Source organism: Heterocephalus glaber, unplaced genomic scaffold (genome assembly GCF_053883595.1).
Source record: "Heterocephalus glaber isolate CG9 unplaced genomic scaffold, H.glaber_assembly_v1.0 deba00000122, whole genome shotgun sequence".
NCBI classification, from domain to species: Eukaryota; Metazoa; Chordata; class Mammalia; order Rodentia; family Bathyergidae; genus Heterocephalus; species Heterocephalus glaber.
In genome coordinates, this window is record NW_028258138.1 from 73,140,407 (window position 1) to 73,359,387 (window position 218,981).

The 218,981-nt window shown below is 39.3% G+C and overlaps 3 protein-coding genes and 1 long non-coding RNA gene across 8 annotated transcripts; 2 read left to right on the forward strand and 2 right to left on the reverse strand.

Moving 5' to 3' along the window:
* Positions 1-1,021: 1,021 nt before the first annotated feature.
* On the reverse strand, positions 1,022-79,118 carry Hspbap1 (HSPB1 associated protein 1). Of its 5 annotated transcripts, XM_087209398.1 has the most exons (9): positions 78,130-79,118; positions 73,373-73,831; positions 51,991-52,176; positions 31,475-31,656; positions 18,699-18,835; positions 15,592-15,763; positions 12,821-12,904; positions 1,803-1,913; positions 1,022-1,700 (listed from the first exon to the last, which is right to left on the reverse strand). In XM_087209398.1, the coding sequence occupies exons 3-9, from the start codon at positions 52,127-52,129 to the stop codon at positions 1,170-1,172; spliced, it is 1,356 nt and encodes a 451-aa protein (XP_087065524.1). In that variant the 5' UTR covers positions 52,130-52,176; positions 73,373-73,831; positions 78,130-79,118; the 3' UTR covers positions 1,022-1,169. The 5 variants fall into 5 exon arrangements, with proteins under 5 accessions (XP_087065524.1, XP_012924265.1, XP_004873667.1 ...); XM_013068811.3 differs by lacking the exon at positions 73,373-73,831 and having other exon boundaries at positions 51,991-52,117; XM_004873610.4 differs by lacking the exon at positions 73,373-73,831.
* On the forward strand, positions 1,913-6,588 carry LOC147830490 (PRAME family member 12-like). Its single transcript, XM_087181694.1, has one exon. The coding sequence runs from the start codon at positions 5,284-5,286 to the stop codon at positions 6,586-6,588; it is 1,305 nt and encodes a 434-aa protein (XP_087037820.1). The 5' UTR covers positions 1,913-5,283.
* Positions 79,119-79,391: 273 nt separating the features above from the next.
* Slc49a4 (solute carrier family 49 member 4) lies at positions 79,392-196,463 on the forward strand. The gene is made up of 9 exons (XM_004873611.4): positions 79,392-79,874; positions 92,606-92,699; positions 114,084-114,349; positions 126,098-126,227; positions 144,549-144,657; positions 162,623-162,690; positions 166,262-166,389; positions 178,628-178,810; positions 184,795-196,463. The coding sequence occupies exons 1-9, from the start codon at positions 79,535-79,537 to the stop codon at positions 184,908-184,910; spliced, it is 1,434 nt and encodes a 477-aa protein (XP_004873668.1). The 5' UTR covers positions 79,392-79,534; the 3' UTR covers positions 184,911-196,463.
* A 3,897-nt stretch (positions 196,464-200,360) lies between these two features.
* Positions 200,361-202,899, reverse strand: LOC110347309 (uncharacterized). Its single transcript, XR_002391843.2, has 3 exons — positions 202,184-202,899; positions 201,786-202,024; positions 200,361-200,589 (listed from the first exon to the last, which is right to left on the reverse strand). It is a non-coding gene; the product is annotated as an uncharacterized LOC110347309 (long non-coding RNA).
* Between the last annotated feature and the right edge of the window lie 16,082 nt (positions 202,900-218,981).

A 218,981-nucleotide genomic window follows, 5' to 3' on the forward strand; every position in this document is an offset into this window, starting at 1 on the left:
TAGCTTTCTGGGGCCTTGAGAGCCCAGCTCACATGGATCCTAGGCTTCTGTTGTCCCTTGCTGCTCATCCGTAAGTCATAAACATGCTTTGTGTAACTTGTGTACATGGGTGTCGTCTCAGTGGACTCAAGACAAGGTGTTAACAAGTACACAGTGGACCTGCTTCATGGACAGTTGGTGACAAGTGCCCCCGAAGGGCTCTTTTTAGATCCTTCTTTCCCTGGGCATGCTCACATAGCAGCTGGCTCCCTGCCCCGCTCTCTTAGAAGGCACACATTTTCTTTGGACGGACACCTTGGTGTGAGGATAGAAGGGTAGGGCAAGTACTCAATTCATCTCAAAAGGAGACTTCAGGTGTCTTTGTGGTGTATTTGTGTCATGCATGTTTATTCAGAGATCAGTAAGCTTTCCTAATTTCTAAATTCTTGGACAGTAATGGTAATAATTATCCCCCAGGTTTGCAAATGTAGAGAATGGTATCAACTTCATTAAATTAAGCTTTTAGTCACTGTCTCGGGTCAGGAGCACCTGGTCCTTTTAGCCCCAGGACTGGTACTCCTACATGCCCCAGCTCTTTCTCTGAAGGGGTCTCCTATCAGAAGCCCACCTGCTGGCCTCCTGACTGGTGTCTTGCTTTAGATGACAGAAGTTAACCGCTGAGAATTCTGCTGGTGTTAGACATGGTATCACCTCAGATCCAGGCTGGAATCCATCCAGCAAACTCTGTAAAGGATAGATACTGAATTTATTTTTTCTCTTTGGTTTTTGAAGCCACACAGTCTCGATCTCAATTCTATTCTGTCATTGTAATCCTAAAGTTGCCATAGGCAATGTGAGATGAATGGCCTGGGAGTGTTCCCAGAAAGCTTGACTTACAAGACCAAGCAGCAGGTCAGTACCTGGTGAAAGCTGATGGAGACTGCCTGCTGCTTCGAAACACTGGGGCTTACATGTGATACAGGCTGAGAGGACAGGGAGGTCAGGCGAAGGCACGGAGGAGAGAAGGCAATGTTCACGGAAGGAGGTGGCAACAGACTGAAATTTAATTAGGTAAGAACTTATAAACGTGCAGGTTGACCTTCTGCTGTTACATCTTTTATTTTAAAATCATACTGTATTTTACAAATATATATTTTAAATGTTATTTAAAAAGTTGCCTTCTATGAGAATCACAAGCTTTTCCCCTGTATCAAAAGTTGCGCTACCATTCTGGTTACCTGTGGATTCACCAAGCAGTCCAGCAAATCATCTGTAGAAATGAATGCCTGAGATAGGCCTGGAGTACTATTTGAAGCAGTCTGTTCCACCACATTTTCACTTTTACTCATTTGTTGCCTCCTGGCACAGCAGGATTTTGCGAAGTATTCTCCATCTTTGTCAACCAGTTCTTTACCATCTTTTTCAAATATGCCACCTCTTTCTGAAGGGTGTTCTTCTTTAGGTCCTGGTGTTACAGGGAACAGATCAGGGCCAAAGAGGCTCACTGCATCCTGTTTTCCAGGTGCCAGGCTTAAGTCCTGGTTGTGTGTTTGGGCCACCTCCATGTGGCTGGACACATTTAATTCTTTCTTTTCCACATTCTCCCTATTTGTTTTCAGTGCTTGAATTTCTACTGCCTTGGGTGTTCTGTGATGATCAAAAAAGGCAGAAACAGCTCCATTTAAGTAGCGACAGTTGACTTCATGGGATGTTGCCTCAACCTGAGGGAAAAGAAACACTCTTTGGAATGGTTGTGCACACTGAGTTAAGGTTGAAACAAATGCTCTAGTCAGGGCCAGCAGCCACAGTAAAAACCAGAGTACCTCGGTGGGGTTTAACCAAGCTCGGGTGCTGTGTGGATCCTCGGAAGTTTTCAGTGCACATACAACCATACGAGTTACTGCCTCTTCCACCCGGGCTAGGTGGTCCTCTTCCTAAATTGAGATTTTAAAAACAGGCACACTTTTAGTATTTGTCTCCATGTTTCATGGCTCAAAACAGAGAACTCTGTGTCTTTTGATTATGTGTCCCACTCATTAATATACGCTTTGTTACAGAAGGAATGAGTAAGCTACTGGCAAAGCCACAGTATTCACTATTATCTGCCATCTAGAAGAGGTACAGAAGACTTCACCAATCATGTTAAATATGTATTTTGTCTATAAAACACAGACCTCAGGTATAAACCACCTTATGATGTTTTTTTTTCTATCTTCTCCATTCTTTGACATGTTTAAAGTTTTTAAAAGCACCATATATACAGGGGAGTAACCCTTGTAGAGTTTGGAAACAAGTTATTTGAAGATAAGGGAAAGAATTATAGTAAATAAGCTTGACTACAATAATGCAGTAGCTAAACATAGCTTTCTTAAGAAATAAGCACAAAACTGTAGCATTAATGATAAATGACATTAAAATCAACAACTTAATCAAAAAACAATACGGGAAATAACACACTAGATGTCTGTAATAAACATAATTGATAAAAGATTAATATCCAGAATATACAGAGAATTTGAACATATCAATAAGACAAATGACCTAATTTGGGTAACTCACACAGACTAGCATTTCAGAAAGAGCAGTTATCTGACTAAAAAACATAGGAAAATATGCTTAACCTCCAGGAAAATGCAAATTGAGAAACTCATGAAACTGGCAAAAGAGGGCTTGATAATTCCAAGTGGTGGGGAAATGCAGACCGGCAGACGGAAGTCTTACTAATGGTGGTGTTGGAAACACACTGGCATTATTTCACAGTGTATACCCCACAGACCAGCAATACCACTCCTACACCTATGCATTGTCCCTTGAGAAACTCCTGCATGCGTGTGCTGGGAGACATGCATAAGACTGTTCATGAAAGTAAAAACTTGGAAACAATTATCCATCAACAGGACAATAACTAAACTATGGTACCTTAACAAAAGAAAATATCACATCACCATGAAAACAAAGGAAAAGCTGTATGTGACACCTCAGATGAATCTTAGAGACATAGCTTTGAATTAAGAAAAGCAAATCCCCACGATAAGACACTAGGATAGCTATAATCAAAAGAACACACATTAATAAGTGTTGCTGAGAAAGTGGAGAAGTCAGAACCCTTACACGGGACTGGTGGGATGTAAAATGGTGTGGCTGCTTTGGAAAACAGCCTGGGCATTCCTGTACAGGTTAGACCACTGATGTACATGATAATCAATTCTGCATCCGGTTGGGTAGGCTATTGTGCTTAGATATTTGGTCAAACACTAGTCTAGATACTGCTGTGTAGGTGAAGATGTTATTAGCATTTACCATCAGTTGGCTTTAAGTAAAGAAGATTATGCTAACATGAATGATCTTCATCCAGTCAAAGGCCTTAAGAGCAAACACTGAGGTTCCCAGAGAAGGGATTCTGCCCAAGTCTGGGACAGAAGCCCTAAGTGAGTCTCCAGCCCATTGGTCTGTGCTACAGACTTTGGGCTCCAGACTTCAACTCTTGCCTAAATCTCCAGCCTCCTACTCTGGCTGACAAATGTCACATGTGCCATCTTCTACCATCAAGTAAGCCAATTCCTTTCAGTGTTACAGTGAATTTCAACCTCTCTCTCCCTGTGATAGGTAGGTAGGTAGATAAAGATATCTATCTCTATATAGGAAAAGATCATTTAGATACCTATTTAGAGATATGTGTGTAATATATAGAGATATCTACAATACCTAAGAATGGAATTGCTGGATCAAACATAGTATCAAGCAATGTTCACCAGAGAAAAAGAAGCACTAGAAGATATAAAGAGATACAGTTAGCTATCGATACACCGTGTATCACTGGTTTCCTCATACACCGTAAGACTCATCCATGTTGTACCATGGGTAGGTACTTCATTCCTTCTGATGGCTGAAAAATATCTCATTGTATACACACTACAGTTTGCTTATGCATTCATCAGCAGATGGAGCTGGCTGTTATGAATGATGCTACCGTAAACATTGTGCACATATTTTTGTGTGGATATGTATTTTCATTTATCTTGGGTATGTATCTAGGAATGGAACTCCTACACCACATGGCTTGTCAGTCAGTGTTCTCCAGGAGAAGAGAACAAACAATATACATGGGTCAATATACGGGTGACCAAATATTTTTGTTTAAGGATGAGAATGAAGATAGTGAAGGGAACAGACAGAGGGATGGTCTGGCGAAGAGTGCATTTAGCCTTTTACTCAGAGAAATCACTAGGAGAATTCTCTCGAAAGTGAAGAACAAGACAAAGATACCTAGTCTCTCCGTTATTTATTACTAAATTGGTTGTACCAGCCTATGTCATTAGACGAAGGAAAACAATCACAGGTAAGCAAATTGGAAAGGAAGAGGTAAAACTACCCTAATTTTCACCTGAAAATCCAAGAAAACCAATAAAAATTACAACAAAATAAAACAATTCAACTTAACACAAAAAAAATCACAACTATTATATAGTTTACCAGTATGAAGTCAAAAGATATAAGGGAAAAGATTCTACTCATTATAGCAGCAAAAAAAGATGAAATACCCAGTAATAAACTTTAAAAAGAAATGTACAACAAACTAAAACTAGAAATTCTACTCAACCCAGCTATTCCCCTTCTAGGTATCTTCCAAAAGAGTTAAAGATTAATATTACAGTAATGCATGCATAGCCATGTTTATAGCAGCACAATTCTTAATAGCTAAATCTTAGAAGTAGCCTTTCTATCAACAGATGAAATGGATAAAGAAAATGGTATTTACATACTATGGAGAACTACTCTGCCAAAGAAAGATAAACTTGAGTCATTTGTAGGAAAATGGTTGTACCTTCATACCACAATGATAAATTAAATAAATCAGACACACAAGCTTAAATATTGCATGGTTTCCCCTATATGAAAAACCTAACAGGCTCAGTCCTGGAGCTTCCAGTCAGCGCCCGGTCCCGCCAGGATCCCACAGCTCTGTCACCCTTGTCTGCAACAGGCTCACCTTTTAGTTCAGAGTGGCCTTGATATCCCTTTGTAGTCCAAGCTGGCCTTGAAAGCACAGCGATCCTCCTGCCTCAGCCTCCAGACTGCTTTATTACAGGAGTTTTTCAGGATGACTACACAGAACCCACTCTGTATAAGCTGACCAAGCAGAGCCTGCTGAACAGTGACATCACAGCCAGCACTGCTCTGCATGACCTGCCCTCCCTGATCTTCCATGAAATTTTCATGGAGGCCTTCATGAGGGAACACAATGAGGTCCTGAAAGTGATGGTATAGGCCTGGCCTTTCCCCTGCCTCCCTTTGAGGACCCTGATGACTCTGAGGAAACCAAAGACCCCACACTCTCAGTTTGGAGAAATCACACTGCAACAGAGAAACCTATGGACCTTGCAAGTCCTACTGGAAGGAATTGACATTCAGCTGTCCCAGAAGGTTCACCACAGGTGGAGACTGCAGGTGTTGGATTGGAGGGATGTACACCGGGACTTCTGGACTGTAGGGCCCAGAGCCATGAGGGCTGCCCACTCAGAAGATGCCCGCAGTAAGGAAGGAGGCAATCCTGGGTTGAGGAAGAAGTCGACCTTGACAATATTTGCGCACCTTTGCTTTGAAGCCTGGATTAGGTCTTGTGCCACCTGTGATGAATTACAACTCTGTCTCTTGAAGTGGGCCAGGAAGAGAAAAGCTTCAGTATACCTGAGCTGTGAGAAGGTGATGATCAAGTCCAAAGCTGTCTTTACAATCCTGAAGCTTCTTCGTGCCGTGCAACTGGACTCTAGCCAGGAGCTGGACGTTTCCAGTGACTGGGATCGGGAAAGCATGAAAGCATTTGTCCCTCAGCTCAAGAAGATGATGAACCTTCGCACATTTCACTTCAGTAGGTTGAGCCAAGAAGTATATACTTCAGCCTGGAAAAACAAGAGGCATTCCCACATCTACGCTTTTCACTTAGGACAGGGGCAAATTCTCCAGGAGCTGCATATAGATGACACCTTCTTCCTGGAAGGAACTCTGCACAAAATCTTCAGGAGCCAGACCCCCTTGGAGACCCTCTCCTTGAGTTCAAGTCCACTGAAGGAATCTGACCTAAAGCATCTGGCCCACTGTCCAAGCACGAGCCAGCTGAAGTCCCTGAGTCTTAGGAAGTTCTCAGTGAAGTCATTCAACCCGGAGACCCTCCAGGCTCTGCTAGACAAACTGGCCAGCACCCTGGAGACCCTGGTCCTAGAGAGCTGTGACATCACAGATGTCCACTTCCTTGCCATCTTGCCTCCCCTGAGCTGCTGCTCCCAGCTCAAGACCTTCAGTTGCTTTGGGAACCCCATTTCCCTGGGCATCCTTCAGGTCCCGCTGCATGAGTGTAGCACACTGAGCCAGTTAACCCAGGGGCTGTATCCTGCCCCACTGGAGAGCTATGAGTCCAAGATTCCTACAGAGTTTGTGCACCCTGAGAAATTTCACCAGGTCTGTGCTAAATTGGCACCGGTACTGATGGACAAAAGGCCATCCCTTCTGGTCCAGATCTGTACCTACTCCTGTGATTGGTGCATGGTGTGCCAACTGTATACGCTGGAGCCCAGTGGGAACTGGGAAGTCACAGGAGAGTATCGCTATTGAAGTAGGTTTAGATGTGACAGCTGTGTGAATCCCCTGCTTGGTGACCGTATCTTTCTTCTGTAGAGGTCCCCTCAAAGCCTCCTGTGCTCACAGGTAGGCCTTTAAGAAGTGACTGGATCATGGGTGCATGATCCTCATCAGCGGACTTTTCTACTGAGTCTACAGCTCAATGTGATGCAGGGAAATGAGCCGAGGTCAGAGGAGGTGGGTCACTGGGGGCGTGGCCTAGAAGGCTCCGTCTCTCACCCTCCTCTGTTTATCTCCCTCTGCTGTGCCAACCTATGAACTGAACTATAACACCAGGTAAACCTTTCCTCTTTAAAACTGTGAGGGTTGTCTATAGTGTATCAGTGACGATGGAATAGTGAATTCACGCACATGTGTCTGAAGTTAGTGTTGCATAGATTGTCAAGCAATGAGCATAAAGGGACTCTTGGCAAGAAAGGTAGAACACATCCAGTGTCTGGACACTTTGGTGGCTGAGGGTCCCCTTAAGCTTGAGGGCCAGCCTGAGCTACATTGTGAGACTATCTCCCAAAAAGATTAAATACAGAAATAAATAAATCAATATAAAATCTTTAAAAAAAAAAAGGAAAACCTAACATAGAAAGAGCAAAGTAAAAGACAGATAATAGGAAGTAGGGAGGCAGATCTTTCTCAAATGGGAAAGGGATCAAGGAATGGAGGGAGGAGGGAGAGAAAGGAGGAGAAGGGCATGAAAGAAGGAATCATGATGTGTTATGCACATGTGCCAACTCCACCCAAGCACACAAGGAATATAAACTTTATGTACCGGAAAGAAAAAAAAAAGAGGAAATGTACAAAGCCCAAATGAGGAAAACGTTAAAGAACACTGGACTTGGACGGTGGAAAGTCATCTCATTCTTGGACAGGACAATTCAACATCATAAAGTTCATATTAAATTTAATATGGAATGAATAAACATACTAGTAGGTTTTTCCCTGAAGCTAGACAAGTTGATTTTAAAGATCATATGAAAAAATAAATGCATGAACAGCCAGGGGAACACTTCTAAAGAAAAGCAGTGACACTGCTGGGGATCTTCCCCGAAGAGTTAAAAGAATCATACCACAGTGATATATGTGCGCCCATGTTCATAGCAGCACAGTTTGTAATAGCTAAAGCTTGGAAACAGCCCAAATGCCCATCAACTGGAGACTGGATCAAGAAAATGTGGTTTTCTTAATAAAATGGAGTACTACTCAGCCATCAAAAATGAGAAATTAGAGACATTTATAGCTAAGTGGATGCACACTGAGGCAATACTCTTAAGTGAAATAAATAGCACACACATGTATAAATACCGAATAGTTTCTCTGGTGTGAGAAACTGAAAGTGTAAATAAGGACTAAAATGTATAATAGGTAATGTGAAATAGGAAGAAAAGGGGCAAAGGGGAAGGAAGTGGGAGGGCTAGGGGAAAGGATAGAAGGGAATGGGATTAATATGAGAAAGTGGAAAAATAGGAATAAAATCTTTGTAAATAGGGAGGAATGGAGGGGTTGAAGGGAGGGCTGGGCAAGGGTGAAAAATAAGAACTAAGAGAGACTATGTAAAGGTGCAAATTTCCAATGATAAATGTCATTATATTGTATACCTAAAATGTACCAATGATTAGAATGAATAATCAATAATGTAAAATAGGAAGAAAAGGTCCAAAGGGGTAGGGGTAGTGGGAGGGGCAGGGGAAAGGAAAGAAGGGAAAGGAAAAATGCTAAGAAATGGAAAAAATGGAAATAAAGTCTTTGTAAATAGGGAAAGGTGGAGGCGGTGAAGGGAGGGCTAGAAAAAAAAAAAAGAAAAGCAGTTAGTCCTTCTGATAGTAAAGATTTGCTTTACACTCTCTCTAAAGCAGGGTGCAGTCAGGTGTGGTGGCTCACACCTGTAAATCCCAGCACCGTGGGAGGGCCAGCCCAGCCCTTGCAATTTAGGAAGGCCCTATTAAAAAGAGCTGGAGATGTAGCCCAGGGTGTAGTTTCTGGGTTCAATCTTCAGTACTACAAAGAAAAAAAAAAAGAGAAGCCCTGTGTAAGAGTGATGGAAACTAGGGAGAAAGATCAATGGAAGAAATGCAGCCACATACATATGGATATTTAATACAGTATATGATTAAGGTGATTTTGAATCACCAGGAGAAAACAGGCTTTAAAACAAGTGATGTCTCTAACAATCCTATTACCATTTTGAATAAAAGATATAATTAGATCTCAACCTTACATCACACACTAGTAAAAAATCTCCAAATGAGAGAGATCTAAATGCAAAAAACAAACAAAAAGCTTAACAGTCCAAATTCTAAAAGAAAACATTGGTGAATTCCTTTATGACCTAAAAAAGGGGTAAAGTCTTTCTATGACTCAAAACCAAAAACCCGCAGTTAGACAACACCTTCTGCTGGAGGCTGTGGGAAGAACAGCTTCCCCAGCAGATGCCATTAATCTCAGTGCAAAACAATGCCACAGTGTGGTGGAGTGGATTTTTGGTAATACGTAACCAAATTAAAGATACCTTTACCCTGTGACCTGGCAAAGAATCTCTCCCAGCAACACACTTCAGCAAATATAAAACAATGTATATGCAAAGTCATTCACTGGCATTATTTGCAATTACAGAAGACTGAAAACAATCCCAATATCCCCACAGAGAACACACTGAACAATAGTGGAGCACTCCCGTCATGGGTTACTATATAGTAGCTATTCAGGAAAAAATGTTTCTCTGTATTGTCATGTAGTCAAGTTCAGGATATTATTAAATTAACAACCAAGGTAGAGAACCCTATAGATTATTACTTGTAAGAAAGAAGAGGAAATATGAAAGAATATCTATGGATAAGCACATAAATAAATGAATACATAAAGACTTACTTATATATATATGTATGTATTCATTTACTTATTTTTATATTTACATGTTTACCCCCAAAGCCACACTAGAATGACGAACTAGCAAGGAATAAAAATGGATCCTTATGGATGCTGGGAGGAGTTGGGTGGAGGACAGGGATGAAAGGGATACTTCCCTGAATGTACCTTTTATATAGTTTTGACAAATTAAAGTTTTACATATTCAAAATATTAAATTAGATTGAAAATGAAAAAGTCATTAAATCCTAAAATTTAAAGCTAAAAGTGAAATAAATGGCCCTGAATATCAAATTAGTAATGCAGCTATTCTTTTACAATGACTTCTTTTTGGGAGTGGGTGGATACTGGGGATTGATTCCAGAGAATGCTAAACTACATCTTCAGCCTTTTTTTTTCTATTTTGAGACAGAAACTTGTGAATCTCCTGCCTCAGCCTTCTGAGTAGCTGCAATTATAGGCCTGCACCACCATGTCCAATTTTTTACAATGACTTGTGAACAAAGTACTTTGCACCTACCTCCTTAGTGGGATATAATATAATGACAAAAAGGACTGCCAAGAATTTTACTTGCAAACCTTATGGCTAGTGGTAATTATTAGTATTGGAATTTCAACTGTAAATTTGACATCTTAAAAAATATATTGTTGGGGCTAGGGATTTAGCTCAGTGGCACCATGCCTGCCTTGCAAGTGCAAGGTCCTGACTTTGATACCCTGTACCAAAAAAAAATTTAAAAATAAAAAAATATATATACAAAAACATATATAATATATATAAAAATATATTATATATAAAACTATAAAAAAAATATATATAGTTGGATATGGCTGGGTGTGGTGGCACTTGCCTATAATCTCAGCACTTGGGAGGCTGAGGCAGGAGGACTGCCGTGAGTTTGAGGCCAGCCTGGGCTATTATAGTGCTTTCAAGACCAGCCTGAAGTATATAGCGAGACCCTGTCTCAAAAAGGTAGAAAAAAAATGGGATAAAACAATTATGTTACTATTCATAAGGATAGTATAAGAAATTCGTAACATAGAAAACAAATTAAAAGCCCTATATTAAAACTGAATTAAGGGCCGGGGATTTAGCTCAGTGGTTTTGACGCCTGCTGCGCAAGCACAAGGACCCGAGTTTAATCCCCGGTACCAAAAAAACTGAATTAGAAATGTAAACATAGCAATACTCTATCATCCATCCATCTGTCTCACTCTAGCTGCCTCACTAAAGGACTTAGAACCAGTAGTAATGAACCGCCTCAGAAACCAGATCTGTTTCTAAACACCACTCCCCACTAAAAGGAAGCATGGCTGCTGTGGAAATGATCACTCCTAAGTCTCGAGCAGAGAAAGTACAAGGGGACCAGGGCCTGTCATGCCACAGAGCAAGGACACACTTAGATGGACAGCCTGAAGGGGCTTCACTAAGGTACAGATGAGAATGAAATTAAAAATTATCTTGGCAAGCTGGAAAGTTCACCTGAGCCAACATGATGAAAATTAATAGGGATGACTGTGAAGTGCTGGATTCAGACTTGAAGAATCAGCTTTACCAATGTTAAGACCAGGGACAACCTGACGGGACAGCAGATGATGTGAAAAAACATGGTTATTTTAAAGCTGAATAGGAACCTGAAGTGAAATAAGGTTACTAACAAGACTAATGCAATTCTATAAGCAGTACTGAAGAAACACAGGCTCAGGGTCATGAGAGGCAGAAATCCTATAAACAAGGCCTGCTGGTACTCAGTGTGAGGTGCTGTGCGTGACGAGGGCTATTCTGGACACAGCACACAGCTCTCCTTGCCTCCTCACCGCAATTTCAGTTGTAAACACTTCCTGTATGCCAGGTGCTATATTGGATGCTTTTACATTGCTTGGTGAATTTAAGCATCCCAACAACTCTCCTGAGTCAGGGTCAGTTATAATCCTCGTTTTACAAGTGAGAAAACCAAGGCTTAAAAAGATTAAGTACCACCTAGCTGGCTCATAAAGGTGACCCACAACTTGAGCCTCCCTGATTCCAAGTCCATGACCAAGACAGTGACGAGTCCGGGGATGGGATGGGGCGAGTCTTACAAAAACATTCCAGGAAATAAGCTAAGAGTTTTTGTGCTTGGAAGAACACTATAAAGACCCACATGGCAGTTATCTTCAAACACTTAACAAAGAATATGTAGTTTTAGAAATAATGGATGGGGCTATAAGCAGGCAGATGACAGCTCCACTGTTTAACACTAATGAGCTCGCTGGGGAGGCAAAGCATCTGTCAGGGCTACTGCAGATGTGACTTTGGCGCTGGTGGAGGAAGGGACTCCGTGGACTCCACCTCAGCACTGGGTGCAACTCCAGGTTGCATGCTACAGGCAGCATTTCTAACTATGAGTTTACCAATCTCCACCATGCTCTCACCTAAGCCCCAAAGACTACACTTCCTCTCTTCTCTAAGTGCACATTCACAGCTTTCTGTCTTAATACTCCTGATGCACCACCTATTCCAAAGCCTTCCCATTAACAAAAGAGAGGAAGCTTGCCAAAGGAGAGTGCAGCTGCCAAACAGAGCAGAAAGATGTAATCGAGGGCTTGGGTTAAGGAGAGCAAAGATGCAGCCAGGGTCTGGGGCTAATGAGGGCACTGGCACACTCCAAGCCCCTGGTGACAGCGACAGACTTGGGCACAACAGGCCACAACTGTAATTGCCAAATAGAGCAGGAGCCACAATTAGGCACAGTGTATTGGTGGGGAAAGGCTTCTGGCAGAAATAAATACAAACCAAGTGCTCTGAGAAAAATGTAAAAGCCAAGACTGAGATTTCTGCAACTACTAATGAGAACTCTGAACAAGGAAATGGCTATTTCCAGTCCAGATGGTGTGGGATGGTACTGGCAGCATAAGGCAGATAGATCCAGTCAGGCCCAACACAATTTTCCTAACACTGACCAAGGAATGGACTTGTACTCAATGTCAGGGCCCACTGCCTGTCTTTTTTTTTCTTTGTTTTTTTGAGACAGGGTCTCACTATGTAGTTCAGGCTGGCTGTGAAATCACTATATGGCCCAGGCTGGCCTTGAATGCAAAGTGATCGTCCTGCCTCAGCCACCCAAGTGCAGGGATTACAGGCGTGCACCACCATGCCAGACCTGTGTGTCCTTTAAAGAAAGAAAGGGGCACATCTCTAAAAATTCTATTTCCAAACTCAACAGAGGACAGAATCACAGTATATCAAAGCAATGTAATCCTAGAGTGTTGGTTAAAGAAAATTAATCAAATTTTATAGATGGGCTTTGTGCATTTTAAAAGCAAGACTTAATTTATTTTTAAAAGGAAAACAACAAAAACATACCAGCTCAATCCATGAGTTTATACTGACAGTGACAGGATCAATGGATTCTACATAATGCCACCAGTGTCTGGGAACAAAGAGGACCTGAAAACAAAACAAAAAATAGCACAAGAATCCGACATTTCACTTTAATGTCAGAGTAAGAGTCCCACTGAAACTGCCAGGAGAAAAGTAATAAAATCAATTCAAAATAATAGTGCTGAAGGAAAAGGAAACAAATAAACAAACCCTATAATCTTTTTCTTCTTTTAATCAACAAATTCACATATTGTAAAAAGAATTCTGCCAGCTTCTCTACTCTTCTTAATCTTGGGCCTTTTCTGTCTACATTTAAATTTTAGCAAAGACTTTTAAGATTCTAATTTTTCATCACAAAAAAAAATTTATGTATTCTGAGAAAGGGCACAGGCAAAAACTACATAGAACATAGTTTCTGTTCTTTCAGAGTTCAAAATCTAGCCAAGGAGAAGGTGATGTACAGAAAGGGGTGTGACATAAGTGGTGATCAGAGAATGTTCAGCGCTTGAGAATGCCAAGGGTGGGGGAAGCAGGCCTGAGCTAGGGAAGCTGAGAGCAACCTGGAAGGAGGAGGCATGATTTGAATGAGGACAGAAGAGAAGTTAGAGAAAAGAATGAGGATGTGTCAAAGGGAGAGTGGCAGAGACAGAGTGGGTGGAGCTGTTGAGGGGAGGTAGCAAGCAGGCCGGTCTCAGAGGGAATCATGGGAGGCAGGGCCTGGGGAGTAAGGATTTTACCTGGAGGCACAGAGTTGCTGAGAGGTTCTGAGTGGGAGGATGGTTAAAACTGACTGAGAGAGACTGGGAAGCAAGGAGATTCTTGCAGTGGTCCTTTCCATGACTATTAAGCTCTAAATAGGAAGGTTTACTAGACAGGAGGACTGGGGTGGGGCACGGATGATGGCATCCATCCAGACTCGGTACCAGAGCAGCACATGGAGATGACATAAAGCTTTGGATTAGCAAATGAGTGGCACTGGCTCGGATAGGGCAGGGCTGGAGGTGGGAAGAGTTCCTTGTGGGAGAAATGATCATAAAGGGCCATGGGTTTCATCATGAAGAGGCTGCTATGGTTTGGAGGGATCCCCAAAGGCCCCATGTTGAAGGCATGCTTGCCAGCCTGTGGCATACTGGGAGCTGCTGTGCTGCCACCAGGCCAAAGTGACAGGGCCAAGCAACCATCAACTGAAAACCCTGGAACTGTGGGCCCAGATAAACTTTTTCCTTTTTTAGCTGATTTTCTCAGGTATTTTGTCACAGTGATGGAACACTAATGCAGAAATACAGTTTCATTGAAGTAGTGAGAACCAGAGCTATCTTGGGTGAATCAAAGAATGTATAAGATGTAAGGAAAATAGTTACAAGAGACAAAATAAATCCAAATTTGGCTATTAAAGATGGAAGAAAAAATGAACTGGCCACCATTTCATACCCATGAGAATGACTATAAGAATTACAATAATAAAAAATGGCAAAATGGCTAAGATGTAAAGAAATTGGAGCCCTCATATATTTCTGGTGGGAAAGTAAAATGGAATAGATACTGTAGAAAACAGTTTGGCAATTTCTCAAAAAAGTTCAACACAGAGTTATCAGATGACTTACCAGTTCCACTTAGGTATATACCCAAAACCTGAAAATATATATTCAAACAAAAACTTGTACACGAGGGCCGGGGATTTAGCTCAGTAGTTCTGCTGCCTGCCCCGCAAGTGGAAGGACCCGAGTTCGATTCCTGGTACAGAAAAAACCCAAAAAACTTGTACATGAATATTCACAACAGTACCATTCGAATCAGCTGATGTATGGATAAACATGTGGCTTATCTACATCATGGAATATACGAAAAGCCATAAAAACAATGAAGTGCTGATAACATTCCACAACACAGATGGCCTTTGAAAATAATATGCTCTATGAAAGACATAAAAGGCCATATACTGTATGGTTGAATGTGCATAAAATATATAGAATGCGTTAATCTGTGGAGACAGAAAGTAAGTTAGGTGTTGTGAGGGGCTTGGGAGGAGAGGTGTGAATGGGGAGTGACTGCTAAGGGGTGAGGCAACTTGGTCAAGTCAAATGGTTGGATCTGGTAGTGAGGAGGGAGAAGCAACCAGAGGGAGCCAGAGGGAAGGGAGCCACGGAAGGAAGACAGACAGGGAAGAGGGATAATCTAGGGAATAAAGTCTGCTCAAGAGAGCAGAAAATCTTTCAGTTGCTAATAAACTATCAGGCAGCAAACGTCAATTTGCAAAGGAGATTCCCCTGGGTAGCAGCAGTAAGTACAATTCCTTTGGAAATGTTTCAGACATAGTCACCCATTCCTGCTCAAATGCAAATCATTTATTTACATCCAGCCTGCCTCTGGTGGCCTGCTCCCTTCATACATTCCAGCCTGTGCTTATGTTGTCTGGGTTCTGTTCTATCCAACTTGAACAGATATTAACTGTGATAAGTGTTCCAGAGCTGCTGTAGTACCCATGCTTGATGCTTTCTCTTAACCTTCATGAAAACAGCTCTGTGGGCTCTTCTTGTCCTCTGAGGTTTATTTACCAACAGGTGAAGCTGTTTTCCCTCTTCCCTTCTCCTTTCCAGGAACCGTACATAGTTGGGGAGGCCACACCCAACAGCAGAGGAACAGGAAGCAAACCAATCTCATTTGTTGAGGGGGAAACACGTGGCATGAGGGACTTCAGAGAGATATGGCTGTGATGTCCACTAACAGGACATTGATGTTGTAAAGCCCATTACCTGTCCTGGGCTCAGTGTGACCATATGCCTTCGAGCTTTCTGGAATCGAGGAAAACACTTTAAATCTGGATTGACAACATTGGTTTTACTGAACACGCTAGATTCTTCATAAGGAATTCTAGTTGGATAAAGGAAAGGTGTATCTTCAGGAGGAAAGAGATGCCATTCTTTCCTAATGAAAAAAATAGATGAAAGTTAGTACTCAGAACTTGGGATGAAACATATACAAAGGGAGCACCTAAATGCTCATTTTTTACTCACTTAAAATCAATCCCTAGAGGAGCACATGTGCCACCTCCATGGTCACCTGGCCTCTCAGTCACTGCTGGAATCCCCTGAGCAGACAGCTAGTGAGTGAACTGGGACCCCTGCAAGCAGCATCTTTCATGGCTCGGACAGGACCCAGTCTGTAAGATCATTCCTTCATTTTTCAAATCAAAGGTTTCATACATTGGGTTTATTCCTGACTCTAGAGCTACCCAGAATAACCCCTACCCTTTCAAATATCTGCATTCTTATCCGGAATACAAGGAAAATTTAATCTACCAAATAGCTCCCAGGCTTCTTCTCTGCATTATAATTTTTTTAACTTAAACATTTACATTAATCTATTAAAAGAAGTGCATACATATTGGCCACATAAGTAAAAAATAGTGTGATATAGAAGTATCCAAAAGAAAAAACTGAAATGTTTTAGTCAATTAAAAAATTTTGAAAAATGGAGATAATAAATCTTTTTTTTTTTTGGTACCAGGGATCGAACTCAGGTCCTTGCGCTTGCGAGGCAGGCAGCGGAACCACTGAGCTAAATCCCCAGCCCTGGAGGTAAAAATCTTAATTCCCAAAACACTAGACACATCCACACTTTATGCCAGTAGAGGGAGGTCATCTGACCTGAAAGGGGGAGAAGTATAGAGAGACAGGAAGTCAAGAGATGAGGAAGCAAAAAGAAAAAGAGAAACAAGCTCTAGTTCTGAAAACAGAAGCCCCATAACCCTCTTTTGACCCCGGCAGTTACACTGGGGCTCTCAAGTCCTTTCAGAACTGGGAAGCAGTGGCTGTTATTTTCAAACTAAGAATTATATGCCAAAGTCTTATTTTGCTTTGGAAACTGGAAGGTTTTATAGAAATAATAAAATATTTTATCTTTACTCTGGGAGGCTGAGGCAGGAGGATCTGTGACCCCTGCCTGAGCCATTTAGTGACTTAGTAAGACTCTGTCTCAAAAGAAAAAAGGGTGTGGGGTAAGGGTTGGGGATTGAGCTCAGTGTGAGTGCCTTAGGTTCAATCCTCAGTAACACAAAAACAAAAAACAAAACAAAAAGTCTTACTCTTCTAATTAGAGACAAAATACCCATATCCAAAATTAAAGAAGGAAAGGTTTATTTGGGTCACAATTTGTAGAGGTTTCAGTCAATAGTCAGTTGGCTCCAAGGCAGGGTGGCATGGCAGAGGGTAATCAAGGAAAAAAAACTGTCCATGGCAAAGCAGGGCAGGCAGAAGGCAGAAAGCAGCAAGCAATGACAACAGCAGAAGCAGCCTGCCTTTCTATTTTATCTCTTCCAGGCTACCTGACTTTTGGATGGTACCATCTACACCCAGGGTGGGGCACCCTTGATCTCAGCATCACTTACCCTAGAACCAGCCACCTCTGAAAAACCCCACCTATGACCGCATAATGCTTTGTGGGGACATCTAGACACAAGCCATAACACACACACACACACACACACACTTGTAGAAATTTTCTTTGAAACTATGCACAACCTATCAGTTTACATAGCCATCAGTTAACAAGTCTTGAAGTTCAAAAGCAGATGGCTTCACCTCAAGGCTTGGAGGTGACAAAACTGCTCCACTTTACTGCACCTATGGCAGGCTGGAACCCAGGCCTGGAAAGGCTCTGAAGAGGCCACTAGTCTCAGTTCATTTCCAAAGCAGTGGCAGAGTCCTAAATGCCTTCTCAGTGTCACTCACTGGGTCCCACTAAGCAGGGAACCCAGAACCAACAGAGGGATACAGATCTACAGGCTCCTCCAGATTCTGGCTCCAGCCCCTGTACCACAGCAGTGTTTTCTAGAGGAACAGTGGTAACCACAGCCATCCCCTCTGATCTGCTCTGCTCTACTTCACATCCTCAATGTGGGGGTCCTTCTACCAGAAAAGGGATTCAGTCTCACCAGCCCCTGCTCAAAACCCCCTCATGGTTCTGAAACCTGCAAGAAAGGAATAATCAGTGCATGCATAGGAGTGGAGACTCTCAGGCCCCAGCCTGAACTCCAGGAATTGGGCACTACCAAAAGTATAGCCTTTATACCCCTAAGGATCCAGACAGAGATGGAGAGAAAACTGACCTAAGGTAGAAATGTGTTGCACTGCATCTACTGGCAGGTCGAAAAGGATCACAGAAACTATCTGGCCCCGGCTTCCTGGCACCACAATCCCCATGAACTTGAGGGCCAGAGGGCAGATGCCTCCTGGCAATGACCTGCTCCCCTGCAGGTACCTACGTATGCATGTACCTATGTATGTATGTATGCACATTATGTATGCACATATTTGAGAGTTTTGTGGATTTTTGGTACCGGGTATCGAATTCGGGTCCTTGCACTTTCAAGACAGGCAGTGTAACCACTGAGCTAAATCCCCGGCCCTATATGGACGTATTTATTTACTGAGAGACAAAGTCTTACTATGTAGTCCAGACTGGCCTCAACCTCAGAGAGACTCCTGTCTCAGCCTCCTGATGCTGGGATCATTGGCATGTACCACCTGCTCTTATTTATTGAGAGCTGAATAAAGGGTGGTGAGCTTTTCAAGAAAAGTTTGAATACTATATATATATAGCATGTTTCTACTCTTATGTAAAAAAGCTAAAGAGAGAGCTGCAGCTGATCTGGGAACTCGGAAGACAGTTCTGATCATAACTGAGACATGCAGAAATCACCAATTCAACCGTTCTCCTTGCTTCACAAAAGGGGAAACAGTGGGCAGGCTAGAGTTCTGCCCTGGAACAGAACAGGGCTGGGACTGAGATCTGGTGTTCCTATTCGTCTTCTCTCTATACCCATATACACTCATGCACATGGATAGTACGTGTACCTTACCTTCCTTGCACCTGGAAGACTAAGTTACAACCATAGGTGTCCAGGTGACAGGGGGTATGTGCGCCCAGGGAGCCGATCCACAGTGTACTTTCCTGGCCGTCTCTCCCAGGAAACCCGAAGTCAGACCACAGCACATCCTGTTTTAGAATAAAGTGACAGTCCATCAGGAACCAGTGAGCTCCTTCCCCTGTATGAAGTCTTATATGTTTCCCCTTGCACATCTGGTTTCGGCACTTGGGATGTTTTGTAACAGAAAATGCTACAAATGGAGGAAGTTAGGTTTCCGGGGCAATTGCAAGAAATCTTTTGAACCAAGAACATATGTGAATAACCTCACTAATAATAGTCATCCAACAAATATTTATTGGCTACTTAACACACCGCCAGGATCTGTTGTAGAAGCTTGTCATAAATCAATGAACAAAACAAAACAAAAAAAGCCCACCTAGATGAAGCCTCCATCTACTGGGGACAGACAATAAACAGGACGTAATCATGCAGCTATTGGGAGAAGAGTAACTGTGGCAGCGGGAACAGTGAGTGCAGGAAATCTCTCTGAAGCTCATCTTAGGAAATTAGAAAGCCACAGTCCCTTTAAGCAGGGCCAATATTTACGGGCATAAGCATCTTGTTAACCTTTTGTACCTCAATGACCACATAAAAGAAGTCCTCTCTAGCCAGTTATGGCACTGCACACCTATGATCCCAGTACTCTGGGAGGCTGAGATGAGAGGATTGCAAGTTTGAGCCTTGCCTAAGTAACTTAGCAAAACCCCGTCTCGAAATAAAAACTAAAAAGGGTTGGAGATGTAAGCAGTTCAGTCCCCAGTACCACACATGCACGCACGCAAAACACACACACACACACACACACACACACACGCGTGCTTGCCCTCTCCTGTTGTGCTGGAATCTTAGCCTATACCTACTAAATCAGGTGGGGTGACACAACAGAGCTCTGAGATCCACAGACACCCCCAGTATGAACTCCATAGTGTAATGAGCATTAGCACAGACACAGCACAGTGCTCTGGACTTGGATTCTCCTTGTACTTGCTTCTGTTCTCAGTTCCTGCCCAAGTCTACTACTAGGGAAAACATATACTTGGAATTTAATAGTGCCTCTTGTAGCTCAGGCAAATAAGGTCAGACACAAACCCAAACCCACAGGATTAAAAACACAAGCTAGAAAAGAAAAAGAACATACTAACAAGCCAGGCATGAGGTCACTGCTATTTTTTAATCAATTTTTCCTTTGAGTTTTAAAAAAACAAAGGCATTTCTATGTGCAGAACATGGTCTTAAATGATGCCACCTTTTGTTTGTTTTGAGATAGGGTCTCCCTATGTAGTTCAGGCTATCCTTGAAGTCACTGTGTATCCCAGGCTGGTCTTGAACTTGTGGTGACCCTCCTGCCTCAGTCTACCAAGTGATGGGATTACAGGCATGCATTACAACACCTGGCCTTGACACTTTGACATCTGCAATCCAAATTTTCTATATTCTAGAAGCAAACCATTAATGGCTATATTCATTGGGAAAGAGGATTTTAGAGAAGAATCTAATGGAGGGTTTTGAAGAAGTCTAGAAAGAGCATTTTCATTTTGTTTCAAGTGATGAACGTAGCTGCACCCAGCTGTCTGTAATAGCGGGAGAGTTTCTGCAAGGCCAGCACCATTATATATGCATAAGGATCACATGTGGCTGTTCAGAGGCAGCAAAAATCATGTTCCCTCTGGATACAGCCCATAAGCTCCAGGAGGGGAGCTTGCCTCCGTATTCCGGATGCCTAACACAGCACCTGGCTCAGGAACAGTGCTGGAAATGTACTGACTGCTCATGAGGGAAGTAGTCCTGCTAGCATCCCATGGGTGAAGGATTCAAGTCACTAACACTTCTGAGCACCCACCATGCTCAAAATATCAATATAAAATAAATATCAATATAACATAACATAGTCCCATCAACAGAGCCTTTCAAAAAAATGCAGCAAGTGCTCTGACTGATGTAGGCAGAGGATGCTCTAAGACCACAGCAGAGGCAGGGAGCTCAGGGGAACCCTCCAATTAGGCTGGTTTTTGGACAATTTACCACCCCTCAATCTGAGAAATTTAACTAAAGGCAGCTAAGAGACACTTAGTATTTTTAAAAAGAATAGATATGTGACTTAACTAAGATCATTCAAGGGATTCTTAATCTGAAACATACACTTCACTTGGGAATCCAATGATGCCAACGCCCCTTCCTCAGGGAAAAGCACACACAGGATTTAACATACACTTCAGGGAGCTGATGGACTGACCCCAGGCAGAAAGCCTTGCCTGGAACCTTGGTGCAGAAAGCATCTTGGAAGGCAGATTTTCCTACAGGGTGGGGGCTACTGTATGAGAAACTGAGGAGCAGTCGGGGACCTCTTACTTGGCACACCAATGACTCTACAAAAGCAAAATTATTTTGTAATGATTAGATCATGGTGATCTAAACTACATAAAATTCAGCTGCAAATGGTTAGGAAAACCAAAATGGGGAGCAGACAGAATAAAATTAAATGTCACAAAGTATCAAACATTTAATGTACCTATTTTGCTTGGATTTTCTTCCCAATTAAGTTCAGCTCCTTACGGGTGGTCCAATGTCTGAATTCAAAGCAGGCCTGGGGGAATCTTTTTTAAGTCCTGCTATAAACAGGGCACCCTGTTTGGCTGCCCTAGTAGTGAAACCACAAGAGTGGCTGGTGGAGTGAGTCATCCAGGAGTCTACTCTCACATCCAATCGAGAAGTCTTTAGAAATCATCTCTCCCCAGAAAATACTATTCTATACCATCCTGAAAAAGAGCAATTAAGTATCTGATTGACTGCTTACTACAACCCAGTATGTTTTCTTGTAACTTCAAGATGGTCTCAAATCTATAGACACATGAGAACAAGTTTAGTTTTTCTCCTACCAATATTTGCTATCTTTAAATTATCTGGAAAACTGTTTAGCATCTACTTTTTTTTTTTTTTTAACCTAGACTCAGTACTTGGTAGCACTAGCTTCTCCTTCCAGTTGCTTTTTTTTTTTTTTCGGTACTGGGGATTGAATTCGGGTACTTGCACTTGCGAGGCAGGTGGCTGCACCACTGAGCTAAATCCCTGCCCTAAAACTTTCACTTTTGAGCAACTGAATTATACCAAGGCTCTTGTTGGCCCACCGGTTCTTTTCTTTTGGACATCTTAGTCATGTCCCTAGCTTTCCTTGACATTTGGGATTTTAGGAAATGACCATTCCTCTTAAATTTAATCTTGTTAATTTCTCTTTAATGTTTGACAATGTTTAGATCAACCTCTGCACATGACACCCAAATCTTCATCTCCAGTCCTAACTTCTCTCCAATTCACAGCTAAACCTGTATTCAACTGTTCACAATTATCTAATCCTTAAAGTAGACTAAGCCCTGATCCTAATATTTTATATGTACTGTCTTATTTAATCTTTATGAAATTGAAGGTAGTTACATCCTTTTACATATAGGGAAACTAAGGACAGTACTGTTTTGTTTTTGTTTACTACTAATGATTGAACCCAGGGCCCTGCAAACTAGGTAAGTGCTCTACCATTGAGCTACTAGGCCTTTTTATTTTGAGATAGGGTCTTGCTAAGCTTCCCATGCTGGCCTTGAACTTGTTACCCTCCTCCCTCAGCCTCCTGGGTAGCTGGGATTATAAGCTTGCCCCACCCAGCCTGGTAGTACACCTTTCTGATGTCACTGCAAAACAGTGTAGACATATGTCTGGTTGTTATGAATCGTGGGAGAGGGTGCCACTGACATCAGGTGCAAGGGGGCCAAGGACGCAGCTCAACACAACAAAGAGATCCTGCATCTTGCAGTTTTCATAACACTGAAAAATCTGATCTTAATCACCAGATATCAGAAGTCTATTTCACAAATGATCAAATAATTTGGGGGGAGGGCATGGTTTTACTATATATTGAATTTTCCAGACATCTAAGTACTAATTCAAGGGAGAATTGTACTTTATGTGTTTTTGACTGAGAGTTGTTTACTATTTTGAAAAATAAAGTCACTCCCAGCACAAACGATGACATTTGGGTCAGTCCTATGTACACTGGTACACCGCGTTCGGGTATCATCTCACTGTGGTAACACCACCTGGGTATATACAAATATGCCCTTTTAGTTCTCATTTCAGTGTATCAAATGTTACAAGCATCAATGGAATTAATCTTAACTCTTTTACACAGAACCTGTTCCTCAAAGGCAGGTAGAGCTTCTGATTAGTTCATTTTATCTCCTAGTGTAGCCATGAGTGAATACCCAGTAAAACATTTATTTGCTTCATTTCTCCTATACTTTACAGGATGGCATTTTAATAGTTTTTGTTTTTGTTCTTGACACAGAGCCTCGCTATACATTTCAGGCTGGCCTTGAACTTGCAGTGATTCTTCTGCCTCAACCTCCCAAGTGCTGGGATTACAGGTGCGCACCACCACACCTGGCCCATTTTAATAGTTTTAAAGACCACATGTGAGGGTAATTATATTACCTGCACATTACCTTCCTGGTCAGATCTGAGAATGATTGTGATACTATTTCTACAGGTGACCACTTTTCTCCCTGCCTTTGGTCCCGCCATTCCTGCTGCCTGGCTGGTCTTCTACCACCCAAATCCTCCCAAGTCCCATTCAAATACCCCTCTCAAGACTCAACTTAAATGTGACTTCTTTGAACCCTTTCACTCACCTTCATGCCAAGCCGGTCATTGTCTCTGCTGAATTCCCAACACACGCAGTTTTTGGGGGGGGGGGGCGATGACAGGGTCTTGCTACATATTCCTGGCTGGTCTTAAACTCACTGAAACACAATACCTGGCATCCACAACTTAAAAGAGGAGAGGTTTATATTGGTTCAGGTTTTCAGTTCATGGTCAGCCATGCCAAGACAGAAACAGCATGGTAGAAGAGCCTGGGCAGGGGAAGCTACTCTTGTCATGGTGGCCAAGAAGCAGAGCACAAAGGGAGGAGCTGGAGAGAGATACCTTCCAGGTCAGGTCCCCTGTGACCCACCTCCTAACAACAAGTTAGCTATAGCGCTCCCACCAACGAACCACCTTCCAAATACATGTGGTTGTGGGGCCATTTTAGATCTAAACCATAACAGGGATTTACTTTAGGCGGGGTAAATTGGGAAGCTTTCTCTGAGGTGATATTTAAATTGATCTATAAAACATGAGAAGCCAGCCACAATGAGTGGGTTAAGAGCTTTCTAAGCATTTTGAATAGCATGTGCATAGGCCTTGAAAAAGGGGAAAGTGTTTTTGGAAACAAGAGAAAGAAGGTCAGTGTAGCTGGAGCCTGGCTAGTGAGATGGAGAGTGGGAGAGATGTCTGGGAGGTGAGAGGGCTCAAGGTGCAGGAAGAGCTTTGGGCAGAGCCAGGGAGTGACTCGTGTTCAGTCACTGTTGCTGATGGGAGGAGAATGTCAGTGTCAGCCAGGTGTGGTGGGCATACCCTGCAATCCGAGCACTTGGGAGGGTGAGGCAGGAGGATCACTGTGAATTCAAGGCCAACCTGGGCTACAAAGCAAGATCCTATCTAAAAAAAACCCCAAAACAAAGAAGCCATTAGGGCAGCAACCAGCAATGTCACAAGGGTGGGCTCATCCAAGCTGTTTGGAGCTCACATCTCACCACAACCTGCCCTGGGTGCTGGATACAGAGCTACAGGATTTAATGTTTGCCCTGCTGGGTTTTGGTCTTGTTCTGGTCCCCTTCCTTTCCATTCCCCTATTTCTCCTTTTTGGAACAGGGATGTTTACCTTGTGTCACTGTATGCTGGAAGTGTTTAACTTTCTTTGTGAATTTTACAGGGGCTAATAGCTAGAGTTTGCCTTGAGTCTCAAGAGATTTGGGACTTGGACTTTTCAGCAATGCTGGAAGTGCTGGGACTTAAGCAACTCTTAGAGATGGACTGACTAAATGCCTTTTGCATAGGGATGCACATGAGTCTTTGTGAGGTCAGGGGCAGAATGTTATGCTTTAGGTCTAAAATGGCTCCCAAAGCCTCAAGTGTTTGAAAGGTGATCAGATCATGGGAGTGCTATAGCTCTCTTGGTGCTAGGAGGTGGAGCCTGCTGGAGGTGGGTCAGGGAGGGGTGTGACCTGGGAGGTATGTCTCTCTTCTCAGCTCCTCCCTTTGCTCTCTGCTTCCTGGCCACCATAACATGAGCAGCTTCGCCTGCCCAGGCCCTTCTACAATGCTGTTTCTGCCTTGGAGCGCTGACCATGGACTGAAAATCCATGTTTCTTCTAAACACTGCATTACAGGTAGAGCATTATAATGATTTTTAAAAAATTAGTTGTTTGGGATCATATCATCTACAAATTGCATTTCAGGATCATAAAGAGCATGCAGAATCTGAAAGAGCTGGGAATCACTGCTCTACCACATCTACTCGAAACAATACATACTGACAGATAATGTGTGACATACTAATCAAGGATGGTAAATCAAAAAGGTGTAAGGTACAAAGCTTTTTATTATCAACAACTTTATAGTCTAGCTGGAGACATCCACTTGAAAAAATAAACATTACCGAAGAAGTCAGAAGACAGTGTCTATTGTTATTGTACCACTGCACCTTTAAGAGGTCTAGAATGGTTAAGATCTGGTTTTTTGCCCTTTGTCTTGGATCCTCAGCAAGAAATCAATACATTAATATTTAATATTGGTACTTATCCTAAAGTTCCTTTCTCATCCTTTGCTTCAGGGAAAAGGACGGACTGCCAATGTGTTAACCAATAAATAAAATGACTGCCAGGCAGCTTGTCCCAGGCTGATCTTGAAACTGCTGGGCCTATGGCCCCCCATGGTACTTACTTCAGAAGCTCTCTCCCTTACTGGGAAGGACAGTCTTAACCATCCACTAAGAATGACTTCAGAATGATGGAGACATTTCTTTACATACATAAACAATGAGAAACAGCACCAAAAGTTCCTTAATTTAAAATGTCCCCCACACTTTAAACAAAATAAAGAGAATTTAAAGCTACAGTGCAGTAAAACAAAATTTTTTCCAAGAAAATGTAAACTGGGCACAGTAGCACATGCCTATAATCCTCACACCCTGGGAGGCTGAAGCAGGAGGATTGCAAATGTGAGCCCAGACCAGGTAATGTAATGAGACCTGGTCATCAGATCCCTTTAATCATTACTGAACCACCGGCCTTGATTTCAACACACTTATAGCTATGGTATAAAGTCCAAGACAAGTTAGAACTGATCTTCCATTTACTGTATTTTGGGATTCTGTAACCTGGTGACTTAAGAAGGCTCCTAACTCTGTGTAGCCAATCCCAAGCAGAATATAAAATGGAATCTGCCTGAGAAACATTCTTGAGGCAAAACTCCTTTTGCTACATGTTGATTCTTAAAAGTTTCAATTATGATAAATGCAAAGGGTAAAACTTGTCATTCTTACCAAGTGAGTAAGAAAGAAACTATATGGTACTGTCTCAAATTCTCTACCTTCCTTGAAATACAGTCAACAAAATATTCAAAACTCCTATAGGTAGATTAGTCAATGATATGACGTATAACTAAACAAAAGGAGACTAATTTTATTTATAAAATATATAAAAGTTAGTGTCAAAAAACAATTCTAGGCCATCTGTAAGTAAACCAGATACTTCCCAATCATATCAGTGTATTTATCTCTATATATTTGACATGTACATTCATGTATATTTATCCATATATAAAATATACTTGTATATTTATATATTTATCCATATATAAATATATATTTACAAGTGGATAGATCTAATTTCTAAAAAAAAAGGATAAATAGATGGAAACATCAAGTAGAAATTGTAAGTAAAAACTTATAACTAGAAGGCTGAAGAGAGTTAGGACTTTCTTACAAAGACTGACAAATGCCACACTTCACTAACTAGAAGCCACAGAAGATTTAACAAGCAGGAAGCCAGGGGTTTAAGTCAAAACACTGTCCAAAGGGCTCTACAGACTAAGGAAATATCAAACAAGAAATGGTAAAACTAGGAAAAAATATACTCATATAATCATTTAGATACTTATTACATATTTAGCACTATGCTAACAGTTTTGAGGAATACAAAATTATAAAATATAGCCCAAAGAGCTTACAATATGATATGAACCAGACACAGGCATTCTATGCCATGCACCATTTAAGGAACATAACAATGAAGCCGGGGGGTGGGGGATGGATGTGGGTAAAGTGGCTGAGAAGGTTTGGCCAAGGCTGAATCTGAGCTAACCCTAAACAGTAGGACTTTAATGGGCACAAACTGAGAAAGGCACAAGCAAAGGCCACGAGGTGAGAGGGAATACAGCATGTGCAGCAGTCCTCGAGGAGACTAGACAGGCCAGATCGGAGCCTGGGGAAGGCCTCAAGTGCTATCCTTAGATACTTTTAAGCCATAAAGCATTTGTGAACATGATTATTGCATTTTAATATTTAAACTGGAATATGACTTGAAGAGTATTTTGAAATTAAGAGGAATAAGAACTGGAGGAACAGTGTGATTACAGAAGTGGTGTTGTATACCAGAGGATTCCCTGAGATCCTTTCTGGAGATCTGTGAAGTCAAAACTATTTTCATAGTACTCCTAAGATATTATCTGCCTATTCACTGTGTTGATGCTCTCACTGATGGTACAAAAGCAATGGGGGATGAAACTGCTAATGTCAAGGCAGTGGGACCAAAGTATACTAGTAGCATTGGATTTAAAAACAAAAAGCTTGGGCCGGGGATTTAGCTCAGTGGTTCTGCCACCTGCCTCGCAAGCACAAGGTTCTGAGTTCGATCCCTGGTACCAAAAAAAAAGAGAGAGAGGCAAAAAAAAAAGCTTATCTGGATATGGTGGTGCAAACCTGTAATTCCAGCACTCTGGGAGGATGAGGCAGGATGACTGCACATTCAAGCCCAGCTGGGGCAACTTAGAGACTTAGTGAGACCTTGTCTTAAAAACAAACAAGAAAACAAACAAACAAACAAAAATGGCTGGAGATGTAGATAGGTGTTAAGACCATAGGTTCAATCTCAAATACCATAAAAGCAAAAAGCAAATAAAAAGCTTTCTTATACAATAAACAGTATGTATTTAAGGTGCTTAATTTCATGAATTTTAAAATATCCATATATCTGAGAAACCAGTGCCATAATCACGATGACAAACATTTGTGTAGAGTCCCAAAGTTTCCCTCAGAATCTTTTTCTTCCTATACAGTGATTCTCAGACCACCACTGATCTATCCTATCAATACAGTTTGCAAGTTCGAGAATTATATAGAAATGGAGTTGTGTAGTATTTTTTATATAAATGCTAGTCAAAGGCAAACTGAACAAAGTAAACAACAGAACAAGGACAAACCCAAGGTAAAGAGGGTCATTTCATCATGACAAAAGGTCACTTCTTGAAGAGGACATCATAAGTCTCAATGTGTGATAACCTAGTAACAGTTTCTCAATACATGAGACAAAAGTTGCCAACCTAAAATAGGGAAAAGACAAGCACATAATTATCACCGAGGGAGGGGGTTAGTCCCACTCTCCATATGATGAGTAGAATAAATATACAGAAAACTAGTAAAGATACAGAAGACTTGAACCATCAATTTGACTTAATTGACATTTATAAAACACCCCCCCCACCACAAAATACACACTATGGTAAAGTATACATGGGACACTCATCAAGATAACTATATTCTGGGCCATAAAACAAATTTCAATAAATTTAAAAGGACTGAAATCATAAAAAATAAGTTTCTGACCTCAATGGAATTAAATAAGAAATCAGTTAACAGAAAGACATATTGCAAAATCCCCAAATATCTGAAAATCAAACACTGTATTTCTAAATAATCAAAGTCACAAGAGAAATTAGCAAATATTTTGAAATGAATAAAAATGGGTTGGGAAATTTTATCTTGAGATTTTGAGATACACAAACTTGAAAGCTTCAGAATACTAAGACAATGAGACTTAAAATAACAAAATGTATCACATACACTGACATGTATCATCATTCGCAAGATCTACACAACTCAGTAAACTAGTATTTTCCAAAAGTCCACTGAGTGACATTATGTAAGATCCACTCTATGCAAGAAGGACTAATGGATTTTGTTAGAAGAATACAAAGAGTTTGTTCATTGTGGATTCAGATTCTATACTGCAGCTCATGAACCTTTAAGAAACTACCCCTCATTAAGTTTGAAGTGGTCTAAAAAACCCCATAACTTTCTGAAAAGACTGTTAAAATACTCCTCTTTTTTTTCATAAAAAAAGTCAAGTTTATGCGGTAACATTTTCTTCATACCCTTCAAACAGACCTACTGATTGCAACCGCTTGACTGGAAAAGTGGACAGGAGAATCCAGCAGTCTTTTGTGGCGAGGTATCAGGGACTTGCAAAAGTATGAAACAATCTACTCTGATAATGACATTTTGTATAGTTTTTATACAGTTATTTTCTCTAAAATGTTATTTATATTAAGATATAAATTTATTAGTTTAAATGAATTATATTTTAAAATATATCAGTTTTAATGTTTTACCTATCATTTCATGACAATGTAAAACAGTTTGACACAGTAATATTTGGTGACTGAATGAATTACAGTAGTGAAAGCAAAACAATAACTTAAGTATCTACGATGTGAGAAGAGTGGTGACCAGAAAACTCTGAGATAAAAGGTGATATAATCTTAATATACTGATTATTCTTTGCATAATTAATCGCCATTATGTGAACAGACCGAAAATTCATTCTCTGAAAATATCAGATTTTTAAAGGCTTAATTACAAATTCAGCACATTAGCAAAAGGCTGCCTTTTATGTCCATACCTAATGACCGAGTCACATGTCTCCCTAGTGCCAGCATGGCTGGAACGTGATGGAACAGCAGATGGGGTCAGATGAGATATTCACCTGAGGCAGAGTGAGCCAGATACACACAGCCGGAGTACTGTGTCCTGTCTGAAGAGCTCTCACAGGACACATGAGGCCAGGCCTGCTGAAGAGAGAGCACTGGACAGAGCTCTGGGGCCACATGACCTGGCTCAGCTCCTTCTTAGTTGCATCATGTTAGAAAAGGGTTACACAACCTTTTAGTGCCTCTTTTTCCTTAAAATGGGAATAATTATTAAATTATAGCATTACTGTGAGGATTATAAATGTAAGGCATTAACTAGAAAAGTCCCGAGGGGGGCTGGGAATTTAGCTCAGTGGCACTGCTCCTACCTCACAAAGGCAAGGTCCTGAGTTCAATCCCCAGTACCAAAGAAGAAAAAAGAAAAAAAAAAGTGCCAAGGACAAGTAAATACTTGGCAAGAATTACTATTACACAATATTTTATTTGAAATATGGAATAAAAAAGGTACTAGTCCAATCCACAGAGTGGATGGGGATATGAGAAATATAACAAAATACTCTATAAGTTAATTTAAAATCTATGAATTGCAGGGTTAAAGATACATAATGTGATCTAGGGTTATAAGAATAAACATCTACCTCAAAATTATTTAAAAATGAGTAAATAAATTTGGTATTTGACTATGGATTGAGAAGCGTTTACTGAATGTTTTCAAAGTCAATGCATATATTTTATGGCTATGAGAATAAAGATACATCCACAACTAACAAATATGGGGTAAACTGGGATATTTTTCCTCTTTTTCAAATTAAAAAGCAAAATTATTTAAATATTTTTAAAAGTTAATAAAGGAAAGCTACAAAATATTGGTAGTTGTATTTAATAATTATATAAATACTCTGACTCAAAGAGAAAAATATAGGCTGAACAGAAACTGCTCCAGAGTCAAAACAAAACAAGAAACATCATTTCATATAAGAGCAAAGTCCAGAGAAGGGGTGGGGTGCCAGGCAGGAGGAGTGCGGAAGGGGTGAACAGCCTGTCTGAGGATGATATACTTCTCTCTCCAGTGGTAGGGGCAGAGTGAAGAGCTCTGAGGCTGTGGCCTGCTTAGGGGCGAGGCAAAATCATCCAAACAACCTCCCAGGGACCACTTCCATTTCTGCCCCAAGTCTAGCACAAGACAGAAACCAGAGCAGGGAGCTTACAGAATCACCACACAAAATAAACTGACAGTTTAAAGTCAAATACACTTAAAAGGAAAGAGGCTTTGGTAGTCTGCAACTTCTATGGTCAGTTACAACACATGGCAATGAACATCCATATTCTTACTTCTCCAAGGCAATCCCACACTCCTGAAGGGCTTCCACACCAAATACCAGGAGCCCAGGATTCTCTGCCTCAGGCTACAGACCATGGGCAAAAACAGCTGAACTCCAAGGGGACAGCAATGGCAGAGGTGGCCTGATCCTCGCCTAAGAAGTGCTCCTTTATAGAACCTGCTTTGCACTTAAAGACATTCTGTGTAGGTCAGTGGAAGATGTAAGTTTTTTACACTGTCTATGCTTCTGGTATTCTCCAAACCACTGGGGCATGTTTAAAGGCAAAGGAGGGGTGTGGAGGAAGAAGTCTGGTTGAGAAGGCAAACAGAGAAGGCTGCTCACCTGTGTGAGCCAAATGTCACACATCTCTTGAGCAGATCTTTTGGCTCCAGTGGGTAAAATGCTCAAGACTCACTGTGTATACTTATGGAAGAAAAAGGCAGCCAAGGAAGAAGCAAGCACGGAGATTCTAATTTAGGATCTTTTCTCAAATTCTTACTGAGATTAAAAGGAATGTACAGTATTACTTACCTGAAAAACATCTGAATTGTCTTCAAATAGGTTGACAAAATATTTATAATCAGCATAAGCCCAGAATTTGGAATGATCATAATCTCTAAATGGTCCAGAAATACTAGATTGGTCACAGTTCCAGGTCAGAAACTCTTCAAGTGTAGCTTCCACATAATTACACGTGGTTTCAAACTGAGGAACTGCAATGAAAGAGAACATAGCTTTAAATGTATAAGAAACATAGTTTCTAAATACTGTTGGTTTTTTAAACGAAGTTAATTTCAACCAAAAGAGATCTATAATTTAAAATTAAAAATTTATTAATTTTGTGCTTGCTATATAATTAGAACCATTCGTAATACTCACAGTACAGTACTCATGATTAAACATAAAAGTTAAGAACATGGTTTTAACTTTAAGGATTACCCTTATTACATCCTGATTTAGTGAATCAATGGCACACTTGAGATTACCAATTCTCCAAGATCCTTTCAGGGGGACTGTGAGGTCAAAACTACTTTCACAGGAGGAGACCTTGGTCTTGGGGGTTGGGATGGAGGGAAGTGTTTGTCACGGTCTGAGAAGGCCCAGAAGAGAATGAAGGGCCACCAAATTTGAAGGATGAAGTCACTGGATTCAAAGATGAGGAAGATGTGCCCCGGGCTTGAAGATGTTCAGAAGCAACCTCTCGTCTCATCTTACCACCTCCACCATCTTCTCCCAAAGATGAGCTATGGGCTGCAGGGATACTGAAATGTGGATTACCATGGCTGCAGGAGTCATGCCTCACAATGACCAGCCATGTTCCACATTGGTGAAAAACAGTGGGTATGCTGCAAACATGGAAGGCCACGGGTGTGGAACCAGCCCGAGCCAAATCTTGCCCTCCAGAGACCTGGCAGGAAGGCCCTGGGCAGGACACCTTTCCCACAGGAGCTGCGCCTCCCATGAGGACTCTTCTTGGACCTGGCACATGGAGGGAGGTCACGGCTGAGGCTGCCTCTGTGGGGAGGAACTTTGATAATGGCTTCCACCTGGATCAGAAGAACCCATGAGTGTCCTTGACTTCTCAATGGCCAAGAGATGATGTTCTTCCAGCCAGTCCATGATCTCCATGTATTCCCTCATGGCTTCAGGAGGGATCTCATCAGGTGCCTTGGTCTCAGGTGGCTGCTGACATTTGGGAGCTGGGGGCCAGAGAGCTTGTGCCTTAGAGTCTATCTGCCCGGGGATGCACACTAGAATGGGAGGAGGGAGTGTTGTATGGATGGGGGCTCCAGCTACACCCCAATCCCAGTGGGGAGAGCAGTGATCAGGGGACCTAATGTCATCCAGAGTAGTCCAGGACAACCTGACCTCAGAACCTATGAGGGGAGACTCTGCATAAGGTGGAATGTGGAGACAGTCACATGGGAGGACATGTGGAGCTACCAAAATGCCAGACACTCTCCCCATCCTGCCCCCAAGTCCTGGGCAGATGGTGGGTTCAGATATTGCACAGCCAATCAATACCCTGCTCAAAAGCAAGGGCTGGGGAACCCCAGGCGCTGGAGTATTTTCTGCTGTCAACACCAAATGCCTCATCCTGATTGAAAACCCAACAGATGTGGGACATCAGCTTCCCTCTGCCCTCTTTGGCCTCTGCCATGATTGCCTGTGGAACATGGGAAGCCCTACCTGGTTGTTGGACAACCTTAGGCATTGGGAGCCTTGGAGGTTCGGGCCTCAGTGGGGCTGGAATTGGACGGCCCAGAAGTCCTCCAGTCAACTGCAACCCAGGATGTTCCATCTTTTCAGCAGCCTCAAACTCCATGAACCTATGGTCTGGGGAGGCACAGGCTGAGCTGGTAGGGAAGCCAGGCCCCAGGCCATAAGGACCATGGGCTGGACCAGTGTCAGGCGTGGGGAGCAGTGCCCTGGGTGGACTAGTCTAGTTGTCAGAGGGTGCTGATCCCAGGGCACAATCACAGTTCTGGGCACACCCTTCATTACCTGCAGGGAATCACATTAGGCCTAGGTGACCCACAGAGGCTTTTTCAGCCTTTTCAGGCCTATCATGGCCTTGCACAGAGCCACAAACAGGAACTGACCATCAGAAGCTGGTCAGGAAGTAAGTTAAGGCAGAAAACACCAGGAGTCCTTGTCCCATCCAGGGATCCTGAGCTGGGACTGTGAGTCCTGGAATGATGCCCTAAGAGACAAGGGCCCTGGAGAAGTCAGGAGAAACAGGGAGTCACTTTCCTCTGTGGCCTATTTTTCTGTTTCTCTGTTTGTTTGTTCATTTGTTTGTTTGAAGAGAACAGATGAGATGGAGCAAAAGCAGTAATGGCAAGGACATGTCCTCCGGGTGCCTGAGAGGCTGTTTTCCCCTAATCATGCTGTCCTCTCTCCCATTCTCTTCTGGGACCTTGGGTTATAACCTCTTGTCCCTTTCATGGACAGAGATGGTCCCTTTGTTGTCAACTTGGGACTAGCATGTGACTAAATGGCACTTTATATAGCCACCACTGCCGGAAGAAACCCCATGAACAGTGAGGCCCGAGCTTCTGGGACCCTCCAGGTAGAAAGAGCTGCCACCTAAGGACCAAGGTGTCCAGGGGTGGGGTCTGTGCACTCCTGCTGACATCGTGTGGGTGACAAGCACCATTGGGCAAAGCGGCACAGCCCATGTGCTCTTGCAACTCAGGCCCGGCCCCAGGGTCCCTGGCTCACTCTTCAGCCACCTCATAGAATGTCATGTGGTCATAGTTGCTGGTGCAGTCCCATTCTCACAAGACTATCTGCAGGCCCTTCTCCACACTCATGGTCGGCTGCCGGCAGGACAGGGACCGAAGCACTGGCCTGTAATTGCTCAGGATCAGTTACCATCCACTACCCTCGCCCTGCATACCCAGCTGATCCAGCCCTGCACACCCCATGGTTCTGTCACTTCTGCCCTTGGCACAACACTCTTCCTTTGTGGTCTGACAGCCTCCAGGATGCCCTAGCAAACACCAGACATCAACATCAGTGCTGCACTGGAGACTGATTTTCCTTCATGTCCTCACTGTTAGTGTTGTCTATTATAGACAGGATGGTTTTGTCTCCCACAGTCCATGTGTTGAAGTACTGACCCTCAATGTGATGGTATTTAGAAAGAGTCAGATGAGGTCAGCAGGGTCTTTCTGCCTTAGAACTTCAAGGAATGAATGTGGGTGGCTTCCACTTGCCAGTCTAGGGTATTCTGTCTGGCAGCCTGAGCTGACAGGGCCAATGACCTGAAGCCAGGGATAAAGCCTGGGGTGAAGATTTAAATGGTTGCAGAGGATCAAATGGAATCAGGGCCCCTGATGTGCACTCATGGGACTGCTGCACCACCTCGTTCTCCTAACCATAGATCCCCACAACAGCGGTGGGAACAAGTGTCATTTTCCCTCTCAGTTTCTGTACCTCCTACCACCAGTGGTGACCTCGGGGCCGTGAATCCACAGGTCTATGAAGGAAGGTGAAAATAGAAGGGGAGTGACCATGACATGTCAGAGACCTAAACTCAAATGGTGGCTCGTGTTACACCCAGGACCCTTCTCTGACCTTGAGTCTTGAGCAGCATGGTGATGACTATTGTAAAAGGACAATTGGCTGCACTCAGAGTGGGGCAGTGGTGTCCATAGATCAGGCACTCTTCCTAAACTTACTATATCACCCTCAGCCCTTCCTGTGAGTTCCTCTACATCCCAAATTCCTTGTCTCCCCTCCTCCTTCCTTCCATTGGAGCCAAAGGTTGAGCTCCTGGGTCCCTGCAAGGGCACTCACACCAGGAAGCAGGACATCACTTCCACGTCAGGAGTGTGAGGAAGGTGTTTCCGGAGCACAGTCTTCAAATGCTGCCAGTGCTGGAAGTTCTCATAGACACTTGGAGACTTGCAGGTGTGATCTGGTGAAGGATTGGCCTGCGAGGCGGCCAGGCCACACTCTGTGCAGTTACAGTGTGGTGGTGGCCCTGTGTTCACCCTGGACATGGCAGGGGCCACTGGTGGTACGGCTGAGGGATAAAGGCCCCAGGGCCACATCCCTTCATGAGCGTTGATGCTCACCCGAGTTGGGGCAGGCATGAAGGTGGTCATGGGCAGAGCTCTCAGCTGCAGGGGAGCAGGATTCTGCACAGCCCGATGCTGGACCCCCGGGGCACCCCTCATGCATGGGGCCTGAGTGAGGAGAGTGCTCTGAGTGAGCAGGGACCCTGCTGGCCTCCTTGCTCTCCTGGCTTGGGCCATGATGTTGAAAGGCGCAGCCCCAGGCTTGCCATAGCCAGCATGTCCTGCCATCACAGGTGTCATGGGAAAAGGGGAAGGCACCAGGGGGTTACCCCGAGGAAGTGGTGCATTTCCAAAGGGTGGTGGGGGCGGCTCCCAGTGTAGCTGGTGTACTGGGACTGAGGCAGGTGGAAAAGGGCACAGGACCACAGAAGGAGATGGGATGACACCAGACTTCAGGATCATATGTGGCTGCAGCACTGATGATGCTGGAAAGGAAGGAAGGAGTAATTGAAGGGGGGAGATGGCAGGAGGGAGGCTCTCTTCTTCCCCAGTCACTGTGAATCAGAGGACAAATCACTCCAGTTCAGGGTTGCGTGGACAGGAATATTTTGCAGTTAGCAAACACACCTGAGTGAGTTTTCCTGCTCTCTTCCTTCTATTCAGAATTTCTGTAGCATGGAGCTTGTTTCCAGGTCAATAAGATTCCCAACCCCTGCTTGTCCAAAGCAACTCCTCAGCTTTCCCTCCCTCTAAGGAATACTTCCTTTTCCTGATGGTCCGTCAAAACCTATCTTTCTCGCCTTCCAAACGCAATACAAAACAGCCCCCAAATGAAATCTTTCCCCACTCTAACACCTGAGGAACCCTGGAGATGACCCCAGGAGGGATCCCACCCAGCTCCCACAACAAACACTAATTTGGGGACTGATCCTAACCAGTCCTGTCACTGGTAATGTGTGGTCCCTGCCACAACACTGGAAGCTCTGTTCCTATGGAACAGGTCTGGAAGATAGACACTGGTTTCCCTGAGTACTTGTCCTTGCAGAAACAGTCAGGAGTTTTTGCAGAGGACCAGAAAGAGCCAAGTGATAGTGACTGGGGAGTTTTCAAGAAATTGTCACAGCTACTGGCTGTCAGATTTGGTTGTGGACCTGGAACCTATCTGTGGAGCTTTTCCCTTGGGGTCCCAATAATGGAAAGGAAAGAGCCCCATGGGTCCTCCATGAGCCAGGTGCCACATGAGACAAAGTTACCTGGAGCCCATCCTTGGTCAGTGGAACCTTATGTAGACCCTGGTCAAGGAGAGCAAGCTCCATGACACCTGCACCCAGTAACCAGCACACCTGTCCTACCCTAGTACTAACATGACAGCGAAGGATCTTCCTGTGAGCTACTCTCCATCCTCTCTTAGCATGGAAACCAGCTTCCACTGCTGTAGAAAACCAACACCACTCCACATGTGCTCCCTGTGCATGAAGCACCAGACAGGAACATGGGCTGTGTTCCTGCCAACAGTGAAATGAAGGGCTGAGGGTCCACATTGATAGTGGACAAGACTAAGAACCCCTGAAGACCTGTTTTGATGAAAAAGATGACATTTCGGAACAACTCAGGGAGGCCCAAGCCCTGTGTTGGTTGAAGTTTCTATGCTGTGATGGAAGACAAGTGCAACTTGGACTGAGGGAAAAGCCCTCTCTGAGCGAGAAGGTACTTGGGGGCTCTGGGCTGTGGCAGCTGAGTAACCCCTACATATCCTTGTTCACACAGAGGATATTTCACTGCACACTTGGGTCAAGGAGTTTTCTGAGCAGTTTCCTATCTAAGATCATTCTCTCCACTGCCCTCCTAAGATCCAGGAAACTCCAACCAAACCCCTCAGAGCAGTAAGACACACAAGTCCAAGGTTCCTGAAGAAAGTACACAGGACTAAGGGTTCCCCTTGAAAATATCCTTGTTTCGACCATGATATCATCCCACCATTGTCTATCAACTCTGTTGAAGTAACAGGTCTCCCTTTCTAGAGAGGATTTCCTCCCATCCTTTCTACAACCCAGTATATGTCTCCTGAGGTGTCTTGAAATATGTCCTTCTCGGTGTCATGAGGAGTCCCCTCCCCTGAGAGCTCACATCCTGACATGGTCTTTCCCTGCATCCCAGTGGAGTTGTCCTTCCTGAAGTCCCAGACAATCTTTTCTTTACATCAGCTCAACCACCTGTACCCAGGGAAGTGACAAATTCAAATTTCTAACAGCTTAAGAGAGGTCAGGGAGTCCTTGAGCCTCCAGGCTTACCTCCTTCTAAACCATCCCCATAGGCATGAACACAAATATCAACTTCTAGCAGCTACCACAATGGGAAGAGTGAAGGGCAGGACCCAGAGAGTGACCTGTGACCAGAGGCTCACTCAGGTCCAACTGCAGCAGGTAAGATTTGAAAGTATACAGGACTGGAGTGTTGACAAACAGACATTCTGCCACTGCAGCGGGGGAGAGGCAGAGGCAGCAAGGCTGGGAGAGGGGAGAGACATCCCTGGAAGAGCTCTGGTGGGTGGAGGAGCCCCTCAAGATCCCTTCAAATAACTTGTGAAAACATCACTGCTGTGTGACTCTAGCCAACTTTTGAATTATTTCTTACCACTCCCAGTGGTATGGTTTTATTGGTCTTCTGACTTCAATTTCTCATCAGTAAACCTTGTTTTGAAATAGGAAAAACAAAACAAAACAAAACTGCTTTCACAGTAACTCCAAGACATTAATTGCCTTTTTTATTCTTATTCGGCACAAGTATGCCATGCTGTCCAGAGACTACCTGACATGTTCTGGTATCACTGTGCTGGCAGCTGGTGGATCACATGACTCTGTTTTGATGTTTAAAATATCTCCATTTTAGTTTATAATACGGTATCATAAGAGATACCTGTATCAGAAAAAGCACATCGGGTACTCAACAATTACTAATGGGATCCTGCTGTCAAAGAGTGTAAGAACCACTGTATTAGATTTAAAAGTTTCTTAAAAAGCAATGTAGGAACTGTCTTTTGAAAATTTTCTGACTTTGTACTGCAGTTAGCATACACAGCTCCTCAGAATTATTAAGTGGACTGTGACAATTTAAAGTCTTTTCATTTATTCATTAATTCATTTAAGAATCATTTACTAAGAATATCATTTGCAATTAATATGGTACTCAGGCTTGTAAGAACATAAAAGAAACAAATAATACTTGAGTTTTTAATATTTTAGATAAAGATAAAGCTTTAAGTAGAATGATAGAGAACTTGAGAAATACAACGAAATACAAAATTTTGTACCACCAACACTTAAGAAGGGGAAAACCTGTAATCCTAGCTCTTGGGTAGCTGAGGCAGGCGGATAGCCATGAGTTCAAGGTCAGCCTAAATTACATAGTGGGACCCTGTCTCAAAAAACATGGGAGCGGGGGTGGGGAGGCAACTTCTGAGATGAAAGTCTACTAATTGTCCACAGGTAGGTTTGCTAGTACAGGTACAATGCCAATGAGTCAAGACTGGAGTCTTGGATTAATACGAGAACTGTTTTTCCAAAAGTGCTGAAATTATTTTTTGCTTTGCAAGTAGTGAAATATTTTAAATGAACACAGGGAAGTTAATATTTAAAAAAATCACACCCAGGTGTGTTGGTGCACACCTGTAATCCTAGCAACTCAGCAGGCTGAAGCAGGGGAATTGCAAGTTCAAGGTCAGCCCGCACAATTTAGCAAGACCCTGTCTCAAAACAAAGAAAAAAAAATTTTTAAGGGTTGGAGATGTAGCTCAATGCTCCTTGGACTGAATCTCCAGTAAAAAAAGAAAAAGAAAAAAAATCTTTTCAAAGCATGAAATCCTTCCAAGAGGGATGTAGATCAGTTAGCAGAGCACCCCACACACAGTGGGTGCTCAGTAAATGCCAATATGCCAAATATGATTATAGTACTTCTCCATCATTCATACATTATTTGGAATCTTTTAAAACTTAACTGAATTAGGCTAGGGATTTAGCTCAGTGGTTCCACCATCTGCCTCGCAAGTGCAAGGACCCAAGTTTGATCACTGGTACCATAAAAAAAACCACCACCACCAACAACAACAAACAAAAAAAACTTAACTGAATTGGAAGGAGAAAGGTAGTCAAATTCTTCTTTCAACATTTTTATCTCTTTCCTCCATTTCTTTCCTGATCTTCTTAGGATTATACAATTTCCCTTCCCTCCTTTTTCCTAAAACCACAGTATGGCACAGAGGTAAATGGCAAGATGTATATCAAAGAATCACCCTAAGTCAACTGCTCCATCAACCTGTCACTTGACTTAAAGAAGGAGAATTTTATTAAGGCACATTTATCTAAAAGATTAACATCTAAATGCTCAAGAACTCTTTAAATTCTGATTATTTTTGTGAAGCACTTAGAACAGTACTTGGTAAGCAGTAAATTATCAGTATATGTATAATCTCTTAATATCACTGATATCATCAAAAATTCACAATAGCATAAGAGTACATAAAGATAAATATTGACAAACAAAAATGCATGTGGCAAGAAAGCTTCGTGATGCTGGGAAACAAGAGGCATTTCTAAATCTCTCAGTAAACTCCACTGTGATTTAAGACACATTACACTGTCTTATAAGTTTTCACTTCCTAGAATTCAGTCCAACTGACCGAATACTAATGCCACTAACCAAGCCACTAGCTCTTGGTGAGGAAGGAACAGGACTTTTCAGTTAGGACCAGTTATCACAGACAAGTCTGCACTGTAGCTTCCAGAACCTGACCTCATTAGAGGACTTCATTTTGTCATAGCAAATTCTGCACATTAAAAATGAAAGTAAAAGTGTAAAAATTACACATAAGAATTGTTACTACTGGTTAAAATGAATGGAAATGACAGTCTTTTTCATTTACATTATGACCTCAAAATAAGACCTTTTCACTCAGTCCTGGTAGGAGCAGCACAAAGGCACTGTGTTGTGCTAAAACGACACCTTCTTGCTGGGTAGTATAGTTGTTTTTCTTAGTTTACTTTATGCAATGGAATTATTCCTTTCTAATTTCAGCATCATTGTTCCTTCATTTAATGATACAGTAGCTCAGGAAGCTACCAGCCACTTACCGTCAAATGTTAGGTAAGAAGAAGCCCAACTGTCCAAGGTCTGGTAGCAATGATAAACTAAGCTTGCTTCCAATGATCATAATAAAAAAATCTTAAAAAATTTTTTTGCCCAGCAAGAAAACAATGATTTCTGCATTTTGTTAGACTATCATCATCTTATAAACAAGAAATAACACATTGGATGTGAGCTCTGAACAGGATTTTTGATCAGTACTCCCAACTTATAGATTTTTAGGGTGTATTTCTACAACTGCTGCCAAATTACTGCCAGGTGAGGTACGACACTGCCACTGACCACATATCTTGAAAAATAAACTGGATCCAAACTAGTTTCAGAATGTAGACTAGTACAACCACTATCAAAATTATTATGGAGATTCCTCAAAAAACCAAAAATGGAAATTTGACTCAGCTATTCCTCTTCTAGGTATCATCCAAAAAGAGTTAAAGATATCACACTACACAGAGGAGTTGAGCCGCGAGGGTGCCAGCAGCAACCCCCACCCCCCACCCCGTGGAAATGAGAAGACACATAAACAAGCCTCAAAAACAGACTTCTGGATCACCTACAGCAACCCCAAAAGGAAATGAGGTGGAACAATCTGATACTTAACCATCTGGATTCCCTGATCTGGCAACAAAAGAGGATCTGGAAAAAATGAAATCAGAGATAATTTCTCAGATAACAACAAAGATTGTGCCCATAGTGCAAGACATGATTAATAAATCTAGAGAGGACACAGATAAAAAAATAGGGGAGCTGAGGAACATGATGGAATCCCAACATAGGAAACAAATGGAATACATAAAACAGACGCAATCAGATTTCCAGGAGATTAAAAACTCCATTGAAAGTCTATGCAACAGAATGAACCAATGTGAGGATAGAATTTCAGATATAGAAGATAAGATTGCAATTAGTGACCAGGAAAAGAAAAACTGCTTTAAAATTGTAAATGAACACGAGAAATCAATCCAGAAGCTGCTAGACGATGCAAAGAAGAATGACATGTGACTGACTGGAGTCAAGGAAGAAAGAGGAGAGAGTGCAGATGACATAAAAAAACGGTTCCCAGAAGTGATGGCAGAAAACTTCCCAAGCAGGGGAAAAGAACTTGACATACAGATAAGTGAGGCATAGAGGACTCCAGCTAGCCTTGATCAAAAAAAAAATCTACAAATAGGCACATAATAGTTAGGATTCCAGAAATCCAACAGAAGAACAAAATTCTACAAGCAGTGAGAGAAAAGAAACAAATCACATACAAAGGAAAGCCCATCAGAATCACAGCAGACGTCTCAATGCAAACCCTCAAGGCAAGAAGAGCTTGGAGTGATGTATTTCAAGCCCTGAAGGAAAACAGCCTCCAACCCAGATTGATGTACCCTGCAAAACTATCTTTCACAATTGATGGAGAAATAAGATACTTTCATGATAAAGAGCTCCTCAGGAACTTCATGAATACCAAACTGGCACTCCAAAACATTTTAGTCAATACCCTAGGAAAAGACAATGAGGATCACAACCCTAGGAAACCCAGCAGAATGAATCCACTGGGTGTGACAAATTAAACGCAAAGGGGGAGAATCCAACAAACAGAAAATGTCATGACAAGGCTTTTAAAACTTTTAACTTCATCTCCCTAATGAGTGTATAATTCAATCTTGTTATTGTACTGATTAGTATTTTTCTGATTCTAGAGTTGCACACCATTCCTTGTGCGGTACTGGCTATTTATCATCTTCTTATGTCTACTTTTTAATTGGGTTGTCTACTAATGAGCTGTAAGAGTTCTTTATATATTCTGGTCATAGGTTATATACATTGTAAATATGGTCTGTTTAAGGACCACCTTTCATTTTAATGATGTCACTTAAAGTTCTAAATTTTGATGGAATCTCATTTATCAATTGTTTTCTTTTATACATCATGTCTTTTGTATCCTAGGTAGTTCTTGCCTACCCTGAATTCATAAACATTTTCCCTTATAATTTCTTCTTAAAGTTTTACACTTTTAGGCTTTCATATTTAGGTTCATAGATCCCTTCAAGTTATTTTCATGTATGGAAATAAAGGGTTGAGGTTAATTTTTTATATACGGATACCAGGTGTTCTAGTGCCATTTGCTGAAAACACTGTCTCTTTCTCGGCTCTTGAATTGAGTTTATATTCTATAAAATGCTAACTTTAAATAATCTTTCAAAACTCAGTGGACCATATATGTGTGGTTCTATTTCTAGATTCTCTGTTTTATTCATATGATTTATATGTCTTTCCTTACACCAACACTGCCTTGATTACTGTAGCTTTAGAAGAAGTCTTAAAATTAGGTACTAAATGTCTTCCAACACTGTTTTTTTTCTTTTTCTTTTTACTTTTTAGTCCTTTGTACTCACACATAACTTTTAAATTTCAATATCCAATTCTTCATGTATAGCAAGCATACATAGACCTGAATTTTTATATATACCTTGTGTTTTCTAATCCTGCTAAATTCAAATACAAGTTCTAGGGGCTCCTAGAGATTTCTTAGCATTTTCTCTGTAGATGATCATTTCATCTACATATAAAGATTTTGCTTCTACCTTGCCAATCCTATCCTAATTGTGTCATTTTATTGCCAGACTATTTTGGTTTAGGCCTATGTTTCAAAGTTTAATAGACACATGAAGAGTAGGCATATCTGTCCTTGTTCTCCACCTTAGGGAGAAAGCATTGTATCTTCTCCATTCATATAAGGCATTTTTGCTGGAAGTATGGAGTACATGTATTTAATCTGTTGAGAAGGTTCTGTTCTACTTCTAGTCTCCTGATAGCTTTTACCATGGACAGCTGTAGAATTTAGTTCGACATTTTTTCTCCAACTAGTGACAGGATCATATGGCTTTTTCCTTTCCTCTGTTAAAATGATGACTTTTAGGGGTAGATCTTCCAATGCTGAACCAACACTGCCATCCCTATAATAAAACCACTTTCTACATACTGCCAGATCTGACTTCTAATAGTTTGTTTTGTTAAACAACTTTCTATCTATGTTCATACTTTTTTCTTCTATTATCTTTATCCAGTTTTAGGATTAGCACAATGTTGAGTTCCTAAAATGAGGGGAGAAGTTCCTTCTTTTTTCTGCTTTAAATGTTTGATATAATTTATCAGTTAAAATGTATATGAGCCTGTTGTTGTCATATAGGTAGGTTTTCAAGCTAGGAATATCCTTTCTTTAATAGGTGCTACTCAAATTTTATATTTCCTCCGGAGTTAGTTTCATTAATTTGTCTTCCAAGGTACTTCTTAGAAGTTGTCAAATTTATTTCAAAAAAGATTTTTGTAATATACTTTCTATATCCTTTTAAATTCTGTAAAATCTCTGGTAATGTCTCCTAGACCTTGATATTATAATTTTAAAAATGTGTATTTGATATTGTGTAATAGGAAGTAAAGGTCTAAAGGAGTAGGGGAAGTGGGAGGGGTAGGGTAAAGGAAAGAAGGGAAAAGAAAAAATATGAGAAAAGGAAAAAAATGGAAACAAAGTCTTTGCAAATAGGGAAGGGTGGAGGGGGTGAAGGGAGGGCAGGGGAAGGGGAAAAAAATAAGAACCAAGATACTCATGTAATGGTACAAGATCCCAATGATATATGTAACTGTATTTTATACCTAAAATGTACCAATAAACTTAATGGGGGAAAATATATGAAAAAAAAAGATATCACACTACAGTGATACATGCATACTCATGTTTATAGCAGCACACTTCATAATAGCTAAATCTTGGAAGCAGCCTGTATGTCCATGAAAAGATGATCAGATAAAGAAAATGAGGTATTTACATATGATAAGAATACTATTCTGCCAAAAAGAAGGATAAATTTCAGTCATTTGCAAAAAAATGGATCCACCCTGAGACAACAGTGTCAAGTGAAATGACGACACACAAGCTTGAAATCTCTTATATGAGAAACTCAAAGTATAAATAAATTAAAGAGCAAAATAAAAGCCAGAAAACAGGAAATGGAGATAGATCTTTTGCAAAAGAGGACCATGAAATGGAGGGAAGGGAAAGAGAAAGGAGGGAAAAGGGGTTAAAAGAAATTAAGATGTGTTATATACAACTTCCCACAATGTACCAACTTCCCACAATGAATATAATCATTGTATACTGCAAACACGTACCAATAAAAAAGGCCCGTATGATAGACAGTCACTATCTTCTTCCTAAAAGCTAAAAAGGCATTACATTAAAAAATGCTAATTCTTTAAAAAATTACTAACATTATTTCCAGTAACCTAGAAATATTCTAGGCAAAACCTCAGACAGAAATAAATACATTCAATAGAGAAGCTACAAAGATATCCTTATTTATGCCTATCTACCTAGAAGACTCACAAGAACAACAACAAAACTGTCAAGATCAATAAGTGGTTGCATATAAAATAAACATACAAGGCCAAGGATTTAGCTCAGTGGCACTGTGTCTGCCTTGCAAATGCAAGGTCCTGAGTTCAATCCCCGGTACAAAAAAAAAAATATATATATATATATATAGAAAGAAATTGCTTTTATCTATGTAACAATCAGAATCAGTTAAAAAATATAACAGGCAAAAATATTCCTGTCATACTCACTATAATGAAATTTAAAATATTTTAAGAAATGTGTCTATCTATATAAAAACTACAGACCTTTTTGCTGAGAGACAAACAGACTTAGTAAGCAAAGGTAACACATTCCTCTGTAAGAATATACCGTATCACATAATGTAAATTTTTTCCAAATTAATTTTTAGAGCTCCATGAATTTTCATTTAAAATCCTAACAGGATTTCTTTAAAGTGAGTACTTTGTGTAACTCTAAAGTTCATTTACATGAATAAAATTCAGTAATATCTAAGAAAAAAGAGTTACTGAAGTTGACAGCAGAATATTTGTTAGCAGAGGCTGAGGTGGGAAGAGGGAAGGGAGAGATGGAGAAAGGCTGAACAATAGGTACTAAGTTACAATCAGACAGGAGAAATCAGTTCTGGAGTTCTATTACACAGCAGGGTAATGATAATGTGCTGTTCATTTTAAAACAACCAGTAGAAAGGATTTTAAATATCTACAACACAAAGAAATAACCAATGTCTAATGAGATAGATATGCCTATCCTGATTTGGGCATCACATAATACAAGCGTGTACTGAAACATCACATGCTACATAAATATATACAATTATATCAATTAAAATATAAATAATAAAATTAAAATAAAAAGGTGTAATTAGGCAGAATGAATTGTACTTTCAAATATTAAAATATATATCAGTGCTAAGATCTTGCTTTAAAATTGTTTTATTGGCCCAAAACTGACAGCTTAATATATGGCTGAGAAACTAATGCTGGAATACCCAAGAATATAGTCATATAATAAAGATAGTTTTCAAAGCTAGAAAGGTGAAAAAATGATCACTCAGTAAATGATGCTAGAATGAAAGTTTCCAATTCAACTACTTTTAAAATTCCACTGAACATCATATATCAATATATATTATTATAAAGTAGATAAAAAGTAAAATGTAGAAAAAAGAAATCAATAAGCTATTAGGAGAAGATAATAGAATATATATTTTCAGAAGAAGAAATTTCTAAGGATAAAATTCATAAGAACAAAAATGAGGATAAAATGTTAACAGGATATTATTAAATTAAATAATCAAATCAGATTATAAAAATGTGAAGCAAAATGAAAACGTAAAACATAAACTGAGAAACATATCTATAACAACACAATATTCTTTCTTTTTTTTGGTACCAGGGATCAAACTCGGGTCCTTGTGCTTGTGGGGAAGGCGGTGGAACCACTGAGCTAAATACCCGGCCTTAACACAATATTCTTAATATGAAAATAATTTAAAATATTTTGAAACCTATAAAAAGCTGTAAGTCAAAGAACAGAAAAAAAATACAAATTACTAACAAACATTAACTTATGTTCAATATTACCAGCAATCAAAGAAATGTTAATTAAAATAATGAGATACCATTTTCATGTATCAAAAAAATTTTTTTTTAAGATAAATCTCAGTTTTGCCAAAGGAATGGCAAAATATGTATCAACGTATGTTCTAAAGATTCCAAATAGAAACCACTTTTCTGCAAAGCTCTTGTCCTACGTATCAAAAGCCTCTCTTTTTTCTACTCCACAAATACCTGAACATCCATTAGCTGCTTATCTATCATGGGACATGGTCCTTGCCCTCACGACAATTACCTTGAAAAAAGAGATTTTAATCAGGTAATTGCTTACACAACTAATCATGTGATTTTAACTGTTCTAAATGTTGCTAAGAAATATGTTGTGTGTCACACATGGTGACACACACCTATAATCCTAGTTATTCAGGCAGCTGAGGCAGGAAGATCACAAGTTCAAATCCAATTTGAGCAATATAGTGAGATTCTATCTCAAGGGCTGGGAATGTAGCTCAGTGCTCCCTGGGTTTAATATCCAGTACTTTCAGGAAGAAAGAGGGAAGCAGGGGAGGGATGGAAGAGGAGAAGAATACAAGCAAAGTGTTCTGACATAGTTTGATAGCCGCACCTGATTTAGGGGATAGGGAAGGATAGACATAGACAGGAAAAAATGACATTTAAGCCAAAAGCTTAAGAAAGAAGAGGAGCAAAGATAGAGGGGAAACAATGGGCAAAGAGAAGAATGGCTAGCCACTATATACACAAAGGCTCTGAAGGAGGAAGAAGCAAATTCCGGGAAATATGGAAATTGAAAATAGCCTGAGCTCAGTGAAATTAAGCTGAGCCTTCCTTCCAAACATTTGGTCTTTAGCCTAAAATGGGAGGCCATTAAAGGGTTTTAAGCAGAGATATAAGATTAAATTTGTGTTTTTACAAATTGTCCCTGGCTACCATCTGAGAACTGGCAGGGGAAGGGAAGGCAGGGATGCAGAGACTAGGACTGGGGAGAAGGCCACCTCAGCTTGGAGGTGAGAGAGGGGTAGTAATGCTGACTAGAGGACAGCCATAGAGACAGACAAGCAGGGGGCTGTTGGATAGTAGAGTCTAAGTCACAAGACACCAGAAAAACAAGGCAATCAGAAAGACTCAGAGGTTTCTGGGGTAGGATAATTCACATGCCCTTTGAATCCATCCTAGAAAATCAGAAACCAAGACAAGATTTGTTTCCAAGGATGTTCACTATAGTAGTATTTACAAATGTTAAAACTGTAAGCAATCTAGTACAAGAGCATTCTAAAATAATTTATGATACTACCATTCAAAGGAACATTAGGTAACATTTAGGTCACATTTAATGTCAAGAGTAGTGGTTCAGAATATGTTAAGTAAAAAGAAGCAGGCTCTAAAAATTAATATTATCTTTTCTTAATACAAGAAGGCCTGCATGGATATACATCAAAGTATAACTAGTGATTATTTCTGGTTAGTTGGAAGGTATTTTAAAATTTCTGTGGGTCTTTCCATGTTTTCAAGTTTTTTCTACACTGAAGAAGTCATATATCATTTAAAAATTATTTCTTTAGCTCAGTAGTTCCGCCGCGTGCCTCACAAGCGCAAGGTCTCGAGTCTGATCCCTGGTACCAAAAAAATATATATATATTTCTAGGGGCCAGGGATTTAGCTCAGTGGTGCTGCACCTGCCTCGCAAGCACAAGGTCCTGAGTTCAATCCCTGGTACCAGAAAAAAAAATTTACTTTACCTTTAAGTAATAGTTTTTGAGTACTTATTATATAGTAGGCACTATACTTTTCTAAATAGTCTATGGATATGAAATCATTTAATCTTTTAGCTTTTTTTTTTTTTTTTTGGTACCAGGGATTGAAATCATTTAATCTTGAAAATATTTCTCTTACAAAGAAAAGTTGATTGACTTGCCCAAGGTTATACATTAAGCCAACATTTAAAGCCATGCAGGCTGATTCTAGTTTCAGCTCTTTTGTACCATTATCCTGTACTGACTGTGGAAGTTTTGGATTATACTCAGTGAAATATCATTTTCTTTTCTTTTTCTGAGAAAAAGTCTTGTTATGTAGTTTAGGCTGGCCTTGAAATCAACATGTAGCCCAAGCTGGCGTCCAACTTGCAGTTATCCTTCTGCCTCAGCATCTCAAGTTCTGAGATTATAGGCATAGGTCACCATGACCAGCAATAATTTTTAAAAAGAACAAATTAACAGGATAATTCACACAATGAGAGAAAATATTTGCAATTCATATATCTGATAATGGTCTAAAATCCATGATATATAAAGAACTCCTAAAATTCAACATCAAAAAGATAAAAATTCCAATTAGAGAATGAGCTAAAGATCTGAATGGTCATTTCTACTGGCCAAAACACCCATGGAAAGATGATCAACATTATTAGTCATTAGGGAAATGCAAATCAAAACTGAAATGTGAAGAACATATGGAGTACAATGCCTTTAATAAAAACAATGGAATAAGTGTAGGATGTGGAAAAATTGGAACCTTCATACACTGTTGGTAGGAATGTAAAATGGTGCAGCTACTTTGGAAAACAATTTGGCAGTTTCCCAAAATGTTAAACATTACAGTTATCTTATCTTATGGTTTATATCTAAACCCCTGGAAGTCTCATGCATTCAGAGATGGGATTTTTAGAAGGTGACTGTAGCATGGGGGCACTATACTCATCAGTGAATTAGTCCATTAATGAGTTCACAGCTGAATGTGCTGTTAGGAAGTGGAGCCTAGATTGAAGAAGTGTCACACAGGGCGTGCCTCTGAAGGTATCTCTCTCTGGCTCTTCCTGCTCTGTTTCCTGGCTGCCATGGGTTGAACAGCTTTCCTCTGCCACGCCCTTCCACTATCGTCTTTCTACTTGAAGCCAGCTGACCACGGACTGAGCCCTCTAAACCATAAGCTAAATACACCTCTCCTTTAAGTCTCAGGTGTCTGGTATTTTGTCCTGATGGGAAGGTGACCAATATACCTTATGACTTAGTAATTCTACTCCTAGATATATGGTTCAGCAAAAAAGATGATAACAACTCAACTGTTCATCAACTGATGAGTGGATAAACAAAATGTATGTCTATACAACAGAGTATTATTTGATAATCCAGAGAAATAAAATACTGATATATACAGGTTGTATATTCCTTATCTGAAATACTTGTGACTACAAGTATTGTTAATTTTGGATTTTGGAATATTTGCATATATATAATGAAATATCCTGGGGAGGGGACCCAAGCCTAAATATGAAATTATGTCTCATTACACCTTATATAGGCTGAAGGTAATATTATACAATTTTTTTAGTGTACCTGCATTTTGACTATGACTCACCATGAGTGGTCAAGTGTAGAATTTTAAACCTGTAGCATCATGTCAGTGCTCAAAAAGTTCAGACTTTGGAGAACTCAGGATTTCAGATTTCCAGCTTAGGGCTGTTCAATTGGTATTGCTACATGGATGAACTTTGAAAACACTACGTGAAAGAAAACATACCTGAAAGACCAACAATTATATGATTCTATTTATATATGTCCTAGATGAGTAAATTCAGAGACAGAAAGAAGACTAAGGCTGCAGAAGGTACATGGAAAGTGGCTGCTTCAAGGGCACTGCCTTCTCTATGAGATAATGAAGATGCTCTGCAATTAGTGTGTCATGGTTGCACAGCATTGTGAAAACACAACCACTGAACTATGTACTTTTAAATGGTTAAAATGATGAATTTTGTTATATGGGTTTTACGTACATTTTATTTGAATTATTAAAAAGACAAAATTATGTTTTCCAAAAAGAGTTTCTCAAAAGAGCAGTTTTTCTTAACTTTTTCTTTTATGGTTAAGTATTAACTTGAAAATGTCAAATTCCTATTAAATGGAACGACAGCAGTATCCTAGGGAAGTGTTAAGCAGATTAAGACACTGAATACAAGCAAATCATTCCGAACAGGCCTGAGACAATAGCTCTCAAACAATGTTTGCTATTAATAGTAGTGTTGAACATGGAGTCTCTCCAGGATATAAAAACTCTGATTCCTGTTTCTCTCCAAATTAGTTTCTAACAGACATGTCAATGAGCAGCAGATTTAGTTCACTAATATCAAGAAGGAAAAAGAATACTCTGATTTTTACGTTATTGCAAAAGGTCTAGCATTCAATTTTGAAAAACAATAAACAGTCTGGTCTGTGATTGGAATTGAGAGTTCCAGGTGTAGCTATCCTTCTAGATTAGTCACAGGAATCCAAAAGGATTCTAGACACAAAGACTAACTCTATGATATATGCTACAAAGTCAACACGAGACAAAGATAGAAGGGAAGCCAGGGAATTTTCTAGTTCCTCCTGAGCTATTAATAGATATTCATAACCCACTTTACCACAAAGCTTAAACTCTTCAGTTTCTGGACTAATCTTACTCACATTGGAAGACACTTCAAACACCAAACAAAGATTAGGGATTATGAATTCCATTAGATTAGAAGTAACATCATTTCTTTCCCTTGTATTAACTAAATTTTAGAGTTAACGGTAGTCACTTGGTCTGACAATAAGGCAAAGCCCCCCAAATATTAGTATACAGGGAAGAAAAGGGAGCAGGCAAAACCAATGAATTTAGAGAATAAAAAAGCAGCCAAGCATGGTGGTATAGTCCCAGCTACTTGGCAAGCTGAGGCAGGAGGATGGCTTGAGCAAAAAAAAAAAAAGAGAGAGCGCTGAGGCAGGGAACAGCTCCATAGTATACCACTTGCCTAGCATGTACAAGACCCTGGCTTTGAACCCCAGAAACATTTTTTAAAAATAGGCTGCTTTATTTACATTTCATGCTTGTTCAATGCAATACAGGTCAGGCAGCTGATAAGGCAAAGGATAAAACTACAACCCACACTGAGCAGTATACATAGCCTAAAGCTACAAATAAAAGGAGAGGAGGACATGTTCTACATCAGTCAAAAGTGGAAGGGTCTATAAGATTGTATCACTGGTTATTAGGCTGCAGTATCAGTTTGTACTGTTACATTGTAGAGCTATAGTACTGGGTAGTATTGTTCTTTTTCAGTCATATGGGAACATAAATAATAGTGTATTAACAAATATTTATGCAGTCCATCACATTCTATGAGCCCCAATGTAGCAATGTACATACTTATACATTACATAAAAAAAGTTTTCTAAAAAGAAAAAAAATTTGTATGAGGGTTTAAACTATAGGCTGTTTAGTCTAAAACACAAAAAAACCTTAGGGCAAACTGTTTTTCCATACATTCCAGGAAAATTTTCCTCTCTGTACAACAAAAGATTAAAAAGAAGATTAAAAGTAAAGGATCTCTTGAGACAGGAAAGCAGCGCTAAGAAGTGGTCAGCTGCTGAAGAGCAGTGTTAGCCTGGCTGCCTCCAGCCCCACCTGTGTCTGTGTTCTTCATTCCCATTCTGAATCGAATCTGCTTGCCATGAAGGACCTCAGAAAGGTGTGCAGCCGTCCAGTGTCTCGAAGGCCAGTCAGAAACCATGTTACAGAAGACTGCAGGTTGCTGTAAAGACATTATAATTCCTTTTGCTTTCTCTGGTGTAAAAGGTTTGACATATTCACCTAGAGAGAAAAATGAAATCAAGCAACAGATAACTATAAAGTTATTTCATACCATATGAAGAAAAAAAGCTGGTATTGTTTCTGTTCTGGCAAATCTTTCTGGGCAAATTCACTGCACACACACTTTGTTGATTATCATTTATATAAATATTTGGCTTCAAAGGATCATAATTCTTAAAATAACTTTTCATTTCAAATTTTAAATGTTTGAATGGTAGTTAACTATGTATAATAATCAATGTCAGAAATGAAACTTTACTTTTAAAAACAGCTTTCCAACTACTTTAAATTTAAAAAGTAAAACTTCTGTAAACTATTATTTCTTAGAGGCTTATGTAAGAAATGCTGAAGAGAACTACTTTGGAAAGACCAGAGGTGTTGGAGTCAGTAACAGTTCTATTTGTTATACCATGTTAGTGCCAAACCAAAACTAAAACCAAAAACAAACAAACAAAAAATCACTACTGAACTAAGGTAGCAGTCAATCTGGAAGGGGAGAGAGTATTTCTTGTTGCAGTTTTAAGAATAAAAGATGTGCTAAAATGGCAATCAGTATTAATCTTGGTTTCAATGCATCTATAAACAGTTTAGGAGATACATATATATTCTCCAAGATACATATCTGGAGATATGTGTATCTCCAAACAGTGACTTCAGTACTGAATACATAAATTTCACAGAATCACAGAAAGTTAATCCTGGACAGGATAGCAAAGATTCTTATTTTTTAAAATAAAAGAACAAGTTTCTTTTCTCCTTTCTCCTCCCCCTCCCCCTCCCCCATCCTCCTCCTCTCCCTTCCATCTCCCATGTTCTTTCCCCTCTCCCATCTCCTCTCTCTTCTCTCCCTTTCTCTCTCTCCTTTACTGGAGATCAAACCTAGGACCTAGCATATGGTAGGCAAGCATTCTACCACTAAGTCATACCACCAGAAAGAAAGTTTATCTTTAAAGATATCTTAAAATTGAAAGTTTGGGGGAAGGATTAATAGCTTAATTCTCTGCTCTGTAAAACATACTTATGATTCTCAAAAAGCCCCAGCTGCCTCTCTACTTTGGTTATTTAATCAGCAAATACAGCTGATCCAAAAATTAAGAAAATCTTATAAACAGATAAAAGAACAGGAATGGGAAAGGGCTTATCAAAGAAGTTGAGTAATTTATGCTCGTTTAAATGTAAAGCTTATTAAAGAAAATGAAAACTTAAATCAGGTTGCCAAAAAAAAAAAAACGGCAGAGTAGTAAATGAAAACAACTCAGACTCTATATGAGATTTGGAATCCACACACTAGAAAATAACAATTTAGGGAAGAAAAAATGAGACAAGTAAATCCTGGGAACCAGGAGGAATCTGACAGGAAAATTAAAAGCTGCAGAGAAACGGAAGAGACAGAAAACTAGAAGGGAAGGGACAATGTGCACTTTCTCCCCAGTTCCCACCTTGTGGATTGCAGGAAAAGGGAGACCAAACCTACAGAGACAAAGTGAATGCTGGAGACTCCAGGGGAGACTCAGGAATGCAGCCACTGAATGGACCAGCAGTTGCTGTGATCTGCTTGGGACAGTGCAGGATTCTGCTCCCATAGAGTCCTTCAACGGACAACAGCTGGTGAATGACTATAGTACAAGTGCCCACCATATTCCTTGAGAGAGTCCTTGGTCAGACATCACTCCAGTAAAGGGTTGCTTGACTCCGGGAAGCTGCATGGTTTCACTTCAGGGCTCCCTGCCTTAAGTTCCCATGGTGACTAGGAGAGAAGCAGTCACAGGAGACAGCCAAAGGAGTGGGCTGAGATACCGCCTGGTGGGTTAGAGTTAAAGGACACAGGTGCTGCTCCCATGGCCAGATTACAAAATTACACACCCAAATGACTCAAAATGATAATAGAGGAGGTTAGAAACAGAATAAAGAGGTACTCAATGGATCACAGAAGACATAACTAAACAGATAATGGAAGAAATAACCAAAATGATCCAGGAACTTTGAGAACACACTAATAAAAAGCTAGGTGAACTAAACAAAATGATACAAAACATGAATGACCAGATAGTAAAGAATCAGAGTTCATGAAAAGGTTTCAATCAGAAATCCAGGCAATTAAAAATTTTATCAAAAGGATCCCAGGCTCCTACAGCAGAGAAGGTGAGCTGGTCCCAGCACCCGCAAGGAAGCTCCCCCGCCTCCATCCCAGGCTCCCAGGGCAAAGAAGCTGAGCTGGTCCTAGCACCCAGAAGGAAGCTCCCCTGCCGCCATCCCAGGCTCCTAGGGCAGAGAAGGTGAGCAGCTCGGGTGTCAAAAGCACCCCCCCACCGTGGAAATGAGAAGACACGTAAACAAGCCTCAAAAACAGACTTCCAGATCACCTACAGCAACTCCAAAGGGAAACGAGATGGAACAATCTGATACTCAACCATCTGGACTCTCTGAACTGGCAACAAAAGAGGATCTGGGAAAAATGAAATCAGAAATAATTTCTCAGATAACAGCAAAGATTCTGCTCATGGTGCAAGACATGATTAATAAATCTAGAGAACACAGATAAAAAAATAGAGGATCTGAGGAACATGATGGAATCCCAACATAGGAAACAAATGGAATACATAAAACAGACGCAATCAGATTTCCAGGAGATTAAAAACTCCATTGAAAGTCTATGCAACAGAATGAACCAATGTGAGGATAGAATTTCAGATATAGAAGATAAGATTGCAATTAGTGACCAGGAAAAGAAAAATTGCTTTAAAATTGTAAATGAACACGAGAAATCAATCCAGAAGCTGCTAGATGATGCAAAGAAGAATAACATAAGACTGACTGGAGTCAAGGAAGAAAGAGGAGAGAGTGCAGATGACATAAAAATACGGTTCCCAGAAGTGATGGCAGAAAACTTCCCAAGCAGGGGAAAAGAACTTGACATACAGATAAGTGAGGCATAGAGGACTCCAGCTAGCCTTGATCAAAAAAAAAATCTACAAATAGGCACATAATAGTTAGGATTCCAGAAATCCAACAGAAGAACAAAATTCTACAAGCAGTGAGAGAAAAGAAACAAATCACATACAAAGGAAAGCCCATCAGAATCACAGCAGACGTCTCAATGCAAACCCTCAAGGCAAGAAGAGCTTGGAGTGATGTATTTCAAGCCCTGAAGGAAAACAGCCTCCAACCCAGATTGATGTACCCTGCAAAACTATCTTTCACAATTGATGGAGAAATAAGATACTTTCATGATAAAGAGCTCCTCAGGAACTTCATGAATACCAAACTGGCACTCCAAAACATTTTAGTCAATACCCTAGGAAAAGACAATGAGGATCACAACCCTAGGAAACCCAGCAGAATGAATCCACTGGGTGTGACAAATTAAACGCAAAGGGGGAGAATCCAACAAACAGAAAATGTCATGACAAGGCTTTTAAAACTTTTAACTTCATCTCCCTAATGAGTGTATAATTCAATCTTGTTATTGTACTGATTAGTATTTTTCTGATTCTAGAGTTGCACACCATTCCTTGTGCGGTACTGGCTATTTATCATCTTCTTATGTCTACTTTTTAATTGGGTTGTCTACTAATGAGCTGTAAGAGTTCTTTATATATTCTGGTCATAGGTTATATACATTGTAAATATGGTCTGTTTAAGGACCACCTTTCATTTTAATGATGTCACTTAAAGTTCTAAATTTTGATGGAATCTCATTTATCAATTGTTTTCTTTTATACATCATGTCTTTTGTATCCTAGGTAGTTCTTGCCTACCCTGAATTCATAAACATTTTCCCTTATAATTTCTTCTTAAAGTTTTATACTTTTAGGCTTTCATATTTAGGTTCATAGATCCCTTCAAGTTATTTTCATGTATGGAAATAAAGGGTTGAGGTTAATTTTTTATATACGGATACCAGGTGTTCTAGTGCCATTTGCTGAAAACACTGTCTCTTTCTCGGCTCTTGAATTGAGTTTATATTCTATAAAATGCTAACTTTAAATAATCTTTCAAAACTCAGTGGACCATATATGTGTGGTTCTATTTCTAGATTCTCTGTTTTATTCAAATGATTTATATGTCTTTCCTTACACCAACACTGCCTTGATTACTGTAGCTTTAGAAGAAGTCTTAAAATTAGGTACTAAATGTCTTCCAACACTGTTTTTTTTCTTTTTCTTTTTACTTTTTAGTCCTTTGTACTCACACATAACTTTTAAATTTCAATATCCAATTCTTCATGTATAGCAAGCATACATAGACCTGAATTTTTATATATACCTTGTGTTTTCTAATCCTGCTAAATTCAAATACAAGTTCTAGGGGCTCCTAGAGATTTCTTAGCATTTTCTCTGTAGATGATCATTTCATCTACATATAAAGATTTTGCTTCTACCTTGCCAATCCTATCCTAATTGTGTCATTTTATTGCCAGACTATTTTGGTTTAGGCCTATGTTTCAAAGTTTAATAGACACATGAAGAGTAGGCATATCTGTCCTTGTTCTCCACCTTAGGGAGAAAGCATTGTATCTTCTCCATTCATATAAGGCATTTTTGCTGGAAGTATGGAGTACATGTATTTAATCTGTTGAGAAGGTTCTGTTCTACTTCTAGTCTCCTGATAGCTTTTACCATGGACAGCTGTAGAATTTAGTTCGATACTTTTTCTCCAACTAGTGACAGGATCATATGGCTTTTTCCTTTCCTCTGTTAAAATGATGACTTTTAGGGGTGGATCTTCCAATGCTGAACCAACACTGCCATCCCTATAATAAAACCACTTTCTACATACTGCCAGATCTGACTTCTAATAGTTTGTTTTGTTAAACAACTTTCTATCTATGTTCATACTTTTTTCTTCTATTATCTTTATCCAGTTTTAGGATTAGCACAATGTTGAGTTCCTAAAATGAGGGGAGAAGTTCCTTCTTTTTTCTGCTTTAAATGTTTGATATAATTTATCAGTTAAAATGTATATGAGCCTGTTGTTGTCATATAGGTAGGTTTTCAAGCTAGGAATATCCTTTCTTTAATAGGTGCTACTCAAATTTTATATTTCCTCCAGAGTTAGTTTCATTAATTTGTCTTCCAAGGTACTTCTTAGAAGTTGTCAAATTTATTTCAAGAAAGATTTTTGTAATATGCTTTCTATATCCTTTTAAATTCTGTAAAATCTGTGGTAATGTCTCCTAGATATTGATATTATACTTTAAAAATGTATAATTGATATTGTGTAATAGGAAGAAAGGTCTAAAGGAGCAGGGGAAGTGGGAGGGGTAGGGGAAAGGAAAGAAGGGAAAAGAAAAAATACGAGAAAAGGAAAAAAATGGAAACAAAGTCTTTGCAAATAGGGAAGGGTGGAGGGGGTGAAGGGAAAGCAGGGGAATGGGGAAAAAAAGAAGAACCAAGATACTCATGTAATGGTACAAGATCCCAATGATGAATGTAACTGTATTTTATACCTACAATGTACCAATAAACTAAATGGGGGGGGGCAAGAAAAACTGTATCAAAATTATGAGAACTACAAGTCAATGATGGCTGGGCCAGGGATATAGCTCAGTGGTGCCACACCTGCTTGGCAAGCGCAAGGTCCTGAGTTCAATCCCTGGTACCAAAAAAACAGTCAATAATGGCTTCAAAGACCAACTATAGTGGTACCTTGGTTCATGAACTTAATTCATTACACAATTTTGAAAAAGATGGCCACATTTGTGTTTGTGCAGGCTGTGATCATGTTCGTCACCCAGTGCAGAGTTAGCAAACAAAAGCATTCGTGAACTGAGGTACGTACCTCTGTACTCAAAGTACCACAGTCCATCACAGGGACAAAATTTTAAAAGTTGTTAGAGAAAAAGTGAATTACATATAAAGATAAACCCATTAGAACTGCAGCATAATTCTCAACACAAACCTTAAATGCCAGCAGGGCTTGGAGTGAAGTGTTTCAAGCCCTGCAAAACTTTCCTTTCAAACTGACAGAGAAAGAAGGTATTTCCATGATGAGGAGCACCTCAAGAAATTCATGACTACCAAACCAGCATTACAAGAATTCTCAAGGATATCCTTGAAAGAATCAATGAAGCCAACAATGCCAATAAGTCCAAAAGAATGAATACACCTGTGGGATGAGCAGCTAATTAAAAGGGGAAAATAAGGAAATTAGCAACAGGAAAATAATGCAATGACAGGAATAAGTTAAAACCTCTCAGTAATAACTCTCCATCTGAATGGTCTCAATTCCCCAATCAAAAGAAACAGACTGGCAGAATGAATCAATAAACAACAATATGCAGTGTACAAGACACAAATTTAACCCAAAACCAAACCCACAGATTAAAAAATGAAAGGAAAGAAAACAATATTCCATGCAAAAGGAACCTGGAAAAAAGCAGAAGTTGTTAAGCTAATTTCAGACAAAGTACATTTCAAGCCAAGACTTATCAGAAGAGACAAAGAAGTTCACTACATATTGTTTAAGGGAACAATTCAACAAAAAGAGTTAACAATTATAAACATATACACACCAAATAGTGGCACAGCCAACTTCATAAAACAAACCCTAATGAACATGAAAAATCAGATAAACACCAATACAATTGTAATGGGGGACCTCAATACCCCACTATCACAAAAGGACAGATAACTAGACAAAAAAAAAATCAACAAATAAATATTAGAGCTGAACCAAATCTTTGAACAAATGTACTTAATAGATATCTATAGAGCAATCCATCCAGCAGCAAGAGAATATACATTCTTCTCAGCACACATGAGACACTCTCCAAATCTGACCACATACTAGCCAATACAGCATGCTTAAGTAAATGCAAAAGATCATAGTGAGGGGCCGGGCATTTAGCTCAGTGGTGCCGCACCTGCCTCAAAAGCTCAAGGTCCTGAGTTCAATCTCTGATACTGGAAAAAAACCCAAAGATCATAGTGAAATGAAACTAGAAATCAATGGCCAAAGATACCACAGAAACTATGCAAACACATGGAAATTAAATAATGCCCTTTTGAATAATCAATAGATCATAGATTAAAGAAATTAGAGTTTCTATAATCAAATGATAATGCCAATACGACATATCAGAAACTAGAAGATACAATGAAAGCAGTCCTAAGGTGGAAGTTTATGGCAGTAAATTCTCACATCAGGAAAACAGAATGAGCACAAATCAATAACTTAATGATGCACCTCAAGGTCCAAAAGATGAACAACAACAATCCAAATTCAAAGCTAGCACAAAGAAGGAAATTATAAAGATCAGAGCAAAAATTAATGAAATTGAAACTAAAAAAAAATACAAAGAATCAATAAATTGAAGAGTTAGTTCCTTGAAAGAATAAACAAAATAAAGAAACCCTTGGCCTATCTTACCACAAAGAAAGAAAAGACCCAAATTTATGCACTTAGAAATTAAAAAGGTAAAATCCTAATGGATTTTTGATTTGAAAACCAGAAAAAGATCCAACTGAAAAAGAGAACTACAGGCCAATCTCTTTAATGAACTCTGATGCAAAAATCCTCAATAAGATAATGGAAAACAGATTGCAGCAAATCATCAAAAAGATCATACATCATGACAAAGTAGGATTCATTCGAGGGAGGCAGGGATGGTTCAACATATGCAAATCTGTATATGTAATATACCACATAAACAGAAGCAAGGACAAAAACCAAATGATCATCTCAATGGATGGAGAAAAAGCATTTGACAAAATCCAATCCATTCATGACAAAAATCCTAAAGAAAATAGGTACAGAAACTCTTTAGCTCAATCTGACAAAAGCCATCTATGACAAACCAATAGCCAACTTGGTATTAAATGGAGAGAAGCTGAAAACTTTCCCTTTAAAATCTGGAACAGGTGTCCACCTTCACCTCTCCTGTTCAGTACAGTTCTCAAAACATTAGCTAGAACAATCAGGCAAGAGAAAGAAATAAAAGGGTTAAAGATAGGAAAGGAAGAAGTTAAATTATCATTTTCTGCAGATGACAGGATACTCTACACAGAAGACTTCAAAAACTCCTCTAAAAGACTTGTAGAATTAATAATCAAATTCAGCAGTATGGCAGGATAGAAAGTCAACAATTAAGTCAATAGGATTCCAGGAAAAAAAAAAAACTTCCCTGAGAGAGAAATTAGGGAAACAATACCTTTCACAATAGCATCAAGAAAAATGAAAAACTTAGAAATTAATCAAACTAAGGAAGTGATCTTTACTAAGATTCCATCTCAGTCCAGAATGAACGGCTATTGTTATGGCTTGTGTCTAGATGTCCCCCTAAAGCCTCATACAGTCATAGGTGGGGCTTTTTCAGAGTATGGCTGGATCTAGAGTTATCTAGATTCTGGGACTGATTCATGGTGCAATGCTAGGCTCAAGAGCACTAGGATTAAGGGTGTGAGTGCCACCCTTAAGTAAGTATCCTTAAGTAAGGGCCCTAGGTAGCCTGCATAAAAGGGATAAAAAGATCCCCTTGTTGATCGCCCCCTGTTGCTTTGTTACCTTCTGCTAGCCATGAGCTGTTTCTCCTCTGCAATGTCTGTTTGCCAATTATGGACTGAAACCTCTACAAACTGTGAACTATATAAACTTTTCCTTCCTTAACTTTGGGCGACAGGCATTTTTGTCTAAGCAACAAGAAAAGTAATTAAGACAGCTATCTTCAAGAAATCAAATAATAGGGCCAGGGATTTAGCTCAGTGGTTCTGGCACTTGCCACACAAGCACAAGGTCCCGAGTTTGATCTCTGGTACCAAAAAAAAAAAAAAAAAAAAAAAAGAAATTAAATAATAAAAAATTCTGGGATGGGGGGAAATATTCTTCATTGTTAGTAGGAGTGTAAACTGATAGAAGTACTATAGAAATCAGTATGGCAAGTACTGAACAAACTAAAGTAGCAATTCTATTTGACCCAACTTTTCCCCTTCTAGGTATCTTCCCAAAAGAGTTAAAGATATATTATAGTAATATATGCACACTCATGTTTATAGCAGCACAATTTATAATAGCTAAATCTTAGAAGCAACCTATATGTCCACAAAGAGATGAACAGATAAAGAAAATGGGTATTTATATACAATGGTGTACTACTGCCACAAGAAAGATAAGATAAACTTGAGTCATTTGTAGAAAAATGGATGCACCTTGAGACCACAATGTTAAGTGAAGTAAATCAGACACATAAGTTTAAATATTGCATGATTTCTCTTATATGAGAAACCCAATATACAGTCTAAATAAAGTGCAAAATAAAAGATAATAGGAAAAGAGATGGATCTTTGGCAAATGGGAATGGAACCAAGAGATGGAGGGAGGGACAGGGAGGGGAGGAACTAAGACTAAAAGGTAGGGGGACTATGTACACGAACCAAGTCCCTAAGCGGAATGTGATCATCATGTACTACACAAATATATATATTACATGTACTATAAACATATATTATATATATATATATATATATATTGGGAGTAAGAATTCAGGAGAGAGAGGGAGGAGGGGGGTTAAAAAAGAATTGAGAAATGTCATGTATATGTGCCAATTCCCCACAATGAATGTAATCATTATGTACTATAAACGTGTATCAATAAAAAAAAATTTAAAGAAAATTTAAATCAGTTTGGCCTTCTCACACAAGAAGAGTAAAGTCTTGGGATCCTTTCCAAAGCCCTTGGTGCAAGTGAGCAGGCTCCAAGCCCTCTGTACCAGACACTTCAGAAGAATCTTACTTTTTATATGACTTTCAATCTTGGGGGAGGAGATCAGTGTGGATGTTTAGAAAGAAAAAGCAGAAGACTTGGCAACCACACAGAATGAGAAGGCCCCTTACATCAATGCAAAAGAAACTCCAAGTTTATATTATGACGTGAGCAGGGCTAAAACTCTTTCTCTTAATCTTAAGATGGTTGGTTTTTGTTTTGTTTTCACTTTGCCGGTTATGGTAACTTTGCATTCAAGGTCTGAATCCAAATTGGCGTATCAACATTCAATACAAGGCAACCTAAATTGCAAAGCATGAAATCTTGTCCCACTTGGAGGGTCTGGATTTTATGTGTATGAAAATGGACAAACTACATTTTTGTATTATGTATTTTTTAAGTTTTGCTAGACTATTGCAGGGAACTGTCATGGTTTGGGTCTGGATGTCCCCCCAAAGACTTATGCAGTCAGAGGTGGCTGAATCTGGAACATGTGATGCTGGGATTAAGGGCATGTGATTACTAAACCACTACATGTGAGTGACTGGTTTGGCACTGCCGTAATCCCAGTAGTCTGGATGGGATAAAAGGGGCAGAAAGATGCTGTTAAGGTCCGTTGTTGCTTTTGCTACCATCTGGCCACCATGAACTGTTGGTCCTCTGAAAGGCCTGTCTGCCATGCCACCCTGCCTTGAAACCAGCCAATTATGTCTTTGCTTTTTTTTGGTACCAGGGATCAAACTCAGGACCTTGTGCTTTGGGTGTTGGGTGTTCTGTCTCAGCAACAAGAGAAAAGTAACTAACACAGGAAGGTAAAATTTTACCTCTACTCTTGGGGTTTCTGGCTTGTGGTGATATAAGACAAGTTAACAGGAAAAAAGAATATATATTTTATTACTTTTATATGCATATGGTAACCCCCCCCCACACACACACAAATAGAGGTAGTAGAATGTAACAGTTAAATGCCAGGTTGGAGTGACAAGAAAGTAAGGGTTAGTTTAACAAGGTTTGTTTGTCAGACTTCTCTCAATCTTGACTCCTCATATCTGATTATAAAAATGACTTCCTTTTTATTTCTCCTGACAGGAGGGCACTTTTCCCTTGGCAGTTTCTTCTCCTGCATTTGGGGAAGAAAAAGAAAAGTCAAAGTTCCCTTCTTGTACCTGCTATTTTTCAAGTGCCTTTATCCCAAAATAATCAATATGCCAAAATGGCATATTTTGATTCCCTACACTATGAAAAGATACAATAAGACTGGGGGTGAAGCTCAGTGATAGAGTGCTTGCCTAGCATGAGTGAGGTCCTGGGTTTGATTCCAAGCCTGAAGGAGGAGGAAAAGGAAGAGGAGGAAGTTGGGAGAGGAAAGAGAGGGGACAGTGAAGAGGAAGAAGGTGAGGGAAGATATAATACATTCATGATATACTCTCTTGTCCATGACACATAAATTGGAAACATCTTTTGGGAAACAACATGAAAGAAACTCCAGACTGAGAAAATGAAACAAGCGTCAAAGAACCATCCATTATCCCAGTAACTCATGTCATAGGAATTTAACAAAATAATTAATCATATGCTATATACATATCTCTATATATGTATATTATATATAGTATATTGTAAGCCAAAATGTTCACTACTACATTATAACTAAAAATATAAACAACCTCATGTTCCAATGTATGAAAACATTTACTAAATTATGACACAGAAATCCCATGGTATATTATATATATTAAAAATAAAAACAAGGACCATGTATGAATATGTAAGGGTACAGAATGAAAAGGGACAGGAGGGCCTGTAACTGAAAAGAGAGAGTTGTTGCAAGAGCCAAGCAAGAAGCTCAATAAAGTTCTAAACACAAGGAATGTTAGAGAAGAAGGTAGAGATGAAGAAATACTAAGAGAATATCAAAGACCTTTCAACCAAGTATGTGGTGGGAGGTAGGTGCATTAGCTTAGGTTTCCAGATGTGGTGACTTGTCATATAGAGTCAGGAGCAACAGCTTGTCTTGTTGGAAAGATGAAGAGTGTAATTTGAACTTGATCAGCATAACAATACCATACCCTTACTTGTATAGTACTTTACCATTTGCTATGTACTGTTATACACATTAAAAGTGTTTATCTGATCCTCTAAGAAGCCAACACGAACAGAAAGTATTTTATTTCCATTATCCAAAGGCTGAAATGGAAGCTTAGAGGTCAGATGAGCTGGAATTAGACATCATGCCCCCTCCTTCCAAGTGTCCATCCACTGTACGTCCTACTTCCAGAAGTGGGACTTAACAGAGGGCTGAAAACTAGGGAGACAGAGTATGGCCTGAAAAGGTTAGCAAGCTCAGGAAATCTTAAGATCAATTCATAGGTAATAATCCATGTGTGTTTTGGGGAGAGAGGGAAATGCTAGAGAGTGTAGGTAGGTGGTATGGACCTAATTGCCTTCCTACCCAGTACCCATTCTCTTCTTCCTTACTAACTGAACACTACAAGAGAATGGCCGAAGAATTATATTTCCCAGACTCCTTTACAGACAGTAGTAGACAAGAGATATATTTGGAAATTGGAGAGTCAGCCTTTTTTGTCCTTAGCCTCCTCTCCTATAAATATACTGCCTAGAAAGCAGACATAATGGTTATCCAGCTTGGGAAACGAAAGAAAGGCCAAGGAAATCACAAAGATTGGCCTCAAAAAGTACAAAGATGTCCACTTTGCCCTACTGGCCCAATATCAGCAAACATCTCACTCCTGAATCCTTTCACATAAAAAATAAACCCTTCTAATCAGACTGTAATCGGTTCATAACTGAAGAGGACTTTGCCTTCTGAGGCAAGAACATTCTTAAGGACAATCATCGCCTCCCTCTGAAGTGCTGTCGCTTAGGTTGGATGAATCACAGCTCATCTAACCCACTGTGGCATCTTTCAGGTCTAAGGTTGCAAAACATTCAACCTTTGAACACTGCATCTTGAACATTAAAGAGCAGAGCAAAAGAGAAGCACCAGTCCTTGTAGGGTAGGTATTTATTTATTCTACTCATTTGAAATTAGAGGCAACAGATCACATGGCTTTGAATATTTTCAAAACAGTTCTTATGTTTGGATCGATATACCTGCTACCCTTCTACAAATACACACACAGGCACTGGTAACACAGAAATACTGTTTTGACAAAATAGTTTCAATGAAGTAATTTTCCTTCTAAATTTTTCCTTTAAAAAATGTTTAAAATGCATTTAGTTGTCTGATCTAAAAATCTTAGATATTCTGGAGATTATTTAATAAAAGACCTTCAAAACTAAAACTTGCTGAGAAAGTACCTGACTAGTGACTAATGCCCAAACATTTGCTAAATAAATGAAAAGCACAATAAGTTGAATACAACTAAACAGTAAGATGTTTCACACAATAGAAAATTAGCATATAGTACAGAATTTCAGGCCCATCTGTGAAATAAAACAATCAGTTGGTTGTGAGATAAAACTAAATTGGTTTCTGATAGTTTAATCAACAATGAACTGGGTCATTAAATTAACAAGTTTAAGTCTGTTTCCTTTAAAGAAGAATGCAAGGCTATATCGTATTAATTAAATGGCTTAGAGATGTACACAGCCATTACACACCAGGAATATCTGCATACAGCTATAAAAATTTTGCGGAAACCTCAACAGTCTTTAAAGGATAAGTGTATTTAGGTCAAAACTTGCAGCAAGGAGCAATTTCTAAGTAGATGGCTTAGAAACTGCTGAAAAGAACAGATTACTAATCGAGGTGTTAGACACAATAGACTTTTTCCCCTTCAAATGTAGCATATTTAGTCCATTTATTACATAATTGGTTACATGCTGGGGATTTAACTCAGTGCTTCCACTGCCTGACTTGCAAGTGCAAGGTCCCGAGTTTGATCCCCAGTACAAAAAGAAAAAAAAAACCCAAAACATAATAGGTTACAACTAATTCTTTGGAGACAATGAAACACCATCAAAGAGCAAATTTTCTTTTTCTCAGTAATTTTTTAAAAAATTAATGCAAAGTACAAGATATTTTAAAATCTAATTTCTCTGAATTTGTTAGCAATTTGGTTCAGTTAATTAATAGCTATCTCATATATCTGAGATCTAGAATTTAAGACAATAAGGAACATTTACCAAGTCTCCAGAATATTCTCCAAATATTAATAGAATATAACAAAAACAAAGATCCTGAAATTGAACTTGTTTCTTACGTCAGATGTAGCATTAATGGAAAATTATGTTAAAAACTTTCAGAAGGCAATATGAGTTTCAATACAGAAAATCACAACAATACAGCACAAATAAACACTGAGTCTTAGCATGGTGTGATAACACACCACTGAATACATACACGCAGGTCCACAATGGTTTCATCAATCTGACAACTACTATACTCTGTGTTGTTGAGTGTATATATGTGTGTGTGTATAATTTTAAAATCACTGGAATGGCAGATATTAGGGTAAAAAATAATTATCATTTGGGCCTTATCAGGAAAACTCTGATGGAATGATATCCAACAAAAATAATACTAAAGACTAAGTGGTAAAACTTACAACAAAGGTAATTTTTCATTTTGGAGCTATTATTTGAAAATGTCAATAGAAACTAACTCTTTTTCCTAGCACTCAGAAGGCTGAGGCAGGAGGATTGCTTTGAGTTCGAGGTGGGCCTGGGCTACACAATTTTAGTTCAAGGCTAGCCTGGGCTACATAGTGAAACCCTATCTCAAAAAAAAAAAAAAAAAATCTTAGTTACTGTCTCATTGCTGGGACATAATACCCAATATCCACAAGTTAAAGAAGGAAAGGTTTTTGGCTCAGTTTGTAGAGGTTTCAGTCCATAGTCGGCTGGCTCCAAGGCAGGGCAAAATGGCAAAGGGGCATCACAGAGGAGAAACAGTCCAGGGCAGGGCAACAGGAAGCAGAGCCAAGATCAAGAGATAAGGAGAGGTATATACAATTCCAGGCCATGCCCACCATGACCCATCTCTTCCCACCAGATTTCACCTCCCAACATCACACCCAGCTATAAACCCATCAGTGGACTAATCCAGTATCACACACTCATGATCCAGCTACTTCCAAAAGCCCCAACTATGAGAACATGAGGCTTTAGGGGGACATCTAGATATAAACCCTAACAAATACTCATGAATCCTTTGAATTTCAAAAACTATAAGGTAGTCTTTTGCCACCAAAGAACCACAAACATTAGTGTTCAGACTGTTATAACCTTGTCAGTGACAAGCTTGGTGTGGGAGTGAACATACTATTAGGTTCAGCCTGAATGTAATAGGTAACTGCAGGCTAAACAGTTATCAAAGGTTCAGGGGCCTTCTGGATTCTTCTTATCCACCTACACATATCTCTTGTCAGGTTAACACAGAAGTATTTGCCTTCTCAAAAATGGCTCGTGAATAGTACTTATAAGTTTAAAAAATATATTGGTTTGAAACCAAAAGCAAGGGAAAGTGAAGCTAAGACTAGAAAGATGGTGAGTCAAATACTATTCCTCTTTGCAATGCTCCAAAGTATCTTCAAAATTTCTACCTAAATGTTTTCATATAACTCTAGCTTTCTCTAAGTATGTTTTTCATAATTCAAAATAAACTATTCAACCATACTTCCAATGATATTTAACAATAGGTTCTCAAAGAGATATCTGCAGACTCATGTTTACAGGAGCACCATCATAATAGCCAATTGGTGGAAGCAACCCAAATGTCCATCGATGAATGAATGTTTATGCACACAATGAAGTATTATTCAGCCTTTACAAGGAAGGACATTCTATCACATACTACAGCATGGATGAACCTTGATACAATGCTAAGTGAAATAAACCAGCCACAAAAAGATAAACACTGTATGATTCCCTGTATATGAGGTATCTAAAGTGGTCAAATTTTAAGGAACTGGAAGTAGAATGGCAGATACCAGCTTCTGGTGCATGTGTGTGGGGGTGGGGAAGTGGGGTGGTGTTAATAGGTAAAGAATTTCAGGGCTGGGGATTTAGCTCAGTGGTTTTGCTGCCTGGTGCGCAAGTGCAAGGACCCGATTTCAGATATGGAAGATTAAAAAGTTATGGAGGGCCGGGGATTTAGCTCAGTAGTCCCACTGCCTGCTTCGCAAGCACAAGGTCCCGAGTTCCATCCCTGGTACCAAAAAAAAAAAAAAAAAATTATGAAGATCTCTATTATGATGTGAACCTATGTAACACTACTGAATTCTATACTTTAAAATGGTGAAGATGGTTGCTACAGTTTGAATGTGTTCCCATCAAAATTTAGGCATGAAACTTAATAGTCAATATGATCATATTAAAGGCAGTATCTTTTTTGTTTTTTGTGACATTAGGCATCAAATCCAAAGCCTTCATAATGAGCTACAGCCTCAGCTCTTTTTCATTTTGAGACAGGGTCTCACTAAGTTACTAACTTGCCTAGGCTGAGATTGAACTTCAGATCCTCCTGCCTCAGCTTCCCAGAGTGCTGGGATTATAGGCCTGTGCCCCTCTCATGGCCTTAAAAGTGGTATCTGTTTTTTCTTTTTCTATTACTATGTGTTTGCAATACATAATGAATACATTCATCACGGGGAGTTGGTACATATACATCTTAGCCCTTTTTATTTCCCCTACCTCTCCTCTACCTTCCCGCTCCTTCCATCTCTAGCATCCTTTCCCATATGTAAAAGGTCTACCTTCCTGTTTGGCAACATGTCTTTTATTTTGCTTTGGGTTTCTCATGTAAGAAAAATCACACAATATCTTACCTTTTGTGTCTGGTTTATTTCACTTAGCATTATTAATACCTTTTCTTATCGCTGGGACAAAATACCTAATACCTAAAACTTTAAGGATAGGAATTTTATTCTAGTTGACTGGTTCCAAGGCATGATGATATGGCATAGGCACATGGCAAAGGAAACAGCTGTGGCAGCCAGGAAGCAGACAGAAATCAAAGGAGGAAATGGATGAGAGATATAATTCAATGACCCACCTCTTCCTACCAGGCCCCACCTCCTAACAGGAAGTCAGCTATAATGCCCCTATTATCCTATCACCTACCAAAATTCCCACTTATGATTGCATGAGGTTTTAGGGGGACATCTAGATTAATCTAAAACATTCTGCTCCTGGCCCCCATACGACTCATGTGCACCTCTTTATACAGACTGCTTTTAGTCCGTTGCTAAGAATTACCAAAATTCTAACACTTCCAGCAGCGCTGAAAAGTCCAAGTCCCAAGTCTCCTCTGAGACTCAAAGCAAACTCTTAGCTGTGAATCTCTGTAAAAAATCTAAAGAAAGTTAAACACTTCCAACATACAGTGGCACAGGATAAACATTTCATTCTAAAAAGGAGAAACGGGTACAGAAAATAATGGGACAAAAGCAAGACTGGAACCTAGCAGGGTATATATTAATCCCTGTGGCTCTGTGTCCAACACCCAGGATAAGATGTGGTGAGATATAAGCTCCAAAGACCTTGAGCAGGTCCACCCCTAATGGCATTGTTGGTGGTTGCAGCCCTCATGCTTCTCTCTTGGGCTAGCTTTGCTCAGATGTTCTGTATTACTGGTTTCTCCAACATTCTCCATGTACTTTCAGCTTGACCCTTACAGCTTCATGAACTCCCCTCTCAGGGGCACACTGCCTGGCCTCTCAGGCCTTCTGAAATCTGGGTAAAAGTCTTCCTGGCCCCACAACTCTTACATTCTGCATGTCTGAAAAACCAGCACCACAGGGATGGCACCAAGGTCTGCTAGCAGCTTGAGCAGTAGCCAGACCCTTTTGCATCACAGCTGCAGGGACCTCTGAGTGCTTAGGGGGACTATGAACAGAATTTCAGATAACAAATTCCCCAGGGGGCTGTTCTTTAGTACAGTGACTTGAGGCTCTCTTGTCAAATCAAAGTGTTTTATTTTTGCACTTTTGACCTTGGAAAGGTGGGGCCTGCTTGGCTCCAGACACACCCTTAAGCCATTTTCCTAAGTGATATTATTACAAACAGAGAGAAAACACTGGTTAGTGAAGTCTAAAGCTTATATACTTTTAGAAAGCTGTCAAATACCGCAAACAGCACAAAATGCATAAATAAAATCACATTTTAATTAATAAAGCAAGAACTACTCTAAGAAACTTCATTTTTCCCCTATTATCTTTTATTTGCTCTTTATTTAATTTGCATTCTCATACAAGAGAAGCCATACAATATTAAAGTTTGTGTGTCTGATTTATTTCACTTAACATTATGGTCTCAAAGTACATCTGTTTTCCTACAAATCACTCAAGTTTATCTCTCTTAATGGCAAAGTAGTACTCTATTCTATATAAATACATTTTCTTTATCCATTCATCTGTTGATGGACATATATATGGCTTCCAAGATTTAGTTATTATGAATTGTGCTACTATGAACATAGGTATATATGTATCACTGTAATATGATGTCTTTGCCTCTTTTGGAAAGATACCTAGAAGGCAAGTATCTGGGTCAAATGGAATTTCTAGTTTCTGTTTAGAAATCTCCACACTGATTTCTACAGTGGTTGCACTAGTTTACATTACCATCAACATTGTAGAAGGGTTCCGTTCTCTCCAAACCCTCACCATCATTTGTTATTATTTCATTTCTTGATGACAGCTGTTCTTTCTGGAGTAAGATGAAAATTCACCGCTGTTTTAATTTGCATTTCTCTAATGGTCAATGATGTTGAACATTTTTTATGTATTTACTGGCCATTTGTACTTCAGAGAAGTTTCCCATTTTTTTTTATTGGGTCTTTTGTTTGAGGGCATCTAATTTTTTTTTGAGTTCTTTATATATCTATATATTAGTCCTCTGTTCAATGAATAGCTGGTATAATAATTTTTTTCCATTCTGTGGGTTGTTTTTTCACTCTGGTGGTTGTTTCCTTTATGGTGCAGAAGTTTTTAAATTTGATATGATCATATTTGTTGATTTTTGGTATTCTTTCATGTGTAATTGGGGTTCTATTCAGAAAGATTTTGCCTATACCTATACCTCTTCAAGAGTTTTATCTATTTCATCTTTCAGCAGGGTGTTTCTGTTTTCGTATTTAGACCTTTGATCCATTTTCGTGTTAGTTTAGTATATGGTGAGAGATGAGTCTAGATTCAATCTTCTGCATGAGGATAGCCAGTTTTCTCAACACTATTATTAAAGATGCTATCTTTCCTTCAGCACAAGTTTTTGGTACCCTTGTTGTCTTGTTACTTTTCTCTTTGCTAACACAAAATACCCAACACCTACAGTTAAATGAAGAAAGGTTTATTTCAGCTCTCAGTTTGTAGAGGTTACAGCCCATAGACAGCTGCTTTCAAGGGAGGGTGGCATGGCAGAGGAGAAAGTCTATGCAAAGCAGGAAGCAGGAAGCAACAACAAGCAGCAGCAAGCCTGCCTCTCCCTTTTATCCCATCCAGGCTACCCGCCTTTTGGGTGGTGTTAACCACACTCAGGGTGGGCCTTCCTTATTAACCCACTTAATCCCTGTATCATATCCTTAATTCACATTCACACACCCTACTCCAGCCACCTTTCATTGCATAAGGCTTTGGGAAGACATTTAGATACAAACCATAAAAGTTGTTAAAGATCACGTAGCTGAATATGCCTCGAGTTATTTCTGCATCCTCCATTCTGTTCCATTGATTCACATCTTTTTTTCCAATACCATGCCGTTTTTATCATTATAGCTCTCTGTATTATAACTTGAAGCTGGGAATTGTATTGCCTCCTGCTTAGCTTTTGGTGCCCAGGATTGCTTTTGCTATTCTATATCTCTTCTGGTTCCACATGTTGTTTTTGTTTTTGGTACCAGGGATCAAATTCAGGACTTTGCCCTTAGGCAGGCGGTGGAACCACTGAGCTAAATCCACAGCCCTCCATATGTTTTTTGAGCTTTTGATTACAGCTGCTCTTTCTGGAGTGAGATGGAATCTGTTGTTTTGACTTGTATTTCTTTAACTGCCAAAGATCCTGAACATTTTTTCATGTATTTATTGGCCATTTGTATTTCTTCTTCTAAGAAGTATCTATTCAATTGCCCATTTTTTTATTGGGTCTTTTTGAAGAATCTAATTTTTTTCGTTCTTTCTATAATGTAGATATTACTCCTGTCTGAGGAATACCCGGACAAGATTTTTTCCCCATTCTGTAGGTTGCCTCTTCACTCTGTTGGTTGTTTCCTTTGTTGTACAGAAGCTTTTTAATTTGATATAATCCAATTTGATTCTTGGTGTTATTTCTTGGGCAACTGGCATTCTGCTCAGAATGTCTTTGCCTATGCTTGTCTTAAAACATTTTGCCTACTTTATGTTCCAGCAGATTGTTTCTGTTTTAATATCTAGATGTTTGACTCATTTTTGTTTTATTTTAGTACAGGGTGAGATATATGGGCCTAGATTCACTTTTTTTGCACATGGATAACCAGTTTTCTCAGCACCATTTGATAAAGAGACTATCTTTCCTCCAGCATATGTTTTTGGCCCCTCTGTCCAAGATTAGATGGCTAAATGTGCCTGGTGTTGTTCCTGCTCCCACTGTGCTGTTGTACTGATCCACATGTCTATTTCTGTGCCAGTACAATGCTGTTCGGTTTTTCGTTTATTTTGTTTTTATCGCTGTAGCTTTGTAATATGAAATCTGGATGCCTCCTGCTTTGGTCTTGTTGCCCAGGAGTACTTTTACTATTCTGGGTCTCTTCTGGTTCCATATAAATTTTATGATTGTTTTTTTCTAGTTCTTGAAGGGTGCTGCTGGCATTTTGATAGGAATTGCATTAAATCTATGTATCTGTGTGCTGTGAGGTATCCCCCTAACTTGCTCCAGAGACCTCTATGTCTATACATTCTAGGTGTGGTAAACCACACAAGCTGCAGCACATCCCTGACCATGTTGACAGATGGGGAATACAGACCACTGAGCTGTGTTGGATGCAGGTACTGAAGTGGTGTCAAGCAATCTGTTGGACTTAATGCCAGTACTTGCAGACTCAGCCCCCTATGAAAACTACACGCAACTGGCTTGGCTTTTCTCTAGAGGGCAGGACCACCAGTCCTTCCCAGCCTGAGCTTCCCACTACTGAAATTTCTCAGTGGGGAGGGGATCTGTGACTACCCTGCTCCCTCTCCAAGACTACCTCCCATGGACATCTTCCACCCAGTCATTGCGGTAGGGTGTCCCCAGAAAGTATAGTTCTTTTGTGGCTTCTGAATAATACAGCAGCTCAGCTCAAGCAATGGAACCTGTTCACAAAATGGTTCCTGATCACCTCCCAAATACAGTAGGTACCACACTGGATTTCTTCTCCAATTCTACACTGTCATGTGGAAGATGTCACTTTCTGAGTAAAATTCCACTGTATTTGCAGTTTACACTATCATGAGTTTTTCTTGGGACCACAGCAGTCAGTCCACTGTTTTTCCTGGAACCTGCCAACCCTCTCCACGCTTACCTTGTATAGCCTGAGACAGGTCTCCTCCTCAGGAGCTGGGGTTAGAATTCCAGCCTGCTTTGTTCTTTTCTCTGCATTGTCTTCAGTTTTTCTGTGATTTCTAGTATTCCTGCTTACTCTTTCTTGATTCCCAGAGCTTTTCCTCCTTTTCTCTTCACTAAGTTGTTTTCCAGGTGTACTGGTGAGGCTGTGATATACTGCCAGTTTTCACACTGGCATTTTCTCTTCTCAGTGGTATCTTGAAGAAGTAGTCAGCTCATGAATGGGAATAAAGCTCTTATAAAAGAGGATTCACTCAACTTTAGGCTAGCTTGCTCTTTTGCCACGGGAGGACACTGTTCTTCCTCTCCAGAAGATATAGCAACAAGGTGTCATTTGAAAGAAAAGAGCAGCCCTCAGGGGACAGGAAAGCTGCTGGTACTTGGATCTTGGACTCTTCAAGGATCTTGGACTACAGAACTATAAGAAAATAAATTTCTGTTCTTTATAATTATCCAGTCATTGATGTTTTTATAGAAACACTAATGGACTAATTTATGTGTTTTTACAATAAAAATAATTCAACTGTATGGTCTTTCCTATATTCATCAGAATATTACTGAATGGGCTGGGGATTGAGCTCAGTGGTTCCAGCACCTGCCCTGCAAGTGCAAGGTCCCAAGTTCGATCCCCAGTACCAAAAAAAAAAAAGAATATTACTGAATATACAGTATTTTAGCTATATTATGAATTGCACATGTGTTCTAGGCATGGATATTCTTTACAGTACTTTTTTAGATTATACAGGCTTTTTTCTTTCTCTAATCTCCTCTGTCTTCTCCCCTTTTAAAAATAAAAGCAAAAGATGACACGTAGAATATGATGTTTCCAACTGAAGAGAAGTAAATCCAGTTAGGAGCATCAGCTCTATGAGAAATGCAGTTCCTACAACACTGGGATGAGCTATTTCTTTGGAAGGATTGGAAAAAGAATACTGAGAATATGCTCTTCTCTTCCTCAAGGCGCAGGCCTGGCCATAACGGAAAACAGAAAAGCCCAACTGAAGGACATATCATAACATCTGAAAGGCAGAATCAGACTTAAAGTACTGTAACTTTTAATTTCACTGAAATGTTTCAACCAATATGTGATCCTGCAAGTAGCTCTTTCACCTGCTTTTATTTTATTTATTTATTTATTTATTTATTTATTTTTGGTACCAGGGATCAAACTCGGGTCCTTGCGCTTGCGCAGCAGGCGGTGAAACCACTGAGCTAAATCCCCAGCCGTCACCTGCTTTTATTTATGTATTGTTTTAACCTCTTGTTCACATCAGCCTTATCTAATTTATGGCAGTCTTCTACAGAAGTATTCCGTCCATTTAATTTACTTTGTAATGATAATATACAAAGCCATTCCTAAGTGGTGTTTCTAGGCAGGCTGGCAGTTTAAGATAGGGTCAAAAGTTCCACAGAAAGGATTCAGAGTATCCTTTAATGCAAAATTCGAAGTTACTTCTCAAAATGTGTATACATGCTGCATTCTTCTCAGGAGACGACCCATATTTTTCATCAGATTTTTCTACCCCTTAAGACTTCAGACTTTGTATTAAAGAGCAATGATTGCCTCAAAAAGTTGAACATGAACTTAGTATTATCTAACAATTCCACTTTTAGATACATGACCAAGAGAACTGAAAACATGTTCACAAAAAACCTGTACATGAATTTCCATAGCAACATTAATTACAGACAAAAAAACGGAAACAGCTCCAACATCTGTCAGCTGATGAGTAGATAAAATGTAATAGATACAGGGAATATTATTTAGTCACAAAAAGGAAATTAAGTATTAATACACAGTAGAACATGCACAAACCTCAAAAAACATTGTTATAAGAAAGAAGCCAGACCTGAAATGCCAAATATTGAATGATTCCACTTATCTGAAATGTCAAGAGCAGGCAAATCTATAGAGACCAAGTAGATTTGTGATTACATGAGGCTGGGGAAATAGGAAGTGACAACTAATGTGTAACAGGTTTTTCAGGGGGTGATGGAAATGTTTTGAAATTATAGTAGTGATGGCTGCATAATCTTGTGAACATATTAAAAACCACTAAATTTACACTTGAAAAGGATAAATTTATGGGATATAAATACTGAAAAAGTAAAAACCTTTTTCCTGGCTACATGCCTGACACATTGTTTTGCATCATCTTCCTATACCTATGCTCTGTGAATTCATATTAAAATTTAAAACAGCTCCCAACTTTCTCCTTTACTTCAGGATCCTAATTTACACCTAGTTTTTCAGGCTGGAAAACTTTTAACTTCTTTCCTCTCAGTGTCATATTAATCAGTCACCAAGGTCAGCACTCTCAATTAATAACAAAAATGGTTTATCATTCTTGAATACTTAATTCCTGCCAGACATTATGCTAGATAAACATAGTATCTTTAATTTTCTACATAATCATGCATTTTATAGGAGAGGAAATTAAGGCTCAGAGGGATTAAATATCTTGTCCTCCAGTTTTTCTCCTTTCAATCTATTCTGCACCCTTCAACCAGACTGATCTTCCTAAAACCACAGATCATGTTACTCTACCAACTGAACCACTTCAAAGGCTCCCATTATTTTAAAGTCCCAGCTTTAACAAAGCATACTTTCAGGATCCTCCTTTTTTCACCATTCCTCATACCAACTTCTTTGAATCCCTGGACCATGCCAACCCTTTTTCTCCTCTTACCTCTAGATTTGCCATAGGAATCCCTTATACATTTGAATGTATATTATGTGCTTAGCAGTGTATCTGCTACTGGATTCATGGTGGTCAAAGAAACAGATGGATCATTCTATCGTTTAATGGGTTAAGCAAGTAATTACAGATTTGGGGATGTACATAGAGGCAGAATGCTGTTATAAAACAAGCGGAGGTATGCATTGGGGAAACCCACAGTGACTATTTTAGATAGATTGGTCTCATAAGGTCTCAGGTGATGATATACTCTGAAAACTCAAGATTAAGAAATCAGCTATATCAAAAACAGAAGGCAGATGAGGGACAAGAGGCACTGCTAGAGACACCAGCAGAGTCCAGACCATGCATTTTTGTAAGCAACAGTTAGAAATTTGGCTTTTATTCTAGGTTCTAAGTGCAATGAAATATATTGAAAAATTTTAATGAAGGGAGTGTTACGTTTTGCTGAGACTGAAGCTAGGGCCTTGAGTGTGGTCGGCAAGCACTCTGCCACTGAGCTACATGCCTTGCTCTTAAAGGAGTATCATTTTTTGCTGCTAAATTGAGAACAGACTAGAGGGGCATGAGAAACTGGGACATTGGTCAAGAAATAGTTTAGGTAAAGAACTGTGGATGGTTTAGACTAGGGTCTGATAGTACTGGAGGACAAAGGGAGATCAATCACATGTAGAATTGACTTTCAGAGTCATCAGCATGAAAAAGATGAAGAGAGGAGATGAAGTTTGGGGGGGGGATTATCAATGGGGAAAGTTAGAAAGTAAGCTTACTAGAGAAAAGGAATCAGGAAGATCTCAGGCCCTCCTGAATATTCAAGAGCTTGGCCATTTTCATTTTATACTGTCACCAATCTGTGAAGGACTTTTGTCACTGATTATGGGATCAAACCTAAGGCTTCAACCACATGCTAGGGAAATGCTCTACCACTGAGCTGTACCTCCATCACCATGCAGGATTTTTTTTCAGCAAAGTTTAGATGGGTATATGTAAGTGCAAAGAGGGTAAATGGGTAGGTGTATCCTGAATAAGAGTTCTTTTTACCAGAATAAAATTCAGGGAGGGACAAAGCATAGTGTATTTTCAAGGGAGCGCTTATAATGATAAACAATGACAAGCACCCTAAACTGGATAAGAAGTGCAGTGGACAGAAAATAGAAGGATTGATGGTGCATAAGCAAGTGAGCTTAAAGGCAGGAAAAAGCAGTCAGAGCAGGAGGTTATCATTTCTTTGCTGGGAATGGGAAGCGGCTCCTCTTGGCAAACTACATTCTCCAAACGCACCCATCCTGCACTTCCTGCTCCGGTTTTCCAGAGCCCTCAGCAGCACTACCTTGGCCTGTCACTATCTCATCTAAGCATAAGGCCTGTCTCAAAGTACTCCCTCCTTGAAGCATTTCCGTTTACTTCACTGGGATGCCTCCTCCTCACGACAGCCATCACCCAGTGAGTGTGTACTATGGGTAGTACTCAAGGGACCACAAATTAGTCATGCTTTTTTTCCTTTCTAGGTTCCTTTACCCCTTGGTGAGCTCCTTGATGAAAGGCACTGGTATGAAAATTTCAAAGTCTGTAGATCCCGTGGCAGTTTACAGAACAGTGCAGTACACGGAGCAGTCACTCCCTAAATGTTAACAGTGATCTCCATCCAGCTCACGGGCCTGCAAACCTCACTCATTCGTTAAATCAGGGTTCCACAGAAAATGAATAAAAGCTCGTAAGCCTTGCCCACAAAAATATCAATTTATTTCTAGTTACCTCAAGGAGTGGTCTCCACTGTCACAAATTTAATTTTCATCAACTCTCTTTCAAAAAACACCCTGTGCGTGCGTGCAACAGCACTGCTAGAATGCAGGAACACGAGGCCTTGTATCTGGATATAACGATTAGAGAAATGGTACTTTTACTAAAAACTAGTCACTCTCTCCATAGCCTAAATCAAGGACGCAGAGGTCCAGAATGGGACCAGAAATCTCACGCACAGGGCTGCCCCAAGCTCTGACCTCGGCCTGGCACTTACCTTTGTTCCGGGCAGCTCCAGCTGCCAGGGCCAAGAGAGGGCTCTCCTGGGTGCCCGCTGCCATGGTTACCGTGAGGCGCCCTCCAAGGGAAAGCACACAGCAGAGCTGAGAGGTCTGCAGTCACCCCCGGAAAGAGTCGCAGCGCCGCGCCGCCTTGCCCGGAAACAGTGCTCCTGGGTCACGTGACGCGCGGGGCCGGGCCGAGCCGATTTGTTTTGGTCCGTGGTGCTGGAGCGGCTTACAGCACGTGCTCTGGCACGGGGCGCCTGCTGCCTGCCCTTGACCCTAGCCTGATCTCGTGTAGCCCTAGCTTCGTTTCTGCTTCTCCTCGTTTTCTAGTTCTGTTCTTTCTTTCCACTCTTGCCTTCCCCACGCAGAAAGGTCGAAGTTTCAGGAGTGGCTCTGTGCGGCTCTTGTCAGGCTTGGGTACTAGGTCAGTTCACGCCTCCTGCCCATCCCACGGCCCTTCTGGTCGCAAGATGACCTCATCTGATTTCCGAGGCAGTCCAGGAACGTGAACTTGACAGGGCGTCCTTTGATTGCATTCCTTGTGACTCATTTCCCAACCCAAACAAGCCAAACTGTTGGGCTTCAGGGTTTGTGTATCAAGAAAAAGGGCTGGCCAAGAGAGCAACAACTCCACTCTCCCTCGCTCACCCTTCCTCCAGCCCACCTCACAGGAGATGGCTCTGGGACACTGCAGGACACAAATCTTCCTCCCTTAACATAATCTTTAGTCGTCGCTTACTGAGGGATGGGCAGAGAGATTACCTGTCATATATGAATAAAATTGGCTACTTTATAATCTCACCAGGCGTGTTAAGGCACAAAAAAAGACAACTGATAAGACTAGTTTTAAAACTAGGTAGAGCTTACAAAGAAATTATTTTCCTGACTCTTTACATCTCAATCTTATCCTATACTCCCTGTAATTTCCAAAGGTATAAGCCCAATAAAAACGAAGTCAACCCAATAGAGAAGCAAGCATTAGGCTGGTGGCCTGAGGTCACCGAGTTGTTTATTAGGCGCGTGTTGTAAACTTGGGCACTTCCTCCGACAATCCCTGGCTTGCTCAACCTCCGCCCCCACAACCTCCCGGGCGCTTCCCTCGGTCGCCCGCCCGCCGGCAGCCCTCCCGCCTGCCCGCTGTCTTTCCGCGCCCGGGGTCCTGGCTCCGCGCCCCTCGCGGCATCCCGCGCCCCGCTAGCGGGAAGGGCGGACCGGGGCTCCCTCTGCCCCCACCTTCCTCCGAGCCAGCTCCGCGCGCAGGCGCACAGGCGCATCCGGCAGCCAGTGACCCCAGCGGCTCGCGCTTCGGCGCTCTGCCCCGTCTGCCGGGCTCGTCGGCGGCGCGCCGGCCGGGCCGGGCCGGGCCGGGCCGGGACGAGGAGGGTGGGCGGCGCCATGGGCTCGGGCTGGAGCAGCGAGGAGGAGCGGCAGCCACTGCTAGGGCCCGCTCTCGGGCCTGGGCCGGGGTCCGCACGGAGGAGCCGGGAAGCGGCGGCGGCACTGCCCGCGGCGGGCCTGGGCCCCGGGCGAGTATACGGGCGCCGATGGCTCGTCCTGCTGCTCTTCTCGCTGCTGGCGTTCGCGCAGGGCCTGGTCTGGAACACCTGGGGCCCCATCCAGAACTCGGCGCGCCAGGCCTATGGCTTCTCCAGCTGGGACATCGCGCTGCTGGTGCTGTGGGGGCCCATAGGCTTCCTGCCCTGCTTCGCGTTCATGTGGCTCCTTGACAAGAGAGGTGAGGGGGCGGGGGTGGGACGGGGGTCGCCGAGCTGGCGCTGTCACTCATGAGCTGGCGCCCGCCCCGCCAGGCTCCAGCCTGCCCGCTGACTCCCTGGGCTTGGCCTTAGGGGTTGTGCCATGTGACCTAGTGTTGCTGGCATCCCATTCCTGACATCGGAATCCGTTGTCCCCAAAGTGACTAGTACGGGGAGGCTGCTTTGCAAATACTTTTTTTTTTTTTTTTGCAAATCGACACCCTTTGTGAGATACTAAGGATTTAAGCGATCCTCAAATGAGCACGTTTTTGCTCATCAGAGAATTGCAGTGCATGTGTTATGAATGTTTTCTACACCTGACAAAAATGACAAATGCTTTGACTTCAAAGAGGTTTGGGGATGTTGAGGGTGAAACATCAGAAAATGGATTCATGATGCCAGGTGTGAGGAAGTAATAATGAGTTGGCTTTGTGTAATAGATGGCTCCCGCCCTGGATGAGCACTTGGGAATCCTAGACCTGACACTTGTTTTCTGGAAGGGGTTGCATCACAGCTTTTAAAGTGTGTGTATGTGACCAGGTGGCTTCTTCAGTTGTGGTTTATGACTCTCAGATAAGGCTCATGGATGAATGAAAGTTCTCTTTCATACAAGAGTACTTTGGATGTCTCACTTTACCACTTGCCAGTGTGATTATGTGAGGAGGGGGAAAATAGTCTTAGGGTTGAGAATCAGATACTGAATTATCCTGCGTAAGTAGTATGGGTAAATGATTGGTAGTGATGATCTACCCTTCAGAGGCTTTTGTGCAAGATTTTAGATTTATGAGTTGGATAATGATTGGGAACTGCTTCATATATTTTCTGTCCAGTCTTTTATAGGTTTTATTGAAATGAGTTTTGGGGTAGATTTGGATAATTAGCTTAGTCCACAGGGGCTGCTCTAACAAAATACCACACACTGGGTGCCTTATAAACAACAGAAATTTATTTCTAACAGTTCGGAAGGCCAGGAAGTCCAAGATGCAGGCCTGGGCAGAGTCCCTGTCTGGTGAGGGCCTGCTTCCTACACAGTGTTCTTTTCCTTTTAACTTCTCATAGCACAGGAGGCCAGAGATCTCTCTGGGTCTTTCATATAAGGGCCATTAACCCTATTCAGGAAGGGTCTGTCCTCATAACCTAATCACCCCCAAAGGCTCCATCCCCTAATTCTTTTACCTTAGAGATTAGGGTTTCAACATATGGATTTGAGGGGAGTGCGAACATTGAGACCATAGCAAATTTGAGCATAGGTCGGCATCACATTGCAATTGTCTGGCACATAGCACTGAAATTATTTGTTATTGACAGAATAAAATGGCAGGATGATGTTAGTGGCTATGCTCCCATTCCCACCCTGACTCCTGACAATTCCATCATAGGAATCCATTTGAAAAAAGACTAAGGAATTGGTGATTGTAAGTTCATACACAGGCAACAATAATGTAGCTGTTAAAATGGGAGGACAGTTTTAGGCACAAAGGCATAGTATTTGAAACAAGAGAAATAGTTCAGAATACTCTGCACTGGTAAGCATTGGTTGTCAGGTCATTTGACAAAGTTTAAATTTGTGTAACAAGAATGAAAGGGTGTAAATATCATGATGTAGAAGATGAAGGGATCAGGGTGTGTCAATCTTCAGGAAGAAACTTGATTTAGAATATACAGTATGTAAAGATCAAGTAAAAGAGGAATTGGACTTATTAATTTACTACAGTATTTGTAGTTCTAAGAGGAAGAACTAAGCTGAGTGAATTAACTCATTCAATACAAGGAAGAACCTTCTAACAGTGAAAGGTTTTCAGTTCCTAGAAGGGTGTGTCTTGACTGATTAGGACTCCACGGAGACCAGGTACTTACACAGGATGTGTGCTAAATCCTGAGAAAGGACTTCATGTATTGAAACTTCTTTGAGTTTTTTTCCTTTGAGAGTTTTTGTTTGCTTTTAAACTAAATTTATTTAGGTTAGACTTTATTTGGCTTTTATTTAGTTTAGATTATTTTTATTTTTTATTTTTATTTAGGTTTATTTAGTTTAGACTTTTATTTAGACTTTATTTGGATTTTATTAGTTTTCCACTCTTTCTCTTTCCTATTCTAAAATTCAATTTAGGGTCTCATATTCCATTTATTTGTTATTTCTTCTTAGCCCTTCCACCAACCTGACAATTCCTTGGTCACTCTTTAAAAGGTGGACCCAATTTAGGGGTGTCAAAAGACTAAAATACAACAAATACAACTATTGGAAACTGGCAGCCTCCATTCTATAAAATAAAATGAGAGTTCACACTGGGAAAAAGAAGTGTATCTGTGTTAGTAGGGTGGCAGCAAGAAACAGAATAATAGTTAAAAACACACACACCCACAACCTGTTGGTTGGTTGACATCACATTACTGCTGTTCACTTTTTATAAAGATTAAAGCAGAGAGTTCTTTATCATGCTGACTCAAGTAGACCGAAATCTCTTGCTTTCAGGAAAAACTGGTCTGCTTAGTGGTCTCTTTGCTTTCCTACAGTTTTAATTTGTTTTTATTTCAGTTTGATTATTTAGCATGAATGATTCCATTTTGTTTCCGTTTGGTCTTTTGGGTTCTGGTGCAGGAGCTTAATCCAGATCAGTGACCTCCTGTAATTTTTTGTTGAATAAGGAAATCCTCTTTTCTAGTTTGTTTTCATCAAAAGCAGTTTTCAATGTTATTCTCTAACCTTAACCAGCCTTGTATTCTATGGTAGAAAAATGTTAGTTTTCACCCTTCTTTTTATTATTGTATCTGTTATCCATGGCCAGATAAATAAAGAAGCTGCTTATTCACTTCATAAGGTAAATTTGTTACTTTAGAATTTATTTTTTAAAATACATTTTTATTAGAACGTGTATATGAGGCATAATGAATACATTCATCTGGAGAGATGGTGCATATTCATATTGCATTTTAATCCTTTTTACTTTCCCTTTTCTCCCTCCCCTTTTCTTCAAACCCTACAATCCTGTCTCATCTGCAAAAGATCTGCCTCCCTGTTTCCTATAGTTTTTTACTTCTTTCCTTAAATTATTTGTGTTTTGTATATCTCATATACAAGAAACCATGTGATATTTAACCTGTGTTTATTTTGCTTTGCTAATTTATGGTCTAAGGATGTATCCATTTTTCTACAAATGAATCAAATTTATCCTTCTTTATGCTTGAGTAGTACTCCATTTTCTTTATTTATCTGTTGATAAATATATAGGTCATTTCCAAGATTTAGCTATTATGAGTGGTACTGCTATAAAAATAGGTTTGCTTGTTTCATTGTAATACGATGTCTTTAACTCTTTTGGGAAGATACCTAAAAAAGTAGAGCTGGTTGAATGGAATCTCTACTTTAGTGTTCTGAGTAATCTCCATACTGATTTCCATAGTGGTTGCTTTATTTTACACTTCTACCAACAATATAGAAGGGTTCCTTTTTCTCCATAACTGACCTACAATTGTTGGGGATTTTTGTTTGTTTTTTGGCACTGGGGATTGAATCAGGGACCTTGTGCTTGCGAGGCAGGTGCTGGAACCACTGAGCTAAATCCCCCACCCTTACAATTGTTTTTTAAGTTCTTTAGATAGACATTCTTTCTGGAGTAAGATGAAATCTCCATGTGGTTTTGACTTGCATTTCTCAAATGACCAAAGTTGCTAAACATTTTTCATATACTTATTGGCTATTTGTATTTCTTCTTCTGAGAAGTGTTTATTCATTTCAATTGCCTATTTTTCAACTGGGTTGTGGAGGAGGTCTAATTTTTTTGTTCTTTATATATTCTAGACATTAGTCCTCTGTTCAAGGAATAGCTGGCAAAAATTTTTCCACATTCTGTAGGTTTTCTCTTCACTCTGTTGGTTTGTTTTCTTTGCTGCGCAGAAGTTTGTTTGTTTGGTTGGTTCGTTTTTTTATCTCCCAGCAGATTGTTTGTGTTTTAACACCTAGGTCTTTGATTAATTTTGATTTTTTTATTAGTACAGGTTAAGAAATATGGGTCTAGATTCATTCTTTTGCATGTAGATAGCAAATTTTCCCAGCACCATTTGTTAAAGAGGCTATCTTTTCTCCAGCATATTTTTTGGGGGGCCCTTTGTTAAAGATCAGATAGCTGAATGTGCCTGGGATTCTTTCTGCATTCTCTGTTTTGTTCTGTTGGTCCACATGTCTGTTTCTATGCCAATACCATGCTGTTTCTATCATTGTAACCTTGTAATGTAACTTGAACTCTGGGACTGTGATGCCTCCTGCTCCATTCTTGTCGCTCAGGATTGCTTTTGCTATTCTGGGTCTCTTCTGGTTCCATATAAATTTTACTATTTTTTTTTCTAGTACTGTGAAGAGTACGGTTGGCATTTTGATTGGAATTGTATTAAATCTGTATATCAGTTTTGTTAATACAGTAATTTTGACAGTACTTCTTCTGCCTACGCAGGAACAGGGGATGTCTTTTCATTTTCTGATATCCTCTTCAGTCTCTTTTTTCAGAGTACTGTAATTTTCCCTATAAAGGTCTTTTGTTTCCTTTGTTAGGTTAATTCCTAAGTATTTGAATTTTTTTGAGACTGTTCTGAATAGGTAGAAGTTCTTTCATAGTTCTACAACCATATGGTGACTTGAGTTTTATATTTTATGTTGGTTGAAGGTTTAAACAATGATCTCTTTTAGGAAGTAGTTTTCTTTTTTCAGTGGTGATAGATAATACACTTTCATATGTTGATTGGCCTGCAAACATAGAAAACAAGTTCTCAGCTTTTTCTGGGTGCTTCTTGTTCCCTAGAAGGTCTGGTCTTTGTTCTACAAGAGATCCCAGCCAGCCTAGCACAAAGAAGACCTATTATCTTCCTAAGATGGGTGTTGCACCTTTTCCCCCTTTTCATTTACCAGCAAGGAAGTAGAAGAGAACTAGCTAGAGAGATAATAAGAGAGCCAAGAGCAATTGTACCCTAGAAATCAAGTGAAGAAAACTTTGAGGAAATGACAACCAATGTGTGCTAGGCACTGGGGATAGAGCCCCTAGAGTTAACATCGAGTGAGGGGATCCAAGCAGCAAGTTTAAAAATTCAATATTTAGGATGTCAGAGGTTGATAAATGCTTTGGAAAAAAATAAAGCAGGCTAAAGGAGGAAGAATATGTGATCAGGTAGTATTCTACATTGTAGAGGGTGTCAGGGAAGGCCTCACTTGTAAAGTGTGTTTGCCTAGACAGCTGAGGGAAAAAGGAAACCTGATGTGTGGATTCTGGACAAGACTGTTTGATTCAAACAGAACATTAGAGGTACTAAAACTTAGTTGACATATCCAAGAAAGAGTGAGGAGGCCTGTGCGGATGGCGGAGAGCCAGTGAGGGAAACTGGCAGGAGATGAAGTCAGAGAAGCAATGAGAGGCTGGCTCATGGAGGGCCCTACAAGTCGTGATAAGGTCCAATGGCTACTAAGGAGTGAGGATGGCTCACCATGGAAAACATGGAGCAGAAGAGTCAAGTGATTACTGTGCTGTTGCCTTGAGGTCAGGGCCAGAACCCACTTGTTTATCACAAAGTGCCAACCCTGTCATTAAACCTGAATACTGAGATTTTAGTTTAGAAAAAACAACTCATATATTAACATCTTTTAACATCTTTTGTCTTAAAAAGAAAAACACAGTAACAAAGCTTTCAGTGATGCAAACATCTTTTGTATTTGGCAAGCTTTTACACAGTTAATATGATCTTTGCTTTTGTATGCATGCTTATAATTTGTCAAACCTTGGCTGGGACAGTTTGGCTCACATACAGAGAGGGCTTTGTGTGCCCACTGCAGCATGCATGCCATAGGTTCACCACCATTGGCTAGTGGAATAACCCAGGAGATAGTAGTGTAAGATGTGAGAAATGGTTAGATCGCAGTAGAATTGTTGATGGGTCAGACATAGGGTGTAAAGGAAGAAGAGTCTCAGATTTTTCTTAACTTGTCAGTATTAGTAATTAGAATAGAGCTTTGCTTTATTGTAGAAGGTGCAACTTGGAGACAGATGCCTTAGAGATTAAGAGTTTGAAATGCCATGAAGACAGATGAAACTATAGTTGGATGTCAGATATTCACATATGGATTTTAGGAACAGCCTTGTACAATAAATTTGGGAGTTCACAGTTATGATATTTAAAGTCTTGGGATTAGATGAGATCACTGTGGAGAGGAGTGTAGCTTCCAAAGAGGACTGAGCCCAGGGGCATTCCAATATTTAGAGGTTGTGGAGATGAACAAAAAGAACCAGCTAGTGATGACTGAGAATAGAGACTTGGGTTTACCAACAAGGAAATCTTGGGTGTCCTTCAAAAAAAAATAGCTCTCACTGGAGTGGTATGGAGAGTTCAAAATAGAATGCAAGGAGAATTGGAGACCATGAATATAGATACTTCTTTCAAGGAGTTATGCCATAAAGGGCAAGAGAGGAATAGAGCAGGAACCAGAGAGAATGTGGATAGTGAGGGTTTTGTTTTGTTTTGTTGTGTTGTGTTTTAAGAAATATTAAAGATTATCTCTGTAATGTAGTACCCTAAAGGATCCAGGAGAGAGGGGAAATTGGTGACGTTAGAGGGAGAGAAAGAAATTTCTGTAGCCATGTCCTTGAATAAGCAAGATGGAATAGTTTTCCTAGGCACAGGTTGGCCTTAGAAGCACTGACAGCTCATTCTTTAGTAACAGAAGAAAAGATAGAGTGTATAGATATACATGTAGATGGAGGGTGGTGGAAACTTGTGGAAGTTGCTTTGATTGTATGTCTCAGAAAATTGAAAAAAAATACTACCTGATGCGTTAGAATAGGAGCAATTATTGGAGGAAGAAAAACAATGAAACAATTTTTCTAGGAAAGGAGAAAACACATGGACTGGGAAATTGTAGTAGAATTGTTGGGAAGCACTGAGGGCCTGAGGGAGAGGGAGAGAAAGAGATTGATTTAACCAGAGTTGTAGTTTTGCCAGGTGAATAGGAGTAACAAAGTTCAGGCAAGGATTGGGGGTTGTGCAGGCAGTGATGTAATAAGATACTATGGAATCTAAGCTCTATATAGAAAAGAGAAAATATCCTGAGCTGAATGAGAAAAAGTAGTAGGCTCCAAAATTGTTATTCTTTATTACATCAAAAATTTGTTGTTGTTATTACATGAGAGGGAATAAATGGGAAAGACGGGAGATAATGCTTGAAGAATAAGATGCTTGAAATTGAGAGTATGTCATGGATGCAATTATGGTAAAGATAAGGTCAGAGTGTAACCAAGAGAGTGAAAACCTGGTGGTTGGAGGACATGATCATGGAGTAAGAGGTTTGTGAACTGATAAGTCAGGATGTTGAAAGGATCATCTAGTGGATATTAAAATCACCAGATTTGTGGAAGGTATGGCATCTGGAGGAGTAAGGATAAACCAAGACATTTTCAAGCAATAAGTGTGAGTTGTCTGGAGGTGGGGGTGTGGTGGGCTGCAGAAAACCACAGCAAGAGTGGTAGGTATTATAATCAGATAAAATAGATCAAAGGATGTCTAGCCTAATGGAAAAGCAAGTATTGGACTTATCCTTCTATATTAAATAACTAAGAACAAATAAAGTAAAAATACTGTATATGAAACAATGGTTCTCAGACCTTGGACAACGGACAGGGAAGGACAATGATCCCTGCAATGGCTTTAGTTTACTTTCTGGGGAGAATTTCCAGGCAGCAGCACAGAGATGGGGAACCCAGACAGAGTCCAGCAGTTTTCCTAAGTTGAGACAAAATTGAGAATTTGAAGAGGCCGTAATAGCTAGAATACTTAGTGGAGGCTCCTAGAGTGCAGGAAGAGTCACAGAGAGAAAGCTCTGTATCTACAGAGGTCCCTCTTGAGTCTTCAACTGAGCACTGATCAGTGAATAGTGAGGAAACTACCCAAGACTAGAGAAAGAACCTCTCAAAAGGAGCAGGCAGAATAGTTCTTAAAGTTCACGCATAACTGGGAATAGTTCACATTCCCAGCAGCCAGAATGCAAAAACCTCTATGAATGTACTGTATGAGTATATGTTCAAGAAAGTTAAAGAAAGCTTGAACATATTACAAAGAGACATAGAAAACATAAAAGAAAACTAACATTAAATTTCTAGAAATGAAAAATTTAACCACTGTTTGATGAAACAAAATTAACTGTTCAGGATTTGACAGCAGATTAGGCATTGTAGAAGAAAAGATTGAAGATTTAGCTGTAGAAACTATCCACAGTGGAACACAGAGGAATACAGATAAGAAACATTAACAAAAATCACAACCATCTATGAGCTATGCAGTAGTTTCAAGTGGCCTAATATACATGTAATTGGAACCCCAGAAGGAGAAAAGAGAGGCGGGGTGGACAGGCATAGAGTAAGATGGGGTAATAGAAAAAAAATTGTTTCTTTTTTGAAGAAATAATGCCAGAAAAATTTCCAAACTTGATAACTATACCCACTGCTATGGTTTAGATCTATACTGTCCCCCCAAAATGTCACGTGTTCTCAGAAGTGGGGCTTTTAGAAGGTGATTGAATCATGGGGATGCTATACTGAGCAATGAACTGACCCATTGAGTTCATAGCTCAGGTGCTGTTAGGAGGTGGGGCCTGGTTGGAAGAGGTGTGTCACTGAGGGTGTGCCTTTGCAGGGTGTACCTCCCTCCCTGGCTCCTCCCTTCTCTGTCTGCTTCCTGGCTGCCATGGAGTAAGCAGCTTTTCCTCTTTTGCCATTTCTACCTTGGAGCCACATGATCCCCTGAATCCTTGCACTGAATCCTCTGAAAACCATGAGTCAAAATAAACCCTTCCTCCTTTAAATTGCCTGTGTTGGGTATTTTTGTCCCAGCAAGGGGAAAGTCACATCTAGGAATCCCAAAAGAAAAAAATGAAAATTATATAAAAGCATGTCATAGTCATATTGTTTAACACCAGTGATAAAGAGAAAATCTTTAAAACATGAAGAGGGAGAAAAGACTGGCAAGCCTTAGGACAGAGAGAGTAACAAGAAATGAGAAGTGGTGACGGAAGCAGTGTCCCCAGGAGAGAGACTTCAGCGTGAGTAAGAACATGGAGAGACCGTTTAGAGAAGAGCTTCAGAATAGAGGAATTCCACTGATCCTCCAGAAGGCACAGTGCAAAGGGTTCTGGAGTTAGAGGGCGGGTGGAAGTGAGGTCAGATTAGAAGATGCATAAACATTTAGTGGGATAAGGACGACCTCTGAATTTTGAATCCCTTGTGTCCAGCGTAATCAGGATAAACAAGCACTATATGTTTAGTCCTGACAGCCTCAAAGGTAGATTGAGGTGGCTGGGCAGGAAGCAAGCAGTGGTTGTCTTCACTCCAGCTGATGGAAGTGTGGAGCCTGGGCAAGATTGGTCTTACCAGAGTGCATGTGTGTGCGTGTGTGTGTGTGTGTGCGCGCGCGCGCGCACATGTACGCGTGGGTGTGTGTTTTCCAAACAACTTTGCTTCCTGATTCTTTAGGTACCTATTGTAGAGACTTCTATCCCTATATCCAGTAAGTTCTCAACAAAAGGAATGATCTCATATATTGAAAGGAAGCTTCCTACAGGGTCTGGATGCCATATTTGAATAAAAATTTGTTTTTTCAGTCATTCTTTTTTATATGAATTTGTTCTAATAATACCTGTCATCACATGGTTTTTGCACTCACATCCGAATACTGTGACCATTTGAGTTCTATTTATATAAAAGTTCTACATGTCTCTTAAGCATATTTTGCTGGTGTCCTTATTAGGTTTCTTCCCTGGGTAAGCTGATATCTTGTTGATTGTATGAAATTAGAGTCATGACTTGTCATGGTATGAGTGAAAAGAATACATTCAAGATTGTCTAACGAGGGTAGATTAAGCAACATTTAAACAAGAAACCCACAATGCTGTGTCTTTGCAAAATTGCTTTAATAATCAGCTTTTCATGACCTCTTCATTCTTAAAAATTTAGATTAATGTTATATTGTCATGTGTTTGATTAAAAGCACATTTGAGTAGAAAAGTATGCTAGCTTTTAGTAGTAACAATAGAAAGCCTGATTATTTGGACCATATGGCCATAAACTGTGCCCTGCTACGTTTTTACTAGCTCTTACCCTAATTACAAGTAAAATCTTTTTTGTGTGTGATAGGGAAAAGTTTTAGATAACTTAGTAGATTGAATATTAAGGTAGTTGTAGAAGCAAAATAAGTAATGTGTTCCTTTAAGATTTGCTTTTCCCATAACTCTTGTTGTTTAAGGTGCTGGTAATCTGACTCTTTAAGCAGTAACGTTATTAACCTAACAATGTTGCAATGCCTGGGTGAATTTACAATGTATATGTGCCTATCTTGTGTCTGTGACTTGTAAATAGGAACTGGAATTGTATTTACACATCAAACACCACTAGGGATGAGATAATGGCTAAAAAGGATATAAAAAGGGAAATGTTGAACAAAGGTACTAACCAGACCAGTTTGTGGAAGTCCCGCCCATTTGCAAGTAGAACTTTTATTATTTTAACCAAATTCTGTGTCTCTGTGTATTTCTTTCTGAGATTTCTGGAACATTGGTACCAGCATCAAACTCAGGACCTTGCACTTGCGAGGTAGGCATGTGCCACTGAGCTAAATCCCCGGCTACAAACAAAATCTTTAGAAAAAATAAACATGTATAATATAAGCCTCATGTAGGCCAAAATCTACACAATTCTATTCAGTAGCTTATTGGATAGCCAGTGTAATCTTACAAGAGGAATGTTTTGCAATTTTGGGATATTTACGTCAGTGTATTTACTCCAGTAATTACATTCTATTTCTTGTACCTATAATGTGGTTTTAAGTTTGTGTTCTGTTAGTAGAAGCAGTAAATGAGCAATGTGTATGCTTTACTTGTTACTGAGAAGCTTGATTCTTTATGGTATTCCTTCTGCCAAATTGTATTAATCATATTCAGGTTATATAAGAATATTATAAAGTTAACTCAGTTCGTGTCACAAATTATTCTCAGTGTGGCATGTATGCACCTAATCCGTATCTCACATTTATTTTTCTGGCCATGTTTGATCTGTGTAATTTTAGTTTTATTGACTTTGTTTCCTTCAATCAGACAAGCACTTTCAAAACCATGTAACTGTCTCCCTCTACAAAAAAATTCTAGAAAAAAAAGAAACAGGAATCATTTATATCTGTTCTCTATGTGAAATGGCTTCAAGGAGATGTTAAATCTTGGAAAAGTTTGAAGACATATAGGCATCTCTGCCATAGACCTGGTATGAGCAACCTGTATGATGTAGCTGCTACAAACAGTAAGATTATACTAGTTCAGTATTAATAAAATATAATGTTCCAAAAATAGGAAGATATACTTCTATTATATTATTCTGCAAATATTGTGTCTGTTTCTGGTTACCTTGTTTGGATACATATTTTTATATTCTCTTTTACCCTTTTATCCTGTGAACAACCACTAACATACATTTTGAAAATAACTGATCTTACTTGGATTACAAAAGAAAAAGCTGTTACCCACATTATCTTCTGAAGTCCTAAGCCATGCTTCTTATTTTATTTATTTATTTATTTATTTATTTATTTATTTATTTATTTTTGGTACCGGGGATCAAACTCGGGACCTTGTGCTTGTGAGGCAGGCAGCAGAACCACTGAGCTAAATCCCTGGTCCAGTGCTTTTTTATTTTTTAACAACATCATTTTGTATGTTGAAAACCATTTGATAAATCAAGAAAACATAGTACACTGTTATTGTAGAGTCCTGAGGTACTACTTTCTATGGCCCTGTAACAAGCATTAGGTTTTCCTAGTTATAAATAAAATATGTAGTTGCCCAGGTGTTATTTCATTTGAGAAAAGTTCAAGTAGTACTCTGTCACCTTAAAATACTTTTTAGGGACAGTATAGTGTTGTTTTATTAGCAGTTTGCATTTGAAACTTAGAATTTTTACTTGGAGATGTAAAATCAAAATAATTTGTGTTTCAAAATTATTTTCTATATGTGTTATTTACTTTTCTCTTGTGCCTGAGGTAAAACATCCGACACCCAAAGTTAAAGGGGAAAGGTTTCCTTTAGCTCATAGTTTATAGAGGTTTCAGCCCATAATCGGCAGATCCCAAGACAGAGTGGCATGTGGCAGAGGGATGTCACAGAGGAGAAACAGTTCATGGCACCCACATGATAGCAAAAGCAACACAGGAATGTTAACAGTGTCTTTCTGCCCCTTTTATCTTATTCAGACTACTGGGATTAGGGCAGTGCCAAACCAATCAGAGGACTGATTTGTCAATCACACACCCTTAATCCCAGCATCACACACTGTAGATTCAGCCACCTCTGAAAAAGCTACCTATGACAGCATGAAGCTTTGGGGGGGACATCCAGACCCAAACCATAACACTATAATTTTGATATTATATCTAAACATTCTAGACATTCAGATTGAAAAATTAGAGCTGATAGAACTTTTCCTTTATCTTTAATATGATCATTCCTGTTCCAGTTTTCTATTAAGTCTTTTCATATTCAGCATGTGGGGTTGGTTTGTTTTCTTTTCATGTTGAGGTTTACAGAGAAAATCCATATGTTAAAATGTAGTGTCAGTTGATTGGGTAAGAAAAATATTTATTATTAACATTGAACTTACTTAGGAGACAGTGCAACTAATCTGGCTGTTTTGTTTCTTTTTAGGTCTGCGGGTAACTGTGCTTCTGACATCCTTCCTTATGGTTTTGGGTACTGGTCTGAGATGCATACCTGTATCAGACTTAATGCTTAGAAGAAGGTAAATCCTATGAATAACTTGAAAGATTTTCTCACATTTGTCTCATTTAGTATAAATATATTGTATATCTTCGATTATAAGCCTGTAGTAAGTAGTTCTATTTTTATGATCAGTAGAGAGTCACATTTATAGAATTTTTACCCCGTGTGATGATTAATTCAGTTTATTTTTATATGGAAAGTGCTATACTAGTTGTGGAAATAAAAGGAACAAATTAATCTTGTACTACCAGCACTTATAATAAACATGAAAGAATAATAATATATAATATATATTTATAAAATAGTGCAATTAATGTCATAGCAGAGATGTAAAATTACGCCATGAGACTGAAAGAAGTTTTAGCTGAGGGAATCAAAAAAGAGAGTTCAGGAAGGAGGTGACAATTAAACTAAGTGTTGAATGATGAGTAGAATTTTGAGGATTATAATTGGGGAAGAGTAGGAGTGAAGGCCTGTGAGGGGGCAAGTAAGCAGGGGCCTCACCCAGGGTGGGTAAGTTGTTTCATTTATGTGCAGCAGTGTTTCTGGATCCTTGGCTTCATTTTCATGGTGTGCAAGATACATGATCTTAAGATTCTGTCCTCACTTTGGTTATTATATTATAATTGTGTGTCTTAATCTGCAATAAAAAGACATTTTTATTAACTGGAATATACATTTCTTAACTGATGTTTCTCAAACTGGAGTCCTTGAATGTGACCATAAGAGAAACTGAGATTTTTTTTTTTCCCCTTTGAGAAGAACCTATAAATTACTCAAGTTTGGGAGACACTGGTCTACCAGCTAAGGTGTAAGAATGGATATAAAGAGATAAGTTCAGAAGAAAGGGTTCCCTGCATTTGAAGCCTCGTATGCATCCTGTCCAGAGCTCCTGAGGACCTTTTAGAGGAGTGACAGTGTCAAACCTGTGTTAGGTAAGCTACTGACTGAGGTATGTAGGCTTGATTTCAGGGGTAGAGACTGCTGGCAGGAGAGAGCCCAAGCTGGACTCATTCTTTTGTTTATTTATTTCTTCATTTGTCCATCCATTCAGCAAAATTCACTAAGCCCCTACTATGTGCCATACTCTCCTGGGCATTAGGAATAGAGAGAGAACAAAACAGAAAAAAAAATCTCACTTAGAGAGTTTGCATTCCAGTCAAGGAGAATGGTGATAACTAGATAAATAAGTAACATATATAGTATGTGCTGTGGAGGACAAAATAAAATAGGAAGGAACGATTTTAATTGTGAGAAGGATGGTGAGATTTCAGAAAGAAAAGAGCTTACTGGGATAATAGCCTTCTGGGATGAAGACCTGAAGGATGTAATGGGTGATGCAGTATCTGGGAGATGATCATTCCGTGCAGAGAAACACAGCAGGTATCAAGGGTGGAGGCAGAAGAGCACAGCTGGCAGGGAGGCCAGTATGACCAGAGCCCAGGGAGCAACTTCACAGAAGTATGGACAGACCTGAGGTCAGAGCAGGGGCCCTGTGGGGCCAGATTCTTCTGTTCCTGTGAGGACTTCAGATCTTTCAGAGCAAACAAATCACCAGAGGTTTAAACTGCAGAGTGTCCTGATTACAGGCTGCTGTACTAAGAGTAAACTGAAGCTGGAGGACATGGGTGTAAGTAAGGAGACCAGCTGGGAAAGCAGCCAATGAACGTGGTGATGGTGGCTTGAGCCATCGTATTGGCAATGATGGTGTGAGAAATAGTCAAATTGTGATTACATTTTGGAAGATTTGTTGATGGACCAGATGTGAGGAGGAAAGAAAAGGAATCGAGAATGACTCTTTGCTGCAGGAAGTTATAAAAATGGTGCAGATGTAAGGGAGAACATGAGAAAAAGAAATTGGAGGTGATACAACTCTGGCTTCACTCTTGGAGTCCTGAAACTATTGAGTCCATTAACAGAGATGGGAAACCCAGCAGAAGTGGATTTTAATGATAAGATGTTGATTTTCATTTGGAACAGAATTTTTCTGTTTAAAAATGAAAGTTCAGTTTTCAATTTATGTTTTTTTCCAGAAAATTCAGCATATCAAGTATTTCATATTTTAAAAGGAAAATAGAAAAAACCTTGGGTTCCTGTGGAAAGCTAGTTATCATTTCTCATGCCTCTGAATTAGATTTTAACTTATGACTTTCATTATTATATTTGAAACAGTCTTAATTTTTAAATATCCAAGTTTTTTACTACATCTACCATCTTTAAATACAAATTTCAGCATAAGCATAAATTCAACAGTACTTTCTTTAAAGATACTTATTAATATTTTGTTAGCTTTTATTCTGTTTGGGGGCATTTATAATATTATTTATAATATTTATTCCTTTATATTCTTTCCAGTTATAAAATTCTAGAAATAAAGAGTTGCTTCTCTGTCTTGGCCGAGAAGATATTTAAAAGAAATAGAACTCATAAAGAATTGTAAACAAAGATAGGAAGACAGACAAGAAAGAAATAAAGAGTTCAAAGAAAGAAATTAAATTAATTTTCAACCTTATGTGTTCACCTATAAAGAATATAGGAGTACTTCCCCTCTGAAGTAAGACTTTGTTTTGTGTCCATGCAGTACGTGTTTTAACCAGTATTATTAGCAGTGCACTGTGCAGCTGTTAAAATGAAAATGCTACAATTTGAACATATGTTCTCAACTAATAAATTTGATAGATCACTACTTTTTAAAGTTTCAGTCTCCATCACACACTCAGAAAAAGGAATATAATTGGTAATATAATTTTGAACAGAACTGAAACAAAAATTTAGCAGTCTGTGCTTTTGCACCTTTTTTCACTTGGAGCTTTTTGAGCTTCTGATCAGTCTTATGGATGGTGCCCCTGTATCCTTGTCTGCCTAAATCTTGGCTCCTGTAAGTCTCAGACTGAGAACAGCAGCTTGCTACAGGCTCATCCTAGGAGGGTTTTTCTTCTGAAAGGTATCAATATAGTCATCATAGTATTTCATCTCATGAAAATTCAAGTAAAAATTATCTTGTCATTTTTCTCTTATTAACATCATAGATAAATAGGAAACTTATACTAACAAGTTATAAAACATTTCAGTGATCTGGAAGCAAATCTAACAAAAAATTATAAATGACATTGTTCTATAGCAATGAGTGACATTACCATGTAGTGTGAAATACTATATAATATGTCCAGTGGAGGATGAACTTACAGTAAGTTGTATCTGCCCGTAGTCATACTGTATGTAGATCCAATAATTCCCATAACACATTCCTTATTGCATTTCCATTCAGAGTAATTTCAATTAATATGAACAGTAAATAACATTTGCTACATGTGTCAAATAGTTAAATAGTATGGCTTTATAAACATAGATTTTTTTTTTTTTAGACATATGCTCTCTTGTGAAATGCTTGCATTTTACCAGAAAAGATTAATTGTTTACTGAGTGATTTTATGACCGCTACTTAATTATCTGGGGGGAAAAATGAAAAAGAGCCTAGATTCTTTCCTTACCACTTAAGTAAATTCTTATTGGGTCAAAGACCCAAACATTTTTTTTTTTTAAAAAGCCATGAAAACATTAGGAAATGATTGTTTTAAAAAATCTAAGAGTGGGCCAGGGATTTAGCTCAGTGGTTCCGCTACCTGCCTCACAAGTGCAAGGTCCTGAGTTTGAGCTCCAGTACCAAAAACAAAAGTCTGAGAGTGAGGAGGGCCTTCCAACTAAGACATCTCAGAAGTAAGGCATATGGGGCCAGGGATTTAGCTCAGTGGTTTCGCGGCCTGCCTCACAAGCACAAGGACACAAGTTCAATCCCCAGTACCAAAAAAAAAGAAAGAAATAAGGCATAATACATTTGACTACATAAAAATTGAGAATGCCTTCTTGATTAAATATATAGTAAACCAAATCAAACAACAAGTCAAAAAGTAGCAAATGTTTGCAACAATAAGATAAATTGGGCCAGAGTGCTGCCACACACGTGTAATTCCAGCACTTAGGGAAGCTGAAGCAGCAAGATTGCCACAAGTTAGAGGCCACCCTGGGCTACATAGTTCAAGGCAAGCTTGAACTACATAGCAAAACCCTATCTCAAAGAAAAAAAGCCCAAAAATAAATAAACAAGCAAAATTGATAACTTTCTTAGTTGAAAATAATTCTTTCAAAAATAAGGAAAATGGGTAATGAATGTGAGCAAGCAGTTGCAAAAATTAAAATATAAATGACATAAACTTAGGGAAGGAGACTGTCTTAGTTATTTTTTTTGTTGCCAGGACAAAATACCCAACATCGACAAGTTAAGGAGTGGTTTATTGCAGCTCACAGTTTGTAAAAGTTTCAGTCCATAGTTGGCTGGCTGCAAGGCAGGGTGGTGTGGCAGAGGGGCACAGCAGAGGAGAAACAGTCCATTGCAGAGCAGGCAGAAGGCAGTGAAGCAGTGAGCTTTCCTCTCACTTTATATTTCATCCAGGCTACAACCCTATTGGAGGGAAGGGGAGTTTCCATTATTCACACCCAGAACTATGCTGAACCAATCAGTAAACTAATTTAATTAATCATACACTCTCAATCCATATTCATACACTCTAGATCCAGTCAGCTCTGAAGACCCCCCAACTATGAGCGTGTGAGGCTTTGGGGGGACATCTAGATACAAGCCATAAGAGAGACTCAACTTTCTATCATAATTAAAGAAATCAAAGTTAAAACATCAATTAAATGTCTAGTGGCAAAGAAGAAAAAATATGGTAATAGACAGTGTTGCCTGAAGTGTGTGGAAAAATGAGTACTGCTGAGTTTGGGATGACCTGTTTTGAGAGTATGTTGGCAATATATAAGATTCAAAATGTCCATATCCTTTAACTTACAGAAAAGCCCACATGCAAAGCTCTACCATATTTATGAAGCTTTGCTTGTAATGGGAGAAGGCTGTATGCATCTCAGATGCCTACAACAGAGGACTGGCTACCATGTGTGTGGTGGAAAAGTATGCGGCTATAAAAATGAAGTAAAAGTTCTATAAGTGCTAATAAAGAATACCTCCAAGATATGTTATTAAGTAAAGAGACTAGGTTTAGAATATTATGTTTAATATGTGCTTACATAGAATAATAGGAAGGGCATGTATGGCAGTTTTTGACAAGGACTATTCTATTTTTAATTTTTTATTAGTATATATTTGCAGTACATAATGATTACATTCATCATGGGGAGTTGGTACGGGTCCATAACACATCTTAATTCTTTATTCTAGAAGACACCATTACCATGGGTTGTTTTAGGGGGAGCTGAAGAATCAGAAGTCTGGACTGGAAAGGAAATTTAATTTTTATTCTCTATTCTTCACTACTCTTGGGAATATCTTTACCATGTATACATATTACTTTTTTTTTTTGGTACTGGGGATTGAACTCAGGATACAAGCACAGCACCACTGAGCTAAATCCCTGGCCCTTGCATATGTTACTTTTTTGACTGAAAACGAAATGAAGTAAAACTAAAATGCCTGCATCAGAGAATCAATAATGAGAGTAGAGAAGGAAAGACAAGGAAGAATTATATGTAAATCTCCCAGTAAGGAAATGTAAAACTTTTGACGTGAAAATGAGTAACTGGTAGATTTTAAAACTAAGACTCTGGGCTGGGGATTTAGCTCTGGTTCCAGTACCTGCCTCGCAAGCACAGGGTCCTGAGTTCAATCCCTGGTTCCAAAAAATAAAAAAATAAAAAATACATAAAAACTAAGACTCTTCTGTGTAAAATGCATAAGATTCAGATTCTCCTAGATCAATATTTTAAAAAATAAGGTCCATAGATTACCTACTTATTAAAAGTATAAATCACTGAGCCCCTCCCCAGTTCTAGGCCTCGAGTGAACCCTGAGAATGAGCAGTTTTCCCAAGCTCTTTTAATTCATCTTCTACTCGTTTAAGTTTGAGAACTTTTTGCACAGCTACCGAATACCATCCCTTTGAATAGTAATTGACCAAATAAATTGCATTTGTCTTGGCCATTCTGCAGCATAATCATATAATGTCATATTTAAAGCAGATTGAGGTTGAGCTTCTATTTAATAATTCTACTTTCCTCAGCTTGACTCTAAAACTCTAGGATTAGGCTTCATGGCTGTATTTTTGCCTTGTGGTCAGATGGGCTTTAGATCCAAAAGGTTGGTAATAGAGGGAAACTATTCACGATAAGCTTGTAACTTGGGGTGAGGGAGGAGTTAAAAAAGGTGTAAAAATATCTTTAAACTTTGGGAAGTACATTTCCCCCTTTTGTTGCCTTTGAGTTATGATGATTTCTGAGCTACTGTATTTTTTAAGGGCCTCCAATGTAATATATGAATTTTTCTTGCTCAATATATCATTTATATAGATAAGTACATAAAACATACACAGTTCAGGGAAATAATCATCATCCAGGTTAGAACACCCAAGGTCTTACCTGTCCCTTCCTGATTGGAATCCTCCCCTCCTGTGTATCATCACAGTTGTGAATGTTGATGGGGTTTTCAGAATAGATTGAGTTGAAAGCTGTTAAGAATATTTCAAAGGCTATTGCAAATACCAATTCATTCTTTATTTCAAAATAAGGATTTACCTTAGTTTTTTCTCTTAATACTGAAAGGAACAACTAAAACTTTATTTGGATCAAAATGATTAAGGAACAAAATAGAAAGAAAAGAAGTAGATTTGGGTAATAATTTAACATATAAAAAACACAGGCCAGTAGAATTATTAAATGAATCATGTTTTGTGAAATAGGGGCTTATTGATAAGTGTTTTTGCAAATTAATTATATATTAGAAAAAACAGTCCTTTGTAGCATCCATCAAAATATATTCCTGATGGATTAGAAAGTTGCATATTTAAAATGAGAAAAGGTAAAGGAAAAGAAATGTTATTCCTAGAGAGCTTGTTGTTGTTTCTAAGCATAAAAACAGTGAAAGAAGTCACAAAGAAAAACATTTGTGATTAGGGTTAGGGCTAGATTAACATTTTGACATCAACATTGACAAAAATGAATCATAACATTAAAATGTAAACTGGGAGAAATGCATTTATAATCTGATAGTAAGTTGTAAATAATATGTAAATATATAAACATTTTTAAACTGAAAGGAAAATGAACATAATAGGCATACTTAAGAAATGTTGATTCCCATATTTCATCATTTGAGTTCATAATTCAACAATATTTATTGATAGCCCCTGTGTATACAGGCTAAGCCGTGTAACAAAGAGACCAAAAATATAGAGCCTCAATAAGATAGTTTATTGTTCAGGAAACAGTCTTAACAGGTTGTGGGCTATTGCAAACAGGGGCACCTCTGTTCCACACAGTCCTCCAGGGATCTGAGTTCCTCATCCTTTGCTGCTACATCAGTCCCTGGGGTAATCACCTTGTCCATATGGTCAAAGCTGGCTGGCTCATCATCAGGCCTCAGTTTAGTTTACAGGGTTGGGAAATTAGACCTCCAGAGCAACTGCCTGCATCTTTAGGTGACAACTTAGAGATTGTATGCATCATTTCTACCCATCTCACATTGGTAAAGACTTATCACATGATTATGCTATTTCTAAGAGAGACTAGAAATATAGGTCATCAGCAAGGTGCTCAGTTAAAACTCAGGTGCCATAACCAAAGAATGAAAAGGACAATAGCTGTGTGGAGTGATTCATTCTCTGTCATGCAGTGCCTCCATGTATCCATGTACTCCCCATGTATTCATCTTTCCTCAAAGGAGAAAACCCAAAATCCTGTGCAGTTATTGCATCCAACTCAAAACCCACATTCTCTGTGTTTTTTCAGCTCTTTGAGGTTCCCTAGGAATAACTACTGTGATTGTTCTGTATGACTTTTGGCTTTGTCTTTGAAAGGCCCTTTGTGTCCACTGTCCTCAGTGACCACACCTGAAGTGGTTATCAGAGGGCTACACAGTTTTCATAGTACACTTTCTGCCTGGTGCTGATTTGGGGACCTGAAGGTTGCTTTAGTAATCAAGCATTCTTAAACTTGTAGTACTGTTTTGCTCTATCTTGGTGATACACTTTCTTGAAGTTCTTACCCCTAGTTATAGTTCTTATGCCTGTTGACTCTCCAGTTACCTTCACCAAAAAGCCTTTTATGCTCACTCCATATCTTTTCCCTTAACTTAATGGTGTCTGATTTAATGCCATTTGAAAAAAAAATAGGCCTAGATAGGAAAATAACACCTGATCTATGCTACCAGATAGGCTCTGAAAGACATTTTACAGTATTTCCTGTCATTTGATTAGAGCAGTCTGAGGCATCAGATTCCTACATTTCCATTAAGTTTAGATTGCAGGCTCTGGATGGAGAGAAACATGTAGCAGGCTCTTGTCTTTTCCATGAGTACTTCCAAACCAGCTCACATTTGTCTTCATATCTCTCCTGTAGTGCCATCCCCACTACCTTAGTCAGCTTTCCATTGCTATGACAAAATACCTGAGATAAACAACAAGAGTAAAGATTTACTTTGGCTCATGGTTTTAGAGGTTTCAGTTTATGGTCACTTGGCCCTATTGCTCTGGACCTGTGGTAAAGTAGAACCTCATAGTGGAAGCATGGTGTGGAGGATGTCTGTTCACTTCATAGTGGTTGTGGAAGCAAAAGAGGAAGAGACCCACATCCCGCCATCCCCTTTAAGGCCATGTCTCCGATGACCTAATTTCCTTTCACTAATGAAATCCAGTTTCCCCACCTCCTAAAGGTTCAACTGTCTCCCAGTAGTGTCACAGATTGGCAACCAGTTCTTAACACATGAGCCTCTGAGGGACGTTCTTGATCCAAACTGTAGTGCCTTGCAAGGGGCAAGAAACACAGCAATATTCTGATTTTCTCCAATGAGTTCCAGGTTAGTACAAGCACTGGTTTTGCTATGGTTCACAAGTTGTCTGTTTTTTCAGCCTATAGCCTAACCACTAAGTGCCAAGTATGTTGTGCCTTTGTGAATGTAGCACCCCAATCCTTGACTAATTACTCAATTAGGGAACAAGTTAAACTGCTATAATGAGGAGACCCCAGGATATAATGGCTCAAACAAGATCATGCTTCTTTCTTATTTAATCATTTAGAGTTGGCAGGTGGGCCAGGGCAGGTAGGCAGATCTGTTCTGCAAGGACATCCAGTGACCTAATTTCCTTCTGTCTTGTTGCCTGTCTGAGGAAATGACCTTGATAGTATAGTCCACAAGCTGTTCATCATAATTGTCCTTATATTTTGTCTGTCCTCATGGAGGTAACCTTGATGTCTCCCCACTCTAATGCCATTGCCCCAAACATAGCCAAAAGACCTCAACTAGCTGCAAAAGTGTCTTGGAAATGTAGACAGTAACTGTTATGGCTTGTGTCTAGATGTCCCCCTGGGAGCCTCATGTGGTCAAAGGTGGGGCTTCTTCAGAGGTGTATAAGCACTCTTTCAAAGTGAGAAAAATTATACTATACCAAGAGAAAAAAGAAATACCCCAAAGAAACACAAATTAGAGATGCATTTTGCCCTGAGAATGTTACCTTAACATGAAAAAGGAGAACTACAGTTGTAGATGGAATTAACTTTCTGCTGTTTGGGATATAGTTTGGCTATCTTCTGTGGGTCCATTGTGATTGAAGGTATGATCTGCAAGGTGGCAGTGGCAGTATTGGGAAGTGGCGAAACCTTTGAGGGGTGCAGCCTAGCCAGGCATGGTGGTGCATGCTGTAATCCCAACTCCCTGGGAGACTGAGGCAGGAGGGTTGCAAGTTGTAGCCTATCCTGGGAAGCTTAGCAATTTAGCAAGACCTTGTCTCTGAACGGGGAATGTAAAGTTTGAAGCTCAGTGTGAAGGCCCTGTGTTCAATCCTGAGTACTGTAAGGTAGGGGCTAGTGGGAGGTCCTTAGTTTATTAGAGAAGCTTAAGTTATTTCTCAGGCTATCCTGTTGGTAGTTCTCTGAAAGAGTTATTATAGAAGGAACAAGTGTAGTCCTTCCTGTCCTCTCTCTGCTTCCTGGCTTGAGACATGACTGCTTGCTCCTGTGCCATTTGTATCCACACCAGAAGGTGGTACAGCCAGGGTACAGCTTTAACCACAAAGCTTGCACTATGCTGTCTGGGACCTCTGAGCTCCTGAGACCACAAGCCAAACAAGCCTGTGCTGCGTAAGTCGCCAAGGTCAGGTATTTTGTTGTGATAACAAAAAGCTGACTGATATAGCTTGCTAAACACAATCTGCTGATTAAAATAGAGTATTCTAGATTGTTCAGGTAAGCTGGATGTAATTACAGAATTCTTTACAAGAGGCGAAAAAAAAAAAGAATTTGGGAAAGAACTTAAACCACAGTTTCTGGTCTTAAATACAGGAGGGAGCCAGAGCCAATCAACAAAGGTGACCCCCGGAAGCCAGAAAAGGCCAGGAAATAGATTCTCTCCTAAGCCTCCATAAAGGGACACAGCCCTGCTGACACCTTGACTTGCCCCCACAGACTATATTTGGCCTTTTGCCAGAACTGTAAAATAATAAATTGTGTTTTTTTAATCTATTAAGTTCATGGTATTTATTGTAACAGCAACTATACCAGCCAGGCATGGTGATGCATACCTGTAATCCCAGCACTCTGAGAGGCTGAGGCAGGAAAACTGCAAGTTCAAGCTCAGCCTGTGGAACTTAGTGAGACCTTGTCTCAAATTTTAAAAAAATTAAATGGGCTGAGGATGTACCTCAGTACAAGAGCCTTGAGTTCAATCCTCAATACCACCAAAAAGAAAAAAGCTAGCACTCAGTCCTGGTTAAGCAGGCATTGTGAGCCTGAAGAGATAATTTAAATACTGTACTGGCTAATATTTATGTACAAAGATTATCACACTAGCATTATTATTTTTTTTATTCTTAAGTTCTTTTATTGGTACATTTTAGGTATACAATTCGTTTACATTTATCATTGGGTGTTTGTATCTATACATGATGTATCTTGGTTCTAATTTTTCCCCCTTACTTGTGCACCCTTCACCCCCTCCACCCTTCTCTATTTACATAGACTTTGTTTCCATTTTTTTTTCTTTTCTCATAATTTTTCCTTTCCCTTCTTTCCTTTCCCCTTCCCCTCCCATTACCCCTACCCCTTTGGACCTTTTCTTCCTATTTCAAATTATCAATTATTCATTTTAATCCTTATTTATACTTTCAGTTTCTCACACTAGAGAAACTATTTGGTGTTTACACATGTGTGTCCTATTTATTTCACTTATGAGTATGGCCTCGATGTGCATCCATTTAGCTATAAATGACTCTAGTTTCTCATTCTTTATGGCTGAGTAGTACTCCATTTTATAAAAAACCCACATCTTCTTTATCCAGTTTCCAGTTGATGGGCACTTGGGCTGTTTCCAAGCTTTAGCTATTACAAACTGTGCCGCTGTAAACATGGGTGCACATATATCACTGGTGTGATTCTTTTAATTCTGTGGGGAAGATCCCCAGCGGGGGAATAGCTGGGTCAAATGGGACCTCTAGTCCTAGTTCTTTGAGGTGTCTCCATACTGATTTCCACAGTGGTTGCACCAGTCTACACTCCCACCAACAATGGAGAAGGGTTCCTTTCTCCCCACACCCCCACCAGCATTTGTTATTGATTTCTTGATAGCAGCCATTCTTTGTGGGGTGAGGTGGAATCTCAGTGTTGTTTTCATCTGCATTTCTTGAATGACCACACACTAGCATTATTAATATGAGCAAGTAAATCATTGGAAACAAATACTTGACATTAGGAAAATGGTTAAATGTGAGTTTACTATATATAATTGAATATCACAATCATTAACAATTATGATTATAAAGTTAAAGAAATGAGAAAATGCTCATGATATACTATAAAGATCATCCTTTATAGTATAGAACTGTATATTCAACATGATTTCTGTGATGACCTATGCTTAATATGGATTGAGAGACGGATGCATTAGAAAAAGACCAATCAAATATTAGTCAAGGTGTCTGAATTGAGGTATTGATGAGTTTTTTTCTTCTCTCTGCATTTCTTTTCAAAATTTCCTACCATGAGTGTATATTTTTACATTAAGAGGACAAAGAGTTATGAGACATAATGGTAGGAGACAGGCATCTCAGACCAGGAGGAAGTCCCTTTTTCCCCTGTACCTTGCCAAGAGATTATTGTGTTTGGCCTTATAAAACGTCCTGTGAGATAAAGTGTCTTTGGAGAAATTGAACAGAAGGAGAGTAAGTAATTCACCACATGTTATATGGTTAATAAAGTTCGCCAGACTAGAAGCTGAGTCTTTTTGTATCTAATCCAATGTTCTTTTCTCTGTTTTGATGTCCTTTTATAAGTGGTACTTGGTTAGTTATTATTTTAGGTCTCTTTAAGGCCAGGGCTGTAATACCTATCTTTATGTTCCCTTTAGCATCTAGCTGCAGGTGCCTTGATGACAGTGGATGCTCAACAGATATTTTTTAATGAATCATAATTAGCCAAAATTATTAAGGAAATAAAAGTATAATAAGTCTTCATAAAAGAAAACTAAGATTATAACATCTTTAGAAGGCTCATATCTTTGCTACTTTCATCTCTAGTTTTCCTTTCCTAACTTCCTTTCTTTTGTGGTTCATAACGTTTCTGACCTGTTTTATTGACCTATCTTTCCTTGGGCTATAATAAAGGAAAACTATTTTTAGCACCTTTGCCATTTCCAATACCTGAGAATCCTATAACACATATATTTTGATGTGAGATGATTAGGAATTGGGAGAAGGTTCTAAATTATTGACATACTAAGTCTTAGAGGAAATATTTTTATGAATTATAAATTACTTCATAATAAAATACGTAAAGCTTAAGTTTAAAACACTAGAGTTATACTGAGGGAGTATCTGCTAAGTTTCTAAATATCCAACTCTATAATATTATCATCAGTACTAGTCATAATAAACTAGAGGTTTATACAGTAGGCTTATTCACAGTATCAAAATATGCCAGGTACTATGTACCATTGGATCTGTGAGGCTTGGGTTTTCTTAACAATTAGTGATTTATATCATTCCTGTTATAAACAGAATCCTCAGAACAAGACCACATGGAAGAATAGAGAGAGATTTGTAGACTGATGAAATCTGTTCTAATTTTGATTTCTAGACCTGGCTTAGCCAGTAGCTAGTTATATAACTAAAGCTCTTCCCAATAGTTTTTAGAAAAGGAAAAGTTATAAAATTATAAATGTGATTTAAAATATGTTATTAACCTCTCTGAAAGGGAGTAGGTTATCTAGGTGAGGTCTGAAATTGCTTCTAGCTATAAAAATTTAAATTATAAAACATCATATTATAATAGAAATAATTTAAGAATCATAGGTATTTGTTCCAGGATGTCAGAAAGCAAAAGAATAGGATTCCAGAATATCACTAACTGCATGCTGAAGTGTCAAGTACATTTTAAAAATGTGAATTATAGATCTTCAGTTTGAACTTCAGCTATTGGCATTTGTTTGAAAAGCTACCATCTATTGAATAATAGGAGAGGGAGCGCAGCTTCACATGAAAGCTGTCCCACACGCCCATGCACCCTCATCCTCTCTGGGCGGGGCACTAACAGGCTGAAGGTGCCAGGGCAGTGAGGGTCTGCAGTGCTTCACAGAGCCAGGGTCCTGCTGGGCCCCTCCCGGGCCTCTGCCAGGCTGGGGATCCTCGAAGTACTAACGCTCAGGAGAGCACCCAGTGCCCCTGGTCTCCACCATCCCAGTTCCTCTGAGGCTGCAGGGACTCCTGCTCCCAGCCTGCTAGGGAGATTTTCTCCTCTCAGCCATCTTCCCACCTCCCTTGCAGGGATGGGACAGCCAGGCTCTGGAGGTAGCCAGGTGCTAGGTAAGGAGAACAACAGCTTGAGAGGGGAGGGAGGATAGGAGATTGGGAGAGGGTTAAGGACTCAGTATGAGGAGACTGGGGTGAAGAAGCAGTGCCTGCTCATGACAGACCTGTGGGGAAGGTATGGGGCCAGGCAGTCTCCTCCCTGGAGGCCCTCACCTCCCTCACCCCGATGTGATGTGTTGGAAAAGGAAGCAGCTGGTGACCCCTTAAATTACCTAGTCAGTTTCCACAGCTCTCCATCTGCTCCAGAGGTCACTGCAGAAGAACCTGCTCTACACACCCCGACTTCTGCCCTTCCCCCCCGCCGTGCTTGAGAAGTAGTGTCGCACTGGCCTTGATTTTACCACCCTCAACCATTTAACGCACACATTTAGGTAACTTTGTGGAGATTTTTATTCATTCATTCATTTCTTCAGAGAAAGGGTCTCACTATATAGTTCAGGCTGTTGTTAAACTCACTATGTAACCTAGGCTGGCCTTGAACTCACAACAACCCTCCTGCCTCAGCCTCTCAAATGCTGGGATAATAGAAGTGCACCACAATGCCCAGGATGTGAGGATTATAAAATGCTGTTTAGTTGTGTACTCCAGCAGCTCCCTGACCCTGTACTTGGGTCAGGCCATGCATTCCTGAGCATGTCATACTGCCTGAGTACTTCGTGAGGCACCCTGAGGGATTCAGAAGCTACGGTCCTAGGGGTTGGGGATTTAGCTCAGTGGTTCCGGAGTGTGCCTTGCAAGTGCAAGGTCCTGAGTTCGATTCCCGGTACCCCCCCAAAAAAACAAAACAAAACAAGCCACGGTCCTAACCCTCAATTTAACCTTTACTTGGCAAAACAAACCTGAAGCTTGTGATGATGACACAAAAAAATTAACATTAAACTATGTGATGCAATTGCCTTTACTGAAGATTGGGACTCCTCTCTCCTTTGTTTTTTGTGTTGTTATAAATGGCCCAGCCCATAGGTGGGGGTTGGTTTCTGAAACCCAGCTTCTTTCACGAGTGCATTGGGACAATTGTAAATTGCATTTTATCCTTTAGCATATGAAGCAGAGAAACTTTTCATCCAGTCTGCCCATTTAGGCTGGGTATTTTTCCTTTTCTCTTTGCTGAGCTTGTACAGGTTGAGTGTCCCTTATCCAAAATGCTTGGAACTAGAGTATTTCAGATTGTGGGTTCTTTTTTTTTTTTCTTCAAATTTTGGAATATTTGCATATACAAAACAATAAACATGATTCTCATTTATGTTCTTTTATACCTTATATACATAGCCTGAAGGAATTTTGCACACTTTTTTTACTGTCTCTGTGTTTTGACTGTGACCCATCATGTGAGGTCAGGTGTGTAACTCCACTTGTAATATTGTCTTGACATGCAAAAATTTTGAACTTTGTTGTTACTTTTGGTGCAGGGAATTTTACCTTGCATATGCCAAATATACACTGTACCACTGAGCTACATCCCAGCTCCCAAAAGTTTTCGGTTTTGGAGCATTTTGGATTTCTAATTTTTGCCTCTGATCTGTTTCTAACTACCAGAATGAAGAGCTTAAATCCTCCATTTCCATTTCCTCCCGAGTCTGCCCTCCACCCTCAGTATTCCACCGCTGTCAGATCACAGACAGCCTCCTCATTGCTGATTCCATGCTCAGATTTATTGTCATCTATTGATGATAATAAACTGCTTGACTGGTACTGTCAATCACTCATTCTTTCTTCCTGAAACCCTCTTAGTTGCTATGACACTAGTTTGTCTTTTATTTCTTTCCTATCTCTATAATGACTCCTCTCTCATCTTTCTAGAGTCCTCTTCCTTTCACTATTGATATTTTGCAGTGTTTATTCCCCAATCCAATCCAAACTCAACATAAATATCTCAGCTCAGACCTCTTTCCTTAGTTTCTCATGTTTTTACAGGGGGTGCCCCCATTCCCAGTATCTAATCACTCACCTAGCCACATCTATTATAGTACCTTAACAGTTCTCCAAGCCATACTTTTTCCATCTCTCCATGGTTGTCACCATTATAGTCTTAGAATTGCCATGGAGACTGTGCTTAGAACTGTGTTGGACTTTATGCCTGTGAGTGTCCCCTGTTGTTTTTCCTTTAGCCTTTCCATTCTCTGGGGGTGAGGAGTTCATAGGACAATATGATCCCTGCCACCTCCTTTACCCTCTACACCAGCTGTTTCACAAGATCCTGTGAGCCCCAGCACCAGGCCTCTTCTTCCAAGGGTAGACTGCATCCCTGGTGTGTGCTTTTTGGACTCAAAGGGATAGCTAAGCAACAGTTGTTCAGAAGAGGCCAGACAGAGCTTAGCTGGAGTGTGGAACTTCCTCTTCACACATACCTGTGAAGCCCCTGATGTTATAGGCAGAGCCATGCAGACACCTATTTGTGCTCTGCCCAGGCCCCTTAAGCGTTAGAGCAGGGCTAAATTATTGCTTTAGCTTTCTGTATTCCTGATACAGTGATGATAGGGACTCTTTACCTACTCTTAGGGCAACAAGTCCTACTCCTCATCCTCCTCCTTTAGTGCCTTCGAGAGCCTGTTGTATTTGAGATGATACATGAGCTGCAAAGGGTAAAAGGAAATCCTCTAATTACCAGCTGACAAAGGTAAAAGGTAAAGCATTTTTACAACAGCATGAACCACACACTCAGAAATAGATCTGGGTCTAAAATGAATGACATTAATACCTAGTCATCTATGACTACTTGTATAATTTCATACAGATAATGAATTTGGCTAAAAAAAATACTATAATATTTGGTAGACTTCCAGGCCAGTATCCTTAATATATATCACAGAATACATTTTGATATTCTGAAGAAGCAACACTTGAAAATAAGTGTTTTTAAAATATCTAATCTATAGCTATAAAGTTCTACACTTACAGTATTTAGCTTTTTGAGGAATCTCCCAATCTCCCAAGGATAAAAGCAGGGAGCAGCATCGGTGTAACACATACATGGAAGTCAAGCCATAAGACTATAAAAATCTGCAGCACAGTGGGAAGATGCCTTCTGCTTCCTCACACTTTATACAAACTGTGAATTACGTTGTGTGTTTCCTGGTCACTATCTTGTTATCCTGTCATGTTCTGCTCTGTTGATCAAATACTGAGTGGCCGTGAGCTTCCAACCAGAGGATCCAGAGTTGCAGTCTGTCAGAAGGGGACAGATGGACAGCAAAACCTTTGAAGTAGTCAAAGTGAGACTGCAGTTGTCTTTCAGGATGTCCAGACAGATGACTTCCTGACTGTTGATAGTGCAGGGATGGATTCTGGTGCAGAAAGCAGTGGCTTAAGTGGTGAAAATGTGATATCTAGAAAAAAACACACCACCTTCATATACAGAACCTAGTGGACCAAGTACAGTTGAGCTCCATTCATAAATGTTCTCTTTTACACCCAGCATTGCAGTTAGGTGGAGCAAGGGCTATTTCAACTAGCTGCCATACCTCTGAATTCTTTCAGCATTAGTGGATAACTTAGCAGTAGTTTTGGTATTTTTCTTCTACTGAGTAGCAAGGTTTGTTTCTTATTCTTCAGGCTGTGGAGTAGCTGGGTCTACTGGTCCAAATCTGGTGCTGGTGCCTCAGCATAGGACCTTGACCTGTCACTGGACAGCTTGGTGAAGTTAGCACTTAGAAAACCCAGCCTGTTGCCTGGCCCCATTTACAGGCCTCTTAGAAATTCTGAAAGGTGAGAGTTTTCACTTTTTATTTTTATATTCCCTTATGTCTATCATGGTGCCTACCCAACACACAGAGAATAGTTAATACATGTTTGTTGAATGAGTTAAATAATGAATATAACTTATAGTAAGTATTTTACTGTTATTTCATCACTTTTTTTCTCATTTTAAAGAGTTTGTGCTAATAACTATATGACTTTACTATATTAAAGGTCAACATTTTTCCAGAAAAACTTATTTGGCATTAACATTAAAGAGAAAAATTAGAGTTTCTATATTAAACAGAATTTTATTTTTAAATATATTTTATAAAATGGAGTAAGTTAGTGGTAGGTGGTAGAAAATAGTATCAAGGAAACATGAAAATCTTGATAGTTTAGATTAATGTAACATCACAGCTACTAGGACAACAGTACGTATGACCAAGTCTAACGTTAGTAACTGCCAGGCCCTGAGGGACTCTGGGATACAAGTGTGAGAAGGAGAAGGACTAAGTTCTGGAAAACTAAAAGGTCCTGGGAAGTATGGGTTTACCTGCTAGGTTTCTTATAAATTCAGAAGGTAACCCACAAATCCTTTAGGCCATAGAACAATGGAATCCGTTTGTGAAGAGTGTGTGTGTGTATGTGATAACTTTTTTTTTTTTTGGTACCAGGGATCGAACTTGGGTCCTTCTGCTTTCGAGGCAGGTGGCGGAACCCCTGAGCTAAATCCCCGGCCCTATGTGATAACTTTTAATGCACAAAACATACAAATATTTAATATTAGTAGCTAAACATCTAGTTGGCTTGTTTTAATTCCTGAGATGTTTTTAACTGTGAAAACTTATATGCTATAGCTTGGCTTCCTGAGTTCAGAGACCTCTGAGCTGAGACCCATCTGCGTGTCCGTAGTATTCTGCCTTTTCTGATAGCACTTCAGCATGTGTACTGTGTTTCAGTGAGAGATGCTCAGATCTGAGAATGGAGTACACAGAACTTGAATGACCTTTAGATTATCTCACACTCAAATATTCTGTGACTCTTGCGGTCACCTCTTGGATAATATCTATTCATAGTTCCAACGAGAGGTAATAAGGAGTTAAGCCAAGGGCTGGGGGTATATGAGGTGCAATAAAAAAAAATACAGTGAATGCTAAAAATGCATTACAGCAAAAGACACAGTGCCATTAATCCCCCTTCAAAATGTTCCCCCTTGCTTCAAACATACCCCATCATTCTAACCACATTTTGACACAGTTCTAGAGTCCTTTTTTCTGAGTGTCTTTAGTTGCCCTGCCATGGCTGTCTTGATGTCCTGAATTGATTCAAAAATGTTTATCTTTCATGGTCATTTTGACTTTGGGGTAGAGCCAGAAGTCACATGGTGCCATCCAGTGAATAAGTTGGATGAGGACATACTGTGATGTTTTTCTCTGACAGAAGTTACCACAAACATTTTGAATAGATTCAGGGGGATTAGTGGCAATGTGTTTATTACTATAATACATTTTTTATTTTTATTTAAACATTCACTGTATGTTGCAATCAGACCTTGTAGCTCACAATTAAGTACTTGCCTAGCATGTGGAAGATCCTGGTTCATCCTCAGCACTGAAAGGAAAATTAAGCCATGACAGTAATTTGAATTTTATACCTTAACTCTCAGAACTCATACTATTTTATCAGTTGTTTGTACATTTTTTAATAGATTATTTCTCCCATGTTTCACCCTTCTCTTTTTTTTTTTTTTTTTTTTTTTTTATCAGTACTGTGAATGGAACCTAGGGGCACTCTACCACTGAGCTACATTCTTTTCTCTTAATTTTTTATTTTGAGAGAGGGTCTTGCTTAAAGACCTAGGCTCAGGTTGGCCTTGTACTTGTGATTCTCCTGCCTTATCCTCTAGAATAGCTGGGATCTCAGGTGTGTACCACCACACCTGCTTTACCCTTAATATTTTTAGATGTAATAAAATTTGTTTATTCCAGGCCTTCTCTTAGATGAAATGAGTCTTTCAGTAACATGCCATTAAAAGTATTAAATATCAAAGAAGTTAGCTTTATGAGCCATTATATACAGTACTTTCTAATTGTACCATCACAAGTCATGATTAAAACCACTTAATAACAATGCATTAAGAATATTTCTGTGGGGCCGGGGATTTAGCTCAGTGGTTCTGCTGGCTGCCTCGGAAGCACAAGGACCTGAGTTTGATCCCCGGTACCAAAAAAAAAAAAGAATATTTCTGTGATAAAATTGCTGTGGGACACTCTGGGATCCACTGGCATTTAGAGGAACTATTTGTTTTTTGTTTTGTTTTTGTATCAGGGATCATACTCAGGACCTTGCACTTGTGAGGTGGATGCAGTGCCACTGAGCTAAATGCTCAGCCCTGGAACTATTTGGTTTTATAAACAGTTTAAATTCATTTCTGTCATGTAGAAAGTTGTTCCCCTTCAACAAGGAAATTTTAAAATGTCTTCTGTTTTCTTAGTAATATTAATGACACGAAGCTATTTGCTTTCAAATAATTTTTCTAACAATTATGAAGATATAGGTAGGCCGGATTTAAGTATTCTACTTCCCATTCACATAGGCTTCTTCCTTAGGGCTTTACCCCTCCCCAGATGCCTGTTTATTAATTATGTCCATCTGCAATCAGAAAAGTTTTTGTAAGTGAGTTGAGATACCAATTGTTTAAAAAAAGATTTGAAACTCAGTGCTGCTTAAAAAACAAAACATGAAAGGGAAAAATGATAATATCTTGGAAACTTCCTCTGTACTATCCCTTCTCTTTCCTTACCTCCAGGTCACAAGAGGTTGGCTATCTCCTTTTCCCGTTTGTCTTGTTTAGACTTTTGGCTCCTTTTTGCCCTTTCGACTTCTCTTGAATGTGCCTGTGTATGCTGGGAGCAGGGAGAGCAATGAGGTTAAAGGATTTGGTCTGCAAGATCCAGGAGTGCTAAGTGAAATGTTGAGAAAAAAGCAAGAGAACAAATGGAATGGAAATATTAAACTGCTCTTCTCTATATCTTACAGTTAAAGTCGGAATCAGCACATTAGGGCTGAAAGGGCACACAAGAAGCCCTGGATTCAATCCTCAACACCCTCTCCCTCAAAACAAACAAAACAAAACAAATTGAAAGAAGCCTACTTATTCCTGAAAGGGGCCTAGCTAGTCTATGATTACAGTCCCTTAACCTCATGGGTGCTCAGTAAATACTTATGGAATTTAAACCCATCTCTTTATGGGAAAAGAAATGGGGTACAACCCCCTGCCCCCATTATGTATTGCCCAGGGCCATTCAGATAGCTAGTTTCAAAGCTTAAGGGACCCAAGTCCTCCAATTCCTTAACCAATTTCTATAACATTAGAAGATAGTAAATATCTTTTTTTAAAAAAAAAAAGTTCATGGCAAAGAGTAAGTATGACATGTTGAGCTCAACTGTATCATTTCTAGAGCCACTGGCACTACTAGATCTGTTAATGAATGGCAGTGTAGTAGAAAGAATATGTATTTTTGGAGTCAGACCTGAATCTAAATTTTAACACTTAAGCAAGTAGTTCCTGATCTTTGCAAGCCTAGGCTTTCATATTTCAATAGAAGAGGTCAGTAATAGCCACCACATAGTATTGTTATGACAGCTAAGTGAACTGAGTCTACGAAATGCTTATTTTGATATGTGGCACAAATCAGAGGCTTCAGTAAATATCTGTGAAATGAATAAATAGTAACTATTGCTATATTTGATCTCCTTCGTAGAGGGTCAACATGCCTTTTAAAAGGTAAGCCAGCTTATTTCTTTTTGTCTTAGAAAATACCTGCTTTGGATCCCTGACAGCCTTTTAATTTTTTAAATTCTAGATTAATTCATGGAGGACAGATGGTAAATGGATTGGCGGGTCCAACTGTAATGAACGCAGCACCATTCCTCTCTACAACATGGTTTTCTGCAGACGAACGGGCCACAGCCACTGCAATTGCATCTATGCTCAGTTACCTTGGTGGAGCGTGTGCATTTTTGGTTGGGCCACTTGTTGTTCCCGCTCCCAATGGGACATCGCCCCTCCTTGCTGCAGAGAGTAGCAGGGCTCACATTAAAGATCGCATCGAGACTGTGCTGTACGCAGGTAACTGCATTTTTACACTTCTTGTTATACTTTTTTTTAATCCCTTCACTCTACTTTTTTATATCAGATCACTCATATGAAATAAGGACTGAAGTTTACCCATGCACATAATATGCTTTCTTTGTTGTGTAGTATCGAGGTGCCTATTTAAAACTTACACGCTTCCTAGAAAGTTACTGAATTTAAAATGTATTCTCACTCCACAGAAAGTTCTTTCTTAGTGTAACTCCCTTCATCCATATACAATGAAGCACTGTATAATACATATTCTAGTGTCTTCTCTAAATAGCATACCAATATGTAAATTAAACATGATTGATCATAAACATCTGTCAAACAGATGTTGGAAAGCTTTCAGCCCATTTTTTCCTTTGTAATTTTTAAATTATTGGCCATGTTCTCTAACTTTATTAACCTTGAGCACTTATAGTTCATTCTTCTCTTTATTTCCTATCTTCTATATGTTAAGCCTATTTAATCAGGGATATTAGCCTTTCCAAAGTATTTTCTTGAATCGTTTTTGTTCCTAGAGTCGAGCTCCACCTCACTCTTATATTACCATATTCTACAGATACTAAATATGTCCTCTGTCCTGATGTGCCTGTTGTTTCTTTCTACAGAAAGAGTGCTTTCTATAAGTGTTTACTACATATTCACTTTGTGCTAAGCACTAGGAATCAGTGAGATCAACGTTGAGACGATTATAACACAAAGAGGAATACAGAGATAGGGAGACCTTACATGCTTGGGTTTGGAGAGAAGTTGAACAGTTAGGTAGGGAAAGCTTCGCCAAAAACATAATAATAAAGTTAAGACTTTTGTGGGAGTTCACTAAGTGTTCAGGTGGGTTAGAATCCTCCTGAGGGGAGCAAGCACTGCTGAAGGAGGGAGAGTGTGAGAGAGCTCAGTATGTCTAAGACTTTGCCCAAAGTTTGATGTGGTTGCAGTGGTGTGTGTTTGGCTGTCAGTGCCAAACACCAGGGGACCAGATTATGCTGAACTTTGTCTTATTTATTCGTTTTTAATTTAACAGACTTTTTATTGGTTTTTTTGTTTTGTTTTGTTTGAATTAAATTCTTTTATTGGTACATTGTAGGTATACAACACAATTACATTTCTCATTGGGAATTGTACCTTTACATGATGCATCTTAGTTCTTATTTTTTCCCCATTCCTAGCCCTCCCTTCACGCCCTCCACCCTTCCCTATTTGCAAAGACTTTATTTCCATTTTTTCCATTTCTCATCATTTTTCCTTTCCCTTCTTTCCTTTCCCCTGCCCCTCCCACTACCCCTACCCCTTTGGACCTTTTCATCCTATTTTGCATTATCTATTATTCATTCTAATCATTGGTACATTTTAGGTATACAATATAATGACGTTCATCATTGGAAATTTGCACCTTTACATAGTCTCTCTTGGTTCTTATTTTTCACCCTTGCCCAGCCCTCCCTTCAACCCCTCCATTCCTCCCTATTTACAAAGATTTTATTCCTATTTTTCCACTTCCTCATATTAATCCCATTCCCTTCTATCCTTTCCCCTAGCCCTCCCACTTCCTTCCCCTTTGCCCCTTTTCTTCCTATTTCACATTACCTGTTATACATTTTAGTCCTTATTTACACTTTCAGTTTCTCACACCAGAGAAACTATTTGGTATTTATACATGTGTGTCCTATTTATTTCACTTAAGAATATTGCCTCAATGTGCATCCACTTAGCTATAAATGTCTCTAATTTCTCATTTTTTATGGCTGAGTAGTACTCCATTTTATAAAAAAACCACATTTTCTTGATCTAGTCTCCAGCTGATGGGCATTTGGGCTGTTTCCAAGTTTTAGCTATTACAAACTGTGCTGCTATCAACATGGGCACACATATATCACTGTGGTATGATTCTTTTAATTCTTTGGGGAAGATCCCCAGCAGTGGAATAGCAGGGTCAAATGAGACTTCCAGTCCTAGTTCTTTGAGGTATCTCCATACTGATTTCCACAGTGCTTGCACCAGTCTACACTCCCACCAGCAGTGGAGCAGGGTTCCTCTTTCCCCACAGCCCCGCCAGCATTTGTTATTGGTGGATTTCATGAGAGTAGCCATTCTTTCTGGAGTGAAGTGGAATCTCAGCGTTGTTTTCATTTGCATCTCTCGAATGACCAGTGATGTTGAACATTTTCTCATGTATTTATTTGCTATTTCTACTTCTTTGTCTGAGAACTGTCTGTTCATTTCAGATGCCCATTTTCGGATTGGGCCTTTAAATTTGGGAGGTCTGATCTTTTTAAGTTCTTTATAGATTCAAGATAGTAGACCTTTGTCTGAGGAAGAGCAAGTGAAGATTTTTTCCCACATTGTGGGTTGTCTCCTCACACTGCTGGTGGTTTCTCTTGCTGTGCAGAAGCCTTTTAATAAGAAGAGAGCCCACTTGTTGATTGTGCTAGTTCATGGGCAACTGAGGTTTTGTTCATAAACTCTTTTCCTACACCGATGTCTTCAAGGGTTCTACCTAACCTCTCTTCCAACTGGTTCAGAGTTTCTATTTTAATATTTAGATCTTTAATCCATTTTGATTTTAGTTTAGTGCATGGTGAGAGATATAGGTCTAGTTTTAATCTTTGGCAAGTTGAAGCCCAATTTTTCCAGCACCATTTATTCAAGAGGCTATCTTTCCTCCAGTGAGGGTGTTTGGCTCCTTCATTGAAGATGAGATGGCTGAGTGTGTCTGGCATTGTTTCTGCATCTTCTAATCTGTTCCACTGGTCCTCAAGTCTGTTTCTTTGCCAGTACCATGCTGTTTTTATCACAGTAGCTTTGCAGTATAGTTGCAGGTTGGGGATTGAGATACCCACTGCCATGTCTCTGTTACCTAGAATTGCTTTTGCTATTCTGGGTCTCTTCTTGCTCCAAATGAATTTTTGGATTGTTTTCTCGAGGTCTATGAAGTATGCTGCCTGGATGTCAATTGGAATTGCATTAAATCTATATAGCAGTTTTGGAAGTGTGGCCATTTTCACTATATTAATCCTTCCTACCCAGGAGCAGGGGATGTCTGTCCATTTTCTGATATCATCTTCAATCTCTCTTTTCAGAGTGCCATAGTTTTCAGAGAAGAGGTCTTTGATTTCTTTTGTTGGGATAATTCCTAGGTATTTCAGTTTTTTGGATGCTATTGTGAAAGGAATTATTTGTTCTATTTCTCTCTCAGTGAGTCTGTCATTGGTGTAGAGGAAAGCTATTGATTTTTTGTGTGTTAACTTTGTAACCAGCTACTTGACTGAATTTGGTTATTACGTCTAGAAGACTTTTGGTGGAGTTCTTGGGGTCTTCTGTATACAGTATCATGTCATCTGCAAATAATGGCAATTTGACTTCTTCATTTCCTATCTTTATTCCTTTCATTTCTTTCTCTTGTCTAATTGCTGTGGCTAATGTTTCCAGAACTACATTGAACAAGAGTGGTGATAGTAGACATCCTTGTCTTGTTCCTGATTTTAGTGTGAAGGATTTCAGTTTTTGACCATTTGGTATGATATTGGCTTTTGGTTTTTCATAGATGGCTTCTATCAGTTTGAGGTAGAGACCATGTATTCCAAGATTTTGTAGGGTTTTTATTATAAATGCATGTTGGATTTTGTCAAATGCTTTTTCTGCATCTATGGAAATAATCAAATGGTTTTTGTCCTTTGCTCTATTGATATAGTGTATTACATTAATTGATTTTCGTATATTGAACCATCCCTGCATCCCTGGGATGAATCCCACTTGATCAGGGTGTATGATCTTCTTGATGATTTTCTGCATTCTGTTTGCCATTATCTTATTAAGGATTTTTGCATCTATGTTCATTAGTGAGATTGGCCTCTAGTTCTCCTTTTCAGTTGGGTCTTTCTCTGCTTTGGGGATCAAGGTGATGCTTGCTTCCAGGAATGAATTTGGGAGTATTGCTTCCCTTTCAATTTCACTGAAGAGTTTAAACAGTAGTGGCAGCAGTTCCTCTCTCTAAATGTCTTGTAGAATTCAGCAGTGAAGCCATCAGGGCCCAGGCTTTTCTTAGTTGATAAGTTTTTAATTACATTTTCAATTTCATTGGTTGATATTGGGTTGTTCAGAATTTTTAGGTCTTCTTTGTTCAACTTTGGTAATTCATATGTATCTAGGAATCTGTCCATTTCTTCTGTGTTGTTCATCTTATTGGCATATAGGTTCTGGAAGTTGGTATTGATGATCCTTTGGATTTCTGCTGGGTCTGTTGTAATTTCACCCTTTTCATTCCTAACTGCATGGATTTGGGCCTTTTCTTTCCTTTTTCTGAAAAGGTTGGCTAAAGGTTTGTCAATTTTGTTGCTTCTTTTGAAGAACCAACCCCTGCCTTCATTGATTTTTTTGTATTGTTCTCTTAGTCTCCATTGCATTGATTTCTCCTCTGATCTTTATAATTTCCTCCCTTGTATGAGCTCTGGGGTTGTCCTGTTCTTCTTTTTCTAGAAGCTTGAGGTGCAGCATCAGGTTGTTTAATTGGGCTGGTTCTGTTTTCCTAATATGTGTATTCACTGCTATGAATTTCCCTCATAAGACTGCTTTGTGTCCCATAGATTCCGATATGTTGTATTGTCATTGTAATTTCATTGAGGGGACTGTCTGATTTCTTTTTTAATTTCCTCTGTGACCCATTGGTTATTCAGAAGTGTGTTATTCAATTTCCACGCGTTTATGAAATTTTTTGAGTTTCTTTTGTGATGGATCTCCAATTTCATTGCACTATGGTCTGATAATATACAGGGGATAACTTCAATTCCTTTGCACTTACTTAAACATGTTCTGTGTGTGAGTATGTGGTCTATTTTGGAGAATGACCCGTGTGCAGCTGAAAAGAATGTATATTTTGATTTTGTGGGGTGGAAGACTCTGTAAACATCTGTTAAGTTCATTTGTTCAAGAGTTCAATTGAGTTCCAGTATTTCATTACTTATTTTTATTCTAGTTGATCTACCTATTTGTGACAGTGGGGTGTTGAGGTCCCCCACTACAATTGTATTAGTGCATATATGACTTTTCATGTCCGTTCGTATTTGCTTTATATAGTTCAGTGCACTAGTGTTTGGTGCATAGATATTTATGATTGTCATCTCTTCCTCTTGGATTGTTCCCTTTACAAGGATGTAGTGTCCTTCTTCGTCTCTCTTAATCAGTGTTGGTTTGAAATCTACTTGATCTGCAAAGAGGATAGCTACTCCTGCTTTTTTGCAGGTTCCCATCGCATGGAGTATTGTTTTCCACCCTTTACCTTTCAGTCTATGAGTTTCCTTTTGAATTAAGTGTGTTTCTTGTATGCAGCATATTGTTGAATTTTGCTTCTTGACCCATTCTGCCAGTCTATTTCTTTTGACTGGTGAATTGAGACCATTAACATTGATGGTTATAACTGAAATGTATTGACTTGTCATTGCCATGGCTTTTTCTTTTAGTTGGGTTCTCCCCCTTTACATTTAATTTCTTGTCATGCCCAATGGGTTCATTCTGCTTTGCTTCCTGGGGTTGTGATCCTCAATGTCTGTTCCTAGGATATTGTGTAAAATTCTTTGGAGTGCCTGTTTGGTATTCTCAAAGCTCCTAAGGTGCTCTTTGTCATGAAAGTATCTTATTTCTCCATCCATTTTCAAAGATAGTTTTGCAGGGTACATCAATCTGGGTTGGAGGCTGTTTTCTTTGAGGGCTTGGAATATGTCACTCCAAGCTCTTCTTGCCTTGATGGTTTGTGTTGAGAAGTCTGCTGTGATTCTGATGGGCTTTCCTTTGTATGTGATTTGTTTCTTTTCTCTCACTGCTTGTAGAACTTTGTTCTTCTGTTGAGTTTCTGGAATCTTAACAATTATATGCCTATGTGTAGATTTTTTTTGATCAAGGCTATTTGGAGTCCTATATGCCTCACTTATCTGTATGTCAAGCTCTATTTCCCCTGCTTGGGAAGTTTTCTGCCATTATTTCTGTGAAGAGATTTTTTTATGTCATCTGCACTCTCTCCTGTTTCTTCATTGAGTCCAATCAGTCTTATGTTATTCCTCTTTGCATCATCTAGCAGCTGCTGGATTGATTTCTCATGTTCCCTTACAATTTTGCAGCAATTTTTCTTTTCCTGGTCACTAATTGCAATCTTATCTTGTATATCTAAAATTCTGTCCTCACATTGGCTCATTCTGCTGTGTAGACTTTCAATGGAGTTTTTCATCTCCTGGAAATCTATTTGCATCTGTTTTATGGATTCCGTTTGTTTCCTGTGTTGGGATTCCATCATGTTCTCAAGATCCTCTCTAGATTTATTAATCATGTCCTGCACTAGGGGCACAATTTCTCCTGTTATCTGAGAAATTATTTCTGATTTCGTTTTTTCCAGATCCCCTTTTTTGCCAGTTCAGTGGGTCCAGGTGGTTGAGTATCAGATTGTTCTATCTCATTTCCCTTTGGGGTTGCTGTAGGTGATCTGGAAGTCTGGTTTTGAGACTTATTTACGTGTTTTCTCATTTCAACTGTCGGGGAGGGCTGTTGGCACCTGCACGGATTACCTCCTCTGAGCTGGGAGAGGTGGGACAGGGGCTGGGAGCAGCGGTAGGGATGGTGGCCCAAAAGCCCTTTCCTGTGGGCTGGGAGCAGCGGGAGGGATGGTGGCTGGGAAGCCCCTTCCTCTGGACCAGGAACAGTGGGACGGCGGCTCAGAAGCCCCTACCTCTGGGCTGGGAGCAGCAGGAGGGATGGTGGCCCAGAAGCCCCTTCCTTTGGGCCAGGAGCGGTGTGACAGAAGGTGGCCCAAAAGCCCTATCCTCTGGGCTGGGAGCAGTGGGAGGGATGGTGCCCGGGAAGCCTCTTCCTTTGGACCAGGAACAGTGGGACGGCAGCTCAGAAGCCCCTACCTCTGGGCCGGGAGCAGTGGGACTCAGTACCGTGGTCTGGTGGTCTGGTGTCCTCTTCATCTTTGTAGTGTGGAACCAGGTGGCTGTACAGAGGAGTGGGGGTGGGGGTCCAGTGGATTGTTGCCGGGGCGCAGGCTGATTCTGTGTGTTCTGCTCGACTCGGGACCTCGGTAGTGCATGTGCAGACCTGCCTGTCTGCAGCGGGCTGATTCGGCGTCTTCTGCGCGACTCGGGACCTCGGTAGGGCATGTGCAGGCAGACCTGCCTGCCAGCAGTGGGCTGATTCTGCGTGTTCCGCGCGACTCGCCTTTTTATTTGTATTTTGAGACAACATCTGCTATGTAGTTCAGGGCCTTGAACTAACTTTGCAGCCCAGGCTTGACTTGAACTCAAAGCAGTCCTTCTGCCTTAGCTTCCTGAGTGCTGGGATTAAAGTCGTGGACCACCATGCCTGGCTTTAACACACATACCCTGAGTCCTATATACCTGTGACCATGCTAAGCACTGAGGTGGACGTATTTCCTGCTCTGAAGGATGAAGATAGGAAAGTGCAGCTGTAGAACAGAGTGATGAGTGTTATACAGAAGCCCTGCACTTGGTGCTAGAAGCTCAGAGGAAGATCACCTAGCACAGATTTTCATGGTGAAGTGGAGCTTCCCAGAGATGCAGCATCAACGCTAGAACCTGAGGGATGTGAGAGAGGAAGCCAAACATGGTGGGCAGAAGGAAGAATGAAAAAGACAGAGCACTTTGGAGAAGCAGCCCAGAAAAGAGAGAGAACTGAAAAGTCCAGAGTGGCTTAGATCTGATGAGAGTAGAGCTGGGGTGATGGAAACAGAAGCCAGCGCTTGCAGTTCTTCTAAGCAGGGCTGAAGGGTAGGCAAGTATCACACTCTGAAGTTTGTCAGATTCACATGATGAGATTTACATTTAAAAATAGGCTTTGGAGGGGATAAAACTGAAAGCAAGATCAGTGGCAGTACAGAAAGCATCTAACCCTCTGTGGTTATTGCATTAATCAACTTTTCATTGCCTGGACCTAACAACACAACCTGAAGAAAGAAAGATTTAATTTGACTCTCTGCTTCAAAGGATTGAGGGAATTGCTAGCTGGAGCTTCAAGGCAGGAGCTTCAAGGCAGGAGCATCGTGGCAGAAGGGACTGGGGAAACAAAACTGCTCACTTCATGGTGCCAGGAAGTAGAGTACAGGAGAAAGGCACCAGAGAGACACACCCAGAAATATGCCTTACTAATCTCCTAGGTCGCTCCCCAGCCAACCAAGTTGACAATCAAGATTAACAATCACAAGTATACAACTCATTCCTTTTTAAAAAACTGAAATGTAGGGCCGGGGATTTAGCTCAGTGGTTCTGGCACCTGCCTTGCAAGCGCAAGGTCCCGAGTTCGATCTTGGCACCAAAAAAAAAAAAAATTGAAATGTAAAAATAAATAGAAATTAAAACAGGTGAAACATAAGTTTTAAATTATATTTTGGTAATATCTTTCATTTTATTGAAAACCTAAGCAGTGATCCTGTCTTAAATGACCGGGTTTTAGGCACTGCAAGGCATGTATTAATGCTTTATGTCTCTCTGGCTTATGCCTCTCATGGAGTCAAGCAGAGCCCTTCCTCACCACTTCCTAGTTACAGTAGACCATCCAGTTATGACTGACCTGACATATGAACAACTTGGGTTACAACCAGAATTTTAGTTTTATCTTAGAGCAAAGTCTTGAATTTTGACCCGAATGCTGGCCACTTGTGCTTCCAGATGGTCTCAGACACAGATTTAACCCATAAAAGAGTTCTGGAAGGAACATTACAGCATCCTTTCCCGTGTAGGGTTGAGAAATCCTGGGCCAATCTAGGGACACTGATATCTGCCTGTGTACAGGAGAGACTTTGAAGGCTGTGTAGAGGAGCCTGAGCCTTCAATTGACCAACTTAAGTTACAACCAGCCCTCTGGAACAAATTGAGTTCATAAGTCAAGGGTCCACTGTACTTCTCCCCCCCCCGCCCCCGCCTCGGTACCAGGGATGGAACTCAGAACCTTGCGCTTGCCAGGCAGGTGCTGGCACCACTGAGCTAAATCCCCAGCCCTCCACTCTACTTCTTTAGTGCTTTCACACTGAAACCACAGGCGAGTCTGGCAGTCTGCCTTTCTGAAACAGTCCTATAATTCCTTAGTCCATTAAAAATACTTTTGCTAGAATTGTTGCCTTAAAAGGTTAAAGACTCTTAAATTATTCCAGACAAAGGTACTTTATGAAAAGTAAACTACAGACCAATATCTCTTATGAGTGTAGACACAAAAGTCATCAGCAAAACACTAGCAAACCAAATCCAGAAACATAACAAGGATGATAGTCCATGACCAAATACAGTTCATTCTAGTAATACAAGATTGGTTTGACCCTCAAAACTCAATTATAGAATAAAGAGGGAAAATAGGTGGTCCTATTAAGAGATAAATGTAAAGCATTTGACAGAACCTGTACCCTTTCAAAATGAAAACAGTCAACAAACTAGAAATAGATAGGCATTTCCTCAACCTAGTTAAAAAACCATACAGGTAACATCATATTTAATTGTCAAAGTCTGACATGAACAAAACAAGATTGTCCACTCTTACCACATCTATTTAACATTGCGTTGGAGGGTCTAGCTGGTGTCATGGGCAAGAAAAAAGAAATAAAAAGTATCAAGATTTTAAATAAAGAATGGAAAACATCCCTACTGAAAATTATATGATCTTGAATATAAAAAATTCTCTAGAATTTTAGAATTCTAGAATTCTAGAATTCTATAACTGTTAGATATAAAAGATGAGTTCAGCAAGGTTTTAAAATACAGTATGTAAGCCAGGTGTGGTGGTGCACACCTATAATCCCAGCACTCAGGAGGCTGAGGCAGGAGGATCACTGAGAGTTCGAAGCCAGCCTGGGCTATCTAGTGAGTTCGGGCCAGCTTGAACTACAAAGGAAGACCCTACCTCAAAAAACAAAAAAAAGTAAAAATTTATTTTTGTACATTGGCAAGGAATAATCCAAATATGAAATTAGAGAGACAATTTAGAACAGCATCAAAAAATACAATATTTAACAAACAAAATGTAAATTTAACAAATGAAGTGTAAAATTCTGAAGACTACAAAACACTATTGAAAGAAATTAAAAGCCTAAAAAATAGGGCTGGGGATTTAGCTCAGTGGTTCCGGTGCCTGCCTCGAAAGCGCAAGGTCCCGAGTTCGATCCCTGGTACAAAAAGCCTAAAAAATAGACAGGCTATGTTCATGGGTTGGAAATTTTAACATTGTAAAGATATTCCCAAATTTTTCTACAAATTAGTGTAATCCTATGAAAATCCCAGCTGCCTTTGTTGTAGAAAATAACAAGCCATCCTAAAATTTGTACAAAAATGTGAGATCCAGGAATAGCCAAACAATCCCAGAAAACTCTGAAATTATGGTGATAGTTGCACAGTTGTATAAATGTACTAAAAACCAATGGGTTATGCGTATTAAAATGTATGAGTTATGTTATATAAATTATATGTCATGAAGCTGCTCACAAAAATACCTATAGAAAGAAGGTCAAAAAATATGAACAAGGCAATCACAGAGGAAATACAAATGTCCAACAAGTGTATGGAAGATGTGCATTTATCAGTGTTACTAATAATTAAAAGAACTGTAAATTTAAAAAATTCATTAACTTCATGCTGCTCAGATTAACAAAGAACACAGAGATTGAGAACACACAAAAGAATGTTAACAATCTTGTCTTTCAGATTTAGAAATCTAGGGCTGAGGATTTAGCTCAGTGGCACCATGCCTGCCTCTCAAGCACAAGGTCCTGAGTTCGATCCCCAGTACCAAAAAACCCCCAGAAATCTATAAATTTCCAGTTGCCTCAGTGAATTACCTATGCTTGTGTCTTACAAGAGTATTGTTCCATTTGCTGAGAATAGAGTCCTAGAATTATCCAACAGACAATTCTGGTTGGTTCTTTACTTTCTTGTCTTCCTTTCCCTCCTATAGAAATCACTAAATCAAATCCCTTTATTGGCCCAGAAAGAGTTAAAGGTTTCACCCAAATTGCAATATACTGTAGTTAACAGCACAGACATTACTGTACTCCAAGTTTCCTGACTTTGCTGTTACTGTTATGCTTCTCTACTAAATTGGGTACAGTTAACAAAAGCTGTCACGACAAGTACCAGCACTGTGGAGGGAAGGATGGAGAATCCTAGAAACTTTCCCATCTGTAATGGAGCGAAACTCAGATGGTTTGGAAGTTCGTTTTATTTCTGATTGTTTAATATATATTATATATTATCTAGTACTTTTGTGTCTCTTGGTTTCTTACTTTGAATGCTTTCTTGTCTTGTTAACTGTCTTGTACAGTCTGTAAATTGAATCTGTCCTCCATATGCATCAGAAATCTTACTGATTAAACTTTCTACCTAGTCTTAGCAATTTTCTTTCATATTCTTTCTTTCTAAGTTCCATACTTATTAGACAGTCATGCTAGACCTGTTTCACAATCTCTTTTGCAGTAAGGTACTGTTGGGTTTTAATGTGCTTTTTCCATTTAGTTTACTCCCTCAATCTTTTTGTCCAGGTAGTAAACAGTACCATGCTTCTTTAGTTATAGTGTGACATCTTACCTGAGGCCTGCTGAAATTCTGTCTGTATGTATTCATCTTTCTTACTAGTCTGAAAGAAAGGCTCACCAGGAACTATATTTTGCTTGATGCTCAGTAAATATTTGTTAAATAAATACTTGAAATACTGAACTTTTCTTGTTACCAATTAAGACTACTTATTTTTTTCTTTCAGAATTTGGAGTTGTCTGCTTAATATTCTCTGCAACACTAGCTTATTTCCCACCCCGGCCTCCTCTTCCTCCCAGTGTTGCTGCAGCTAGCCAGCGGCTAAGCTACCGGCGCAGCTTTTGCAGATTATTGAGGTAAATATATTTAGGGTCACTGAGTGTTTTTGACTTCAGTATAACTCGTGTGTGTGTGTGTGTACTGAACCTAGGGCATTTGCACTGAGCTACATCCTCAGCCTTTTATTTTTAATTTTGAGACAGAGTCTCACTAAATTGCTCAGGCTAGGCTGGAACTCCCATCCTCCTACCTCAGCCTCCTAGAATGCCAGGATTACAGACATGCATCCCTAGATTAATTTCATATTTTTAAAAGATAATTTGAAATAGTAATTTTTTAGAAACCATTAGTTGATAAAATACTAGTTAAATACTTTTATTACCTGTCAGAAATCTTATCTTTAAAAATCACCCAAAATGGCGCAAGGACCCGAGTTCGATTCCCGATACCAAAAAAAAAAAAATCACCCAAAACAAAATCACTGTAATTTTTGCCTTATTTTCATATCATCTATACTATCAAACTTTTACTTTCCTTAAATAATTTCTTTTATAAAGAAACTTTTATCAAACAGTAGTGTCTGTGAAGTTATGGGGTTTTTTATATTCATTATTTTTTTCCTAATAAGTAGATTACTTTATTCATTATGTATTTGTTAATGCATACTAAATAATCAGGTGCTATTCAGTATGTGAATAAGATAAATATTGTTCTCACATCACCTAGAATTATCTCATGTACCATCAGTAGATTCATACTTTGAGGAACTTTAATGTATTACTTTGTTGGTTTAACTTAATTTAACTGTAGTTCAATCTACCCTCAAAGGCTCAAATGCCCCAGTACTAAATCTCATTCTTTGGAGGTATAGAGAACATCACTGTTGATTATGATTGGCTACTTGAATTTACCTTTTGAATATTTTTTCCCAGGTGTAATGAGTTTTTATTGATTCATTTGTAGCTGTGTCTAGTTAGTTCTTTATTTGCTTGTCTGTCTTTCCCCCAAGATGGTAAATTGCTTTTAGCAAAGAGCTGTCTTTGTATCTTCTTTTTCTTTTTTTCTTTTTGGTACCAGGGATCAAACTTGGGTCCTTGCACTTACAAGGCAGGCAGCGGAACCACTGAGCTAAATCCCCGGCCCTGTATCTTCTATAGTAATACTATCCAATAGGAATATAATTCAAGCCACATAATTTTCTAGTAGCCTCATTAGCAAGAGTAAAAGGAAACAAGTTAAATTAATTTTAGTAGCATATTTTATTCAACCCAGTATAGCTAGACTATTATTAACATGTGATTAAAATTAAAAATTATTGAGACATTTAACATTCTTATATTTGTATAAAAAATCTTTGATATCTAGCATGTATTTTACCTCTACAGCGCATCTCACTTTAGACACTAAATTTTCATTGGAAATAGTTGATATGTATTTAGAGTTCATTAAATTTAGTTTAAAAGTATTAATTAGTTTAAAAGCATTAATTAATTAGTTAAAAACTAGTTAAAAAGTATTCATTGAGCAATGTTTCCTATATTGTACTAAAATAAAATAAGTCATTGCATTTTCAAATTTTGAATTAACAGACCTTTGATATTATAGCAAAGGTCTTACATTCTACAGGTAGCTGTCTGGAGCTTAATTGAACATCTGTCACTTTTATAAAATGTAATGTTTAGTCTTTTCTTCATAATTAAAAAAATTCTTAGCTAAATTAACTTATTTTACCATTTCTTCATCTAAAAATGGTTTTCTCTTGTGAAAAAATCTAAACCATCTTATACCTGGCCAAAGCCATAAATTCAGATCTGTCTGTTAAAAAAATATTTTAGAGGGCTGGGGATTTAGCTCATTGGTGCCCTCTCCTGCTTTGTAAGCTCAAGGTCCCAAGTTCAAACCCTGGTACCAAAAAAAAAAAAAAAAAAATTTAGAATGTTTGTTGGATGTTTTATTTTTTTGACCGTTGAGTAGAAACTTCACGTAAAACACACCATGTATTTGCTGAAAACTTCTCATACCACTACCGAATGTAGTGAAAAAGATTTTCACAGCAAACATTTCACTGCTCTGCTGCAGCAATTTCCTGATGCTGTTCATTGTGAGATTTACGGCATGCCTTTCTCCATCCCAATCTCTTATTTTCTTTCTACATGGAATATTCAAATGAGCATATTAGGATGCTGTATCAGTGTGGAGAAGAAAATAATTAGAACTGAATCAGTCTGTTGTCACCAGGAAGATCAGTGATAGTGATAACCCTAGAAAACCACCCAGAGTATAGACAGCTGGTAAAGTGAGACAGTTCTACCAAAAAACAAAAATTGTTTAATGGAAAGGTACTGGCTTTCTGTTGCTTCTGTTTAAATTAGTTCAGATGAGATAAAATTTAAAAATCAGTTCCTCAATTGCATTGGCCACATTTCACTTGCTGTATAATATTACTTTTCAAATTTCAGTTCACAGCAAGCTAATTAAGTGGGTTGAATCCAAACTTTTACAAACATAATGGGATGCAATAAAGTAGGATAGAAAATATTATTGTATAACATGTATCAAGGATACTTTTTTGTGAGACTGTTGTTTCAGTATAAATAAATACATATATGTATGGGTCGGTCACAAAGTAAAAATAAATTTCTGATTCAGTGGTTGAAAATCACTTCTGTACAGTGCCTAGTATATTGTCTTCCACATAATAAAGAAAAATTGTAACTAACTTGAATTTTGATCAGGTACACATTTGTAATACAATAGTTTAAAATGATAATTTTAAAAAATGTTATTTAGCTAAGTTTTTCCCCATGCAAAACCAGCAGCAGAAGTGAGATATCAGTAGGTGAAGCTAAAGAAGTAGATTGACACCATATTATGCCACGTTAATAATTTTGAACTATTCTCTCTGAAAGAGGAGCTATTAAAGGTTTTTAAGCTAAGGAGTTATGTACAAAATTGTTCTGACAGGAAAGAACAGTAACTTTAAATTATACCCTATGGTATATCCTATATATACTTCTGATTACCTGAGAATCAAGACCTTCATTCTGTTTGAACCATAAAGTGTAAGATCTTCATTCTCTATGAAAAGCCTTTTCACCAATACCTAACATCCTTTTGTCTCTTCCGTGCCTGTATGTGCAGTTCGCACCATTGCCAGCCCCACCCTTGGGCTCTCTAGTGGAGTTCTTTGGGCCTGTCTTTCCCTACCTCCAGCCTACAATAAAATCTGCTCTGGTCTTTCAGAGAGCTCCTGAAATCATCACTTCTTGGATCAATCAGGATAATGACCTCTAAATTCTAATTCCATTGTCTGAGGAAAAAAACCATCATTGTTTATGCACCATGGTTTCACCATAATTATATTACTGTCCATGTGATTTCCTTCTCAAAATGTGCTTTGAACCTTTGTAACCAAGGTAAACATTGCTCTGCCTTTCTGAGGATAGTGATTTTTCATTTTGCCTTGTAGACTGCAAGATAAGAGTAGTTGAACATGTTGCTTACTTTGGGGCAAATGAACACATTTATTCATTCTTTTGTTCATATTTCCTGTTCCTCTCCCTGCTGCCATTTTTCAGATGCCTTTAATGTGTGTCTCTTTATCTCTGTGCTTTTGAAATATATATATAGTTTTGCATTTTCTGTTTATCTAAATGATGGCATGTCATTCTTCATAAAAATAACATGCATTTTTCATATATAATAATTTATAATCTATATTTTTTTGTATTAAATTCTTTTATTGGTACATTGTAGGTATACAACACAATTACATTTCTCATTGGGAATTGTACCTTTACATAATGCATCTTGGTTCTTATTTTTTCCCCATTCCTAGCCCTCCCTTCACGCCCTCCACCCTTCCCTATTTACAAAGACTTTATTTCCATTTTTTCCATTTCTCATCATTTTTCCTTTCCCTTCTTTCCTTTCCCCTGCCCCTCCCACTACCCCTACCCCTTTGGACCTTTTCTTCCTATTTCGCATTATCTATTATTCATTCTAATCATTGGTACATTTTAGGTATACAATATAATGACATTCATCATTGGAAATTTGCACCTTTACATAGTCTCTCTTAGTTCTTATTTTTCACCCTTGCCCAGCCCTCCCTTCAACCCCTCCATTCAGCCCTATTTACAAAGATTTTGTTCCTATTTTTCCATTTTCTCATATTAATCCCATTCCCTTCTATCCTTTCCCCAGCCCTCCGACTTCCTTCCCCTTTGCCCCTTTTCTTCCTATTTCACATTACCTATTATACATTTAGTCCTTATTTACACTTTCAGTTTCTCACACCAGAGAAACTATTCGGTATTTATTCATGTGTGTCCTGTTTATTTCACTTCAGAGTATCGCCTCAATGTGCATCCACTTAGCTATACATGTCTCTAATTTCTCATTTCTTATGGCTGAGTAGTACTCCATTTTATAAAAAACCCACATTTTCTTGATCCAGTCTCCAGTTGATGGGCATTTGGGCTGTTTCCAAGTTTTAGCTATTACAAACTGTGCTGCTATCAACATGGGTGCACATATATCACTGTGGTATGATTCTTTTAATTCTTTGGGGAAGATACCCAGTGGGGGAATAGCTGGTTCAAATGGGACTTCCAGTCCTAGTTCTTTGAGGTATCTCCATACTGATTTCCACAGTGCTTGCACCAGTCTACACTCCCACCAGCAGTGGAGCAGGGTTCCTCTTTCCCCACAGCCCCGCCAGCATTTGTTATTGGTGGATTTCATGATAGCCATTCTTTCTGGAGTGAAGTGGAATCTCAGCGTTGTTTTCATTTGCATCTCTCGAATGACCAGTGATGTTGAACATTTTCTCATGTGTTTATTTGCTATTTCTACTTCTTTGTGTGAGAAATGTCTGTTCATTTCAGATGCCCATTTTCGGATTGGGTCTTTAAATTTGGGAGGTCTGATCTTTTTAAGTTCTTTATAGATTCGAGATAGTAGACCTTTGTCTGAGGATCAGCAGGTGAAAATTTTTTCCCACGTTGTGGGTTGTCTCTTCACATTGCTGTTGGTTTCTCTTGCTGTGCAGAAGCTTTTTAATAAGAAGAGATCCCATTTGTTGATTGTTTGTGCTAGTTCATGGGCACCTGAGGTTTTGTTCATAAAATCTTTTCCTACACCGATGTCTTCGAGGGTTCTACCTAACCTCTGTTCCAACTGGTTCAGAGTTTCTATTTTAATATTTAGATCTTTAATCCGTTTTGATTTTAGTTTAGTGCATGGTGAGAGATATAGGTCTAGTTTTAATCTTTGGCAAGTTGAAGCCCAATTTTTCCAGCACCATTTATTAAAGAGGCTATCTTTCCTCCAGTGAGGGTGTTTGGCTCCTTTATCAAAGATGAGATGGCTGAGTGTGTCTGGCATTGTTTCTGCATCTTCTAATCTGTTCCACTGGTCCTCAAGTCTGTTTCTTTGCCAGTACCATGCTGTTTTTATCACAGTAGCTTTGTAGTATAGTTGCAGGTCGGGGATTGTGATACTCCCTGCCATGTCTCTGTTACCTAGAATTGCTTTTGCTATTCTGGGTCTCTTCTTGCTCCAAATGAATTTTTGGATTGTTTTCTCGAGGTCTATGAAGTATGCTGCTGGGATGTCAATTGGAATTGCATTAAATCTATATAGCAGTTTTAGAAGTATGGCCATTTTCACTATATTAATCCTTCCTACCCAGGAGCAGGGGATGTCTGTCCATTTTCTGATACCATCTTCAATCTCTCTTTTCAGAATGCCATAGTTTTCAGAGAAGAGGTCTTTGATTTCTTTCATTAGGTTGATTCCTAGGTTTTCAGTTTTTTGGATGCTATTGTGAAAGGAATTATTTGTCCTATTTCTCTCTCAGTGAGTCTGTCATTGGTGTAGAGGAATGCTATTGATTTTTGTGTGTTGACCTTGTAACCAGCTACTTGACTGAATTTGGTTATTAAGTCTAGAAGACTTTTGGTGGAGTTCTTGGGGTCTTCTATATAGAGTATCATGTCATCTGCAAAGAATGACAATTTGACTTCTTCATTTCCTATCTTTATTCCTTTTATTTCTTTCTCTTGTCTAATTGCTGTGGCTAATGTTTCCAGAACTATATTGAACAAGAGTGGTGATAGTGGACATCCTTGTCTTGTTCCTGATTTGAGTGTGAAGGATTTCAGTTTTTGACCATTTAGTATGATATTGGCTTTTGGTTTTTCATAGATGGCTTCTATCAGTTTGAGGTAGAGACCATCTATTCCAATTTTTGTAGGGTTTTTATCATAAATGCATGTTGGATTTTGTCAAATGCTTTTTCTGTGTCTATGGAGGTAATCATATGGTTTTTGTCCTTTGCTCTATTGATATAGTGTATTACATTAATTGATTTTCGTATATTGAACCATCCCTGCATCCCTGGGATGAATCCCACTTGATCAGGGTGTATGATCTTCTTGGTGATCTTCTGCATATAATCTATATTATATATAGTATCTTGAACACTTGGTTTGCTTTTTTGTTGTTGTTGTTGTTACTGGAAATTGAACTCAGGGCCTTGGTCTTGCCAGGCAGGCACTGTGCCTCTGAGCTACATCCCCAGTTCTTGAACACTTTTTTACAGAGTGTTATGTGTTTTTTTTTAAAACTTTCTATTTTGGAATGTTAAAATAATATACAAGCTTGAGAATAGTATAATGCCCCCATATCCCCATAACCCAGTGTCAACAGGTATTGTTGAGCAGCCAACCTTGTTTCATCTTTGCTCCACCCACGTCCTACTTTCTTATATTATAAAACACATCCCAGAGGACAGATCATTTCTTCCAGAAATATTTCATTATATACAATATATGTTAAAATATAAGGACTCTTTTGAAACATTATAGTACTATTATCTTACCTAAAAACTTCTCTAACAATAATTTGTCAATACCAAATCAGTGTTTGAATTTCCTATTGTCTCATAAATTTTTCAACAGTTTGTTTGAATTATGATCTAAATTAGGTCCACACACTGCATTTGGCTCAAATGCTTTATAGTCTATGGAATTCTTTTCATTCTTTCTTTCTTTTCATTCTACTTTTTGGTACCAGGGATCGAACTTGGGTTCTTGTGCTTGCGAGGCAGGCGGCGGAACCACTGAGCTAAATCCCCGGCCCTCTGCTTTATTTATTGAGGAACCAGCTCTTTTATCCCCAAGGTCTGGATTTTGTTGATGGTCTCTTTGCATAGTTTGATAAATTATTCTTTCATTTGTGCTTAATATAAACAGAGAGATCTATGTTCTAACTTGGTTTTTCATTTTGTGTTTGTTTTTGTTTTATGAGACTACTCCATCTGTGAGACTGCCGTTTCCTATCAGGAGGGATATGGTCTCTGGAGAGCTCTCCTTTTGTGATGTTGTTACTGTTTTCAAGATCACCTCTTTTGTTCTGTGTACACCTAATTCTTTGTACACAAAGTATTAATCTATCATATTTTATCTGTCTCTCCCCATTGTGTACCCAGATTGCCTCCAATTCATAGTTGTCAAAAACACCTCTAGGGTGACACCCTCATATGTATCACCATAAATCCAAGAATTTCCTAGGGAAATAGACACTGCAATAGGATTGCTAGGTGATAATATAGCTTAAGTTTAATTTGCCAGTTATTGCCAGATTGCACTCAAAAATGCCCACTCGACTTGCCATTTTCTCATCTTTCCAATCTTTGCCAGTCTAATAATGGGTATAAACTAATATATATTTATTTAATTTGCATTTGTGATTATTAATTGGTTTTAGAGACTCAATATTTGACTATGAGCTTTATAAGTTTCATCAACTGTAAAATTCCTGTTCATAGCTTCGGCTCATTTCTTTTTTTTTTCTGATTTATTTTTTAAAATTAATTTTATTGGTACATTTCCCATATACAATATGACATTCATCATTGGTATTTGCACCTTTACATAATCTCTCTTGGTTCTTATTTTTCCCCCTTCCCCTGCCCTCCCTTCAACCCCTTCATCCCTTCCTTTTAACAAAGACTTTGTTTACATTTTTCCATTTTCTCATATTAATTCCATTCCCTTCTTTCTTTTCCCTTACCCCTCCCACTTCCCCTTCCCCTTTGCCCCTCTTCTTCCTATTTCACGTTGTCTATTATACCTTTTAGTCCTTATTTACACTTTCAGTTTCTCACACTAGAGAAACTATTCAGTATTTACACATGTGTGTCCTATTTATTTCCCTTAAGAGTATTGACTCAATGTGCATCCATTTAGCTACAAATGTCTAATTTCTCATTTTTTATGGCTGAGTACTACTCTATTTTATTTTTTTAAAAACACATCTTCTTTTTTCAGTCTCCAATTGATGGGCAATTGGGCTGCTTCCCAGTTATAGCTATTACAAATTGTGCTGCTAACATGTGTGCACATACATCACTGTGGTGTGATTCTTTTAATTCTTTGGGGAAGGTACCCAGTGGGGGAGTAGCTGGGTCAAATGGGACTTCCAGTCCTAGTTCTTTGAGGTATCTCCATACTGATTTCCACACTGGTTGCACCAGTGGACACTCCTTCCGACAGTGGAGCAGTGTTCCTCTTTTCCTACAGCCCCGCCAGCATTTGTTATTGGTTGATTTCTTGATAGCAGCCATTCTTTCTGGGGTGAGGTAGAATCTCAGCATTGTTTTCATTTGCATTTCTCGAATGACCAGTGATGTTGAACATTTTTTCATGTGTTTATTGGCTGTTTCTACTTCTTTGTCTGAGAAATGTCTGTTCATTTCAGATGCCCATTTTTGAATTGAGTCTTTAAATTTGGGAGGTCTAATTTCTTTTTTTTTTTTGGTACGGGGGATCAAACTCGGGACCTTGCGCTTGCAAGGCAGGCGCCGGATCCACTGAGCTAAATCACCACCAAATTTATTAAGTTCTTTATAGGTTCTAGATAGTAGATCTTTGTCTGAGGAACAGCAGGTGAAAATTTTTCAACCCACATTGTGGGTTGTCTCTTCACACTATTGGTGGTTTCTCTTGCTGTGCAGAAGCTTTTTAGTAAGAAAGAAGAGATCCCACTTGTTGATTGTTTGACTAGTTCATGGGCAACTGAGGTTTTGTTCATAAAATCTTTTCCTACACCAATGTCTTCAAGACTTCTACCTAACCTCTGTTCCAGCTGGTTCAGCGTTTCTGTTTTAATATTTAGATCTTTAATCCATTTTGATTTTAGTTTAGTGCATGGTGAGAGATATAGGTCTAGTTTTAGTCTTTGGCAAGTTGAAACCAAATTTTTCCAGCACCATTTATTACAGAGGCTATCTTTCCTCCAGTGAGGGTGTTTGGCTCCTTTATCGAAGATGAGGTAGCTGTGTCTGGAGTTGTTTCTGCATCTTCTAATCTGTTCCACTGGTCCTCCGGTCTGTTTCTTTGCCAGTACCATACTGTTTTTATCACAGTACCTTGTAGTATACTTTCAAGGTGGGGGTTGTAATACCCCCTGCCATGTCTCTGTTACCTAGAATTGTTTTTGCTATTCCGGGTCTCTTTTTGTTCCAAATGAATTTTTGGATTGTTTTCTCAAGGTTGGTGAAGTATGCTGGTGGGATTTTAATTGGGATTGCATTGAATCTATATAGCAGTTTTGGAAGTATGGCCATTTTCACTATGGTGATTCTTCCTACCCAGGAGCAAGGGATGTCTTTCCATTTTCTGATATCATCTTCAGTCTCTCTTTTCAGAGTGCTATAGTTTTCAGAGAAGAGGTCTTTGATTTCTTTTGTTAGGTTGATTCCTAGATACTTCAGTTTTTTGGATGCTATTGTGAAAGGAATTGTTTGGCCTGTTTCTCTCTCAGTGAGTCTGTTGTTCGTGTAGAGGACAGCTATTGATTTTTGTGTGTTGATCTTATATCCAGTACTTTACTGAATTTGGTTATTAAGTCCAGAAGACTTTTGGTGGAGTGCTTGGGGTCTTCTATATAGAGTATCATGTCATCTGCAAATAATGACAGTTTGACTTCTTCATTGCCTATCTTTATTCCTTTTATTTCTTTCTCTTGTCTCATTGCTGTGGCTAATGTTTCCAAGACTATATTGAATAGGAGTTGTGATAGTGGACATCCTTGTCTTGTTCCTGATTGTAGTGTGGATTTCAGTTTTTGACCATTTAGTATGATATTGGCGGTTGGTTTTTCATAGATGGCTTTTATCAGATTGAGGTAGAGACCTTCTATTCCAATTTTTTTAGGGTTTTTATCATAAATGCATGTTGGATTTTGTCAAATGTTTTTTCTGCATCTATTGAGATGATCACATGGTTTTTTTCCTTGGCTCTGTTGGTATAGTGTATTAATTACATTTATTGATTTTCGTATATTGAACCATCCCTGCATCCCTGGGATGAATCCCACTTGGTCAGGGTATATGATCTTCTTGATGATCTTCTGCATTCTATTTGCCAGTATCTTATTAAGGATTTTTGCATCTATGTTCATTAGTGTGATTGGCCTATAGTTCTCTTTTTTTTTTTTTTTTTTTTGTTAAATTCTTTTATTGGTTCATTGTAGGTATACAACACAATTACATTTCTCATTGGGAACTGGACCTTTACATAATACATCTTGGTTCTTATTTTTTCCCCATTCCTAGCCCTCCCTTCACCCCCTCCACCCTTCCCTGTTTACAAAGACTTTATTTCCATTTTTTCCATTTCTCATCATTTTTCCTTTCCCTTCTTTCCTTTCCCCTGCCCCTCCCACTACCCCTACCCCTTTGGATCTTTTCTTCCTATTTTACATTATCGATTATTCATTCTAATCATTGGTACATTTTAGTTATACAATATAATGACACTCATCATTGGAAATTTGCACCTTTACATAATCTCTCTTGGTTCTTATTTTTCACCCTTGTCCAGCCCTCCCTTCAACCCCTCCATTCCTCCCTATTTACAAAGATTTTGTTCCTATTTTTCCATTTTCTCATATTAATCCCATTCCCTTCTATCCTTTCCCCTAGCCCTCCCACTTCCTTCCCCTTTGCCCCGTTTCTTCCTATTTCACATTACCTATTATACATTTAGTCCTTATTTACACTTTCAGTTTCTCACACCAGAGAAACTATTTGGTATTTATACATGTGTGTCCTATTTATTTCACTTCAGAGTATCACCTCAATGTGCATGCACTTAGCTGTAAATGTCTCTAATTTCTCATTTTTTATGGCTGAGTAGTACTCCATTTTATAAACCACATTTTCTTGATCCAGTCTCCAGTTGATGGGCATTTGGGGTGTTTCCAAGTTTTAGCTATTACAAACTGTGCTGCTATCAACATGGGCACACATATATCACTGTGGTATGATTCTTTTAATTCTTTGGGGAAGATACCCAGTGAGGGAATAGTGGGGTCAAATGGGACTTCCAGTCCTAGTTCTTTGAGGTATCTCCATACTGATTTCCACAGTGCTTGCACCAGTCTACACTCCCACCAGCAGTGGAGCAGGGTTCCTCTTTCCCCACAGCCCCACCAGCATTTGTTATTGGTTGATTTCATGAGAGCAGCCATTCTTTCTGGAGTGAGGTGGAATCTCAGCGTTGTTTTCATTTGCATCTCTCAAATGGCCAGTGATGTTGAACATTTTTTCATGTATTTATTTGCCATTTCTCCTTCTTTGTGTGAGAAATGTCTGTTCATTTCAGATGCCCATTTTTGGATTGGGTCTTTAAATTTGGGAGGTCTGATCTTTTTAAGTTCTTTATAGATTTGAGATAGTAGACCTTTGTCTGAGGAACAGCAGGTGAAGATTTTTTCCCACGTTGTGGGTTGTCTCTTCACACTGCTGGTGGTTTCTCTTGCTGTGCAGAAGCCTTTTAATAAGAAGAGATCCCATTTGTTGATTGTTTGTGCTAGTTCACAGGCAACTGAGGTTTTGTTCATAGAATCTTTTCCTACAGCGATGTCTTCAAGAGTTCTACCTAACCTCTGTTCCAGCTGGTTCAGAGTTTCTATTTTAATATTTAGATCTTTAATCCATTTCGATTTTAGTTTAGTGCATTGGCCTATAGTTCTCTTTTTTGGTTGGGCCTTTCTCTGCTTTGGGGATCAAGGTGATGTTTGCTTCAAGGAATGAATTCAGGAGTATTGCTTCCCTTTCAATTTCATTGAAGAGTTTAAACAGTAATGGGAGTAGTTCCTTTCTAAAGGTCTTGTAGAATTGAGCAGTGAAGCCATCAGGATGTGGGCTTTTCTTAGTTGGTAAAGTTTTAATTACATTTTTAATTTCTTTGATTGACATTGGGTTGTTTAGAATTTTTAAGTCTTCTTTGTTCAACTTTGGTAATTCATATGTATCTAGGAGTCTGTCCATTTCTTCTGTATTTTCCATGTTATTGGCATATAGATTCTCAAAATAGGCATTGATGATCTTCTGGATTTCTGCTGGGTCTATTGTAATTTCACCCTTTTCATTCCTAATTGCATGGATTTGGGCCTTTTCTTTCCTTTTTCTGAGAAGGTTGGCTAAGGGTTTGTCAATTTTGTTTATTTTTTTGAAGAACCAGCATTGATTTCTGCTCTGATCTTTATAATTTCCTCCCTTGTATGAGCTTTGGGTTTGTCCTCTTCTTTTTCTAGAAGCTTGAGTTTGAGCATCAGGTTTTTTAATTGCGTTCATTCTGTTTTCCTAATATGAGTATTCACTGCTATGAATTTCCTTCATAAGACTGCTTTTATTGTGTCCCATAGATTCCAATATGTTGTATTGTTATTGTCATTTAATTGTAGGAACTGTCTGATTTCTTCTTTAATTTCCTCTGCGACCATTGGTTATTCAGAAGTCTGTTGTTTAATTTCCATGTGTTTATAAAATTCTTGCGGTTTCTTTTGCTGTTCATCTCCAGTTTCATCACTGTTGATCTCCAATTATGGTCTGATAATATACAGAGAATAACTTCAATTCCTTTGCATTTACTTAAACATGTTCAGTGTGCGAGTATGTGGTCCCTTTTGGAGAATGACCCATGTGCAGTTGAAAAGTATGTGTATTCTGATTTTGTGGGGTGGAACACTCTGTAAGCATCTGTTAAGTTCATTTGTTCAGGAGTTTAGTTGAATTCTAATATTTTGTTGCTTATTTTTTGTCTAGTTGATCTATCTACTTGTGACAGTGGGATATTAAAGTCTCCCACTACTATTGTATTAAGTGCATATTTGATTTTTCATATCCATTAGTATTTGTTTTATGTAGTTGGGCCCACTAGTGTTTGGTGCATATATGTTTATAATTGTCATCTCTTCCTCTTGGATTGTTCCCTTTACAAGGATATAGTGTCCTTTTTTGTCTCTCTTAATCAGTGTTGGTTTGAAATCTACTTGATCTGCAAAGGTGATAGCTACTCCTTTTTTTCAGGTTCCTGTTGCATGGAGTATTGTTTTCCACCATTTCATTTTCAATCTATGAGTTTCTTTTTGAATTGTGTTTCTTGTATGCAGAATATTGTTGGATTTTGCTTCTTGACCCATTCTGCCAGTCTGTTTCTTTTGATTGGTGAATTCAGACCATTAACGTTGATGGTTATAACTGAAACGTATTGACTTGTCATTGCCATGACTTTTTCTTTTCGTTGGGTGCTCCCCCTTTACATTTAATTTCTTGTCATGCCAGATGGGTTCATTCTGCTTTGCTTCCTGGGGTTGTGATCCTCAATGTCTGTTCCTAGGATATTGTGTAAAATTCTTTGGAGTGCCTGTTTGGTATTCTCAAAGCTCCTAAGGTGCTCTTTGTCATGAAAGTATCTTATTTCTCCATCCATTTTGAAAGATAGTTTTGCAGGGTCCATCAATCTGGGTTGGAGGCTGTTTTCTTTGAGGGCTTGGAATATGTCACTCCAAGCTCTTCTTGCCTTGATGGTTTGTGTTGAGAAGTCTGCTGTGATTCTGATGGGCTTTCCTTTGTATGTGATTTGTTTCTTTTCTCTCACTGCTTGTAGAACTTTGTTCTTCTGTTGAGTTTCTGGAATCTTAACAATTATATGCCTATGTGTAGATTTTTTTTGATCAAGGCTATTTGGAGTCCTATATGCCTCACTTATCTGTATGTCAAGCTCTTTTCCCCTGCTTGGGAAGTTTTCTGTCATTACTTCTGTGAACAGGTTTTTTTGTTTGTTTGTTTGTTTTGGTACTAGGGATGGAACTCGGTTCCTTGCGCTTGCAAGGCAGGCAGCAGAACCACTGAGCTAAATCCCCGGCCCGTGAACAGTTTGTTTTTGGCATCTACACTGTCTCCTCTTTCTTCATTGACTCCGATCAGTCTTACGTTATTCTTCTTTGCATTGTCTAGCAGCTGCTGGATTGATTTCTCATGGTCCCTTACTATTTTAAAGAAATTTTTCTTTTCCTGGTCACTAATTGCAATCTTATCTTCTATATCTGAAATTCTGTCCTCACATTAGCTCATTCTGCTGTTTAAACTTTCAATGGAGTTTTTAATGTCCTGGAAATCTGTTTGCATCTGTTTAACAGATTCCATTTGTTTCCTAGGTTGAGATTCCATCATATTCCTCAGCTCCTCTATTTTTTTAATCTGTGTCCTCTTTAGATTTAGTAATTATGTCTTGGACTATGGGCAAAATCTCTGCTGTTATCTGAGAAATTATTTCTCATTTCATTTTTTCTAGGTCCTCTTTCATTGCCAGTGCAGGGAGTCCAGGTGGTTGAATATCGGATTGTTCCATTTCATTTCCCTTTGGGGTTGCTTTAGGTGATTTGGAAGTCTGTTTTTGAGACTTGTTTAAGTGCCTTCTCATTTCAACGGGGTGGTAGTGGGTGAAGTGTGCTGCTGGCACCTGCAGGGCTCATCTCCTTTGCACTGGGGGCAGCTCTCTGATTTATTGTTTTATTGAGCTTCAAATTTACAATTTAGTTTTGTTTTGTTTATTTTTTGAAACAGGGTCTTATTTTGTAGTGCAGGCTGGCCTGGAACTTGAGACAGTCCTCCTGCCTGAGTCTCCCAAGTGCTGGGATTATTATAAGCATGTACCACCATAATCGGCTAAAATCTTAAGATTCAAATAATTATGACATTAAAATGTTCTGCTCATTTTTTTTTTTTTTTGGTACCGGGGATCGAACTCAGGACCTTGTGCTTGTGAGGCAGGCGCCAGAACCACTGAGCTAAATCCCCAGCCCCTTCTGCTCATTTTTTAATGGTAGTTTTTCAGGTTTTTTTCTTCTTTAGTTTCTTTTTCTTAATGATTTATATATTTTAAACATAAGTGTCCTGTTGATTTTTTTTTGTAGGTTTTTTTTTTTTTTTTTGGTACCTGGGCTTGAACTCAGGACCTTGCACTTGCCAGGCAGGCATAGCACCACTGAGCTACATCCCCCGCCCATGTCTTGTTGAGTCTTTACACTTCAAGTATCTACTTGCAATGTGCCATCTGCCTAATAATTTTTCCTTGGGTTCCTTAATTGTTAACTTTTTGCTTTTATCTTTCACATCTAAGTTTTCATTCCACCTAGAGTGCACCTTAACATATGATGTTAAGTAGTGAATGTAGGAGTGTTTTTCCTCATAAAGTGAGCTAGCACCATTTATTAAACATCCTTAGCACTTTGATTTTCAGTGCCATCTTTATTATGTATTGAATTTCTGTGTCTTAGCTCTCTCTTCTCCATTGTTCTTTTTGTTCTTGAGCTAATACCACACTGTTTTTTATTACTCTGGCCATGCAGTTTCTCTTAATATCTGGTAGGACAAGGACTTTCTCCTTCATCCTTTTTAAAGGATGACTTAACTTTTTAATACTTTTATTCTTCCATATATATTTTGGAGCATATTTCTTGCATTTTTAGGAAAAATAATACTGGGATTATGATTGTGATTACATTGAATTTATAGATTAATTTGCAGTGAAGGGACAGCATAGACTGTCTCTGCATGTATTTGGATTTCCTTTGTTCCCTTAATTAAATGAAAAGTTGCGCTTTTTTTCCATAGAATTCCAGTGCCTTCCTAATTCTTAGATACTTTATAGTTTTTTTTTCCTTTTTTATTTTTTTTTTCTGTACTGGGAATTGAACTCAGGACCTTGGGCTTGCCAGGCAGGTACAGCACTGCTGAGTTACATCCCTCGTCCTACTTTATAGTTTTTTAAAGCTATTTTGAGTAGTAACTTTTCCCATTATATTTTTGCCAGTACCATGCTGTTTTTATCACAGTAGCTTTGTAGTATAGTTTCAAGTTGGGGATTGTAATACCCCCTGCCATGTCTCTGTTTTAGAATTGCTTTTGCCATTCTAGGTCTCTTCTGGTTCCAAATGAATTTTTGGATTGTTTTCTCTAGTTCTGTGAAGTATATTGTTAGAATTTCAATTGGAATTGCATTAAATCTATATAGTAGTTTTGGAAGTATGGCCATTTTCATTATATTGGTTCTTCCTACCCAAGAGCAAGGGATGCCTTTCCATTTTCTTATATCCTCTTCGATCTCTTTTTTTAGAGTGCTGTAGTTTTCAGTGTAGAGGTCTTTTGCTTCTTTTGTTAGATTGATTCTTAGATATTTCATTTGGATGCTATTGTAAAAGGAATTGTTTCCCTAATTTCTCTCTCAATGTTATTTGCGTACAAGAAGGCGATTGATTTTTGAGTGTTGACCTTGTATCCAGCTACTCTGCTGAATCTGTCATTTAAGTCTAGAAGTCTTTCAGCTGAGTTTTTTGGGTCTTCTATGTAAAGTATCATATCGTCAGCAAATAATGACAGTTTAACTTCTTCCTTTCCTATCTTTATTCCTTTTATTTCTTTCTCTTTTCTAATTGCTGTGGCTAATGTTTCCAGAACTACATTGAACAGGAGTGGTGATAGTGGGCATCCTTGTCTTGTTCCTGATTTTAGTGTGAAACCACATGCCAAATATTAAAACTAGACCCATGTCTCTCCATGCACTGAACTAAAATCAAAATAGATCAAAGATATACATATTAAAATAGAAACACTAAATTTGCTGGAAGAAAGAATAGGTGGAACTCCTGAAGACATAAGTGTAGGCAAAGACTTTATGAACAAAACCCCAATCATACAGGAAATATTACAAAGAACAACTGGGATCTCATCTTATTAAAACTTTATTTAAAAACTTTTACACAGCAAAAGAAATCACCAACAGAGTAGGAAAAAATTTTGCCAGCTGTTGCTCAGAAAAAAGACTGATATCTAGACCATATAAAGAACTGAAAAAACCAAATCCCCCAAATTTAAAGACCCAATCCAAATATGGGCACCTGAGATGAATACACACTTCTCAGATGAAGATGTACAACTGGCAAATAAATATGAAAAAATATTCAACATCACTAGTCATTTGAGAGATGCAAATTAAAACAACGCTCAGATTCTGTCTCACTCCGGAAAGAATGGGTGATATCATGAAATCAACCAATAACAAATGCTGGTGAGGGTGTGGGGAAAAAGGAACCCTTATCCACTGTTGGTGGTAATGTAGACTGGTGCAACCACTGTGGAAATCAGTGTAGAGATTCCTTAGAAAACAAGCCTGGAGGTTCCATTTGACTCAGCTATCCCCTTCTCAGTATCTCCCTGAAAGAATTAAAAGCATCATACCACAGTGATATATGCACACCCATGTTAGTAGCAGCACAGTTTGTGATAGCTAAATCTTGGAAACAACACAAATTCCCATCAACCAATGAATGGATAAAGAAGATGTGAGGTTTTTGTATATGATGGAGTACTACTTAGCCATAAAGAATGAGAAACTTGAGACATTTATAGCTAAATGGATACACCTAAAGACCATACTCTTAAGTGAGATAAATCAGACACACACGTGTAAATATCACATTGTTTCTCTGGTGAGAAACTGAAAGTGCAAATATATAATAGATATTGCAAAATGGGAAGAAAGTGTTCAGATGGGAAGGGGCACAACAGAAGGTGGAGAGGGAAAGGAAGGAAGGGAAAAGAAAAAAATGAGAAAAGAAAGATAAAATGGAAACAAAGCTCTTGAAGAAAGGTAGAAGGTAGGAGAGGGGAATGGGAAAAAATATGAATCAAGATATATCCTCTATATTCAATATAATGAATGTGATCATTGTGGATATATCAGTTGTACCAATAAACTTAATTAATGATAAAAAATAAACTGAACTTATTGACTACTCATTGTATAAAATAATGCTGATAAGTAAACAAAATATAATACAGTAAACATTGGCAATTTTAAGCAATATCAGAAAAAGATTATTCTTATACAAATAAAAAATTGAAAGGAACTTAAATATTTTAACAAACTGAAAAATATTGTTTCTGATTCTAGTATTTCCAATTTCATTTTTCATGAATAACAGTTTAAATTCTAGATTGTTAATTTGTAATAATGTTTTTCCTTACTTCCCTCTTATAGCAATTTGAGATTTTTGATGATTGCTTTAGCATATGCTATACCACTTGGTGTGTTTGCTGGCTGGTCTGGAGTTCTCGACTTAATTTTAACACCAGTGCATGTCAGTCAAGTAAGTATTTTATTTATTTGCTATAGGTATTTTGGCTCATTTAATTTGTAAATAATGGTTATATATTCTTGGTTTAGCTTGAAAGACTGGGTAGAACATTGTTCTAAATCATTGTTGCAAGAGCAAGATTCTTATGGAGCAGTTAAAAACTTGATAACAGAGCTGGGCATTGTGGCACACGCCTGTAATCCCTATACTTGGGAAGCTGAGGTAGGAGTATCACCATGCGTTCAAGTCAGCCTGGGTTACATAGTGAACCTGAACTACATTTTTTTTTAAATTTGATAACAGACATGATTTTATAATTCTTTTGGTACTATTAATAATGATGCTAATAAATAGAAGATGGAAAATATTCGTTTTGTTGACCACATCATTTATTTTCAAACTTCTTAAAGAAGTTTGACACCATCATCAAATATATTACTCTTCCTACATCTAATTTCTTACTTTTTCTCTGATCTCAGAAAAAGGATATCTTCTTTAAAAACAACCATTTCACCATGCTTGGTACCATCCGTTCCTTATCTTTGCTTTCATGTAGGATGATAGGAAGGGTAGACAAAGATTTAGGGGTAGGTGGGAGGAATCTCCTGGTATAACAGGAGATTCCATTGTATGAGTACATGGTTTGTCTATTCTTCATGTGATGAACCATTGGATTATTTTGACTGACACAAACAGTGGTGTGTGAACACTTTCATACCTGTTTCTTATGCCTCCCTTAGAATCTCCATTGGATATATATCAGGGAATGGAATTGCTGGTTATTAGTGTCTTCCTACCTTGATGGATGAGGCCAAGTGTGTCCAAAGCAGTTCCATTCATTTACAAATCTACCAGCAGTACATGCAGTTTCTCGCTGTTCCACATCATGACCAGCACTTGGTCATGTGATAATGTTATTTTTTTTTAATTGTAGATATTTATGGCTATGCATTTCTATGTTGGTATAGTGATATCAGTCCCTACAGATGTATTATATTTTACTGATACATAAACAAAAGAGCTGTGGAGAAGAAAGATCCCCAGAAGATTGTGTGGGGGCCCCAGTAATTTCTGGCTGATAAATCAGCCCATTTATCATATTTATATCAGGGCAAAGCTGCTAGAGGCTTTACCTGGAAGACTGCCTTGGGGTTAACAGCAGAAGAAAGACAGTAAGAGGTCAAGCAGTGTCTTGGCGTTCTGGCCCAGCTAATATGGTACTACCTCATTAACACTTGACTAAATCCTTAGCTCCTGCTAAGACAATGGGAAAGCCAAACTGTAGAATCAGGGACCATGCCCTGGGTAGAGTAAGTCCTACTCTAATTAGACCCACCACAAACGAAGCCTAAATCAAGCTCTGCAAAACTCTGCAGAGGAGACAATGTGGAGCATGATCCCTCTGAGTGAGAGGGGTAGAGAAATACCTTGATTTCAACTCATCTACTCTAATAAAGCACAAAGCCACCCTGTGCAATCAAATTCAGAATGATCAGCTAGCAATCAAACTGCCTACTAGAACAGTCAGCCATTTTAGAGAAAGATAAAAGAATCCAGAATCTCCACATTTATCATCCACAACATACAAAATACAGTTTTAGAAAAAACACACTAGACATGGAAGAAAATCAGGAAAGTGTGACCCATATTTAAGAAAGAAAAAGAGGAATCAGCAGAAACCAGCTCTTAGTCTAGATGTTGGATTTAGCAGACTGTAATACAAAAAAAGATTTTTAAAGATGTATGTGCTTTAAATTTGTGAGTATATCTCTCTGTGTTATCTTATACAACTGCATTGTCCAGTATAGGAGCTTCTAGCTACATGTGACTGTTCGATTTGAAATTTAAATCAATTGAAATGAAATAAAAGTAAAAATTTTCTTCCTTAGAAGAAAAATTTTCTTCCTGCACTAAATCCAACCTGTCATGGTATATTACACATTTTATATATCACTGGATTAGTTTACTCATTTTTTGCAATTGAATTCATGAATGAAAGTGGTGTAATTTTTCTTTCTTGTCCTATCCTTGTTAATTTTAGTAGCCAGGTTTTACTGGTCTTAAAGAGGATTTGGAGAAATATTCCCTCCTTTTCTATTATGAGACAGTTTGTGTGAGATTGGTGGTTTTGATCTTTTGTTTTTCCTAAATATTTGATGGAATTCCCTGCTTAAGCTATCTAGTTTTTTTAATTAAAAGATTTCAAATTTAGATTCAATTTCTTTAATAGTTACAAAATTATTCCAGTTTCACATTTATTGTCAGTTTTGGTAAGTTGTGCATTTCTATAATATGTCTATCTCATTTTCAAATTTATTGGCAAAAAGTTCTTCCAAGTGTCTGTCATCTTAGGATTTCATTGGGTCTCCAGGGTAAGTCATTCCTAGATGCTCCTCATCTATGTCTTCTCATTTTTTCCATAAACAATTTCATCAATGGTTTTTATTGAATGCTTTTTTTCCCTACTTTATTGATTTCTGCTTTTATCTTTATATTTTTCTATTCTTCTGGGGATTTTTTCAGGAAAGTTACTGTGCTCTCTTTTTTCTAATATTTGATAAAGATCCTTAATTTTTTAGCTTTTCTAATATATTCATCTGAAGACTACATATTTCTTATTAAACAAAGCTTTTGCTTCATCCCATTAATTTTACTAAGTAGTCTTTTCATTATTATTTAATTTAAAATATTTTCTAGTATCTATAATAATTTCTTCTTTGAACCATGGTTTGTTCACAGGGAAATTTCTTAAATGTACAAACTGTTGAAGATTCTCTAGTTCTTTTAAATTTTTTTCTTCCTATCAAACCTGCATAATTGTGGTCATAGAACATACTTTTTGATTTCAGTATTTTCAAGTTTTTGGATATAATATATGGTCAATTATACCCTATAATTCTTATATGTACTGTTTTACATGTCAGTTAAATCAATTCTGTTAATTATGTTGTTCACATTTTTATTTTTGTCTGGTTGTTCTACCAGTTAATGAGAGAGATGTGTTAAAACCCTGCACAATTATTATGAATTTGTCTATTTCTCTCTTGTTTTATGCCAGTGTTTGCTATATATGTTTTAAGAATATGTAATTAGGTGCTCCAGTCGAGCCGCCCGGCGCCGCCGCCACTGCCACGCGCCCCGCGCCCCGCGCCCCCAGCCCAGGCCTCTGCTCCCTGCGGCCCGCTACCCGCAGGGCTGTGGCTGCGACAGCGGGTTCCGCCGCCCTCCGCCGGCCCCCAGCGCGCGGACCCCCAGGCTGCCGCGCTCCCTCAGGAAGCGACAGGCCCCAGGCCCCTCTCTTCACCGGGTCCTCACACCCGCTCCCGCTCCTGCCCACGCAGGCGACCTGACCGTGAGGCCCGGGAGGTTCTTCAGAAGACGATGAGGTCATTAAACCAGGTTTCATCAGCCCCAGGCGGGGCAAGCAAAGGTGGTGGAGAAGAGCCCGGAAAGCTGCCAGAGCAGGCAGAGGAGGAATCCCAGGTTTTGCACGGAACTGGCCACTGTAAGTGGTTCAATGTGCGTATGGGATTTGGATTCATCTCCATGATAAACCGAGAGGTGGAGCCTCTTGGATATTCCAGTGGATGTATTTGTACACCAAAATCCTCTGGAGGTGAAATAACTTCCGTCTTAGAAATAAAAATAAGGTCACCCGGAAGATGCCGAATCACCCCGCTGCAGACATGCAGGTCTGCCCACACCCTAGCCAGGTCCTGAGTCGCACGGAACACGCCTAATCACCCCGCTGCAGACAGGCAGCCACCTAGTTCCACATTACAAAGACGCAGAGGACACCAGACCACCAGACCATGGTACTGAGTCCCGCTGCTCCCGACCCAGAGGTAGGGGCTTCTGAACCGCCGTCCCACTGCTCCTGGTCCAGAGGAAGGGGCTTCCGGACCACCATCCCTCCCACCGCTCCCAGCCCAGAGGTGGGGGCTTCTGAGCTGCCATCCCACTGTTCCTGGTCCAGAGGAAGGGGTTTCCCGGCCACCATCCCTCCCGCTGCCCAAGCCCACAGGAAAGGGCTTTTGGGTCACCATCCCTACCACTGCTCTCGGCCCCTTTCCCACCTCTCCCAGCTCAGAGGAGGTAATCCGTGCACATGCTAACAGCCCCCCACCCCAGTCGAAATGAGAAAACACGGAAGTAAGTCTCAAAACCAGACTTCCACATCACCTACAGCAACCCCAAAGGGACATGAGATGGAACACTCTGATGCTCAACCACCTGGAACCACTGAACTGGCAACAAAAGGGGATCTGGAAAAAATGAAATCAGAAATAATTTCTCAGATAACAGGAGAAATTGTGCTGCTAGTGCAAGACATGATTAATACATCTAGAGAGGAGCTCAGGAACATGATGGAATCCCAACATAAGAAACAAATGGAATCCATAAAACACATGCAAATAGATTTCCAGGACATGAAAAACTCCATTGAAAGTCTACACAGCAGAATGAGCCAGTGTGAGGACAGAATTTCAGATATAGAAGATAAGATTGCAATTAGTGACCAGGAAAAGAAAAATTGCTTCAAAATTATAAGGGAACATGAGAAATCAATCCAGCAGCTGCTAGATGATGCAAAGAAAAATAACATAAGTCTGATTGGAGTCAATGAAGAAACAGGAGAGAGTGGAGATGACATAAAAAAAAATCTCTTCACAGAAATAATGGCAGAAAACTTCCCAAGCAGGGGAAAAGAGCTTGACATACAGATAAGTGAGGCATATAGGACTGCAAATAGCCTTGATCAAAAAAAAATCTACACATGGGAATATAATTGTTAAGATTCCAGAAACTCAACAGAAGAACAAAGTTCTACAAACAGTCAGAGAAAAGAAACATCACATACAAAGGAAAGCCCATCAGAATCACAGCAGACTTCTCAACACAAACCATCAAGGCAAGAAGAGCTTGGAGTGACATATTCCAAGCCCTCAAAGAAAACAGCCTCCAACCCAGATTGATGTACCCTGCAAAACTATCTTTGAAAATGGATGGAGAAATAAGATACTTTCATGACAAAGAGCACCTTAGGAGCTTTGTGAATACCAAACCAGCACTCCAAAGAATTTTACACAATATCCTAGGAACAGACATTGAGGATCACAACCCCAGGAAGCAAAGCAGAATGAACCCATTTGGCATGACAAGAAATTAAATGTAAAGGGGGAGAACCCAACAAAAAGAAAAAGTCATGGCAATGACAAGTCAATACATTTCAGTTATAACCATCAATGTTAATGGTCTCAATTCACCAGTCAAAAGAAATAGACTGGCAGAATGGGTCAAGAAGCAAAATCCAACAATATGTTGCATACAAGAAACACACTTAATTCAAAAGGAAACTCATAGACTGAAAGTTAAAGGGTGGAAAACAATACTCAATGCAACAGGAACCCGCAAAAAAGCAGGAGTAGCTATCCTCTTTGCAGAGCAAGTAGATTTCAAACCAACACTGATTAAGAGAGATGAAGAAGGACACTACATCCTTGTAAAGGGAACAATCCAAGAGGAAGAGATGACAATCATAAATATCTATTCACCAAACACTAGTGCACCCAACTATATAAAACAAATACTAACAGACATGAAAAGTCATATATGCACTAATACAATTGTAGTGGGGGACCTCAACACCCCACTGTCACAAATAGATAGATCAACTAGACAAAAAATAAGTAATGAAATACTAGAACTCAATCGAACTCTTCAACAAATGAACTTAACAGATGTTTACAGTCTTCTACCCCATAAAATCAAAATACACATTCTTCTCAGCTGTACATGGATCATTCTCAAAAATAGACCACATACTCACATAGAACATGGTTAAATAAGTGCAAAGGAATTGAAGTTATCCCCTGTATATTATCAGACCATAGTGCGATGAAATTGGAGATCCATCGCAAAAGAAACTCAAAAAATTTCATAAACACGTGGAAATTGAACAACACACTTCTGAATAACCAATGGGTCACAGAGGAAATTAAAGAAGAAATCAGACAGTTCCTTCAATTAAGTAACAATACAACATATCACAATCTATGGGACACAATGAAAGCAGTCTTACGAGGGAAATTCATAGCAGTGAATACACATATTAGGAAAACAGAACCAGCCCAATTAAACAACCTGATGCTGCACCTCAAGCTTCTAGAAAAAGAAGAGCAGGACAACTCCAGAGCTTATACAAGGGAGGAAATTATAAAGATCAGAGGAGAAATCAATGCAATGGAGACTAAGAGAACAGTACAAAAAAATCAATGAAGCCAGGGGTTGGTTCTTTGAAAGAATCAACAAAATTGACAAACTCTTAGCCAACCTTTTCAGAAAAAGGAAAGAAAAGGCCCAAATCCATGCAATTGGGAATGAAAAGGGTGAAATGACAACAGACCGAGCAGAAATCCAGAGGATCATCAATACCTACTTCCAGAACCTATACACCAATAAGATGGACAACACAGAAGAAATGGACAGATTCCTAGATACATATGAATTACCAAAGTTGAACAAAGAAGACCTAAAAATTCTGAACAACCCAATATCAACCAATGAAATTGAAAATGTAATTAAAAACTTATCAACTAAGAAAAACTCGGGCCCTGATGGCTTCACTGCTGAATTCTACAAGACATTTAGAGAGGAACTGCTGCCACTACTGTTTAAACTCTTCAGTGAAATTGAAAGGGAAGCAATACTCCCAAATTCATTCCTGGAAGCAAGCATCACCTTGATCCCCAAAGCAGAGAAAGACCCAACTGAAAAAGAGAACTATAGGCCACTCTCACTAATGAACATAGATGCAAAAATCCTTAATAAGATACTGGCAAACAGAATGCAGAAGATCATCAAGAAGATCATACACCCTGATCAAGTGGGATTCATCCCAGGGATGCAGGGATGGTTCAATATATGAAAATCAATTAATGTAATACACTATATCAATAGAGCCCAGGACAAAAGCCATATGATTATCTCCATAGATGCAGAAAAAGCATTTGACAAAATCCAACATGCATTTATGATAAAAACCCTACAAAAAAATTGGAATACATGGTCTCTACCTCAAACTGATAGAAGCCATCTATGGAAAACCAACAGCCAATATCATACTAAATGGTCAAAAACTGAAATCCTTCACACTAAAATCAGGAACAAGACAAGGATGTCCACTATCACCACTCTTGTTCAATATAGTTCTGGAAACATTAGCCATGGCAATTAGACAAGAGAAATAAAAGGAATAAAGATAGGAAATGAAGAAGTCAAATTGTCGTTATTTGCAGATGACATGATACTCTATATAGAAGACCCCAAGAACTCCACCAAAAGTCTTCTAGACTTAATAACCAAATTCAGTCAAGTAGCTGGTTACAGGGTCAACACACAAAAATCAATAGCTTTCCTCTACACCAATGACAGACTCACTGAGAGAGAAATAGGGCAAATAATTCCTTTCATAATAGCATCCAAAAAACTAAAATACCTAGGAATCACCCCAACGAAAGAAATCAAAGACCTCTTCTCTGAAAACTATGGCACTCTGAAAGGAGAGGTTGAAGATGGTATCAGAAAATGGACAGACATCCCCTGCTCCTGGGTAGGAAGGATTAATATAGTGAAAATGGCCATACTTCCAAAACTGCTACATAGATTTAATGCAATTCCAATTGACATCCCAGCAGCATACTTCATAGACCTCGAGAAAACAATCCAAAAATTCATTTGGAGCAAGAAGAGACCCAGAATAGCAAAAGCAATTCTAGGTAACAGAGACATGGCAGCGGGTATCTCAATCCCCAACCTGCAATTATACAAAGCTACTGTGATAAAAACAGCATGGTACTGGCAAAGAAACAGACTTGAGGACCAGTGGAACAGATTAGAAGATGCAGAAACAACGCCAGACACACTCAGCCATCTCATCTTCGACAAAGGAGCCAAACACCCTCACCGGAGGAAAGATAGCCTCTTGAATAAATGGTGCTGGAAAAATTGGGCTTCAACTTGCCAGAGATTAAAACTAGACCTGTATCTCTCACCATGCTCTAAACTAAAATCAAAATGGATTAAAGATCTAAATATTAAAATAGAAACTCTGAACCAGTTGGAACAGAGGTTAGGTAGAACCCTTGAAGACATCGGTGTAGGAAAGGATTTTATGAACAAAACCTCAGTTGCCCGTGAACTAGCACAAACAATCAACAAGTGGGATCTCTTATTAAAAGGCTTCTGCACAGCAAGAGAAACCACCAGCAGTGTGAAGAGACAACCCACAACGCGGGAAAAAATCTTCACCTGCTCTTCCTCAGACAAAGGTCTACTATCTCGAATCTATAAAGAATTTAAAAAGATCAGACCTCCCAAATTTAAAGACCCAATCCAAAAATGGGCATCTGAAATGAACAGACATTTCTCACACAAAGAAGTAGAAATAGCAAATAAACACATGAGAAAATGTTCAACATCACTGGTCATTCGAGAGATGCAAATGAAAACAACGCTGAGATTCCACCTCACTCCAGAAAGAATGGCTGCTATCAAAAAATCAACCAATAACAAATGCTGGGGGGGGGGAGCTGTGGGAAAAGAGGAATACTGGTCCACTGTTGGAAGGAGTGTCGACTGGTGCAACCAGTGTGGAAATCAGCATGGATCCACCTCAAAGAACTAGGACTGGAAGTCCCATTTGACCCAGCTATTCCCTCACTGGGTATCTTCCCCAAAGAATTAAAAGAATCTTACCACAGTGATATATGTGTGCCCATGTTGATAGCAGCACAGTTTGTAATAGCTAAAACTTGGAAACACCCCAAATGCCCATCAACTGGAGACTGGATCAAGAAAATGTGGGTTTTTTATAAAATGGAGTACTACTCAGCCATAAAAAATGAGAAATTAGAGACATTTATAGCTAAATGGATGCACATTGAGGCAATACTCTTAAGTGAAATAAATAGGACACACATGAATATACCAAATAGTTTCTCTGGTGTGAGAAACTGAAAGTATAAATAAGGACTAAATGTATAATGGGTAATGTGAAATAGGAAGAAAAGGGGCAAAGGGAAAGGAAGTCGGAGGGCTGGGGAAAGTATAGAAGGGAATGGGATTAATATGAGAAAATGGAAAAATAGGAACAAAATCTTTGTAAATAGGGCTGAATGGAGGGGTTGAAGGGAGGGCTGGGCAAGGGTGAAAAATAAGAACCAAGAGAGACTATGTAAAGGTGCAAATTTCCAATGATGAATGTCATTATATTGTATACCTAAAATGTACCAATGATTAGAATGAATAATCGATAATGTAAAATAGGAAGAAAAGGTCCAAAGGGGTAGGGGTAGTGGGACGGGCAGGGGAAAGGAAAGAAGGGAAAAGAAAATGTTGAGAAATGGAAAAAATGGAAATAAAGTCTTTGTAAATAGGGAAGAGTGGAGGGCGTGAAGGGAGGGCTAGGAATGGGGAAAAAATAAGAACCAAGATGCATTATGTAGAGGTACAATTCCCAATGAGAAATGTAATTGTGTTGTATACCTACAATGTACCAAGAAAAGAATTAAAAAAAAAAAAAAAAAGAATATGTAATTAGGGGCCGACGATTTAGCTCAGTTGTTTCGCCACCTGCTGCACAAGCACAAGGACCCAAGTTCGATCCCCGGTACTAAAAAAGCAACAAAAAAATGTAATTAGGTACACATGAATCTAGAGTTGTCATTACCTAACCGTGAATATCTATATGAAATATTCTTTATTTCTAAGTGATGCTTTTTGCCTTGAAACCTTTTCATTACACTAGCTTTTGTTTTTGTGTGTGGTGGTGGTAATGGTGATGATACTGGGAATTGAACCCAGGACGTTTGTACTAAACTACATCCTTAGCCTTTTTTAAAATTTTGAGAAAGGGTCATGTGCACCATGCCTGGCTATACCAGCTTTCTTTTGGTTCGTGTTTGTATGATTTATCTTTTTACATTTTTTCACCTTCACAGTTTTCTTGGATACATTTTATAAGTACCGTCTTATTTTCTTTTCTTTAATTCATTGTGTTTTAATTGGAGTATTTAGTCCATTCACATTTAATGTAATTACTGACAAATTTGGGTCTAGATTAGCCATCTTGTTAATTTTTTAGCCATCTTGCTAGGTTTTTCTTTTTTTTTTAACTATAATTATCTTTATTAGGCACTGAAATTTTTTAAAGTACTATGTTTACTTCACATACAATTATTTTGTTTAACAAGATGGAGTGCTCTTTTCTTCCAAAGTACATACTGTATCACAGGGTTAGGCATTCTCAAGCAGATATAAGCTGTACAGAAGCTGAATATATTTAAAATAATGGAATGAGGGGCCTAGGGATTTAGCTCAGTGGTTCCGCTGCCTGCCTTGCAAGTGCAAGGTCCCAAGTTTGATCCCCAGTACCAAAATAAATAAATAAATAAAATAAAATAATGAAATGAAAGCATAGACTTCTTGGTATGTCAAATTTTCCATCAGAAATCAGGAAAATTCAGTATGGTTCTGGTAAACATCTCATACTTCTAAGAAATCAATAAGCAATGTGTGGCAGAGTATTTTTGCATTAAAAACATGTTAACCTCCCAGGTGTGAGCCTTTTTAGTAGTCAAAACATTATGCTGAGTGATTCTTGCTGTCTCCCCCACACACGGTTCAAGAATGCTTTAGCCAATAAATTAAACCCTGACCACTTAAAGGATTTTGTGGCATTTCAGGAACCAGTATTGCTTTACCTGGATACTTACAAATATTCACCATCACAGATGAGAAAGAGCCATTTTAAGGAACCAATAAATTCTCCACTTAGAATCAGTCTATTGCTGATAATTAAGTTATTTCACTCTGAGCTAGAAGGGCTTCAGTATTCAGAAGTAAAATATTTAGAAGTGAAAGAAAATGGCCTAATATATAACATAAATTAACCTGCCTAAAATTTTAATTTAACCTACTTTAAATTTACCTACGTTAACAGATCTTTTTTTTTTTTAACAACAAAGGAGATCCTAAAGACTTGCAGCCATGATGGTTCTTCTCAAAATGAGATCAAAGATTGTCTTGGAAGAGTCAGATGATCATCCAGTGGTTAACATTTCTTCATAGCGACTCTTTATTGACTGCTTAATTGTCCTATGTAGTAGCTTAACTGACAGAGGTCAGACTTTCTTCTTAAACTAGTGTTCTGCATTTCACATAATATAGGGAAGTTTTAGAAAAACAATCTGCTGTGTTTACAGCATATTTTCAATTTCAATAGATTACTTAAATACTGTGTATAACTCATGTGGAACTGTGAAATATTGCAGACAAGTTCCTCTGATTTAAATGTTGGTAAAAGCTATTAAGCTCCATTATCTCTACTTAAAATTTCACCATGTGCATATAAAAAATATTCTACTTATTGATCAACTCTTGAGTTCTAAATTTTGGGCCACATTTTGTGATGGCAATATATGAAAAAACTTTCAGATCAGAATACAAAGAATGCATATTGCTTCACACATCTTTTTTCTTCCTTGTTGGGTTTTCATTTTGTTTGCCGCAATATATTCTTTTTCTCTTCTTTCCTACTATCTTCTAGGTTGATTAAATATTTTTATTATTCTGTTTTCCCCTTCTTTAGTGTGGTAGTTATAAACTCTTTTACTATTTAGTGATTACCATAAAAAGTACAGAATGTACACCTACCTTGCAAGTGCAAGGTCCCAAGTTCAATCCCTGGTACAAAAAAAAGTACAGAATGTCTTTTTTTTTTCTTTATCCTTTTATTGGTACGTTTTAAGTATACAGTATAATGACATTCATCATTGGAAATTTGCACCTTTACATAATCTCTTGGTTCTTGTATTTTCCCCCTTCCCCTGCCCTCCCTTCAACCCCTCCATCCCTCCCTGTTTACAGAGACTTTGTTTGCTTTTTTTCATTTTCTCATATTAATTCCAGTCCCTTCTTTCCTTTCCCCTACCCTACCCACTTCCCTTTCCCCTTTAGCCCTTTTCTTCCTATTTCACATTATCTATTATACCTTTTAGTCCTTATTTACACTTTCAGTTTCTCACACTAGAGAAACTATTCGGTATTTACACGTGTCCTATTTATTTCACTTAAGAGTATCTCCTCAATGTGCATCCACTTAGCTATAAATGTCTCTAATTTCTCATTTTTTATGGCTGAGTAGTGCTCCATTTTATTTTTTTAAAAAACACATCTTCTTTATCCAGTCTCCAGTTGATGGGCATTTGGGGTGTTTCCAAGTTTTAGCTATTACAAACTGTGCTGCTATGAACATGGGTGCACATATATCACCGTGGTATGATTCTTTTAATTCTTTGGGGAAGATACCCAGTGGGGGAATAGCTGGGTCAAATGGGACTTCCAGTCCTAGTTCTTTGAGGTGACTCCATGCTGATTTCCACACTGGTTGCACCAGTCGACACTCCCTCCAACAGTGGACCAGTGTTCCTCTTTTCCCACAGCGCCCCCCCCCCGCATTTGTTATTGGTTGATTTCTTGATAGCAGCCATTCTTTCTGGGGTGAGGTAGAATCTTAGCATTGTTTTCATTTGCATCTCTCGAATGACCAGTGATGTTGAACATTTTTTCATATCTTTATTTGCTATTTCTACTTCTTTGTGTGAGAAATGTCTGTTCATTTCAGATCCCCATTTTTGAATTGGGTCTTTAAATTTGGGAGGTCTGATTTCTTAAGTTCTTTATAGCTTCTAGATAGTAGACCTTTGCCTGAGGATCAGCAGGTGAAAATTTTTCAACCCATATTGTGGGTTGTCTCTTCACACTGTTGGTGGTTTCTCTTGCTGTGCAGAAGCTTTTTAGTAAGAAAGAAGAGATCCCACTTGTTGATTGTTTGACTAGTTCATGGGCAACTGAGGTTTTGTTCATAAAATCTTTTCCTACACCAATGTCTTCAAGACTTCTACCTAACCTCTGTTCCAGCATTTCTGTTTTAATATTTAGATCTTTAATCCATTTTGATTTTAGTTTAGTGCATGGTGAGAGATATAGGTCTAGTTGTAGTCTTTGGCAAGTTGAAACCAAATTTTTCCAGCACCATTTATTAAAGAGGCTATCTTTCCTTCAGTGAGGGTGTTTGGCTCCTTTATCGAAGATGAGGTAGCTGTGTCTGGAGTTGTTTCTGCATCTTCTAATCTGTTCCACTGGTCCTCCGGTCTGTTTCTTTACCAGTACCATACTGTTTTTATCACAGTACCTTGTAGTATACTTTCAAGGTGGGGGTTGTAATACCCCCTGCCATGTCTCTGTTACCTAGAATTGTTTTTGCTATTCTGGGTCTCTTTTTGTTCCAAATGAATTTTTGGATTGTTTTCTCAAGGTTGGTGAAGTATGCTGGTGGGATTACAATTGGGATTGCATTGAATCTATACAGCAGTTTTGGAAGTATGGCCATTTTCACTATGTTGATCCTTCCTACCCAGGAGCAAGGGATGTCTTTCCATTTTCCGATATCATCTTCAATCTCACTTTTCAAAGTGCCATAGTTTTCAGAGAAGAGGTCTTTGATTTCTTTTGTTAGGTTGATTCCTAGGTATTTCAGTTTTTTGGATGCTATTGTGAAACGAATTGTTTGCCCTATTTCTCTGGAATTTATTCTTGATTTATCAGTATCATTTATAAATTAGAACTTTTACGTTTTCCAGGACAGTCAAAGGTCCTTATGAGCCTTCTAATTTTGCATAACTTTCTCCATCTTTTGTGCTATTATTATCACATATTTTAACTACAGAAGACATTATTTTATTGTTTATATAGCCAATATTCAGTTTGACTCACCCTCGTATGTACTTATTTTATCTTCATCCTTCGCATGATCATTTTTTTTCTGTCAAGAGAGCAACAGTTAACCGTGGTGTGCGGCGGGGCGGTGTTTTTCTGCTCCTTTGCTGTGTTGCATTCTCTTGCCTGGGTTTTTGTTTGTTTGGTTTCTGGGGAAACAATTCACAGATTGAACCCAGGAATACTTTTTTACTGAGCTACATCCCCAACACCACCACCCTCCTTCTGAGATAGGGTCTCAGTAAATTGCCCAGGCTGGCCTCCAACTTATGATCTTCCTGCCTCTGCCTCCTGAGTATTTGGGATTATAGGCATGCACCACCACACCCAGCTTTTTTACCTTTTGATTTGGTCTGAAAGTGTCTTCATTTTACCTTTAATTTTGAAGATTTTGTTGTTGGGGAACAAATTCTTGGTTGACAGTTATTTACTATTGATTCTTTGAAAATATTCTATTTTCATACTTAGTTTCAACTAAAAAGCCAGCTCTCAAATTGAAAGCTGCCTGCTTTCTAAGATTTTGTTTATCATTGGTTCCACAGTTTTTACTATGACATTGATACAGTGGTAGTTTCTATCTGAATGTATTATACTTAAAGTTTGTAGGTCTCCTTGTATCCAGGGCTTGATATCTCTCTTTCTGAAAATTCTTAGCTAATGTCTCTTCAAAACTTATGCTCCATTTTCTCTAATTTATCTTTTGGGGACTCTTAAGTATATATGTTATACATTTATCCTTGTTCCCTACATCTCTTACTCTTTTCTTAACTTTCTATAATTATAACCTTTCTCTGCTTTGGACTGGGTTTATTATCTAGTGTTTTTTCCAACTCACTATTTCTGTTTTCAGCTCTAATATATTATTAAATTCATCTATTAGTTTTAATTCTTGTATTTTTGTTATAAAACTTTGATTTGGTTCTATTTATTGTTTATAAGTTTCTGTAGAAATGCTTTCTTTTTTTTGATCTATTAAAAATAATTTTTTAAAAGTTTGTATCTCACAATTACGTAATCTGGATCCCCTTATGTTTTTGGTGTTCAATCATCTTTTCTTTTTTTTTTTTTTTCCTTCTGGGGATTGAATTCAGGACCTTGCACTTGCAAGTCAGGCGTGGTGCCTCTGAGCTAAATCCCTGGCCCTCAATCATCTTTTCTTATCTTTTTATGTATTCAGCAATTTTTTTACTGAGATCTGAGAAGTTATAGAAGTAATTTAAGCTTTAAGATGATGTCATTTTCCTCCAGAAAGAATTTGTTTGTTCTGGTAAGAAGCTAGAGATCACCTTATTTAGTTTCAGGGATTGACATTGTTTAAAGTGGGGCTTTAATGCTGAAATTAATTGAATGCTGAAAGGGCAGAATACTGTTCAGTTTCCAGTGCCTCCTACGTGAAGGTATAGCCCTTCAGAATGCCCAAGTCTGGGGTTTTTACAAGGCCCCCTCACCCAGCAGCAGATGCCAAACGCATAGTTTTTTTCTTTGCAAGGTGAATGAGGCTGTCAATAATTTCTTAGTCCTTAACCACATTTTCTCAAATCAGCAGGCACCCCTAAAGGAACACTGTCTCCAAGTATGAGGCATACCTCTCTGGGTTCCTTCCCATCCTGGACCATGTCTCTGTAATTCTGGATTACCTTGTTGGCTGTCTGTTGACTTCAGATTTCCTCACAGATTTTCTGGTTGTCAATCAGAACACTAATCCAAGTTACCTAGTATACTCGTTTTAGTTCATGCGGGCTGCTCTAACAAAATACATCAGGCCTTGTAATTGATAGTAATAGAAGTTTATTTCTTGCAGTTCTGAAGCCCAAGAAGTCCAAAATCAAGGCCCAGCAGACATGGTGCCTGGTATAGGCTCACTCTGTGTGTCAAGATTGCCCCTTCTTGCTGTGGCCTCTGTTATAAGGTCACTCATTCCATTCATGAGGACAGAGGTCTCAGGATTGACTCACCTCTGTAAGCCTTCCCCTTAAAAATATGAGGATGAGTCCCAACACATGAATTCTGGAAGGACGTCAACCTTTAGACCATAGCAGTAGCTTTACCATAAGAAGAAAACCTTCCTTTCATTTTCTGACCTACTTTTCTGGATGGCAGGTCTTCCAAATGTGCCCAGCTGTAATAGGAAGAGCACAGCAACTATTTAAATGGTGCTGATTTGGGGCCAGGGATTTAGCTCAGTGGTTGCACTGCCTGCCTGGCAAGCTCAAGGACCCGAGTTTGATCCCTGGTACCAAATAAATAAACAAATAAATGATGCTGATTTTGCGTATCTATGGTTTGTATTGAAAACCCTCTAAGTATCTTTCTCTGTACAAAGTTAAAGGCATGCAGAGACCATGAATCATGCCAGGTATTAAAGTGAAATTTAAAATTAAATGAAAGCAAGAAAATTAAAGCAAAGAAAATTTTTAATTATTGAGTAGAATGTTATTAGCTAAAGTAAATACTGTGAACAAAGGAAACAAAATCGCAAACTGGCCTAAAAGGACCATTATCAGTACAGCTAGATACACAGTTATCCTTAGCCTGCCAAGTACCCCACTCACCCAAGGGGACAGATGGGAATGTCTGTGGGGCTCCACTGCATTACAGATAAGCTTTGGACATTGGGCACTGAATGCCCTGTAACAAGGGAGGTATTCCTGGAGAACAGAGTTCTCTTGCCCCAGTTGCCAGTGCTATGAAAAACTAGAGATGATATAGGCCTCAGGATGTTATCTTTCTCCAAAGACATTTATATATGTATATTTGATTCCGGTAGCAAATACAGGTAGAACAAAAGGCTTGCATGCAGTCATTGTATTACTTAGAATAGGCTAAGCTGCTGAAAGAAGTAGACTCCCTCAATTTTGACGCTTCAGTAGTTTATTTCTCTTTCACATAAAAGTATAGGATAGTATGCATAGTCCAGGACAGTTGGTCACAGTTTGGAGGACTGTTTTCCTCTGCTGACTGAGAGATCTGGGCTGCTTCCACATTGCAGCTAGTCTGTCCCTTGGACCTTGTCTTTCCGGGCATAGGAACAGCTGGATGACCACATCCAGACTCCAGGTGGTGGAAAGGGAAAACACACAACTGTCTTCTACAGTCTAACCTGGAGATGGCACACCTCACTTTTGCTCACATCCAGTAGTGAGAACTTAATTGCAGCAGCACATAATCTAGCTAAGTACTCAGGTAGAAAACAACATTCAGTGGGCAATTAATAATCCCTGTCACAAGAGTAATGAAAAATATGACTCAAAAAGTAATAAAAAGTAGAAGTTAGTTTGGTCTATCTCAAGTTCCAGGTCAAATTAGGACTTTACTCTGTAGCCACAAGGAAGGCCAGCTACTGTTTCTGAGCAGGGAAATGGAATGATGAGAATACATCTTTTGGCCATAGAGGCCAAAATAGATTGTGAAGACCATTTCAGAAGCTGTTACAAGAGTCTGGAAGTAAGATATAAAGTAATAATAAACAAGTGTGGTAGTGGGAAAGAGAAAGAAGAAAAAATGCACCAATATTGTTAGGAACACATGGAATTTCAATGATAACAGCAACTGACATATATTGAACACTTTATACTTACTAACTTATTTAATCCTCAAACCATCTTCATTTTCTCCATTCTACTAATGAAGAAAACTGAAACTTAGAATTAAGTTGTGAAAGAAGGCAAGTGACAGTAAGAGTTAGGGATAGATGAGTGATGAGGGAGTGTGACATATTAGAGTTCTGAAAAGGGTCTGGCCATATCAGTACGTTTTTATATATTTCCAGGCACTTTAGCTCCCAAATTAGTTCCTAGTAGTTTCATTTATGTTGGTTATATTTAAACTTTTTGATGTCAGTGACTATCTTCTGTCCCCACTGTCCTAGGAGGCCTAGTGCAGTGTAGCACATGCCTGAAAATATTTGTTTAGTGACATTGATTACTTTGATTTAAGTATTCCAATAAAAAGTTAATCAAGGCCATAATTGTAGGTTTGTATTAATTAGTTACACATGAATCCTTTCATTCTATCCATTTTCTTAAATAGGATTTCCTAGATCTCTTGCCTTTTAGCTATTACATATTGATTATTGAGAATTTTTTATTTCTTCTAAATGAAAGTTTTCCATTAAATATGTCTGCTGCTTTGTTAACAGGTAGATGCTGGCTGGATTGGATTTTGGTCCATAGTTGGAGGCTGTGTTGTTGGAATAGCTATGGCAAGGTGAGAATATTCCGTATCAAACATGTAAGTGCACAGAAGAGGGACAGAGTCCAGAGAGAAATAGGATACCTTCAATAAACATTCAAATTCAGGGGAAAGTCCAGCAGGCTGAGGTCAGAAAAGGGCACTCTTCAGGCTATAAGAAATTCATGTGCAATAGATAGAATTGGCTGCTACGAGAGACTTTCTCAAGAGTGGTCCTTCCTAAAATGTTTTTTGGAGACTGAAAATGTATTCAGGTGCCATTAAGCTACCTCTGTCCATATTATTAAAGAATAGAATCTTCTAATGAAAGAAAAGTGATATAATAAAGGCAAATCCGTAGTTAACAAAAATTTAAAAAGGAGTTGAGGACTGGGGATTTACCTCAGTGGTTCTGGCATCTGCCTCGCAGGAGCAAGGTCCCGAGTTTGATCCCTGGTACCAAAAGAAAAAAAAGGAGTTGAACCCTTTATGAGAGCATCTCTAGAAGTTCCCATGAAGAAGCAGTCTCCTGATTAGCAGGTTTTTACCTCTGGTCCTTTTTGGCATATCTGTCCCTATGGTTGTCGCACTTGGATAAAAAATGTGCATGAAGGTTTCCAGTTTCATCAGACTTCCTTTGATCTAAACCCATTATGACAATGCTGTTTTAGCATAAGCCAGAGGAAAGGGGTTTCATTTATTCTAAAAAAGAATGAAAATGTCACTCTTTTAGGTGACTGCCTATCAAACTACTCTTAGTGTTTTCAAAAAGATAATACTCATTCACTCCCCAAGTCATTTTACCCTGTTTAATGAAAAAAAAAAAAAAAAAAACAGGCAATCAACTTTATTTAGTAGGAGAGGAGAATCTAATTACATATTAGGGGAGATCGAATAAGATAAAGTAAATCACCCCAATATCTAAATGCTTAAACATAAATGACACAGGATAATAAACTGTTTCCGTAGTGTTCCTGGGATAATGAAAGAGTAAACTGACACTAACTTCTAAATCACTTTCTTTGAGGTTTCTATAAGTTAGGAAAACATAAGAATAAAATCTAAAAGCTAAAGAACCAGGGTGGGAAAATATTATATGGAGGAAATCATTTCACAAATATTGAAATACACTGACCTGTCACATTTTGATAAGAATTATACCTAATTTTTCTAATTAAATATCCAAGCCAATTATAGTGAGTCATCACTCATCAGTACTTTTCTAAACACCAAATAGGTCAAAGAAAGAACCATTATGTATCTGAAATGACATCTCACAGCTCTTTTCTCTTCATTTTCTTTCTACAGCCACTTAATTTTAAATTATATATAGATGCAACCTAGATAGGAAAATAACAAGGAGGAGAGTTCTGCCTTTTAATTGTTGAAATGGAAATTCTGAAAAGGACTTTGCTTACTCTGTGAGCAGAAACTAGTGTTAAGAATTTCTTTAGCTTAAAAACAATTTTTAAATTATTTTCATAACAGCATTTTTTGAGAATTCCCTAGAATGGATTCTTCTCGTGGACATGTGTACTTTGGGTAAATGTTTTGTAATTATGTTGCTAAAGACCAGTATTCAAGGTACTGCCTTGTAGGTCCTAACAATACTCTGATGGAATCAGCACATTTGAAAGGATGCTCCAAAATAGCATAGCCAGGTGGTATAGTCCATGTCTGTGATCCCAGCACTCAGCAGGCTAAGGCAGAAAGACTACTGCAAGTTCAAGACCAGCCTGAAGTATGTAGTGAGCCACTGTCTCAAAAAACAAAGAAACAAACAAGGGCCAGGTGTGGTGGCCCACTCCCGTAATCTCTGCACTCAAGAGGCTGAAGCAAGAGGATTCCCTCAAGTTTGAGGCCAGCCTGGGCAGCATAGTGAGTTCAAGGACAGCCTGAACTATATAGGGAGATCCTGTGTAAAAAAAACAAAACAAAAAGAAAAACAAACAAATGAGGGCCAAGTGTGGTGGTGCATATCTGTAATCCCAGCACGCACGCAGGAGACTGAGATAGGATTGCCATGAGTTTGAAGCCAGCCTGAGTTACCTAGTGAGTTTAAGGCCAGCCTGATCTCCATAGTGAGACCCTGTCTCAAACAAACAAACAAAATAGCAGATCACAGTGGTCAGTTTATTGATCAGGTTCTGAGAAGTTTTCTTATAGTTCAACTCTGAGTTGTACCAGAAAGCTGTTGTAGTCTGTCATACCTTTTCCCCCGCCTATCTGATGAAAACGTTTATGTAGCATACCTAAGTGTAAACCAGAAATGTGCTTCCTAAACTTGGAATTATGACAAAGTGTTCTGCATTGTCTGGAGGGACATTTCTATCAAGCTGGGGAACCTTTTCCGGAGTACCTAGAATTTTCTGCTTATAAACTTTTAGACGAGAACAAGTGTCATTGAGCAAAAAAGTACATCTATTTTTCCTACCAAAAGAGGGCATCAGCTCCCATAGGAAGTCATTTGAGACTACAAGACGCTAACATGATTAACCATATCATGTCAAATAAGTACAACACAAAGGATAGTACTGAATGTGTTCGAATAACAGCCACATAACTACAATAGAAATTACAATCAATTTTTTAAAATTCTAAATGGAGAGAACATGGTAAATGTTATATTGGGAATGGGATTGATTTTTCTATAATAGCAATTCTAAAGGACAGAATAAATTATGTATAGGTATAGTCAGAGGACTGTGCTTTATACAGTCAACAACCTGCATGTGTGGAAAAGCAATCAGAAAATAGAAAAATATTTGGCATGCCTTTTAGTGCCATGTTGATTCAGAAAATGTTAGTGATTTTGAGACCTTAGAATGCTATAAAAGTCCCTAGATTTATAGAATGATACTTAATATTGTAGTTGCCATGTTCTTGTGCTTAGGAAGCTTACAGTCTTGTAGGGAAGACAAAGAATAAACAAATGCAGAAATATGACAGTTTCCAATCCAGAACAGTGCGCTGTAGAAGTAAAATAGAATGTAGAGAGCTGAGTGAGCTGAGACATACACAGGAGTGGGCCACGTGAGGTCTTAGGGTACCAGCATTCCAGCCAGATGGGGCAAGTGAAAGGCCACTCAGTGCCGTGGAAAGCAGGCCTAATACCTGTGAAAACAGAACCTGCCATCAGCGAGGAGAAGAGGAGCAGAGGCAGGACCGGGTCACACAGGGCCACAGAGGCTGTGGGGTAGGCACCTGTGTCCTCAGAGTTTGAATTCTGGGAGAGTCATCTTTGCAAGTTTGTGTCAATAATCAGCCTGTTGTCTAATTCTTGGATGTATGTTTGTTATAGAATGTTTAGAAAGTACAGAAAAATATAAAGGAAATAAAAGTGGCATTTAAAAACTAAGAATCTATCCAACGAGTTACAGATCCCAAACAGATGACATTTTGTGGTTTTATAAGAGAAAAAAAGTAACATCATACACACAAGAAAATGTGTCAGTGAAAGAGCCTAAACATCAAAAATTATAACTAGCTATTAAAACAATGCATGGAAAATTCTTCAGTTAGCAGTTGTTTAATGGAAGTTGTGTCCTTAATTTAAACAACACTTTAAAAATCCAACTGGAATTAATAGAGCATTGTTTCTTTTCAGGTTTGCAGATTTTATCCGGGGTATGCTGAAGCTGATCCTCCTCCTCCTGTTCTCTGGGGCTACGCTGTCATCCACATGGTTCACCCTGACCTGTCTGAACAGCATCACACACCTGCCTTTGACCACAGGTGAGAACAAGCCACTTTTGAACTTTGAGTAGAATATTTTTAGTTCACAGAAGTACAGGTAAACATATTCTGACACTAGAATGTTTTCTTGCTTTCTGTAAGTAATTGTTAAATTTATAAAAATGTTTACCTTGTCCAATAATTTCATGTGAAAAGAGCCCAAGAAATAAGTAAAAATATTTTAATTGGCATTTTACATTTGGAAAAGAAGTCAAGTCTTTGGCTTAAACTCATATAGCATGGAAAAACACTCATTTAAAATTTATATCAATCATTAAACAGTGAAGAAAAGGCAAAAAGCTATGACATTTAAAGCATTCTTCAGTAAAATTCTTTGAATCAACACCTGTAAGTTTATTTTATATTTAGTTTTATTCATTATAGAAAGTGGAAATACTTATTGAAAGTATATGATAGTCAGCTTACTTAACTCATCTAATCCAAAACATTTGTAGTTGCTGTTGTTTTATTGTTAATATTCAGGGTCTGAACTGTTCTGTTTCTGCTATAAGTTGCATAAATTTAGTGGCTTAAAGCAACACAATTTTATTATCTTCTAGTTCAGTAGGCTACAAGGAGACCCACCACGGGCCTCACTGGGCTAAAATCAAAGTGTGGAAGACTCGGAAGAATCTACTTCCTTGCCTCTTCCAGTTTCTAGAGCCCACCCTGTTCCTTGGCCTCTGCGGGCCACGTCCTCTCAGGTCCCGGCGCTGGCACCTCCTCCCGCAGTCACATCTCTCTGTACTCTTCTCTTCCACCTCCCTATTGCACTTTTGTGGATCCTTGTCTTCACATTGGGCCCACCCAGATAATCCAGGATAATCTCTCAGTTTTAAACTCAGCTGATTACCAACCCTAATTCCATCTCAGCCTTAATGTTCACAAACTCCAGAGATTAAGACATGAACATCTTCAGGGAATGGAAGCATTATACTTCCTGTGCAAGATATTTTTTAAGTTACTATGCTAGATTATTCTATAAACCAAGGAGACTGTTACTGCTTTTTCCTTTCTTCTAACTGTATTGCTTAAGGTACATGTTATTCAATCACCTTTTGGATTATATGCTTAATTATAGGCTTTTTTTTTTTGGTACCGGGGATCAAACTCGGGTCCTTGCGCTTGTGCAGCAGGGGTCGAAACAGATAGGCTTATTTTTTATAAAAGCAGATTGCAGTATTGTTGTAACAAGCATTCTGTATGAGTAGGGTAAATAAGAGTCTGAAAGTAGCTCTGTAGGTGCCTATGGCCCAGAGGAATATACATTTCATGAGTAACCACAAGAAAGAGGGTTCCTTTTGTCTCCACATAACTAAGGAATACTGCATACCCCCCATGGGATCTCTGTACTCATGATAAAAGAACTGGCACTTTACACGTCAGAGGTGTCAAATCTTTAAAGTCAGCCATTTATTTGGGAGGTCCTTCTTGCCACTTTTACAGAGACAGTAGACCTAGAGATAAGGTTGACCCAGACCCACAGTGGGTCAGCCTCCCTGGAGAACCTCGGCAAACTCTCCACCTGTCAGATGGGCTCGACATCTGATAGATGCCACTGAGCCTCCCATTCAAGGACGGTCCAGTGTCAGCCGGAGACTGTGCAGCATTCTTTTTGATCTTTGCAAAGTTAATTTTCAGCATTTGCTGTAATAAAAGCAAATACTGCACAAAAATCAGTGTGGAACAGTAAATGAGGGTGATGGCGTTCAATCAACTCCAAATTGAGACATTGTACAGTGCCCATCAGATGCACATATTCCATTAGTAAGTAATTGCAGTCATCTAAGAGTGAAATAAAACTATTTCTTTCGGTTTATGCTTATTACTTTGTAAATGGCTACTAAATTGTTAGGGCATATATATTTATTAAATTGTTTGGACCTAACTATATAATTAACAGAATTGGTAGCTATTTCTTTTGGCCTTGGGGGACACCATGAAAAATTGCTAAGACATAAAGAGGCTTTGGAAACCTGTGCTTGTCCCATCGTGCTGGCAGCCCTCTCTTCACTGTGTGCATCGCTTTGCCTGCAAAGCCCAGTCATCCAGTCATGGTCAGTAACTAAAAATATGTGAAAACACTGTGCACTGTTTATTTGCCAGTGTGCCTACATTAGAGTTTTGAACAATTTTGTCAAGTATTCCAGGCTATCATTTGTAAGGAACAGGGGAAGGGGACGTTACCAGAACCTCTGCAGTGAGTCCTGGTCTCCTGCGAGCCACGGCAACGCAAGGCAAATTACAGGAAAGGTAGAAAAATGAGACTGAGAAGAAGCTGAGCTTTGGGTCTGATCAGTGCTGCTCTGGGCAGCAAAGAGGAAAGCCCACACCTTACTGCACCTTTTATTCAGTACATCGGGAGAAACAAATGTAACAAATGACTTGCAAAGAGTTCAGTACATCCTGGGTAAACAAGATGTAACAGTCCAAGAACAATGAGGAATTGAGTAGATGTTTGTTCTCCCAGGATGTTTTCAGCTCCCAGGATGCTTCTTGTCCTGGAGAATCACAGCATCACCGGATCATTGAGGTCTCAGTTGTGACTGGAGGCCAAAATGGAGTTATTCTGTAGCTGGGCTGTAGGCAAGAGAACTAGGCTAACCAAATGATTTTACCCTAAAGTTATGTAGCATTGCTCCCGACAATCATTTTTCTCAATCTTATTCTAGTATAATTTTGTAATTTAACAGCTGGACAACATGCTAGCAGAACAGTTTTAGTTTACAACTCTTCTTATCCATGGCATTACACTCAGATTTTTAATGTTACTGTATGTCAAGTACCCATCTGTGAGATTTTCCAAGAACATAGTGATGAGTGCATGAGGAACACATTTCTTTCCCTTGAATTCAGTGTAAAAGATTAATTATAAGGTAGTATATTCATTAAGTTTTAGGTATTTTCTACTTAACATTACAAAATCAGCAGTTTATGTCTGAATAGAAGCATTAGGAATGAATTTAATTTCCTTCCTCTGTTTTTGTCTAGATTTGTATTAACTTTTTTTTGGTACCAAGAATGGAACTCAGGACCTTGTGCTTGCCAGGCAGGTACGGTGCCACTGAGCTAAATGCCCCAGTCCTGTCTAGGTTTGTATAGTGAGCATGTTTTACCTTTATAGTTGGAGGGAAAGTATATTTGAAAACTGCGCATCTTTTTAAATCTTAAAAGAAAATTAATGTGATTGACCCTGGTCAAGACTGTTTTCCCAGTCTGTTGTTGAGAATAATTATGATGGACAGAAAGGAAAGCAGAATGCTATATTAAATCAAGGCCAGAATTGAAAGGTTGAGTTTCATGTGACTGACCGTCTTAACAGTCATGAAATTTATAAATTCTACTGTTGTTTCAATTGCAAATCAGCTTTTGAATGTCACTTAGATAATCCCAAAAGATACATTTTTAAGTTATGAATACACTGGGGTTAAAGACTAGATTTCTTCCCATTCCTTCTCTGAAATACATAGCCTTTCTTTCTTCCTTTCTTTCTTTCTTTCTTCTTTTTCTTTCTTTTTCTTTCTTTCCTTATAGCACTTATCCTCTCTACCAGAGTAAATATCTAGAGCATGGACTTTTGCTTTGTAAATTCTGTCCCCAGCTCCCATCCCAGTAGCTAGCATAGGCTGGAAGGAAGGAAGGAAAAGAAAGAGAGAAGGAAAGAAGGAAGGAAGGTAGGTCAGTGTGAGCCTCAGTAGACTTCTGCATGGTAGTCAGCAACCATAGCCACTCTTTATTATTCAGCACTAGCTTTAGGAAGGCAAAAGGGCACATTTTAATGGAACAGTGGAGAATTTGAATAAATCTGTCACATATACTATTACTGCCTTTGTAAAATCTGACCTAATTCCTTATAAGTAAAAGTGGTTTCATGAAAGGGAACTTACTACAAATCTAATTATAGGCAAACCTAGACCTTTGGATTGGCATTTAAAGTCAGTAATGGCAAATTCATGTTTCTTATTTTACTGACCATTCTTATTTTAATCAGGAAATATCTAGTCTTTTTCTTCTTTTCTAGCAAGTATTTCTGTCATGGATTTTTATATATCAGAATAATCTATGTTGAGAGTGTTTGAAATACAATCATGTACAACAAGAGGATGTTTCCATCAAAAACATGACAGTGGTCCCATAAGTTTATTATCACCTAGCACCGTCTTGGCTGTCTTACCTTTGTTTGAGTACATGCTGACGTTTACATGACAAAATGATCAAATGACAAGTTTCTCAGAATGCATCCCCTGTTAAGCAATGCATGGCTGTACATGCATGATTGAAACTGTTGACATACTAAATCCAAAGCTCTTTATTTTGTTCAACCTATGTGTTATAAATGCCACTGCCACCTCATTAAAACCTGCTATTGCAATGTTTCTGGGGTCCACTCATCTTGATATTGTTGTTGCCTTCTCTGCAAAAGAAAACCTAGGTCAGTACATTCTCCCCAAAGACATGCTGCGCTGATACGTGTACTTGCTTGTGTACAGCCTCCTGGAGACTTATCAGCAATGTGCCTTGTTCTTCCTTAGGGAAACTCAGTGTGTAAAATTTCATTATTAATTAATTGGAGTATTTACAGTAGGATAAATAACCTCATGACTAGATAATGTACACTTCAAATCTTGAAGCTTATGCTATGAACAAAATTATGAAAATACATTATTCACCTTCACTGAGAATGAGATGTCTAGTCCTGTTAGCCACAGCTCACACAGTCATTTTTTACTGAACAGAAGAATGTTTGGAAAGTGGCATTTTGAAAAATGTTAGCACTTTCGTGTTGAACTTGCTGAAACAATATAATTTGACTGTTTGACAGAAGTTGCCTTGGGAGAGATTATTCATCTAATTTCATCTAAACTTACTAGAATGATGATGATGCCAGAAACAAATACCAGCTGTGATAAGGAAGCAGCGCTGTTTAGCTAGACAGAGCCCCTTAGTGATAGCTGGCCACAAGGTGACTTCAGGTGATCTTACAGAAGGAAGCTTATGGCATGTGTAGGCTAGAGAATAATACTCTTATTATGTTTTTATTTATTTTGCCTTTATTAAAATATTTCTGTGCCATTTTAAAAGCATATAAAAAAAATCATACACATGTCCCAAAACAGGAGTATTGGAAAATTCAGAAAAGAATAATGAATACATTTAAAGCAATGCATGTTACTTAAATGTGGGACATAGCTCAGTGGCAAGGCAATTGCCTAGCATGCACAAGACCCAGAGTTCAACCCTCAGCACTACAAGGAATAAAAGAAGGGATTTTAAACTTTAAGGAAAGTAAGCTAGAGTGACTTAACTACTTCTTTCAACTACTCTTTCAGCTAACTATTCTTTTCAGCTAACTTCCCTTTTCAACTATTCTTTTAACTATTTTAAAACTGAAAGTGACTGTTACTCACATTTGTAACTGACCACTCAAAAAAAAAAAAAACGAAAAGTAGAATATGGATTAAAAGATGAAAATGGGCTTGTGAAAACACTTACTGTAAGACTCATGGACCTATGAGGAAGATCATGTAATGTTTATGCATGGAGATTTTTCAAGAAGAGAAATGTCCTCAGGCAGAATCTGGGTTTCTTGTAGGTAGAGAGGCTCGATCCGGTAATTGGACAATTCTGCATGATTTAAGAGTGTGCTGCCTCCTTCAGAACCATAAATAATTCTTTGGGAGCTGGAAAGTTACTGATAAACCTATACTGATGATATCTGACTTCACAACCAGTCTCTACTGAGCCCACACTTTGAAGGGATTATTAGTTGTGCTTCATACCTTCAAGATAATTACTTTTCCTTCTAGCTGTAAGGGACTCTAAACATAACAGTCAACCTTTATAAAACTCAAGTATGCCAGTGAGGAGGCTGAAACAAGGAATACCTAAAAGTTAATAACACAGAAAGAAAATTATAGACATTAAGAAATATTGTGGCAAAATATGCCCCATCCTCTTTTGGAACCACTGTTTTAGGAACTGTATATTTTAGTTGGCAGTAGATTATGAAGGCCACAGCAATCACATTTCAGAAGACACAACTCAGTGATATAGAAATGCATATCTGTGTGTACATGTGTATTATTCATCATCTGATGTAAATTGTATCAGATTGAATAAATTATTAGTCAGTAAATGAATCTCATCAGTAACATTCCAGACATATGTTCATCTCACTCAATTTGAATACCTCCCACAAAGGAAGATTTTACCTATATTGTTGGTCAGCTCTAGGCCCTGGAAAATCCTTCCTCCCAGTGAGTTATTGATTTGGAGCAACAAGCTCCCAGAAAGCTAGTCATTTCCTTCCCTCCTACACTGATGGCTCTCGAAATGTTTGAAGACACATGTCCTAGTCTGTTCTTAGCTGCTCACCTAAGCACCTCCAGCTTAACAGCCGTTCCTCATCTAATGTGGATTCCACCTGCTGCCCAACCTGTCCCCCTCTCCTAAGCCTCCCCTAATGTGGCAGGGTCCTCCTTAGAACAGATCCCTAGAACTAGCCTACTTCCTGTCATGTTCAGCATTGGAGCCAGAAGCTATTGCTGCTCATGATTTAGCGTGCCTTTTTTTAAGAGAATAGAATGTAATTATTTTCTTAATACTGTCCACCCAAGTGGCTGCTGAGCCAGTAGGTACCTGTCGTACTCCTTCTGAGTGGCAGTGATCTCAGGGTAGTGTCTGTCTACTCCTCCAGCCTCATGGCTTATGTGTAATAAACGTCTGACAAATGGTTTGGAAGAAAGGCTCAAGCTAAGCTTTCCCATAGATACTTAAGCAATAATTTTCAACCCATTTTGCATACTTCATGATTAAAATTCATGTTTTTATTTGTAACCTTTCAATGCTCTCTATTTTGTATTCTGTCATCTGTCTTATGTGCAATCATTTCCAGCTTTTGTGTTGAATACAGATTTCAAGAGCATGCCATTTGTGTCAATACTGTTGAATCAAAGGATACCAAGCATTTGTTGGTTGTTTTTCAATCTGGCACTGCAGCTTAGTAGAAAAGAGTCTATAGGCCTTAATTACATAATTATTAGTGCCACTAATTTACATTATATCTAAATAAGTTGTTTTCACTTTCAGAAGTCAGTGACATTAACTGTAAAATAATTTACCTGCCTCAGGGATTTGATAGGATGGTCAAATATGATAATATTTGTTTTTCATTTGTTTGTTTTTGTGTTTTTGGTACCGGGGATCGAACTCGGGACCTTGCACTTGCACAGCAGGCGCTGGAACCACTGAGCTAAATCCTCGGCTATGATAATATTTGTAAAAGCAGTTTTGAAAATGTTTTTTAAAATTATATAAATCCAACATTATCAAGTTGTTTTTGTTGACATTTTGGATAATTCATTAGATGTTAGATGGAACAGTTAATATTATCTGAAATTTTGTCATTTGTTTTATAACTGTCAATCACCTAAGATGTTATAGTTAACAAAAATGTATTCATATAGTTTCTTTCTCTAAAGTTTAATAGTTTGGTTTGTAATAGAATCAGGTACTTACAGGGGTATAAGCCAATTCATGTACTTGAAGTATATCCATTGTAACTATTTTGTGCTACACAGGACTTTGTTTTTTGCAATTTAAATTGTGAACCCATGCAATTTTATTGGCTTCTTTGAAAAAAAATGTGCATCAGCATTTCCATTGTATTTATTCTACTAAATTACCTTGACTCCTTAATTGAAAGGCAGTTTATTTTAATTTTAGTATCACTGTTACTGAAAGTCATGGAAATATTTAATGATCATGTAGCTTGAACCTCTCTGACGAGCAGGAAATTATCTTGTCTGCCTGACTTTCAATAGATGACATTCACCCACTGGATATATCAGACTCTAAACTAAAAATTCAAATGGAAGTCAAATTCAGACTTGTAAAAATCAGCTTCTACTTTATTCGTGGCTTAGCACACTGGGGAATGTATTAAATCAGTCCTGACACAGCTGTCTTCTCATTCTGATAGGAAGATCTTCATTTAACCCCTATCTGTGTAAATGATTTTGATTTTTTGGTTTCTGCAGTAACAAGTGATGCCAGTATATCCATCCAGTGTTTCAAAAAACTTTCTCACTCATCACTTACATAGTGATAGAACAAGCAAACACTGACATTGAGACAGCTGAATGAATTTTTTTTTTTTTGTACTGAGGATAGAATGCAGGGCCTCACCCATCTTGGGCAAGTGCTCTACCATTGAGCTACATCGCCAGCCCTTTTTTATTTTTTATTTTGAGACAGGATGTCACTAAATTGCCCAGGCTGCCTTCGAATTTTAATCCTCCCTCCACACCCTCCCAAATAATTGGGATTCCAGGTATTTGCCACTGAACATGCCAATACTTTATTAGTCTGAAGGTATATTTATCCTAATTATATCCTAATTATCCCATATAAAATAGCTCATTTACCCTGGATATTATAAGAATTCTAATAAATGAAGTAGGAATGTTTATGCCAAGGTTTCTGCACCAAGCCTGGCTTTCAAGGCTACCAGGTATAGATAGCAACTCTATGGTCAACTCACTGGTGATAAATCTGAATCAATAAGTGACTCTACATGAAGTAGAGTCAGGTGAGTTGTCAGTGCATTAGTTTACTTTGAAATATCTCTTATTACTTTGTTAAATAGGTAAGAAAGACACATAGTAAAAAGTCACATTCAGATAGTTAAAAAAAATACAGAGTGACAAGATTTTATTCTCCTGTGGCCCTAAACTTCCCTCTAGAAATAACCCTGATTGCCAATTTCTTCTGCACTCTCCTACATAATTCTTCACATTTACAAGTACTATACAGTGTATGTATCCTTCTTGGAAAATATAACATACTTTTTAGCATCTTTTTCACTTACTTTACATTACTGCTGATATAGTTTTCTCATTTTTAGTGGTTGTATAACATACCTTTGAATGTTTTATGAATTTTTTTTATCAGTTAACTCCTGTTCCTGGGAAATTGTTTTTAATCTTTTCATGCTACAAACAGTATTTGGGTGTGTGTTCCCTGAATACCTGTACTCACATAGCTGTAGGATAATTCCTATAAATAGAACCGGAGAGTCAGATAATGTGCATTTGTTTTGATAGACATTTCCAAATCACCCACCAGAAGATGAACTATTTACATTTCCTACAACAGTTTTAACTACAATTTTATCTTTCCAGTGCCCATTATTTATGGCCCTCCAAGTCACAGAATGTTAGATACCAAGGAACCTGAACCTGGAAGATTCTTAATGAGCATGAAATGAGAGCTGAGGTAGCTGCACAACCCAAAGGGTTTTCAGACTGCTCTGGCTCACCAGGGCTCACCAGCCCAGGCCTCTTCTTTTTTTTTTTTTTTTTTAATTAGTACATGTTTGCAGTACATGCAGTTTACAGTCATCTTGGGGAGTGGGAACAGGTACATACTAGAGCCTGATTTTTTAATCCCTTTCCCTCCCACCTCCCTCCTTCCTCCTCTAAATCCCCTTTTTCCATTTTCGTTCTTGTTGATATTATTAATCTTCTCTCATGTTTATGACATGTAATGTTTACATTCATTGAGATCATTAGGTTCCTGTACATAGCTTATCTTTGTTCTACTTATTTCCCCTCCCCTCTTCCTCTCCCCTTGCCCTCAGTCTCCTGATCTCTTCCCATATGCAAGAGATCTATCCTCTTGTCTCCTTCTATCCATCCTTTACAGTGCTTTGTTTGTACTTTGCCTTATTCAAATGAGAGTGTTTATCTTGTATGTCTGCTTTTTAACCAACCATAATTAAAATCAATACACAATACAATTGAATCTTTCGAGACCCTATTAATAGCTCCTTTTAGCATGTCCTTATCATTATATTTTATTCTATCACATACAATTATATATAGATTATTCAATTGTATACAGATTGTTTTCAGTTATTACATTTTAGTTTTCTTGCTTACAGTTACATGTAGAAGTATAGTTGCTTCAGGAATAAAAACATAGAAAGAATTACTGCTAACCATGTTTTCTAAAAACAGCTAATTCCATTAGTAGTTTGGGAGTGTACTCAGAAGTAGCTCTTGTTGGTTTAAGAGCTTGGCTTTTCATTTATTTATTTCAATACTTTTCTTGTTTTAAATTCCTAGGCCCATCTGTGTTTAAGTCAATAGTCCTCTCTACCCTGATTACCTCTGGCTGATCAATAAATTATTGTAAAGTATTTTAGAAATAGAACACTCAATATAAGCTATCAGTAATTGTCCATTTCTAGATTTTGTAAGGTACCACTAATGAGTCATGTGTTAGAAGAATATATTGACTTATATGATCAACAGCTAGCAAATATTAGTGTGAAGTGTTGGGTTGCACTTTTGTTTTTAATTTTTTTAATTATTTTTCTTTTTTTGGTTGTTTGAGACATGGTCTCACTATGTAGTCCAGGCTGGCCTCAAATTCATGGTGATCCTCTTGCCTCTGAGTGCTGGGATTACAGGCATGCGCCACCATGCCCAGCTCTGTGCTTTGTTTTTAAAATCTCTTGACCCTGTGGTGGCATAGGCCTATAATCCCAGCACTGTGGGAGGCTGAGGCAGGAGGACTGAAAACTCTAACCCAGTGATGGCAACCTTTTAGCACTTGCAATGATACAAACAGCCCCCTGCAACACATGTGCTATAGGTTCACCACCACTATTCTAGCCCAGCCTGGGCAACTTAGTGACTTAGTGAGACCCTGTCTCAAAAAAAAAGGAACACTAGGGAAGTACTCAGTGTAAAGGTCCTGGATTCAGTCCCCAGTGCTGAAAGGGAAAAAAAAGCAACCTCTTGAGAAATTATGTTGTTTTGAATGGTTTTTATTGTAGCTGACACTTTCATGTGATTCTGTAATTTGATCACAGCAGTCTGTTCTTTATTTGCTAAGTCATTCTTTTTGTTCTCTGTTTTTATATCTATTTTCTATTCAATGAAATAAAAAGAAGTCAAAGTAATTACCAACTATTTGCATTATTAGACTATAATAAATATTTTATAATTCTGGAAGGCCAGTGTAATTGGAGGGTACACAGCAATGAGGTTAGAGAAATGCTGTTAGAAATCAGTGGGCACTTACTTTTTTACTCCTTTGACAATGTCATAAATAGGAATATAATGACTGTAGTCAGTTATGGTAAATTCCAAAGATTTGATGTATTCTGTGAATCTATGAATAATACATAACAGATTTAATATAATTGCCTTACTCTCCACAATTCCAAAACAGAAGTGTTTTCTTAGTAAATGTTTTTATTAAAAATATTCTCCAAGGGCTGCAGGTGTGGCTTGCCTATGCACAAGGCCCTGGGTTTGATCCCCAACACCAAAAGAAAAAAAATATTTTCCTTGTAACCTTAATCTGAGAGTGAAGTCTACTCATTATTATGAGTGGGTATAATATATTTATTAGGGCCTAGGTACACATTTTATGTTTCTGAATAAAGTATCACCCTCCTCCATTGGTTCTCTTCACTTTCAAATTAAAATTAGTGAAGGTTTGTAGGCAGACAGTAGTGATGATAAACTTAGAATGGAATACATTTCCCTAAACATTCTTATAAGAATAAAAATAACATCCCTACACTTTTTAATGGACTAATCTAGGATTATACCACTACTCACTTATATTTTTCTGGGTGAAAATTTTCCTTATTTAAAAAGAAACTGTTGGCACAAAACTCATCCCAAAATTGAAAACTGATTCTATTGTAAGTATTTCTCTAGGACCTGCATAATGAATAATATTTATTTTATACTTCCAAGGTATTATGAACCAATTTCCTTAAATATGTAATTTTTAGTAACATTTAATATTTCTTTTGTTTATTCTTAGGTTTTAAATTCTCTTTAAAATCATAAAATGAATCTAAATTTTGAAGTAAGTTACTGCATTTTACCTCCCCCATTTGCCAAGCACATGATCAAATGAGAAGAATCCTTTTAATTATATTGTAGTGGCAAAATGTTTTTGTGCTTTGGAATAATCCACCAGAAAGGTAACGCAAAATAAACTTGTAATCATTCAACAGCAAAACCTTTTCATACTCTAGAAAATCTGCACAAAGAGCTGACAGATGGATGATGTTTGTCAAACTTTACCAGCTACCACTGAAAAGAGATGAAATTCTAGAGTTGGTACTTAGGAAAGAGAACACCCAGAAGAGCTGTCTGCTGTGACTCATTGCTGCTGCCATGTAACTAAAATGTTTGTGTTTTTATTTCAGTGACATTATACGCCTCCTGTATTCTCCTGGGAGTGTTCTTGAATAGCAGTGTACCTATATTTTTTGAGCTTTTTGTGGAAACTGTCTACCCAGTTCCAGAAGGAATTACTTGTGGAGTTGTCACTTTTTTAAGTAATATGTTCATGGGAGTACTTTTATTTTTTCTCACATTTTATCATACAGGTAAGAAATTTGATTTCTGTTTTACTATATAAATGTGTTATAAGAGAAATTTATGGTATTGATGTATAGGGAATTTATATGGAGAATTCTCACTAAAGCAAATTACTTTGAGTGTTCACACGTCAACAAAAACAATATTCACAATTGTTTTTCTTGAAATGTATTCTAGCGCATGTGCATCCTCACTCCCAAAGATTTCAAATTAACCTGGGCTGGGACCTAGTATTTGCATTTTTAAAAGCCTCTGCCAAACCCATTCCTTAGCCAAGTGATTCTAATATTCATGTAAATTTTTAAAAATACTTCAAGTCTTCTGTCTTAACACAGAGAGTAAGTCAGTAATGCCAGAGGTGTATATGTAGTTTAAAGCCATGGGGATGAATAAGAGAAGGTTATGCAATGTAGGAAGTACTCTAATGTAACACTCTGAGAAGCCATATTGTTTATAGGGAACTTTCTGACAGGCTTATGATTGAAATAATAACTGTGTGAACCTCCTTGACTGGAAAACAAATTTTCAAAACTTTGAAAGCAATGAAACAATCATCCTTGGATTTTGGACAACTTCAGGCATAGGACTTTCTTTTAGCTACAAAATGTGTCATCCAGATGATAGACTAATTTCTTAATATAACTAGCAACAAACTAGATTGTCTCCATCAATAAGTAACACAGGTAAAGCAGGTCTTGGCTGTGTCAGCCTTGCTGTGAGTCTAGCCTGTCCTTGAAGGAGCACACACTCAGGCAGGCAGACCCACTCTTGCAGTCCTCCCAGAAGCACGGATGTTGGAGTAGAACCTTTGCTTTCAATTTGTTTTCTAAACAGACTGGTACAACAATTATTACAGATCAGCTCTAATCCACTTCAGTTGTGTCAAAATGGAAATTAAGAGGCTTATGGCCTCCCTTTTCCTGCTAAAGCTTCAGAGATGCTGTGATGCCCCCTAGCATGATAGAAACAATTTTCCAGCTGAGAGCCGCAGATTTGTTAAGTGGTCTGTGCAGCCTAACATGGTTTTCCTTGCCAGCTACAAGGAGTTTTGTCCTCAGTATTTAAAAACACCAGGAGATGCCAGATAATGTCATCCCCCAACAAATATCTTGCTGTGGGCTCTATTATAGAAAAAGCACATTTATTGACAGGTTTAAGGCAGGGAATACATGGGCAACTATTTGTATTGGTTTTCTGTTACTGTAACAAAATACCTAGAGCTGAATACTTTATAAAGAAAAGAGGTTCCTTTGGCTCAATTTTAGATATTAAAAGGCTTCTGTCCACATGGTGCCTTCAGCAGCTCAACTTTAGTGAGGACCCTGTGTGGCACAAGACATCACAGTGGCAGAGAGCACATGTGATAGGGAGAGATTATGTGGCAAAACAGTAAACCAGACAGAGAAAGACCAGCAACCTCCCTCAAGGCCCCGCCTCTTAAAGGGCCCACCCCCTCTTAACATTGCCAAGCTTCCAACACATGAGCCTTTGGGGAACTCACTGTCCTGATATTCAAACCATAGCACTGCCTTACTACAGAAGAGCTCAGTGCACCCTGAGCCTTTGCTAGGCCAGCAGAGTATGTCAGTCTCCTAGGACTGCTCCAACTTGGGATTTGTTCAACAGAGATTAGATCCTGGCATGATTTACCTGGACCTGACTTCAGTGCCCAGTCCTCATCTTGCAGTCACAGGGACCAAATACTGCATGCAGTTACTTTTGTTTCTTTGGCATATGTGGCAGAAGAAACTTTGCGCCATTTCTGGTAATTACCATCTTCCTGATACAGCCAAGGATTGATCTGACTAGGAGAAGAAAGTTGCCCTCATTTTGGTTGGTTTCTGATCACTTGCTCTTATGTACATCTGTATAGATGTTAAAACGTTTCTGCCCAAACGCTGTGACAACTGTGACCAAATAGAGCTTGAAATAATTACAGTCCACCAAGGTGATTTCAGAGAGGAAAGTCTCGGTATATTTGGGATTTTAGATAGCTGATGAGAAGGTAAAGGAAAAGAGCATCTATTTTGAAGGCACAGCTGGCACTCACCAAGTTTTGTTTGTTTGGTTTTCTTCTAGATAAGTATAGTCACTGAATGATGTCAGAAATTTAAAGATCTAGCTTGGATTTCAAAGAAGTGTTTTCATGTATTTGTGAGTGTGTATATGAATACACACAAACATACTCTACATCTCTCAAAGACTAAGGTTCCCAGAATTATGAAATCTGTTTTGAAATTCTTTTCACACACAATCGATTGATCCTGCCTTAAACATCCTGCAGCAGACACTCAGTTCTTTATCCACTGTATGATAATACATAAATTGCAAATATGAAAATTCTGTAAAATGGTTTCCTAAAATCAGCTTCTAGTTTTGCAGCCTAGGACACTGAACACTTTATGTAACAAATTGAATTTCCTTCCATTACAGCCAGTGTTCAAATGTCATAATTTGGATAACTTTAAAACTTTAAAAACTCACTATTACAGCTGAAAATTCAACTGTTAGATGATTAGAAAGCTTGTTTTGTTTTTGGGGTTTTTTTTTTCTTTTTTTGGTTTTTGAAGAATCCCTAGGTTTCTTTGCTGTTGTTTTTGTTTGTTTGTTTGCTTGTTGAAATATGGTCTCACTGTAAGTTCAGGCTGAGCTTGAACTCACTATGTAGCACAGGTTGGCCTCGAACTCATGGCAATCCTCCTATCTTAGCTTCCTGAGTGCTGGCATTACAGGTGTGCGCTATCACACCCGGCTCCTTGCTGTTGCTTTTAAGACATAAGTCTCACAGTGTTGCCCAGGCTGGTCTGGAACTTCTGAGCTTAAGTGATCCTCCTACATCAGCCTCCCAAGTAGCTGGGACTGGACAGGAGTGTGCCACCAAACTAGGAAAGAAGTCCTGATTTCTAACCACCATCACAAGTGGTTTTTAGGTCACTTCTGAAGGAAGTACTAACACCCACAGTGTGCTATCTAGTAGGCGACTCCATCAGATAATTCTTCAGGGCTTTCTAGCTGCCCCCAAAGTGACCACATCAGAATGCCTTGCCCAACAAAACAGGCTCTGCTGGTGATTTGTTTGAAGATTAGGGCCACTTGTCCCCTGGGGACAAGTGTTATTCAGGCTTCAGTACCAATGCCATCGGCTCATGTGGAGCCCTGGGCCACATCCTGTTTCATTTCTACTTTGAGTACCTGGAACCATATTGAAAGTTTCTTAGAATTTTTCTAATGTGGATTTTTCAAGGTCACTTTCAAAGTAACAAAGCTCCTTGCTTCCTAATATGAGCGTATTTGTAAAACTAGTTGGTTATCAGGAGAACAAAGGGCAGGTTCAACAGATGTAGACTAGAGAGAAGTAATTTTATGTCTAAGAAGTAAAATAATCCAGTGTAGTGGTTAATATATACTTACGGGGCATCAAACTGGAGAGTCATGGAATCAGCTGGCTGCTCACCTTGAGTGAGAATGCCGGCAATTTTGTTAAATCACTATAAAAGAAAGTAGAAGGTTGGTTCTAGAAGGTGGTAGCTGGAAACAGACTAGTACTTTAGATAGTCAAAACCAAAAGCAATGCTTCTGGAAAGAAAAGCTTTTTAAAAGGATGAACAAAGCCCCAATTGGCTCAGTCCCAACATAGCATCACTTGGTGCAAAAAAGCACACTTCACTGAGTAAAATATAGCACTTGTCTAACTGCAGATTGGCAAAGAGGACTCAACCAAAGTGTAGTTAATGATAGAGAACCAGCAGAAGTATGGGGTAAACTGGGTAGTCCTGCCTTTGAGTATGGGTTTCGATTTCCTCCAGTGAGCAGCAAAGGGAAGGGATGCTAGAAAACTGTAAAAGGGGTAAAAATACGAATGTTGCTTTCAGTGGATCAAGATTTTTGTTAGTTCACTCATGTCATGACATTGAGTTCAGAAAGTACATCTGCTTCACAAATTAAATGTTTAAGCAAGCATTCCCTGCTTATTAGCGCACTTGAGATTTTCAGAAGGAAAAAGTACCTGTTCCCCCGTCTCTGGCCTACTGCTTTCTGAAAAGGCAAATAATTTAAAGAACACTTGCCGCTGATTGAGCCAAGTGAATTTGCTGAAAGGTGGATTTGATTTTCAGAGAGAGGAACCCAGTAAAAACCAATCAACAAACTATCACTGAAGAGCAATTATCTAGCATTTTTAGTGATTTTATCTGAACTTGGGTAGAAGGAAGAATTTTACAACTATGATGAAATAGTCTACTTTGACAATATTTGACAAGTTCCTCAGTTTAAAGAGAGTAAGGACAAGTTGATGATTGCTACGTGTATGTTGCTCTAGCTCTACAAATTACAGGCACTAAGATTTTTTAAATGTCACTGTTGTAGACCATGTTGTCAGGTATCATACTTTCTTTTATCTGTTGCTTAAAATGTAGCCTTAACACCAGAGTAGTCTCTTTTAATACAAATAGCATGCTTTTGTCTATGTTTTACCACTTTTTTTTTACTGCTTCATATTCTCTAGTAAAATTCATCAGAAATCCAGGTTATATGGTGAATGTAAGAGCAAAACATGCCCATTGTGTCATCTCAGGGAATATCAGAGAAAGGACACGGCCCTAGAGGTCACAGCTTTTCAGAGTATTTATATGCAATCCAAGTAAATCACAGAAAAGAGCTTTGTATAAAAGTGTCGTTTGGATATACGTCTTTGTTTCATGCGGTAGAATAACATGTCTGGCTTTTAAAATGTAGTAATTGAGAGGTGAGGAAGCTGTTGTGTGAGCATACTGTAGGAAAAAAGGCATTGCCATTCAATTTCTAATTTCTATTCCTGAGCATAAATTGCTCTTTGGAGCGGCATGAATTATGGATTAAACTAAAGCAGCAGTGTAGAAATCTTTAGGTTGATTTTTGAAGATTAAGAGAATATTAGCATTCTGTCGAGAGACAAAGGGGAAAAATAAACCTATAGAAGTGACCAGAAAAAAAGAAAGAAAGAAAGAAAGAAAGAAAGAAAGAAAGAAAGAAAGAAAGAAAGAAAGAAAGAAAGAAAGAAAGAAAGAAACTTGTTTCCCTGTTTATTCTCATAGGAACTGATAAAGTGGATGTTAAGCTACAGAAGTTGTCCCCAGCCACCACCAACCTCAAGGAGCTACAGTACTTGCTTCAAAGCTTTAGGATTGACAGGCAGATGGGCTTGGGGAGAGGCAGGCTGACCAGATGCAGCTGCTCAGCTCAAGGGTTCCTGGCCAGTAGTGTGATGTTGCAGCAAGTAGCCGGCACTGTCATGTTAAAGAGCGCCTGAGAGAATATTTTTGAAGCAGCCGATTCTTGATACCTCTAAATCAGATAACAGAATGGCCTGTTTAAATGACTTCTACAGGTTTTCCAGTAACTGTCATAATACATAACCATTCATGCTAGCAGAAAAAAAGACTAGAAAGATATAATCCAAAATACAGTAGTCTCTTTAGAGGTGGTGTTTCTTTTATGTTTTACTTTATTTTTCCATGTATTTTCTCTGTTTTACAGTGATTACTACTGAACATTTTTACTGAAAAATACAGATTTTTATCCAAAAAAATATAGTTATCTTGAAATTCAGGTGATTTTCCTCTTTGTCCCTTTAACCCATCAGGTGTTTCTAAACAAAGTAAGACTGATGGTGATAGAGGACACTTAAAAAACAATTAACAAACTTAACACTTAAAGGCAATCAGTTTTTTCTTTGAAGTAATAGATTGAATTTGCAACTGAAGTCAAGGTGGATTAAATTGATGAAATGTCATTAACAATATTGATTTAAAATATTCCACGTGAAAGCCATATAATACATTACACCTATCACTTAGTCTCCATATTGTCACTGTTTATTGAAAGCCAGTTTCCTGGCCGTCTCATTTATTGTGAATGCTTTTGACTGCGGAGCAGATTCCTCTGGGCACACAGGTGGTGTTCTGCTAGTGCTACATGAATGCCTAAAACTGCATACTGTATTTTTGTCTTACAGAGTTGTCTTGGTTCAACTGGTGCCTTCCTGGGTCATGTTTGCTTAGTCTCCTCCTCATTCTGTGCTTCAGGGAATCCTATGACAGACTGTATCTTGATGTGGTTGTCTCAGTGTAATACCACAGACTTGAAGGAGTTTAAAAGGAGACTGGAAATCAATACTGCACACTGCACATTTGCTTGGAGTTGCACATCTAACAGAAAACAAAAAGGAGAAGAAAGAAACTTCATCCAGAGGTTTTGTTAGGTTACAGGTTATCACATTAATTTAATTACTACTAGTAATAATGCAAGACTTACTTGTGTGGTAATAGGGAATTTTAAAATTCTACAACTGGTGGACCTGTGCCTGATTCCAGGGGCTGGAAGTCTGATGTCTTACATGTGAAGCGCTACCTACCATAGGTAATCCCCTCTGTGTTCTGTGCCAGTGCTAAACTACTGAGCCACAGTAATTAGGAAAAGAAAGGGCATTTGTCACATGAAGATAACTCCTCCTGAAGTCACACAACAGAATAGGAAGAAATGCCACTAACTTCTAAGGAAGTTCAAACCCTATATTGTATCAGATTTTAATTGCAAAATAGCCAAGTGATATACCGATGATAGAAATTAGCCACATGTACACTACATGTTTTTCTAATAAAGCCATTTCTTATACGAGTCCTTATTTTTAATCAGGTCAGAACCCTCTGGCCTCCTTGTTATGGTGATGAGTGCTTTCCAGAGACTTCAGAACTTAGGTGCCTTGTGTGCATCTCAGCTTGCCCTTGTTTCTGTGAATACAGTTTCATCTAGGAAGCCCTTAGATGATTGTAGCAAGGGTGACTAAATGTTTAATAGTCACACTAATTATTGTGTGAGGAGTGTAATCCTGTTATGATTTGGCACTTTGTTAAAAGAAATAACCACGTAGCATGTTTGTCTTCAACCTACACAAGGTGGCAGGAGTTGTAAAGCCCAGCACTATTACTTACTAGGATTAGATTTTATTAAATGACACTTGTTTGAACAATTGAGAACACTGAAACTTTCAAAACTTTATACGTGATTTGTGAGTTGTAGCCTTGTATCTGAGTTTAGGATGTAAAATACCCAATTCTGTTTGAATTCAGGGTATTTGACAGGGCAGCATTTTGCCAGTACCTGTTTTCCTTCTATGAATGATATTTTTAAAACTAAGAGTTCTTCTTTGTTTTGTTTTTTTTGTTACCAGGGATAGAACTCGGTCCTTGCGCTTGTGCAGCAGGCGGCGAAACCACTGAGCTAAATTCCTGGCTCAAGAGTTCCTCTTTGAAGGGTCTCAGACATACATTGCACCATGACAGGAAGGGCACTGCAGTGCGAGTGTAATATTCCCCCAAAAGATCAAGAGTAACATTTTACCTTGATCATTCTCTGCTTCTTCCAGCCCCTCTTGTTTTTTCCTCTCTTGAAATTGTAACTCGTTGTCAGCCAGGTATGTATTTTCTTTGCCTTGTCCTGGTCCAAGGGGGAAAGCAAAGTAAAGGAGAGGAGGAAAGTGCTCGTCCGCTGTCGCTGCGCATGCGCTCACCCAAACCCCACCCCAGCACCTTCTGGTTCTTTAGCAAGCTCATGGCTGTGCTCATGGCTGGAAGGTTCCAGGACTCCCTGGCATTTTCTAAGACCTTTCTTTCCAATTGTGAAATTTGGAATGTATGAAAACCCACGAATATAACACTCAACTTCAGTCACCTTTGAACCATCTCCCTTTCTAACCACCTTGCTCACTTGGGAGCAAAAATGGAACTAAAGAACTTGCTAAGGAGAAGAGGTCTGTGAAAGCTAGACTTAGTTCCATAACTCATTCTCCCTACATAAGTAAAAGTGAAATAAAAAGAAGGCAGAATTCTTGAACATGATCGAAAGCCACCGACTTAGGATATCAGCAGGCCATGACCCAGATGCTAAATAACCACCACCCTTTCCGGTTTAGAGAGGAGATAGAAGGGAGAGAGAAGAAGTATGGAGTGTTTGGCCTTAGCCACAGCTGTTGTGTTTGAGAACATTGCTGTATAAAATCCTGCTATAAGACTTCTGATGTAGAAAATTGTAATTAAGTTCATTCTACTTTTAACACAAAATACAGAGTTCCGTGTAAAAAATATTGCCTAAATGACCAATTTAGTTCAAAGACATCCCAAGTGGGAGTGATTAGCAATTCTTGCGTTGTGCCTGGCACCAATTCTGTTGTTCAGTTTACATGAGATGAGAGAAAGTACCTATCTCCTCTGTGTTGGCCTTCCCCTCTGGAACATATGTTCTAATCACAAACTGAAAGTGTCTTAAGTGTTCAAAATTTCATCTGCCAAAACTGATCGAAAGGTTACCTGGGGTTGGGAGAGACTATATATTATTTATCTGAATATTGCAAATCATGTTTTCTTTGTGTTTTTATTTCTAGCCAGCATCAAATTAGACAAACTGTTATCTTCATACTTTCTAAACAACCTAAATGACCTTTTATAAATGGAAGAAATCTTAACCCTCCACTAATCCAAGCCCTCATTTTAGAATTCCACAGAACCTATCCTTAGAGAGGTAAAGTACCTAATAGCCAGAGTACTAGTTTTGGCCTTCCCTTGGTGTCTTTGGGATTGATTCCAAGATCCCTAGCAAATACCAAAATCCTTCGGTACTCAAGTCTTTGATATAAAATGGGTATTTATCACTGATGTCATTCTCCCATATACCTTATGTACCCAACACTCAGCCCTTGGCCCTCATGCAACCCTGGGCAGCTAGATCATAAACTGTGATTATTATGTGATGTTTAGTGATATGAATGGCCGTGTAGGGGAGGGTGCAATCCAGTGCTCACTTTACTTTCTAAGTTCATCACACACAGTCGAATGGAAACCAATATATGTCAGATGTTACATGCACTTGTGTGACCTGGTGAGTAAAATTCAGTGACTACTGATAATAGTATTTCAGCCTACCTACATGCTTGTGTGCCTGTGAAGATAAGTGGGTTTTTATGGGTTTTTTGAGGGGTTTTGGGGGGTTTGGGGGGTTTGGTTGTTCTTTCCAGTACTGGGGATTGAAGCCAGGGCCTTCATTCTGATCTACATCTTCAGCCTGACTAGGTCATTGTTTTGAAACAGGTTCTCACTGAGTTGCCCAGGCTGGGCTTGAGCTTTTGTTCCCCTGCCTCAGCATCCCAGAGTGCTGGAATTTGAGGTGTGTGCCACCAGGCCCTGCAAGACAGGCATTTATTGTTATTTAGACAGGCAATTCATTTTCACTCATTGTAGTCAGAAGTTGGATTCTTATGCCTCAAGTCATCTCTAGATCACTTATAATACCTAGTAGAGTCCTTCAGTTACAGTCTACCTGATATGTTATATGTTTAAGAAATAGTAAGAAAAATCTGTACATGTTCAGTACGGATGCATTTCTTCCCAAATATTTTTGATCTGCAATGAGTTGAATCAATAGATTTGGAACCTGTGGATATGGAGGGCCACTACAGGGGTAAAAGTAGAACTAAGATCTATATTTTCTGATTCCTAAATTAGTTTATTTCTCTCACCTTTCAGAGGTGCAGTTTGCTGTAGACCATTTGGGGTGTTCGTGAACATTCTTCCATGTCCAGAAATGATGGGGTTATGAGCAAACTGCCGTACTGAGTATGCAATGTTCAGGGAGTAAACTGAGATGGTTGTTTGGTTTACAAGTAAAATTTCTATGTAAATCATTCTCCTATAGGGGCTCTAATGTCTCATAAGTCTTAGCTTTCAGTGACATTATATAAAAGATTCTGATGAATAATTCAGTTCTCATAAACCCAGCCAACAGCATTATTAATTGGTAAGGATATGTTATAGTGTTAGTTCCCTGTGGCTTATCAATTAATATTTCACACTTTATGGGAAGAAGTATTTTTTTTAATATGATCTATGGTGGAAGTATAGTAACAAGATAATTGCACAAATGCATTTCACTGGAAGATGGAGCTAATAAAACAACAAGAGGGACTCAAGTATGCATTTAATTTTGTATATTTAAACATATATGACCTAAGGGCCAGGTTTTATCATGGATCATATATTCATATTTAATTATTGAGAATGTTTATAGCTTGTTTTTATGAAGTCCTGCTAATGAGGGATCCAAGCTAAGGGATTTTAATTTGAAGAGATGAAATCCCCATCTACTTATCTTTTAATTAGGTCTTTTTAAACTCTTATTTTTACTGAAATCCAGGGATTCATCTTGCAGTCTGCCTGAATACATGCTTCATTTTAAATTCAAGATCAAATAAAAATTCATAGCAAATTTGCTTTCAATTAATGTTAAAAGTCACATTAATTTCACATTTGTCCCTGAAATAGTAAGTACAGGCATTGCTATGATCATGCTGCATTACCAAGCAAGTGTGAAAGCTGTGATATGTGGCTTTGGGTGTTGCTCAGTAAGAGTGCTTGCCTAGCATGCACAAGGCCCCGAGTTCATTCCCCAGGACCACAAAGAATAAATGGATGAAAGCTGTAATATGAAATTATATGACATTAAGAAGTATAGAAAACTATGAGAACATTTGACCATGTCTGTTTTATAAATATATGTGAAAAGACACTTCCACTTTAATTTGAATGATCATACAGAAGGGGACAAGATAAGCAGTACTCAGGGGACAGTGCTGGACCATCCTAGCGTAGACTTCGGGTCGGGAGTGCAGTTTTAAGAGCATGCATGCACAGTGATTGCTGTTCACCAGCTGACATCTTGACTCTCCTGTATTCCACACAGTATCCTCCTGTCTCTGCTGGAGCCTCAAACTTAAGAAATGGCCCTAGGAACAAATATCAAGGCCATTGGGAGACCCTTAAGAGTGTGACCCCTGGCTAGGAAATGGGAGCAAGAGAGGCCAAGAGCAGAGAAAGCAGACAGAGTCCTAAGTCTCTCTGACTTAAACTCAGTCTTGGTTGAGTCTGAAACAGCAACACCCTCATTTTTCTATAGTTTCCCAAGGCGCTGGCTTGTCCTCCTGGCCTACCATCCCTCAGCTTCCTTAACTCTTGCAGGAATCAGAACTCAGCTCCTGCCAGAGACACCCTGGCTATGCTTCTCCCACAGCCCCTCCCCAGGCTTCCAGGAGAAAGCTGTCTCATCCAGAGGGGTGAGCAGGGCCACACCCTCTCTGCCGGACAGGATGCTGGCATGAGCAAAACCTAAGTAAGTACAGGGAAAAGATGAAACAGTTCTCATATCTGGGTCTTCCAAATTAGAATATTTCCCTAAAATGGGAATTTCAAAGATCTTTAAAAGTGTATGATGATTATTCACTGCATTCTTAAAATATGAGCTAATTGCTTTATGAGGTCCTTCCATTGTTATCTTATTACCTGGTGGCCTCAAACAATAGCCTTTCATTTCAGCCTACTTAAAAAAAAAGCACAAGTTGCCCTAGCTGTTCTGTTCATTCAGTGAGGTTTAATTTAAAATTTTTTAAACGTAGCTAAAAAAATGAAACAAAGCATGGAGTTGATATCAGCAACTTTGATAGTGATAAGAGGACATTAAACCATTCTAGTTCTAAACATGCTGAACCTGGTACATTGGGAGGCTTGGGCCTCCGAGAGGTGACTGGAAAATGAACTCAACACTGCATTCTTCTTAAGGTTGCTGCCGGTCTTCTAATTTATACTGGAAGCTTCTGCAGTCTTGAACAAAACAGCAAGGGTAACTGAGAGACACTTTCCATTCACCCAGTGGTAGAAAGTGATATTTCTTAAGCCACTACAGTACAGCCTTTCACTTAGATTAGCTTTCCTCCCTTTTACTCAGAAGGATTATAGAATGAGAGAAATGATCTAATTCAACCACCTCACTGTACACATAGGTAAACAGACAGCCTCGGGTTAGATGAGACAGCTAGGTTTTAGCATGTCCCCACACCCCTAGTCCAGCCTTCTTTCCATAACTGACTAATGTATTAGCCAAAAATAATTCTTTTAAAGTAAATATTCTTTCAATTTTCAAATTTTGAAAAATATATGCAAGTGTAACCAATATAAAATCCCTCAGACCAGACTCAGACAGAGTGAAGTCGTCCTCCACAGAAACATGTGTTGACTAATCTTCTCTTCTCCAGAGGGATTCACGATGGACCCTCTCGTCTTCAGCATTTACATAGATATATATAAAAACTTAGATGTCACTTTAAATTGAGTCATCTAGGGAGCTATTTCTTGGACCATATTGGCATAAAGCTTAGGGGCAGAATCAGGAATTTCCGAGGTCCTTATTTATCTCCCAGATGAATCTTAATCAAATGGAGCAGTGGTTAATACAGGGATTTCATAGACCTAGCTATATATAACATCAAGCTCCATCACAGTCTGATGTCAAAAGTGAACTCCAGTATGCAGTTTTCTTATTGGAAAGATAGTCTATACCAACTATAGTTGGTATAAACAGAAGCACAGTGAAAGAAGAAAATGAATGACCCACCCCCAAATCTAAATAGACTTTCTTGGCATGGCTTTCTTGGCACCTCCCCCATCTGTACAGAGTCACGCAGTATTGTAGAGAACAGAAAGGTAATAGAATAAGCTCATGCCATTTCATGGTCTAAAAGTAAGAAAGCTCATGGAGACTCTACTAATTCTTACTATTTTATGGTCAACTTCCTTAGCTATCCTACCTTTCAAGCAATAGGCAGAACCAATAAACCAGAGCACAGCAAGAACCTGGCTTCATTTGGTCACTTCTTCCTTTCCTGCCCTCCTGTCTATCCAGCCTTCTTCCTGGCTATTTCTTCCTGTTTCTGATCATGCTTGAGAACAAACTGTGTGGAGCCCAGTTTGTGTGAGTTTCCAGAAGTGGAGAAGAGAGCTGAGAGAGATTCCTCATGGACTGGGCCAGAGAGGGTGTGGAGAGCCAGCACTGACTTAGGGGTCCCAGGGCCTGGCTCTTAATCCCAGGCTGGCGACTTCACCTGTTTGACCTTGAACAAGTAACATCATTTCTCATTTATGCACATCTCTAAAATGAGCGAGTGAACAGTGATGTTCCCTTAGGTTTCTTCCAGGTAAGAAATTCCAGTCCATGCTTATTTCAGGGTTAGAAAATGATTTCCAATAGCAAATCACCTGCAATCTAAGACTAAAGAGCTGCCCAGCACTTTCATGTTCCATTTGTGCAGTAGCCCCCCCTCATGTGAACACATGAAAAATTATGTTGCATACACTTTGAACAAGAAGAAATAGCTTTTTCAGTGTCTGTGGTAGGAGATAAGCTGCAGCTGTGTTTATTTTCCCAAAGGATTTTATATATGAAATGTGAGGTTTATTAAATTTCTCAAATGAATTAAGAGAAAAATCTGTCATTTGATGTTGAGATAGCATTCTAGGAACCAGGTGGGAGTGCAGCATTTGTTCACTGGAGTCAGACCAAACCAGATACCTGTCCTCTGGTTTGGTTTGATTCATGTGAGGTGCCCTGGGTCTGCAGCTATAGAAATCAAAGTGACAGTTCAGATAGTAAGGCTGATTCTTGAACTTATGTCTCTAGAGTCATAACACCAAAGCATTATAAGTTGCTTTGCAGCAATGCCACATTCTTTCCACAGAGCCATCCAGACATCTTAGAGCAGAGGTATAGCATGTCAGGGTATGGTGTGTACACAGGTGTCAGTAAACACAGCTTCCCCATGATTCTGATGTAGGCACACATGCTATCGGAAAGAAATGAGCCCAAAGATCAGCCCAGCATGGAAGAGGCCTGAATAAGTGACCCCCTTCTTTCTGGACTTTTGCCCCCTCACCTCTAAATGGGAGATCTGGAGTAGATGTCCCTTTCAGCTGAAAAATTTTATAGTTTTCTGATCTACACCTATTAGTCACACACAACAGAAAGTAGAAAACCATGTGAGTGCAATTGTCTTTTTACCGATACTCCCATCTTAAATGTTATCTTTTCCCTAAGCCAGGAAGAAGGCCCTGTTGGTTGTGTTAGAGGTGCCAGGCAGATACCATGTTCATTTCTTCCTTTATTCATTTATGCTTTTATTCACTCAAGATACAGTGTGTACAGTGTATACCCATGAAAGAATCAGAAAAACAAAAGATGTTTCTACCCTCTGGGATCTTTTAGAAAGATTAAAAAGAAACTCTCCTGTACTAACAATTATAAAAAATCATTATACTTTCCCACGTACTTAATCATGCATGGCCTGGGCCCACCTATTTTCTCATATCATCATTAGCCACAAATGATTTCAGGAAAAGGATATTCTGTTCCACTGAAATTTCCATCACAAATAGGACCCAGTTCTGTCCTGGGGCATAGAATCAATGTTGGCAGGAGGAACCCAAACCTTACCGTCATTCCATGGCTAGGGAGCTGGATTATCTTTCCTTTGGGAAGTTGGGGATGCCGACACTCTTACACACTGAGATACACATACTCCTAAGGCTTTGTGGTCCACCTTTCCAATAAGAATTGAATTTTACTGAAGAAAAAATACTCAACACCAAAAGCAACCATTTCTAATGATGAATTTGGGACATCAGCCAGATAAAGAGAGCCTTCTTTGGGTGCTGGAGGTTGTAGAAGTCCACAGGTCTCTGCCTGTGAGTGAACATTACCAAGCCACACCTGACACATCTCAGGTTTGTCCTGCCTCCTAAGCATTGGTGAAATCCAAAGAATGCTCCCGTTCCAGAAAGAAGGTTTAATTCCAGGGCTGTGGATTTAGCTCAGTGGTTCCGCCACCTGCCTCACAAGCGCAAGGTCCCGAGTTTGATCCCCTGTACCAAAAAAAAGGTTTAATTCCTGAAGATGATTTTAATTACTACAAATGTGTCCAATTCCAAATTGACTTCCTTCCCCACCAGAAATGTATCCTTTTGGAAGTTTATGAAAATTAAGTATCAGGAAAACTGTGCCACAGTTGCACGCACAAGTCCGAAACAAAATCAGTCATGGCCTACATCCATCACTACTTATTTCTCTGACTATTTTAGTTCTGTGACTCAGAGAAAATTCCTGGAAGAAATAGGGCTGACTGAGCCTGTTTCCCTTGGCAGGGGCAGAATAGGCCCTCCCCAGTGGAATACAACTACGGTTGGAGCTGTGTATCCACGGCAGGCAGTTTCAGTCCTTCCCTGAACTCAGTAGTTCACACTGCACTGCTCTTCCTAGCCCGTAAGTTACTGCTGAGAAAACCGTGTTAGAAGTAATGCAGACATCACCAATGGAGCTGGCCCTCCCTCCATACCCTGCTATTCTTGGGACCGATGCCTTAGGATCCTTGGTCCATGTCCTGAAGAACCCTAACCCCCAGCCCTCCCCTCTTCTTTTATAAATGCACTTACCCTTTTCAGAGAAGGAAAAAGCTCAATTTTCATCTTAGTCCTTACATTTCCCCACCTTCCTTCTATTCTGGCTCAGAATAGAGAAGGCCCTCCATATTTTTCCTTATTTTACTCAAGCTTAATGTAGACCCCAGGCAGGACTCTGTTCTGCTACCTGGAGTTGTCCTTCCCTCCATCTGACTGGGGGAAAGATTACACTAGTGAACTGGATGCTGACTCCCTTAGCTACTCACTCCTCTTTGCTGAATATTCCTTCACTAGTTCTTTATTATGTAGATGCTGAAATTTATCTTTTTTTAAACTTTAATATTTCTTACACAAACTTCTCTCCTCTTAAAGCAGAGTATGATCTTTCTCCTTCTACTTTATAATACAATTTGAACATAATAAAATACTCTAAAGTCAGGCCTGGCTTTTATCCTAGCCAGTATGAAATGCTGGAAGGAGCAGATTATATAAAAACCCTTAGAAGAAGGGAAAGAACCAGGATGGAGAAATCTGTATCCAATAATTCCATCAGCATCTTCTGGGCTCCTGCTGGATGCTGGATGCTGGATGCTGGGCTAGACACTCAGACTACAGAAATAAATAAGACAGATTCTGGCCCTCAGATTTGCATTCCAATGAGCCTATTCATTAAAAAAAAAACCCTATAATTCAAAGCCAGCAACCACAACCAAAGTGTTGTTGGAAGCTTTGAAGCTCATCTGTACAGCTGTCTTGGTTTCTGTATGGGATCTAACTCTCTTGGGAAAATATATTCTAAATCCTATTTTCTTGAGCCATTAAAAATCCATGGTTGTCCCTAATCAGTGTATAGTTATGTGTGACCTTCGCAGTGTAAAAAAATGCCCCTGGACAGCCTTTGAAGGGAAAGGCAGAGAAATCTGTTTTGATGGGTTGAAAATAAGTGGAAAGGTTTTTAGGGAAATAACAAGCTTCCAAAGATTTCAGATGTACCAGTGTTCATTCAGGCATGGGATTAGGCCAAGAGAGGAGCCTCCTAGTGACTGGGAGGAAAGGACCGTGTAAGGAGATCTGGGAGACCACCCTGGAAGAGTTATTGGACTATAATGCAGCCCCTCAAGGGCTGGGGATGTAGCTTAGTGGTAGAGCACGTGCTTAGCATATGCAAGTCTGTAGGTTCGTCCCCAGCACCATCAAGAATGAATAAACTGTAAGCCAGCCCTGTAGACATGCCGTTAAAGTGTCTGCTGAGCTGAATTAGAGGAGGTTTGGAGGTGTGGAGTTGTGGTGGAAGCAGGCTCTGGAAAGCAGAACCAGAAACTGGCTTCTTCTCCCTGAGTCATCTGGCCCAGGCTCCTGCCTCCAAGCACACCCTGCCGGCAGTGTCTCTATCTGGCCAACTGCTTTCTCAGCTCTCCAGGGATGGAGATTCCACAGCCTCTCTCTGTTGTCTGTTCCAGAGCCACTCCCCTTAGTTCTTAGAAGTTCTTGCTTTCAAAGAATGGGAGTGTCGAGAAACAGAAAGGAGACAAGAGGAGCAGAACAAATTAGGGCAAAGGACCCCAGCAGGAAGAGGAGTTGCTGAAGGTGGGGAACAGCATCCACATTTCACACTTCCTTCTCTGACTTCAATCAGTGTAAGCAATTGGCCCCCAGACATGTGTGGACGGAGGAAGGTAGAACCAGCCATCTGGGGACCCTGTCCTCCCACATCCCCTGACTGGCACAGGGGAGTCCATTCTGCTCTGAGAAAGCAGTGTGCATCCAGACATCCAGAACTGCCCTGGAGGAGCTGTGTTTTATTCAAAAGCCTGTAACTTTAGCAATCTCCCCTTCAAAGGAATGTTCTGTAATTGAAGGCATGCTCCATACCCACTCTATTGTGTTTCACGCACTCTGCCAAAATAATTACTTTTCACACCAACTCTTGGATATAGATAAACCTTGGGTAGTCCAAGGAGGATAGAGCCAAGGAAAGTTATCACCTCTTGCTCCATGAGACTTTTCCATCAGCTTCCAGCCTCTCAGTCACATACCCAGAAGCAAGCCAAAAAATCCACCCACCCCAAAACATACCCCAAAGCCCAGGCTCCTTGTTCCTGCTCGGTACTCAAGCCATAGGGTATCTGACCTATCTTACACCACTAGTTATCTGGCTGTCACAGCTCCACAGAACATCACAGTAGGAGCAGCAAGGTGGGCAGGACTGGGTGGCACGTGGGAGGAAGAATAGGAGGGGTGGCTGCAGAAACAGAGCAGGGATGGCAGCTGGCAGGGAGCCTGCCTCAGGCCTGCCATTGCCACTCCTCACTGAGGGCCTAGCATGCCCAAAGGGTTCCCCCACCCACCTGCCCCCTATTCCATACCACCTTAGTCCTCCCTTGAGCCTTGACTCCCTTTCCAAGCTGGCTTCCCACTCCCATTTCCTTCGGGTGGCCTCAAGCTGCACTGAGGTTCAGACTGCCTCCCAGCTTAGAGGAAGAGTCCTTTCCTGTCAGAATCCAGGTCTGTGCTGGTGATGGCTTTTGGCTGAGGTGATCGCAGTGGAGCTCTGAGTGCCACTGTGAAATTGTACTCCAGCCAGCTGCAATAGACTCCCTGCCTCTGGGAATCTAAGAAAGGAGAAGCCCAGGACTTTCCCAGAGGATGGGGGCCAGCTCTTGAGATTCCTCTTAGCACCAGGACCTGATTTTAACATGGCCACACCAAGATACAGGTTCTCTGCAGGTGCCTTGAAGGCAAGGGCTTCTGCCCCTCTTGTGTCAGCCCTGTTCCCAGGTGGACTTTCCTCTCCCAGCAGAGATGGTGCAGTAAGAATGGGTGAGGGGCAGCTCCAACCCTGCCCCACAGACACTTGATGGGGCGGGGGGGTGTACAGGATCTTGGGTGGGTGACAAATTGCCCTTGCAACACGTCACACTTCTGAAGTGTCCTGTGCATTTTTAATAATTCTTAACCATGAAAAACTTGTACTACACTTTAATAAAAAATTTTTGTTTGCATTTTACTTTTGTAGTATTTGGGGTTTTATAGATTTTTTTAATTTTATGGCCAAGTATACTTTTGTAAGGAAATGTTGAAGTCTTGAGTATTTTTATCCTTTTAGAAAACTACAGTTAATGTCAGCTGTAAGCACTGATAAATATTATCCATGTACAATTTTTCTTCCTTTCATTCGGGACTTTTTAAGAAACTGTGTTTTGGCATCGTGTTTTATTTAAAACGCTGCTTCATTTTACACATTGTGAACACTGAAGATTCTGAAAAATAAGGATGCATTTAAAATCTCTGTGCTCTTACGTTGTAGAAATGGTAATGTGCATTGCTTTGCCAAATTGGTAATTAAATACTTAATGGTTTAGAACTCCTAGTTCAGAATAGGGGTTCTCGGCATCACTCGCAGAGCAGAGCTTCCAAACGAGCCTCCATCTCTCTGGAAAATGGACTTCAGGATGGTGATCTCCTGCTCAGTTAGGAAATATGGCTGTGTTGACTTTACGGTTGTCGTGCTTGTGGTTTTGCAATAAATGTGTATTGGAAGCACTTGTGATAACGTGGTCCGTATTTTGTTTTTAATCAAACTCCAAATGGCAGAAAAAGTGGAGCCAAAGCTTCCTGAGCGTTCAGGCAGCAAAAAGTGGTGGGAAAAACAAGAGCTTGGAAACAGAGGCAGCTGGGCCAGTCCAGCTCTTCCACTAACAAGCTCTGAGAACTTGAGATTCTTTTATTTATTTTGGAGACCTGGTGTTCTCATCCACTAAAAAAAAAATAATACTGATTAAAATCAAGAAGGGAAATAATTACATTTACCTCATGTGTGTGAAAGTTATCAGATCAAAATGGAGTCACTGTGGCAAACCCTGACAAATGGAGCAGGGAAGGCCAGAGGAAGGTTCTCAGGGACACTGCCTGATAACAAAGACTAACACAAAAGACTCTGCCAAGGAGACTGGGGATGTAGCTCAGTGGTGGAGCACTTCCCTAGCATGCACAAAGCCCTGGTCTCCATCCCAACACTGCAACAAAAGAGAGAGAGAGACAGAGAGAGACAGAGAAAAAGCAACCTGTATCACAAAATCACACTTATCCAAAGATATTTGTCCATTAACTGTCCAGCCTTGAATTGGTGACTCCTTTCTCAGCCATCCTCATAGCCAAGGACGATTGTTCCAAAATGACCTATGTAACCACCCCCATTCTCCTTTTAAAAACTTTCCCCTGCCTCACAAGCACAAGGTCCCGAGTTCGATCCCTGGTACCAAAAAACCCCAAAACTTTCCCCTGCCTCAACCTCCTCAAATACACTCATAGTTTCACTATGGCACACATGGTCCCACTGCAATGTCCACTCCTGAGGAAATTTGTTATCCTTCTCTGTTTGTTATTTATACAGCACACATGGATTTTTGTGATGATGGAAAAAAGTGATGAACATGAAATGCCCTGGAAAACTTAGCTGCCCAATAGAGATTGTTTGCCTACTTCCTTTCCATCCCTCTTGTATCCTTCTCAGAGCCTTCAGCATAGAATACATATCGTATTTATGTCCTTAATATGATATCCTGAATATTTTCCCAGGACAAGGGAAACTTTTATAATTTAAAATAATATATTCTATTGTTGGATAGAAGGTTGTCCCTGAGGAGATATAGCCCAGGGAATACATTGTTGTGTATTTTTCTTTGTTCTAGTTCTTAATGATTTTCTTAGAAAAGATACCTAGAAGGCAGTTACTTAGCTCAGGATATGAAGACTTTAGCTAGCTCCTGACATTTGTCTGCAGATTAATTTCTTCCCAGCCCTATGAGGCTCCCCCAGCAACTGAGTTAACCCTGAGCCAGGGGTTTGATCGGGTGGAGAAGGTGACAGGAGGGAAATCACGCTGGCCTCTCCTTCCCTTTCCTTTTTCCCTCTTTTTTCCTAAACCACACACCCGCTGCCTGGACAGGCCTGATTTACCCTTTAATTCTTTCTTATATTAAAATACTGGAGCAATTAAAATTCTTTTAAGATTGTATTCAATTCAGAATTCTAGCTATAAAAAGCAGAAAGGGGACAATGTAGGAAGAGATGGAGGGAAGGAGGAAAATTCTCAGGTTTGGATACATGGAGATAGATCCTTTATGGAGACTCATTGTTTCCTAGCGGTGTCTTAGCTGTTTCATGAATAATTTACTGGATGGGTATCATTTGTTCCCCAAAGGAAGTGAGGACGTATTTTGAAATTTGTCAATGATGCAAATTTCCAGTGTGCTGTTCTATGCACTTTCCAGGCTTCAGCCCTCACAGCAAACCCAGAGTAGTTTCTATTATTAGCTCCATTTTGCAGAAGAGGAACAACTGCCCAAGGTCACATAGCTGGTAAGCAGAGGAGCTGGACTAAAGCCTGGACTCCAACCAGGAAGCGGTAGGTACTGGGTTACCCTTCACCAAGCAAATAAGGATCCATGTATTTGCATTGGCCAGACTGTGCTACTGTTCTATAATCGATTTACTCTTCACAAAACCCTTGTGCGAGTAAATGGTGGGGCTGGTACTCAAAAGTCCTGGGTCATTCCTCTGTGTCAGGGTCCCTGGGATTGCGCACAAGGATGCAAGAGTATGAGAGATTTAAGGACACCAGGAACTGCCTTTCCCAGCACCCGTCTGAGATGATCCCCTGACAAGAGGTCATGGCTGCTTTCTCCTCCCCACTTCTTCACTCACGTTTTCCTCCCCCACTTCATTAAGCAGACATGTTTCTCACACTAAGCAGTAGGGCTGTGGAGGTCCTGGGATGTAATAACTTCGCTGCCCAGAACAGCGGGAGAGGACAATCAAAAATACAGGTCTAGGGCCGGGGATTTAGTTCAGTGGTTCCGCCGCCTGCTGTGCAAGCTTAAGGACCCAAGTTCGATCCCCGGTACCAAAAAAAAAAAAAAAAAATACAGGTCTACAGGGCATCTTCTAACAAGTGAGCAAGCACAGGTCCAGGGGAGGGTTCATGTCTATCCCCTTCATATCCATGCTCCTAGGATGAGCACTGTGGCTTCATGGATGGGTGCTCTGATTCCATGGAAATGTTCAGAACTCAGATGAATTATAGGGTGGGGAGCAAGAAGGATGCCAACTATTGTTTGATAACCTTGCCTCTTCCATTCCCTAACTGCTGGGAAAAAATCGCCAAACTCAAAAGATCAAGGGCAAGTTGCAAGAAAGCAAAGCAAGAACACCACAGAACAACAATGAAGGCAGCAGAAGCTTATTTCTTCCATGTTGCACACTCACATCGAGGCTGCTAGCCTTGCCTAGCATCTGGGCTGAAGAAGCGTGCTGATAAGGACTCATCCTTGCTGCCTCTGTGCTGCTGTCAGTAGTGAGGAAGACCTCGAAAAGTCCTCTCCTTCTTCACCTTCACCTTGGACAGTGTCCAGGGGCAGAACTGAGAGCATTGCAGAGAGGGAGGCGGAGTTGCGTATTTGTTTGACAGAGGACTGGTACAACTGCAAGTAAAAAGGACCTTGTATAAGGTCAGGTAGTATTGGGCATTTTCCTGGACATTAATTCCATTAATTTTAAACAGCATAGAGCTGACATACAGTTAACTTCACGTAACACCCACGCCCACCACAAACTTATCCATAGCCCCTTTTAGATTCCTCCTCCCTTCTCCCTTCCTGTCTCCCCACCCCATTCTCAAGCAGTCACCATAGGCTTCCTGTCACTATAGATTGGTTTTCAACAGGAAGATACTGTACACCCTCCTGTAAACAGTTCATTTAACAATGATCAATTAATACATGATTTGTAAATCCTGAACTTTGTGGTATACTAAGGTGCTTGCACACTCTCTTGTTATCTCCCCCCTCCATTAATTTTTTTCATTCTAGAAATAACTCACATTCTACACCCCTATTCTCTAAACTTTGGCTTTAGGGCAGGGATTTAGCTCAGTGGTGCCACCGCCTACCTCGCAAGTGCGCAAGGTCCAGATTTCGATCCCCGGTACCCCCCCCAAATAAATAAATAAATAAAATTTGGCTTTGTATTTAATAATTGTCAAAGTTTAACTATTTCTGCAATGTTTGATATCAATGATAATCATGATATTTCAATACAAAGTAAAATTTTGACAGATATTACAGTCAGGACATTTTTAAAAATGTTTTTGGAGTTCTAGGGAAAAATTAAAATAACTCAAACATATTTTAGTTTCAGAGAAACAGGATAGAGTGAGCAACAAAATGCTTTCAAGCTTCAAAATATATTACATTAGAATAAAATTTTATGGGGGAAATAGAATGGTATACAAGTTTAAAGAACTACAGAAACAATATATATATTTCCAATTGTTAAAGAACACTTCCTGTACTTTTTTAAATGCCTTGCTTTTTAGGTTCTATTTGCTACATTTAAAAGAATAGTTTTATTTTGTAAATGTCAGTATTTACAGTATGCCAGAAATTATATCTTTTGCAGCTCTTTAAACTGGATGAAAAATTCTGGATGTCAATGTGAAAATGGTGAGGGTGTAACCAAATTATTCAAAATCCTTTCAGAAAATATGTGGTAAAAAAATATGTAATACTAATAGCCACTGCTCTACCCACCAGCACCTCACATAAAAAGTGAGGAAGAAAATGCCTGGTGCCAGTTAACAGGGGCAGGTGTGCTGTTCAGGGAACTGGTTTTATTTTACCTCAGCACTGTAGACTCTTTCTGGCTCAGGCAGGCAAACACACATGTGTCAAACTCTTCTGTGAAAGGGATTTAAAGATGAAGCTCCTCAGCCCAGCTAATCTTACATCTTCCTGTCAGGGTACTTGGGTAGAGGCAGAAGTTGGAAGAGAAACATGGGCCAGGAGAGTTAGTGCTGAACGACACCTGTGGGTACCCAAGAGCTGGTGAGCTCCTATGGCTGCAAGAACCTGAGTCAGCCTGTTCAGGAAGAAAGCAAAATGGCTGAATATCCAGAGGAGAAGGCTCCTCTCTCACCCCTCCCCTCCCCCTCCCCCTTTCCCCTTCCTCTCCCTTCCCCCATCCCTTCCTGTTCCCTCTCCTCCTCTCTTTATTCTTCTCAGCAGTCCAGCCTCTTACCTGTGGAGTCTTTGTGTGTCTGCTCTCTTCATCTATCACTGGTGACCAATTTTATTTTCATTTTTCAACCCAAATTATGCAGAAAACCAATCCAGTTGATGAAACTGGTTTGCATTTGGGCTTTTGGGTAGAGTCCTTACATGCCTGCTTGGGCAGAGTCCTTCATTTATGAGTTATAATTGTGTCGGATGGAGGAGGCTCAGAGAAGGCAGGTGGTGGTGGAAAGACTGTTTTCAGAAATTTGTGAATGTTAGACTTGACAGGATGGAAACTGAGACATTCACCTGTCGTTGTCTCAGGTTGAATGGCTATCTGGTCATCCTTGTGTCCCTCTCATAAATCATGTAGAAATAGCAACTTGGATATCACCATTCAGGGTTCTTGTTCCCATGCAGACATTAAAATGAAGCTCAAGAGAGCATAGGTGCTTTCTGTGTCCCAAAAGATGCTGTACACAGGAGCAGTGATCCTACCCTTTACAGAAAACAGGTGCTGGCAGAGGCTCCAAGGGAGCCAGGGAGGAACTCCAGGAACCCTTCGCTTTTTCCCCAATACCTGAGTCAGAGAAAGGAACGGAGAAGGGATAATTGTAGTTTCCCAGGCAGCTTTGATGTTGAGGGCTTGAGAATCATGTCCAAAATGTCTGTCTTGCCTGCCGGATTCAGTTCCCCAGCACTGACTTTCTTCTTTGAGGTCAGCCCCTGAAAGCCATTATGATGGTGATGATGATGTATTATTATTTTGAGACGGGGTCTCATTATGTAGTTCAGGCTAGCCTTGAACTCACTATGTAGCCCAGGCTGGCCTTGAACTTGCTTTAATCCTCCTGCCTCAGCCTCCCAAGTGCCACCACACTCAGTGAAAATCCTTATAATTCACTGTTAACCAGTCACTTTAGCTAGAATCTGCTTATCTCATTGTTTTTGTTTTGTTGGCAATGGGCATTGAACTCAGGGCCTTCATTCTGAGCTAAGGGCCAGAAGGCCCTTTCAAAAAAATTTTATTTTGATAAAGGGTCTCTCTAAATTGCCCACCCATACTGGACTCAAATTTGCTATCTTCCTGTCTCAGCCTCTAAGAGTGCTGAGATTACAGGCATATGCCACCACACCCAGCTTGATTGATATTTTTCTTTCTTTCTTTTTTCTTTTCTTTTCTTTTTTGTGGTACCAGGGATCCAACTCATGACCTTGCACTTTCCAGGCAGGCATAGCACCACTGAGCTATGTCCCCAGCCCTCAATTGGTATTTTAAAGAAAAGAGACCCAGGAAACCTAGGACATCAAAACAGACAAGATTTTATGGCAAAAGAAGGAGGAAGAGGGGGAGAGAAGCAGATGAGGATGGAAGGGGGAGGAGTTGGGAGGGTCCTCAAGGGCTGTATGATCTGGAGCCTGGGGGTCCAGAGACCAATGAGGAAGAAGTGAGTTCCTGGTGAGGGAGGGAAGTCACCTCAGCTGAATTCCTTGTTCTCCTAGAATTCGCCCTGCCACTAAAACTGGAGAATCACTTCTAAGGAGACACCATCTGATGTTCCTGTAAATTGGACACAATTTTAACTATATATACACTTTGATCAATCTTATTTCTCAGAATTCTCCTACCATGATAGTTATGCACGTATAAGGATAGTCGTTGCAACATTGTAATGCAAGGCTGAAAACTTCCTAAAAGCCAGTTATTGGGTGTTTGGTTAAACAAATGAAAGGGCAATCCTCAGGGAAAGACCGGCACAGAAAGCCCTTGAGGACCTACTGGGGAGTGAAGGAAGCTGGGGTGGTGGCCGTGTCTGTCACTCAGAATGCGCTCCTGGGCAAATGGTAAAATCAGTGTCAGGTTAAAGTGCAGGCCAAAGCCAAAGAGTACCATGTCAGCATGAAACTTCCAGAATGCAAGAATGAATCTGAAATTTCATCCAAAGTGCAGAATGTAATTGCTCTTGTAATTTTGCTATTATGATTGCTAAGGGTCAAATTTTAAGGTTACCATTACTGCACAGTGGCAGAACTTGCTTGGCATGGTCAGCTGCAAGACGCTCTGGTGGTTCTTGATTGCTGCTTTACCATAAGGAAACTGATGCCCATTTCTGCTGAGCCTGGTGAAGAAGCCAAGTATTTTTGATATTAGTCTTCCTGTGCTTTTCTTTATTCTTTGAATATTTCTTCTGATGTCTGGCTCAAAGATGATTTAATCATGGATATTGTACATTATTAGGTAATTTTTTCTGCTTATGAGATGTTCAAGTAGAAAAGCTGACATTCTTTTTTTAAAAAATTCATTTTGATACAATGTGCATTCCCAAATACAATTTATTCTTGAAAGACTCGTAACCTAAATGGAATTAAATTCCAAAAATCAAACATAATTCTTAAAGATTATTTTATTGAACATAATGAATGTGAAATAGACACCAAACCAGCTGACAAATATTAGAATTATTATTTAATCAAATCTCTATTATTCTGCTTTGGATTATTAAAAATTGTTTAGTATATATTGGCTTATTGTGATTATAATGTTCCTTTTAAAGTTACCGAGTTAACATTCTCAAAATTCTTTTTAACTCAGCCTTTTCCTAATTTATTTGCTATTTGAAATATTTGAATATAAAATTAGTACACAATCATTAGTTATGGTGGCATTTATATCTTACAATATTAAATCTAATCTATATATAGTTTAACTAATTGATAGTATTTTAACATATGAAGTATAAAAGATTTTTCCTACAAGATTCATCTAAACACTTATACTGAATAATCAATAAATCTAAATGGCATGCCTTGTGCATATGCTAATATGATATACTGATTAGATACAATGATAACATTACCCATGACTGTGGATCTGGCACAAGCTCAGGGTAGTAAAAGTGATGATGAGTAATAAGCATTCAGCTATTTAAACTTCCAAAAGCTGAAGTCAAAGGCCAGTTAACAGATTGGGGCTGATGATTACCAAGGCTGAAGCCAGACTGTGGTACATTTTATATGCACGTGTACATAAACAGAGATAGTCCTTCTACTTGGGATGTTTGGACTTAACCACTTTTTGACTTTATGTGATAGGAAAGCAATATATATTCAATAGAAACCACACTTTGAATTTTGAACTTTGATTTTTCTTTTCCTGGCTGGGATTCACACTATGATATTCTCTTACAATACTGAGCATAGGCAACAAGCTGCAACTCCCAGTCAGTGATGAGAGATTTTTCAAGTCTTCATTAAAAATAGTCTTCATTAGCTAGGCGTGGTGGTACACACCTATAATCCCAGCACTCGGGAAGCTGAGGCAGGAGGATCACTGTGAGTTCAGGGCCAGTCTGGGTTACATAGTGAGTTTAGGGCCAGCCTGAACTACAAAGGGAGACCCTTCCTCAACCCTCTCCCAAAATAGTCTTTGTGTGAGATGATATAGCTCAACTGTAGGCTAATGTAAGTATTCTAAGCATGTTTAATACAGGCTAAGCTATGGTACTGTGTACAGTAGGTTAGGTGCTGTCTTGGTTAAGTTTTCTTGTTGCTGAGACAAAATACCTGACACCTAAAGTTAAAGGAGGAAAAGTTTATTTTAGCTCACAGTTTGTAGAGGTTTCAGTCCATAGTCAGTTGGTTCCAAGGCAAGGCAGCATGGCAGAGGGGTGTCACAGAGGAGAAACAGTCCATGGTGTGGGAAGCAGAAGACAGTAAGCAGCAAGCAGCAGCAGCAAGCTGGCTTTCCCTCTCTCCCTTTATATCCCATTCAGGCTATAAGCCTATTGATTGGGGCTTCCATTATCCACACCTAGAATGATGCTAATTCCATTCAGTGGACTAATTTAGTACCACGCAACCTTAGTCCCAGTATCACACACTCTAGATCCAGCCAGCTGTGAAAAGCCCCACCTAAGAGCACATGAGACTGGGGGGACATCTAAACACAAGCTGTAACAAGTTCAATAGACATATTTTTGACTTACATAATTTTCAATTTACCCTGCAGTTTATAGGGATATTAGTCCAGCATAACTCAAGAAACATCTATGTACATACAACTGTATGCATGTGTATGTGTGTGTGCCCCTAGCTGCCTCAAAGAAGGGAACTTGGAAAGAGGGAGTCAAGAACTGTAGACTCATATCACAATAATGTATCATGTACCTTTTAAAAAATAGAAGAAAGGATTTTGAATATTTTCATGATAAAGAAATGATAAATGTTTGAGAAGCTCAATACATTTACCTGGATTTGAACACTCACAAGACATGCATGTATTTTAATATCACCTAGTACACCATAAATATGTACAACTTTTATATATCAGTTAATATTTCTTTAAAACTAGGCATAGTGTGCACACCTGTAATCCCAGCACTCAGGAGACTGAAGCAGGAGGATCATGCCAGCCTGGACTATATAACAAGATTCTGACTCAAAACAAACCAAAAAAATATATATATAATACTACCAATTTTAAAACATTTTTAATACCAAGGGCTGATCAGACCCTCAGCTACCTTTTGGGGGGAGTGATGAGGAATAGAAAGAAAAAGATAGGGCCAGAGATTTAGATCAGTGGCACCATGCCTGCCTGCCTTGAAAGCGCAAGGTCCTGAGTTCAATCCCTGGTACCAAAAAAAAAAGAAAGAAAAAGAAAAAGACAGACACAATTTTCAAGATACAAAGGGGGAATTGGGAGGAGACCTGCCTTTAGCAGACAGACTCAAATAAAACTCTGCAGTTGGCCCACTATTATTAGCCAGTGAGAAGCATAGGGGGAGGGGTAGCATGCATTTCATGGAACAGGAACTATAGAGAATGGGTGAATAAGGACTAAATTAGTGAGGAAACAGATTTTCTCTACACCCAAAATGTCTGCATATTGACAACTGTCCTCAGCAGATGCTGTCTTGCCTCAAGAGTGCCTGATTATCACCATTCTGCCCATAGCCAGTGGGCATGCATATACTTCCCTGTTCCTGAGGCAAGATAACACGGACCTTGAGACTGTGAGATCTGAGTTAGTAGCCTAGTCCCCAACATTTTAAAAAGGGAACTCATTTCTTACTGTACATCATTTTGATCTTTTAATGCTATGCATGTATTCCTTATAAATGCATACCCACTGCACTCATTTAAGAGATTAAAATAGTATGTATTGAAGAAAAGCTGTGAACACACATTTGGGGAAGGCAATGTTCAAGAGTGCAGGTGGGTAAGCAGGAATTGGATGTGACCTGGTCACATTTAGGAGAGCTGTGAGCGACAAGCCTGTACCCCTGGGAGTCTCCTGGGGGAGACCTTCTTGGTGGGGAGTGGGCCCCTTTGGTTGGAGAGTGCTTGGTGCCAGCTGCTTAAGAAATTTCCAAGTACAGACAGGGTGATTATGTTCTGCCAGCCCTGCACACTAGTACATCCTAGGGAAAGTGAGCTCTTTTAGGGTATTTGGAAGGATCTTATGGAGAGGGATGAATTTTCCAACAAATTTCAAGCCCCCTCTTGTCAACATGGCCAAGAACTAAGTGAGGGCACATTGGCAGCTCAGGGAGGCTCTACTAGGAGGGTCCATATTGGTCTGGCTTGCAGGAGTCCTTCAGTGAACATCAGGGTTGATGGAGAAATGCAGATGAAGGCTCAGGGTGACCTGAGCCACAGGCCAGGCTGGGACATAGCAGCAGGGACCCGTGAGGAGGCCCAGGGCCACAGAGAGCATTGGTGTGGTTGCCCTGTAGTTGAAAGATTCCTTCTTCAGAACTGCACCAGATCTCAGGAATCCTGAGGTCTTGGCCAAAGTGAGTGACCAAGATTGGTATCAATAGCTGGGTGGCTGTTCTCTGCTGGAAGCTCTCCTTCTGAAATGGTGGAAGTCGGGCAGACATCTCATCCAGGAGGCTCTTCCAGGAGAATGTCCCCAGGTCCCTGTTTGATGTTGACAGGTCCGCAGTGCTTGATTTCTTTAGAGGACCCAGCCCTGAGTAGTACAACTTCTTCAATGACCAAAACTCTCTTCAGAGAATTGAGACCTCCCAGTAGCAGAGTATTTTCATTTCATTATTTCTAACCCTAATAGCTAACACTCATGAGTGCTTATTGCCTACTAGCCTTTACCTCTGAGACTTTATCCTAACAGCATGTAAGAAGAAGCTTCATAATGGTGGAGGGTTTTTTTGGGGGGGGGGGTAACTGAAATTTTGAAACAACTGAGTGACTTAAATAAACGATGATAAATTTATAGAGAATGTTTTATTTATATAATAGAGAAGAATAAATGTATATGCTAGAATGGATTCTCCTGTCAATCATTATGCAAACTTTTTTCAAAGTACTCTCACTCAGTGGGGTAAATAAATGAAATATAAACAAGTAGAACTTTCACTGAACTGGTGGATGGGATATATTGGTACTTTCCAGGCTTTGCAAACAAGGCCCTCTCTCCCCTTCCTACCCACTCCTCAGGCAGCCACTAACTGAGGCTTGAAGACTCATTTTAAAAATGTAAGGAAACGAGTCACGTGGAACATGTTGAATCAGCCCGCTGCAGACAGGCAGCCACCTGGTTCCACACTACAAAGACGAAGAGGACACTGGACCACCAGACCACGGTACTGAGTCCCGCCACTCCCGGCCCAGAGGTAGGAGCTTCTGAGCCACCGTCCCACTGCTCCTGGTCCAGAGGAAAGGGCTGTTGGGCCACCTTCTGTCCCACTGCTCCTGGCCCAGAGGAAGGGGCTTCTGGGCCACCATCCCTCCTGCCGCTCCCAGCCCAGAGGTAGGAGCTTCTGAGCCACCATCCCACTACTCCTAGTACAGAGGAAGGGGCTTCTGGGCCACCATCCCTACCGCTCCTCCTGGCTCCTGTCCCACCTCTCCCAGCTCAGAGGAGGTAACCTGTGCAGGCACCAACAGCACCCCCTGCAAGTCGAAATGAGAAAACACATGAATAAGTCTCAAAACCAGACTTCCAGATCACTTACAGCAACCCCAAAGGGAAATGAGATGGAACACTCTGATACTCAACCACCTGGACCCACTGAACTGACAACAAAAGGGGATCTGGAAAAAATGAAATCAGAAATAATTTCTCAGATAACAGGAGAAATTGTGCTCCTAGTGCAAGACATGATTAATAAATCTAGACAGGACCTGAGGAACATGATGGAATTCCAACATAAGAAACAAATGGAATCCATAAAACAGATGCAAATAGATTCCAGGACATGAAAAACTCCATTGAAAGTCTACACAGGAGAATGAGCCAATGTGAGGACAGAATTTCAGATATAGAAGATAAGATTGCAATTAATGACCAGGAAAAGAAAAATTGCTTCAAAATTATAAGGGAACATGAGAAATCAATCCAGCAGCTGCTAGATGATGCAAAGAAGAATAACATAAGACTGATTGGGCTCAATGAAGAAACAGGAGAGAGTGCAGATGACATAAAAAACTCTTCACAGAAATAATGGCAGAAAACTTCTCAAACAGGGGAAAAGAGCTTGACATACAGGTAAGTGAGGCATATAGGACTCCAAATAGCCTTGATCAAAAAAATCTACACATAGGCATATAATTGTTAAGATTCCAGAAACTCAACAGAAGAACAAAGTTCTACAAGCAGTTAGAGAAAAGAAACAAATCACATACAAAGGAAAGCCCATCAGAATCACAGCAGACTTCTCAACACAAACCATCAAGGCAAGAAGAGCTTGGAGTGACATATTCCAAGCCCTAAAAGAAAACAGCCTCCAACCCAGATTGATGTACCCTGCAAAACTATCTTTGAAAATGGATGGAGAAATAAGATACTTTCATGACAAAGAGCACCTTAGGAGCTTTGTGAATACCAAACCAGCACTCCAAAGAATTGTACACAATATCCTAGGAACAGACATTGAGGATCACAACCCCAGGAAGCAAAGCAGAATGAACCCATCTGGCATGACAAGAAATTAAATGTAAAGGGGGAGAACCCAACAAAAAGAAAAAGTCATGGCAATGACAAGTCAATACATTTCAGTTATAATCATCAATGTTAATGGTCTCAATTCACCAATCAAAAGAAATAGATTGGCAGAATGGGTCAAGAAGCAAAATCCAACAATATGTTGCATACAAGAAACACACTGAATTCAAAAGGAAACTCATAGACTGAAAGTTAAAGGGTAGAAAACAATACTCCATGCAACAGGAACCCGAAAAAAAGCAGGAGTAGCTATCCTCTGCAGATCAAGTAGATTTCAAACCAACACTGATTAAGAGAGATGAAGAAGGACACTACATCCTTGTAAAGGGAAGAATCCAAGAGGAAGAGATGACAATCATAAATATCTATGCACCAAACACTAGTGCACCCAACTATATAAAACAAATACTAATGGACATGAAAAGTCATATATGCATTAATACAATTGTAGTGGGGGACCTCAACACCCCACTGTCACAAATAGATAGATCAACTAGACAAAAAACAAGTAATGAAATACTAGAACTCAATCAAACTCTTGAGCAAATGAACTTAACAGATGTTTACAGAGTCTTCCACCCCACAAAATCAGAATCACATTCTTCTCAGCTGCACATGGGTCATTCTCCAAAATAGACCACATACTCACACATAGAACATGTTCAAGTAAGTGCAAACGAATTGAAGTTATCCCCTGTATATTATCAGACCATAGTGCGATGAAATTGGAGATCCATAGCAAAAGAAACTCAAAAAATTTCATAAACACGTGGAAATTGAACAACACACTTCTGAATAACCAGTGGGTCACAGAGGAAATTAAAAAAGAAATCAGACAGTTCCTTCAATTAAATGACAATGACAATACAACATATTGGAATCTATGGGACACAATGAAAGCAGTCTTACGAGGGAAATTCATAGCAGTGAATATGCATATTAGGAAAACAGAACCAGGCCAATTAAACAACCTGATGCTGCACCTCAAGCTTCTAGAAAAAGAAGAGCAGAACAACTCCAGAGCTTATACAAGGGAGGAAATTATAAAGATCAGAGGAGAAATCAATGCAATGGAGACTAAGAGAACAATACAAAAAAAATCAATGAAGCCAGGAGTTGGTTCTTCGAAAGAATCAACAAAATTGACAAACCCTTAGCCAACCTTTTCAGAAAAAGGAAAGAAAAGGCCCAAATCCATGCAATTGGGAACGAAAAGGGTGAAATGATAACAGACCGAGCAGAAATCCAGAGGATCATCAATACCTACTTCCAGAACCTATACACCAATAAGATGGATAACACAGAAGAAATGGACAGATTCCTAGATACATATGAATTACCAAAGTTGAACAAAGAAGACCTAAAAATTCTAAACAACCCAATATCAACCAATGAAATTGAAAATGTAATTAAAAACTTATCAACTAAGAAAAACTCGGGCCCTGATGGCTTCACTGCTGAATTCTACAAGACATTTAGAGAGGAACTGCTGCCACTACTGTTTAAACTCTTCAGTGAAATTGAAAGGGAAGCAATACTCCCAAATTCATTCCTGGAAGCAAGCATCACCTTGATCCCCAAAGCAGAGAAAGACCCAATTGAAAAAGAGAACTATAGGCCAATCTCACTAATGAACACAGATGCAAAAATCCTTAATAAGATACTGGCAAACAAAATGCAGAAGATCATCAAGAAGATCATACACCCTGATCAAGTGGGATTCATCCCAGGGATGCAGGCATGGTTCAATATATGCAAATCAATCAATGTAATACACTATATCAATAGAGCCCAGGACAAAAACCATATGATTATCTCCATAGACGCAGAAAAAGCATTTGACAAAATCTAACATGCATTCATGATAAAGAAATTGGAATAGATGGTCTCTACCTCAAACTGATAGAAGCCATCTATGAAAAACCAACAGCCAATATCATACTAAATGATCAAAACCTGAAATCCTTCACACTAAAATCAGGAACAAGACAAGGATGTCCACTATCACCACTCTTGTTCAATATAGTTCTGGAAACATTAGCCATGGCAATTAGACAAGAGAAAGAAATAAAAGGAATAAAGATAGGAAATGAAGAAGTCAAATTGTCATTATTTGTGGAAGACATGATACTCTATATAGAAGACCCCAAGAACTCCACCAAAAGTCTTCTAGACTTAATAACCAAATTCAGTCAAGTAGCTGGTTACAAGGTCAACACACAAAAATCAATAGCTTTCCTCTACACCAATGACAGACTCACTGAGAGAGAAATAGGGCAAATAATTCCTTTCACAATAGCATCCAAAAAACTGACATACCTTGGAATCAACCTAACGAAAGAAATCAAGGACCTCTTCTCTGAAAACTATGGCATTCTGAAAAGAGAGATTGAAGATGATATCAGAAAATGGACAGACATCCCCTGCTCCTGGGTAGGAAGGATTCATATAGTGAAAATGGACATACTTCCAAAACTGCTATATAGATTTAATGCAATTCCAATTGACATCCCAGCAGCATACTTCATGGACCTTGAGAAAACAATCCAAAAATTCATTTGGAACAAGAAGAGACCCAGAATAGCAAAAGCAATTCTAGGTAACAGAGACATGGCAGGGGGTATCTCAATCCCCAACCTGCAACTATACTACAAAGCTACTGTGATAAAAACAGCATGGTACTGGCAAAGAAAGAAACCCGAGGACCAGTTGAACAGATTAGAAGATACAGAAACAATGCCATCTCATCTTCGATAAAGGAGCCAAACATCCTCACTGGAGGAAAGATAGCCTCTTTAATAAATGGTGCTGGAAAAATTGGGCTTCAATTTGCCAAAGATTAAAACTAGACCTATATCTCTTGCCATGCACTAAACTAAAATCAAAATGGATTAAAGATCTAAATATTAAAATAGAAACTCTGAACCAGTTGGAACAGAGGTTAGGTAGAACTCTTGAAGACATCGGTGTAGGAAAAGATTTTATGAACAAAACCTCAGTTGCCCACAAACTAGCACAAACAATCAACAAGTGGGATCTCTTCTTATTAAAAGGCTTCTGCACAGCAAGAGAAACCACCAGCAGTGTGAAGAGACAACACATATGTGGGAAAAAATCTTCACCTGCTCTTCCTCAGACAAAGGTCTACTATCTCGAATCTATAAAGAACTTAAAAAGATCAGACCTCCCAAATTTGAAGACCCAATATGAAAATGGGCATCTGAAATGAACAGACATTTCTCACACAAAGAAGGAGAAATAGCAAATAAATACATGAAAAAATGCTCAACATCACTGGTCATTCGAGAGATGCAAATGAAAACAATGCTGAGATTCCACCTCACTCCAGAAAGAATGGCTGCTATCATGAAATCCACCAATAACCAATGCTGGTGGGGCTGTGGGGAAAGAGGAACCCTGCTCCACTGCTGGTGGGAGTGTAGACTGGTGCAAGCACTGTGGAAATCAGTATGGAGATACCTCAAAGAACTAGGACTGGAAGTCCCATTTGACCCCGCTATTCCACTGCTGGGGATCTTCCCCAAAGAATTAAAAGAATCATACCACAGTGATATATGTGCACCCATGTTAATAGCAGCACAGTTTGTGATAGCTAAAACTTGGAAACAGCCCAAATGCCCATCAACTGGAGACTGGATCAAGAAAATGTGGGTTTTTTTTAATAAAATGGAGTACTACTCAGCCATAAAATATGAGAAATTAGAGACATTTATAGCTAAGTGGATGCACATTGAGGCAATACTCTTAAGTGAAATAAATAGGACACACATGTATAAATACCAAATAGTTTCTCTGGTGTGAGAAACTGAAAGTGTAAATAAGGACTAAAATGTATAATAGGTAATGTGAAATAGGAAGGAAAGGGGCAAAGGGGAAGGAAGTGGGAGGGCTAGGGGAAAGGATAGAAGGGAATGAGATTAATATGAGAAAATGGAAAAATAGGAAGAAAATCTTTGTAAATAGGGCTGAGTGGAGGGGTTGAAGGGAGGGCTGGACAAGGGTGAAAAATAAGAACCAAGAGAGACTATGTAAAGGTGCAAATTTCCAATGATGAATGTCATTATATTGTATACCTAAAATGTACCAATGATTAGAATGAATAATAGATAATGCAAAATAGGAAGAAAAGGTCCAAAGGGGTAGGGGTAGTGGGAGGGGCAGGGGAAAGGAAAGAAGGGAAAGGAAAAATGATGAGAAATGGAAAAAATGGAAATAAAGTCTTTGTAAATAGGGAAGAGTGGAGGGCGTGAAGGGAGGGCTAGGAATGGGGAAAAAATAAGAACCAATGTGCATTATGTAAAGGTGAAGGATCCTAGTTAGCAAGACAGACTCCATATTGCTGCTTGACCCACCTGCCTGCCCTTTAGATGAAGTCAGAAGGAGGAAGCTTAAAAACCTCCTCCCCTTAAGAGAGTCTCTTAGAAGCAATAATTAATCAGCTATTTTTTTTACAAATGTTCTAAGGACAGGGCGGTCCACTTCTGTACCTTTTGCTTGCTTTGCTAGTTCTATCCCATAGGGGGGCCTAGAAACTGCTGGCCTCAAAGGTGTATAAAATTTGTTGATCTCCCCCAGTTGGGACCGGAGCCCAGCTCGGTCCTGGCCGGTAATAAACTCCTGTGTGGATTTAATATTGGTCTCTGGTTGGTTCTTTCTCACTGGGTGCAACAAAAGTTACAATTCCCAATGAGAAATGTAATTGTGTTGTATACCTAAAATGTACCAATAAAAGAATTTAACAAAAAAAAAAATAAAGAAACAATGATACGAGATCATATGTTAAAATCAGAATAAAAACCATACACATAGTATGTCTTAATTTTATAAAATACTCCCCAACCCACACACAGTATAGAAAAATGCCCAGAAAAGAACATGTTAAAATAATTATGGTTATCTCCAGGTTAGATTTTAGGGCATTTTTATTTCCTCTTTAATTAGATTTTTGTTTCTATTTTCCAAAGTTCTCTCTCTCTCCTTCCCTCCTTTCCTCCCTTCCTTCTGCCACTTTTTATTTTATTTTTATTAGACTTTGGTTTTTATTTTCCAAAATCTATTTGCTTACTTATTTTCTAACTTGTGAAGGGAGGTTGATTTGGCTAATGGTTTGGAGGTACAAGGGCCAAACTTCGTGGTTCAGCCTCAAGCGAGCCCTGTCTGGGCTGTATTACATGTTGGAAAGTGTATGTGTGCACTTCTGTTCCCCACATCTCTTTAATGAACAGGTACTATGGTTATAGCCACAATTAATTAAGAGGTTTTTATTTCTTTCATGCCTAATATTCACTTCAACATTCAGTTGGCACCAAAAGTGTGAAGACTTGTCCCTCTGGTGTTGCCTCTTCCATGGTAAGAAATGGAAATATAACAGAGTTGTGACTGAGTCTACATACAGTGTTTAAGTTGCTATCATTATGTAAATAGGCTCATGGTCTAACCAAGGGGTAAACAAAAGCAACCTTTCCTTTCCTCATGCTCTTTTGTTTTCCCTAGTGCTGGAAATTATTTCATTGTTGGAAGGAGGACGGTGGGACAGGGATGGGATCCAGTGAAGAATCCTGGGGTGGTGGTCAGTGTTCACTAGAAAAACAGATTTAAGATGTGGATAGTTTAAAAGGTCGGCTTACAGTGGCCCCCTGCAGAGTCAGATATGGAAGAATGCATAAGGGCTGGCCATTCGCACACTGAAGAGCTGACGGATCCAGTCAAAAGTCAAAGGCCTGGAGCCCGCTACAGAGTCCCTTGTGAGTCTGTATCAGGAAGCCAGTGGGTTAGGCCGGGGATTTAGCTTAGTGGTTTCGCTGCCTGCTGCGCAAGCGCAAGGACACGAGTTTGATCCCCTGTACCAAAAAAAAAAAAAGGAAGCCAGTGGGTCTGCGCTGAAGAGTCTGCACTGGAAGCCTGGAGACAGAAGTCCAAAGTCCACAGTGAAGACTGGAGCTCCTCTGAAGAAAGAGAGCCTTCCTTCTTCTTTCTCTTTTTATTTCATCCCCACTGTTGTTGGTGCCGCCCACACCCAGAGTGGATCTTCCCTCTTCAGTAAATCCATCATCCAGACACACCCAGAACTGTGATTAATCAATCCACTGGGGGTTTCTTATTCAAATTGACACCACAGTTAACTATTACAACTTGGATGGTTGTTATAAAGGGATTTGCCCTATGTTAGTGAGGCTGCATTTTTGGTTAGTATGGCATTTTTCTGTGCCTGTGTTTTATTTTACAAGACATATAAATTTAAAGGTTTAAATAAACTATGTGGCAAAAATAAAAGCCAGGCCTGGTGTGGTGGCACATGTCTGTAATCCCAGCACTTGGGAGGCTGAGGCAGGAGGCAGGAGGATTGCTGCAAGTTCAGAGCCAGCCTAGTCTACATAGTGAGTTCAAGGACAGCCTGAAATACACAAGGACACTCTGTCTCAAGCCGCTCAGCAAAGAATAAAAACCAAACCTTTTTTGCTTAATCTCTCTGAATGCAAATTTAAGTCTTTCACATGTAACCTGACAGTTTTGTGAAATGAATCATCGTATAACTTTCCATACAAACCTGTCACATAACCAGTTCCATCCCCTTCTGGATCCTGTGGGTGCCTGTGGTCCTTTGGTACCAATTGAGTCAGCTGCTTTCTAGGCCTATTTTGTGGCTATTGGATTGTTACACCTCTTCACCCCCTTTCTGTGTTTTAGTAAAACGAGGGCCAATGTGAGATCTATTTTTTCAGGCTTTCAATATCTGAAAATGTCTTTATTTTCCTCTAATTTGGCTCATAGTTTGGCTGGGTATAGAATTCACAATTAAATTTTATTTTTACTCCAGAATTTTTGAGGGCAATTTCCACTGTATTCTAGCTTCAAATTTTGTTAGTAAGAGGTTTTGTACCATTCATATTCCTCATCCTCTTTGTTGGTGGAACCTATCTAAACCTGGTGTTTTGAAGGCCTTCTTCATGTAACTCAGGGTAGATCTTTTTCATTTATGGTGGTGGGTCCTGGGTGGGTCCTTTATCTGAAGACACCCATCTTTTGGTTCTGGTATATTTTCCTGCATTCTTTCCTTCAAGTTTCCTCCTCTGTGGCTATTCATGAGCTACTATATTTCTTGGATTGAGCCTCTAATTTTCTTATCGTCTCATATTCCATCACTTTATCTTACTGTTCAAGTTGCTGGGAAATTCCCTTTACCTTTAAACTCTTACTAATTTGCTTTCTGCTACTTTATTTTTAATTTCTAGGAGCATTGTCCTTTTAAATTGGATCCTCTTATTTCATGAATGCAATATCTTTACTGTTTACTGAATAATTTACTGTTTACTGAATAATTGTGATCTTTGACGTGTTCTCTCTATATTGTCTCTGTTTTCACTGAGTTACTCTTTGTTTATTGGTTTGTTCTCTTTTTCACACTGGACATTTTTCTCTGATGTTTGGGATCCTTATCTCCCATTACACAGCAAGCTCTGTGTATAGGGCATGGCTTATAAACAACTATACTTTGTAAGACTGTTGCATCAATGACCAGCAGGCTTACTTTAGAATATATGGGGTGGAGTTGTTTCTTTGAACAATCTTCAAAGAACCATCATTCAATCCCCTGCCTGGAGGGGGAGGAGGAGAAGCCTGGTTGGCTACCTGAGACATGGAGTTAGCTAGAAAAGACAATGGCTAGATTCCATTGATGACCACAGTTCATTCCCTAACCCTTTCCATTGTCCAAACCACCCCTCACCACACACCCAGCCCTATGCCTGGTCTTCTGTCCATGGCCTCTGGTTTGGTGTCTCAAAGGAACATACTTATTGCCATCTGTGGGAATGGAGACATACAGGCTGTAAGGGTAGACGGTGAAGACAACGTGAAGGTTTAGCTGAAACTTACAAATGGATTTTCAACAAATCCCTCTTTTCAGTCATCTTTTCTCATACTTGGTTCTTTCAATTTCTGATTCTTTCTGAAATCCCTTGGGTACTTAGGCTTGATCCACATCCAGTCTAACCAATGACTACTGTTATTCCATCTGTTGTCTTCAAACAGGTGACCCTCCCTATTTACATGTTCCACATCCACAGATTCAACCAATTGTGGATGGGAAGGAAGTATTTGGGGGAAAAACTACATATGTTCTAAACATATAGACTGTTCTTGTCATTATTCCCTTAGCCAAAGAGAGTAACAACTATTTACACAGCATTTACAATGCATTAGGTGTTTTAAGTAATCTAGAAATGATTTTAAGTATACAGGAGGATTGTGTAACTTACATGCAAATTCTACTCCATTTTACATAAGGGACTTGAGCGTGCATGAATTTTATTATGGCATGTGTCCTGGAATGAATTCTCAGAGAATACTGAGGGACAACTGTGTTGATTTTGGAATTGTAGCTATGTCTTAGTTTTACTGAAAATAATGACAGAGCTTTTGTCTTTTATTGTCTGCTTTTCAGGTGATTTTAAAAGAAAGGCGAAGAAATGTCTTCACACTATCATTTAAAATCCCTCAGTCTCTACTTTGGTTTCTGGTATAACCATGCTAAGATGTTTGGTTTCCTGCAACCTCTACATTTTCTGCAATGAATATGCATGACTTTGATAATAAGAAAGTTCACACACACACAAAGTTATTTTAATACCAAAGTCCTAGAAGGCCTGGAGCTCTGGCTCCTGGCATCTTCCTCACTCTTCCCGTGCCCAATGGGTTGAAGAAGTTCACTTGTTTCATGCACTTTGGCTCCCTGACTCCAGCCTCGTCAGGGAGTACTCTGAGGGGGCTCGTTTGCTCTAGGCCCCGGCTAGTCATTGAAAAGCTTTGCCAACCATGTGGTTCATCTGAGTGC

Bases quoted from the DNA above. Each gene is read 5' to 3' on its own strand.
- Slc49a4 (XM_004873611.4), top strand. From the start codon at position 79,535: ATGGGCTCGGGCTGGAGCAGCGAGGAGGAGCGGCAGCCACTGCTAGGG. The intron at 79,875-92,605 runs GTGAGGGGGCGG...GTTTCTTTTTAG, and splicing joins GTGGCTCCTTGACAAGAGAG to GTCTGCGGGTAACTGTGCTT. The intron at 178,811-184,794 runs GTAAGAAATTTG...TTTGTCTTACAG, and splicing joins TCTCACATTTTATCATACAG to AGTTGTCTTGGTTCAACTGG.
- LOC147830490 (XM_087181694.1), top strand. From the start codon at position 5,284: ATGACTCTGAGGAAACCAAAGACCCCACACTCTCAGTTTGGAGAAATC.
- Hspbap1 (XM_004873610.4), bottom strand. From the start codon at position 78,193: ATGGCAGCGGGCACCCAGGAGAGCCCTCTCTTGGCCCTGGCAGCTGGA. The intron at 15,764-18,698 runs GTAAGGTACACG...TTTTTTCATTAG, and splicing joins GTCTTCCAGGTGCAAGGAAG to GAAAGAATGGCATCTCTTTC. The intron at 12,905-15,591 runs GTAATGGGCTTT...TTTTGTTTTCAG, and splicing joins TCACACTGAGCCCAGGACAG to GTCCTCTTTGTTCCCAGACA.